Source organism: Agelaius tricolor, unplaced genomic scaffold, assembly GCF_023055355.1.
Source record: "Agelaius tricolor isolate 1412-34295 unplaced genomic scaffold, bAgeTri1.0.p SCAF_69, whole genome shotgun sequence".
Classification (NCBI taxonomy): Eukaryota; Metazoa; Chordata; class Aves; order Passeriformes; family Icteridae; genus Agelaius; species Agelaius tricolor.
This window is the reverse complement of record NW_027269329.1, coordinates 825413-1049280: the sequence shown is the minus strand read 5'-3', so window position 1 is coordinate 1049280 and position 223868 is coordinate 825413. Positions and strand designations below refer to the sequence as shown.

Here is a 223868-nt window from a genome sequence, read left to right as displayed (position 1 = left end):
CTTCCCACGCGTTACCAAACCGTGTTTTGCTGGGCTGGATTGTTTCATTAATTGTCCTAATTGTTCTCCTAAGTGACGTGATAAATTCATTATTAATCCCAAGTCACGTTCCAAGCGCTGCACCCCTCGGGTTTGATCCCATTTGCTCCACATTCCGACCCCCAGGAGGTCACCTCGGAGCTGGTGCTGTCCCTGGGCCTCGCTGGAATTGAAGCTGGAATGAGTTTACATCCACTTGAGGGATTTATTGATGAATAATTCGGGTTTGTGCACAATATTTTGCTTTCCACCCCCAAAATCCGGATTTTGGGGAGTTGATGGAAGTGCTGCCTCTTCCCAGAGGCCGCTGGAATGGGAGAACCAGCAGCAGAACCCAGGATTTTCTGTGTAAAAATTGATATTTCCCAATTGGAGGAACCCAGAAAGTTTCACCTTAATTGAGGAGTCAAGGAGGAATTGCTGACTGGCAGAGCTGTCAAACCCGGGGATGTCACCAGGGCCTGACAGGGCTTGTTCGGGTTCTGTTGCAAGATCTTAACCCCGATATCGGCTCCTCATGCTCTGTTTTCCAATCGGGTCTGGAAACACCAGAAACGTGGAGATAGGAGTTATGCAAACACCGACAATAAACTTAGTCGTGATAGAAATGTGAAATATGGGATGATCGTGGAATTTTGGGACTGTTGAGGCTGGAAAAGAGCTCCAAGGTCGTGGAGTCCAGCCTGGGACTGATCCCCGCCTGGTCACCCAGGACAATGGCCAGGTGTTCCTTGGACACCTCCAGGGAGTCCTTTCCACCCTTTCCAGGAAAGACAGGATGAAATTCCAGCTCCAAACTGGAGCCGCTCCCCTCCCTCAACTCCAACTGAGAATCAAATCTCAAATCTCAAATCTTACTTCTCAAATCTTAAATCTTAAATCTCGAATCTCAGATCTTAGCTCTTGACTCTCAAATATCACATCTCAAATCTCGAATCTCAGCTCACCGATCTCAAATATCAGATCTCGAATATCGAATCTTGAAGAGTATCAAATCGCAAATCTTAGATCTCAAACCTCGAATTTCAAATCTCAAATCTCTCCAGCTGACTTTGATTTAGAACCAAAATCCCCCCAGTTTGATGGCACCAATGTTTGTGTGAGATTCTTGTCTTGGACAACCACCCCAAAATATCCATCACGTCTAAAACCCTCCTGGGTGTTTCTGGTGTTTGATAAATTGAATTTTCCTTGGAGATCTCTCCTCCTATTTATGCATTTCTGCCTTTCACCAGTCGAGGTTCAAACCCAGGAATTCTGTTGGAATTTTCAGGCAATTCAGGAATTCCCTGAAAAAATAATCCTGGCCAGTCTTGAGGTGCTTTTATTGTGTTTTAGATGGAATCAGCTTCATGCACTCAAAAATATTTAGGTTTTTTCATCCAATGATGTCTCCTGGACACGTGTCTCCTTGGAATATTGCAGCTGTCCCAAACGGGGACAAAATTAGGATAATTAAGATGACAAAAGGAGAATTACAATAATTAAATGCTCTCACACACGGCTTCCTTGGATGATAATGAGCATCCAAGGAATTAATTTAAGTCCTTTTTAATGAGTTCCCTCGGTTAAATAGGTATAAAAAATTACCCTTCCCAACCGAGGATTTACAAACACAGAATTTGTGAGTTTTCCCAATTCTGGATTTCCAGGGAATTTTCTGCAGAACAGAAAATATTTCCCCCGACAAAGCCAAACCGATTCTTTGCCCTTGCTGAGGGAATTCCTGATCCTTCACCCCTCCAAGCCAATTCCCAAGTCAAACCAGGTCAGGAAATGGCAGCTGTAATAAAATAACCTAAAAATTATTTAAGGATTAAAGCAGGACGAAGGGTGTGTGCATGTATTGGCTGATGAGGAGTTGATTTGCGAATTATTAGCACTTATCAAGGCAATTATTACAATTAGAAGGCGCTTATACAGCAAAAAATTGTTGCTGGTGATGTCCCAAAATTGTGTTGCACGGCCCAGGAGCCGTGGGGAAGGGTATAAAAACAGGGATTTTCCTGCAGCTTCTCCAGCACCTTCTCCTCAGTCCGGTTTTCCCTGCGAGCCCGGTGAGTTCTCTGCCTCTGGTTCCATCTCCATGCCTCCATTCCATCTCCATGGGTGCTGAATCGGGAAATGATTCCATGTCAGAGCTCTGAAATGATCGGGAATGTGGACGTGGGGCTCTTTTCCAAGCCAAATTGTTCGGTTTTATCAATTCTGTCTCATGGGCAGGGAAGCTTTTTGTGGCTGGAACTGTTGGGAGATGCAGATCTCCAAATGTGAGGTTGTGCTGTTCTCAACCACAGAGGGAAAGTGTCAATTAAACCCTGATTATTTGATGGGGAAGATACAACTTAACTACTCTGAGCTTGGCTTTTATTCAGGATGGAGGGAAATGAGAAGAGATCTCGTTTTTATAGGGCAATAATTCCTTCAATCAGGAAATTACAGATTTTTATCATCCTGGTGATTGTGTAAAGGCCCAGATCTCCCTGAGCATTTTAATTTTACTGCAGTGCCGCACTTCTCCCTCTGCCACAAAAGACTTTGTCAGGAATCTTCCCAACCTCTCCTTCCCCCGCTTTTTCCCTGCTCATGGAAGGCACCAGAGCAGGATTTCTTTTCCCTCTGGAGTTTTGGGCGCTGCAGTTCTGATCGCTGTGCTGCCGCAGGTCGCCGTCCATCCCAAGAATGTCGTCGGGAGCGATGATGAGCAGCGGCTGCTCGTCCCCGTGCGAGGTGTCCTGTCCCCAGCCCTACGCGGACGCCTGGAGCCAGCCCTGCGTCACCTCCTGCGGGGACTCGCGGGCCGTGGTCTACCCTCCACCCGTGGTCATCACCTTCCCGGGGCCCATCCTCAGCTCCTTTCCCCAGGAGAGCATCGTGGGCACCTCCTTCCCAATGGGGGCCATGGGACCTTCTGGGTCCGGGGGCTCCATTGGGGGATCCTACGGAGGGGGCAGCAGCTCCATGGGAGGAATTGGGGGATCCATTGGAGGTGGTTCCATGGGTGGATCCTATGGAGGCGGCTCCATGGGTGGATCCTATGGAGGCGGTTCCATGGGTGGAATTGGGGGATCCTACGGAGGTGGTTCCATGGGTGGCTCCTACGGAGGTGGTTCCATGGGTGGAATTGGGGGCTCCATTGGAGGCGGCTCCATGGGTGGAATTGGGGGATGCATTGGAGGTGGTTCCATGGGTGGCTCCTACGGAGGGAGCAGATCCTTTGGCTCCCGGGGCTCCTACGGGGGGAGCAGATCCTTTGGGGGCAGAAGATCCTTTGGGGGCTCCTCGGGTGGTGGCTTTGGGGGCTCCTGTGGCGGGGGCAGCTCCTTTGGGGGCGGCTCCTGCGGAGGGGGATCCTACGGAGGGGGCAGCTCCAGCTCCAGGAGGTTTGGAGGAGGAAACTGCGGCTTCTATTAATTCTGAGGCAGCCCCGGCTCCCCCGGCAGCAGCCGCGGGCTGGGCTCAGCTCCTGGGGAAGCTGCAAGCCAGGAGCATCCCAGGAACTGCCTTCTCCAGCCTTTGTGGATCTGCATCGCTTCCCAAAGCCTTGGGAATCGTCCTTTGTGCTCCCTGAGTGTGACTGTGCCCCCAGCCCTTCCCTGCCATTAAAGTTCTGTTGCATTCAAATTCCCGTTGTTGGTTTCTTTTCTCCTTTGTAGCTCCTTTTCCCAACTCCTCTTTTTGCCTAATTCAGGAATTTGGGAGGGTTGCCGCCCCCCCAGCTCCCTCCGGACCTCTCCAAACCCTTCCCCATCTCAAACTTCTCAAACAATTAATATTTATTCAAATTTCCTGCTCTCAACACCTTTTGTAACTTCACCACTTAGAAGCCTGAAATCCTTTTCCAGCTGGGATTCCACAACCACTTCCTCATCTCTGACTTTATCCACGTAAATAAATAAAAAAGCACGGGAGAAAAAATTCACTCCTGTGTGTGGAAGTCAGGCTGGTCCAAAAGCTCCCTCTGGAGCTGCTCTGGGGAAAGGAATTCATGCCAGGAAAGGGCAGAGCGGCTCTTCCCTTCCAAGGGGCTTTTGGGGAATTCCTGTGGCTGGAACCTGGCAAGGGATGAGGACCTGGAGCTGGGAATGCCCCCAAGAGAGCCAAAACCAGGATAAAAGCTGCAGGAGGCTGCTGCCAGTAAGGAGAGAGGAGGAGAAGGAGGAGGATGAATCCTCCTGGCAGGGCTGGCACTGCTGAAAGGAGCTGGAAAGGAATTCCAGCGTCTCCAAACTTTTCTGAAGCTGCCAGAGGTTGCTGGGTTGGGCTGCTCCAGGGAAAGCAGCCCCTGGCAGCTCCTACTGATCCTGATCCTGGTCCATTAATTCCCCATCCCTGGAAGTGTCCAAGGCCAGGCAGGATGGGAATTGGAGCAACCTGGGATGGTGGGAGGTGTCCCTGCCCATGGCAGGGCACGGGATGAGGGGATTTTTAAGGTCCCTTCCCACCCAAACCATCCCATTTCAGTGATTCCTTTAAAATCCTCTCCCAGGGGCCCATGCCAGCTTCCCAGCTCCGGAATTTTGTGTCACACTCAGCTGAGGAGCCCTGGATCACGCTGGCACCAAAATCCCAGCACCTGACACCCCAAACCAGTTGTTTTTGATCACCCCAAACATTTCCTGCTCTCATTTCCCTCCTTCCTGTCTGGTTTTTTTTTTTTTTTTTTGTTTATTTTTGTCACAACCTCCATGCTCTCTGTTCCCTCCTGGAAACAGAATGATCCCAGAGGCTCCCCTGGGCAAAAGCACCGATGGGGAATGCTGTGAGGAAATGCTTGGGGACGGTTTTGCAAACACCCACTCATGTTTTACCCATGCAAAGCGCCGTGGCTCTCTGAAGTTAATGACAGGCTGCGGGTATTAAAGCAGGACTGAATCATAGCGTCCCTTCCAAACAAATGTGTCAGGGCCACCCACGTGATTCCCCTGACTCAGTCTCGGGAATTCGGATCCCTCTGCCTCTTTGGGATTGAAAGCCTGCCCCTGTGTTTGTTATCCTAATGATACCATTTCAATCCACTTGGCCAAACACTCACCTTCCCAAGTCAGGCCATATTTGGGGATTTAAATGGGACCAGGCTTCTCTCACCTCGGGGGCTGAGCTTCCAGCATGCCATGAATTTCTGCTTCACCCCAGCACCAGCTGGGGCTGCAACTCTTTGTCCTCTGGATCCAAAGTTGTCCTGAGTGACCTTAAATAAATCCTGGGGTTTTTTCCCTGGTTTTCCCTGTGTTAAACAGGGAATTATTGCCTTCGGTGGCTTCTCCCCTCGCCCCGAGTTTCCCACACTCCTCCACGCTCCAACATTTTTCTGGTGACCAAAACCACCAGGAAAGGAACTGGGGATGGAGTGATTTATGCCATACCAGCATCCCTCTGACCATCCCACTTTTCCCAAAAGGGACTTTCCCACTTCCGATTTCTTCCCGGGCACGAGTTTTGTGGCAGAGGAGAAGTTTTGTGCTAAACCAGGGCTCCACCGGCCACATCAACTCCTGGTGCTGTTTTATATCCCGGAATCCCAGGATTGTTTGGGTTGGAACTCCAGGGACTCTGGAGATGTCCCAGAGCAGGTGACACAGGGACACATCCACGTGGGTTTGGGATGACTCCAGACAGGGACAATCCCAATTCTGCCCTCCCTGGGCAGCAGCTCCATGGAAGGAAGTTCTCCCTCACGCTGAGGTGGAACTCCTGGAGGTTTGGAACTCGGGATGAGTCGGATCCTGGACTCGGACACCAAAAGAGGAGCCAGAGCCCCACGGGCTCAGCGGGGAGTGGCTCTGGGAGCCGACTCGGCCACTCCAGTCCGGCCGTTCCCATAAACACGTCCCAACAAGTTTGGAAGCAGCCAGGAACACTCACGGCTAATGCTGGGTTAGGCTCTGCTGCATTCTTGGAGGCCAGGAAAACAAATCCTGGGATTAAGGAGCTGCAAGGACGAGCCTTGCAAAGCTCAGGAGCTCCTGCAAAGCCAAGCTCAGCCCAGGTTTTCACCTTGGGAGAGCTGCGGGAATAAATTTTAGCCTCAAAACTCTGAAATGAGAAGAATCCGGGACCAAACAACGGCGGTCACGTGCTGGTGAGAAAAGGGTAATCAACACAAACAGTGAGCAAAGCAAAGCAATTACTGTAATTACCCCTCAAATTTGGTTTGGGGAGTAATGGGACCTAATGCCCAAATATGACGTTATTTTCTTGCATCAGCCTGGTGGTCCAGCCGGGGATATAAAAACCATTCCTGACTCAGGGAGCTTCCAGCGGGTCCTGTTGGCTTCTCCTCGGTGAACTGAGTAAGTTGGATTCTGATATAACTTCTTCCTAAAATAATAAAATGAGTCTAATTTTAAAAAAACGTTTACGTTTAACTCAGCGCTGAATTTTGGATTCGTGTTCTGCCGTTCTGGAAAGCAATTCCATTTATTTTCATGGAATAATCAAAATAGTTTTGATTATTCATCCAGAAGCGCTGCGGGATAAAAGTTTAAAAATGTATCTGCAATCTAGATAATATTAAAACCATTTAATTCCATTGCTTTATGGAAATTTAATGGATACAACCTTTAGGTAACCTTAAAATACCTCAGCCAGCAGCTTTCACCTGGCGGGGCGGTTCTGCCCTTGTGGCTTCCGATTTTTATCTGATTTTGGGCAGAGGTGGTGTGGAAATTTAAACACAAGTTTTAGAAATATTGAGATGGGCAGAGCTGCAGTCGCCTGTGGATGAGGACACAACATCCCTGCGGATACGGCAGTACGAAATTCCTGGTTTTCCTATGCAGAAGATATGGGAATGACCCAAAAAGTGTCAGCTTGGGAAGCTGCTTTGGGTGGTTTTGTTCTGTTTATGCAAAGCTTTGGTTTTATGCAAAGCGAGAATGTTTGAATCTGCTTGGGATGTGTGGTGCTCTGTGTTTAGGTCTGGTTTTAAGTTGTTCCTTTCCTCTGGTTTGGTCTCTGATCAGTGTCAAGTCAAGGACACGGAATTCAGAGTTGCAGCAGATTTAAAGGGTGGGGAGCTCAGGAGAGCACCTGGATTAGGGCTTAAATTTGGGTGAATTATGCTCATTTGGGCATCGTGTTTAGAACAAGGAAAGAAAACAAAAATGGCTTGAGTCAAACTCAACCCCACCCAGGCTTCTCCAATATGCAGCTTAAAAAAGAAATAATCACCTGGGCCGAGCCCAAAATATTCAATTTAATCTGCAACAACAGATTAAGCGGCTCCTTCGCTCAGGGCTTTGAGGTGGAATTTGGGTATGGTTGAAAGGACAACTTGAAATGGACTTTTGCACTGCTTTCCAAATCCCCACCCTTAAATTTATTTCAAAACCAGAAAGAAGAATTCAGCCCTGGTTTGGGAACAGTTTTAATCCCTCTGAAATTTAAATCTGCTGCTCTCAGGTTTTTGTCGTGTTTCAGGTTTTCCTCATGATCTTGCAAAAGGTTTTTATTGAATTTTTTGAGTGAGTTTTGTGCCCAATATCTGTGGCAAAGGCACCTTTTATGAACTGACAGCACTAAATCCATAATTATTGGTATCCTTTTGGATCAATGCCATCACAGCGATGACATTCCTTGGATTTTTATCTTCTCAGCCCCGACTTTGTCCAAATTGGGTCCAGTAAAACCTCTCGTGTTCTCCATTCCTACAGTGGTTTATGTGTTGCCCTCATTTTACTGAGCTCCACCTCTGGAGCCCAAATTGCACAGGAGAAAACAGATATTAATTAAACAACAGCCCCAGAGTGCTCATTTGGTGTCCACAAAGTGGTGTTTTGGTGTCATCCAAGAAGTGGCTTGGTGTTCCTAAAAGAGGTGGTTTGGGGTTCCCAAAGAGGTGGTTTGGTGTCCCCAAAAGAGGTGGCTTGGTGTCCCCAAAGAGGTGTTCTGGTGTCCCCAGAGAAGTGTTTTGGTGTCCCCAAAAGAGGTGGTTTGGTGTCCCCAAAGAGGTGTTCTGGTGTCCTCCAAGAAGTGGCTTGGTGCTCCTAAAAGAGGTGGTTTGGGGTTCCCAAAGAGGTGGTTTGGGGTTCCCAGAGAGGTGTTCTGGTGTCCACCAAAAAGTGGTTTGGTGTTCTTAAAAGAGGTGGTTTGGTGTCCCCAAAAGAGGTGGTTTGGTGTCCCCAAAAGAGGTGGTTTAGTGTCCCCAAAGAGGTGTTCTGGTGTCCCCAGAGAGGTGGTTTGGTGTCCCCAGAGAGGTGGCTTGGTATCCCCAGAGAGGTGTTCTGGTGTCCCCAGGGAGGTGTTCTGGTGTCCCCAGGGAGGTGTTTGCTTCCCAGGACTCTGGAAGGTCACCAAGAAGAGCCCAGCCAAGCAGAGCAGAGCAGAGTTATCAACCCACCCACCACCTCGTGCCTTTCCAGGGGTTGACCCCATCCCTCCAGCTCCTTGGGATTGACATTTGTCCCCTCCTTCCAGGTCCAGCCCAGCCTCAAGATGTCCTGCGAGAAAACCGTATGTGCCGAGCCCTGCCCCGACCCGCGGGCCGCCGCCTGCAACGAGCCCTGCGTGGTGGCCTGCCCCGACTCGCGGGTCATCATCTTCCCGCCACCCGTGGTCGTCACCTTCCCGGGGCCCATCCTCACCACGTACCCGCAGGAGACCGTGGTGGGCTCCACCGAGTCGGCCGAGCTGGCCGGGGCTCTGGAGGCGGGCGTGCCCATCGGGACAGGCCAGAAGGGCCTGGAGTGCCTGGAGTCCTGCGGCGTGCCGCAGTTCGTGGCCAAGTGTGACCCCCCGTGCGTCACCCCGTGTGCCCCGCCCTGTGTCACCCCGTGTGCTGCTCCGTGCGCCACCATATGTGCCCCGCCCTGTGCCCCGCCCTGTGCCCCGCCCTGTCCCCCGCCTTGTGCCCCGCCCTGTGCCCCACCTTGTGCCCCACCCTGTGCCCCGCCTTGTCCCCCACCCTGTCCTCCACCCTGTCCTGCACCTTGTGCCACCAAGTGCGCCACCAAGTGCGCCCCGCCGTGCCCCGCGCCCTGTCCCACCAAGTGTGTGACCAAGTGCGTCCCCACCTGCGCCACGCCCTGCGCCACGCCCTGCGCCACGCCCTGCGCCACCAAGTGCGTCCCCGAGCGCTCCTACACCTTCTCCACCCGCTGGAAGCACCCGTGCCAGAGGGGCCTCTGCAAGAAGATCTGAGCGGTTTTTGAGGGAAAGAACCACGGAAAGGAATGAGGGAAGAAGCGAAGGAATACGGAATGTGTGACCCGAAGGATGCCGGAGAGGGAAGCGCCACTGGAAACCAGGACCATGCGTTTTAAGTCTAGGATAGAGCTTTAGTTTAGTTCAGGGCTTTTCTTTCTTCTTGGGGCTTTGCCTCTTCTGTCTGTGCTTTGGACTTTTCTCTGCCCAGTTCGACACCGAGCGTGGATCGGAACCGAGGGATTTGGGGAATGGTAGGGATTGGAAGGTCTCAGCAAGTGTGAGGGGAGGGGGGTGTCAGGCTGGAAGAGGTCAGGCTAAAGCGGGTGATCGCGATTTTGGGTGATTTGGGGTGATTTTGGGTGATTTTGGGCTTTTCTCGGGGTCGGCTCCTCTTTGTCTGCATTATTCTCTCTTCAAATGTTCGACTCCACTTTGCATTCCCATTAAAAGGCTGCTGCATCAAACTCGTTCCGAATTCCCTTTTTCCTCTGCTCCTTGGGCTCTCTTGGGGACACTCAGCCTTGGATAGAGGGACAGGTGACCTCCAGGCTCTTCCCAGACTGCTCCAAACTTGACTAAAGGCAACATTTAGGGTTAAATTTCTGGGATAAGAGATTTTATCCCTAAAATAAACCCTGGCTCTGCATTTTCTGGGATAAAATATTTTATTCCTCGAAAAACCCGGCTCTGCATTTTCTGGGATAAAATATTTTATTCCTCAAAAAACCTGGCCCTGCATTTTCTGGGATAAAACCTTCAGATTGAAGTAAATTGGGAATTTTTAAGCTTCCTGTTCATACCCAGCTCTGTTTGGGGATTTCCTTCCCTCTAAACAAAGGGAACTGAGCCAAACCCAAGCTTTTATTTTTTTCCCACATTTCTGCATCCAAACTTTCCTGAACTGCTTTTCCAAGGACTCTTCTCCACCTCTTGGCGGTGACAGGGAGGGACCTGGAGCTCCAAATTCCAGGGGCCGGTGCCAGCAGCGGATCCCTCCGGGCAGTTTGGGATGCCAGGCGTGTCCTGCTCATCCCATTCCGAGCCATTCCGGGCGCTGTTTTTATCCTAAAGACCATGTTCGGTTCATTCTTCCCTAATGGCCACGTTGGAGCTGGAATTCCGGGTCATTCCCCGCAATTACCCCCGCCCCAAAATATCCCAGGGCTTCCGCACAACAAAGGGAGCCAGAACGCTTCCCAAACACTCCCAGACTGGATTACGCCTGGACCTGGAATGTTAATTTTATGTTAATCAGCTCTTATTTGGGTTACGTGCCCTAAGACTGGAAAAATCTATTTGGGGGGGAAAAAAAAAATTAAAAAAAAAAAGAGGAAATTGTGGCCCCTGGTGAAAACTTCCCGAGGGTTCGGTTCCAAGGATGAGGGGCTGAATTGTGAGAAAAGTGGGAATTCTGGTGGGAATTCGGGATATTAAAGGTGTCCCTGCTAATTTTGTGCTGTTGTGAGTGCCGGTTCTGCTTCTTGTGCCCATTAAAAACCATTTTCTGCACCGCCCTGCCCTGGGGTTATTCCACCTCTCTCTTCCTCCTGGGATTCCTCATTTCTCTCCCAGATGCTCCGTTTGATTTCCAGGAATCGCCCACGGTGGTTTCCTCCCAGCCACAAGTTCTGGGTAATTTTGAAAAATGGGACTTTGGGCCCTTCAGTGTCAGAAAAAAAAAAAAAATTTCCAGGGGATAATGAAATTTTAATGACATTAATCTCGCTGACAAGTCCCGGCCGTGCCCGAGGTCTCCTCCCAGAGGTTCCCCGCATTGCCTCGGGATGTTTTTATAAATCCTCTGGGTTTGTCTTCATCATCTCCACCAGAAAAAAAAAAAAAATTCAAAATAAAAACCATCAACGGAGCCTCCCGTGATTCCCCGTCTGGCGTGGGAGGTGCGGGCCTGGAAAGAGCAAGGGAAAAGGTGATTATTGCTAATTAATGCTTAATCAAGCGGGGTTTTCTGCGGGCTCAGCAGCTCCTGGGGGAAGTCCGGGGCGGGCGCGGGGTCCTGAGTCAGGAGTGACCATGGGAGAGGCAAAGATCCCTGTCAGAAACGTCTCCAGATTCCTGAATCATTGTTTGCCCTTCTTCATCCTCACCCCAAAACCTTCCTCCTCCTCCTCCTCCTCCTCCTCGGGGGCTGGGAATGATCCCTGGATTTCTGCGTGCCTCCTTCCCTGGAAATCGCGTTTCCCCTGCGATGGCACCGGCTGGAGCGGCTGCCAAAACAATTTAATTTTAATTTTAATTTTAATCTCTCTGCTCTCTGATCTCGGGACGATGCCAAACCCTTGTTTTTCACACCCAACCCCTGGTTTTCCCGGCACCCCGAGGGAATTGGGCAATTTTTGGGGCCGATTTCCTCACGGGGATTATTAAAAAGTCTGAGGTGAAATCCCAGCCCCGGCTGTTGATTCAGAGGGGAGGGAGATCCAGGGAGGAGCCCGGGGCCTCGCTCCTTTCATCTCCTGCGCCGGCTCCGAGCCAGGAATTCTTTGTTTGGAGAAAACAAAAACAGGAGATGGAGAGGCCGGCCCGCGCGGGGATATTGAACTGGGGGATCGGGGGACAATTTTGGGGGAAAAAAAAGCGATATGGAAGCTCACAGCAAAAGAAATCTTCATCTCGGGAGTTGCGCCAAGGGTGGGAATCACCCTCCCTGTCTGACATCCCAAAATCTCCGGGATTTAAGGGAGCGCCAGGTGGAGTTTTGGGAGAAACAATGGCCACAAATACCTGGATTGAGAGACAAAAGCAAAAACAGCAAAAGGCATTTGAGGGACGATGGGGACAAAGAGGACAGGAGTGGTTCCCTCCCCCGGGGCGAAGTGAGGCTCTATAAAAGCTCCTGCAGAGAGATTTTAAATAATTTTTCTGCGATTCTCATCCCATCTCCTGCTGTGCCACAGCGTAAGTCAGGTCTGGGGGTCGGGCAGGGTTTGAGTTTGGAAATTGTAAAAATTGAGAATTTTTATCTCTAAATAATTCACATGGAGTGGTGGGAGATGGTTCAAGATTTGGGAACAGAACAGTCAGAAATAAATGGGTAAAATTTGCGTTAATAAAATAAAATGGCGTTAATTCAGAGATTGATTTAATAAATGCATATAAGAAATATAAATATAAGAAGTATTAGCATTATAAATATGAAAGTTGAAAATATTAATAATATGAATATTGAAAAGATGAATATTTGAATTGATGGATGAACAAATGAATGAAAATTGGAAATACAAACATTGGAAATATGAATATTGAAAAGATGAATTTTTAAATAAATGGATATTTGAAATATGAAAATAAGAAATATGAGTATTAGAAATACGAACATTGGAACTATGAACACTGAAAATATCAAAACTGGAAATGTGAATATTGGAGTATACGAACATTGGGACTATGAATATTCGAATAAATAAATAAATAAATAGGGGTTCTAATAAACCATGAATAAATATAACAAATAATAAATGAAAATGAATAGAAAGTATAATTTATAGCAAATAAAAATAGCAATAATAAATAATAAATAATGAACATAATTATTAAATAATAAATGATAAATGCTAAATAATGAAAAATAAATAATGAATATAAATAATGAAAATGAATAATAAATAATAAATAATAATGAATAATAAATATAAATTATAAATATAATAATAAATTATAAATATAAATTATAAATAATAAATAATGAATATAAATAATAAATAATAAACAATAAATAATAAATAATAAATAATAAATAAATGAGGGTTCCCCTTTGCTCTGTCCCCTCACCTTGTCCCCCCTCTGTCTTCTCCAGCCCGCGATGTCCTCCCAGTCGCTCTGTGCCGTGTCCTGTCCCCAGCCCGTGGCCAGCGCCTGGAGCGATCCCTGCGTCACCACCTGCGGGGACTCCCAGGCCGTCATCCACCCCCCGCCCGTGCTCATCACCTTCCCGGGGCCCATCCTCAGCTCCTGCCCCCAGGAGAGCATCGTGGGCTCCCCGTTCCCACTGGGAATGGGAAATTCCTTCGAGTCGGGAGGTGTCTCCTCCTCCTCCTGCTATCCTGGAATTCCCTTCCCTTCTTACCCCCCAAAACCTTTCCCTTCCTACCCCCAAAAACCTTTCCCCTCCCACCCCCAAAAACCTTTCCCTTCCCACCCCCAAAAACCCTTCCCTTCCCACCCCCAAAAACCTTTCCCCTCCCACCCCCAAAAACCCTTCCCTTCCCACCCCCAAAAACCTTTCCCTTCCCACCCCCAAAAACCTTTCCCTTCCCACCCCCAAAAACCCTTCCCCTCCCACCCTCACCCTCCCAAGCCCAGCAAAGGATCCCCGCACGACCAAAAGCAGCAGAAAGAGAAGTAAATCCGCAAATTGTGAGCGAGGGGAGAGCTCCGAGAGGGGCCGGGGCTGCTCCTTCATCCCAGGAACGATCCCAGGAATGATCCCAGGAGTGATCCAGGAATGACCCCAGGAACGATTCCAGGAACCATCCCAGGAACGATCCAGGAATGATCCCAGGAACAATCCCAGGATTGAACCCAGGAACGATCCCAGGAATGACCCCAGGAGTGATCCCAGGATTGAACCCAGGAACGACCCCAGGAGCAATCTCAGGAGCGATCCCAGCCCCGTGATTCCCTCTGGATCAGATCCCCGCTCGCAATTCCCATCGATTCTGCTTTGCTGTGAATTTGCCCCAATTCCTCTGGAATTCCCTCTGAATTCCCCTGGAATTCCGGGTGGCGCTGCTGTGGCGGGATGAATCCCATTGCTTGGCCCCAATAAAATCCTTTCTGCATCACGATTTGGAGTTTTCTGTTCGGGTGGGATGAGCTCTTGGAGCAGTTCTGGAGTGGACACGTAAATTTTTCGTGGAATTTTTTGTCCCATGTGGTTCCCTGGGAAGGTGAAATGGGAATTTTCTGATGGGTGAATCCATAAAGACATTCCCTGGAGGAGCCAAACCCTCCTCCCAAATTCTCTGGGATAATGAGATAGTTTGGTCCCGTGGGTTTGCAGAGATTTTATAAAAAAAGAGAAGAAATCCAAGAGATTTGAATGCAAACACAGAAATTTATTGGGATAAAAGTGGGCAAACAATTCAGGGTTTGAGGAAGGGAGAGGCAAATTTGGAGAAAAGTGACATTAAAAACAGGAAGGGGGAGAGGAAGAGCGGCTCCCAGGGGTGCTGAGGGGTTTGCATGGATGTCGAGCATTTCCCATGGAGTCTGAGCAGTTCCCACAGGTTCTGAACATTTCCCATGGATTCTGAATATTTCCCTTGGATTCTGAGCAGTTTCCATGGATTCTGAGCAGTTCCTATGGGTCCAGAACAATTCCCATGGATCCTGAACAATTCCCATGGATTCTGAGCAGCTCCCATGGATCCTGAACAGTTCCCATGGATCCTGAACATTTTCCATGGATTCTGAACATCTTTCCATGGATTCTGAACAGTTCCCATGGATCCTGAACAGTTCCCATGGATCCTGAACATCTTTCCATGGATTCTGAGCAGTTCCCACTGGTTCTGAACGATGCCCATGGATTCTGAGCAGCTTTGGTGAATCCTGAGCAGTTCCCACGGATCCTGAACAGCTCCCATGGGATCCTGAACCTTTCCCATGAATCCTGACCCACTCCCAGCCCCACCGAGCCGCTCAGCCCCTGCCCCAGCTCCTGCTGCCTCTCCCCGCGGTGTCCCCATCCCTCTCCCGGCTCAGCAGGGCCCGCAGCCCCCGGAGCGCTGGCCCCAGGCGCCCCTGGAGGAGGAGAAGAAGCTTCCATAGAGCAGGGAGCCCTGCAGGCCCCCGGGGCGCTCCATTCCCGCCGGGAGCGCCGAGCCCACGATGCTCTCCTGGGGGCAGGAGCTGAGGATGGGCCCCGGGAAGGTGATGAGCACGGGCGGCGGGTGGATGACGGCCCGCGAGTCCCCGCAGGAGGTGACGCAGGGCTGGTTCCAGGTGTCGGCGCAGGGCTGGGGGCAGGAGACGGCGCAGGGCGCGGAGCAGCGGGAGCTGAGCTGGCTGGAGAAGGACATCCCGGCGGGAGAGAGCTGGAACTGCTGCGGGAAGGGGAGGCAGGCAGGGGAGGAGGCAGGGTTGGAGATCAGCACCGCAGAGCCCCTGCCCGTGTTGTTCTCTTTCCCTTCTCCCTGTGCCTCTCCTCCTCCCTCCTTCTCTCCTTCCTTCCCTCCCTCAAAAAGCTCTCCAAAATCTCAGATTTTTCTCTTTCTCTCTTCTCCCTATCCCTCTCCCATTCTCCCTCCATCCTTCCCTCCCTAAGTACCTGCTCTGTTAAAACTCAGATTTTTCTCTCTTTTTCCCCTTCTCCCTGTCCCTCTCCCTCTTTCTCTCCCTCCCTGCCTCCTTCCCTCTCTTCCAGGCACTTTTTTTCCAAAAGCTCAGATTTTTCCTCTTTTCCCCTTATTCCTGTACTTTCCTTTTCCCTTATCCCTGTCCTTCTCTCCTCCCTCCCTCACAAGCACCTGCTCTGGAAAAACTCAGATTTTTCTCCCTATTTCCTTTCTCCCCATCCCTCTCCTCCTTTCCTCCCTCCTTCTCAAACAGCTTTTCTCCAAAAACTCACATTTTTCTCCCTCTTTCCCTTCTCCCTATCCATCTCTTTCTCCTTCTCCTTTCCTCCCTCCTTCCCAAACAGTTACTCTCCAAAACCTCCAGATTTTCCTCTCTTTTTCCCTTCTCCCTCTCCCTTTCCCTCCTTTGCTCCTCAGGGCTCTCCCAGTCTCCCCAAGGAGCAGCTCCCGCCCTGACCATGCCCAAAGCATCCCCCAGACTCACTCAGAACCCGAAGAGGAGAAGCCCGAGGAGCTGAAATCTCAGGAATTCAGAGCTGGGATGGGAGGAATTGGGAGCCGAGAGCTTTTTATCCCATCCCAGGATCGCCTGGGGGCGTTGAGCCATCCCTGGAGTTTCCCAACCCTCGGGAGGCGATCCCTGCCCGGGCTCGGGTTGTTTTATCCGCCTCAAAGCAATTATCAGTTTCTCCCAACACCCTCCAGTTTCTTCCTTCAGTTTTTTTGGAAGCGGTTTCACTTCCTGCAGCGTTTTTGCTGATTTTGCAAAGTTGGGAAAAATGTTCAGGAATGAATTTTATTTTTTTTTTCTTTTGGTGGAATTGCTCCACAGGCAGGGGCAGCTTCCATAGACCAGCCTGGCCTTGGACACTTCCCGGGCTGGGAAATCCATGGAATTCCCTGGGACAGCCCCTCACAGGGAACAATTCCTCCCCAAAATCCCACCCAAATTCCCCCTGACCCCACTCCCTGTGTCCTGTCCCTGCAGTTCCTGAGGAAAAATCCCTCTCCAGCTTTCCTGGAGCCCCTGCAGATCCTGGAGGGGCTCTGGGGGCTCAACATTCCCAACATTCCCAGCCTGGATCCATCAGGGAGAGGCTCCGGTCCCCTGAGCAGCTTCACAGCTTGGGGACACCAGAACCGGGCACAGAATTCCTGGTGGGATCTCAGCACAGCAGAGCAGAGAGGGAGAATCAAACACCAGGAGCCAAAAGGAAGAATTTTAGGGTTTATTTGGGTTGATCCCACTGGGTTTCTCTTTTTGCCCTTTCAGGAGGATGGGGATGTTGGGACAGGGATTTCCAGCAACTCCCGGGGGTTGTGGCCCCACAGTTTCTCCTTCCCAGGTTTCTCCTAGTCCTGGTTCTGGTTTGGGTGAATCCTCTTAACTGTAAATTCCAAGGGTTGGGAAAATGCAGGGAAACCCCAGGAAAGGCTCCCTCAGGCTTCCAACCCTAACGGTTACCAATGGGAAAAAATGGAATAAAATGGACATTTTGGGACAGAATTCTCAGGGCCACTAAAACCCCCACTGTCCAGTTTATAACTCCATAAACGGGAGGGATTCTGGGGGGGGGGGGGGGGGGAAGCTGATTTCTTGAGGAAATATGGGAATAATGTTGGGTATGGAAAATGGAGACACAGCAGGAAATGTAATCCGTGAATGACTGGGGAGGGGGAAATCTGAGGAACGAATCTGCTGAAGTGGCAGCCAGACCTCTGCCTCAGCTGCACCTGGCCATTCCCAGGTTTTCCAGGGGTGATGCAGGATCCCCTCCCTGACCTGGCTCACCCCAGTCCACGAATCCTCCTCCCTCAGCAGTGCTGATCCCACAGATTCCCTAAAAAGTGGACGCGGATTTCTCCCGGAAAACTCCCCAGTTACTCCCCATGGACATTTCATGAAGCTGGGGGCGTTCCGTGACCAGGAGGGTGGGAAGGAGCTCTTCCCATTCCCAAATTCCACAGGAAGGTGTCCGTGGACGAACGTGCCCCGAGTTGGAGTCACCGGAGTCACTGTGGGTCAATAATGGCAGAAATTGCACAATTTTTCCTCGGAAAAAGCGGGGTGGGAGCCGAGCTATGTCAGCACCTCGTGCTGATGGATCAAGCTCTGAGCAATCGTGAGGCAATCCCAGAAGTAAGAAAAAGCAACAAGGAAAATTAAGAAAAATAAATCATTACTGTGCCTGAGTAATGCTGTGGATGTAACAACAACAGTAATAATTGCTGAGCGAAATAATCGCTTTATCTGGGCCATGAGAGGTGGAGGGAATTTTTCTTGGATCATTCATCAGCCGTGGATGTTTCAGCTCCAGCTGATTGCCCAAGAAAAGGTATAAAAACCCTCTCAGCCCTGGGCTGCTCCAGCAAACCCTCCCGACTCGCTCCGAGCTCCACAGGGGTAAGTCCGAGCCTGGAATTGTCCCTGGAACTGTCGGGATCTGAACTGAGCTTTGCTTGGATCCAGGATTGTGGGGCCAGCAGGGCCAGGGCAGGGTTTGGGGTTTAGTGGTAATTTTGGGGGTTACTGTTCATTTTGGGATTTACTGTTCATTTTAGAGGTTACTGTTAATTTGGAGGTTACTGTTCACTTTGGGTTTTACTGTTCATTTTGGGAGTTACTGTTAATTTTGGGGGTTATTGTTCATTTAGGGGTTTGCTGTTCATTTTGAGGGTTACTGTTCATTTTGGGGTTTGCTGTTCATTTTGGGGGGTATTTTTGTGTCAAATTGACTCCATAATTAAGAGTCAGGAGGCACAGGAGACAAAGACATGAGAAGATGGAAAACCCCAAATTTTGAGCCTCTTTGTGACCTCTTTGCCGTCCGTTCTTTCTCCTCCCAGCCCAGCCTCCATTCGATCGGTCTCTGACCTTCCTGCTGCCTCAGCTTCGTGGTTCCAGACCCATCCCCAATCCCAGAAGATGTTTTCCTACAGACAGAGCTCCAGCTCCCGCTGCCTGACCCCCTGTGGGATCTCCTGTCCCCAGCCCTGTGCCGACACCTGGAACCAGCCCTGCGTCACCTCCTGTGGGGACTCCCGGGCTGTCATCCACCCCCCGCCCGTGGTCATCACCTTCCCTGGCCCCATCCTCAGCTCCTGCCCCCAGGAGAGCATCGTGGGCTCCTCAGCACCCTCAAACTTCCTGGGATCCGGAAACTTCCTGGGATCCGGGGGTTCCTATGGCTCCTACAGTTACGGGAGGTCCTACTCATCCTACGGATCCTCTGGGAGCTGCAGACCCTGTTGAACATCTCAGGAACGAGCAGGAAGGAGCCAAGAGCCACCACGGAGCCTCCATGAATCCTGGAAGATCCCGGAGCACCCTCAGCCCCAAATCCCCGCACTTCCCGGGGCATCCTCAGCCCCAAATCCCCGCAATTCCTGAGGCACCCTCATCCCCAAATTCCGGCACTTCCCGGAGCATCCTCAGCCCCAAATCCCGGCACTTCCCGGGGCATCCTCTGGCCCGCGCTTTTATGCAAATTCCCTTTTCTTTTTCTTTTTTTTCCCCCCCGCCGCTCCTGCAAAAAAAACCCGACCTCAGAACGGTCCCATCCATGATCCCTGGCTGGCTGAAAGTGGGATGAGGTCGTGTCACCTTCCCCCGCCCAAAAACCCAGGAGTCATCCCTGTGGAATGCCCAGCCCTGGAGCGATTCTTTCCTTCATTTCTCCCAGGATTTTCCATCCCCGCCGTGATATTTCGCTTCCTCCTTTCTCATTAAACCGTTGCGCATCGAAATCCAGAGTTTTCCTGTGGTTTTTATCCATAATTTTGGGGGGTTTCTGCCAGTCTGGGTGAGTGTGGCAGCTCCTGGTGCCTTTCCCACACCCGGAAGGTGCCCGGGTCCTTTCGGCGGCGACACAAAGTCATTCCAAGAGGGATAAAGAGGTTTTGGAACTCTCCCAATCCCATTCGGATCTTCCCTCGGGGCAGGCGTGGCTGTTCCCTGTTCCCAATGAGAGTCAAGCACGGGTGACTCGGATTATTTTGTGTCTCAATACCTGCCCCGGGCTGCGATGTAATTACATCCCCACGCGGTAATTTTACAGTTTTTTAAAATTGTTTAAAAACAGCCTGGGGGGGAAAAACTTTCCTTGGAAAACTTCCCTTAGAAATTCCCACAGGAATATTTACCTGAAAGGCAAATTTTTGGTGGAATTCTGCGAGTTCCTTGAACTTTCCCATAAATAAATTAAAATAAATGAAAGAGTTGTTGGAGCAGCCCACTCTCCCCTGGGAGGGTGGGGAAATTCTCTTTTCCAGGGAATTTCTGGCTGCCCCCATCCCTGGAATTGTCCAAGAACAAGTTGGAGCAACCTGGGATGGGGGAAGGAGTCCCTGCCCATAAATCAAAGATCTTCAAGGTCCCTTCCAACCCAAACCATTTTCTGGTTCTATGAAGCCCCAAAGGACAATTCTTTACCCTTTAATTCCTTAATTCTCCTTGGGCTTGGAAGGAAAAGAAAGAAACACGTGGAAAAGATCAAAAAATGGCTCAAATTTTAGGGCGTTTTCTCCTCCTTTTTCTGTCTCCGTTTTGGAGCAGCCTCTGGTCCTGTGACCCGTGATTATGGAGCCAATTCGATAGAAAAATCATTTTCTGGCCCCTGCGACACTGGGATGTGCCCGTGGCAATTCCTGAAGTTCTCGGGCACAATTTGAAGAGGAACAAGACAGAAAAATTCTGATGGCAGCAACTGAGGCCCCTGATCCACCTGCCACCCAACCAGGGAGTTCCCGGGAGCGGGGAGAAAACTCCGAGGATGAGTAAAACTCTGCTCTGAACCCCAGAGGTCACTGCACCCTTGTCTTACCCCGCGCTCAGTCCCAGGACAAGGGAAGAGCTGTTAATTGAGATGCAATCAGCAGCTGACTCATTAAAGGCGTTTCAAACGCCGAATCCCAGCTCGGGGCAGATCCCGATGGCAATTAAACCTCTCGTGTTTGATTTCCTAAATTTATTTAATGGGTAAAATGTTTATTTAGTGGTTGTTAGGTGCTCCGAGCTGGCAAAATCGTTATTTAATGGGGCTTTAGGTGCTGTGGGCTGGCAAAATATTTATTGGGGTTTTAGGTGCTGCAGGCTGGCAAAAATCGTTATTTAATGGGATTTTAGGTGCTGTGGGCTGGCAAAATATTTACTGGGGTTTTAGGTGCTGCAGGCTGGCAAAAATCTTTATTTAATGGGATTTTAGGTGCTCCAGGCTGGCAATTTCCCTGCAGGTACAAAGGCCCAGGGATGTGCCCTGCAGGATTCCAGCGTCCTTCCAGGGTCAGATTCCCGTGGGATTGGCAAAGGGAGGATTTGCCGTTTTTCTCATTTTGCAATTGGACGAGATGCACTTCCATTTTTTCAGGTGTTTTAAATGAAATTCTCCATCAGGCACGTTGAAGAAAATCTTCTTTTTTAGCTCGTTCCCTCCCCCTTTTTCTTTTTTTTTTTTTTTAATTAATTAAATAGGAATGTCTGGAATCTTTGATCTTTTTGCAATGTTCAAGGGGCTTTGAGCAACCTAATCTGCTGAGAGAAAACCAGTGGGGTTGGACTGGATGATGTTTGGAGGTCCTTCCCAATCCAAATCATTCCCTGATTCCATAATTCCTTGTTAAATTAAAAAAAAAAAAACAACTGAATAATTCTACCTGATAAATTCCCCATGTTCCTGTCAGTCTTGCCCATGGCCTTTTCCAACTTTAATGACACTGGAATTCTGTTATTTTAATATTTTTTTTTAACCTTCAAAGGATGGAAAGCATTTGGAAAACCAAGTAAACTCAGGCTGTGCTCCTCCTCGGGGAGCAGCCCGGACCTGCCTGTGGGCAGATCAGTGGATGATGGGAAAAAATGGGAGAAAAAGGGGGAAAAGGGGGGAAAAAGGAAGCCAGGAGGCTGCTGTGTGATGCAACAAAGTTTTAATGAGCAAGAAATGCCCCTTTGCAAAGCCAGAGATCACAGAAGGTGGAAAATCCATTCTCAGACAATTTTGGGGAAAATCCATTCTCAGACAATTTTGGGGAAAATCCATTCTCAGACAATTTTGGGGAAAATCCATTCCCAGATAATTTTGGGGAAAGTCCAACCAAAGTCCTGCTCCGAGATGTCCTCAGCCGGCTTCTCCTGGCTGTTGTCCGAGGATATTGGTCATTGTGGTTGAAATCCATAGGGAATGGGCTGTCCTACACCGGTCCAATAAATCGGGAATGCTGGAACAGGGAATGGGCTCTTCCATGCTGGTCCAATAAATTGGGAATGGGCTGTCCCACGCTGGTCCAATAAATTGGGAATGCTGGAACAGGGAACGGGGTCTTCCATGCTGGTCCAATAAATCAGGAATGGGCTGTCCCATGCTGGTCCAATAAATCAGGAATGGGCTGTCCCACATTGGTCCAATAAATCGGGAATGTCGGGACAGGCAGCAAGAGCAAACAACGAGGAGGTGCCGAACAAGAAGTGGGAGAAAGATCGGGAATGCGAAGAGGGCCGCGGAAACGCCGACCCCTCATGTGCGTGGATTTGGGCACTCCTGGGATACCCTGGAGGCTCCGGTGCCCTCAGCAGGGCCCGCAGGAGCCGCGGAGGAGGCGGCTGAAGCGGCGCGACACGGAGGGGCCGCAGGAGCCACCGGCCAGCGCCGAGATCCCGTACCCAGAGCGAGCACCGTATCCTGGGAAAGCCGCGGAGCCGTAGAGACTCCCAAAACCCTGGGAGCCGCCAAAAACTGGGGCTCCGGCAGATCCCACCACGGCCTGCTGTGGGAAAGAGCTGAGGATGGGGCCGGGGAAGGTGACCACCACTGGGGGCGGCTGGATCAGGGCGGTGGAGTCCGGACACTGCCGGACGCAGGGCTCGTTGCAGCTGTTGGCCACGGGCTGCGGGCAGGAGATGCCGCCGGTGGTGGGGCAGAGGTCGTAGCAGGACATTTCCTGGCAGGGGTGGAGGGGTCCTGGAAGGCAGAGAAGGAGCTGCTGAAAACTGAGGAGCCGTGGAAAGGGGCAGGTGGGGGTTTGGGGGAGCTGGGAAATGGGGGAAGGCATCCCCAGGGGAAAAATTGGGGTGGGATAGGAGCAGGTTTGGGGTTGGGAGAGGTGGGGTGGGATGGGATGGGATGGGATGGGATGGGATGGGATGGGATGGGATGGGATGGAGATGGGATGAGATGTGATGGGATGGAGATGGGATGTGATGGGATGGGAGATGGAAATGGGATGGGACGGAAATGGAAATGGAGTGGGATGGAGATGGGACGGGATGGAAATGGGGCAGGATGGAAATGGGATGGAGCAGAATGGAACAAGATGGAGATGGGATAGGAAAGAGTGGGGTGGGATGGAGACGGGATAGGATGGAGATGGGATGGGATGGGATGGGATGGAAGGAGCACAATTCCTTCATCAGATAAAAATATGGATTTAAAACGTTTTTCCACCTGGATATCTGGCCATAAAAGCCTTTGGTTTAATGTTTTTTTCCAGTAAAAAAAGTAGAAATATTATTTTATTCACTGGGTCAGAGCACAAGTCTACTTTCCTTCATTTTGGCTGGGCTGAAAATAACTAAACAATTAAATATTTTTGTATATATAAATGAGGAATTAAAATAAACTCTTTCTTCAGCTGGATAGCTCAGGACACGGACAAATTTCCCTGATCCAGTTGTGGAGTGAAATCCAGGAAAATTCACCATTTTAAAGCTTGTGCGATCCTGAATTTTCATTCTACTGTCAGTCCAAGAATGGCTAAAAAAAATTTTCCTAAATAAAAAATGCCTCACATGGATTTGGCTCCTAAAGCCTTGCAGTAAAATACTTGTCAGGATACTGCAAAAAATGAAGATTTAAAGAATAAAAAGAAGAACATGGGAGAAATAAAGCCCTGAAAATTAATGCAATAGTTGCAAACAGCAAGTGGAATAAAAAATAAAAAAAGCAAAGGCATTCTGGAGCTGGGAGAGGAATGAAAAGGTATCGGACTTACCTGATGGAGAGGAGAAAAGCAGGAGAAGGATGGAAAAGCTCCGCAGAGCTGCTGCTTTTATACAAACCCCGGGATGCCCCGGGGCTGAACACGCCGAGCTCGGGAGTCGCCACCTCGGACGAGCCCAAATCACTCCCCAAAGTGACGAAACTCTGCCGGCTTTGCAAAACCACCCTGAACCTCTGCCCAGCACATTCCAGCTGCCGGCTCCCTTTCATCTCGGATCCTGACGGAGCAGCTCCATCCCTCCCAGCGGGAATTAAATCCCATTTGCTGAGCCCTTCCTTCATTATCTTCGGTAATGATTTTAATCAGAGTCAGAACCTGCTGCCGTGCACAGGTTTGGGATTTGCGGCTCCGGATCTTGGCTCTCGTCACTTCTGCTCCCGGATTTTGCAATGGAATGCTTGGAGAGGTGCAAGGTTTTGCACCCGCAGCCACGAACCTCAGGTCGTTGTGGGAATCATGGCTTTGCTCGCTGGGATTGGGAATTCCCGATTTTCCTCAATGCAAAAACCACAGTATTTTAGTACCTAAAACAGGGCTTAAATCAAAGTTTGTTGGGTTTTTTTTGGGGTTTTTTTTGGTTTTTTTTCTGGAGGGATTTCAGTGTTTTTTTCACAGATGAACATTGCCAGGTCCCACCTCAAAACCTCTCATTTGCTGTGGATGAGTTATTAAATAAACACATTCCCACCAAAGTTACACTGAAATTGGGAGGTTCTTTCCACCAAACTTCCGGATGTCCCCAGGGGATTACAGGAATAATTTCCCCAAAAAGTGTCCAAATGTTTTTTTTTGGGTGTGTTTTTAAGCAATTCCCAAACCCTCCTTAACAGTTTATGCTTGAAATATGGTGTGATTATTGCAATGTAAATATGGGGTTGTGTTCTAACAGCCCAGCATTTTGAAACGTAATTAAAATTAGTCTTAAAATTATTATTAAAAATAAAACTTTAAAAAAAAAATTGTCAAAGTGAACTCTTCCTGTTCCCTTCACCAGCTCATGGCTTCTCACCTAAGTGGATTTTCTTATCTAATTTAAGTTTTCATTTATTTGGGTGAGTTTCTTCTTCAGTGCTGATGTTTTAACTCACGTTTTCTCTGTTTGTAGCCTGAACATCTGTGAGACAAAATACAGATCTGGATGGTTTAAAAAATATCTGTAATTTCCTCTGAAAAGTTCTGAATGGTTTTGTCCAAATCCAAATTCCAACAACACATAAAAGCTGCTGATTTCACAAGGAAGGCACCGAGGCTCTCATCAATTTTTTATCTACCACGGGTGAAGAAGAAAGGAAAAAATCTTGCACCTTCAAGCAGATGAAAATGATGATTAACACCTAAGCCAGCATCATTATGCCAGCTAATGAGAGGAGAATAAATGAAGCAGCAGAATCCGCGCGCTGTCATTCTGAATGCATTTCATGGAACGTTACCAGGCGTGAAACTCGGCCAATTAAAGTGCTGAGATGAAAGAAATCTTTGGGTTGTAATTTGCGTTTCGTGCGGCGTCAGAATTTGAATCAACTCATAAACAGAAACATTGAGCAAAACCCTTTCGTCACCTCGCGAGGTGACCCAGGTGTGATAAACGCGTTAATGGGAGCCTCGCGGTCTCCAGTGGCTCAGAGGACGTGTCAAAAGCCCCTCCTCGAAACCGCCTGGAGTTTCACAGAATCACGGAGTTATTTTAGTTGGAAAAGAGTTCTGAGGTCACCGAGTCCAGCTGGGACCACCCCGTACCTGTTCATCCACACCAATGTCCAGGAATTCCTTGGACACTGCCAGGGATGGCAACCCCAACCCTCCCCGGGCAGCCCCTTCCAAGGCCTTTCCAGGAGAAATTTTCCCAAATTTCCAACCCTGGCACAGCTCGAGGCCGTTCCCTCTTGTCCTGTGCCTGCTCCCTGGGATCAGATCCCAAATCCCCCCTGGCAGATCCCAAATTCCCCCTGGATCCCCCTTTACTCCAGACTGAGCCTCTCCAGCTCCCTCAGGATTCTCCATTCACTTCTCCAGCTGCTCCAGCCCCGTTCCCATCCCGGGACATTCTCCATCCCCTCAATGTCCCCATGAGGGGCCCAGAACTGGACACCCGATTTTCCCATTTCCATCAGATTTCCAGGATTTTCCCCTTGTTCTTCAGAAGGTTCTGCCGGGTGATGGCCACGCTCGCGTCACCTGCTGACCATCGCATTTCCTGATGACCAACTCCAGGATTGCCCTGACCCGAGGGTGGTGGCTCAGCCACCATCCACTGTCACCACACGGATCCTTTGTCCCTTCCCTCCAGAAGCACCGCGGGATCTCCGTTAGAGCCTGCCCTAAACCCTGCTTAAGGGCTCCTTTTGTAACCTGAGCTTTTCTTACCCTGCTCTTCACCACCACAGGTTTTCTGGCAGATTTTTCAGGTCCTGGCAGGAGGTAGGCAGATTTTCAGACTGATTTTTCAGGTCCTGGCAGGAGGTAGGCAGATTTTCAGACTGATTTTTCAGGTCCTGGCAGGAGGTAGAGATTTTCTGACTGATTTATCAGGTCCTGCCAGGATGTAGACAGATTTTCTGACTGATTTATCAGGTCCTGGCAGGATGTAGAACATCCCCTCCGCCTGTCATTTGGATACCACTGGGGAAGCCCTGGGTTCTGCCGGGAGTCATTCAATTTTGCAGCAGGTTTTGCCTTTTTTTAATTTGTGTTTTCCCTTCAGTTTTCTGGTCAGAAGTTCTCTACACGTGGTGATGTTCAACAAATCTTTTTGCTGCGGGAAAATGTGTACCCTGAGATCTTTTGGCAGCTGAACCAGATGAGGAAAACTCCCTGTGAGATAAGGATCTGCCTGAATCAGGAGGTGGCTTTGTGCTTTGCTGATGACATAAGAAGATAATGACATTTATGGTGCAGTGCTTTTGTTGGGTTTTAGGCTACTTATAAAATACGGACACAAGTTCTATTTCTATTTAATATATAAATAAATTAAACCAATGTTCTTGACGATCTTCAAGGCTCTTCCAACCCAACTCAGTGATTCTGTGACCACTCATGAGGTTCTTGTTGTGAATTTAAAGAAGTTCCCTCTGCACACGGGGCTTAACATGTAGAGGAAACTTCTGGTCACCTTTGGCCACCATGCTGTGAGCACACTGTAATTCCGTAAATGTAAATTTACTGAAATTGTAAATTCATGGGTACAAACTGGCCTCATGGAAGGCTCTTCATAGAGACTTTCCCCTCTGGGCAGGGTTTGCTCAATGTTTTTGCAGCCTCATGCGGAGCAGGGAGCTTTACCCAGCAGAGGTTGGCAAACTCAGGGTGGGTGAGGACGCAAAAGCTCAACACGAGGATTTTCAGTGATGCAACAGTTTTAATGAGAATGAAAAGAACACAAACAACATGGTAACATCAGGGTTGTAAATGCAGGCAGAGCTTGAAAGACACTTCAGTCTGTCACTGCACTCAGCCACAGGGGTGATAAAGAAGATAACAAGGAGTTGAACTCACGAAGGTATCAGGACAGAAACTGAAGGGAAGAAAATTCTGCATTTTGCTTTGCCCTTCTACATCATCCAGAGGGTTTTCCCTAGGGTTTAGCAGGAGCCCCAGTAGCCGCGGCCGTAGCGGCCGTACCAGGAGGAGTAGGGGCTGCAATAGCCGGAGCCAAAGCCTCTGCCAGAGCCATACAGGCCCCGGTAGCCCCCACAGGACCCCAGACCCCCATAGCCCCACAGGCCCCCATAGCCCAGGGATCCATAACCCCCATATCCGTAGAGACCCCCGTAGCCCAGGGATCCGTAACCCCCATATCCATAGAGACCCCCGTAGCCCAGGGAGCCGTAGCCCCCATAGCCCAGGGAGGCCCCGGAGGCTGCAAGGACGGGAGCTCCAGCAGATCCCACCACGGAATCCTGCGGGAAGGAGCTGAGGATGGGCCCGGGGAAGGTGACCACCACGGCGGGAGGCTGGATCACGGTGGTGGAGTCGGGGCACTGGCGGACGCACGGCTCGTTCCCGCTGTCAGCCAGGGGCTGGGGCCGGAGGGCGCCGCAGGCAGCCGAGGGGTACAGGTCGTAGCAGGCCATCTTGTAAGGGGTTGGAGGTCAGCGGATGCTGGGGAGTGAGCAAAAGGCAGAAATTCAGTGGTTAAAATATTTCACAGTAGGACATGTGGATGAAAAGAATTGTTATGCCTCAAGTCTTGGTGGTCCTTCCTTCTCATCAGTGTTTTTGTGAATCACTCACCCTCTGAGCTCACTCTCATCTCTCCTGGGGTCTCATTCCTAATTTCTTCATTCCCACCATAGAAAACCCACAGAAAATTCTTATTGGCTGAACAAACCTTCTGCAAGGTTTGGAAGCTGGTTTGGTTTCTAATTCTAAATTTTTCTAACCTCTACTAAGAAGAAAGAATGATTTTGCCATTTCGAACTTATGAATGTCCAGCACCGACTAAAAATAAAACCATCACAAAATAACCCAATTATTAAGAATCTTAGAATCCTTATGGATGCTCCCAACCTTGATTAAGACCAGCAGAAAAGAGAGACTGGAATTCCAAGGGAAGAGATCCCTGAGAATGGTGCTTACCTTTCTCACGGAGCTGAATGAAGCGAGGAAGGCGAAGTGAAGAGCCCCGGGTTGGGAGAGCTTTTATACCATTCCCAAGATCCTGGGGAACATCTAAGGTGCAATTTGGGGATGTGCATAATTGGGACAAACCCGAAATGAATGTGACACGTAGGTCCTCAAAGTTCTGCTGACTCTTTGTTTATTTGCTGGTCCGAAGTCTCGTGAAATGTGATAGGCGTGTTTCATCACAGAGCACTCTTTCATCTGGAATGGTGACAAGTCATCCTCATTCCTGTTATCATTCCATTCACAGCCCTGGCGTTACAGCAGGAATTATCCCAACGCTCCTCCAGAGCTTCTCCATTGTTAATGGCAAAACCTGTCTGCTCGCTTGGGGTCACCTCGCGTGCAGAGTTTTTTCCATTAAAAAAACAAAATGCCTGCAGAAAAAAATTATTTAGGGCAACTTTGGGGTGGTAATTTTTATTATTATTACTCTCTGCTTAATGGGAGGACAACACGGAACCCAAAGGAAGGCATGGAAATCATCCTGTGGTCCTTAAAAGGTTTTTGCTACAGAATCTTGGAATTATTTTGGTTGGAAAAGCCCTCCAACACCATCAAGTCCAAGCTGTGGCCGACCTTCACCCAAGGTCATTCCCTGTTCTCCTGTCGCTTGTTCCCTGGGACCAGAGCCTGTGGTTGCCCCATCCTTGGAATTGTTTCTGAATAAAATACGGTTCATGGATTTCCGGGATTTATTCAGAATCTTTTATTTCAAATTCTTTTTCATTGGGAAAAAACCTGACGGGGCATAAACCTCCAGTATTTGCCCTTGAACTGATGATACCAAGGACGCAAGTATCTTGACTGAGGTGTTTGAATGTGATGTCATTCTCCATAATTGTGAGGCACCTAAATCCAGCTCTGCGCCTTTAATCTACTGGATCATCAATAGGATCTGCATGGACTTGCTCCCTGGAAGCTTGAAAATATTATTGTCCAAAAGCCCCTGCCCCCCAAAGGCTGAGAACGCCACCTCAACATTTAGGGATCACCTGTGGCGTGGAGTCTGCGATATTAAAATGGCCCACCCATAAACGAGGCAAGAAGGAGCCTTTGTGTCGCACGTTCCAAATTCCTGATTGTTCCCTCACCCCAGAAATTTCCAGCTCAGCCCTTTTTGGGGTTTATGACTTGTGTATCACAGGAGCTCATGAATTCCTAAGAACACGAGGCAATAATTCAAAGCATTGCGTCACTTTTTGACTTTTGCACCACAGGATCCATTTTTTCCTAGAAAATCCCACATTTCCTCAGGCCCGTTCAATGCTCTCAGGTGCCACCTTTGTCCAGAAAACATCGGACCCTCAACACCAGAGACAAGTCTCTTCAGGACCTCCAATCCCTTTGTGGTTTTTGTTAATTTTGTGAATTCATTCCTTGTATCATCTCCCAAACCCAAACAAGCCTCAGGAGGACAAAGGTTCCTCCTGGTCTCCTCCATGGAACTCTGTGGAAGTGGCCAAAATTAAGGATTTCACTGTTTTTCCTGCTTAGAATTAAATTCTGGTGGAATTTGTGATTCCGATGAACCCATGAGCCATTCTCCAGGTATTCAGTTCATACCAAGAGGAGCTGGCTTGGTGATTCCTGATGTAATTCCAAGGAAGTGACAGGAATAATGCCGCGTGTTAATCTCCCCCCAATTCGTCACAAGATGAAAGAATTCTCTATAATCTCAGGTGATGCTTAGATCATTATTACAAACAAATTTGAAAGGCCTCATAAAAGCCAATAATGAAACCAACAATTTCATCATCCTGATGGTTGCATGAATTTGAAATTGGGGCGGGCAAGAGATGCTGATCTGGTACCTCCAGCTGATATAAAAGCTCCGGTCTCTCCTCGCTCCTCCAAACGCTTCCCTTGACTTCTCGGAGACTTGGGTAAGTCTGAATCTTCTCCATTGCTCTTGGTGTATTTTTTATTGTTGGTTTCAACTTGAGTTGATGTCCAACATCCTTTCTGTTGGGTGCATCTGCATGGGCTTGGGGAAGATCAAGGACCTTTCTGTCTTTTTGGTGTGTGGAGTTCTTGGTGTCAGGAACTGCGGACCTTGGAGCAACTGGACAGTGCTCGGGGTCAACTGAGTTGACTGGATCCCCTCCCATATGGAGCCAGGCTGGGAGAGCTGGGAATGTTCAGCCAGGAGGAATGGAGGTTGTGTGGAGACCTCAGGGTGTGCAGGGGCTCCAGGGAAGCTGGAGAGGGACTTTCCAGGAGCTGCAGGGGAATGGGGTCAGACTGAGAGGGGAAATTCAGGTTGGATATTGGGAAGAAATATTTCCCTGTGACGGTGGGGAGGCCCTCACACTGGATCCTCCATGGATTCTCCATCCCCGGGAGTGTCCAAAGTCAGTTGGGACGGGGCTTGGAGCAACCTGGGATAGTGGGAGGTGTCCCTGCCCATGGAGGGCGTGGGACTGGATGATCCTAAGGGTCTCTTCCAAACCAGGCAATTCCAAGCTTCTCTGTTTAGCTCTAAATAACCTGCAAAGAGCAGGGAGTTGGACTTGAGCCTTTTGAGTCGCTTCCAGCTTGAGGAAGCCTGTGATTCTCTGATCCTCATTTTGATACGTTTAACCCATCTCAACATTTGCATAAAAGGTTCAGGGTTTGACAAGGGTGCCACCCCTGCAGCCGTTCACACGTGATAAAGCCATTTGTGTCTTGCTACCACAAGTCCTCAGGCTCTCCTTCACCTTCTTGCTTTCAAGTTTCTCCTCAGAACTCTGTTGAGGATTTACAGAACATCCTTGGAGATTTGTTCTTTATTGTCTTGTCAAATGCCTTTCTGGGAAAGCCAGGTGCTCACAATCCTATAATCTTTTGTTCCCTTGACTCTCAGCAAAACTGGGATGAGTGGGAAGATGAAGCTACTGTAATTAAGTTCTCTATAAGCTCCATCTCATGCAAACCTGCTGAACCCAAATCTCAGTTTTCCTAATGACTCATCCAATGACCTTGGACAAAGTCACTTTGCTCTCGCTGCCTTTGCTTCCCAGGTTTCAGTTTAATGTGGAAGAATCATTCATAGATGTCTGCAGGAAGTTACATGGGACAAGGCTTTTAGGACATTCCCCACTTGCTCTTGTGTGTGGACACCCTTTAGAGAATTTTTGAAAAAAAAACCCTTTTTGAGAAAAAGACAGCACTGAGATTGAGAAGTTCTCAGAACACTCCACTCATTATTTTAATTTAAATTGCTGAATTTTGAACTCCTTGCCTTCTTTTTTAGCCCGTGTTGACCTCCAACCCCTTACAAGATGGCCTGCTACGACCTGTACCCCTCGGCTGCCTGCGGCGCCCTCCGGCCCCAGCCCCTGGCTGACAGCGGGAACGAGCCGTGCGTCCGCCAGTGCCCCGACTCCACCACCGTGATCCAGCCTCCCGCCGTGGTGGTCACCTTCCCCGGGCCCATCCTCAGCTCCTTCCCGCAGGATTCCGTGGTGGGATCTGCTGGAGCTCCCGTCCTTGCAGCCTCCGGGGCCTCCCTGGGCTATGGGGGTTACGGATCCCTGGGCTATGGGGGTCTCTATGGATATGGGGGTTACGGATCCCTGGGCTACGGGGGTCTCTACGGATATGGGGGTTATGGATCCCTGGGCTATGGGGGCCTGTGGGGCTATGGGGGTCTGGGGTCCTGTGGGGGCTACCGGGGCCTGTATGGCTCTGGCAGAGGCTTTGGCTCCGGCTATTGCAGCCCCTACTCCTCCTGGTACGGCCGCTACGGCCGCGGCTACTGGGGCTCCTGCTAAACCCTACGGAAGCATCCCGGAGAAGGAATCGCCGGCAATGGAGAGATGCAATCCTGGCCCCAGAGGAGGTGTTGTGACCATGGCCACCCCACTCTAGTGGAGCTGGAAGCACAGAACTCCTCCTTGATTTGTTCACCTTCTACTTGTTGTCTTCTGGGCTTTTTTCTTGACTCTGTGTGTGCAATATGTGGGATGAAACAATAGTTTATCTTCTTCTAAAATGCAACTTCACTGTCCAACTGGAAAAGAGCAACCCCGGAAGGAGTTGCCTGTGACCTGATATTCTTCATACTCTGCAATGCTTTCCTTTGAATGCTTTTTTTCTCATTAAAGTGATTCTGTTCTGCAAAAATACAAATGAAGTTTTAGTTTCAATTTCTCTGGCTGTGGGTTTGCAACACTTCTCTCTGTAGAGGGGGGGCAGGGGGTGAATACAAATCCTCACAATAGGCCAGGACCTATCCACCATCACAGGGAAAGATTTCTTCCCAATATCCACCCTAAATTTGCCCTCTGTCAGTTTGAATCCATTCTCCCTTGTCCTGTCACTCCAGTTCCCAATGAAAAATCCCTCTCCAGCTTCCCTGTAGATCCTGGAAGGTGGAATGTCACCAGAGCAAGAAGAAGGCTGGATTTGCTCACAGGTTAAGGCATTTTCTGCCTTTTAATTTTTCCAGGAATCATTTTCCAAGCTCTCTCTGCTCCAGCTTTTCTTGCTGGAGTGAATGAATCCTTGAAGGAGCTGTTTTTCTGTCAAAAGCCGTCCAACACCTTAGATTTCATGATTATTCAGAAAGATTTCAGATTTCAAAGCTCCACTCTGTGGCCCAGAAAACTTTATTTAAAGATTTGACAGGAAATTGATTTAACTTTTTGCCAAGGCTGTTGCTGAGGACAGAGTTTAAATATTTGACCGAGGAAATCTTTGAGTCAGAACACAAAGCTCAAAGAGATTAAAGCTTTACCTGGAAGAAATTCATACGGAAATTTAATTTTCCCTGTTTTTTTTGGGCAGGACATTTATCTCCATGGTGTGGGGACAGACTGGATGAAGCTCTGAGCCACCTGGGCCAGTGGGAGGTGTCCCTGCCCGTGGCAGGGTGTGGAATGATATGAGCTTTAAGATCCCTCCCAGCCCAAACTGTTGGGAAGGATGAAAGTTTGACAAGAAAGTCTCACAGATACGTGTGCTTGGCAGAAAGATTTTTGAATCTAGAATCTGAAGAAGGAATGGAGATGGAAGCAAGTTTTGATATAGAAAAAAAGAATTGCTGAGCCAGTCTCGCTGGATAACCAAGGAGGCAGAGGGTGTGTTAGTTAGAAGGGGTTTTATGACTTGGAACAAAGGATAAACCCACTCCAAACAAGAAGATGTTTTTACCAAGCAGGAAGAGAGCACAGGCAAACAGGGCAGCAGATGTTGTAAGTAGAAAAAAGGTCTCAGAACTTTCCACTGCAAGAAAACCGAAAAACAACTTCTAGCTTAAACTGTAATGTACTGACTTTGAGTGATTGGAGGACAGCAACATGAATATGGTAATTACAGCAGTTATGATAGGCTGCAGATAATAGTTAAGGTATAGGTTGGTTCTGCTGTATTAAGACGCTCAGCAAAGAAGAGTATATAATGCAATGTAACCAAAACTAATGCATTATAAAATATATAATGCAATGCAACCAAAACCAAAGGGTCTCCAGACCCGCCTGCAGCTGGAGCTGACAGCTGTGGGCACAGCTCTGTCACCCATGGGCTACCCTAATGTCTTAGATGTAATAAACTGCATTTTGGAGAGCTGCCTGGAGTCCTGCATCCCTATTTTCGACTCTTACACCAAACATTCCATGATTCCAGGATATTTTAGGCTGTTACTGACACCTGCACAGGTGAGGCTTCTCCAAAGGCAAATAACAATGATGAAAACGGGAGAAAAGACCACCAGAACATGGCAACTTTGATTCAATAAACTTTTATTGAAAGCAAGCAAAGCAATGCATTTGCAGAGTCTCCAAGAAGCAAGAAGCTCTTCTCCAGCCAGAGGCAAATTCACATGTGATTGTTTGGGATTCTCTTCCAAATCCCAGCTGTTGATGTGAGCAAACAGGACCCATTTTGAGCCCTTTTGTTCCATATTTACCCCAGGCAACACAGAAATGGGGCAGGAGAAGCATTATGGCAGAAGCTGAAAGAGGAGAAATCCAAAAGGGGCTGAACAGCTACAAATTCGTGGTGTTGAGATGGAGCAGCAGTAGTTCCAAGCTCTTTGGCTGTGAAACCATCACATTTCATCTGTTGGCGAGACCTCTCTTGGGATTTTCCCCTCGGGTTTAGCAGGAGCCGCAGCTGCCGCGGCGGTAGCGGCCGAAGCGGGAGGACCAAGGGCCGCAGGAGCCAAAGGATCTCCCAAAACCATACAGACCCCGGTAACCCAGGGAGGAGCCCCCACAGGAGCCCAGACCCCCATAGCCCAGGGAGGAGCCCCCATAGCCCCACAGGCCCCCGTAGCCCAGGGATCCGTAACCCCCATAGCCCAGGGAGCCAAAGCCCCCACTGCCCAGGGAGGCCCCAGAGGCTGCAAGGACGGGAGCTCCAGCAGATCCCACCACGGAATCCTGCGGGAAGGAGCTGAGGATGGGCCCGGGGAAGGTGACCACCACGGCGGGAGGCTGGATCACGGTGGTGGAGTCGGGGCACTGGCGGACGCACGGCTCGTTCCCGCTGTCAGCCAGGGGCTGGGGCCGGAGGACGCCGGAGCCACCGATGAGGCCGGAGCCACCAAAGAGGCCGGAGCCACCAATGAGGCCGGAGCCACCCATGGAGCACAGGTCGTAGCAGGACATCTTGCAGGGATGGAGGTTAAGCTGTGGGAAGTGTTAATTTGTATTAATTTGAAAAGGAATAGCAAACTTTAGGCTGTGCTGAAGCAGTCCAAGGGTATCAGTTATAAATCTGGGAAGTAAATTTATTTCCTTGTCTTCTTTTTTCCTGTGGCTGTGATCGCCAGGCTACTTTTGACTTCAGTGCAACACAGTCTGTACTCTTCAGTTGTATCTTTGAATTTCCAGACCAGATAATTTCATCAGTATTACATTACTTTGAATCTCCAGACCAGATAATTTCATCAGTATTACATTACTCTCAGTTGATAATTTCTACTCAGATTTTATCTTTCCTGTTACAAACTCAGCAAAACTCTGAGTTTTGTGGCTACCAAATGTAGCCACATATACAGGTTATTCTTTATCTCCTAAAATACAGCCAAGGAACCCTTTGGAGTGCTAAAACAGTACAAGTTCCGGGTTCAGTACCACTCAGTGACTCTCTCTCTTAAAAGACATAGAGATAAATGAGAAATTAAACACCAAATATCCTACAGAGCAGCAGCAGCCTGACCCCAACCAGATTTCTTGACAGAAAGTTCAGTTTAGAGAAGTTTGAGACAGAAGTGTCTTACCTGGTTCACGAAGGCTGAACAGGTGAGAGAAGTGGATGGAAGGACCTGGTGCAGGCACCTTTTATACAGCTCCCTGCTTGCCCACAGGGCACTGGGCACCTGATGCACCAGCTCATAATTAGGTCCCAGCCCCAAATTGCAGGCCACATAATTCCCCAAAGTGCTGAAATTGTCTTTGCTCATTGCTGGTGCACTCCAAACCCACACATAGCGTGAGCTGCACATTCCACCCCAGACCTCTATTGTCTCCGGGCTTTATGCGGGGAATTATTTTTTGTGATGCCATTGCTTTCCTTAGCGTTGGGGGAGGAAATAAAGCTGACTTGATTTATTTATGAATCCCTCATAATTAGGATGACTGAAGGACACTCATGGTTTTCTCCAGGCAAAGGTCCCTGAGTGAGATCAACAGGAGACACGGAGACAATGGAGTTTCTTTTAGGGACTCAGATGAGGACTGGGGACAAATAACAAAGGGAAAAACACTGGTTCTGCAGGCTCAGCATTTCTCCCTCCACCCACTCAAGGCAAGGCAAACACGACAGTCAGGAGCATCTTTGAATGGACTTTATACCATAAAACGCTATCATGGAATGGGTTGGGTTGAAAAAGACCTTCAAGATCATCCAGGGACACCGTCCATAGACCAGGGTGCTCCATCCTGGCCTTGGACACTTCCAGGGATGGGGAATCCATGGAATATCCTGCGCCAGGGTCTCCCCACCCTCACAGGGAACAATTCCTGCTCAACATCCCATCTAAACCTCCTCTCTGTCAGTTTTAATCCAATCCCTCTTTTCCTGCCAATTCAACCCTTAGAAGAAATCTCTCCCCGTGTTCTTTTTTAAACTCTCCTCTGGTTCTCTTTCAGTCCCTGGAAACAGAGAAATATTTCACCTGGCAGCCACAATTCCATGGAAATTGAGTTTTCTGAGTTGTTTCATCGAGCTTTCCTTTCCTTCCTCATGTTTTCCCCTCCTATTTTTACATGTTAGAGACACAACATTCTGTGTATTAAATAAAAAAGAAAAATAATTTTATTCTTAAGGTCAAAGACAGGAAGGTCAATGTTATAAACCAAGAGCTGATTATGGGAAAAACTCAAGTGGCCTCAATTTATGCATTTTAATGAGATAATCTTATAATTGTGGGGTGTTTACACCCAGGCGCAGATTTTATATAACTCTGACACAGTAGGAATAAGTCAGTAATGGGTGTTCAAGAGGTGCTTGAAAATCCCTTGGAATGTTCTTGTAAAACTTCAATGTGATTTTTTTTTTTTCCAGGATGATGGCTCAGGAACTCCCCATGTCTATCTTCAGATTTGAAAAAGCTCATAATTTATAAATAATACACGGTGTGAAGATAACCATGTGGGTGATTATGATAACGATGATAATGATAGAGTAGGATGATCGTGGTGTAAACAGAGAGAGAAACCTCAGCAAATCTAACATTTGCTTTTCCCAGCAGATTTCCAGCTCGTAATTACTCTGTGCTGAAAGACACAACAAGGATGGCATTAGGTGCAAGATCCTCTCTAAAAACAAAGGGGTTTTATTTCCACTACAGCTAAATTTGGGATTTCTCCTATATAGAATCATGGAATGGTTTAAAATTGGCAGGGACCTCAAAGACCCTCTTGTTCCAACCCCTGCCATGGGCAGGACAGCTTCGACAGTCCCAGGCTGATCCAAACCAGCCTTGAACACTTCCAGAGATGGAACCATCTCAATAAAACATAAATTTGATTATTAATTCAATGTACACTCTGATTATTTTGAGCTTTCCGCTCTAATCCTTAAAATCGTAAATATCTCTCCCTTCAGAACTAAATTCAGGTTTAAACTGTGGCTTAAGGGTTGGAAAAAACATAAGACTGTTCTGGATATTTGTGTCCCCAAACCATTCTAAGAGTTCCATAATTTCTGTAAATGTCTGGGCATAATTGTCTTATAAGACAGGACAAAAATATTTGCGTGTAAATGGCTCAGCACACGATGTCACCCCAAAAAACTGACACGAATTCATGAATCATGTTTTAGGATGAAAGATGCACCAATTTCATCCATCAGCGGTCCAGATCAAAGGACCTTGCGTGACGTAAGGCAACATTTGAGATCAAGAATAAACACAAAGAGCGGCAATTTCGTCACTTTGAGGAGCAATCAATACAAAGAAATGTTCTGTGTCAACTAATGAGCTCCTCTGAGCCCTGAGGCAAGTCTGAACTGTATAAAAGCCGTCTCCGCTTGGGGTTGTCCCAAACGTCTTCTCTTCACTCGTTCTTCTCAACGACTTGGTAAGTCTGGAGCTGCTCTTTGCTGCTTCTGGAATTGCTCTATGCTGCTTTTGGAATCTCTCTTTGATGTACAATTCATCCGGGGTGCTCTCTTCCACTGGGAACTCGTAGGCAAAATTTTAGGTGATGAGATTAACCTTGCAAAAACTTTACGGAAGGCTGCTCTCTGCTCTCGGGGCTAGAGCTCTGTTCCAAACCAAACCGAAAATTCCTTATCAGAAAATTCTGTTGGATATTGGGTTGCCTTCACCAGTTGTATCTATAATGTGAAAGGTTCAGTGTTTATTCCTATCCTCTGTTTGGCTAAATGGGTGACTGGGAATTATCTGGAAAGTTTAAATCTTCCTGGTTCACAGGGAAATGTTGAGTTTGGAGGCAAACCTGCCATTAGATGCAGTTTGTTCTATTCCAAATCAACTGAAATGCTTTTAATTCAAGATAAATGGGCATGAACACCCTGGCTTGGAGTAGGACACAGAGAATAATTGAGAACTGTTTAAAATGCTCTGTATTAGATTTATTTAAGATTAAAAGGGATCCTGGAGGGAATTTAAGGAGCTGAAACGTGGAGCACTGTGTTTTTCCAGGTTAATGAGGGCAAGTGGTTTGGTGTGAGAATTTTTCAATAGTTTGTGGCTCAAAATCAAAATTCTGGGATATTAAGCTCATTGTAGGGCTCTCAAAGCCCTGATTCAATGTTTGGAAATTTGGGACAATCACCTTTGCAATTCCCCTGTAATGGTCTCATCCAAGAAGTTACCGAGCAAATCTGAACAGACAATGAGTTATAATCCCTGTTTAGACAAGGATCAGCACAAAGGAGATCAGTGGGAATGAGGAGCCAGAGTCATGAAATCCTGAATAACAACACACTCTACTCCTAGAGTGGAGTCCCACTCCTTGTTGATCCCCTGACTCACCAAAGTGCCCCAGCAAATAATTTTTGTTCTTACAATTTAAGAACAAATAATTGTTCTTATCCAATTTTCATCTTTAAGAGACATGGGGAAATTCCGGCGCTTCAAAGCTCTCCTGCCTGGGGAAAAGCAGTCAGCTCCAGAGGCTTTTTCTCTTTGTAAATAACATCTTGTAGTTGCTACAATCAACTCTTGCAGATTAACCTCCATCCCTGCAAGATGTCCTGTAGCCACAAAACTCAGAGTTTTGCTGAGTTTGTAACAGGAAAGATAAAATCTGAGTAGAAATCATCAACTGAGAGAAATGTAATACTGATGAAATTATCTGGTCTGGAAATTCTAAGATACAACTGAAGAGTACAGACTGTGTTGCACTGAAGTCAAAAGTAGCCTGGCAATCACAGCCACAGGAAAAAAGAAGACAAGGAAATAAATTTACTTCCCAGATTTATAACTGATACCCTTGGACTGCTTCAGCACAGCCTAAAGTTTGCTATTCCTTTTCAAATTAATACAAATTAACACTTCCCACAGATTAACCTCCATCCCTGCAAGATGTCCTGCTACGACCTGTGCTCCATGGGTGGCTCCGGCCTCATCGGCGGCTCCGGCCTCTTTGGTGGCTCCGGCCTCATCGGTGGCTCCGGCGTCCTCCGGCCCCAGCCCCTGGCTGACAGCGGGAACGAGCCGTGCGTCCGCCAGTGCCCCGACTCCACCACCGTGATCCAGCCTCCCGCCGTGGTGGTCACCTTCCCCGGGCCCATCCTCAGCTCCTTCCCGCAGGATTCCGTGGTGGGATCTGCTGGAGCTCCCGTCCTTGCAGCCTCCGGGGCCTCCCTGGGCAGTGGGGGCTTTGGCTCCCTGGGCTATGGGGGTTACGGATCCCTGGGCTATGGGGGCCTGTGGGGCTATGGGGGCTCCTCCCTGGGCTATGGGGGTCTGGGGTCCTGTGGGGGCTCCTCCCTGGGTTACCGGGGTCTGTATGGTTTTGGGAGATCCTTTGGCTCCTGCGGCCCTTGGTCCTCCCGCTTCGGCCGCTACCGCCGCGGCAGCTGTGGCTCCTGCTAAACCCAAGGGGAAAATCCCTCGACTCGGCAAACAACACCAGTGGATCCTCACCTGATCTCCTGAGGAAGGGGCAGAGATTCAGAACTTCACTTCAGATCATGGAGACAGAACCCCTCTAGAAATTCTCCTTTTTGTTTCCTCCTTCCCTTGTTCGGTCTCCTCTTCCCCGCCCCTTCCAGTGGCCAAATGTGCGGCTCCACCATTCACTGGCCTCTCCCTGAAACTGCTGCCTCCTGCCACAAGGCTGAGGGAGCAGCTCTAGTGAGGGACAACCTGCTTGTCTTTGCCTCCCATGCCCTTGTCCAGTGGCATCTTCACTGCCCTTGCAATAAAAAAATCCTGCATCCAACACGTGCCTTTGTTTTTTTCTGAAAATTCAAATTTTCCAGAGTGGGATTCCTCCCTGTTAGAACCAGGCTTGAGATACTTTTGGTCAGACCTGCAGCTGAGAGTCCTCTCTGCCTTACACTGATTATTCCAGTTCTCAGACTTCCAGTAGTTATTCCAATTATTTCCATCCAGTTTGGGGCTGGGACACGGAGCTGTCAAATCCCCAAGGCTGCCAGAGCTCAAGGACAACGCTCCCAGGCACAGGGTGGGATTCCTGGGGTGCCTGTGCAGGGCCAGGAGTTGGACTCAATCCCTGTGTGGCCCTTCCAGCCCAGGATATTCCATGGTTCTTTTTTTTAAGTCGTTAATTTAGTGCTGGAACTCCTTTTAATTTTACATCTTCCGGGCGATGTGTTAGAAATCATCCAACTGCCTTCAAAGACAGAGCTAAAAAACACCGCCTGAAGTTCTGCCAAAGCACGTTCTCTAAAGGAATGATAGGAGGAAGGTGAACAAAGGGAAACAATTTTTGAGATAGGTATCTGATGAGCAAAGATGAGGCACTACCTTCTCTTTTTTCGTTAATCACTGCTGTGATAAAGTTGCCTCGGGGAAGGTTTGGCTGAACCTGTCAGCAGGTGAGGCAAAAAGAACATGAACTGATGCATTAGAGAGGATTTACCTCTTCCTTCACCGGGACTATTTCAAAGAAATTATCTTGATCAGTGTCAAGGAACAGCAAATCTTATTTTTCACAGGTAATTTCAGAATTCTTCCTTGTATTGGACTGGATCTGTCAGATGGCCCTAAGCAGTAAATTGAAATGGAAATTAGTCCACGGTACCTGCGAATGCTGCTTTTATTTTCACAAAACAAGACTTAATTTTTATGGGTAAACAAACATTTATTTGTGAATATTTTGACCAAAAAAACCCACAGAATTGTTTAGGTTGGAAAAGACCTCTGACATCATCCAAGCTGTGCTGGATCCCCACCAGGTCACCAAGTCCAACATCCAGGAATTCCTTGGATATCTCAAGGGATGAGAATTCCAAACCTTCCTGAGCCCCTTCCAAGGCCTGACTGCTCTTTCCAGGAGGAAATTCCCATGTCCAACCTGAACATCCCAAATCTCTCCCCTGGCTGGATCTCCTCTCTCTCCCTGCTTCATCCCCCCTGTCCCCTTTCCTCTCATCCAGCTCCTGGAACAACTTTCCAAAACGCCGATGCTTTTCCCTCCATTTCTCTTCTGATCTTTGCTTCCACCTGCAGCCTCCAAGAGGTGCTTGGGTGTAAATCATGAGCCCAGCCGAACACCTGAGCTGCGACTGGCAAATTTCACCTGATCCTCTCAGCCCGGCAGTGCCAGGCAGGTAGCAGCTTAATCAGCTGTTGTGTCAGACAAGTGCTCAGCCCAAGATAACGCCCCTGAAGAAAGCCATTAGCACTTAGGGAACAACGATTACACAGCTTTAATTTGGGCTGGATGCCTGCTCAGAGTGAGCTCATGTCTGATTGCAAAATCCAGCAAAGGGCTGACCTTTCTCTCAGTGTCTACTCGGGAGTTACGGGGTGGAGGGAGTTCACCCCATTCGTTACTCAAGGATCCCGAAAAACCTCTAATTATTCATCTGCGTTCCTGGCATTGGCACATCTTTTGGGAGCCCTGATAACAGGAAGCTGAGTGGCACTGAGCCCAAGGGAATCAGAGTTTCAGACTGGAAAAACGGGGTGGCTGAACTGCTGGGAGCAGCAGTAACGGAGTGACCATCATGGGATGGGGCAGAGCCGGGTACCTGCTGACTGTGGGGAAAGGAGGTGCTGCAATGACAAAGAAACCTTCCTGTGCCACCTTCCAGGAGCCACCTCAGCATCCCAGGAACCAGGAAAACACCTCCAACATCATCAAGTCCAAGCCAGGACCAATCCCCACATTGTTAACCAGCCCAGGGCACGGAAGGTCACATGCAGTTGAACCATCTGATCCACCACTGGTTCCAGAGACCATCGGTTCCAGTGACCTCTACTTGAGTCCCCACACTTCTCACAGTCACGGTCACACAAGGATTTCTCACTTCCTCGACCGCAGGTTTTCCAAGCAGAGACTCAGACCCCGACATGGTTAAAATAATTTAATCATGGCGCAAAACCAGCAAAACAGCTCAAGATGGCGCCTCCAAGGAGGGACAAACAAAGGGCACGTTGGGATTTTGTACCCTCAAAGCCTGGAGACATCAGTTCCTGCTGTGACCATGAGTGTGCCAGAGGTCCCTGTGACCTTTACATGCTCTGTAGTGAATACACTGAAAGCATAAAATACCAAGAGACATCATAACATAAGCAGAAGCTGTAAAACCAAGGGAAAGAGCACACCCAATTTCCCTTTCACTGCAAACATGCCCCAGCCTGTCTGACAGACAGAGTGAATCCAGGAAAAATATTGGAATTAATTCTGAGTAAACCAAAGGGTAGAACATGAAGGGATATGAACAAAGCGGAAATCACCTGAATTCTCAAAGAGGTAAAAACTGTATGATAGGCCCTGGTGAAAAACAGAGGGAGCAAAACTTATACTCAAGCTGATGACGGAAAAAAATTCCAGAAAAATACACAGAGAGACAGGGATTGGATGCAGGAAAACTTTATTGCAGCAAGAAGGGCAGGAGAGGCAGGGAGAGGGAGGGTGGGCAGGCCGGAGGCAGGCCGGGTGTCACGGGCTGCAGGAGGCCAGGGCAGCTTGTGCAGAGCTCAAGGTGTCCATGCTGGGCTGAGGCGGCAGCAGGGCCTTGGGGGCTGTTGCTGGTGGCTCTAGCAGGGCCCGCAGGTGTCCCAGAGCTTCTTGCTGTAGCGGGGCAGGGCGCAAGGGCTGCAGGCGGGAGCAGCGTAGGCTCTGCCAAAGGTGCAGAGGCCCCCCGAGGCCTGGGTGGCGCCGGTGCCGTAGAGGCCGCCCAGCCCCAGGGAGCCGCCAAAGGCCGGTGCTCCGGAGGAGCCCACCACGGCCTGCTGGGGGAAGGAGCTGAGGATGGGGCCGGGGAAGGTGACCACCACGGGCGGGGGCTGGATGAAGGCAGAGGAGTCGGGGCACTGGCGGGCGCACAGCTCGTTGCAGCTCTCAGCGATGGGCTGGGGCACAGCCACGCTGGTCCTGGGCGGGCACAGCTCCGTGCTGCTCCTTGGTGGGCACAGATCGTAGCAGGACATCTTGCAGTGGGATGCGAGGGTGCTCTGCAAGAGAGAGCAGCCATGGCAGGAGAGCAGCCCCGGGCAGCGCCCAAGGGGCCGGGGCTGGAGCAGGGAGCCGCCAGCAGAAGCGCTGGCACACTTACCCTTGTTCCTGGAGAGGAGAAGGTGGCCAGGGCACTGCTTGCTCCAGTCTGGCCCAGGCAGGGCTTTTATAGCAGCCCCGGCATTGCTCAGCTCCAGCCTCGCCAATCTGCACAGGGGACACTCCCTGATGTTGCTGCTGCTGCTGCTGCTGCTGCTGACACCAGGGCTGTGCGGCCCCTGCCCCTCCCTGAGTCAGCATCCCCCAGGTGCCAGCCCAGCACATCCCGCTGCCCCAGCCATCTTGTCCTTCCTGACACGTCAGATTCTTGATAGCTGGGATGGCACCCAGCAATGGGCTGCAGGAAGACCTGTAATGGTCCAAATGGGTGGGGCAGGGCTGGAATCAGCCTGGGCCAGATGGACATCTCTGATCCTCACACTATGAAGATCAGGTAATGTTTTTTTTCCCAGCCTTGTGGAAGCCCTTGGACACTGCAGGTCGGCAGATGTGGTCTGGTTCACTTGGACTGCCTTGTCATGCACAAAGGCCTTCCACAGTGAAGGCTCCTGCCACCCCTACCCTAGATGCTCCAGGCCCTTTACAGATGTTCCTGCAGCCAATTCCTCGGTGCCATCCGGGCTCTGAAGTGTCTGAGGTGTCAGGAAGGACAAGATGGCTGGGGCAGCGGGATGTGCTGGGCTGGCACCTGGGGGATGCTGACTCAGGGAGGGGCAGGGGCCGCACAGCCCTGGTGTCAGCAGCAGCAGCAGCAGCAGCAGCAGCATCAGGGAGTGTCCCCTGTGCAGATTGGCCAGGCTGGAGCTGAGCAACGCCGGGGCTGCTATAAAAGCCCTGCCTGGGCCAGACTGCACCAAGCAGTGCCCTGGCCACCTTCTCCTCTCCAGGAACAAGGGTAAGTGCCAGCGCTTCTGCTGGCGGCTCCCTGCTCCAGCCCCTGTGGCCCCTGTGGCCCCTTGGGCACTGCCCTGGGCTGCTCTCCTGCCATGGCTGCCCTCTCTTGCAGAGCACCCTCGCATCCCACTGCAAGATGTCCTGCTACGATCTGTGCCCACCAAGGAGCAGCACGGAGCTGTGCCCACCCAGGACCAGCGTGGCTGTGCCCCAGCCCATCGCTGAGAGCTGCAACGAGCTGTGCGCCCGCCAGTGCCCCGACTCCTCTGCCTTCATCCAGCCCCCGCCCGTGGTGGTCACCTTCCCCGGCCCCATCCTCAGCTCCTTCCCCCAGCAGGCCGTGGTGGGCTCCTCCGGAGCACCGGCCTTTGGCGGCTCCCTGGGGCTGGGCGGCCTCTACGGCGCCGGCGCCACCCAGGCCTCGGGGGGCCTCTGCACCTTTGGCAGAGCCTACGCTGCTCCCGCCTGCAGCCCTTGCGCCCTGCCCCGCTACAGCAAGAAGCTCTGGGACACCTGCGGGCCCTGCTAGAGCCACCAGCAACAGCCCCCAAGGCCCTGACGCCGCCTCGGCCCAGCATGGACACCTTGAGCTCTGCACAAGCTGCCCTGGCCTCCTGCAGCCCGTGACACCCGGCCTGCCTCTGGCCTGCCCAGCCTCTCTCTCCCTGCCTCTCCTGCCCTTCTTGCTACAATAAAGTTTTCCTGCATCCAATCCCTGTCTCTTTGCCTCCTTTGCTGGAATCATAAAGACCCCGGGGACTGGGGAAATTTGGGAGTGGGAGGGAATCGGTCTTCCTGGGTAAACTGCAATTGGAAGTGAACAGCAACAGTACAATAGAATTGTGAATGTAACACTGGAGGTGAAAGTGGATAAGAAAATGAAATCAAAGGGGAAGTGGATGGATATGAACGAGAGGTGTGAGAATGTGTCCGAGATGAGGGAGAAGGAGAACGGGAAGGACAAGGACAACGAGAAGGACAAGGGTATGGACAAGGACAAGAATAGGAATAAGGAGCTTCAAGGAGCCTGCCTAAAGATGGACAAAGGCCATGACATCAGAAGCCTTTACAGTTCTGCTGCCATGCTGGCAATGAGTAGGACTGTCCCCAGAGCAAAGGCTGTAAGAGCTCCAGCACCTCTCTATCAACCTTGCCTTCAGCTAAATACCAAGAACTGAAATCAGAGAGAAACTTTGCTATTACTAAGACAAATACGTTCGATTTCCCTGCCATCAGCTCCTTCTTCCTCTTTCTCATTCTCTTACTCTTTTTCTTTCTCTTTTTTGAAATTTATTTGTCACCTTGTGTCTCACGCCCTTCTCCTTCTCCTTCTCCTTCTCCTTCTCCTTCTCCTTCTCCTTCTCCTTCTCCTTCTCCTTCTCCTTCTCCTTCTCCTTCTCCTTCTCCTTCTCCTTCTCCTTCTCCTTCTCCTTCTCCTTCTCCTTCTCCTTCTCCTTCTCCTTCTCCTTCTCCTTCTCCTTCTCCTTCTCCTTCTCCTTCTCCTCCTCCTCCTTCTCCTTCTCCTTCTCCTTCTCCTTCTCCTTCTCCTTCTCCTTCTCCTTCTCCTCCTCCTCCTCCTCCTTCTCCTTCTCCTTCTCCTCCTCCTTCTCCTTCTCCTTGCCCTTCCCGTTCTCCTTCTCCTTCTCCTCCTTCTCCTTCTCCTCCTCCTCCTTGGTGTCCTAAGTCCACCAGTGCCCACAGCTATCCTTTGTATCCGTCCACTTGCACAGTGAGTTCATTTTCCTTTCCACTTTAACTACCAGTGTAACAACCCCGCCTCTGTATAACCTTGGTCTTCCTCTTCCACATTCCATTTCCCTTGGCTATCCCAGCATCACCAATTCCCCTCACACTCTTGGAACTCCCTCATCCCAAGGGGTATTCATGACTCCAGAAAAGGAGGAAATCAGACAGGAGTTGGATGCAGGAAAACTTTATTGTAGCAAGAAGGGCAGGAGAGGCAGGGAGAGAGAGGCTGGGCAGGCCGGAGGCAGGCCGGGTGTCATGGGCTGCAGGAGGCCAGGGCAGCTTGTGCAGAGCTCAAGCCGTCCATGCAGGGCCGAGGCAGCAGCAGGGCCTTGGGGGCTGTTGCTGGTGGCTCTAGCAGGGCCCGCAGGTGTCCCAGAGCTTTTTGCTGTAGCGGGGCAGGGCGCAAGGGCTGCAGGCAGGAGCAGCGTAGGCTCTGCCAAAGGTGCAGAGGCCCCCCGAGGCCTGGGTGGCGCCGGCGCCGTAGAGGCCGCCCAGCCCCAGGGAGCCGCCAAAGGCCGGTGCTCCGGAGGAGCCCACCACGGCCTGCTGGGGGAAGGAGCTGAGGATGGGGCCGGGGAAGGTGACCACCACAGGCGGGGGCTGGATGAAGGCAGAGGAGTCGGGGCACTGGCGGGCGCACAGCTCATTGCAGCTCTCAGCGATGGGCTGGGGCACAGCCACGCTGGTCCTGGGCGGGCACAGCTCCGTGCTGCTCCTTGGTGGGCACAGATCGTAGCAGGACATCTTGGAGTGGGATGCGAGGGTGCTCTGCAAGAGAGGGCAGCCATGGCAGGAGAGCAGCCCCGGGCAGCGCCACAGGGGCCGGGGATGGAGCAGGGAGCCGCCAGCAGAAGCGCTGGCACACTTACCCTTGTTCCTGGAGAGGAGAAGGTGGCCAGGGCACTGCTTGGTGCAGTCTGGCCCAGGCAGGGCTTTTATAGCAGCCCCGGCATTGCTCAGCTCCAGCCTGGCCAATCTGCACAGGGGACACTCCCTGATGCTGCTGCTGCTGCTGCTGCTGCTGCTGACACCAGGGCTGTGCGGCCCCTGCCCCTCCCTGAGTCAGCATCCCCCAGGTGCCAGCCCAGCACATCCCGCTGCCCCAGCCATCTTGTCCTTCCTGCCACGTCAGATCCTTGATAGCTGGGATGGCACCCAGCAATGGGCTGCAGAAAGACCTGTAATGGTCCAAATGGGTGGGGCAGGGCTGGAATCAGCCTGGGCCAGATGGACATCTCTGATCCTCACACTATGAAGATCAGGTAATGTTTTTGTTCCCAGCCTCGTGGAAGCCCTTGGACACTGCAGGTCGGCAGATGTGGTCTGGTTCACTTGGACTGCCTTGTCATGCACAAATGCCTTCCACAGTGAAGGCTCCTGCTACCCCTACCCTAGATGCTCTAGCCCTTTACAGATGTTCCTGGAGCCGATTCCTCGGTTCCATCCTGGCTCTGAAGTGTCAGAGGTGTCAGGAAGGACAAGATGGCTGGGGCAGCGGGATGTGCTGGGCTGGCACCTGGGGGATGCTGACTCAGGGAGGGGCAGGGGCCGCACAGCCCTGGTGTCAGCAGCAGCAGCAGCAGCAGCAGCAGCATCAGGGAGTGTCCCCTGTGCAGATTGGCCAGGCTGGAGCTGAGCAATGCCGGGGCTGCTATAAAAGCCCTGCCTGGGCCAGACTGGAGCAAGCAGTGCCCTGGCCACCTTCTCCTCTCCAGGAACAAGGGTAAGTGTGCCAGCGCTTCTGCTGGCGGCTCCCTGCTCCATCCCCGGCCCCTGTGGCGCTGCCCTGGGCTGCTCTCCTGCCATGGCTGCCCTCTCTTGCAGAGCACCCTCGCATCCCACTGCAAGATGTCCTGCTACGATCTGTGCCCACCAAGGAGCAGCACGGAGCTGTGCCCACCCAGGACCAGCGTGGCTGTGCCCCAGCCCATCGCTGAGAGCTGCAACGAGCTGTGCGCCCGCCAGTGCCCCGACTCCTCTGCCTTCATCCAGCCCCCGCCCGTGGTGGTCACCTTCCCCGGCCCCATCCTCAGCTCCTTCCCCCAGCAGGCCGTGGTGGGCTCCTCCGGAGCACCGGCCTTTGGCGGCTCCCTGGGGCTGGGCGGCCTCTACGGCGCCGGCGCCACCCAGGCCTCGGGGGGCCTCTGCACCTTTGGCAGAGCCTACGCTGCTCCCGCCTGCAGCCCTTGCGCCCTGCCCCGCTACAGCAAGAAGCTCTGGGACACCTGCGGGCCCTGCTAGAGCCACCAGCAACAGCCCCCAAGGCCCTGACGCCGCCTCGGCCCAGCATGGACACCTTGAGCTCTGCACAAGCTGCCCTGGCCTCCTGCAGCCCGTGACACCCGGCCTGCCTCTGGCCTGCCCAGCCTCTCTCTCCCTGCCTCTCCTGCCCTTCTTGCTACAATAAAGTTTTCCTGCATCCAATCCCTGTCTCTTTGCCTCCTTTGCTGGAATCATAAAGACCCCGGGGACTGGGGAAATTTGGGAGTGGGAGGGAATCGGTCTTCCTGGGTAAACTGCAATTGGAAGTGAACAGCAACAGTACAATAGAATTGTGAATGTAACACTGGAGGTGAAAGTGGATAAGAAAATGAAATCAAAGGGGAAGTGGATGGATATGAACGAGAGGTGTGAGAATGTGTCCGAGATGAGGGAGAAGGAGAACGGGAAGGACAAGGACAACGAGAAGGACAAGGGTATGGACAAGGACAAGAATAGGAATAAGGAGCTTCAAGGAGCCTGCCTAAAGATGGACAAAGGCCATGACATCAGAAGCCTTTACAGTTCTGCTGCCATGCTGGCAATGAGTAGGACTGTCCCCAGAGCAAAGGCTGTAAGAGCTCCAGCACCTCTCTATCAACCTTGCCTTCAGCTAAATACCAAGAACTGAAATCAGAGAGAAACTTTGCTATTACTAAGACAAATACGTTCGATTTCCCTGCCATCAGCTCCTTCTTCCTCTTTCTCATTCTCTTACTCTTTTTCTTTCTCTTTTTTGAAATTTATTTGTCACCTTGTGTCTCACGCCCTTCTCCTTCTCCTTCTCCTTCTCCTTCTCCTTCTCCTTCTCCTTCTCCTTCTCCTTCTCCTTCTCCTTCTCCTTCTCCTTCTCCTTCTCCTTCTCCTTCTCCTTCTCCTTCTCCTTCTCCTTCTCCTTCTCCTTCTCCTTCTCCTCCTCCTCCTCCTCCTTCTCCTTCTCCTTCTCCTTCTCCTTCTCCTTCTCCTTCTCCTTCTCCTTCTCCTTCTCCTCCTCCTCCTCCTCCTTCTCCTTCTCCTTCTCCTCCTCCTTCTCCTTCTCCTTGCCCTTCCCGTTCTCCTTCTCCTTCTCCTCCTTCTCCTTCTCCTCCTCCTCCTTGGTGTCCTAAGTCCACCAGTGCCCACAGCTATCCTTTGTATCCGTCCACTTGCACAGTGAGTTCATTTTCCTTTCCACTTTAACTACCAGTGTAACAACCCCGCCTCTGTATAACCTTGGTCTTCCTCTTCCACATTCCATTTCCCTTGGCTATCCCAGCATCACCAATTCCCCTCACACTCTTGGAACTCCCTCGTCCCAAGGGGTATTCATGACTCCAGAAAAGGAGGAAATCAGACAGGAGTTGGATGCAGGAAAACTTTATTGTAGCAAGAAGGGCAGGAGAGGCAGGGAGAGAGAGGCTGGGCAGGCCGGAGGCAGGCCGGGTGTCATGGGCTGCAGGAGGCCAGGGCAGCTTGTGCAGAGCTCAAGCCGTCCATGCAGGGCCGAGGCGGCAGCAGGGCCTTGGGGGCTGTTGCTGGTGGCTCTAGCAGGGCCCGCAGGTGTCCCAGAGCTTCTTGCTGTAGCGGGGCAGGGCGCAAGGGCTGCAGGCAGGAGCAGTGTAGGCTCTGCCAAAGGTGCAGAGGCCCCCCGAGGCCTGGGTGGCGCCGGCGCCGTAGAGGCCGCCCAGCCCCAGGGAGCCGCCAAAGGCCGGTGCTCCGGAGGAGCCCACCACGGCCTGCTGGGGGAAGGAGCTGAGGATGGGGCCGGGGAAGGTGACCACCACAGGCGGGGGCTGGATGAAGGCAGAGGAGTCGGGGCACTGGCGGGCGCACAGCTCATTGCAGCTCTCAGCGATGGGCTGGGGCACAGCCACGCTGGTCCTGGGCGGGCACAGCTCCGTGCTGCTCCTTGGTGGGCACAGATCGTAGCAGGACATCTTGGAGTGGGATGCGAGGGTGCTCTGCAAGAGAGGGCAGCCATGGCAGGAGAGCAGCCCCGGGCAGCGCCACAGGGGCCGGGGATGGAGCAGGGAGCCGCCAGCAGAAGCGCTGGCACACTTACCCTTGTTCCTGGAGAGGAGAAGGTGGCCAGGGCACTGCTTGCTCCAGTCTGGCCCAGGCAGGGCTTTTATAGCAGCCCCGGCATTGCTCAGCTCCAGCCTGGCCAATCTGCACAGGGGACACTCCCTGATGCTGCTGCTGCTGCTGCTGCTGCTGCTGACACCAGGGCTGTGCGGCCCCTGCCCCTCCCTGAGTCAGCATCCCCCAGGTGCCAGCCCAGCACATCCCGCTGCCCCAGCCATCTTGTCCTTCCTGCCACGTCAGATCCTTGATAGCTGGGATGGCACCCAGCAATGGGCTGCAGAAAGACCTGTAATGGTCCAAATGGGTGGGGCAGGGCTGGAATCAGCCTGGGCCAGATGGACATCTCTGATCCTCACACTATGAAGATCAGGTAATGTTTTTGTTCCCAGCCTCGTGGAAGCCCTTGGACACTGCAGGTTGGCAGATGTGGTCTGGTTCACTTGGACTGCCTTGTCATGCACAAATGCCTTCCACAGTGAAGGCTCCTGCTACCCCTACCCTAGATGCTCTAGCCCTTTACAGATGTTCCTGGAGCCGATTCCTCGGTTCCATCCTGGCTCTGAAGTGTCAGAGGTGTCAGGAAGGACAAGATGGCTGGGGCAGCGGGATGTGCTGGGCTGGCACCTGGGGGATGCTGACTCAGGGAGGGGCAGGGGCCGCACAGCCCTGGTGTCAGCAGCAGCAGCAGCAGCAGCAGCAGCATCAGGGAGTGTCCCCTGTGCAGATTGGCCAGGCTGGAGCTGAGCAATGCCGGGGCTGCTATAAAAGCCCTGCCTGGGCCAGACTGGAGCAAGCAGTGCCCTGGCCACCTTCTCCTCTCCAGGAACAAGGGTAAGTGTGCCAGCGCTTCTGCTGGCGGCTCCCTGCTCCATCCCCGGCCCCTGTGGCGCTGCCCTGGGCTGCTCTCCTGCCATGGCTGCCCTCTCTTGCAGAGCACCCTCGCATCCCACTCCAAGATGTCCTGCTACGACCTGTGCCCACCCAGGAGCAGCACGGAGCTGTGCCCACCCAGGACCAGCGTGGCTGTGCCCCAGCCCATCGCTGAGAGCTGCAACGAGCTGTGCGCCCGCCAGTGCCCCGACTCCTCTGCCTTCATCCAGCCCCCGCCCGTGGTGGTCACCTTCCCCGGCCCCATCCTCAGCTCCTTCCCCCAGCAGGCCGTGGTGGGCTCCTCCGGAGCACCGGCCTTTGGCGGCTCCCTGGGGCTGGGCGGCCTCTACGGCGCCGGCGCCACCCAGGCCTCGGGGGGCCTCTGCACCTTTGGCAGAGCCTACGCTGCTCCCGCCTGCAGCCCTTGCGCCCTGCCCCGCTACAGCAAGAAGCTCTGGGACACCTGCGGGCCCTGCTAGAGCCACCAGCAACAGCCCCCAAGGCCCTGACGCCGCCTCGGCCCAGCATGGACACCTTGAGCTCTGCACAAGCTGCCCTGGCCTCCTGCAGCCCGTGACACCCGGCCTGCCTCTGGCCTGCCCACCCTCCCTCTCCCTGCCTCTCCTGCCCTCCTTGCGACAATAAAGTTTTCCTGCATCCAATCCCTGTTTCTTTGCCTTTTTTTCTGGAGTCATGATGACTCTTGGGAATGGGGAATTCTGGGAGTGGGAGGGGAAATGGTGATCCTGGGCAAACTGAAAATGGAAGGGGAGAGCAACTGTAAAAGAGAAGAGGGAATTTTTTATTGGCAGTTAAAGTTGTAAAGGAAATGGCATCAAAGTAGAAGTGGATGGATATGAAGGAGACTAGTGGGAATGTGTCACATAAGTTTAAGGAGCAGGAGAAGGAGAAGGACAAGGACAAGGACAAGGACATGGACAAGGACAAGGACAAGAACACAGACAAGGACAAGGAGCTCTGAGCACTCTGCCTCAAAACATACAAATACACTCCTGCAGGCCATGACACCAGGGGCCTTTCCAGACCTGCTGCCATGCTGGCAAAGAGTAGGACTGTTCCCAGAGCTGGGAGTCATCCAGGGGAAGAGGCTGTCAGAGCTTCAGCGCATCTGCATCAATTTTGGCTTTGCTAAACGAGCATGGCCTGAAATCAGAAAGAAACTTGCCCATCCCTACGCTCTATACATGAAATTTCCCCATCATCAGTTTCTTCTTTCTTTCTCATTCTTTCTCTTTTTATTTCTTTCTCTTTCTTACTCTCTCTGTTTCTCTGTTTCTCTAGTTCTTGCTCTTGTTCCTTTTTTATATTTCTTTGTCACCTTCTGTCTCATTTTCTCCTTCTCCTTCTCCTTTGCGTCCTCCCTCTAGCCCAAACCCTTCCAACGGTACTTTATCTTCTGATTCACTTTCCCATTTGATTTCATTTTTTTCTCTAGGTCACAATCCTCTGTCCTCTTAAAATTTGTCTTCTCCATCCCAATTCCCTTCCATTTTCCACAGCCCCAATTATTCCCCAACACCATTTCCCCTCCCATTCTCAGAATTCCCTCTTCCCCAGGGATATCCATGACTCCAGCAAAGGAGGCAGAGAGACAGAGATTGGATGCAGGAAAACTTTATTGTACCAAGGAGGGCAGGAGAGGCAGGGAGAGGGAGGGTGGGCAGGCCGGAGGCAGGCCGGGTGTCACAGGCTGCAGGAGGCCAGGGCAGCTTGTGCAGAGCTCAGTTGTCCATGCTGGGCCGAGGTGGCATAAGGGCCTTGGGGGCTGTTGCTGGTGGCTCTAGCAGGGCCCGCAGGTGTCCCAGAGCTTCTTGCTGTAGCGGGGCAGGGCGCAAGGGCTGCAGGCGGGAGCAGCGTAGGCTCTGCCAAAGGTGCAGAGGCCCCCCGAGGCCTGGGTGGCGCCGGCGCCGTAGAGGCCGCCCAGCCCCAGGGAGCCGCCAAAGGCCGGTGCTCCGGAGGAGCCCACCACGGCCTGCTGGGGGAAGGAGCTGAGGATGGGGCCGGGGAAGGTGACCACCACGGGCGGGGGCTGGATGAAGGCAGAGGAGTCGGGGCACTGGCGGGCGCACAGCTCGTTGCAGCTCTCAGCGATGGGCTGGGGCACAGCCACGCTGGTCCTGGGTGGGCACAGCTCCGTGCTGCTCCTTGGTGGGCACAGGTCGTAGCAGGACATCTTGGAGTGGGATGCGAGGGTGCTCTGCAAGAGAGGGCAGCCATGGCAGGAGAGCAGCCCAGGGCAGCGCCCAAGGGGCCGGGGATGGAGCAAGGAGCCGCCAGCAGAAGCGCTGGCACACTTACCCTTGTTCCTGGAGAGGAGAAGGTGGCCAGGGCACTGCTTGGTGCAGTCTGGCCCAGGCAGGGCTTTTATAGCAGCCCCGGCATTGCTCAGCTCCAGCCTGGCCAATCTGCACAGGGGACACTCCCTGCTGCTGCTGCTGCTGACACCAGGGCTGTGCGGCCCCTGCCCCTCCCTGAGTCAGCATCCCCCAGGTGCCAGCCCAGCACATCCCGCTGCCCCAGCCATCTTGTCCTTCCTGCCACGTCAGATCCTTGATGGGTGGGATGGCACAAAGCAATGGGCTCCAGGAACACCTCAAAGGGCCTGGAGAATCTTGGGCAGGAGTTTCAGGAGTCTTCCCCATGGAGGGCATCGGTGCATCACAGCAAAGCCCAGCCGAACCAGACCCCATCTGCGTGGAGTCAGTGCCCAGGGACTTCCAGGACACTGGGAACAAAGACTGCTCCTGTCAGGCTTGATCTTCATAGGCCAAAGAGCAGAGATGTCCATCTGGCCCAGGCTGATTCCAGCCCTGCCGCACCCCTTTGGACCATTACAGGTCTTCCTGGAGCCCATTGCTGGGTGCCATCCCAGCTATCAAGGATCTGATGTGGCAGGAAGGACAGGATGGCCGGGGCAGCGGGATGTGCTGGGCTACGACCTGGGGGATGCTGACTCAGGGAGCGGCAGGGGCCGCACAGCCCTGGTGTCAGCAGCAGCAGCAGCAGCAGCAGCAGCATCAGGGAGTGTCCCCTGTGCAGATTGGCCAGGCTGGAGCTGAGCAACGCCGGGGCTGCTATAAAAGCCCTGCCTGGGCCAGACTGGAGCAAGCAGTGCCCTGGCCACCTTCTCCTGCTCGGGAACAAGGGTAAGTGTGCCAGCGCTTCTGCTGGCGGCTCCCTGCTCCAGCCCCTGTGGCCCCTTGGGTGCTGCCCTGGGCTGCTCTCCTGCCATGGCTGCCCTCTCTTGCAGAGCACCCTCGCATCCCACTGCAAGATGTCCTGCTACGACCTGTGCCCACCCAGGAGCAGCCCAGAGCTGTGCCCACCCAGGACCAGCGTGGCTGTGCCCCAGCCCATCGCTGAGAGCTGCAACGAGCTGTGCGCCCGCCAGTGCCCCGACTCCTCTGCCTTCATCCAGCCCCCGCCCGTGGTGGTCACCTTCCCCGGCCCCATCCTCAGCTCCTTCCCCCAGCAGGCCGTGGTGGGCTCCTCCGGAGCACCGGCCTTTGGCGGCTCCCTGGGGCTGGGCGGCCTCTACGGCGCCGGCGCCACCCAGGCCTCGGGGGGCCTCTGCACCTTTGGCAGAGCCTACGCTGCTCCCGCCTGCAGCCCTTGCGCCCTGCCCCGCTACAGCAAGAAGCTCTGGGACACCTGCGGGCCCTGCTAGAGCCACCAGCAACAGCCCCCAAGGCCCTTATGCCACCTCGGCCCAGCATGGACAACTGAGCTCTGCACAAGCTGCCCTGGCCTCCTGCAGCCTGTGACACCCGGCCTGCCTCCGGCCTGCCCAGCCTCCCTCTCCCTCTCCTGCCCTTCTTGCTACAATAAAGTTTTCCTGCATCCAACTCCTTTCTCTTTGCCTCCTTTGCTGGAGTCATGGATATCCCTGGTGAAGGGGGAATTCTGAGAGTGGGAGGGGAAATGGTGTTGAGGAATAATCGGGGCTGTGGAAAATGGAAGGGGAGGGGGATGGAAAAGACAAATTGGAAGAGGACAGAGGATTGTGACCTAGAGAAAAAAATGAAATCAAATGGGAAAGCGAATCAGAAGACAAAGTACCGTTGGAAGGGTTTGGCCTAGAGGGAGGTCAAAAAAGAGGAGAAAATGAGACCGAAGGTGACAAAGAAATATAAAAAAAGAACAAGAGCAAGAAGTAGAGAAAGAGAGAAAGAAAGAGAAAGAAAGAGAAAGAAATAAAAAGAAAGAGAAAGAAAGACGAAACTGATGATGGGGAAATTTCATGTATAGAGTGTAGGGACGGGAAAGTTTCTTTCTGATTTCAGGCATTGGTCATTTAGCAAAGCCAAGATTGATCCAGAGGCGCTGGAGCTCTGACAGCCTCTTCCCCTGGATGACTCCCAGCTCTGGGAACAGTCCTACTCTTTGCCAGCATGGCAGCAGGTCTGTAAAGGCCCCTGGTATCATGGCCTGCAAGAGCGTATTTGTATGTTTTGAGGCAGAGTATTCAGAGCTCCTTGTCCTTGTCCTTGTCCTTGTCTTTGTCCTTCTCCTTCTTCTTCTCCTTCTTCTTAAGCTTATGTGACACATTCCCACTAGTCTCCTTCATATCCATCCACTTCTACTTTGAAGCCATTTCCTTTTCAACTTTAACTGCCTATAAAACATTCCCTCTTCTACTTTACGGTTGCTGTCCCCTTCCGTTTTCAGTTGGCCCATGAACACCATTTCCCCTCCCACTCCCAGAATTCCCCATTCCCATGAGTCATCATGAGTCCCAAAAAAGAGGGAAAGAAACAGAGATTGGATGCAGGAAAACTTTATTGTACCAAGGAGGGCAGGAGAGGCAGGGAGAGGGAGGGTGGGCAGGCCGGAGGCAGGCCGGGTGTCACGGGCTGCAGGAGGCCAGGGCAGCTTGTGCAGAGCTCAAGGTTTCCATGCTGGCCCGAGGCGGCGTCAGGGCCTTGGGGGCTGTTGCTGGTGGCTCTAGCAGGGCCCGCAGGTGTCCCAGAGCTTCTTGCTGTAGCGGGGCAGGGCGCAAGGGCTGCAGGCGGGAGCAGCGTAAGCTCTGCCAAAGGTGCAGAGGCCCCCCGAGGCCTGGGTGGCGCCGGCGCCGTAGAGGCCGCCCAGCCCCAGGGAGCCGCCAAAGGCCGGTGCTCCGGAGGAGCCCACCACGGCCTGCTGGGGGAAGGAGCTGAGGATGGGGCCGGGGAAGGTGACCACCACGGGCGGGGGCTGGATGAAGGCAGAGGAGTCGGGGCACTGGCGGGCGCACAGCTCGTTGCAGCTCTCAGCGATGGGCTGGGGCACAGCCACGCTGGTCCTGGGTGGGCACAGGTCATAGCAGGACATCTTGCAGTGGGATGCGAGGGTGCTCTGCAAGAGAGGGCAGCCATGGCAGGAGAGCAGCCCAGGGCAGCACCCAAGGGGCCACAGGGGCTGGAGCAGGGAGCCGCCAGCAGAAGCGCTGGCACACTTACCCTTGTTCCCGAGCAGGAGAAGGTGGCCAGGGCACTGCTTGTTCCAATCTGGCCCTGGCAGGGCTTTTATAGCAGCCCCGGCATTGCTCAGCTCCAGCCTGGCCAATCTGCACAGGGGACACTCCCTGATGCTGCTGCTGCTGCTGCTGACACCAGGGCTGTGCGGCCCCTGCCCCTCCCTGAGTCAGCATCCCCCAGGTGCCAGCCCAGCACATCCCGCTGCCCCAACCATCTTGTCCTTCCTGCCACATCAGATCCTTGATAGCAGGGATGGCACCCAGCAATGCGTTAGAGGAACACCTGTCAGAGGCTGGAGCATGAGGCACAGGAGTGGCAGGAACCTTCAGCATGGAGGGCATCTGTGCATCACAGCACAGCCCAGCCGAACCAGACCCCATCTGCGTGGAGTCAGTGCCCAGGGGCTTCCAGGAGACTGGGAACAAAGACTGCTCCTGTCTTGATCTTCATAGGCCAAAGAGCAGAGATGTCCATCTGGCCCAGGCTGATTCAAGCCCTGCCCCACCCCTTTGGACCATTAAAGTTCTTCCCGGAGCCCATTGCTGGGTGCCATCCCAGCTATCAAGGATCTGACGTGGCAGGAAGGACAAGATGGCTGGGGCAGCGGGATGTGCTGGGCTGGCACCTGGGGGATGCTGACTCAGGGAGGGGCAGGGGCCGCACAGCCCTGGTGTCAGCAGCAGCAGCAGCAGCAGCAGCAGCATCAGGGAGTGTCCCCTGTGCAGATTGGCCAGGCTGGAGCTGAGCAATGCCGGGGCTGCTATAAAAGCCCTGCCTGGGCCAGACTGGAGCAAGCAGTGCCCTGGCCACCTTCTCCTCTCCAGGAACAAGGGTAAGTGTGCCAGCGCTTCTGCTGGCGGCTCCCTGCTCCAGCCCCAGCCCCTTGGGTGCTGCCCTGGGCTGCTCTCCTGCCATGGCTGCCCTCTCTTGCAGAGCACCCTCGCATCCCACTGCAAGATGTCCTGCTACGACCTGTGCCCACCAAGGAGCAGCACGGAGCTGTGCCCACCCAGGACCAGCGTGGCTGTGCCCCAGCCCATCGCTGAGAGCTGCAACGAGCTGTGCGCCCGCCAGTGCCCCGACTCCTCTGCCTTCATCCAGCCCCCGCCCGTGGTGGTCACCTTCCCCGGCCCCATCCTCAGCTCCTTCCCCCAGCAGGCCGTGGTGGGCTCCTCCGGAGCACCGGCCTTTGGCGGCTCCCTGGGGCTGGGCGGCCTCTACGGCGCCGGCGCCACCCAGGCCTCGGGGGGCCTCTGCACCTTTGGCAGAGCCTACGCTGCTCCCGCCTGCAGCCCTTGCGCCCTGCCCCGCTACAGCAAGAAGCTCTGGGACACCTGCGGGCCCTGCTAGAGCCACCAGCAACAGCCCCCAAGGCCCTGACGCCGCCTCGGCCCAGCATGGACACCTTGAGCTCTGCACAAGCTGCCCTGGCCTCCTGCAGCCCGTGACACCCGGCCTGCCTCCGGCCTGCCCACCCTCCCTCTCCCTGCCTCTCCTGCCCTTCTTGCTACAATAAAGTTTTCCTGCATCCAATCTCTGTCTCTTTGCCTCCTTTTGCCAATTCATGAAGACTCCTTGGAATGGAACTTTTTTCAAGTGCGGGAGGGGAATTGGTGATGCTGGGATGGCCACAGGGAATGGAAAATCTAAGAGGAATGGTTAAGTTATACAGAAAATGTGAATGGTCATCAGAGGTTGAAGTGGAGATGAAATTGAAATCAGAGTGGAAGTGGAAGCATATGAAGGAGAACTTTGGGAAACAGAGATGTTAGAAGAGAGAGAACTAGGAGAAGGAGAATGAGACACAGGATGAGAAATAGAGGGAGAAGGAGAAGAAGGAGAAGGAGGAGGAGAAGGTGAAGGAGAAGGTGAAGGACAAGGACAAGGAAAAGCACAAGCACAAGCACAAGCACAAGGAACTCTGAGCATTCTGCCTGAAGAGAGACAGATCCCCCAACTTGCTGGCCATGAGACCAGGAGCTCTTACCCATGTGCAGTTGTGTTGGCCAAGAGTGGGGTTGCAAATGGAGCTTGGAGTCATTCCCGGGTAAAGGCTACCAGAGCTCCAGCCCGTCTGAGCCACCATGGCTCTGCTAAAGGATCTGGGCCTGAAGTCAAAGAGAGACTTCCCCATTACTCTTCCCTGTACATTAAATTTTCTTGTCTTCTAATCCTTCTCCTCCCCCTGCTACGTCTTAGTCTGTCATCTTAATATTTGTCCAAATCCTTCTTTCCCATCTTCTCTTTCTTCTTCTCCTTCTACTTCATCTTGTCTTTCTTTGAATTCTCTTTCCTCTTTTTATCCTCCTTCTCCTCTTTCTTCTTCTTCTTCTCTTCATCCTACTTCTCATTCCCTTTCTCCTTCTCAGCCTTTTTGTTCTTCTTGTCCTTCTTTCTTTGTTCTTTGTTCTTTCGCTTTCTTCTTCTTCTTCTTCTCCTCTTCATCCTACTTCTCCTTCCCCTTCCCCTTCTCCTTCTCCTCCTTCTCCTCCTTCACCTAAACAAACTAGATTAGCTATCTTTTGATTCGGACTCCATTTTGATTCCATTTCTTGCCCAAATTACTCTCCTCGGTCCCTGTCCTCCATCTCTTTCCCCTTCCCCTTCAAACTTCCATTGCCCCAACCATCCCCAACACCATTTCCCCTCCCACTCTTGGAATTCCCCCTTCCCCAGGGATATCCATGACTCCAGCAAAGGAGGCAAAGAGACAGAGATTGGATGCAGGAAAACTTTATTGTAGCAAGGAGGGCAGGAGAGGCAGGGAGAGGGAGGCTGGGCAGGCCGGAGGCAGGCCGGGTGTCACGGGCTGCAGGAGGCCAGGGCAGCTTGTGCAGAGCTCAAGGTGTCCATGCTGGGCCGAGGCGGCGTCAGGGCCTTGGGGGCTGTTGCTGGTGGCTCTAGCAGGGCCCGCAGGTGTCCCAGAGCTTCTTGCTGTAGCGGGGCAGGGCGCAAGGGCTGCAGGCGGGAGCAGCGTAGGCTCTGCCAAAGGTGCAGAGGCCCCCCGAGGCCTGGGTGGCGCCGGCGCCGTAGAGGCCGCCCAGCCCCAGGGAGCCGCCAAAGGCCGGTGCTCCGGAGGAGCCCACCACGGCCTGCTGGGGGAAGGAGCTGAGGATGGGGCCGGGGAAGGTGACCACCACGGGCGGGGGCTGGATGAAGGCAGAGGAGTCGGGGCACTGGCGGGCGCACAGCTCGTTGCAGCTCTCAGCGATGGGCTGGGGCACAGCCACGCTGGTCCTGGGCGGGCACAGGTCGTAGCAGGACATCTTGCAGTGGGATGCGAGGGTGCTCTGCAAGAGAGGGCAGCCATGGCAGGAGAGCAGCCCAGGGCAGCGTCCAAGGGGCCACAGGGGCCGGGGCTGGAGCAGGGAGCCGCCAGCAGAAGCGCTGGCACACTTACCCTTGTTCCTGGAGAGGAGAAGGTGGCCAGGGCACTGCTTGCTCCAGTCTGGCCCAGGCAGGGCTTTTATAGCAGCCCCAGCATTGCTCAGCTCCAGCCTGGCCAATCTGCACAGGGGACACTCCCTGATGCTGCTGCTGCTGCTGCTGACACCAGGGCTGTGCGGCCCCTGCCCCTCCCTGAGTCAGCATCCCCCAGGTGCCAGCCCAGCACATCCCGCTGCCCCAGCCATCTTGTCCTTCCTGCCACATCAGATCCTTGATAGCTGGGATGGCACCCAGCAATGGGCTCCAGGAAGACCTGTAATGGTCCAAAGGGGTGGGGCAGGGCTTGAATCAGCCTGGGCCAGATGGACATCTCTGCTCTTTGGCCTATGAAGATCAAGACAGGAGCAGTCTTTGTTCCCAGTCTCCTGGAAGCCCCTGGGCACTGACTCCACGCAGATGGGGTCTGGTTCGGCTGGGCTTTGCTGTGATGCACCGATGCCCTCCATGGTGAAGGTTCCTGCCACTCCTGTGCCTCATGCTCCAGCCTCTGACAGGTGTTCCTCTAACGCATTGCTGGGTGCCATCCCTGCTATCAAGGAACTGATGTGGCAGGAAGGACAAGATGGCCGGGGCAGCGGGATGTGCTGGTCTGGCACCTGGGGGATGCTGACTCAGGGAGGGGCAGGGGCCGCACAGCCCTGGTGTCAGCAGCAGCAGCAGCAGCAGCAGCAGCATCAGGGAGTGTCCCCTGTGCAGATTGGCCAGGCTGGAGCTGAGCAATGCCGGGGCTGCTATAAAAGCCCTGCCTGGGCCAGACTGGAGCAAGCAGTGCCCTGGCCACCTTCTCCTCTCCAGGAACAAGGGTAAGTGTGCCAGCGCTTCTGCTGGCGGCTCCCTGCTCCAGCCCCGGCCCCTGTGGTGCTGCCCTGGGCTGCTCTCCTGCCATGGCTGCCCTCTCTTGCAGAGCACCCTCGCATCCCACTGCAAGATGTCCTGCTACGACCTGTGCCCACCAAGGAGCAGCACGGAGCTGTGCCCACCCAGGACCAGCGTGGCTGTGCCCCAGCCCATCGCTGAGAGCTGCAACGAGCTGTGCGCCCGCCAGTGCCCCGACTCCTCTGCCTTCATCCAGCCCCCGCCTGTGGTGGTCACCTTCCCCGGCCCCATCCTCAGCTCCTTCCCCCAGCAGGCCGTGGTGGGCTCCTCCGGAGCACCGGCCTTTGGCGGCTCCCTGGGGCTGGGCGGCCTCTACGGCGCCGGCGCCACCCAGGCCTCGGGGGGCCTCTGCACCTTTGGCAGAGCCTACGCTGCTCCCGCCTGCAGCCCTTGCGCCCTGCCCCGCTACAGCAAGAAGCTCTGGGACACCTGCGGGCCCTGCTAGAGCCACCAGCAACAGCCCCCAAGGCCCTGCTGCCGCCTCGGCCCAGCATGGACACCTTGAGCTCTGCACAAGCTGCCCTGGCCTCCTGCAGCCCGTGACACCCGGCCTGCCTCCGGCCTGCCCACCCTCCCTCTCCCTGCCTCTCCTGCCCTTCTTGCTACAATAAAGTTTTCCTGCATCCAATCCCTGTTTCTTTGCCTGTTTTTCTGGACTCATGATGACTCTTGGGAATGGGGAATTCTGGGAGTGGGAGCGGAAATGGTGTTCATGGGCAAACGGAAAATGGAAGGGGACAGTAGTTGTAAAATAGAAGAGGGAATTTTTTATTGGCAGTTAAAGTTGAAAAGAAAATGGCATCAAAGTAGAAGTGGATGGATATGAAGGAGACTAGTGGGAATGTGTCACATAAGCTTAGGTAGAAGGAGAAGAAGAAAGAGAAGGACAAGGACAAGGACAAGGACAAGGACAAGGACAAGGACAAGGAGCTCTGAGCACTCTGCCTCAAAACATAAAAATACGCTCTTGCAGGCCATGACACCAGGGGCCTTTACAGACCTGCTGCCATGCTGGCAAAGAGTAGGACTGTTCCCAGAGCTGGGAGTCATCCAGGGGAAGAGGCTGTCGGAGCTCCAGCGCCTCTGTATCAATATTGGCTTTGCTAAATGACCAATGCCTGAAATCAGAAAGAAACTTTCCCGTCCCTACACTCTGTACATGAAATTTCCCCATCATCAGTTTCTTCTTTCTTTCTCTTTCTTTCTCTTTTTATTTCTTTCTCTTTCTTTCTCGTTCTCTCTCTGTTTCTCTGTTTCTCTAGTTCTTGCTCTTGTTCCTTTTTTATATTTCTTTGTCACTTTCTGTCTCATTTTCTCCTTCTCCTTCTCCTTCTCCTTCTTCTTCGCCTTTACGTCCTCCATCTAGGCCAAAGCCTTCCAACGGTACTTTATCTTCTGATTCGCATTCCCGTTTGATTTCATTTTCTTCTCTAGGTCACAATCCTCTGTCCTCTTCCAATTTGTCTTTTCCATCCCCTTCCCCTTCCATTTTCCTCAGCCCTGATTATTCCTCAACACCATTTCCCCTCCTACTCTCAGAATTCCCCCTTCGCCAGGGATATCCATGACTCCAGCAAAGGAGGCAGAGAGACAGAGATTGGATGCAGGAAAACTTTATTGTAGCAAGAAGGGCAGGAGAGGCAGGGAGAGGGAGGCTGGGCAGGCCGGAGGCAGGCCGGGTGTCAGGGGCTGCAGGAGGCCAGGGCAGCTTGTGCAGAGCTCAAGGTGTCCATGCTGGGCCGAGGCGGCAGCAGGGCCTTGGGGGCTGTTGCTGGTGGCTCTAGCAGGGCCCGCAGGTGTCCCAGAGCTTCTTGCTGTAGCGGGGCAGGGCGCAAGGGCTGCAGGCGGGAGCAGCGTAGGCTCTGCCAAAGGTGCAGAGGCCCCCCGAGGCCTGGGTGGCGCCGGCGCCGTAGAGGCCGCCCAGCCCCAGGGAGCCGCCAAAGGCCGGTGCTCCGGAGGAGCCCACCACGGCCTGCTGGGGGAAGGAGCTGAGGATGGGGCCGGGGAAGGTGACCACCACGGGCGGGGGCTGGATGAAGGCAGAGGAGTCGGGGCACTGGCGGGCGCACAGCTCGTTGCAGCTCTCAGCGATGGGCTGGGGCACAGCCACGCTGGTCCTGGGCGGGCACAGGTCGTAGCAGGACATCTTGCAGTGGGATGCGAGGGTGCTCTGCAAGAGAGGGCAGCCATGGCAGGAGAGCAGCCCAGGGCAGCACCACAGAGGCCACAGGGGCTGGAGCAGGGAGCCGCCAGCAGAAGCGCTGGCACACTTACCCTTGTTCCTGGAGAGGAGAAGGTGGCCAGGGCACTGCTTGCTCCAGTCTGGCCCAGGCAGGGCTTTTATAGCAGCCCTGGCATTGCTCAGCTCCAGCCTGGCCAATCTGCACAGGGGACACTCCCTGATGCTGCTGCTGCTGCTGACACCAGGGCTGTGCGGCCCCTGCCCCTCCCTGAGTCAGCATCCCCCAGGTGCCAGCCCAGCACATCCCGCTGCCCCGGCCATCTTGTCCTTCCTGCCACGTCAGATCCTTGATAGCTGGGATGGCACCCAGCAATGGGCTCCAGGAAGAACTTTGATGGTCCAAATGGGTGGGGCAGCGTTGGAATCAGCCTGGGCCAGATGGACATCTCTGCTCTTTGGCCTATGAAGATCAAGCCTGACAGGAGCAGTCTTTGTTCCTGGAAGTCCCTGGGCACTGACTCGACGCAGATGGGGACTGGTTCTACTGGGCTGTGCTGTGATGCACCGATGCCCTCCATGGTGAAGATTCCTGCCACTCCTGTGCCTCATGCTCCAACCCCTGTCAGGTATTCCTCTAATGTACTCCTGGGTGCCATCCCTGCTATCAAGGATCTGACGTGGCAGGAAGGACAAGATGGCTGGGGCAGCGGGATGTGCTGGGCTGGCACCTGGGGGATGCTGACTCAGGGAGGGGCAGGGGCCGCACAGCCCTGGTGTCAGCAGCAGCAGCAGCAGCAGCAGCAGCATCAGGGAGTGTCCCCTGTGCAGATTGGCCAGGCTGGAGCTGAGCAATGCCGGGGCTGCTATAAAAGCCCTGCCTGGGCCAGACTGGAGCAAGCAGTGCCCTGGCCACCTTCTCCTCTCCAGGAACAAGGGTAAGTGTGCCAGCGCTTCTGCTGGCGGCTCCCTGCTCCAGCCCCTGTGGCCCCTTGGGCGCTGCCCTGGGCTGCTCTCCTGCCATGGCTGCCCTCTCTTGCAGAGCACCCTCGCATCCCACTGCAAGATGTCCTGCTACGACCTGTGCCCACCAAGGAGCAGCACAGAGCTGTGCCCACCCAGGACCAGCGTGGCTGTGCCCCAGCCCATCGCTGAGAGCTGCAACGAGCTGTGCGCCCGCCAGTGCCCCGACTCCTCTGCCTTCATCCAGCCCCCGCCCGTGGTGGTCACCTTCCCCGGCCCCATCCTCAGCTCCTTCCCCCAGCAGGCCGTGGTGGGCTCCTCCGGAGCACCGGCCTTTGGCGGCTCCCTGGGGCTGGGCGGCCTCTACGGCGCCGGCGCCACCCAGGCCTCGGGGGGCCTCTGCACCTTTGGCAGAGCCTACGCTGCTCCCGCCTGCAGCCCTTGCGCCCTGCCCCGCTACAGCAAGAAGCTCTGGGACACCTGCGGGCCCTGCTAGAGCCACCAGCAACAGCCCCCAAGGCCCTGCTGCCGCCTCGGCCCAGCATGGACACCTTGAGCTCTGCACAAGCTGCCCTGGCCTCCTGCAGCCCGTGACACCCGGCCTGCCTCCGGCCTGCCCACCCTCCCTCTCCCTGCCTCTCCTGCCCTTCTTGCTACAATAAAGTTTTCCTGCATCCAATCTCTATCTCTTTGCCTCCTTTGCTGGAGTCATGGATATCCCTGGCGAAGGGGGAATTCTGAGAGTAGGAGGGGAAATGGTGTTGAGGAATAATCGGGGCTGTGGAAAATGGAAGGGGAAGGGGATGGAAAGTCAAATTGGAAGAGGACAGAGGATTGTGACCTAGAGAAGAAAATGAAATCAAATGGGAAAGTGAATCAGAAGACAAAGTACCGTTGGAAGGTTTGGCCTAGAGGGAGGTCAAAAAAGAGGAGAAAATGAGACCGAAGGTGACAAAGTAATATAAAAAAAGAACAAGAGCAAGAAGTAGAGAAAGAGAGAAAGAAAGAGAAAGAAAGAGAAAGAAATAAAAAGAAAGAGAAAGAAAGACGAAACTGATGATGGGGAAATTTCATGTATAGAGTGTAGGGACAGGCAAGTTTCTTTCTGATTTCAGGCCATGGTCATTTAGCAAAGCCAAGATTGATCCAGAGGCACTGGAGCTCCGACAGCCTCTTCCCCTGGATGACTCCCAGCTCTGGGAACAGTCCTACTCTTTGCCAGCATGGCAGCAGGTCTGTAAAGGCCCCTGGTGTCATGGCCTGCAAGAGCGTATTTGTATGTTTTGAGGCAGAGTGCTCAGAGCTCCTTGTCCTTGTCCTTGTCCTTGTCCTTGTCCTTGTCCTTCTCCTTCTTCTTCTCCTTCTTCTTAAGCTTATGTGACACATTCCCACTAGTCTCCTTCATATCCATCCACTTCTACTTTGAAGCCATTTCCTTTTCAACTTTAACTGCCTATAAAACATTCCCTCTTCTACTTTACGGTTGCTGTCAGATTCCATTTTCAGTTTGCCCAGGAACATCATTTCCCCACCCACTCCCGGAATTCCCCATTCCCATGAGTCATCATAAGTCCCAAAAAAGAGGGAAAGAAACAGGGATTGGATGCAGGAAAACTTTATTGTAGCAAGAAGGGCAGGAGAGGCAGGGAGAGGGAGGGTGGGCAGGCCGGAGGCAGGCCGGGTGTCACGGGCTGCAGGAGGCCAGGGCAGCTTGTGCAGAGCTCAAGGTGTCCATGCTGGGCCGAGGCGGCAGCAGGGCCTTGGGGGCTGTTGCTGGTGGCTCTAGCAGGGCCCGCAGGTGTCCCAGAGCTTCTTGCTGTAGCGGGGCAGGGCGCAAGGGCTGCAGGCGGGAGCAGCGTAGGCTCTGCCAAAGGTGCAGAGGCCCCCCGAGGCCTGGGTGGCGCCGGCGCCGTAGAGGCCGCCCAGCCCCAGGGAGCCGCCAAAGGCCGGTGCTCCGGAGGAGCCCACCACGGCCTGCTGGGGGAAGGAGCTGAGGATGGGGCCGGGGAAGGTGACCACCACGGGCGGGGGCTGGATGAAGGCAGAGGAGTCGGGGCACTGGCGGGCGCACAGCTCGTTGCAGCTCTCAGCGATGGGCTGGGGCACAGCCACGCTGGTCCTGGGCGGGCACAGCTCCGTGCTGCTCCTTGGTGGGCACAGGTCGTAGCAGGACATCTTGCAGTGGGATGCGAGGGTGCTCTGCAAGAGAGGGCAGCCATGGCAGGAGAGCAGCCCAGGGCAGCGCCACAGGGGCCGGGGATGGAGCAGGGAGCCGCCAGCAGAAGCGCTGGCACACTTACCCTTGTTCCCGAGCAGGAGAAGGTGGCCAGGGCACTGCTTGGTGCAGTCTGGCCCAGGCAGGGCTTTTATAGCAGCCCCGGCATTGCTCAGCTCCAGCCTGGCCAATCTGCACAGGGGACACTCCCTGATGCTGCTGCTGCTGCTGCTGCTGCTGCTGCTGCTGCTGACACCAGGGCTGTGCAGCCCCTGCCCCTCCCTGAGTCAGCATCCCCCAGGTGCCAGCCCAGCACATCCTGCTGCCCCAGCCATCTTGTCCTTCCTGACACCTCAGACACTTCAGAGCCCGGATGGCACCGAGGAATCGGCTCCAGGAACCTCTGTAAAGGGTTAGAGCATCTTGGGTAGGGGTAGCAGGAGCCTTCACTGTGGAAGGCATTTGTGCATCACAAGGCAGTCCAAGTGAACCAGACCACATCTGCCTACCTGCAGTGTCCAAGGGCTTCCACGAGGCTGGGAAAAAAAACATTACATGATCTTCACAGTGTGAGGATCAGACATGTCCATCTGGCCCAGCCTGCCACATGTCCATCCAGCCCTGCCCCACCCCTTTGGACCATTACAGGTGTTCCTGCAGCCCATTGCTGGGTGCCATCCTAGCTATCAAGGATCTGATGTGGCAGGAAGGACAAGATGGCTGGGGCAGCGGGCTGTGCTGGGCTGGCACCTGGGGGATGCTGACTCAGGGAGGGGCAGGGGCCGCACAGCCCTGGTGTCAGCAGCAGCAGCAGCAGCAGCAGCATCAGGGAGTGTCCCCTGTGCAGATTGGCCAGGCTGGAGCTGAGCAATGCCGGGGCTGCTATAAAAGCCCTGCCTGGGCCAGACTGGAGCAAGCAGTGCCCTGGCCACCTTCTCCTCTCCAGGAACAAGGGTAAGTGTGCCAGCGCTTCTGCTGGCGGCTCCCTGCTCCAGCCCCTGTGGCCCCTTGGGCGCTGCCCTGGGCTGCTCTCCTGCCATGGCTGCCCTCTCTTGCAGAGCACCCTCGCATCCCACTGCAAGATGTCCTGCTACGACCTGTGCCCACCAAGGAGCAGCACGGAGCTGTGCCCACCCAGGACCAGCGTGGCTGTGCCCCAGCCCATCGCTGAGAGCTGCAACGAGCTGTGCGCCCGCCAGTGCCCCGACTCCTCTGCCTTCATCCAGCCCCCGCCCGTGGTGGTCACCTTCCCCGGCCCCATCCTCAGCTCCTTCCCCCAGCAGGCCGTGGTGGGCTCCTCCGGAGCACCGGCCTTTGGCGGCTCCCTGGGGCTGGGCGGCCTCTACGGCGCCGGCGCCACCCAGGCCTCGGGGGGCCTCTGCACCTTTGGCAGAGCCTACGCTGCTCCCGCCTGCAGCCCTTGCGCCCTGCCCCGCTACAGCAAGAAGCTCTGGGACACCTGCGGGCCCTGCTAGACTCATCCCGGCCTCTTTTTTATCTGTCAGCAATGGAAGAATCTAGAAGTTGTTAATCTCCATTTTTCCGCCATTACTGTTTCCTTTAAAAGTTGTCTTTTCCTATGTTTAGTATTTTACTTTGTCTCCCGTGTGAAGGTCTAATCTCTAATGATGTCTTCTGTGAATTTATTATGTATAACAATTTCATTGTTCTTTACCTATCTTTGACCTTTATTGTCTCTGTCAACCTCATGTCATATTTGCATTTATTCAGCTCTGCTTCTTGACAACTGAATTCGTTAAAAGATTTATCTTTTTTTTCCAATTGTCTTTGTACCTCTCCTTTTCCGATGGTTTCCTTTTTACTCTCTGTGATTTATTCAAGTTGTTCCTGCAATAAATCTTTTATGCATCAAATTTTTGCGTTTTCATCTTTAGTCATTTTAAAATATGCTGAGTACTCACTTGAGGCCTTACCTGCTCGTAACAGAGCTATTCAGCTTGACCATTTCTGGTTGTTTAAGTGTCTGGAGGGCCACTGGAGAGGGCCTGGGAGTGCTGGAGCCATTCTGAGAGGAGCAGCCTGCCCTGGATGACACAAAAGGGAAAGTAATGGCAGGGCAGGGCCCGGCCTGGCCAAACCCAGCGGCTACGAACGATCTGATCAGGGCTGAGGTGCCTGGCAGCTCCTCCCTGCTTTGGGTGCTGTTAATCAGCCCTGGGACATGCAAGGGCTACAAAACAGGGAGCAGAGATCATTGCTCAGTGCTTCCCAAGTGCTCTCGCAACCCTTGTTCCTCAGAAAGTCTGCACTTAGAGGGTTTTTTTTCCTCACAAGAATCTTCCAAATAAATTTTGCAGTCCAGAGAACGCTGAAATCGTGGTGTTTTTAATACAAAGTGGAGAGAGGTAATCACAGAATCATGGAATGGTTGGGGTCGGAAGGGATCTTAAAATCATCTCGTTCCACGCCCTAACATGGGCAGGCACAGCTTCCACCAGCCCAGGTTGCTGCAAGCCCTGTCCAGCCTGACCTTGGACACTGCCAGGGATGGGACAGCCATGGAATATCCTGTGCCAGGGCCTCCCCACACTCACAGGGAAGAATTTATCCCCCAGATCCCATCTACACCTCCTCCCTGTCCCTCTGAATACATTCCCCCTTGTCCTGTCACCCCATCCCTTGGGAACTGTCCCTCCCCATGTTTCTTGTAGCTCCTTCAGGTCCTGCAAGGCCACAGTGAGGTCGCCTCAGAGCTTCCCCTTCTCCCAACAGAATAATCCCAGTTCTCTCAGCCTTTCCTCCCAGCAGAGCTGCTCCATCCCTCAGATCATCCCGGAGCCTCCTCTGGTCTCTCTCCAGCAGCTCCAGCTCCTCCCTGGGCTGGGATCCAGGGCTGGGGCAGCTCTGCAGGTGAGGTCTCACCTGAGCAGGGCAGAATCTCCCCTCCCCTGCTGCCCACAGGGGTTTTGATGCAGCCCATCAAAAGGGCTTGGATTTGAAGGGAGTTTGTGCCAGGGATGAGGCACAACTTGCTCTGACTGTCAGATTTTCATAAAATATAAATCAAGGCAAGGAAATCCCCCCCAGGCTGGGAGATGTGGGAACCAACTCAATCCCTTTCTGTGCTTGGAGAATAATTTTTTTCCTTCCCCTGCAGAAAATACAGGGGAACTTGTTGGGGCAACAAACAAAACACAAACCTAAACCCAAATCCTTTTTCACCTGCAGAGGAAATGAAAATATTTGCGTGAAACCAATATTTGGACCACAATGACCAATTTTCAGCATAGGAATTCAGAGCAGATTTCTGGGAGATTTCTCAGGAATTACAAGAAGGGTCCGTAAAATGCACTGGATGCAGGTGAAGACCTAAAAGTTGTGCTCTGAAAAATCACCCAAAAAAGGTATAAAACCACAAATATTTATTTTTTAATGGAAAATATAGCTTGAAATTAGGGAAATACAGCAAAGGTGGAATCTTAAACTCACAGAGGATTCAACCACAGATATGGACAGGATTCTTTTTTAAAGAAGGAAAAGAAGAGCTGCATTAATCATTAACCCTTGACTTCCAATGGCACAAATAATGATTTAATTAAAGTAATGGCAGGCACCACCTTGTTTCCTGCACATTAAAGCAGCTGGGGTTGTGTAAGAGTGAAATGTCTAAATCACTCATGTCATACAACACCGAACATTAGCTGGGTTGAACAGCAGATAATGAATGTTTGTGAAATCATTACAAAGTGTTTTTCTCAAGAAGGGCCAGAACACTCTTGATAAGAGATTGCACCCAGGACATTAAAGAACAACCTTGAACTGTCTCTTTGGTTTTTCCTCAAAATTGGAATCACAGGACTTGATATGGGAACATTCAGCACCATTGACCCTTTTAAAACTGAATTTAATTTTCCACTAACACCTTCTTAGTTAAACAAAGGGATTTTTATGTGGGATTGATTCCAAGCCTTCCTCTCAATGGAAAATTATTGGGGAATTGCTGAGTGCCCTGGATGATCTCAGCAGATATTCATGACCCCTCAAATCCATCTCTGACCAACAACGTCTCTTTAATTAGGGCTGGAAAACACATTTATTCCTGGGTAGTTCTGGAATAAGCTGGTTTCTGCTTCTAATTAATTTATCAGATAATTTTAAAGGGCTGTTAAGGAAAAATGTCCATGTCAGCCAAAGATGAGTCTTACAAAATCTTGGAGCAGACAAGCTCATGACAAGATTGTAAAGGAAGAAGCAACATGTGGAGTCAGCTTAATGAACATGGTAATTCACTATTAGAGGTGAGGTCACTGTAATGATGCCAGGAGTTGCCAGCACCAATTAAGACCCAAGATTAAAGTAATCAGGGTGGTGAAACTCCGACATCACACGATAGGAGAATGTGAATGAAATCAGAACTGCCACAAACTCCAAACTTTTGTGACTCAAAGCTGGTAAACAATTTATTTCAGGCAGAACCCCCAGTCCAAGCAAGATTGCAAGCCCTCTGGAATGTTGGGATCCTCTATATAAGCTCCAGTGCCTGGGCCCATCCAGACACTTCTCACAGCTCATTCGCCTTGAGGAGCTAAGTGAGTATGAATTTTTAATTTCTTTATATTTATTTAATCAGACCCTGTACCAGAGCAGTTGTGGAAGATTCCTTTAGGAATGCTGAGATTTAGAACAGCTTTACATCATTTCTGTCTGGAATCACTCTTAATGAAAACAGTGGGAAATGTGGGATTTGGGAGTTCCCAGATCTTCCCAACTTCCCAACTTTAGGGAAGTTAATGGGAGATGGGATTGGGGTTTTTATATTGTTCTTCAGGGTAGACATTTCCAAAAGCTGAATGACACAACCATGTGAGGCCAAACAAAGATCAGCCTATGACGTCTGGTCATTCTGAGGATGGTTTTACACAGGAATTTTTTTATTGAGGTGCTCAGTGGGTGTTGACCATGACGATCAAGGCTGAACATAAATCACAATACAGTCATTTCACTCATGTTGAAAATTTCTCTCATCAGCTTCTCAGTTTTTATAGTTTTTACGTCTCTATCTGTTGCAAACCAACCCTGAGCCCGGGAGGATGTCCTGCTATGGCCCCTTGGCCAGGACAGACAGAGCCAGGCTGGGCACAGGGACTGGGTCAGGGATTGTGAGGACTGGGGATGTGGGGGTCAGGGCTCTGAGGGGGCTGCAGGGCACAGGGCCAGCGCTGGGCAGGGTGGGCAAGACTGTGTGACTTTGGTCACTCAGGGTTTGTGGCAAGTCTGCGAGCAGGCCACTGCTGAATTGGGATATCGCCCTGTCTGTTCTAACCCATGTTTTTCTGAATTCCCTTTCAGCCTCATCTCTCTCACTCCAAGATGTCCTGCTACGACCTGTGCCCGCCCAGGACCAGCGTGGCTGTGCCCCAGCCCATCGCTGAGAGCTGCAACGAGCTGTGCGCCCGCCAGTGCCCCGACTCCTCTGCCTTCATCCAGCCCCCGCCCGTGGTGGTCACCTTCCCCGGCCCCATCCTCAGCTCCTTCCCCCAGCAGGCCGTGGTGGGCTCCTCCGGAGCACCGGCCTTTGGCGGCTCCCTGGGGCTGGGCGGCCTCTACGGCGCCGGCGCCACCCAGGCCTCGGGCGGCCTCTGCACCTTTGGCAGAGCCTACGCTGCTCCCGCCTGCAGCCCTTGCGCCCTGCCCCGCTACAGCAAGAAGCTCTGGGACACCTGCGGGCCCTGCTAGAGCCACCAGCAACAGCCCCCAAGGCCCTGACGCCGCCTCGGCCCAGCATGGACCCCTTGAGCTCTGCACAAGCTGCCCTGGCCTCCTGCAGCCCGTGACACCCGGCCTGCCTCCGGCCTGCCCACCCTCTCTCTCCCTGCCTCTCCTGCCCTTCTTGCTACAATAAAGTTTTCCTGCATCCAATCTCTGTCTCTTTGCCTCCTGTTCCCAAATGACAAAGACCCAAGGGCCTTGGCCAAGTGAGGAACTCCAGGTCTCTCCTCCCTGCACAAGAGGGAATATCCCCCCAGAGGAAAACAAGGACAAATGAAAACCAGAGAGACTTTTGTGCTACACCAACAGGGCTTTAATGTCAGAGAGAAGAGCAACAACCAAGGGCAGGGAATCCAAGCGATCCCAGGGGCAGCAGGGGATGCAGAATTCGTGCTCTGGGAGCAGGGACCAGCTCAGGACCAGGATAAGCCAGGGATGGAGGGGTCTGGGCACAGAGAGAGGATGGAGGGCTCAGGGAATCCCGAGGGGATGGAGGGCTCAGGGAATCCAGAGGGGATGGAGGGCTCAGGGAATCCAGAGGGGATGGAGGGCTCAGGGAATCCAGAGGGGATGGAGGGCTCAGGGCACACCCAGGGCTGCTGGGCACACTCAGCTGCCACTGCCAGCGCCTCCTGCCCCGTGTCCCCATGGCCCGGGCCAGGCTCCCGGGCTGGCGCTGCCTCTGGGGCCTGGCACTGCCTGGGGGGCTTTAGAAAACCCCACAGCTCCCGCGGCGGGACCTGCCCCATCTCTGGGAGCCAGGCAGGGAATAGCCCAGGCCCCGTGAGGAGAAGCCGGAGCTGTAGGACCTCCCGCAATTGCCAAAGGAGCCCCCATAGCCCCCAAGGGAGCCCCCATAGCCTCCAAAGGAGCCCCCATAGCCTCCAAAGGAGCCCCCATAGCCAGTGTCACCTCCATAGCCCAGGGAACGGCCGTAGCCAAGGGAGCCCCCATATCCCAGGGAGTCCCCATAGCCCTGGGAGCCCCCATATCCCAGGGAGTCCCCATAGCCCAGGGAGCCCCCATAGCCCCCACAGCTTCCCAGGCCAAAGGAGCCCCCATAGCCCCGGGAGCCCCCATATCCAAGGGAGCCCCCATAGCCTGAGAAACCCCCATAGCCCCGGGAGCTCCCATAGCCCCCATAGCCCAGGGAGCCCCCATAACCTCCAGACCCAAAGGAGCCCCCAGAGCCAGAGGAGCCCCCCAAGGCCAGGGGGCCCCCGTAACCCCCAGATCCTCCCAGCCCAAAGGAGCCCCCGTAGCCCTGGGAGCTGCGGGAACTGAAGGAACGCCCCGGCAAGGCTGGGCCCGACGATCCCACAACGCTCTCCTGGGGGAAGGTGCTGAGCACGGGGCCTGGGATGGTCACCACCACCGGCGGGGGCAGGATCAGGGCTCTGGACTCGGGGCACTGCTGCACACACGGCTCGTTGGAGCTCTCGGCGATGGGCCGGGGGCAGCTGACGCCGCAGGACTCGCTGGAGTAGGACATCCTTCTCTGCTGGGAGGCTGCAACGCACAGCAGGAGAAAGGTTTCAGATCCAGAAATTTCTACCTGACTCTGCCTGTGCTTTGCCTTGGAAAATGTGAGAGAGCCCGGAGTTTGTTGCTTTCTAAATCTGACCCTCATCTGAGCACAAAAATCACATTCTAGACTCTGGCTGCTGTCAAGGTCCCCAAGATGTCACGCACAGATGAAAACATCTGGTGTCATCTCTGGGTGACACTTCTTACACTGTGGGAAAAATGTTTTTTCTCTTTATAAATTTATTAAGTCCGACTGAAATCTAGCAATGTATCTATAGGAAGTTAAGAATTGTCAGATACAAAGCAGCAATTTCTGTAATTTCATATCCTTTCCCAAGTAGCCCTCAGCTTCCAAACCAGAACATTTTCCCTTATATTCCCACAAAGTGGGAATGATCACTCGGATATTTTTAAATTTTGCAGCCACGCATTGCACCTAAAATGCCTGGAAATGGATATTCCAAGCGGCATGGTGAAAATTCACATTTTATTCTACAGCAGCCTTGTCAGACCCACAATTTTTAAATCTGCCAATCCATAACATCAAAGAATTGGATGGGGAAATAGAAGGATAGAGAAGGATAGAGGAGCTCAAATCGGACTTACCCTGTTCACCAAGGTGAATAACTCAGGAGATGCGGATGGAGAGGCTCGGAGTGGTGGCAGCTTTTATACATTTCCCAAAGTGCTTACAAGGACAAAACGCCCTCTGTGCCTCCAGTCCCACACAGAACAACCCTCACATGGAGGGATTTAATTCTGCTGGCTTTGCACTGCCACTCCCCACGCGCAAAAAACGGGCGTGAGGCCATGTCAGGACAGACTTGAGGGCATCGAGCTGGTGAAAGATGAGGTAATAATCCCCATCACGAGAGCTGTCTTTGGGTTCGATGAGTTCAGATTAATTAACTTTGTCTTTTAAAATTCAAGTGAATCCCGTGAAAAATCCACGGGAGCTGCACAAAAAGAGGGAGACGGATAAGAAAAATGAAGAAAATATCAATTATCTCCAAATGCTTTAGAAATGTGAGGGGTTTTTATTTGTGTTTGCAGCTCAAATGCCATTAATCACTCAACAATTCCAAGTTGGGCTCCATTGCTCCGTCGCCTGCTGGCTTTGGAATGTCACGGAGGCAGCGACACTTGGGGGATGTTCCAGATCCTTCCAGGACCATCAGGGGCTTTGTCAGCGCCCACAGGAAATTCATATTTGGTGTGTTAGGCACGAACACGGAAATGTCAGCGCCCAAAAGTGGGGCAGGAGCGTCAGTTCAGAGACGCGTGAGCTGAGCGCTCTGTGTCATGAGGCACAATTTCATGGACAAAATATTTACAGGTGAAACTCCAAGAACTGAGACTTTAGAACATCAGTTTGAGACCCCTTTTTTGCAGAACATTGATAGCTAAGCCCGAAAACTCAGATAATTTGCAGTCAGGCTTTAATTTCTCCCTTAAAATTTAAGATATTTCAGCGAAATGCTGCCTCATAAATTAAGAAGAAGCTGCACTTGATATGGCAGATGATGTACTTGTCACAGTCATCCCAAACATGTTAACAGGTAATAAAATAAAGAATTTGACCTCAGGAATGAAAATTAAATCATTGCCAGCACTGAAATTATTAATCAAATGCTGATTAAGGAATCAAGAGGAGTGACATTGATTGATATTTTTAAATGATGCTGTTTCATAACAAGGGAGCTCCTAACTCAGAACAAATCCTCATAACTCCCAGCCTCCATTTAATGGGATAATAACAGAAATTGCAAGCACTGACTATTAATGAGTATTTGTGAGGCAGCTTAAAGTCATTATCCTCCAGTACCTCTCATTATTATCAGCAAATCCTGATGACACTTCACAAACAGAGCTATTTTACAATTTAGAGGTAATTTATTGCCTCACTTTTGCAATGTCATAAAATTAGAAAACAATTGCAAGAGGAAAGAAAATAAATAACTGCAGGATGTCCCAGACTCACCCTAATGAAATATATTTTTATTTTATTACTACAATATATTTTTATTTTATTACTACTTTATTAAATTCTTTTTTTCTGTAGTGGTCAGACCTTCAGGGTTGGGAGGAAAGAAAATTAAGATTTTTAATGTAGGTCAAACTGAACTTCTGGAAGTTGAGATTTCAAATGAAATAATGAAATATTTGGAATTAGCTTAAGGCCGAGGCCTCTTCTGGCTGTACCAATTTCTGCCTCTTTGGGAACAGCTTTTACAGATCTCTACTCAGCTACCAGGAGAATTCATGTCCTCTCAGAGCCACGATTTTAGGTCCAGTTGGGTGAACTCCACCTGGTGAAGGTGGCACCACAAAGGGCTCCACACCATGGTTACTGTGGCCATTAAAATGTCCCAATTTAACGGGACATTAAAATTGGACTCAAGCAGGACCGGCTTTAACCAATGACCCCATGACCACCCTGCAGCCCCAAGTTCCCCAAATCCCCTCGGATCGCCCTCAGAGGGAGCTGATTGCCATCAGCGGTTGTGTCACAGCCACGCGAGTTTGGGAGGGACATTGCTGAGGTGACAGAATGGAAGCACCCACTGTGGCGTTGGTTTTGTAATAAACGAGGATGGGAGGCTCAGAGAGTGGCTTTGAGGAGGATATAAAAGCTCACATCACCCACAGCCCTTCATCCACTGCTCCTGTTCCCATCCCTGCAGCGAACAAGGTAAGCGGCGGCACTGATCCCCATAAAATCTGAATTACTGCATAAAGTCAATGTTGCTTCTTTCCTCTTCCTCTTGGCTTCTTTCTCACTGGCCGTACACCTTTGACTGAGTTGCTACAAGTTTGTTTAATTTATCCAGCACAGAATTTCTCTTGCAAGGATGATCATGGTGAGACGAGGGCTAATACAATAATGAGATTTCTTTGATTGTATCTGTTTCCCTCTGATATTTCACACGCAGAGTTTAATTTCGATTCTTCTCAGCCAGTTTAGCTTTAAAGTCCTTTCTGCTGTGCGTTGCAGCCTCCCAGCAGAGAAGGATGTCCTACTCCAGCGAGTCCTGCGGCGTCAGCTGCCCCCAGCCCATCGCCGAGAGCTCCAACGAGCCGTGTGTGCAGCAGTGCCCCGAGTCCAGAGCCCTGATCCTGCCCCCGCCGGTGGTGGTGACCATCCCAGGCCCCGTGCTCAGCACCTTCCCCCAGGAGAGCGTTGTGGGATCGTCGGGCCCAGCCTTGCCGGGGCGTTCCTTCAGTTCCCGCAGCTCCCAGGGCTACGGGGGCTCCTTTGGGCTGGGAGGATCTGGGGGTTACGGGGGCCCCCTGGCCTTGGGGGGCTCCTCTGGCTCTGGGGGCTCCTTTGGGTCTGGAGGTTATGGGGGCTCCCTGGGCTATGGGGGCTATGGGAGCTCCCGGGGCTATGGGGGTTTCTCAGGCTATGGGGGCTCCCGGGGCTATGGGGGTTTCTCAGGCTATGGGGGCTCCCTTGGATATGGGGGCTCCCGGGGCTATGGGGGCTCCTTTGGCCTGGGAAGCTGTGGGAGCTATGGGGGCTCCCAGGGCTATGGGGACTCCCTGGGATATGGGGGCTCCCTTGGCTACGGCCGTTCCCTGGGCTATGGAGGTGACACTGGCTATGGGGGCTCCTTTGGGGGCTATGGGGGCTCCTTTGGGGGCTATGGGGGCTCCCTTGGGGGCTATGGGGGCTCCTTTGGCAATTGCGGGAGGTCCTACAGCTCCGGCTTCTCCTCACGGGGCCTGGGCTATTCCCTGCCTGGCTCCCAGAGATGGGGCAGGTCCCGCCGCGGGAGCTGTGGGGTTTTCTAAAGCCCCCCAGGCAGTGCCAGGCCCCAGAGGCAGCGCCAGCCCGGGAGCCTGGCCCGGGCCATGGGGACACAGGGCAGGAGGCGCTGGCAGTGGCAGCTGAGTGTGCCCAGCAGCCCTGAGTGTGCCCTGAGCCCTCCATCCCCTCTGGATTCCCTGAGCCCTCCATCCCCTCGGGATTCCCTGAGCCCTCCATCCTCTCTCTGTGCCCAGACCCCTCCATCCCTGGCTTATCCTGGTCCTGAGCTGGTCCCTGCTCCCAGAGCACGAATTCTGCATCCCCTGCTGCCCCTGGGATCTTTTGGATTCTCTGCCCTTGGTTGTTGCTCTTCTCTCTGACATTAAAGCCCTGTTGGTGTTGCACAAAAGCCTCTCTGGTTTTTATTTGCCCTTTATTTTTTCCTCCGGGAGCAGAACTCCCCGGCGTGCTGAGAGTTCCTTATCACAGGATCTACCCTGCTCCCCGTGTTTGAAATGTGGAATGGGAGTTTAATTGGGGTATTTAACACGATGTTGAGGAATGTTTGTTTAGCAATTTGCCCGTCATTAACTTCCCCGAGGTTCTGAGTAATTGTTCTTGCTCTGAGGATTCCTGGTGACACCCCAGGCCCCTCAATCACCACAACGCTTAGCAAACAATTAAGACATAATTGCAGCGTTCCTAAGCTAGCAGGAAGACAAGGGAAGGACGAGACCTAAGTTTTCCTTTTGTGTACGTTGGGTTTTGAAAGTTCTGCCGGGGTTTGTTCAGCCTGAGGAAGAGAAAATCCGGGGTGACTTCATTTCACCTTCCAGTGTCTCAAGGAGCCGACAAGAAATATGGGGAGAAATTATTTCCAAAGGCCTGGAGGGACAGGACAAGGGGAAGCGGGTTCAAATTTATGGAGAGGAGGTTTAGATGGGATACTGGGAATAAATTAAATAAAGTTTTGTTCCTAAAGATGCTTTAGATTTCCCACCATTTTCCCCCTATTTGTTGCTAACCAGGAGTGATTATTTCATATTGATCTTCCAGAAACGGGAAGAGGGAAAATATTCCCCCTCAAAAAAGGATATTACTCATGGTTTATATTTCTCTAACTCCTCAGTGATCAGCGCGGTGTAACTTAAATGCAGATCTGCTTGGTACTCACAATTTATGCGCAGGCAAATCTCTGCCAGAGAAGGCTCCAAAGAGAAAGAGAGATAAGGAACATTGCAAACCACAAATTGTGATGCGCCATCTATTTAATGAGCGAGAAGTGGAATTTTAAAAAAAATACAGCAAAAGAAAGCAGAAGGGTTGAATACAGAAGGGTTGGATAAGGGATTAAAATTCATCACCCATTTCCAGGCAGTGCTTTACAGCTGGACACCCAGCGACAATCGAGTGACATTTTTCGCCTCCCTGATTGCACAGAAAGGCATCAAATGGGGAAAGCCAAGCTCCTGCAGCGCCGGGAGCTCGGGGCAAAGCCGAGGGGGTCAGCAAGCGGGAGGGCACGGGCTCAGTCCTGCATCCGATCACGCTTTCCTGCATCCGATCGCGCTTTCCTGCATCCAGTCGCGTTTCCATCTCCTGCTCGTCCCTTCCCGCGGCTCCCTCAGGGCCCGCAGCGGTTGGAGCGCCTGTAGGACCTCCCGTAGAGCCCCCCCAAACCCGAGTACCCCAAGCTGCCGAGCCCCGAGGAGCTACCCGAGTTGATGGGGACTCCCCCGGCGCTCAGAGCATCCCCGACGGCCGCGGACGCCGAGGATCCCACGGCGGTGTTCTGGGGGAAGGAGCTGAGGATGGGCCCGGGCAGGGTGACCACCACGGGCGAGGGCTGGATCACGTAGGTGGAGTCCTGGCACTGCCGGACACAGGGCTCGTTGCAGCTGTTGGCCAGCGGCGTGGGGCCGCAGGAGGTGGGGGCGCAGAGGTCGTAGCAGGACATGGCTGTGGGGTGAGAGTCTGGAAGGCAGGGAGCTCTGGAATGCAAGGAACCAGGTGTAATTAGCCGCGTAATGAAGCTGCTGTGGTGATGGAGAGCGCGAGGAGTGAGTGGGGAAGGGAAGGAGGGGTTGGGTCTGGGGTTGAAAGGGGATTTCAGTGAAGCTCAGAGCTCTCCACACACTCTGCAAAGGGCAGCTCCAGCTCCTCCTGAGCGGCTCCTTCCTCACCACGCTCCTCCTGCAGCCCCGAAATAAGTGGGGAGGTGAGGGAGGGAGCAGGCGGTCAGGAAAGCAAGGAGAAACTGTGCCCCAAAACAGAGGGAAAAATAAAAAATAAAAATATAAAATTTTAAAATTAAAAAAAAAAAACCAACACACACACAAAAAACAAAAAAAAAAAAAAAAAAAACCGACAAACTCCTCAGCAGAAATTTCACTGTGAGGCCTTGGCACAAGTGGGTCTGATCAAGGGAGTTCAGGGAATCTCGCTCTGGAGACGTTCAGACCCTCGTGCCCGGGAGTCTCCCTCTCTCCAGAGTCATTCCAAACCCGCTTGGAGGCTTTCCTGTGTCACCTGCCCCAGGAGATCTCCAGAGGTCCCTTCCAACCCCGAATATTTTGTGACTCCATCCCGAGAGACAAAAGCTCTGCGCGGATACCCCAAATCCGCTCCCAGCTGCTGGGCAATGCTCAGGCAGAGCTCGGGACTTCTTGGAACAGAAAGATTCGGGCGACACAAATGAAAAAAATCCGGGATCAGCACAGGAACGATCTCCACCCTTCACAGAATGTCCCTCCCTGGAGAAAAAGCCTCTTGGAGGTTTCCCCAGCAATTCTAAAGAGCGCAGACCTCGGGCTGCTAAAGACGAACAGCAGAAAAATAAAGCACAAAGACAGCAACCATCCAGAGAAAATGGGAAACAGATCGAGACTTACCCTTTTCTCCAAGGAGAAGAAAGCCAGGAGTGGTTGTAGGTCCTCCGACCGGGCTGGTTTTATACCCTGGCCCAGAGAGCCCGAGGACCTGGGACAAAAATTGTGCGTGTAGCTCATTAGCAGCCAATTGCTAACGATTCCTCATATGCAAAGCACCCCTGGCTGGGGATTTACTTTTCCTCTCTGTTTGTGTTTCTTGCCTGGATTTCGTTTCCTCCCTGTAATGTATGCATTCCTCCGGAGAGGTTTCTTTTATCCTCAAATCTTACGAGCCCGGTTAATTCCTGATCAGAGGCTGATTCATCTGGGTTACTCAGGAAATTGTTTTGCATCCCAAGGAACCATGACACGGATGAATGAAACCATCGGGAAAGGTGCAGTGACCTTCCCTGTGAAATCCCTTTCCCCCTGCACGGAGGGCACAAGTTTTTGGCGCACCTCGCTCTGAGAAGGGCATTAATTCCTGTTTCTGCCTCAGTGTTTCGCCAAATTCCTCTCAAACAGAGGGAGATGCACAAAAATAAAGGAAATAAAATCGTTAGAAGGCATTTAGAACTGATTAAGCTCCCCCACTCTCGAAGGTACTGGGAAATGGATTATTTGAGGGAACAGATTTTATTTTCTTGACTCAGCAGAGAGCATGAAGGAGGATCAGCATCTGATCTATTCCTTTATTATTATTAAACCACCACGCTCCCATGATGGAATCTGACACACAATTTAGGAACTGGGTGTCCAAGTCCTTCATCTCAGGAGTCTCCAGGTTGGGTTTTCTCCCTACATTAAACCAGGACAGCGACTGAGGTCAGCTGGAGGATGCCTGGGAATTTGGGGCTGCTCAAAGCCTTGCCCAAGCTCATCTTTGGGGTCATCAAAGACGCCAAACCCTTTTACATCTGCCACTAAATTATTACTTTCCCCTGCTGGGCTTCGCACCATTATGCAAAATCGTTCCCCAAATTAATAGCAGTTATTTAGAGATGTTTGTAATGTTCCTGTTCCTTTTTTCCTTCTTTGAAAGCCAATCTGCACGTCTCACAGATCACCTCAGCGTGCAGCAATTCCAGTTCCTTTTCAAAGGCAATTTCCAGATTAAAAAGTAATCGCAGACAATGCCGGAGCAGTCTGGAGGGCAGGGCCGAGCATTTCCAGCCTCTCGTGGTGTTTAATCTCCGAGGCAGAGACAGGCAAATCAGCCCCGAACTGGGAGTATCTGCCCCAACATCTCCTGGGAAATAAACGCTGGTTGGAGACTTCTGAAGAGCAGAAGCCTTCAAAGTTCCCCAAACATTTCCCTGGACCACTCAGACATGCAAACGGGGGACGATCAGCAAATGGGCAGGGAAGGGCTCTTTGAACATGACCAGGGGTTCAAAGGGGTGGCCAAGATTCCTGATGGATTCCACAAAACTTCCCCACCAGCTCCAATCCTTCCACCTTGTCCTTGAAACACAAATAAGAATTTGCATCAACTCAGTCACTGGATGTCCCCAGTTTGGGATGACCCAAAATGATGACATGACGGATGGAAACTCTTCTGTCCCTCGAGATTGACCAGACCTTCCCAAAGTTCTCCCTGCATGCACAGAAATGTTAAAAAATTGTTTGTCCAGAGAAGCTGTGGCTGCCCTATCCCTGGAAGTGCCCAAGGCCAGGTTGGACAGGGCTTGGAGCAGCCTGGGATAGTGGAAGGTGTCCCTGCCCATGGTTTAGATGATTTTTAAGGCCCCCTTCCCACCCAAACCATCCCATGATTCCCTGACTTTCCTTAATAACAATAATTATCTATCGACTCTAAGAGCAGCTTGTGGTTTGCAAGGCCAACTCATCCAAAGCCACAGAGAAGATAGAAAAGCGCCCAAATTCCACTTCTGAAGGTGATCCTCAGTCCAGCTTGTCTGGGTGGCTCCATCTTCTCCTCCCAGCAGCCGAGAGCTTCTGGGATGTTGCTCATGGGAAGATTACAAGGAGCAGCGATCCGAAATCTCCTGGGCACTTATCACAGCTGGAATTGCACACTCAGGACTCCAACTAAAACCCGCTGCCACACCAGGGGCTGCTCCCAAGTGTGTGCCCAAAATGCCAGAAGTCCTAAACAAATGGGATTTTGACTCATCCCCACTTTGGGAGGTGGAGTTGGCGCGATGGAGCCGGGAATATTTAATGGATGCAAAGCAGGGAGATGAAAGCGGCCTCGCGGGTCGTGGGTTTCATCCGCGGCCAGGATAAACCGTCATGAACATAAACAGTAAACAAACCAATTTCCCTGCTGGGAACCCGGCCAAATGCAAAGCAAACCCACAGCTCCTGCGGGGACTGGGTAATAAAAGGTGCAGGAATGTCTGGGATCCTCCAGGCAGCCCCAGAAAGCCGTAAAAGCTCTGGAGAGCCTTCCTGCCTCTTCCCTTCTCCCCATAAACCCAGGAGACGCTGCAGCTCTGGCCTCAGCTCTGCAGGATTTGGTGCTGAAAGGGATTTTCGCTGACAACAAGTATTTCTGCCAAAAATATTGGTATTTTTTATTTCTGTGGGACCAAGGTCTTCAGGAGAAATCCTTCCCTGTGGAAAACATTCCAACACGATATTCCCACTCATTTTCTGCAGCAGTGAATAAATCACTTTCTAACTGGCTGCAAACCCACCCAGATTTCCCTTTTATCCTCAGAATTGTGCTTTACTGGTTGCCACACCAAGTTTTAACCCAAAAAGGCCGTTTGGGACAGGAATGAAGGGGGGAAGTGGTACTTGAGGGTCATATTTTATTCTGATGTGATTTCTGAATGCTTGGAGGAAACATCCCAACTTTGAGGGGAGTTTTTTTTGCGATCTGGGAAAGGATTTGGTTCAATTAATGAGAAGGGGACTACAAGGGTAAGGAAATTAATTTTGTTATGAGAAATATCCACCTGAACCTGTCCAAGGCACCTTCTCAGCAGTGCCTCAGTCACAGCCCTTTCGAGCCGTTGGACTTTTTGGAATTCATCACCTTTGATCAGGGAATAGCTTTAGTTGAGATGGCAAAAAAATATTAAATTGAACATTTAATCCAGACCAAGCTCGTCCTGTAATAGAACATCAAACTGCCAGCTTTCCACTGTCTTCTAGTGTTTATTAAAAAAACCCTCCTCTTTAAAATTATTAATTCTTTCATTTACCTCCTTTAATTTCATTCCACTAATGACTGCAGTCGGCAGAACCTCATCAGCATCTTTAATTACAGCTCAGCCTCATTCTGGACAGGCAGACAAAGACTCCAAGCGAGACTTTTCAGAGATGTCAGGAGTTTTAAGGGGTGACAGGAGGTTGAGTCATCTGGAGCCCTCAGGGGAAGTTTTCCAAACCTTCTTCCTTCAGGGTGTCTAAACCACACCTTCGTCCCAATCCAGGAGGAGCAAAGTCGTGCCTGATAAAGCTCAGCTTTGTCTTAAAACACCCTAAAGAGAGGGTTGGAACTAAAAATTCTTTAAATTTTAGTCCTTTAATCTCTCTGTCCCAGACTTGCTTCCCAACCCAGCAAATTCCAAAGGGAGAAACACTCCCCATCCTTCTGTGCTTCCCCTCCCTGACTCACCAGGGGCTGAGCTCAGCTGCCAGGAGATGCTGCATCCCAAAAAAGGATGCCCCAATTGCTGCTTGTCTCCCTCCACATTTCCCTGAGAAACCTCAGATGAGCTCCCTTCTTTTAAAACACTTTTCCCAAGTATCACATCTTTAAAATTTCCCTGTTTATGTCCCAGCAGGAGGCACCCATTGCAGGGTCCCTTTCTGCCTTTAATGAGGGGTCTCAGGCTCGGGTTTAAACATTTTCCACCACTGGAATCTGACTCCTTCTCCTTTGAAATTATTTGCGTGGTGTTTTCTGGAAGTGGGGACTTCCAAAGGCACTGGAAAAGGGGCTGGGAGAGCAAAGAAGGCCAGGCAGACTCGGAGGGTGATGCAGCACGAATTTAATGGGTTGAGGAAGGGAAGGAAGCAACGAAAAAGTCAGGAATACATTTCCATGGTTCACTAAGGACAGAACCCACTCAGACACACTCAGCGAGTCGAAACCTTCCTTCTTCATCGATGAACAACCTGTGCTAATCCAGCCATGCACAACAATTGCCAGCAATTAATATTTTGCCTATTGTCAAATACAAAAAAAAAAAAAAAAAAACCAAACCAAACCAAAAAAAAGCAGGACAAGACATTTGATCAGAAACACAAAGTAAAGCACAACAAAAGACAAGAAAAGGCCTGGTTTGGGGAGATGCCAAACTCCCACAGCTCCTTTAACTCCAGGCTGGGGGCATCTCACATGGCATCCAAAAACCGTGGCCTTGAGCTCAGTCCTGCTCCAGGGACGGGTCGGGGCTCAGCATTCCTGGTCTTCTCCTCCCTCCTTAGCAGGGCCCGTAGAAGCCGCTGCGGGAGGCGTTGTAGCGCCGGTAGGGCCGGCTGTAGCCACTGCCCAGCCCGGGGTAGCCAAAGCCCCCAAAGCCCCCAAAACCCAAGGAGCTGCCCCCCGAGTTGATGGGGACGCCCCCGGCGCTCAGAGCGCTCCCGACGGCCGCGGACGCCGAGGATCCCACGGTGGTGTTCTGGGGGAAGGAGCTGAGGATGGGCCCGGGCAGGGTGACCACCACGGGCGAGGGCTGGATGACCACGGTGGAGTCCTGGCACTGCCGGACGCAGGGCTCGTTGCAGCTGTTGGCCAGCGGGGTGGGGCCGCAGGAGGTGGGGGCACAGAGGTCGTAGCAGGACATGGCTGTGGTCGGAGGGAGGTCTGGAATACAGGAGCTGAGTTACACCCACATTTATCAGCAGCTTTCCAGGGGTTCTTTCAGGGTTGGGAATCGGGAAGGAAATTGGATTTTTAGAGTGGTTCGTGTTCTGGCCTCAGGTGAATTCCCTGCTTGGGCTGCGGTGGGACGCGGTCACGCGACTCAACAGGCCCGAGAATTCACTGCTGATATTAAAGTGCAGCTGTACAACCTTAAAACTGCCTTGGATCCCAAAACTGAATAAATAACCCCTTTAATAAATAACCCATTTAATAAATAACCCATAGCCATTTCGCTAATGTGGCTAATGAATGATTTTTATAAGTCGCCACCAACACAAAACTCCCTCTCTGGTATAAAACCCCTTCTTCCCTCTGAGAAGAAACTGCGGCAAGAGGAGTGAGGGAAAAGCTACAAAATCAAGGCTTTAGAAAGAGAATAAATAGGTTCAAACTCACCTTACTCACGAAGGCAAAGGAGGGAAGAGAAGTGGCTGGGAGAGCCGGGAGTTGCTCAGGTTTTTATACCGAGTTTTGAGTTGCCCAACGACTTGGGCCACTCTTTGTGCAAGACGTGATTTATGGGCCACGACTGATTACAGGTTTTTTTGCCTCAGTATTTGTGTTTTTTACTTGCTTCACTTCCTTATCTTGTGGTTTGTCTATCTGACCACAGGGTGCTTTCATCTTAAAATATTCCAGGCCGGGTTCATTTCTGGGAACACTGCAGGGATTAATTCAGCGGGATTTATTCAGCCTTCAAACCCCTTTGGGATCTGCTTGGTGTCATTAAAGGAGATTAGGCCTCATTTGCATAATGCAGCGCCCTCCTCTGCAAGGTAAATCCTGGGGGAATTCACGGAGAATTGCAGGTTTTGGAAGGCAGGCCATGAGTATTTCCAGCTGCTTTCCACAGGATCCATGAGGTTGGAGAAGACCTCCAGGACCATCGAATCCGAGGTGTTCCCAACCCCAACCTGGTCATCAGCCCAAGGTCCGCTCATTCCTTGGGCACCTCTGGGCGTGGAGAGGCTCTCTGGGAATGGAAGAAGGAATTTTTCCATGGAAGAGGCTGCCCAGGGAGGTTTGGAGTCCCCATCCCTGGAGGTGTCCCAGGAATGAGGGGACATCAAGGGATCCATCACAGGTTGGGATTGGTGATCCTGGGGATCTTTTCCAACCCCAAATCTGTGAGCAGTCCTGAATGCAGGGATTAACCCCAAGGTTCTCACTCTGCTGGCGCATCCACTCCCGAGACATGCAAATCACATTTAAATTAGGGCCGTCTCTGTGGGGATCCCCTGGGAGCAGAAACTCGTTTGGCTTGGGCAGAGCTTCCTCGGGACTTCAAAGTTTATCAGCAGCTTTATTGGAGTGCCACCATGCAAATGTCCCATCCTGGGCACATTTCAGATCCCTGACCTAGATCTGAATTCTTGTATTTTATTTAATAAGATGTTACGAAGATTTGGGGGTGCAGGGCAGTAATTGGGCTGTGAAATTGATGCCATTGTTTCTCTCTGCAGGAATTACAGCTGCTTTATTTTAGATCAAAAAGGAAAAGTTCAAGGTTCGGCTCGCGCCATCTCATATTTCAGGAGGATTCTCAAAAAAAATTCCTTGGCTGTTTTTAGCAGTGCGTTCCCCACTATTTGTCCATATTTTAAGGAATTAGCGGCTGTATTTAAAAATATTTCCTATTATTCCCAGTATTTCCAGGAGTTAGTTGAGGAATTAACTTGCGTAACACCATCCACAGTTTCTTTCATCTTTTAAAAAATTTTCTTCATTCTTTTTATTCCTCCTTCATCCAAGCTTTGCTCAGAAAACACAAAGCATGTTTCAAATCCAGCTGTGAATTTAAAAACAGATCTGGCAGCACTTCAGATCTGTTTGGAGACTTCCTTGTAAGCAATTACAATAAATATTGTTCCAACTAAAGCCTTTATTTTATTGTACTCTCAGAACGACTTAATGGCCTGATTTTGAGATGAATTAAAGTGAGCAAATTAAGAGTTCACAGATTTTTGTCATCAAGGCCAGACCTAAATATTCAGATTATAATTAAGACTTTTTGCATAATGTGAGAACATCCTCCCGAGACACCTGTGAGTGACTGAACCTCTGAAAAAAGAGATCTTTAATCAAAATGGAACTGGGAGGTTACTCACAGTCATCCCTGGGTAAAGTCTCTGGGCACAGAGGTGACCCCAAAATCCATGGAGAAACAGAGGGAATTTCCCTGGCAAGAGCAGCATCTGCAATTCGTTTTGAATTGTAATTAATTAGCTCATTATGAAGAATTAGTTCCTCAAAGGTTTGGAGCCTGTGTAAAATCCTTGCAGCTCCTGAGTTCCCTCCTGTGCTGGGTTTTGCTTTTCTCTCAGTAATTCTGGACAGAGCTCGTGAGGACTCTGTGGAGCCATTTGAGGTTCCCACCACAATTCAGGTCAGTTCTAGAACTGGACATGATTCCAGAATTGGACACAGTTTTAGAGCTGGATATGATTCCAGAATTGGACACGATTCCAGAGCTGGACATGGTTCTAAAATTGTGGACACAATTCCAGAGCTGGACACAACTCCAGAACTGGACACAATTCCAGAGCTGAACATGATTCCAAAGCTGGGCAGAATTCCAGGTGGAATCTCCCCAGAGCAGAGCAGAGGGGCAGAATCCCCTCCCTGGATTCTCGGGGTTGCCCCGACCTGGGTTTGGGACTTCACCCTTGGGTTTGGCCAAGTCCTGCCCCTCCAGCCTGTCCAGCTCCCCCTGGATTGGGAATTGTTTGAACCTCAAGGTGTTCCTGTGGTTTAAGGTGCTTCATTCAGCCCCTCTGGCCACGTCTGCCTGGAATTTTGGGGTTTTTGCAGCCACCCCCTGTTCCTGGCTGGAATTTACTGCCCTGCCCAGGCAGATGAAGCTGTGGATGTGTGATCTGAGATGGTTTTTGGGGTAGGCAGAACCTGGGACCTCACCCCTCCTCGAAGAACCCCCCTGAAGGCACAGGGAGATGTGAAATCCTCCATTTTCACACCCGACTGGAGCTCATTTCCTTGTTAATTTTATTCAGATTCTGTCACGAACAACTTTAAAATCACTCAGGTTTGGGGTTTGCTTTGGCGTCTTACTCTGGGCTAATAAACTTCAACAATTTCTGTTTTTATTTCTGGTTTTGTCCAAAAATTAATGTCACTCACTCCTGGATGGATCTGCGGAGAATTCCTGCAGGGAGCTGGGGTAGCGTGGAATTCCCAGCTGGAATTCTGCTGGGAACAGCACAAAACAGCTCCAAAAATTAATTCACACTCGAGGGTAGAAATTATTTGCTCACCAGAACCTCTGCAAAACAACACACCCAGAACGGGAGGGTTTTGTTTGTTTTTCAGACCTGTTTTTTGCGTAAGCTTTCAAATGCAGATTTTAATTACGTTTCAAATTGGATGAGTGCAATTAGCGCTGCCCTGGGTTCCAGCTCCACCTTCCTCACAGAACAAGGTTTGGTGCCACCCAGGCTGGTGAATTGGGTGTTCTGATCCATCCCCTGGGAGCCAGGATTTGCCAGGAATAGTCACAATAAACCCCATGCACAAAGTGGGGTTTTTTTCCATCTAAACGCCCTTTCTGTCATTCTGGACCCACCTCCTCTTGTCCTGTCACCCCCTGCCCTTGCCCAAAGTCCCTCTCCAAGCCACAGCCAATCCAAACGCCCACAATCCTGCATTTTCTTTACCCAAACATAAATTTTAGTATCATTTCCATGCCTGAGTCACCCCTGTTTCTGCCCGAAATCCCAGGAAGTCGCCAGGATGTGCAGCAATTTTCACGACAAATTAAACACGAAGCTGGATGTTGGAGATTAATTCAAATTTTGGGGGTTAGAGGCTGTGCAGAGTCAGGAGAAGCTGCACCCGAGTCTTCACCCCATTTATCACAGCTCGATTTGTCCCTGCTGGAAATTCCTGCGCGAAAAGGATGCAAAAAACAGGAATGGGGAGAAGTCAGCAAAAGATAGGAATTAACTCCAAATGAGGAGGCTTTGTACAAAGACTGGGCTTGGACTTCAGAGGAATAAAGGACTTCAAAGTTGCCATTTCTTGCTAATGGCTCAAATATGCAAAGTTTTGGCTCCCCGAGGTTGTGGGGGATCTGGGCGCCTGCAACCCCTGGGTAAAAACTTCAATCGAAATCGGTGAGTCAGGAGAACTCAAAGGACTTCTCCTAATTCAAGTTAAACACCTTCAAAAACTTTAATTATTTTATTAAACTTTTTTATCATTTATATTAAAAAAAATAAAATTAAGACAAATCTTCATCTCCTTAAAATTCTTTAACTCCTCCTATTTTCGCCAGAAGAAGATTCTCTTCCTTTTAGAGTCTGTTCTACAGAAAGGTTTTTCTACAAAAGGAGAAAAGGAGAAAAGGAGAGTCTTTCTCCTCCTTCTCCTCAAACTCTCCACAATCCAACAGCCCAGAATCTTTTTCAATATGTTACAAAATCCATTCCTTCTAGTAGAGATCCCTCCCAAGGAAAATTCACTTCCTTTTCATCGGTAAAACTGAGATAACCCAGGAACGCTTCTTCCTCCTCATCCTCCCCTCCAGGCACAGAAACTTCTGCTCTTGGAGGGGAGATCCCATTTTGGGAACAGCCTCATTAACAGCCTGGCAGGGATTCCAGCTCCCTAATTAACCCCCGGAGTTCATCCAAGAGGTTGGGAGCCCTTGGATGGAGAACCAGGACACACCAACCCCGGCTCGCGGAGTTTGGCACTCCCCACACTCAATTAACGCCTTTGGAGCTCCCGGGACAGGTGAGGCACCAAAGGGTTGACAAATTACTGCGTGAATTGAAATTTGTAGTGTTGTGCTGGCTCTGGAGCCCTGGGTGTGATGGAACAAAGGGTTGAAATGAACGCCGGGTCCCAGAGATGAAAGAAGCTCTTTGAGGGAGGTTTTTCATCTCATGCCAGGCTGGGACATAAACCATGAGCAGTTTAACTCCTGGGGACAGCTCAACCTGCTGCAGACATTATTTGTATAACTGGTTTATTGGAATGCCCCAAACCTTCCCAACAAGAGAATTTCTTCCCTTTTTTTCCCCCAAAATGGACTGGTTTAGTGCCTTCTGTGGCTGTTGTAAATCTAAATCAGATCCTGGAGGTGCTCTGAGGTCTCCACTCTCCAGGCTGAACATTCCCCACATTCCCAACTCTCCCAAATTATTGATGAGCTAATCAGTGATAAATTTCACCTAAAAAAATGAAACTGAAAAAGTTTCAAATAAGAACAGGAGGGGAGGGAAAAAACCAACAGGAGACTCAGGAGATTATGATAAAAGCATCATTTTATTAATCCCAACAAGAGGATTAAAGCCCTGCAAAGCACCGGGGGTTGGTGTGGGAGGAAAGGCTCAGCTCAGGGGGACGTGTTCCCAAGGCAGAGCTCTTCTTCCAGAGCACCCTGAGAACCACGTCCTGCCTACAACCTAAATTTAAAACTTTACACCGGGTAGTACCAAATACACCGAGCAGCAGAGCTACAAACAGGACCAGAAACACCCAGGAGTAAAACAGGAGCAGTGGCCTCATTCCAGGGCCTGATGGACTCCATTCAGGCAGAGCCATGGGGATCTGACCCCGCTTTGGACACCGTGAGCTCAGTCCTGCTCCAGGGACGGGTCGGGGCTCAGCATTCCTGGTCTTCTCTTCCCTCCTTAGCAGGGCCCGTAGAAGCCGCTGCGGGAGGCGTTGTAGCGCCGGTAGGGCCGGCTGTAGCCACTGCCCAGCCCAGGAACTGAGCCAAAGCCCCCAAAACCCAAGGAGCTGCCCCCCGAGTTGATGGGGACGCCCTCGGCGCTCAGAGCGCTCCCGACGGCCGCGGACGCCGAGGATCCCACGGTGGTGTTCTGGGGGAAGGAGCTGAGGATGGGCCCGGGCAGGGTGACCACCACGGGTGAGGGCTGGATGACCACAGTGGAGTCCTGGCACTGCCGGACGCAGGGCTCGTTGCAGCTGTTGGCCAGTGGGGTGGGGCCGCAGGAGGTGGGGGGACATCGCTCGTAGCAGGACATGGCTGGGGATGAGGTCTGGAATACAGGAGCACACCTGAGGGCAAGGCAGGAGCTGCGTCACACCTGCGTTTACTCAGCTTAGTTCATTTACTCATTTTAGTTCGGTTATTGGGACAGAGACTTTCCAAGGGGCCGTTTAGGAACAGAGCCAGGAGCTGAGGAGGAAACCAAACTCTTAAACAAAGAGAGACAGAGGCTGAAATGTCCTCTGGGCTGTCGGTGATCTGGGCAAGAACTGGCAGCAGAACAAAAGAAACAAACCTGTGTCATTAATTTAATTGTAGGATTTTGATTGCACGTCTGGAGAGACCCAGCTCCACGCACCCAGAGCGTTGGGGGAGCAGCAATTAGGAGTGAAACCCAACCACAAATGTACCTGTGGAGAGAGGTCCACAGGCAGCTGGAAAAATGAAAAGGGAGGATTCATTTCAAGGCTCCAGCTTTGCCTACAAAGAGGTACAAATTTCAATGACAAATTTCAGCGTCATTAAGCAGCCTTGAAGAAGAGGTCTTTGGAATTTTTTCCCAGGCAACTCGTCCATGGATGTGAGAAGAAGCAGGAATTCCAGGGGTTCTATCTACACCACAGCAATAAAACCAAAATTCTCTGATTTCTACAGGGCGCTCAGCTCTGCTCCAGTTTTTCCCCTTCTTTCCCTTCCGCCCCACAATCCCTGATCCCACTCCCCAACATTCCAGGAGATGCCTTTGCACTCTGGAACAAAATTTCCACACTTGGTGACTCAGCTGACATTCCAGGATGGAAAAGACGCTCCAAGATATAAAATGCTGCTGAAATACAACAACTGAGCTCCTGAATTTTCTGTTTTAATAAATAGTTGGAGTTTAAAGATCCGAGAATTCCAACCCCTTGCAGAGTTACTCCACCCATGTAATTCATTAATCTTTATTAGTTCTAATATTTTCTATGTCACTTAACACGTCTGAAACCCCACGATTGAATAAATTTCTATCACCAATTCAAGGATCTCTATAGCCAAGTTGGGACTCCAGAAATTCCACGATTCCAACATCAAACCCCAACTTTTTAAACAGAAAAAGTCTCCCTCCCCCCCCAAAAAAAAGAATCCAGCAAGCAGCAGAACACTGTGGGGAAAAAAAACCCCAGATTATTAAAAGGCAAGGACTCAACAAACAGAGAAAGAGAAGTGGATTTGAACTAACCTTGCTCACAAAAGAGGAAAGAGAAGTGGTAGGAAGGAGTTGGGCTGAGTTGGTTTTTATACCTCAGCCCTGATGGCCTGGGGACCACAGACAGCCTTTGTACCTGGAATTAATTCCCAACGAGTATGTCCTGAATGTCAAATGTTCCACCTGATTAAATGTTCCTTTCCTCACTGCTTATTTACTTTGTTTTTGTTTCCTCCTTATCTTCTGACAGACAGATTCCGTCCCGCAGGTTTCTCTCATCTCGGGAATTAGGGATCAAATTTATTCCAGGGCCACCTTTCAGTCACAACAAAATCCAGACTCCGGCGTACGTTTGACTTTAGTCATAAAGAAAAATACTAAGAATGTCTATAATACATAATTCATCATTCCAAGGCGTTCTTTTATTAAGGGTATGAGTGTAAATCCTTAATAAATTCCTGTCTCCAGCGATGCTCACCAAGCTCTGCCTCCAGCAGGGCGCCGGAAAAATCTCAATTCCGGGTTTGGGCAAGGCCCTGCCTCAAGAGTACATCCAGCCCTGAAATCCCACAGAAGGAAGGAAGTGCCAGAATTGTGGAATTCAGAGACAAATTGCCACTTTATCACATTGATTTCAGGTGGTTTTATGGCGTTAAATCTGGGTAACACAGTTTGAGGCACAGCTGGAAGAACAAGGGGACATTTAATCCTGATTTGTCAGTTCTTCTGCCAAGGAGACCTCTAAACCCCTCCTGTTCCACCTCAGCTCACAAGCACCAGTCAGAACCATGGAATCATGGAATGGTTTGGGTGGGAAGGGACCTCAAAGCTCACCCTGTGCCAATCCATGTGCAGGGACACCTCCCATGATCCCAGGCTGCTCCAAGCCTCGTCCAACCTGTCCTGGGACACTTCCAGAGGTGGGAAATCCTTGGAACCACCTGTGCCAGGGGCTCACCACCCCCACAGGGAAGAATTCCTTCCCAAATCCAACCTAAATTTCCCCTCTTTCCGTTTTACCACTTTCCCCCCTTGTCCTGTCACTCCAGGCCCTTTGGAAATCCGCTCCCCGTGTTTCTTGTTGGCTCCTTCAGGTCCTGGAAGGCCACAATGAGGTCACCCCAAAGCTTCACCAAGCTTGGAAAGGTCCTCAGAGGTTTTTTTAGGAGATGTGAACGTTTTAATTGACAATTGTTTGCAACTGGGTCAGACTGGGAATTTTGGCACACAAAGAGTTTTGGCTCCTCTTGGATTTGATCTTGGATCCCAAGGTGGCCACAAGTGAACAAATTGCTGAGGAGCTGGAAAAAAAATTGTCTTTATTAGACTGTGCTTGAAGTAATTTCAGGTTGACATTATTAGAGTCGGTCTAAAAGTAACAGAAATTAAAAGTACCCATAATTTGGGAAGATGAAAGAATTTTTTAATGGGTGGATGATGCTTCTCACGCAATGCCAGCCTAAACTTAGACTGGGAAACAAAAGCAGGACAATTCCTTTATCAGGGAAAGGTTCCACTTGCAAAAATATGTGTGGGAACTAATTAATGCAAAAAAAAAACCAAACAAAAAAAAAGATGCTTCAATATCCCCATAAAGTCAAAAATATCTATGGAGTTATCACACCCATTTTTCCACCCGAACATCCAAAGGGGACATGGCTTCCAAACCACGTTCACATTCTTCAGAAATTGTTTCTCCAGTGATTTCAGTCATTGCAGGTGATGGATCAGACCCTCAAAGGTACAAAATTCTGCTTGAAATTGAGCTGAGCGCCTCCATTTAATAAAAACTTCAACATCCTGCACAACCGCCCTGCTGTGCTGGGCTGGGAAGGTTCTGGAATGTGGCTTTTTTCCCTTTTTTTTTTCCCTTTAGGTTAGCAAGGGGAAATTTTGGGGTTTATTTCCCCTTTCCCAGACTCTTCACTCTCCCAAATTCCCTTCCTCCACCCCTCCTGCTCCGTGTCCATTTGCATTGCGGGATTAAAAGATAAAATAGATAGAATAGATAAAATAGATTGAATAGATTGAATAGATAAAATAGATAGAATAGATAAAATAGATATTATAGATAAAATAGATTGAATAGATTAAATAGATTAAATAGATTGAATAGATTGAATACTTTAAATAGATTAAATGGATTAAATAGATTGAATAGATTACATAGTCTGTTGATGGTAGATACAGAATACAAATGCCTTACATATGTTTCAATAAAAACAGTTTTTAACTGGCTTTTAAACCCCATATTTTTAATTGATATTGCATCAATTTCACACCATAATAAAATTGTGATAGCACAGAAACATTATGTGTAACATTTTTATCAGCAAGTGCCATATCTGGAGTGTCACTTTAACTGACCACAAGGTCATTTTTATATTAAAAAAACTAGAAAAATCATTCTGATCATAAGTACAACTGCAGCTGTTCTGCGGCGCGGAACGCCGCCGCCCTTGGGTTCCTCACGGATCCCAGGGAACAGCTTATCCCACCAGTCCCTCTGGTTAATTGTTTGGAAAATTTACCCATGGAAACCTCTTTTCCAGCCCAGGCTCCTCTCGGTCTGGGACATTTTCATTCCCCAGTTTTCATTTTTTTTGGCGTTTCTGCCTCGAGCCGCAGGCGGGAAGGGGCCCCAGCAAAGCTCCTCTGCCCCTCATGACCAGGGAATGGCTGGAGCCGTGCCAGGGAGGTTTGGGCTGGATTCTTCTGGAAAATTCCTCCCCCAGAGGGTGCTGGACACTGCCCAGGCTCTCCAGGGAATGGGCACGGCACCGGGGCTGCTCCAGGAGCATTTGGGTGGCGCTCCCAGGGATGTTTTGGGGTTTTGAGGTGACTGTGCAGGACCAGGAGCTGGATTGGATCCCCTTCCAATGAGGATATTTTAGGATTCCATTCCATCTTTTTGCTGAACTCTTCTCCTCCCAAATTTGTAAATTTGCAAGTAAATAGTTTTTAATAAACTTTAAACAAAGCATAAAACATTTTAATATAAAACCCCACCTCTTTTGCCTGTTGTGTGGACATTTGGACTGGCTCCACACCTGAATGTCAAGAACATTCCCTTGAGCTCCTCAAATATTTATATCTCAGCTCCAGGATTATTTAATTTTCAAATAGATTTTATTTGGTGGTTTTATTTTTCTTGGATCCTTTTTGGTTGCCACAGTGGCAAGTGTTGCTTCTGCCATATTAATATTCATTCAGATTCTCAAGAGTTTCAGAGATGCCAAATAGGGGACAAGATCTAAAATCTCTCAAGCTTAAACACCACAATTGTACTTTTAAATACAGAGGTGGGATAAACAAACTGGGGAAAAACATCCTAGAAGGAGAAATAGATTTGAGACCTGTTCAGTGCTTCTCAAGAGTATAAAAACCAATGAAATTATTTTTATCAGATGAGTTGTGGTGACTTTTGAACGCACATTTTCCTCTGTGAAATCCTTGCATAGATTTTCACATAATTCTGCCCCAAGGGGAGGTAAAAAGGAGAGAAAAACCACAACGAAACTCAAAATCAGATGCAACATCAGTTTACTGACAAACAGTCAAGTAGCATTCAGCAAAAACAAAGGGAAAATATATATTTATGAAGGGAAAAGAAACCATTCCAACTGAGAGACAGAAAGCAAGACTCCACCTTTCCTTAATTCCTGAATAAAACCCCTCCACTGACTGTTGGCAATCACAGCATCAAACCACCGTGAAATGCAAAATCAGAGACAAGGAAACTCTTCCAAAGCAGGATTTTCAAGGCTGAAACAGGCTGGCCACGAGACCAGACAGCACCTCCCTCCTTCCCTCCCTGTCAGGAGGGCAGGAGGGGCCCCGAGGCCTCTGGAAAGGCTGGCCAGCAGCTCCAGGGGACACTTGGCCTGGGGAGGCACTCGCTGGACGCGCGGCCCGGCTCTAGCAGGGCAGGCACCTGCGGCCGCAGTAGCGGCCACCGAGGCCGGAGAGCCCCGAGAGGCCAAAGCCCCCCGAGTTGATGGGCACTCCCTCCTCGCTGAGGATGCTGCCCACGGCGGCGGAGGTGGAGGATCCCACGGCGGTGTTCTGCGGGAAGGAGCTGAGGATGGGCCCGGGCAGGGTGACCACCACGGGCGAGGGCTGGATGACCACACGGGAGTCCTGGCACTGGCGCACGCAGGGCTCGTTGCAGCTGTTGGCCAGCGGGGTGGGGCCGCAGGGCCGGCACAGGTCGTAGCAGGACATGGCTGGGGCTGGAGGAGAACCTGCAGAAGGCAGGGAAAGCACCCACGGGCTGTGAGGCGCACAGGGAGATGCTGCTCACAGGAGGAAACACAGCCTGGGCAGAAAGGACAGCCTGGAGAGGGAGCAAGGGAGGAACCCAACGGCCCTGAGCCCAAAGAGTTCCCTGCAAAGAAATCCCAGCATCTCCCACCTCTCCCCAGCAAAAAACAGCCACAAAAACCTGCGGAGAGCAGGATCAAGGAGAAAGACTCTCAGAGAGCACTGCAGAGAGGCAAAGATTCCATTGAGGGTCAAGGCAGAAGAGAGAAGAGGAGAGAAAAGAGAAAAGAGAAGAGAAGAGAAGAGAAGAGAAGAGAAGAGAAGAGAAGAGAAGAGAAGAGAAGAGAAGAGAAGAGAAGAGAAGAGAAGAGAAGAGAAGAGAAGAGAAGAGAAGAGAAGAGAAGAGAAGGAGAAGGAGTGAGGCAAAGGCCCTTGCAGCTCACCTGTGTCACCAAGGAGGAGAAGGCAGCAGAAGTCGATGAGGGATCCTCACTTGCTCTGCCTTTTATACTGTCCCACACTGCCCCGGGCCCACGGGCACCCTCGGCACATGGAACGTGTTTACCAAGCTCATATTTTATGCAAAACATCCCCATTAGAGAAATGGGGACACTGCAATGCTGCTTTTTCATTTCCCTGTGCAGGACATGCCCAGTCAGCCTCCCAGGCTCCTTTCAAGTGCCAGCATTAGAGGCCAAAACATGTCTGGGGGCAGTGCCACGTCAGCAGGGCCGGGTGATGCAGCCGGTGCTGAGCAGTGTCCGACATCCCAAATAATTCCAGTCCTGGCCCTCCAGGGCAGGACTTTAAAGTGTTTCCTGATGATGGGGCTGGGCTCCTCAGGGCCCCAGGCTCCAGCCTGGCCATTGCCCTGCAAGGGTCAGCTCTGTCCCTCATGTCTGTCCCTGTCCAGGCTGGGCACTGCTGTTCTGGCCTTGGGGTGGCCCAGGGGGGTTTGGGGTCGCCATCCCTGGAGGTGTCCAAGGGGAAACTGGACATGGCACTGTGTGCTCTGGGCTCTGTGACAAAGTGGAGATGGATCCCAAGTGGGACTTGATGTTCTGGGAGAGCTTTTCCAATCCCAGGAATCCCCTCAGGTGAGGGACCAGCCCCAGTCCAGCCCCGTGGTGCCAATATCCAGCAGGGGACATGGGGCTGCCTCTGCACTTCAAAGTCCTGCCCTGGAGGGCCAGGGGCTGCCAGCAGATGGTCAGTGGGACACTTCTCAGCCCTGGCTGCTTCACCTGGCCCTGCTGACAAATCGTATTCCCTGGAAATATTTTGGCCTCTAATCTTGGCACTTGAAAGGAGCCTGGGAGGCTGACTGGGCACGTCCAGCACAGGGAAATGAAAAGGCAGCGTTGCAGGGCAAAAATAAAAACACTAATTTTTGTAATTGGGATGTTTTGCATGCGAGATGAGCTTGGTAAACACATTCCCTGTGCAAAGACTGTCCCTGGGCCCGGGGCTGTGTGGGACAGTATAAAAGGCAGAGCAAGTGCAGGATCCCTCATCCACTTCTCCTGCCTTCTCCTCCTCAGTGACACAGGTGAGTGCTTTCCTCTGCTTCCATTTCTTTTCCTCTGTCTCTTCTGGTTCCCACTGGGGCTTCGCCTCAGTTTTGTTGGGACAGTTGGTGGTCATCTCCACTCTCTGTGCCACACTGGAGGGAGGTGGGAGAAGGTCTTGTCTGTGTTTTTAGGCCCCTCTTGGGGACTGCAATTCCTTGTCCTTTCTATCTCCCTCTCCAGGCTGTCCTTTCTGCCCACTCTCTGCTCTCTCTCCTGCCCAGCAGCATCTCCCTGTGCGCCTCACAGCCCGTGGGTGCTTTCCCTGCCTTCCGCAGGTTCTCCTCCAGCCACAGCCATGTCCTGCTACGACCTGTGCCGGCCCTGCGGCCCCACCCCGCTGGCCAACAGCTGCAACGAGCCCTGCGTGCGCCAGTGCCAGGACTCCCGTGTGGTCATCCAGCCCTCGCCCGTGGTGGTCACCCTGCCCGGGCCCATCCTCAGCTCCTTCCCCCAGAACACCGCCGTGGGATCCTCCACCTCCGCCGCCGTGGGCAGCATCCTCAGCGAGTCCGGGGTCCCCATCAACTCGGGGGGCTTTGGGCTCTCGGGGCTCTCCGGCCTCGGTGGCCGCTACTGCGGCCGCAGGTGCCTGCCCTGCTAGAGCTGGGCCGCGCGTCCAGCGAGTGCCTCCCCAGGCCAAGTGTCCCCTGGAGCTGCTGGCCAGCCTTTCCAGAGGCCTCGGGGCCCCTCCTGCCAAGGCAGGAGGCAAACGTGCCCACCTGAGGCTTCTGCTTGTCCTGCTTTCTCCTGCGCCTCCCCGGGCCCTGCCGTGCCCTGCTCTGCTGGCCCAGGGGCTCAGCCCCGGCCCAGCCCGGCCCCGGGGTCCTGCTGCTCCCGCTGGCCCCGTGCCCGGGCCAGGCAGACCTGTGTGCCACTGCTGGCCAGGCCTGCCTGCCCACCCCTGCTTTGGTTCTGTCTTCACACTCAATAAAGTTCACTCTGCATTCCAACTGGAGTCTCCTGGACTTCCTTCCCTTTTGGGATCCCCAGCTCAAGCTGCTCCATGGGTGGGGGTCACAAAGTCACAGTTTTTGGGGTTGGAATACACTTCCAGAGGTTAAGTGGCCCAACCCTTGCTCAGGTGGGATAGCCTTGAGGGAGTTGCTCTAGATGCCAATGGCTTCTCAATCTCTCCAAGGATGGACACCCCATAATAACCTCCCTGGTCCATGTGTTCCATCAGTCAGTAGAAAACATTTCCTGGGACACCTTCCATGGCTTGTGTCCCGTGGGAGAGGTTTTACAGTGACTTCTGTGAGCCAGAGAGAAGTTGGAGAAGAGGAGCCATGTTCACCCCTGAAAGAATTTCCTACCAAGGTCCTTGACACGGAAACCAAGAAAGAAACAAGGAGAAATAAGAGAAACCTGCAACTGCCTATTGCAATAAACACTTTGTCTTTCCTGACCAATGAGTAAATTTATGAGCTTTGTAAGAATGTCTAAAAACGCATTCATGCTATAATAAAACCAGGTTTGAAGCCTTCTGAAAATGGAGTGTTGCTTCGTGTTGTGACCATCTCATCTACAGTGTCCTTCATGCAAGGGAATCCCAAGGAGTTGTCACCCTTCGCTTCTGCCACCACAGCATCCCCTGCGCCCTCCTGTCCCTCCTGGAGGGCTCAGGGCTGCAGGCACAGCTCAGGAGGCCACAGGGACACGTTGGACATGGGGAGAACATTGCTGGCGTGTTGAATTGTGTGGGTGGTGATGCAGAAGAGGACAAGGTGCTCCTGCTTCCTCCCATGTCCTCTACTCCCTGTCATTCAGGGAATCACAGAATCGTGGAATATCCAGATTGGAAGGGACCCAAAAATCATCAAATCCAACTCCTGGCCCTGCACTGACACCCCAAAATCCCATCCTGTGCCTGAGAGCGTTGTCCAAACACAAGAAGTGACTTCACTCCACCTGGAGCAGAAGAATGGAGGGGTCAGAGACCATTCCAGGGATGGAGGGCAGGGAATGGAGGTCTCAAAGACCATTAAGGGCAAGCCCTCAGTGCTGACCACGGGACGAGGCCAGGCCAGTGTGCTGAGTGTGCTGATAGGATGGAAGAGCAGCCCGTGATCTTGCTGTCTGCTTGCCTCCAGTGTTTTCCTGCTGACATTCCCAGACCATGAGTCCTTCTGATGTGTTTTGATGTCTCCTTGGAGAGCTCTGCAGGCTCTTTCCACCATTCGGGTGTAGGCTCCCGGAAGGGTTTTGGAGATTTGGGGATGGAGAAGGAGCAGTGGGAAAGGCCCAACGTGGACGCTTGTTGCTGGGTGGAACTGGTGGGAGCAGAGTTAGGGTGTGTTGGAGAGGATTTTCTGCTTTTCAAACATCCTCCTGTTGACTCGAGGATGCTGGGGGCTCTCCACAAAGGCATGGAAGGGCAAAGAGCACATGGATTTGTCAGGATGTGAAATCCCTGGTTCTTCAGAGTGTCCAAGGCGCAGGGAAGTTTACACCCAGCCCTGCTGGACTCGAGTATTTGGTTACCCAGCAGATGAGGTGACTCCTGACACAGAAAACACATTTTAAAGCATGGCTTGTTATTTTAGGGATGCCAGAAAAAGTGCCCTGACCATTCTGGGAGTCCTAAAGTGAGGCCCTGGAGGGCAAAGGGCCTGGAGTGCCCTGGTGAAATAGGACAGTCCCCAACCGTGGCTGCATCACCCGGCCCTGCTGACGTGGCACTGCCCCCAGACACGTTTTGGCCTCTAATGCTGGCACTTGAAAGGAGCCTGGGAGGCTGACTGGGCATGTCCTGCACAGGGAAATGAAAAAGCAGCATTGCAGTGTCCCCATTTCTCTAATGGGGATGTTTTGCATAAAATATGAGCTTGGTAAACACGTTCCATGTGCCGAGGGTGCCTGTGGGCCCGGGGCTGTGTGGGACAGTATAAAAGGCAGAGCAAGTGAGGATCCCTCATCGACTTCTGCTGCCTTCTCCTCCTTGGTGACACAGGTGAGCTGCAAGGGCCTTTGCCTCACTCCTTCTCCTTCTCCTTCTCCTTCTCCTTCTCCTTCTCCTTCTCCTTCTCCTTCTCCTTCTCCTTCTCCTTCTCCTTCTCCTTCCCCTTCCCCTTCTCCTTCTCCTTCTCCTCTTTGTCTCTGCCTCCATCCCTGGCCTTGCTGCTGTGCTGCTCAGAACTTTGCTCCCAGATCCTGCTCCCAGCCTCTGCTCACTGCGAGGAGCTGGGAGAAGCTCTTGGGCTCTTTGCAGAAGGCCCTGGGGATGGAGCTCCTGATCCTTTCTTCCTCCCTGTTCCCCGTCCCTTCCCTCGGCCTCTGCTCCTCCTGCTGCTGAGGCCATGCCTGACGTTCTGCCCGTGCCTTCTGCAGGTTCTCCTCCAGCCCCAGCCATGTCCTGCTACGACCTGTGCCGGCCCTGCGGCCCCACCCCGCTGGCCAACAGCTGCAACGAGCCCTGCGTGCGCCAGTGCCAGGACTCCCGGGTCATCATCGAGCCGTCCCCCGTGGTGGTCACCCTGCCCGGGCCCATCCTCAGCTCCTTCCCGCAGAACACCGCCGTGGGATCCTCCACCTCCGCCGCCGTGGGCAGCATCCTCAGCGAGTCCGGGGTCCCCATCAACTCGGGGGGCTTTGGGCTCTCGGGGCTCTCCGGCCTCGGTGGCCGCTACTGCGGCCGCAGGTGCCTGCCCTGCTAGAGCCGGGCCGCGCGTCCAGCGAGTGCCTCCCCAGGCCAAGTGTCCCCTGGAGCTGCTGGCCAGCCTTTCCAGAGGCCTCGGGGCCCCTCCTGCCAAGGCGGGAGGCAAACGTGCCCACCTGAGGCTTCTGCTTGTCCTGCTTTCTCCTGCGCCTCCCCGGGCCCTGCCGTGCCCTGCTCTGCTGGCCCAGGGGCTCAGCCCCGGCTCAGCCCGGCCCCGGGGTCCTGCTGCTCCCGCTGGCCCCGTGCCCAGGCCAGGCAGACCTGTGTGCCACTGCTGGCCAGGCCTGCCTGCCCACCCCTGCTTTGGTTCTGTCTTCACACTCAATAAAGTTCACTCTGCATTCCAACTGGAGTCTCCTGGACTTCCTTCCCTTTTGGGATCCCCAGCTCAAGCTGCTCCATGGGTGGGGGTGATGCCCTGCAGGTGTTTGGGTGGTTAAAGGCCATGGATGGACCTTTCTCACACCTGGGCAAGGTGAGAACCTCCAAGGCCGCAGTCACTGGAAGGGCCATGGGGCAGTGGAGGGTGTGTGGCCTGGTGTGAGTGTGCACAGGGTGACCAGGAGGTGCCCCAGGGGACATCTGAGCCAGGTTGAGGGTGGACAACTTCCAGCTGATGCGTCAAGCCACCGTCCTGATTTTTCTGTGCCAGTTTCACCCACCTGCCCAAGGCCATGGTTGTGTTTTGCCACCTACCCCTGGGCCTTTGCCTTCCCTCCTCCAGCCCTTCTCCCCAGCCCTATATGCAGAGGGAGTCCCAAACGAGTTGAAGGGACATGTGCCCAACTGCCAAAGCCAACGTGATGCCCAGTTTTGTTTTCCTGCATTCTGTGGATCCATCTTCTCCCCAGGGAATTGGGTGTTCCTGGCCCTGCAGCCATCTGGTGACAGTCAAAGGCTGCTCCTCTGCCCTATTTGGGGCTTCAGTGTCTGAAACAAATCCATCCTGCCAAATTCCTCTGTCTCTTTATCTGCTGTGGACATGCCCTCCTGTCCTTGCCTGAGCCAGGAGGGGACATTGGAGTGACAAAATGGGAACCGGGGAAGGGAGACAACACCCCCAGGACACCCCTGAGAGACTGGGGTGGGTGGGGACACCCAGGGCTTCATGGAGCCCCTCAGTGAGGAGGGCTGGGTGAGGGAGAAGGAGAGAGGGCTGGAAATGCCTTTGTTGCACCCAGTGTTTTGCCTCTAGAAGGGATTTAAGTGGAAATGCCCAGATGGAAACATGGTGTGTGTGAGTTTTGAAGGAAATCTCTCTGTTAGATCTGCCCTGTCATGCCTGGGGTTCTCTCCTGAATGTGTTTGTTTGGAGAAACTTCTCCTGTCAACCTGAGAGCTCCCTTCATCCTCCTGGATGAGGAACCTCTGGGATTTAAGATTTTTCTGTCTCTGATGGAGCTCCAGCCTCGCTGGGACAGGAGTTTTGTCCCATTTGCCCCGAGGGGTGTCACGGTGGTGCCCAGGCAGGGCTGTCACCACTCCTGGGGACACCAGCTCTGCCCTTGCCCCAGGAAATGCAGCTCAGAGTGAGGAATCCTTCCCTTGCCCATCTCTGGGGACATCCTGGCCCCTGCTGCTGCCCAGGCTGGGTTTGTGGGCACTGCCAGCCCTCAGCTGCTCCCTGTGTCCTGCTTGGAAACATTCCCGAGTGCTTGGGACAGGGTGTAGGGTCTGGTCAGAGGCAGGGAGAAAAAAGGAGTGGAGGGATGGCCGTGAGGAATGGGAGAAGGAAGAGTTTTGAAGTCAGATGTTCTCATTAGGGAGTGTTTTCTGCAAGACAATGACCCTGACTAATATTTGTTAGGAAATAATATTTGTTGGGAAAGCAGCGTCCTTCCTTCTGGAACTGTCCTGTTCTGCTGATCGGAGACCTCCAGGCGATGCTGAAAGAGGTGAAAGGCAGGAGAAACGAGATAATTTTTTCCAAAGGCAATGTGAGATCTCAATAAAAGTTCAAAACCAACCCATGTAGTCTCTCTGATGAATAAATGATGTCTAAGAAGGCTTGAAAGGCCTTGGAGTCACAGGGAGCAATGTCTACGGCCAGTCCCCGCCAAAGCCAGCCCTTTAATCCTGAGTTCATAATAAAAAAAACTGCATTTATCACTCCAAAGGCTCAGAGCTGCCTCAGGAGGGGAAGATGCTGACATCACCTGGAAATACAGCACCACTCCACCCAGCTGGCTGAAACATCAGCCTGGTTCTGGCTGAAAAATACCCTAAAAACATTTTGTCCTCTAATGCTGGCACTTGAAAGGAGCCAGTTTGGCTGAATGGGCATGTCCTGCACAGGGAAATGAAAAGGCAGCCTCGAAGGGAGCGTAAACAACCTCCAGTTTACTTAATTGGGGATGCTTTGCATAAAATATGAGCTTGTTGGTAAACACATTCCCTGTGCAGGGGCGCGTCAGGCCCGGGGCTGTGTGGGACAGTATAAAAGGCAGAGCAAGTGAGGATCCCTCATCCACCTCTCCTGCCTTGTCCTCCTCTGTGACACAGGTGAGCTGCAAGGGCCTTTGCCTCACTCTTCTCTTCTCTTCTCTTCTCTTCTCTTCTCTTCTCTTCTCTTCTCTTCTCTTCTCTTTTCTCTCCTCTTCTCTCTTCTGCCTTGACCCTCAATGGAATCTTTGCCTCTCCGCAGTGCTCTCTGAGAGTCTTTCTCCTTGATCCTGCTCTCCGCAGGTTTTTGTGGCTGTTTTTTGCTGGGGAGAGGTGGGAGATGCTGCGATTTCTTTGCAGGGAACTCTTTGGGCTCAGGGCTGTTGGGTTCCTCCCTTGCTCCCTCTCCAGGCTGTCCCTTCTGCCCAGGCTGTGTTTCCTCCTGTGAGCAGCATCTCCCTGTGCGCCTCACAGCCCGCGGGTGCTTTCCCTGCCTTCTGCAGGTTCTCCTCCAGCCCCAGCCATGTCCTGCTACGACCTGTGCCGGCCCTGCGGCCCCACCCCGCTGGCCAACAGCTGCAACGAGCCCTGCGTGCGCCAGTGCCAGGACTCCCGCGTGGTCATCCAGCCCTCGCCCGTGGTGGTCACCCTGCCTGGGCCCATCCTCAGCTCCTTCCCGCAGAACACCGCCGTGGGATCCTCCACCTCCGCCGCCGTGGGCAGCATCCTCAGCGAGGAGGGAGTGCCCATCAACTCGGGGGGCTTTGGGCTCTCGGGGCTCTCCGGCCTCGGTGGCCGCTACTGCGGCCGCAGGTGCCTGCCCTGCTAGAGCTGGGCCGCGCGTCCAGCGAATGCCTCCGCAGGCCAAGTGTCCCCTGGAGCTGCTGGCCAGCCTTTCCAGAGGCCTCGGGGCCCCTCCTGCCCTCCTGACAAGGAGGGTGCCCACCTGAGGCTTCTGCTTGTCCTGCTTTCCTCTGTGCCCGGGCCGGGCAGGCGTTTGTCCCACTGCTGGCCAGGGCCCCGTGCCCGGCCCTGCTGCTGGGCCAGCCTGGCCCAGGGCCTGCCTGCCCACTCCTGCTTTGGTTCTGTCTTCACACTCAATAAAGTTCACTCTGCATTGGAACTGGAGTCTCCTGGAGTTCTTTTGGTTTGGGATCCCCAGCTAAAGCTGCTCCATGAGTGGGGGTGATGCCCTGGAGGGTTTGGGTGGGATTGGAGGGAGTGTGGCCTTGTCATTGGTCACAGGAGGTGCTCCAGAGGACATTTGACTCAGGAGGGAGGTTGGACATTGGGTTCCAGCAAAACATTGACCTTCCAGAAGAGATTTCTGTGCGGATTTACAGGCACCTTCACAAAGCCTTTATTGTGCATTTCCAGCTATGAGTGGTTGTTTTCCTTGCCTGCATCCAAGCACAGCATCCAAACCCTGGGCCACAGGGAGAACCCAAGGTGCTGAGGTGACATGTGGCACCCAGGGTAGGTGTGCAAAGAGAAATGTGAGTCCTGTGCCCGGTGTTGGCACAGTGGAAATGGACTGAGGATGGGTCACTCTTGTGGAGGAATCCCAGAGTCCTCAAGGCTGGAAAAAAGTTCCAAGATCAAGTGGCCAGTGCAGACAGCAGAGTTCTGCAGGTCTGCTCCAGACTCCTGCTCCTTCAGGACACGGTGACACACGGAATGAGCCCACAGCAATTACAGCTCCCGACCACAGGACAACTTGGGTGGGGGATAAGATGGATCCACAGGTCCCTTCTAGGCCTGGGTACAGGCCCAGGCCTTGTCACCATCACTGCTGCCCTCACTCAGAGGAGGGATCATGGTCCCTGTGTGTCCATCCCTGTCCCATGTCCATGTTACACACCCACCTCAGCATGTCCCCAGCCTCAGATGTCCCCTGGGGCATCTCCTGGTCACCCTGTGCACACTCACACCAGGCCACACACCCTCAGAGGAGGGATCATGGTCCCTGTGTGCCCATCCCTGTCCCATGTCCACGTCACACACGCACCCTCAGCACGTCCCCAACCTCAACCTGGCTCAGATGTCCCCTGGGGCACCTCCTGGTCACCCTGTGCACACTCACACCAGGCCACACACCCTCCACTGCCCCATGGCCCTTCCAGTGACTGCGGCCTTGGAGGTTCTCACCTTGCCCAGGTGTGAGAAAGGTCCATCCATGGCCTTTAACCACCCAAACACCTGCAGGGCATCACCCCCACCCATGGAGCAGCTTGAGCTGGGGATCCCAAAGCGGAAGGAACTCCAGGAGACTCCAGTTCGAATGCAGAGTGAAGTTTATTGAGTGTGAAGACAGAACCAAAGCAGGGGTGGGCAGGCAGGCCTGGCCAGCAGTGGCACACAGGTCTGCCTGGCCCGGGCACGGGGCCAGCGGGAGCAGCAGGACCCCGGGGCCGGGCTGGGCCGGGGCTGAGCCCCTGGGCCAGCAGAGCAGGGCACGGCAGGGCCCGGGGAGGCACAGGAGAAAGCAGGACAAGCAGAAGCCTCAGGTGGGCACGTTTGCCTCCCGCCTTGGCAGGAGGGGCCCCGAGGCCTCTGGAAAGGCTGGCCAGCAGCTCCAGGGGACACTTGGCCTGGGGAGGCACTCGCTGGACGCACGGCCCGGCTCTAGCAGGGCAGGCACCTGCGGCCGCAGTAGCGGCCACCGAGGCCGGAGAGCCCTGAGAGCCCAAAGCCCCCCGAGTTGATGGGGACCCCAGACTCGCTGAGGATGCTGCCCACGGCGGCGGAGGTGGAGGATCCCACGGCGGTGTTCTGCGGGAAGGAGCTGAGGATGGGCCCGGGCAGGGTGACCACCACGGGGGACGGCTCGATGATGACCCGCGAGTCCTGGCACTGGCGCACACAGGGCTCGTTGCAGCTGTTGGCCAGCGGGGTGGGGCCGCAGGGCCGGCACAGGTCGTAGCAGGACATGGCTGGGGCTGGAGGAGAACCTGCAGAAGGCACAGGCAGAACGTGAGGCACGGCCTCAGCAGCAGGAGGAGCAGAGGCCGAGGGAAGGGACGGGGAACAGGGAGGAAGAAAGGATCAGGAGCTCCATCCCCAGGGCCTTCTGCAAAGAGCCCAAGAGCTTCTCCCAGCTCCTTACAGTGAGCAGAGGCTGGGAGCAGGATCTGGGAGCAAAGTTCTGAGCAGCACAGCAGCAAGGCCAGGGATGGAGGCAGAGACAAAGAGGAGAAGGAGAAGGAGAAGGGGAAGGGGAAGGGGAAGGAGAAGGAGAAGGAGAAGGAGAAGGAGAAGGAGAAGGAGAAGGAGAAGGAGAAGGAGAAGGAGAAGGAGAAGGAGAAGGAGAAGGAGAAGGAGAAGGAGAAGGAGAAGGAGAAGGAGAAGGAGAAGAGGACGGCAAAGACCTTTTCAGCTCACCTGTGTCACTGAGGAGAAGGCAGGAGAGGTGGATGAGGGATCCTGTGCTCAGAGTGGGTTTTATACCGTCCTGGACAGCCCCAGGGCCAGCCTTTGCTCATGGGATGTGTTTCCCAAGCTCATCCTGCATGGAAAACACTCCCTTCCTCCAGCACCAACCTTTGATTTGGGGCTGCAACGCTCCTTCCCCGTTTCCTTGCTGCTGGCATCCCCATTCCACGCTGGATCCTCGTTTTATGTGACTTAATTAGAGATCAAAGGCCTCTCCTGGCCAGCATTGTTGATTCAGATAATTCAGGCCTTTGTGGCCATCTCCTTGGAAAGCAACGTGTTTTTCCTCCTCTGTCTGGCAGTTTAGTCACTGCCTCGTCTGTCTCGTGGCCATTTCCAAATTAAAACCATGCCAGACTCATCCCAGATAGCTCCAGATTCACACAGCATTTGCATGTTTTGCATAAATGTAATTGCAGCTATTTTTCCCTGTGTTTTCCGATTGTGCCACATGTCTGGTTTGAATCTCTCATCGAGAATGAAGCCCTGCTTTAGGTGAGAGCCTAATTAGGTCACAAACCTGGCTTGGCACTAATTTTTTTTTTAGTTTTTCAGTCAACATTCAGCATTTTATTCCAGAATTCACTTCATGGTTTGTAGTTTATTGTGTCACTACCTTCATTTTGTGTAGAAACTCCAAGTGTATTTAAGAACCAAAATCTGAATTTTTTAAAATGTGGTTTTTTTCCAAGTAAACGTCACACTTTAAGGGGGAATAATTCCCCCTTGACCCTCAGAGCAACTTCTGCAAAGTCTCCAGGAGTGGTTTTTCTGTCCCTTTTTCCAACAAGGAGCTGAATTCTGTTTTTCAGTGGAAATAAAACATTCAGGAGCTGGTGTTGGCTATGGGCTACTGGGCAAGTTGCCTCCCTGGCCTAATTAGGGCTGGAATGAGCTCAGGTTTGATGTCCTGGCACCAGAGTTTGGAGGCCAGGGTGGCCACTGGTGACATCCTGACAGCCCTGCTGCAGGACAGGAATGGGAGCAATTGGGAACACAGGGCCGGTGGCATCCCTGCAATTGCTGGGACACCCAATTTTGGTTTATTTATGGCCATCCCCAAAGCCAGAACCCCAAATGCTTCATTCAGGTGGTGCAGCCAACAATCATTTCAGCTCAACTCGGATAATTAGAGCGGGTAATTTTGGCTAACCAAGGGGAGGAAGTCTCCAGCTTCAATTTTTCCTCCCCAAAATATTTGTGAGGAGAGTAAAGTTTCATTTTATTCATTAAAAAAACGCTTTCCACATCATGATTGCAGCAAAACAAGAATTAAACTGACCGTGAAGGGATAAAATGATTCAATCCCCAGACTGGGGGTTTTATTTTTAGAATTATTTGAAGATTTCAGTTCAGAGAAGGACCAAATTAATTGGGAATGCTTCCTGTGGTGATTGAGGCTGAAGAAATGATCAATTCCAGGATGTGATCCATTCCAGGCCAGGCTGGATGGGATATTGAGCAACCTGACCCAGTGGGAGGTGGCCCTGCCCATGGAAGGGGTTGGGACAAGGTGATCTTTAAGGTCCCTTCCACCCCAAACCATTCTGTGACTCCACAACTGATGGGAATTTCTTTAAGAGTTTGTTTTTGGGGTTTTTTTTAAATTTAAAAACATGAATTATTTTAGGGAGTATTTTTTTAATCAAAAAAAAAGGACATTTCACTCGAAGTGTAATTATTAGGAAGTATTTTTTTAATTTAAAAAAGGACATTTCAATACTTCAAAAGGAAGTATTTTTTTAATTAAAAAAAAAAAAAGGAATTTTTTTTAGGAAGCATTTTTTTAATTAAACAAAAAAAAAAGGACATTTCACTGGAAGCTCCCTCCCAGCAGTATCAGAACCTCCATCTCTCATTTACCTTCGTCCCACATCCCAAAGCCTCGGAGGTGTCTGTCTGCAGAACAACTGAAGCTCTTCAGCTTCTTGAAAGGGAAGAACTTCAAAGCCAATCCCAAATATTCATTAAATGGTTGAGACACACAGAGTGCATCAGCCATGGAAATATTGCAGCTACCATGCAAAATTGGGATGGTTTTGTCACTTGGGCAACAACGTCACCCGAAATTTGGTTACTCCCCGGGCAGACAGCATTTGACAGCGTCAGAACCCAGGGTTATTAATTTTTTCATTAAAAAGTCATTTTGCGTGTCATAATAACCTCCCACGGAGCCTCTGGAGCGGATCCAAGGCTGCTTGGGATTCTTGTGACAATTTCAGGCAGCAGCACTGGGAACAAAACGAGGTGGGGATGGGGAAAGGGGGTCCAGCAGGGCCCTGCTCAGGTGAGACCTCACCTGCAGAGCTGCCCTGGAGCTGCTGGAGAGAGCCCAGAGGAGGCTCCAGGATGGGAGCAGAGGGATGGAGCAGCTCTGCTGGGAGAACTGGGGATGCTCAGCCTGGAGAAGCTTTGGGGTGACCCAGTTATGGACTTGCAGGACCTGAAGGGGCAACAAGGAACGGGGGGAGAGAAAATTCCCAAGGGATGGCGTGCCAGGACAAGGGGGAAAGGGTTCAGACTGACAGGGTGGAAATTTAGATGGGATTTTGGGAAGGTTCACACAAACAGAAAGGAAATTTAGGTGGGATTTTGGGAAGGTTCAGACCCACAGAAAGGAAATTTAGATGGGATTTTGGGAAGGTTCAGACTGCCAGAAAGGAAATTTAGGTGGGATTTTGGGAAGGTTCAAACTGACAGACAGGAAAATTAAATGGAATTTTGGGAAGGTTCAGACCCACAGAAAGGAAATTTAGGTGGGATTTTGGGGAGGAATTCCTCCCTGGGAGGGTGGGGAGGTCCCAGCAGGGGTTATCCCATGGATTCTCCATCCTTGGAAGTGTCCAAGGCCAGTCTGGAGCAGGCAGGGATGGTGGGAATGTCCCTGTCCACGGCAGGGAATGAATGCTTTCCATCCCAAAGCATTCCATGATTTCCTGGGAAACCGACAGGGAATCACAACACAAACCCAGGGAATGGATTTGTCAAACCCAGGGAAAGGAGTTTAATCGCTTCTCCCTGGATCCAGGTTATTCCATTAATTATAATGGAATTTATTCCATTGAATTTACTCCCTTCATGGGGTTTAATTTATTCCATTCTTGGGATTTAATTATTCCACTTTTGGGATTTAATCTATTCCACTACTGGGATTTAATTTATACCATTGTTGGGATTTACTTTATTCCATTCTTGGGATTTCATTTATTCCACTATTGGGATTTCCTTTATTCCACTATTGGGATTTCCTTTATTCCACTACTGGTATTTAATTTATTCCACTGTTGGGATTTCATTTATTCCACTATTAGGCTTTAAAATGCACGCAGCATAGGAAATAATAAAATTTTAAAAAGCCTTACGAGGCCAAGAATCCTGACCTGATTAGGAGCCGATGACTGGAATGACAGCTGAGCTCTGATCTGTTTATCTTTGAGGGCTCTTCTTGCTCAACCCATGGGTGGCTGAAGCCAATTCCGTGCTGGGGATAATGACACGGGGATGTGCAAACCATTAATGAGCACCTGGGACGGCACTTTTGGGATCAGAGTCGCTGCCTCGGGGCTCTCCCCATCCCACCTCGTCATTTAAGAGGGATTTAAAGAGGGGAAAAAAAAATTTAAAAATTGCTGCTGTATTAAAGGAGCAAACAAGGAGCAGGTAAAACACAAATCTGGCTGTAGGGAAGGGCAGAGCTCAGGGGACATCGGGCACTTTCCCTGCCTCGTTCCCTGGGCTGAAAGCTGCAGTTTTTGGTAAAATGACCCCAAAATGAGGTCGGGAATGAGGTTTTTTGTCAGCCCCCGGGCCCTTGGCCCTTGAATAGGGGTGATGCTCAAAGAAGAGTCACAGAACACAACGAGGGTGCCCAGAAATGTCCTTTATTAAAGAAAAAGGAATAAAATCTCAATTTCTGTGTGGGCAGAACAATTCCCTCAGCCTTTCCTCCATCCTCTTGGGGAATATATTTATATATAAAAATATATACATATTTCTATTTATATTTATAGTTGTTGTTATCGTTATATATTTATATACATATATACACATATATGTATGTGTATATTTACATATATGAGTATATATTTTATATATAATAAATATATCTATAAATTATATATAAAATTATATATGCAACTATATAGATGTGAAAAAATATATATAATTTATTATATATAAAATATATATATCCGAAATAATTGGAATATTGGGACCCAAGATTTCAATAGGGAAAGGGCTCATGCTCCCTCCCTCTTTCCCTGAAAATCATTAAATTTTCAATTTTTATTCCTATTTCCCCTCTTTTTAATAATTCATCCCGTTCCTGTCTGGAATTATTCCTGCAAAAATGGGTGACTCTGCAAAGTTCCCAAGGCAACGCCAGCCCCCGGGAACAGCCCCGGGAAGTTTCAGATTAAAGGATTTCAAAGCCCTTTGCAAACTCTCATGAATGATTTATTCATGTAAAACACTCATTAGCAGCTTTTAGGGATGCAGCAGGATTGCAGGATCACAAAGAGAGTCGCAAAGTCACCCGGAAGGACGGAAGGACGTGGCAATGTTGGAAATGCGCATTCTCTGGTCATAAATAGACATTTTTTAAAATACATAATGAAATAAATAACTAATATAAAATAATATCATATATAAAATATATTGTCTAAATATATAATAGCAAAATAAATCTATATTAAAATATAAAATAAAGATAAAAGCATTAAATATATTTTTATATTGTCTATGAATATATTTAAATATTTTTATATAAAATTATACACATATAAATAAACATTAAATCTATTGTATATTTATAATTAATGTTATAATGTTATACATATAATAAAGTATAAATATTCATTATATTTATCATAAATATTACTATATTATAAATTCATAAATTAATAAATAATCGTATTTCTTGTTATAATTATCATCTTAATAATTATAAATATTTTCTCTGGTTTGATTTTGTTTTGAAAACTTTGGTTTTTTACTTCTGCCAGATTTCTCAGAATAGGCAAATGCTGGAATTTGTTGCAGAGAAAACCTTGACATTGGACAACACTGATTCCTCAGGAATTACACAAACAGGGAATAATTGTTAAATCAAAATGTGGAGATCATTCCTGGTTAATTTTGGATTTAGGGGAAGGGGCTCAGAGCTGAATTTTTCGTATTGATAAAGGAATAACAAGTAAAGAACTTTGATTAAGATTTAATAAAAATGTGGGGCTTGTCAGGGGAAGGAATTGAGAAAAACAATTTATTTTTCAGTTTAATTCTGAGCCTCGAAGTCTCAGGAAAAAAAAAAAACAAAAAAAAACCCCCAAAAACAACAACAACAATAAAAAAAACCTCAAAAAACTAAAAAAGACCAAAAAAACCAAAACCCCCCAAATCTTCTGGAATTCTGGGATAAAAAACAGCCTTAAGGAAGGAACAGGAAGGTCATAAATGCAAACAGGGCCAGTGTGACCCACAAGGACAGAATGCAGAACTCAGCCCTGAAAAATTAACCTGGAATTAATTAACACCTCACTCATACACACAAAAGGCTTTGTTAATATTTCAATCAATTGAAGAAAATTCCAACAGCTTCACCCTCGTGTTTGTTATTATTGTTATTATTATTATTATTATTATTATTATTATTTATTTGCATGGTTTCGCCCCTCTTTAACTGTTAAAAGCCGATAAACCCGTGCTGATACGATAATTCCTTGGCAGCGCGGCGTTTCCTAAGGGGTGATTTTTGAGGCGGGATTTTCATTAAAAAGGAATTATTTTCTGCCTGGGGATCATTACCCCATCCAAGGCAGCAATTTGCAGGCCCCACTAATTGCAGATTTCTTAAGTGGCAGCTTCAGGTTTCGAAAGACATAAACAAAGGCCGGGGTTTTAATTAGGGATCGGGCCTTGAAGGCCTTATGCAGCTTCGGGAAACTCAGCACCTTTTATGAGGGGAAAATGGAAAAAAAATCAAAATTCACTACTCATTCTGAGGGAGAAATTCAGGATAAAATTTTCTGTGGGGAGGTTTTGTAGGGAATTATGGATTCCCCATCCCTGGAAGCACCCAAGACCTGGCTGGATGCGGCCTGTGCTCCTGGGAGGGCTTGGAATTAAATAACTTTTAAAGCTCCTCCTTTAAACCATTTCATGACTCCACAAAACAACGTACCAGGAGAACGTGACTATGCAGAGCACCTTGAAAAGGGAATAATTTATTAAAATAAAACCCAGGGCTGTGTTTACTGGCGCAGGTTTCCAGGCCCCAACTGGAAAAGCCGTTTCAGGACACGTCCAAAAGCGCTCCCAGCCCTTCCCTAAATCCCTTCCAGGGTTTGGAGCTCCCAGTCCTTCATTCCCAGCTGATCCCGGAATTTGGGGGTTCTCCTTCCCCCCACGGATCCCTGGAACCGCAGCCGAGGCCTGGAGGAGCCACGGGAATTCAAATCTGGAATTGAAATAAATTGAAATAAATGGCAGCCCGGTTCACTGCGGGTTCCTCCGGCTGCTCCCGGGGTGACCTCGGAGGATTCATTTGCCTCCTGTGCTTCCCTACACCCAGATAATAACTGGAATTAAAATCTGCCAAAGGCAACGGAAAATCCGCCTGAGAGGGAAGGGCCCAGGAGATTTTTTTATAGAGGGACCAGAAATGCAGAGGGAGCAGAAATCCCCGCGAGTTCCAGAATGTTCTGCAGCACAAGAGGCTGGGAAAAGGGGAGTGTTCATAGAATCCCAGCTCCAATTTCATCAAATCCAACCTCTGATGGATAAACCTTCAGGTTTAAGGCTTATCTGCACTTGGCAGCACATTGTGTGAATTTTATATAAATACAATTAAATAATGTCTTTAAAAAGAGTGTCAAGTGGTTAAATGGCAAGAAGCAAATCTTAGTATGTGGATTCTGAAAGAAAATCAAATATAAAAATATAAAAAAGCAAAAATAAAGGAATACAGAAATAAACATATAGAAATAAAAATATATAGATATATAAATATAGTAATAAAGGTAAATATATAAATACACACATATATACATAAAATATAACTATAAAATATAATAAATTAATATATTAATATAAAAATATAAATATAGATATTTTAAAATATAGACATAAATATGAAAACAAAAATATGCATTAGTGTCTTTTTATATCTTCATAAATGAAATTTCAGCTGAATTAATCCTATGGAACAGCTTTCATATAACCTTAGGCTGGTTAATTAGAAGTTAATCTTGGGACGTTCCCACCTGCCTCGGACACTTCCAGGGATGGGATATCCACAATTCTCATTCCTCTTTCCCAGGATTCACATCCCAAGCGAGGTGCCAGGAAGTTGAGCTGCCTCCCTTTGTTCCTAATTATTATTTACTCTCAATTTTCCCTCCCAGCATAAATTACCTGCAGCCTGAGAGGGGTCCTAAGGCAAAAGCATTTGTGGGCACTCGGGAACAAAAGGGTTTGGGTTGATCCCAAGGGATTTATGCAGATTTGGGCATCAGGGATGAAACACGGAGGTGGAATTCTGCTTTTAAGGGTGTTCCCGAATATTAAAATGAGCCCCATCCCAGTATTCCAATAGGATTTCAATTAAGGACAGTTTTTATGTAGTAAATAAATGAAATTGTCTGGGGACTGTTATCCCAAAACATTCCAGTCTACCCAACTGGTGGCTCCCTCACAAATCTCTTTTTGAGGGAATCCTGATTTGTGTCTTTATTATGATTATTCTGGTGTTGATTTCCTCTTTAAAATCTCAATAAAAACATTTTCAATCCATGTCTGGCTCACTCAAAAATGTTGATAAATTTCTACAACTACCCACCATCATTTTCTACCACCAATATTTTAATGGTTCTCTATAATTTGTGCTAAATTACGTTTTCATCAGGACAGAACAATTTCTTGCCTACTTTACCCCCGCTTAATTCTGTCCCAGAAAACCTGGATGGTTCCAACCTTCCCTTTCCCACAGTTTTATCCCTTCCAACCCAAAAACTGGGGGAAAAGGGAGGAAAAAAAAAAAAAACAACAAACAAAACCAAGGCCATGTAAGGCTCAGTGACTTCACCTTGAGTCAGGAGCCAGAACCGTGGGTGGGATTTGGGTGCCTTTAATTGCACTGGGGTCAAACCCCGCAAAGCCCAGGAGCAAATCCACCTGCTCCACTTAAACCCCATCCCAGGATTTGCAAGGAAAGGATGGGAGATAAGGCCGAGCTTTCTCCACGGGGTCACTGACACCGTGAAATTAAAGATTTATTGAGAATTCATGAGATTTCTTGAGAATTCGTGAGATTTCTTGAGAATTCGTGAGATTTCTTGAGAATTCTGGAATGGCGAATTTATTTTTTTCTCCTTATCCGTGGATGTAGGGGTACAATTGATGCCCTCGGGAGTGGTTTTGGGAATAAAAAGAATCCCACCCGCACCGGGAAATTATAAAAATAATTCAGTTCCCTGCTGGGCAATGATGCCACTGCAGCTCCCTTTCACAGAACCCGAGAGGGAAAACCCAATGCCAACAAAAGAACCCTTGATCAGGCCCCGAAATAACTGAAATGTGGTTAATTAGAAGCAGATCGAGCCCTATTTTTGGCCCTTGAAAGGGCAAAGTGAATCCTGCCCGGAGGGCGTAGCACGCTCTGGGAAGCTCCGGGAGGGAACAAACACAAACAGGGAGCAAAACAGTTTCATTACTCGCAGAAGTTATGCAGGCAGCAAAGTTTGTTTTGCAACTAATTAAGACTTCATGCAAAGAGGGTGTCACATCCTCCAGGCGCTTCGGGGACGTGTATAAAAGCATTTGCTACGTAGAAGCCTCCCTAATCACTTTTCTTTTCCTCTCCTCCTTGGGTGATCCTGGTAAGTCAATTTTGAATCAATTATTGAATTTTAAATCAATTATTATTTTTATTATTGCTATTGTTATTATCGCTATCTGAATCTCAAATGACAGGGCGAGCTCGTGAAAGGACAAGGGGGTGTTTTAGCAGAAAGAGCCTTTTTATTATCCTTTAGTTTGGAGTTAATTGAAGTTTTACATTTCAGAGGGGAGAGCTCAGGAAAGCAGGGAGGGCACAGAAAACTCCCTCTGAATCCTGAAGAGCCTCAATAATTCCATGGTGCTCTTTTCATATTCCAAAGAGTCGGTGTCATTAAAGAAATTATCACTTAAAATTTAATTTCTACGATGTTCTCACCCTCAGCTGTCTTCCAGGAGGCTCCGGTGTCTTTTAAGTTGGAGAACTTGCCCTAAATATTTTCCCAATCCTGCAGAGAGCAGAACACAGATTTTCCTTGCTCAAAATCCACTTTACTGCCGGCTTCGGTTAAAATGTATTTCTAGTTTTGAATTCCAAACGTAGCAGGAACATCCCAGTTTTTTCAACCTCCTTTCAGGAGTTCTGGGATGAGCTTTCACAAATCGTGTGGAACCACTGAAGATCCCCAGACCAATCTTCTTTTCCTAAAGCCGAAATCAGCCATTCCAGATCCAGCTTTTCAGCTGGAAAAATACCCTGTGGTTGCCTTCTCCTCACCTTCAAGTCTAAGGAGAGTGGATTTGAATTAATTGGGAAAAAACTCAGAATTTTGAACTCGGGAAGGTTAAAATGGGATGTTCAGGTGGAGACGTGAGAAATCCCCCCTGGATTTTGTCTCCCCCACAGATTCCTGGGGTGAAGTGGGGATTTATTTAGGAAATCACTTCAAGCCCCCCTTTGCCAGCCCTTAATTTCTCCCCCAGCAGCTCCACAGAGCTAAAATGAGGAAAATGAGGAAAATTATCCCTTCTCCCTCCGTGTTTTCCTTGCCCAATCTGTGTGGGCACAATCCAGGGCAAGCATGGCCTTCAATCCATAATTAAACCATGCCCAGGGAAAATCTGGCCTCGATATCAGGCTGGGTTTAAAGTGCTCTGGGATTTCAAATATTCAGCTGATCCCTAATGAGACCCATAAAAAATGGGTGGATCTCCAGCCTGGATCTCACTGTTCCACTTGGAACAAGGTGGGAGGAGGACACAAGCTCCAACCTCCACACTGGGGATTTAAATGAGGATTAAAACCCGAGTTTGAAACCTGGGATTGAATTGTGAGTCGTGGCTTTCTGCTGGAAAAAGGAGTGGGACAGACACAGCGAAAATCCCAGGAAGAGAAGCAGTGGGATAAAAGATTTTTGGGGTTAAAATGGTGATGGTCTGAAAAATATCATTATATTGAAAAGCAGGAAGTTCAGCCAGGAAGGAAAAGAGCTCCTGGTTGGAAAACTAAACGGGACAAATTCAGCTCCAACCTGAGCTCTTTGGAATTCCCAATTTCCCGTAAATCCCCATAACCACGTTGCCAAAACGCCGCTATTTATCCCGGATATTTCCCACCACACCGAGGATGCTTTTTCTCATTTTTCCCTCTTTTCCTGCTCTTTTCCAGGTCTGCCCTGCCAAACTCAGCTCCCACCTGAGCTCCCAATTTCCCATAAATCCCCATAACCACGTCACCCAAACCCGCTATTTATCCCAGATATTTCCCGTCACACCAAGGATTATTTTTTCTCATTTTTCCCTCTTTTTCTGCTCATTTCCAGGTCTGCCCTGCCAAATTCAACTCCCACCTGAGTTCTTTGTAATTCCCAATTTCCTGTAAATCCCCATAACCACATTACCAGAAACCCGCTATTTATCCCGGATATTTCCCGCCACACCAAGGATGGGGGGTTTTTTTTCTCATTTTTCCCTCTTTCCCTGCTCCTTTCCAGCTCTGCCCTGCCCCATGTCTCCTTTCCACGAGTGCTGCCTGCCCCCGGGCCTGGCGTGCCCCGAGCCCTTCGCCGTGACCCGCAGCGACACCTGCGTCATCAAGTACCCCGACACCGTGGTGGACATCGTGGAGCCCGACTTTCCCCCCTACTCCGTCATCTACCCCGGGCCCACGCTGACCACCTTCCCCCAGCAGACCCTGGTGGGCTCCACGGCCCTGCTGGACATCAGGAACTTCCTGGGCTCCCAGGGATTCCTTGGGTTTGGGGGTAGGTGCGCTTTGGGCTCAGGTGTGGGCGCCTCTCTTCGGGGCGCTTTGGGGATTTTTAATCCTTTTCCTTCTCACTCATCCCAGTTTTGTTGTGGAACTTGCAGGCCAACCTAAACCCTGCCTGGATATCTGTGGATAGACTGAAAAAGCACAACTGAGCAGTCAGACAGAGCCCGACTAAAGTTTATGGATAATGGATTGTAGAAGTGCCGAGCTCCCGAGGTTCCCATGGAGTCCATAAATCCAGGGATTCCTGGCACTAGACCTGCCTGAGGACTAGAATTTCCAAACTACGAAAAAACTGAAATTTCTCTATTTACCTCATTCCAAATTAGGATAAACCAAAGCCCAGAATTTTCCAAGAAACCAGATTTAAAAAAAATACAGATCTCCTTTTTTTTCTTTTTTTTCTTTTTTTTTTTTTTTTTTTTGGTTTGCTAAAAGCTGTGTGTCAATAAATTCGTTTTTATGCCAACACGGACGTTTTATTATCAATTTCTCTCAAAATAAAAAATTACAAAATCCACCCAAACGATATGACTGAAAATCTTGGGTTCCAAAATGAAAATTTTCCCAAATTCCTCTTCATTTGCAAATTTTGCTGAACCAGCATTAAAAAAAAAAAAAAAAAGAAAGAAAGAAATCAGTAAATCAGTTCTACTTGGCATTTCTGGAAATTAGGAATTTGTAGTTCCTTGCTGTGCTTTATTTCTGCTTAGCCTCACCATGTAACGCTCTCCCAGCTTCTTTTCCTGCCTTCGTCTCATTTAATGCAAGGAAAAAAAAGCCAAAATCAAAATATTTACAGCAATTGTAAGAGCAAATCTCTTTGCAAAATCCTTCTGCTAAAATCTATGAAAATCATGGGAGTGGGGATTTGTTGTGGACCCTCCTGGAATTCTTTGATTTTATCCTTTCCAGTGAGTTTTGCACTTGTGAATTGAGCTTCTCGTTCCCATTAAATGCTGTCATGCAGATGCACTTTTGGGTTTTGCTTTTTTAGGATGGTTTGGGGTGGAAGGGACCCCAAGAAATCATCCAGCGCCAACGCCTGCCATGGGCAGGGACATTCCCCTACCCCAGGTGGGTCCAGCCTGGCCTTGGGCACTCCCAGGGACGGAGAATCCATGGAATCACCTGGGCCAGGGCAGGATTTATCCCTAAAATCCCATCCAAGGGAATTCTGGAATGGTTTGGGATGGAAAGGAACCTGAAATCCCAAAAAATCCCACCCCAATTCCATGGGCAGGGACCTTCCCCTATCCCAGGTGGGTCCAACCTGGCTTTGGGCACTTCCAAGGATGGGAAATCCATGGAATAACCTGGGACCCTCACAAGGAACAATTCCAACCCAAATCCCAAGCAAATTTCCTGTTTTTCAGTCTGAACCCCCCCCTCCCTCTGTCCAGTCACTCCCATTCTGATGGAAAACTCTCCTCTACATTTAATTTTGACCCTTTTTGGTCCCAGAAGTGACTTTGGGACTTTTCCTGAGGCTCAACACCCCCCACATCAGCATTAACTGAACCACCACACAAAACTGAGGGGATTTTGCCTTTTCCCAGAGTTCATCCAGCCTGGATTTTGGGGTGAAATTCTGCATCCTGTGGGTGCTGGCTGGGCCCAGCACAAAAATGCAGATTTTTTTTGTTTGTTTAATTAATTGAAGCCCTGGAATGAATTTTCCAGCTGACTCATGAGGCTGCTCCCCAAAAATAGGACAAAAATCCTGGGCCAAGCGTGTTCAGGCAGGAGCTGGGCACTGTCACCCTCCCTGGGGCACCAGGCTAGGACAAGTTGGGCAAGGATGATCTGCAACGTGTGAAGGAAATAAATATAAATATTATATATTGTGGGCAAGGACGATCTGCAACGTGTGAAGGAAATAAATATATAAATATTATATATTGTGGGCAAGGACGATCTGCAACGTGTGAAGGAAATAAATATAAATATTATATATTGTGGGCAAGGCCCAATCTGAACATGGGGATGTGCAGTTTAAAATGTGAAAGAAATAAATATAAATATTATATATTATAGGCAAGGACGATACGCAACGTGTGAAAGAAATAAATATAAATATTATATAAATACTATATATTATGAGCAAGGACGATCTGCAGCAGGGGGACGTGCAGCTTAAAATGTGAAAGAAATAAATATAAATATATATTGTGGGCCAGGACCATTTGCAACATGCGAAATAAATAAACATAAATATTATATATTCTGGGCAAGGACAATCTGCAATGTGTGAAATAAATATAAATATAAATATAAATATAAATATAAATATAAATATAAATATAAATATAAATATAAATATAAATATAAATATAAATATAAATATAATAGGCAAGGACTCTCTGCAACGTGGGGACGTGCAGCCTAAAATGTGAAAGAAATAAATGTAAATATTATGTATATTTTAGCCAATATTTGGTAATAGCTTGAAGTAATGAGTGATCAAGCTGGGAATTAACGAGCTGGAATTTCCGGGGAATCGCATTTCCAAAATCCTCCCCCACCCCCTCGCCGGGGGTTTTCTGTCCACACCAATCCACTTTAATTTCGTCTAATCCGCAAAGGAAATCTGCAAATCTGCTTTTTCCACAAATCGGCTCCCGGGTGATCCTTCCCCTAATGACAGGCGTTGGGAGCGCTCCACAAACATTAATTATCTTTGTACACAAGCCTTGCGACACGAAGATTCGGATTTGGACATCCAGATGTTGGGCAACAGCTGCACTTTAGCAACCCGAGGATGGGAGTTGGGAGCGGCATTTTTCGGGATCGTTATTTCAGTATTTTTTGGGGCAGGAGCTGGTTTGGATTTTCGGTGAATCAGCTCCAGCGCGCCCCGGGGCAGGGCGAAGGAATTGGCAGAAATTAATTCCGCGGTGAATATTTGGGATATTTGGGAATTTTGAGTGCCTTGGACAGACTCAAGGAACTTCCTGGCAGGGACACTTACAGGTATTTAGAATACACGAATCCCAAATCCTCATCTTTAAGCTATTTTTGCTTTTCCTACGCTAAACATCGGAACTAAAAAGGATGAATCAAACCACATCTTATCAGCCTCAAATGTTCGGATATCCGGTGATAACATCACTCAATTAAGCACAAAACTTCATTAATGACGCTTCGTTAATACTCCAGCCCCCGAGGGATCGGATTCCCATTAAATTCAGCCCCCGGGGCAGGTTGGTGGCAGCTGAGGCCGGTGCTGGCCGGAATTTGTCACCCTGGAGCCACCCCGGGAGGACCAAGGTGACTCCGAGCATCTGCCGCGCCCAGGGGTTGCTAAAAATACCCGGCTCCTCCTTCTCCCGCATGTTTACATTCCTGTGGTTTGCTCCCATTAAACAATTCCCTGCCCTAAACCCTCCTGAAAATGTGGGATTTTCCTCCGGGGGGGATGGAGGGATCCATCCTGCTGGGAGGCGGGTGGGAACAATCCCAAAAACGAGTGGGAAAAATCATAAAATGGAGTGGGGAAAATCCCAAAATGGAGTGGGAAAAATCCCAAAATGGAGCAGGAAATATTCCAAAATCGAGTGAGAATAATCCCAAAATGGAGTGGGTAAAATTCCAAAATCGAGTGGGAATAATTCCAAAATCGAGTGGGAATAATTCCAAAATCAAGTGGGAATAATTCCAAAATCAAGTGGGAATAATCCCAAAATCGAGTGGGAATAATTCCAAAATCAAGTGGGAATAACCCCAAAATCAAGTGGGAGTAATTCCAAAATCAAGGGACAATAACTCCAAAAACCGAGTGGGAAAAATTCCAGAATGGAGTGGGAATAATTCTAAAATCGAGCGGAAAAATCCCGGGCTTTATGGGGAAACTGAGGCAGGTTGTGCAATGCCACCCGGGACAAGCAGAGGGAGACACGGAGTCACTGAGGGAACTCGGATCTGGGGCTCCACCCAAGCACCAAAAACCCGGATTAATCAAAAAAATAAAAACAAAAATACCAAAAGCCAGGATAAATTTAAAAAAATAAAAACAAAACACCAAAGCACAGCACGCTCCGGGTTCCACCAACCCCAGAACCCTTCCCTGGGCAGGACCTGGGTTCCTCCAACACCAGAAACCCTTCCCTAAGAGTTCTCTGGGTTCCACCAACCCCAGAACCTTTCCCTGGGCAGGACCTGGGTTCCACCAACGCCAGAACCCCTTCCCTGAGGGTTCTCCAGATTCCACCAACCCCAGAACCCTTTCCCTGAGTGTTCTCCAGGTTCCTCTAACCCCAGAACCCTTCCCTGAGCGTTCTGTGGGTTCCTCCAACCCCAAAACTCTTCCCAGGACGTGCTCTGGGTTCCACCAACCCCAAAACCCCTTCCCCGGGTGTTCTCCGAGTTCCACCAACCCCCAAACCCCTTCCCCAGCGTGCTCTGGATTCCTCTAACCCCAGAACCCTTCCCTGGGTGTTCTCCGGGTCCCACCAACCCCAGAACCCCTTCCCTGGGTGTTCTCCGGGTCCCACCAACCCCAGAACCCCTTCCCTGGGTGTTCTCCAGGTTCCTCTAACCCCAGAACCCTTCCCTGAGCGTTCTGTGTGTTCCTCCAACCCCAAAACTCTTCCCAGGACGTTCTCTGGGTTCCACCAACCCCAAAACCCCTTCCCCGGGTGTGCTCCGGGTTCCACCAACCCCAGGAACCCCATCCCCGGGTGTTCTCCGAGTTCCACCAACCCCCAAACCCCTTCCCCAGCGTGCTCTGGATTCCTCTAACCCCAGAACCCTTCCCTGAGTGTTCTCCGGGTCCCACCAACCCCAGAACCCTTCCCTGGGTGTTCTCCGGGTCCCACCAACCCCAGAATCCCTTCCCTGGGTGTTCTCCGGGTCCCACCAACCCCAGAACCCTTCCCTGGGTGTTCTCCGGGTCCCACCAATCCCAGAATCCTTCCCTGGGCGGATTTGGGAATTTTTCCCCACCCAGGAGCCGCCGCCTCTTGGGCAACCACCCAAGAGCAACCGAGGTCACTCCCTGCCCTGAGCGGACCGGGGGTCACCGCCTGGATTCTGGGATTCTCCGGCTTTCCCTGCGAAATCAGAACTCCTGATAGAGCAGAACGCGCGGGGAGCGAGGCGTTAATTGCCGTTAATTACCCGATGGGCGGAATTGTTGCTGATGCGAGCTTGGTGCCGCTGATGTCAGCGGGCGGAGACGCTTTGAAGCGGGGGCAGCGAGGGCTGCGAAGCTCCGGCAGCGCCGCTCCCACCCCAAATCCTCTCTTTGATGATTCCTCGGTCAGGCAGAGCCTCCCGACTCAGCCTCAGCAGCGAACCCCGCGGCTCTGCAGCCCCGCCGAACCGGTTGGGGCACAAAAACCGAATTAACCGGTACTAGAGCTGCCCCTGCCCTGCGCAAGGATGTAATTTTCTACAACGATTCAGGATTAATGGTTATTAAGGTTCTGTGTTGTGGGGTTTGCAGTCTGCGCTCGCTCTTTGTTGCCTTTGTTACTCACGGGGCGGTTTGGGCTGGATGGGGACTTAAAACTCGCCCAGTTCCACCCCTGCCGCGGTCCCGGCTCCTTCCAGCCTGGCCTCGGACACTTTTCTTCGTTTTGGTGGATTTCTCCTTAAAATCGGGGCTGAACCCCGCTTAAATATTCCGGTTCTGAGGGATTTAGGAGCGCTTTCCTGCTCTGCTTTCTGTGCCGGGTAAAGGGTGCAAAAAATCAAAGCGGGGGCTTTCCCAAGGCTTTTGAATTTATGGGAGAATGAGGGATTTCGGTTTCTTAATTCTGAAAAAAAAAATACTGGGGAAAGTTTTGAGAATGGATTTTCCCAGAAATTCCCTGGAGAAGCTGTGCCAGAGCCTCCCCACCCTCACAGGGAACAATTCCTTCCCAAAATCCCCCCCTAAACCTCCTCTCCTTCAGTCTGGATCCATCCCCACATTTCCCGACGAACCAACTGCAGGCACAGGAGCAAAACACAAAACGCGGGTGGAAAAGAGAAAATTCCACCTGAGATTTCTGCACTTCGGGGGATTTGGGGAGGAGTTGGTCTCGTTGTGCTCCAGGGACTGATTTTTCCAGCCAGGATTCCGTTCCTGGGTTGGGAATTCCCAAATGTATCAGCTGAGGAGGGCTGGAAACCTTTCCGAGGGGTGAATTTCACGTTTTCTCCACGTGCTTTAATCCTCCTGGTCTGGGACAGGAATTTTGGGAAGGGGGAGGTGTTGGAGCAAGAAATTCCCAAGGGTGATACCAGAGACACGGGAAATTTCGGGAGGAGAAGAAAATGGATTATTTTGGTGCCATGGACGTGATCCCAAAAGGAGCCACACGGCCCCAACTCTTCCCGGCTCTCAAAGAAGCCGCTGGGAGGATCTTCCCAAAATCCCGGTACCCCGCACCCCTTTTTTCCATTTTTTTCCCTTTTTTTCCCTTTTTTTCCCTTTTCACTCCCTGTTCCCTCTTTGCGCCTGGAAATGCCCACCTTGAGACGAGGTAAAACCATCCCGGGCTTTGTGGCATGGCAAAAATTATTCTGATTTTATGAGGCACCTCCAGAGATGCCGCAGGGATCTGGAGCTTATCAGGAATATTCCGGAGACATCAGAAAATGAGATTTCAAAGAGGATCTCAAAACCTCTGCGAGTTTGTCATCCAGGGAAATCATTTCGTGGTAATCACGGTAATGACATCCTAGAGGATCCGGGCTGCTGTGACCTCACCAAGAATAAATTATGGAAAGTGCTTCATCAAACTCCTCATTTTAAACTTCACAACTGGCATAATTCATGAACGGCTTCGTTTTTATTCCAAAGATAACCCCGAGCTTTGCTCTTCAGCTTTGCACCAGATCCTTCCCCTGATTTAGGAGCGCATCCGTAAATCCCACCAATGTTATGGGAAAGAAAGCGAGGCACGGCCGCAATTCCCTGTGTCAGGTTTTGCCTCCACAAGGAAAATCACCCTGGCGCTCCAAGATTCCCTGCGCACTCCAGCTTTTAGCCACGATAAGCTAAAAAACCCCTCATTAATTCTCGCTGCATTTTCACCTCTTAATGAAACCGGGAGCAGAAAAGCAGGAAATTCCGAGATGAAAAGACCTGGCGAGCTGCCGCCTGCGTTTTTGGGGTTATTGCCCAACGCGGCTTTAGATAATCATAAACAGCGAGCAAAACAATTCCTGCGGCTCCAGCGGCGGTCGCTGCACCGGGCTCGGCTCCCGAGTCATTAAAGCGCTTTAGCAAAGGGTGGCTCAGCCGCCCCCGGCCATCGGGGCAGGGTATAAATCCCCTCTCCACCCTGGCATCTCCTCACTGCCTCTCCCGACTCCTCCTCTCCGCCTCTCTGAGTAAGTTCGGACTCCCCGGCTCTAAAAACCTCAATTTCCCTCCTGCTTTTGGCGTGGATTTCTCCTCAGAATCGGGGCTGAGCTTTGCCTGAATGTTCTGGTTCTGAGGGGTTTAGGAGCGCTTTTCGTGCTGGGCAAAGGGGGCGAAAGTCAAAGCGGGGCTTTTGCAGGGATTTGGGATTTATGGGAGAATGAGGATTTCAGTCTCTGAATTCTGGAAAAATATTTAGGAAAGTCTCGGGGATGGATTTAACTTCGCGTTTGGTTGCGTGGCACGATCAGGGAGAGGGTTCAGGGTGGAATTCGTGGAAAACTGGGGAAAATCCTCCTTGGAACTGAGCTCGGTGCAGCTCTGCTGCTGCTTGGATCAGCTCGTCCTTAATTTAATTGGAACCTAGCGAGCTACGCCAAGCTACTATTATGGATTATTAACATAACTGTGCCAATAACTTTCATTTCTAACTCTTAAAAGCCATTTGGTTTCTAAAGCGCTTTTACAGAGATAAAATTCAGAATTTCTGTAGGTTAGCGCTGCGTTCTAACTTGAAGGAATTTCGAGGAAAATGCCCTGCACGGGTATTTTTGATTTTTTTATTTTTTATTATCAAAAAAGGATAAATTTAATTTACAAGTTTAAAAAAATATTCTGATGCTACACCAGGCTTTTATGTGAGGATTTTACCTGAAGAAATAAACATTATCGAATGAATTTCCCCTAGGTGAAAATGCAGTTTTCGTATTTGGCTTGATTATATCACTCTATAAATATTTTAACATATATATTATATTATATAAATATTTTAATTATATGTTTCACTTATTAAACGAGCACTCAACACTCCCACCTATTCTCAGCCTTTTGCTTTTTTCCCTGTGTTTTAGCAGAATGTTTTCCTGCCTGAAAACATCAGGAATCTGCAAGGAAAATAATACAAAAATTAAGCAGGGTGCTAAGCTGATTATGCCACGCTGAAATAGGTGGAAAATCCGGATTTTTTTTTTTTTTTCTTTTCCCAAGTGTGGGAGGAACAGAGGCGCTGTGGGAACGAGTTCCAGCGCGTCCTCGGGAATTCCTGCAAAGGGCGAGGGCTGGGAGGTGGCAGGGGAGGAAAAGAGGAGGAGTTCTGCTCCCGGGGAGGAGGAGAAAAAGGGGAAATTTAACAGGAATTCAGAACAAACCGGGGCGGGAAAGTTAAAGGTGGGCGATAAAACTGCATCCAAATTACCTCCGAGGATCCCTTAAGGCCAAATGTCGATAATCAAGAGAGCAATTATTGGTTTTACCTCAATTATCCCTAACAAGGTCTTAAAAGGAAATTACAGCCAAGAGAGCAATTCTTGTTTTTGCCTCAGTTATCCCTAACAAGATCTCAAAACGAAACGTCAATAATCAAGAGGTCAATTCTTGTTTTTGCCTCAGTTATCCCTAACAAGATCTCAAAACGAAACGTCAATAGCCAAGAGAGCAATTCTTGTCTTTATCCGAATTACCTCTAAAAAAACCACTTAGAGCCAAATGTCAACAAACAAGCGATCAGCTCTTGTTCTTACCCGAATTATCTCTTAGAATGTCAATAGCCGAGTGCTCAACTCTCGTCTTTTCCCGAGTTTAGGAGCACAATGTCCCCTTAGAGATATCTCGATTATCTCTAAAAACCACTTAGAGCCAAATAAACCAGCGCTCGGGTCGTGTTTTTATCTCGATTATCTCTAAAAGCCCTTGGAGCCAAGTGTCAATAAACAAGGGCTCTATCTCGATTATCTCTGACGATCTTTTAGAGACAAATGCCAATAAACCAGCGCTTAAATTTTGTCTCTATCCCAAGTTTCTCTGACGATCTTTTAGAGACAAGTGTCAATAAACCAACCCTTGGCTCGTGTCTTCATCTCGATTACCTCTAAAAACCCTCAGAGCCCAATGTCAATAAACCAGCTCTCAAGTTTTGTCTCTCAAATTTTGATCCCAGTTTCCTCCGACGATCTTTTAGAGGCAAATGTCAATAAACCAGCGCTCAAATGTTGTCTCTATCCCAATTTCCTCTGACGATCTTTTAGAGCCAAATGTCAATAAGTCAGCCCTCAAATTTTAACTCTCCCAATTTCCTCTGACAGTCTTTTAGAGCCAAATGCCAATAAATCAACGCTCAAGTTCTGTCTCTATCTCGATTATCTCCGACGATCTTTTAGAGCCAAATGTCAATAAACCATCGCTCAAATTCTGTCTCTATCCCAATTTCCTCTGTCGATCTCTCGCACCCAAATGCCAACATCCAAGAGCCTCCGGGAGTTCTTCCCTTCGCTTTTGGACCTCTTCTTTGTGTCTTTTCGAACCCCGCAGGCTCTCCCCCGGCACCACCAGGCGATGGCTTCCATCCAGCTGGCCTGTGCCACCCCCTGCGAGCCCAAGTGTCCCCAGCCTCTGGCCAGCAGCACCAACGAGCCCTGCGTGGTGACCTGCGGCGACTCCCGGGTCATCATCTACCCCCCGCCCGTGGTCGTCACCTTCCCGGGGCCCATCCTCACCACGTACCCGCAGCAAACCGTCGTGGGAGCCTCGGAACCCTCGGAGGTGGCCCTGGTCGAGCCCCAGGCCGCGGTGGCCGCCGAGGTGACGGCGGGGGACAAAGTGGCGGCGCCGGTGGTGGCCCGAGCGGAGCCGCGCTGCGCCCCCAAATATTCCTACAGCTACTCGTCGCAATGGACTCATCCCTGCAACTCCTACCGCTCCGGGAAGCGCTGGACGTGCTGAGCCCCCGGGGAAAGGGAAATTCCGGGTGAAATCCCAGCGGGTTTTTTTTTCCCTTAGTTTAGAGCTGTTCTCCCACAGCTTCGCGGCGCGCTCGTCTGCTCCCGCCGCGCTTCGGCTTATCGCGGATTTTTTTTTACTGGCACTGAGCTTGGAGAGGTGACTTGAAATGCTCGGAATTGCACACGGCAACGCTGCCAAAAAAGGGAAATTACCCCGTTTTTTTTACAGGCGGCATCGCTTGGATGCCGGTGATTTGCCAGAGCCTCGCTGAACCCCCGGAACGATGCTCTTTGTATCCTGTACAGTTTTGTTCCACAATTGTAGGAAAGCTTCTCTTTCCAAATAAATTTTCTCGACCTAAATACATTTTCTGTTTTCCTTTATCATATATATATTTTTTTTTTAAAAAATGGGAGGTTGGGTGGGATATCAGGGAAATTCTTCCCCCAAAGGGTGCTGAGCACTGCCCAGGCTGCCCAGGGAACGGGATGAAGCTGTGCCAGGGCAGGTTTAGGATGGATTTTAGGGGAAGGTTCTTCCCCCAGAGGCTGCTGGGCACTGCCCGGGATCCCCAGGGAATGGGCACATTCCTGAGGCTGCCAGAGCTCCAGGGGCGCTTGGAAAACGACCTCAGGGAGAGGAGAGAGCCCAGAGGAGGCTCCAGGATGGGATCAGAGGGATGGAGCAGCTCTGCTGGGAGAACTGGGATGGTTCAGCCTGGAGAAGCTTTGGGGTGACCCAGTTGTGGCCTCGGAGGACCTGAAGGGGCAACAAAAATACGGAGAGAGAAAATTCCCAAGGGATGGGATGCCAGGACAAAGGGGAATGGGTTCAGACTGATGGAGAGCAGGTTTAGGTAGAACATTGGCCAGGAATTGTTCCCTGTGAGGGTGAAGAGGCCCTGGGATGGATTTCCCAGAGAAGCTGGGGCTGCCCCATCCCTGGCAGGCTCCAAGGCCAGGTTGGACAGGGTTTGGAGCAGCCTGGGACAGTGGAAGGTGTCCCCTGCCCACGGCACGGGGTGGAACAGGGTGAGTTTCAAGGTCCCTTCCAACCCAAACCGTCCTGCGACTCCACCATAGGACATTCCACACCATCCCTCAGTCAGGGCCTCATTTACAGCCAGGATGAAGAAATCCATGACAAAAAGAAATATTTCGTGCAATGCAGATTCTTTATTTTGAGTCAAAAAGCCACAGGCGCTGTCAGCGGGAGACAAACCAGCACCAACGCCATGGAAACACGAAAATCCCAAGGCAGCAGCAGCAGCAGCAGCAGCAGCAGCAGCAGCAGCAGCAGCAGCAGCGAGGCAGAGCCCAGGGCTGCGCCGCAGAGATCGCCCCTGGCCAGGGCGGCTCCGGGGCTCGGGGCTGGGCAGAGCAGGGCAGAGCCTGAGCCCAGCTGGGCACAGCTGGCTGGGGGCGCAGAGAGGGGGCAGCGTTTGGAGGCAGCGCTGGGAAGGCCAAAGGCGCCGGCCGAGGCTCTGCGGGGTCACAGGGCACGGACAGGGACCCTGCAGCTGCCGGGGCTGCCGCGCCGGCCCTGAGCAGGGGCTGCAGCTTCAGCCCGGCTCAGGCGGCACAAGGCAGCAGCGGCTGCCGGAGGAGCCCGCGGGCAGGGCCAGCGCTGAGCTCCGCCGGGCTGGGGGCTTTAGCAGGGCCCGCAGGAGCCCCCGAAGGAGCGGGAACCGCGGCCACAGCTCCCGTAACCCCCAAAACCTCCGTAACTCCCGAAACCTCCATAACCCCCATAGCTGCCATAGCCCCCATAGCCCCCAAGGGCCCCGTAGCCCCCGTAGCCCCCACGGCTTCCGAAGGCGCCCCCGGAGCCGGCGCCCACGTAGGGAGCTCCGGCCGAGCCCACGGCGCTCTGCTGCGGGAAGGAGCTGAGGATGGGCCCGGGGAAGGTGACCACCGAGGCCGGGGGCTGGATGACCACCGTGGAGTCGGGGCACTGCCGCACGCAGGGCTCGTTGCAGGTGTCAGCCAGAGGGGCCGGGGTGGCCACGCCGCAGCTGGGCACGCACAGGCTGGAGCAGGACATCGTTCGGTTCGGCTGGGAGAGCTGCAAGACAAGGCACGGCCACGGCTCACAACAAGGACTCGGCCCGAAGCCCAGCTGCTGCTCTGGCCCACCTGGAGCCCCTGTGCCAGGACTCGCTCCGCCTCATCCCGGGCGCTGCCAGCGCAGCCCTGGCACGGCTGGAGCGGCTCCTGGCATCCCCTGCTGCCCTCACCAGCCCCGGCTCCTGCTGCCCGTGGCAATGGAGAAAAACTCCCAAATCCCAAGCACCGGGCTCCCCGAGACCTTCAGGCCGCTGGTGGAACCCCAACCATCCCAGCCCTGCCCTGGGACAGCTGCTGGAGCTCGGGGACAGAGATCCCTTGGGAATTCCACAGGCAGAGATTCCTTGGGAAATCCACAGCCAGAGATCCCTTGGGAAATCCACAGGCAGAGATTCCTTGGGAATTCCACAAGCAGAGATCCCTTGGGAATCCCACAGGCAGAGATTCCTTGGGAAATCCAAGGGCAGAGATTGCCCAGGAAAGGCGCAGAAGAGGAAGAGAGGACGGAGGGAAGACTCGGACTCACCACAGCGATCAAGGAGCTGATTCAAGTGGAGAGAGCTGGATGGAGCCCTGTGCAGCCCTCGGACCTTTTATACACCCCAGAGTGCCTGCGGCACCGTCCAGGGGGTGGGGGCAAACCTGCAGTAATTAGGAATTCAAGCGGACCAACCCCATGACACAAACTGAAATGTGCGGTAATTACATCTGTATGAACCGGGGCTAGACCAAGTAAAGGTGCCCTGCAGAGCCACCAGGCCCCGGAGGGACAGACCATGACCAATCTCTGTGTGTACGATCATTTGCTGCTGAAGCCGAGATCAGAGCCCCAATAAACCCCGACATGTCCCTAATCCCCTTCTTTGCTTATGCACGGGAGTTTTGGGCATCGCTCAGGAGCTCTTTGAAATGGCACAGCCGGCACTTATTCTGTCATTAATCCTTTTTACGGGCTGCTAAATAGGGACGCCGGGAGGGAGAAGCCATCCCACCCACTCGGGCCGCATCCCAAACGCCAAACGTGGCAGGGGAGGGCGCAGGACCAGAGTCCCGGAGTGGGGCAGGCTGGGCGAGCACGGACAGACAGACAAACAGACAGACAGACAGGCATGTGCTGCCCGGGGAGGGTCACCCCACGCGGCACAGGGCTGGGCACAGGGCTGGGCATGGGGGGCTCTGGGAGGGAGATTCCCGAAGGGATTTTTGTGCCGCTGGAGGATTTGTTAAGCCCCCGATCCAAGTGACGATGGTGCGAAAAGCAGAGGGGAAGATCCTATGTCAGAGGAAGCTTCACCTAAATCCATCCTGGCCCGGCTGTGGGAGTGACACGGGTGGGATCAGGAGGGGCATAAAGGAGCAAGGGGAGATGTACAGAGAGGAGCGGGAGAGCAGAGAGAGGATCCAGAACCACTCAGAGCCTGCAGCCTGGGTCCTGGCTGAGCTCTGCTCTGGCCTGACCCGCTGGCCCCGAGGTCTGGCCCAGGGGCTGTTGGCCGAGCCCCCCAGAGCCAGGCTGGCCCAGGACAGGCCCAGCTGGGCACGGCTGCCTCAGGGCCACGGCCGGGCTGGGGCTCAGGGTGGTGAAGGCCGGGCACAGTCACGTCCCAAAAGATTCTTTGTAAGCAAAGTGAGGGATTAGAGACAAAACCTGGCATTATTGGGGCTGTGAGCTGCGTGAACTCCAGTAGCACCGTGTCTGTCACCTAATGATGGGCCACGGCTGTCCCTGCAAGCGCCTCTCTCCTGTCCACTCCTTTCCACACCAATGTCCACAATGGGGGGATGACAGAATTTTTCTGCGTCCCTTCACTTTATGAAGTTTGTCAGCGTCAATTCCTAATTACTGGCGGGGGGGTCTGCCCGCAGCCCCGGCCGATGCCCCGGGCTCTCTGGGGTGTATAAAAGGGCTGAGCTCCTTGCACAGCTCCATCCACACTTCTCCACTTGACTCTCCTCATCACCCGGGTAAGTGCAGCTCTCCGAAGCCTCTCGTGGATCTCTCTCTGTCTCCTTCCATGAAATTCCTGCCTCACACCTTTGCCTCTTTTTTCCAGAAGCCTTTCCCAGTCTCAAGGATGTCCTGCTGTGTCCCCAGCTGCGGCGTGGCCACCCCGGCCCCTCTGGCTGACACCTGCAACGCGCCCTGCGTGCGGCAGTGCCCCGACTCCACGGTGGTCATCCAGCCCCCGGCCTCGGTGGTCACCTTCCCCGGGCCCATCCTCAGCTCCTTCCCGCAGCAGAGCGCCGTGGGCTCGGCCGGAGCTCCCTACGTCGGAGGCGGCTTCGGCGGCTCCTCCGGACGCCGTGGGGGCTCCGGGGGCTTCGGGGGCTCCGGTGGCTCCGGTGGCTTTGGGGGATTCGGAGGTTACGGAGGATTCGGAGGTTTTGGGGGCAGCTGCGGTGGCTCCAGAGGCTGCGGGCCCTGCTAAGCCCCAGCACCATCCCTGATCCAGAAGAGCTCCACGAACGCCCCCGGCCCATCCCCGCACGCCAAGGCCCGAAGCAAGGACACACCGGCAGACAGACACACGGACAGACAGACAGACATCCCCCGGCCCGGCTCCGCCGCCTTCCCGCCGCGCTCGGAGCCCCGCAGCGATCGCTGCCCGCTCCCGGCACGGCCCCAGCTCGGCTCCTGCTCTGCCCGTGTCCCCCCCGGGACACGCGGCGAGCGCTCGGCCGGGGCCCCGCTCCGCTGCCGCCCCCCTGCCCCGCACGGCAATAAAAGCTGCCTCGCATTGCAATCTTCACCGCCTCTCTCGGCTGCTCTTTGCTCCGCCCCCGCTGCCCACCCCGGCCCGGGCGGTCCCGGGAGGGTTCCGGGAGGGTCCCGGGAGGGTTCTGGGCCGCCTCGCTCGGACACGGTGGATGAGAAGCCCCCGGCAGCTGCCCGGGCTCCTCCTGCCCGTCCTTGGCCACCCCCGCCCCGCAGCAGAGCCCCCCTGAGCCGGACCCTCCCCAGCCCCGGGCTCGGCGCCTCTGCCCATCCCTGCCCGGCTCCTGCCCGCTCCGGGCTCCTCTCTGCAGCCCCAAAGGAGCCCCGGGCCCCAGCGCCAGCCCCCTGCCCTTGGGACACCCCCGAGCGATGCCTGCAGCCCCAGGGCTGGTGGGGATTGGGGCGCGAGTGGAGCCCCCCGAGGGTCCCGGTGATTTGCGGAAACAAACAAACAAACTCTACAACTCTTTGAAAGTTGTAAAGCGGGTGTGTTTATTACAGCGCTGGACGCCTGTGGGAATCGTTTCTCTCAATAGGACACGCGTGCCTTTGGCAACTCCAGATCCTTTCTTATTCCCCTTTCAAACACATATCCATGCAATTTTCCAAGAGGTTCATACAGATTCATTTTACTGATTTTGTGTGGCATTTGCCGCTAATTCTGTCCTTTATCAGGAAGAATTCCTGGGTCATTTTAACCCTGCTCTCCGTAGCAGCCTCTCTGTTTGTTTCAGAGTTCAAGGGGACAGAGTATGAAATAATATTGTCTAAAATTGATCTATAGGAACTTTAAACAAATATGAGATCACAAACCCAGGGAGTTTTTGGTGTTAATTGGGGAAGCATTTTTCAGACAGATCAATAGGCAATAGCAGGGCCCTCAGAGGGATGGGAACTCCGAGCTTCTGCTCCAAGAGTTCCACGGGACTGAACCCTGTGGTCATTCCACGGCGTGGAGAGGAGACTGGGCAAGATGTGCTCGGCTCTGTCTCCTCCCTTCCCAGCTGCCACCACCTCCAGCCAAAGAGGCCAGGACACCTGGGACATGCCGAGCTCATCCTGCATTTCCCTGCCCCTTCCCATGAGACCGAGCAATCCCGCTCCTGTGTGGGAGAGGATTCACAGTGGCTTCTGTGAGCCAGAGAGAAGTTGGAGAAGAGGATCCATGTTCACCCCTGAGAGAATTTCCTACCAAGGTCCTTGACACAGAAACCAAGAAAGAAACAAGGAGAAATAAGGGAAACCTGCTACTGCCTGTTGCAATGAGCAACTTTGTTTGTCTCTTGTGACCAATAAGTGTAAATTGATGAGTTTTGTAAGAATGTATAAAAGCATGCGTGGTATAATAAAAATGGTTTGAAGCCTTGTGAAAATGGAGAACTGATTTGTGTTGTGACCATCTCAAGTACAAGAGCCCAGTCCCAGAGGCGATGTCGGCTTTGCTGCCCCGGCTGAGGATTTGGAAGAGTTTCTGCAAGGCCCTCGTGGCCCTTTCCCATCCTCAGCGAGGGCTTTGGGGGTGTCCTGAGTTTCCTGCTGCTGGGAGAGCACAGGGAGCTGGGGGGGATGAGCCCCCCAGAGCCAGAGGGGTGGGACATCCTCAGCTGGGACACAGGGAGCCAGCTGTGCCCGGGCTCCAGGGCACTGCCCAGGGCCATTGCAGCAGCCCAGCAGACAGCCGGGAGCCTGGGGAATGGGAAAAAGACAGGATGAAGGAAAACCAGGAGTCAACATTGCAATGCAAGACAGCTTTTATTGCAGGGGGAGGGCAGGAGGGGCAGGGCAGAAGAGCAGGGTCATGGCCAAGGGCTTGCCATGGCCTGGCCCTGGGCACAGCCGGGTGAGCAGGAGCAGCCCCGGGAGAGTCTCTGGGAGCACCGTGGCACCAGGAGCCCCTCGGGGATGCTCAGGCAGGGCAGGGACAAGGCAGAGCTGCTTCCCAAGCTGGCACCAGGCTCCCGAGGTGCAGAGCCCGGCCACGCCCAAGGGGTTTTGGTCCACAGAGCGTCAGGTCGGGATGTGCCGGGGTTTCTCCTGGAGCTCTTCTTGGTCTGAGGCCGCGCTCGGGCTGGGGCTTAGCAGGGCCCGCAGTTGCCATTGAGGTAGCGGTGGCCGCTGCTCCAGCCGCCGTAGCCGCAGTTGCCAAGGCCTCCATAGCCCCAGCCTCCGTAGCCTCCACAGCCCCAACCGCCGTAGCCTCCACGGCCTCCATAGCCCCAACCCCCATAAAGACCACGGCTTCCATAGCCCCAGCCTCCAAAACCTCCATAGCCCCCAAAGGCCCCGTAGCCCCCGTAGCCCCCGTAGGCCCCACGGCTTCCGAAGGCGCCCCCGGAGCCGGCGCCCACGTAGGGAGCTCCGGCCGAGCCCACGGCGCTCTGCTGCGGGAAGGAGCTGAGGATGGGCCCGGGGAAGGTGACCACCGAGGCCGGGGGCTGGATGACCACCGTGGAGTCGGGGCACTGCCGCACGCAGGGCTCGTTGCAGGTGTCAGCCAGAGGGGCCGGGGTGGCCACGCCACAGGTGGGGATGCACAGGCTGGAGCAGGACATCTTTGAGACTGGGAAAGTCTTCTGGAAAACACCCAGAGAAGAAAGAGGTAAAGGTGAGAGGAAGGAATTTCCCAGAGAGAGATCTCCAAGAGGCTTTGGAGAGCTGCACTTACCCAAGTGATGAGAGGAGTCAAGTGGAGATGTGTGGATGGAGCTGTGAAGGGAGCTGAGCCCTTTTATACACCCCAGAGAGCCTGGGGCTTCAGGAAAGGGGGCGGTGACAGAAAACACGAGTAATTAGGAATTCCCGCTGACAAGCTTCATCAGAGCGATAATGTTGCAAGATAATTCCATGGCATCCTCTCCTTGGGGACACAGGTGTGAAAACGTGTCCTGGACGTGAAGGAAGTGATGGGAGGGACAGCCGTGGCCCATCATTACATGACAGACACGGTGCTGCTGGAGCTCGCTCAGCTCACAGCCCCAATAAACCCAGGTTTGTCCCTAATCCCTCACTTTGCTTACAGAGAACAATTCCTGGCATCTTGCAGCAGCTTTGAAGGGCTGCCCCAGCCATCACCCCTGTCATTATCAGCCTTTTACAGGCTGGTAAACAGAGGCAGCGGCAGCTTGGGCAAAGCAGAGGCCACTCTCGGGGTGTCTCCCAAATCCCACCCACTGCCAGTGCCAGCAAAAATGTTCATGGCCAGGTTTTGTGGTCCCCTGACACATCTGTGAATTGTTAGGGTTTAGGTTAAGGTTAGAGTTAGGGTTACGGTTAAGGTTGGGGTTAGGGTTAGGGTTAGAATTAGGGGGTTCTGGAGGACATTGGGATCTCCACGTCCCAGTTTCCCTTGGTGGTCCCACACCGGGGGCAAATCCCACTGGTGGAACCCCAAACACGCAGGGAAGGTGGAGATCAGTGGGACAGAGCCTGGGACGACCATGACAGAGGGGACACCATGGGAGGAGCTGAAGTGTCCTTGTGGCTCCTCCAGCCCCGTTTCGGCAAGCTGGGTCCTGGTTGAGCCTTCCTGGAGGGCCTGCACTGCCCAGCCGGCCCCAAGGGCTGGCCCAGGGGGTGTTGGCTGAGCCCCCCAGATCCAGGCTGGTCCCAGCCATGGTCCAGGTCAAGCCCAGCCGGGCACGGCTGGCTCAGGGGTACGGCCTGGCTGGGGTTCAACGTGGCGGTGCTGGGCACAGCCATGTCCCAAAGGATGCTTGGGATTCTTTGTAAGCAAAGTGAGGGATTAGGAACAGAGCAGGGTCTGTCACCTAATAATGGGCCATAGGTGTTCCTCCCATCACCTCCCATGGTCCAGGGCACGTTTCCACACCAATCTCCCTGATGTTGAGGTGTATAATTGTATTGCATCATTATCTCTCTGATGAAGCTTGTCAGCGTGAATTCCTAATTACCTGTTTTTTTGCCACCGCTCCCTTTCCTGATGCCCCAGGGCCTTTGGGAGATGTATAAAAGGTCCAAAGGTTCCACAGAGCTCTATCCACCTTCCACCACTTGACTTGCCTTATCACCTTGGTAAGTCCAAGCCTTCCCTCCTCTTTCCTTCTTCATCCCTGAATTTCTCAGGGAATCTTTGGGGATTTCTGGAGGAACCTTTGGCTGTGGGCTCCTCTTGCTCTCCTAGAGCAGAGTTGGGGTGGTTGGGGTTCTACCAGGCAACCAAGGGCTTGGGAAGCGTGAGGACTTTGCTTCTTTGGATGTCAAAGTCTTCTTAATTCCCATGGGCAAGCAAGACTGAGGGCTGGTGAGGGTAGCAAGGGATGTGAGCAGGGATTTGGATGGAATGGGGCTCGGATCAGAACGCCTGGGATCCCTGGAACAGTTGGGCTTTGGGCTGAGTCCTTGGCCTGAGCCGTGGCCGTGCATTGTCTCGCAGCTCTCCCAGCCAAACCGAACGATGTCCTGCTCCAGCCTGTGCGTGCCCAGCTGCGGCGTGGCCACCCCGGCCCCTCTGGCTGACACCTGCAACGAGCCCTGCGTGCGGCAGTGCCCCGACTCCACGGTGGTCATCCAGCCGCCGGCCTCGGTGGTCACCTTCCCCGGGCCCATCCTCAGCTCCTTCCCGCAGCAGAGCGCCGTGGGCTCGGCCGGAGCTCCCTACGTGGGCGCCGGCTCCGGGGGCGCCTTCGGAAGCCGTGGGGCCTACGGGGGCTACGGGGCCTTTGGGGGCTATGGAGGTTTTGGAGGCTGGGGCTATGGAAGCCGTGGTCTTTATGGGGGTTGGGGCTATGGAGGCCGTGGAGGCTACGGCGGTTGGGGCTGTGGAGGCTACGGAGGCTGGGGCTATGGAGGCCTTGGCAACTGCGGCTACGGCGGCTGGAGCAGCGGCCACCGCTACCTCAATGGCAACTGCGGGCCCTGCTAAGCCCCAGCCCGAGCGCGGCCTCAGACCAAGAAGAGCTCCAGGAGAAACCCCGGCACATCCCGACCCGACGCTCTGTGGACCAAAACCCCTTGGGCGTGGCCGGGCTCTGCACCTCGGGAGCCTGGTGCCAGCTTGGGAAGCAGCTCTGCCTTGTCCCTGCCCTGCCTGAGCATCCCCGAGGGGCTCCTGGTGCCACGGTGCTCCCAGAGACTCTCCCGGGGCTGCTCCTGCTCACCCGGCTGTGCCCAGGGCCAGGCCATGGCAAGCCCTTGGCCATGACCCTGCTCTTCTGCCCTGCCCCTCCTGCCCTCCCCCTGCAATAAAAGCTGTCTTGCATTGCAATGTTGACTCCTGGTTTTCCTTCATCCTGCCTTTTTCCCACTCCCCAGTCTCCTGGGTGTCTGCTGGGCTGCTGCAACGGCCCTGGGCAGTGCCCTGGAGCCCGGGCACAGCTGGCTCCCTGTGTCCCAGCTGGGGATGTCCCACCCCTCTGGCTCTGGGGGGCTCATCTCCCCCAGCTCCCCGTGCTCTCCCAGCAGCAGGAAACTCAGGACACCCCCAAAGCCCTCGTTGAGGATGGGAAAGGGCCATGAGGACCTTGCAGAAACTCTTCCAAATCCTCAGCCGGGGCAGCAAAGCTGACATCGCCTCTGGGACTGGGCTCTTGTACTGGAGATGGTCACAACACAAATCAATTCTCCATTTTCACATGGCTTCAAACCATTTTTATTATACCACGCATGCTTTTATACATTCTTACAAAACTCATCAATTTACACTTATTGGTCACAAGAGACAAACAAAGTTGCTCATTACAATAGGCAGTAGCAGGTTTCTCTTATTTCTCCTTGTTTCTTTCTTGGTTTCTGTGTCAAGGACCTTGGTAGGAAATTCTCTCAGGGGTGAACATGGATCCTCTTCTCCAACTTCTCTCTGGCTCACAGAAGCCGCTGTGAATCCTCTCCCACACAGGAGCGGGATTGCTCGGTCTCATGGGAAGGGGCAGGGAAATGCAGGATGAGCTCGGCATGTCCCAGGTGTCCTGGCCTGTTTGGCTGGAGGTGGTGGCAGCTGGGAAGGGAGGAGACAGAGCCGAGCACATCTTGCCCAGTCTCCTCTCCACGCCGTGGAATGACCACAGGGTTCAGTCCCGTGGAACTCTTGGAGCAGAAGCTTGGAGTTCCCATCCCTCTGAGGGCCCTGCTATTGCCTATTGATCTGTCTGAAAATTTCTTCCCCAATTAACACCAAAAACTCCCTGGGTTTGTGATTTCATATTTAAGTTCCTATAGATCAATTTTAGACAATATTATTTCATACTCTGTCCCCTTGAACTCTGAAACAAACAGAGAGGCTGCTACGGAGAGCAGGGTTAAAATGACCCAGGAATTCTTCCTGATAAAGGACAGAATTAGCGGCAAATGCCACACAAAATCAGTAAAATGAATCTGTATGAACCTCTTGGAAAATTGCATGGATATGTGTTTGAAAGGGGAATAAGAAAGGATCTGGAGTTGCCAAGGGCACGCGTGTCCTATTGAGAGAAACGATTCCCACAGGCGTCCAGCGCTGTAATAAACACACCCGCTTTACAACTTTCAAAGAGTTGTAGAGTTTGTTTGTTTGTTTCCGCAAATCACCGGGACCCTCGGGGGGCTCCACTCGCGCCCCAATCCCCACCAGCCCTGGGGCTGCAGGCATCGCTCGGGGGTGTCCCAAGGGCAGGGGGCTGGCGCTGGGGCCCGGGGCTCCTTTGGCGCTGCAGAGAGGAGCCCGGAGTGGGCAGGAGCCGGGCAGGGATGGGCAGAGGCGCCGAGCCCGGGGCTGGGCAGGGTCCGGCTCAGGGGGGCTCTGCTGCGGGGCTGGGGTGGCCAAGGACGGGCAGGAGGAGCCCGGGCAGCTGCCGGGGGCTTCTCATCCACCGTGTCCGAGCGATGCGGCCCAGAACCCTCCCAGGACCCTCCCGGGACCCTCCCGGGACCGCCCGGGCCGGGGTGGGCAGCGGGTGCGGAGCAAAGAGCAGCCGAGAGAGGCGGTGAAGATTGCAATGCGAGGCAGCTTTTATTGCCGTGCGGGGCAGGGGGGCGGCAGCGGAGCGGGGCCCCGGCCGAGCGCTCGCCGCGTGTCCCGGGGGGGACACGGGCAGAGCAGGAGCCGAGCTGGGGCCGTGCCGGGAGCGGGCAGCGATCGCTGCGGGGCTCCGAGCGCGGCGGGAAGGCGGCGGAGCCGGGCCGGGGGATGTCTGTCTGTCTGTCCGTGTGTCTGTCTGCCGGTGTGTCCTTGCTTCGGGCCTTGGCGTGCGGGGATGGGCCGGGGGCGTTCGTGGAGCTCTTCTGGATCAGGGATGGAGCTGGGGCTTAGCAGGGCCCGCAGCCTCTGGAGCCACCGCAGCTGCCCCCAAAACCTCCGAATCCTCCGTAACCTCCGAATCCCCCAAAGCCACCGGAGCCACCGGAGCCCCCGAAGCCCCCGGAGCCCCCACGGCGTCCGGAGGAGCCGCCGAAGCCGCCTCCGACGTAGGGAGCTCCGGCCGAGCCCACGGCGCTCTGCTGCGGGAAGGAGCTGAGGATGGGCCCGGGGAAGGTGACCACCGAGGCCGGCGGCTGGATGACCACCGTGGAGTCGGGGCACTGCCGCACGCAGGGCGCGTTGCAGGTGTCAGCCAGAGGGGCCGGGGTGGCCACGCCGCAGCTGGGGACACAGCAGGACATCCTGGAGACTGGGAAAGGCTTCTGGAAAAAAGAGGCAAAGGTGTGAGGCAGGAATTTCATGGAAGGAGACAGAGAGAGATCCACGAGAGGCTTCGGAGAGCTGCACTTACCCGGGTGATGAGGAGAGTCAAGTGGAGAAGTGTGGATGGAGCTGTGCAAGGAGCTCAGCCCTTTTATACACCCCAGAGAGCCCGGGGCATCGGCCGGGGCTGCGGGCAGACCCCCCCGCCAGTAATTAGGAATTGACGCTGACAAACTTCATAAAGTGAAGGGACGCAGAAAAATTCTGTCATCCCCCCATTGTGGATATTGGTGTGGAAAGGAGTGGACAGGAGAGAGGCGCTTGCAGGGACAGCCGTGGCCCATCATTAGGTGACAGACACGGTGCTACTGGAGTTCACGCAGCTCACAGCCCCAATAATGCCAGGTTTTGTCTCTAATCCCTCACTTTGCTTACAAAGAATCTTTTGGGACGTGACTGTGCCCGGCCTTCACCACCCTGAGCCCCAGCCCGGCCGTGGCCCTGAGGCAGCCGTGCCCAGCTGGGCCTGTCCTGGGCCAGCCTGGCTCTGGGGGGCTCGGCCAACAGCCCCTGGGCCAGACCTCGGGGCCAGCGGGTCAGTCCAGAGCAGAGCTCAGCCAGGACCCAGGCTGCAGGCTCTGAGTGGTTCTGGATCCTCTCTCTGCTCTCCCGCTCCTCTCTGTACATCTCCCCTTGCTCCTTTATGCCCCTCCTGATCCCACCCGTGTCACTCCCACAGCCGGGCCAGGATGGATTTAGGTGAAGCTTCCTCTGACATAGGATCTTCCCCTCTGCTTTTCGCACCATCGTCACTTGGATCGGGGGCTTAACAAATCCTCCAGCGGCACAAAAATCCCTTCGGGAATCTCCCTCCCAGAGCCCCCCATGCCCAGCCCTGTGCCCATCCCTGTGCCGCGTGGGGTGACCCTCCTCGGGCAGCACATGGCTGTCTGTCTGTCTGTCTGTCTGTCTGTCTGTCTGTCTGTCCGTGCTCGCCCAGCCTGCCCCACTCCGGGACTCTGGTCCTGCGCCCTCCCCTGCCACGTTTGGCGTTTGGGATGCGGCCCGAGTGGGTGGGATGGCTTCTCCCTCCCGGCGTCCCTATTTAGCAGCCCGTAAAAAGGATTAATGACAGAATAAGTGCCGGCTGTGCCATTTCAAAGAGCTCCTGAGCGATGCCCAAAACTCCCGTGCATAAGCAAAGAAGGGGATTAGGGACATGTCGGGGTTTATTGGGGCTCTGATCTCGGCTTCAGCAGCAAATGATCGTACACACAGAGATTGGTCATGGTCTGTCCCTCCGGGGCCTGGTGGCTCTGCAGGGCACCTTTACTTGGTCTAGCCCCGGTTCATACAGATGTAATTACCGCACATTTCAGTTTGTGTCATGGGGTTGGTCCGCTTGAATTCCTAATTACTGCAGGTTTGCCCCCACCCCCTGGACGGTGCCGCAGGCACTCTGGGGTGTATAAAAGGTCCGAGGGCTGCACAGGGCTCCATCCAGCTCTCTCCACTTGAATCAGCTCCTTGATCGCTGTGGTGAGTCCGAGTCTTCCCTCCGTCCTCTCTTCCTCCTCTGTGCCTTTCCTGGGCAATCTCTGCCTGCGGAATTCCCAAGGAATCTCTGGCTGTGGGATTCCCAAGGGATCTCTGCTTGTGGAATTCCCAAGGAATCTCTGCCTGTGGAATTCCCAAGGGATCTCTGTCCCCGAGCTCCAGCAGCTGTCCCAGGGCAGGGCTGGGATGGTTGGGGTTCCACCAGCGGCCTGATGTTCTCGGGGAGCCCGGTGCTTGGGATGAGGGAGTTTTTCTCCATTGCCACGGGCAGCAGGAGCCGGGGCTGGTGAGGGCAGCAGGGGATGCCAGGAGCCGCTCCAGCCGTGCCAGGGCTGCACTGGCAGTGCCTGGGATGAGGCAGAGCGAGTCCTGGCACAGGGGCTCCAGGTGGGCCAGAGCAGCAGCTGGGCTTCGGGCCGAGTCCTTGTTGTGAGCCGTGGCCGTGCCTTGTCTTGCAGCTCTCCCAGCCCAACCGAACGATGTCCTGCTCCAGCCTGTGCGTGCCCAGCTGCGGCGTGGCCACCCCGGCCCCTCTGGCTGACACCTGCAACGAGCCCTGCGTGCGGCAGTGCCCCGACTCCACGGTGGTCATCCAGCCGCCGGCCTCGGTGGTCACCTTCCCCGGGCCCATCCTCAGCTCCTTCCCGCAGCAGAGCGCCGTGGGCTCGGCCGGAGCTCCCTACGTGGGCGCCGGCTCCGGGGGCGCCTTCGGAAGCCGTGGGGGCTACGGGGGCTACGGGGCCCTTGGGGGCTATGGGGGCTATGGCAGCTATGGGGGTTATGGAGGTTTCGGGAGTTACGGAGGTTTTGGGGGTTACGGGAGCTGTGGCCGCGGTTCCCGCTCCTTCGGGGGCTCCTGCGGGCCCTGCTAAAGCCCCCAGCCCGGCGGAGCTCAGCGCTGGCCCTGCCCGCGGGCTCCTCCGGCAGCCGCTGCTGCCTTGTGCCGCCTGAGCCGGGCTGAAGCTGCAGCCCCTGCTCAGGGCCGGCGCGGCAGCCCCGGCAGCTGCAGGGTCCCTGTCCGTGCCGTGTGACCCCGCAGAGCCTCGGCCGGCGCCTTTGGCCTTCCCAGCGCTGCCTCCAAACGCTGCCCCCTCTCTGCGCCCCCAGCCAGCTGTGCCCAGCTGGGCTCAGGCTCTGCCCTGCTCTGCCCAGCCCCGAGCCCCGGAGCCGCCCTGGCCAGGGGCGATCTCTGCGGCGCTGCCCTGGGCTCTGCCTCGCTGCTGCTGCTGCTGCTGCTGCTGCTGCTGCCTTGGGATTTTCGTGTTTCCATGGCGTTGGTGCTGGTTTGTCTCCCGCTGACAGCGCCTGTGGCTTTTTGACTCAAAATAAAGAATCTGCATTGCACGAAATACTTCTTTTTGTCATGGATTTCTTCATCCTGGCTGTAAATGAGGCTCTGACTGAGGGATGGTGTGGAATGTCCTATGGTGGAGTCACAGGACGGTTTGGGTTGGAAGGGACCTTGAAACTCACCCTGTTCCACCCCGTGCCGTGGGCAGGGGACACCTTCCACTGTCCCAGGCTGCTCCAAACCCTGTCCAACCTGGCCTTGGAGCCTGCCAGGGATGGGGCAGCCCCAGCTTCTCTGGGAAATCCATCCCAGGGCCTCTCCACCCTCACAGGGAACAATTCCTGGCCAATCTCCCACCTCAACCTGCTCTCCATCAGTCTGACAGCGCCTGTGGGCTTTTCCTTCACGATAAAGAATCTGCATGGCTGCAGTCGCTTGGATTTTGGTTGAGCAGCGACTTGAGCTGGGCTTCTGAATGGATAAATTCATCAAAATTCATCAAAAGCCTTAGGAATTTTTTTTTAATTATTAGTTTTTTATTTCCAGCCTGAAATTTGCTGGAAACATAACCCCCAGTTTTACTGGCAAAGGTTTTCCATGGGTTTTGCTCTCATATTTTGGGCTGAGCCCAATCCAGCTCTGTTCCCTTCGTGGGGAGTTCTCCAGAGGTCCCTTCCCACGCAAATTCTGGGATTCTGGGATGCCGGGATTGCCTCTGCCTCTTCAAAGGGCGGCAATTACGCTCACAATGAAGGTTCGAGGGTTTAATTGAGTTTTCCAAGCTCCTTTGTGCCCAGACTCTGAGACATCTCGGTGATGAATAATTCGAGTGGCTCCTCCTCCCCAGGACGCGGTGGAACAGCCTGGGAAATTCACAATTCCAGTGTCATTCCAACAGAGGCTGGAGTGAAGGGATAGTGACATTTTCTGCTCTGGAAAGTGAAATTTTCTGCCCTAAGAATTGAATTTTTCTGCTGTGTAACAGATCGGGTCTCTCTATCCGGAAAGATGGGAAAATCTCAGGCAGGGCCAGCACAAAAGCACGGCAGAAAAAGTGATTTTCTCTCAATTTCTGGTGATATCCCCCAGCATTTAATTAATTAGCAGCCAGTCCGCGCCTGAGTGATTTACAGCTGCTGTTGTGTCCAAGCAAATTTAAAGGAATATTTCCAAATATTTCCCAGGAAATTCGTGATTTGGAATTCGTTTTCCGAGTGATTTTGCATCCCTTTTGGTTTGCAAAATGCGTGGTTCCAGCTGAGCTTAGAAGGAGTTTTTCAGAAAGGCCCCAGGGTGTGGTGTGACCCCCGAAAACACCGAGCTGGGAACAAAAAATCCGTGCCCAGGAAAAGCTGAACGCCAGAAAAAGCAAACCAGGGCCATTTCAGGATGCTGCAACGTTTTTATTGGGAGTAAAGCTCAAAATCACAACCAAAAGTAGCAGAGAGAGCAGAAAGAAATCAGGAATTTATATGGGCAGGAAATCTCCCAGTTTCATTGGTTCAACTTTAGCTGTCGATTTTTTTGCTATCCGAATTTTCCAGTCTGATAAAACAGAGCTGATTGGATGATTTTGAGGTTTTTTTTGGCACCGTTTTAAAGGCAGCGAAGCCAGAAATTCATGCCTGGGACAAGCATGCTCCAGGTTTCACTAAAGGCAGCTGGGAAAGAGCCATAAATGAGCGATTTGCAAACAAATCTTAAACCCAGTTTCCTTTACACCACCCAAACCCAGGGAGGGCTGAGAGGCACAGCAGAGAAAAAAAGGGGGAAAAAAGCATTTGGGAGGAACAACGGGGAACGATATATATGTACATATAAAGTTATTATATAGATATATTGCGAGTTTTATTAGTGTATATATATTAATAAAAAGAACATTGAAACACAACAGAAGGCAGCGGTGTGATGCAAGATCTTTTAATGAGAGGAAGAAGTTACAGCTCGTAGTAGCACAGGAGGTTCACACCATCATACACTGAGGAGCAGCTACACCCCAGAGCAGAGGCTTGGGGAGTAAAGCTGGTGTAGGAGAGGAGCGGAGCTGTCAGCACAGCCAGACGAGGCTCCCGCTCCTCGGGACACACAAAAAAAAACCTCATCCCGAAAAAGAAGGAACAGGAAAAAAAAAAAGCGCGAATTAATCAAAATAACATCACGGAACAGACCCCAAACCCTCAGGGAACCGGAGCTGAGCCGGAGCAAAATCCACCCAGGAGCAAAATCCACCCAGGAGCAAAATCCACCCAGGAGCCAAATCCATGCAGCCAGGAGCCAAATCCATGCAGCCAGGAGCCTCCAGGGCGGGCGCTGGCGTTTCCCGGGCTGCGCTGCGCTCAGCACTGGTAGCAGGGGTAGCAGCTGCCGTAGGAGTATCTCTGGAAGTAGCGGGAGGAGTAGGGCGAGCAGTAGCGCGGGCTGAAGCTCGGGCAGTACTCGCGGTAGCCGCAGAGCCGCCCGTAGTAGCCCTGGTAGCCGCAGGGGCTGCCGCAGTCGTAGCTGCGGGAGCTGCAGACGGTGCCGTAGCTGCAGGGGGAGTAGCAGGGATCCTCGCACTGCCGCTGGTAGCAGAAAGTCATCTTGGCGCTGGAGAGGAGGGAGGCGAGGCTGCAAGGGAGGGAAAAAACCCGTGAGGTGAGACCCGACAGCAAGCAAACCCCGAGTAAGAGATGAAGGGAAGGGAGAGGCAGCGAATCACAGCACAGCGCCCTGGTCCATGGCTCCATGCCGAATTTAGGGCCAAATCTTGCCCCGAATCCTCCATCCTGAGGAGGGAGGAGAGGCTGGAAGGGAGGGAAAGAGGAATGGGAAAGTTGGGGAATGGTTTGGGTTGGAAGGGAATTAAAGCTCATCCTGTTCTACCCCTGAACAGTGGCAGTGACAGGGGTCCATAACCCTAACCCTAACCTTAACCCTAACTCTAAACCTAAACCTAAATTTAACCTTAACCCTAACCTTAAACCTAACCGTAACCCTAACCCTAACCTTAACCTTAACCCTTACCCTAACCCTAACCTTAACCTTTAACCCTAACCCTGACCCTAAAGCTAATCCAAACCTTCTTTCAGTCCATGGGGCTCCAAGCTGGCCTTGCACTCTTCAAGGGATGCAGAATCCTTGCGATATCCCGAATTTAGGGCCAGTTCTTCCTCCTAATCCTCCATCCTGAGCTTTCCCACAGAGCCCGGCTGAAAAATGGGGCTGTGACCCAAAGCAGGGCTGGAAAATCCTCAGCGCTGCGCTGGGACAAAGGCGTGAAGGGAAGAGGGGATCCGTGGGGGGCTGAGGCTGTTTCGAACAGTCTGAAATTAAAAATCCAGGGAGCAAAGATTGTTTTGCACTCCCAAGTCACAGCCTCAACCCTTGGCTGCAGCATTTGTAGATAAGCAGGGGAAAAAAAAGGAGGGGGAACAGCCCCAAATCCGTCCCTTCACCATCCTCTGAATTCCCCAGATCCGTTCCCACTTACCCTGGGCTGCAAGGAGGAGAAGGCAGGAGCAGGGAATGGTTCCTCGGCAGGGATGCGGGGTTTTTATGGAGCTCCGGGTCCCGCCCCGCACACCCCACACTCGTCGGGCTCAGCCCTAATTAATTCCCAGCCCCTTTTGCTCCCCTCATCGATATCCCTGTGCACCCCAAGGTCCGGCACCGTCACCGGGAGGCTCCGCCCGCCACGTCCCTTTCATCCCAAAGCCACTCAGCGCAATTAAGGCTCGCCATCATCATCGTCATCATCCTCATCATCAGGCTGAATTTGCACTTTTTGGGACGGCGGGCGACTCCTCGGGATCAGCAAAGTCCCATGGAATTCCCAGCGTGGCATCTTTGGGACACCGAATGTGCTTTGTTGTGCTTTTTTTTTTTTTCTCCCCTGGAATGACCGTGGAAGGCAGGAGGTGCGTTTTTGATGAATTTCATCACTCCCGATGGCACTGGAACACCCCTGCGGATCCCTCCCAGCATTTCCTGCGATTTGGATCCGCCGCGCCTGGGGATGTTATTGATTCAGCCAGGAAATACTGATTCAGCCAGGAAATATTGATTCAGCCAGAAAATTGGCCTGCGAGCATCGAATTGGCATGTCCAGGATGTATTTTTAAAGGGGGGAAAAAAAATCTCCCGGAGACCCAATTCCAAAGGTATCAATTAGAATTTTAATAAAAGCAGGAAACAGGACACCCCAATGCACGTTTTTGGAGCGGCTGTTACATAAGAGCGGGGCGTAGCAAGGTGCTGTTAATATTGAAATAATAAATCTCTTTGTGCCTGAAAATATTTAATAAGTCTTAATGAAGGCTTTGATATTCCAAATTTAGAGAAAGGCCCAGAACTCCTGACGTGCTGCCTGTCATTATCCTCCCTTGGGATGGGAGTAAACAGCAAAACAGGGTTTGGAGGTGAAGGTCACCCCAGCATTATTCACCTTCATTAGGGTGAATTAAACACCTCAACAATATGAAGAAGAATTTACATTAAACCATATTTGGAATTTGGGGGGGGGGGGGGTTTCCCGGGAAAACTGTGGTCGTTACAGAGATAAATCCCTGGGATTTTTTATCTTTTCTCTGGGCTTTTTTTTATGTTTCTCCTTGTCAGGAACCCCCGAAAGAATCGTTTTGTGATCGAAGGGGAAACAAACTCTGAGCAGATCTTTATGGAGCCAGCGAAATTCGCCTTGCTTGGGCTGGCTCTGCAGGAAATTCTGTTCAAGTCATAAAACACGCCTGGAGATTTCAAATATCGTAAAATAAACCTGGAGATTACAAATATGTTTTTTTTCCTGCTTGAAATAATTTAGATTCGTTGGGGAATTCTTCCTGCTCTGAGGTTCATTTAAGTCATTGATGTCTGGTTTTATTCAAATGTATTTCCAGTCTTGCACAGAAAACGATCACTATTTCTTTCTGCAGCTTTGGGGTTTGTCAACGCTGGGTCGAATTACTTAATAATAATTTTAAAAATAAAAATAAAAACTTAAAATAAATAAAACGTATAACTATAACTATAAATATAGAAGTAGATGAATGTATAATATAACTATAACTATAACTATAACTATAACTATAACTATAACTATAACTATAACTATAACTAATTTTCTGGCCTAAAAACGCGATTTTGAAATAGACCCAAACAATAAATCATTTCCGGGGATTTTCATTTTGAAAAACAACTGAAATTCTTCCTCCCTAAATGAATCCAGGGTCATTGCAGGTTTCACATATTACCATTTGTCCATTCATCCCAAACTGGGATTGCGAGCATCCATTAATTCTGCTCTCAATATCCTTCCTTCCTCTTCTTGCTGTAACTCAGATTTCACCACCCTCGTTCCCCGTTTGTAATTGAGCCTGGACATGAAAGGAAAGAGAAGCACGAAGTCATCCCTGTGGCAGCCCTGGGAGCTGAGTAAGGATCCCAAAACGAGGAAAACAACCCCATCAGCTGCGGGGTGACGTGTGGGGTGAGTTCGGGCTGTGATGAGAAGGAGTTTAAAGCACCACAGGCTGGGGTAGATAAATGTATAAAAGGGAGCCGAGTCCACGGCTCTGCACCCGCGCCTTCTGCCTTCAGCCTCAGCGCTCTTGCTCAGCGTGGTAAGTCGGGCTTAAGGGGCTCTGCTGCTGGGTTTGGCCGTAGAGGGGTAGGGGAGGGAGTTAAACTTTAAAATTGTGGCTTAGAAGTGATTTTCGTTGCCGTGCAGTTTGAGGTATTTGTTACAAATGGGGTATTAACCCATATTTTGTATATATACATATAAAATAAAAATAAATCCATATTTTCATGTATATATATATATATATATATGTATATAAAATGTGGGTTAATACCCCATTTTTAACAAATATCCCAGATGCATGGCCATCATATATATATATGGACATCATATATATATATATATATAAATAAAAATAGGGGTTAATACCCCATTTTATACTATGGGTTTTTACGTAGATATATATATGTTTAAAAACGAATTCTTAATTTCTACATTTAGTTAACGTAGAAATACAGCATATCTAGACATGCCCTATGAGAAATACACTATCTGAGGATATTATGGGTTATTTCAGGATTTATTGCTAGTTGGCTGTGCCAGGGAGGTTCAGGTGGGACATCAGGGCAAGGTTCTTCCCGCCGAGGGTGGCCTTGCACAGGGAGGTCCCGCTGGGTTCATCCTTCCCTCCTCTCACTGTTTCCCATCCTCCCACGGGGCTCCCAAAAGCAGCAAATTCCTGCTGGATCCATCTCTGAGCTCTCCTTTCACACTGCTCCAGATGGGAGCCCTGGGACGGTGGGGAGGCCCGAAATCCGGGATATTCCAAGGATTCTGCATCCCTGGAAGAGTCCAAGGCCAGCTTGGGGCCCCCCGGGCTGGAGGAAGGTTTGGGTTAGGGTTAAGGTCAAGGTTAGGATTAAGGTTAAGGTTAAAGTTAGGGTAAGGGTTAAGGATGGAGTTAGGGTTAGAGTGTAAGATTAAGGTTAGGTTTAGGTTTAAGGTTAGGGTTAAGGTTAAATTTAGGTTTAGGTTTAGAGTTAGGGTTGGGCGTAGGGTTATGGACCCCTGTCACTGCCACTGTTCAGGGGTAGAACAGGATGAGCTTTAATTCCCTTCCAACCCAAACCATTCCCCAGCTCCCCCATTCCTCTTTCCCTCCCTTCCAGCCTCTCCTCCCTCCTCAGGATGGAGGATTCGGGGCAAGATCTGGCCCTAAATTCGGCATGGAGCCATGGGTCAGGGCGCTGTGCTGTGATTCGCTGCCTCTCCCTTCCCTTCATCTCTTACTCGGGGTTTGCTTGCTGTCGGGTCTCACCTCACGGGTTTTTTCCCTCCCTTGCAGCCTCGCCTCCCTCCTCTCCAGCGCCAAGATGACTTTCTGCTACCAGCGGCAGTGCGAGGATCCCTGCTACTCCCCCTGCAGCTACGGCACCGTCTGCAGCTCCCGCAGCTACGACTGCGGCAGCCCCTGCGGCTACCAGGGCTACTACGGGCGGCTCTGCGGCTACCGCGAGTACTGCCCGAGCTTCAGCCCGCGCTACTGCTCGCCCTACTCCTCCCGCTACTTCCAGAGATACTCCTACGGCAGCTGCTACCCCTGCTACCAGTGCTGAGCGCAGCGCAGCCCGGGAAACGCCAGCGCCCGCCCTGGAGGCTCCTGGCTGCATGGATTTGGCTCCTGGCTGCATTGATTTTACTCCTGGGTGGATTTTGCTCCTGGGTGGATTTTGCTCCGGCTCAGCTCCGCTTCCCTGAGGGTTTGGGGTCTCTTCCATGATGTTATTCTGATTAATTCGCTCTTTTTTTTTTTTTTTTTTTTGCTGTTCCTTCTCTTTCGGGATGAGGTTTTTTGTGTGTCCCGAGGAGCGGGAGCCTCGTCTGGCTGTGCTGGCAGCTCCGCTCCTCTCCTACACCAGCTTTACTCCCCAAGCCTCTGCTCTGGGGTGTAGCTGCTCCTCAGTGTATGATGGTGTGAACCTCCTGTGCTACTACGAGCTGTAACTTCTTCCTCTCATTAAAAGATCTTGCATCACACCGCTGCCTTCTGTTGTGTTTCAATGTTCTTTTCAATATTATATTTGTCTTTATAAAATATTTATGTGGCACGTATAGGAAAAAAAAAATCAAAAAGTGGCACCAGTTTTCAGATCTGAGGTTTTTAGCGGAATTTGAGGGGACTGAGGGCGCAGTGAGCACCTCAGTTTCTGCTCCAAAATTCACATTTGCCACGTCCCGACTCTGCCCCTCTTCCACCAAAACCATTCCTGTTTCCAAAGCTCCCGCTGAAAAATGTGAAGATTGGGAAAAATGGATCAGGACATTCCCAGCCCAACTTCTGCCCCGCAGGACGATCCAGTTTTGGAAGGGATTTCCAGCAGGAATTGTCTCCCCACAGCCCCAGAGTGCAGGTGGGAGGTGGAATTCCCTCCCCAAACCCCCAAATCCTCTCGAGCTGCTCCAGGGTGGGAAATTTGGGAAAATTCCTCCTGGAAAGGCTTTGGAAGGGGCTCAGGGAGGGCTGGATCTCCATCCCTGGAGGTGTCCGAGGAATTCCTGGAATTCTGGGTGAGCTTGGATTTGATCCTGGAGGCTTCTCCAACCTCCGGGATCCCCGAATTCCGGCTTTTCCTTTTTCTGCGGGAGTTCAGATCCGATGAAACAGGCTAAAAACGCAAACCAACGTTTCCCTCCACTGGTTAGGAGGTGCAAATTCAGCAGCTGAAGGGATTAATTTCTTATTTAAACTTGCTCTGGTTTAGGCACGAATTTGGTTTAAAAGTTTAAAAAAAGAGTGGAGTAGAAAATAATCTTTCCTGTTGCAGAGTCTGAAAGCAATTGGAATCGATTTGTACTTTCAGGATGCATTTTTTTCAAAATGTTCGGGCTTAAATTTTGTATAGAATATTAAAAAAAAAAAAGAAGAAAAGCACTGAATGGGGATGAGCAGGTTTTAACCCGTCCCATGAATCAGAGCCCTTCATTAGATGCCTCCATTTATTATTCCCCAGGAATTTCACTCCATCTTTCTCTAATTAACTAAAGGTTCTATAAATTATATTTCCACCTAATGACTGAACCCTTTCTTGAGTTCTTCCCCGTGTTTTTTAGGCACAGAAGTGAATTCCTGCTTCTGCAGGAATTTCGCATTTTCAGGGTTTGGGGCACCCAAATTTTGCATTCATTTGGATCCTTGAAGGGACTTTGGAAAATGTTCTGCATTTGCTGAACTTTTCCAGGACATTTCCTGGCCCTTCAGTGTCCCTCGGCCCTTTGGGAGGTGCTTTGGTCACTCAGAAATTATCTGACCAATGTAAACATCAACAAAATTAAATTTATTTGCCCATGTCACACCTTCAATTAAAATAATTGGTTTCCTCTCCATCAGCGGTTATTAATCTATTCTCAGCTCAACCTGGCAATACAAAAAAAAAAAAACACCCACAATATTTTTGTCTTAAAAACCTTTTTGGCTCCTCCTCAGCTTTAGTGATGAAATCCAGATTTCAGAACGGACAAGGGAATTTATGGGAGTTATAATTATAAAATTATTTTGCAGCAAATCTTACTAACGCTGATTTTCAGCCGTCCCAGCACAAATCAAGAGGCTTTTTTTTTAAAATTCAGCAAATACCTCCCTGTATGACCTTCCCCCGCAGTGAGCCAAGCCTCATTTGCATATTAAATGAGGATAATGACAGGCATTGGGGAAGTGCTGAGCCTCATCAGAATTTCTGGTATCAGCGCCCTCCCAAAACAATCATTAGAGCTCCTTTGGCAATGTTCGGATTCTTTCAACCCTTCCCGGTTTAAATTCCTCGAGTATCACAAGCAGAGCAGGGAAGGGAGCCCCCGGGGGACAAGGGAGGTTTTTCTTCATTTAAATTATTTATATTTATTTATAATTCCTGCTGTCCCCTGGAGCAGAGTGACAGAGATCCTGCTGGAAAATGCCACCACAGCAGGTTGGGGAGCAATTCCTGCCTCAGGGAAAATCCCTCCAGAGGGGAACCTCCAGCCCTTTGTGCTCTCCGGCCCACCCGAGGCAGGAAAATAATTTGATTATTTTAACTCCTGTGAGTTTTGGAGACCTGGATTTCATCCCTACAGCTGAGGAGGACCCCAAAAATTTTTTTTTTTGAAGAGAAGATCTTTGGCTCATTATTATGGAATGGGTTGGGTTGGAATAACCACATATCCCAGTACCCCAGGTTACTCCAAGTCCTGGTTTTGGACACTTCCAGGATGGGAAATCCATGGAATTACCTGGGACTCTCACAGGGAACAATTCCTCCCCAAAATCCCACCCAAATTCCCCCTCTGTCCCCCTGACCCCATTCCCTGTGTCCTGTCCCTGCAGATCCTGAGGAAAAATCCCTCTCCAGCTTCCCTGGAGCCCCTGCAGATCCTGGAGGGGCTCTGGGGTCCCAACATTCCCAACATTCCCAGCCTGGCTCCATCAGGGGGGGCTCCAGTCCCTCTATCAAATTCGTGGTCTCCTCCGGGCTGGCTCCAACAATTCCAGGTCCCTTTTATTTTGGAGACAGCAGAACAGGGCACAGAATTCCCAGTGGGATCCCACCAGAGAGAGAAGAAGGGGAGAAGCCCCTTCCTGACCCCCCTGCCCATGGATGCAGCCCAGGACAGGAAGGGATTCTGGCCAGCTCATGCCCATGGATCCCATATATAAACCCTACAAACATCAGACACGTGAATGATATCACAAGACACTGACGCAAGCAAATTTTTCCAATAATTTCATCTGGGGGGGGAAGAAAAAAAAAAAAAGGAAAAACAAAAACCACCCAAAACCCTCACATCATAAAAATTAACCACATTTCTCAGATGCTGCTTTAATTGATCCCATGCCTCGGCCTGCACCTCTCTTAGGACAAATTATAGGCAGGAGAAGGGCCTAGAAGAATCAATGGAACGCCTGTCATTAATTGTGACGGAAATCCCGGAGCGCTCGGGGTAATTCTCCTCCGCTCCCCGGCTGGTTTACATCACCCCAAAATGTGCAGTGCCCACCTCCCTGGTGGGGCCACGAGGTAAAGAACCAATCCATGGCTTCCCAGCTGACCAGGAATTGGGGCTGGAGCTGTTCTGTGTAGCCTCCAGCCCCATTCCCAGCTGTCCTCCAGGTGCTTTCCCAAAAATCCCTCTGTCCTGGAAAGCCTGGAGATGAAAGAACCTCCTGGGCTGTAATCACAGTGCTCAACCCCAGGAATTCCAAAATTGTCCTAAATGCAGAGGAAAACAATTATAGCAATTGGGCTGCTGATGTACTTCCCAAATTTGCCCCGTGACTAAGGGGAGCTCTCGGGGAACTGCTCCGACCTCCACAATGGGAATATAAAAATGCTCCCAACCCCGGTGCTCCTCACACGGCTCCTCTTGGTTTGCTCTTCCCACTGAACTCGGTAAGTCCGGATCCCGTTCTCCTGGAGAATCCTTGAATTTGGGGGAAAATCCTTTGCTCATGGGTGCTTTCTCCTGGATGCTTTTAATCTGGGGGGGCATGGACATTCCCATGTCTTTGGAAAGATGGGAGGCTGAGTTAGAAGTTCTGGGTTTCTTTTTTTCCAGTGGTGACGCCTGGAATTTTCAGGCCTGGTTGTGCAAGGAGGAAATGGCTCTTTGTGGTGAGGTGTTGCAATGGGGGATATGGAAAAGTCCCAGGAATTGTTTTTGTCCCTCTGGAGTCCCTGGGGCAGCTCTGAGCTGCAGGGTTTAAACCTTCTCTGTCCAGCAGAGTGTCCTTGCTAGAACTGGCACTAACAAAGCCAGGAGAAGGAATTGTTTATGTGCCAAGATTAAAAGCAGACAGGGAGGCTGGAGACTTAATGAACTCCTTGAGTTGCGCATTTCCAAGAACTCCGGAAAATGCCGGGAGGGATTCGAGTCAGACACTGGGACTCCCTCACTGCGATGGGATTTACCCCAGCCTGTCCCAGGAGCCTGGACACCAAACAAATCCCTTCTTCAGGAAGATTTTCCTTTCTTGGAAAGGGTTTTCAGGATTTGGAAGGGAGGTTTGGAGTCCCCGTCCCAAGGAAGGACTGGATGTGGCACTCAGTGCTCTGGGTTGGGGTTGGACTCTGTCTTGGAGGTCTTTTCCAACTTCAGTGATCTTGGGATCCTGGGGTTCTGGAATCCAGAGATCCTGGGGTTCTGGGGTTCTGGGGTTCTGGAATCCTGGGGTTCTGGGATCCTGTGGTTCTGGAATCCAGGGATTCTGGGGTTCTGGAATCCAGGGTATCTGGGGTTCTGGAATCCTGGGGTTCTTGAATCCTGGGGTTCTTGAATCCAGGGATTCTGCGGTTCTGGAATCCTGGGGTTCTGGGATCCTGTGGTTCTTGAATCCAGGGATCCTGGGGTTCTGGGATGCAGGGATTCCGGGGTTCTGGGATGCAGGGATTCTGGGGTTCTGGGGTCCTGGGGTTCTGGAATTCAGGGGACCTGGGGTTCTGGGGTTCTGGGATTCTAGGATCTTGGGTTTCTGGGAATCTACGATATGAAAATCCAGGGCAAACCCGAGGGGTTCACTCAACACTTCCACCCAACCTCACCTCGCCCACACCACAGCCCTGCCCTCACAAACCCTTTTTCTCCCACCCTGTGCCAGGCTCACCTCCGCCCCTGCACCCCACCATGTCCTGCTGCTACTCCCCGTGCTGCTACTCCCCGTGCTGCTACAGCCTGTGCTGCTCCCCCTGCTACCGCACCTGCACCCGCACCTACAGCTGCAACCCCTGCATCACCCGCACGCTGAGCTGCTGCCGCCGCTCCTACGGCAGCTGCTGCAGCTCCCGGCGCTGCACCACGCGCTGCTACTACCCCTCGTGCTGCTCCTACTCCTGCTGCTACCCCTGCTGCTGATCCCACGGGAAAACCCCGGTGAACGGACCCACGGAAAAACCCCTGTGAACGGACCCACGGAAGACGAACGGATGAGCCCGCCGTTGATGTTTGCACAAGCACGGAGCCCCCACGGTGAAGCCACCACCAGCGGGGCCTTTGCTGTGCTCTGAAATCTCTTGGGATTTCTGGGTTTTTGTTGTTGTCTCTGTCTCCTTCTTCCTGCCTTTCTCAACTCTCCTGGTATTCTGCTTTTAAAGCCTCCCACGGCCCCTTCAGCAACAGGAGGGGCGATCTGCAATTCATGTGAAACTTCTCGGAGTTGCTGCAATGGGGCTGGAGGCCCTCTGTGAAATTAGATTTGGTGTCATCTGCATTTTCAATGAGCACTTCCAGCACTGCTCTGCAGCCCTGGGTGAGGGAGCGTTACGGCTGTCTCGCCTTTGATCTGCTTTTACGAGGACCTGAAGGATGAACAACACAACTTCAGCAAAAAGGAATGTTCTGGAGAGCAGTGACTCATCTCCTGGAGCTGCCTCCAGCATCCCAAAACTATAATCTTTCTGTATCTGTGCCAGCTCTTTTTCTTGCTCTATTAAATACTTTCTGCATTTGAAAAAAAAACCAAACCTCTTGAGGTCCGGTTGTTTTCTTGCCTGTGTCCTTGGTTTGGGTGGGCATTCTGGGAGTTGTGGAACTCTGAAGGGACTTTCTGGACTCAAATCCGTGTCCAGCTCTGGGTCCCTGATGGGAAGGGGGCATTGAGGGGCTGGAGAATGTCCAGGGATGGGAAAGGGGCTGGAGCAGCTGCAAAAGGGTCTGGAGAATCCTAAGGGAGGCTCAGCCTGGAGAAAAGGGGGATCCAGGGGGAATTTCAGGCTCTTCCAGGGGGGATTTGGGATCTGATCCAAGGGAACAGGGACAGAACAAGGGGAAATGGCCTTGAGATGTGCCAGGGAAGGCTCAGGTTGGACATGAGGAGAAATTTCCTCCTGGTCAGGTCTTGGAAGGGGCTGCCCAGGAGGAATGAGGACATTTCAATCTTTTTTTTGTCTTTAGGAGTATTTGCCTTTTGCCCCCAACTTTTCTCCCCCACTTTCTGGCTTTTAGTCCTTGGATTTAGTATGTTATTTTAACTGCACCCATAAAAATGGATTTTATTCAGCTCAAATGGATTTTCTTCTGTTCCGTGTGGAAGATCAAGGGGGTGGTTTGAATTTTCCAGACCAACATCCACACAAGCAAAGCCACCACCCTTCCCTCTTGTCCTGGCCCTGTTCCCTGGGATCAGATCCCAAAATTCTCCCTGGAAGAGCCCAAAATTCCCCCTGGATCTCCCTTTTCTCCAGGCTGAGCCCACCCCAGCTCCCTCAGGATCCTCCACTCCCTTTTCGAGCTGCTCCAACTCCATTCCCTTATCCCGAACCCACTCCTGCCCCTCAGCGTCCATCTTGGCATGAGAGGCCCAGAACTGGACACAGGATTGAGTTCATAATTTTGTCTTCCAATCCTTTTGCTGTGAAGGATTTCATATTTGTGTGTCCTCCACCCAATTTCTGGCATTAATTCGAATTTAAAATAAGTGTTAAAAAAGAGCAAATAGGATGCTGAGGCTTCCTCGGGATTTTGGATGCCAAAGACTTCAAGCTGTTTGAGAAACTTAAATGACAAATAAACCAAGAAATGCTGAATTGATGCAGAAAAAAATCTTTAATAGGAACGAAACACAGAGATAACTTTAAAGGGATACAAAAGGGAAAGACCACACTCCCAAAGTCACATAACACCCACATCATCCAGTCAGAAGGAACTTTTTGTACAGCACTGCCAAAAACACGGAATTCGGTTTGCTTGGAGGATTGAGGAGAAGTTCTGGGTTGAGAGGAGAGCTGGGGCAGTGGGATGAAGGCAAATCATCCCCAGCCCTTCAGCAGCAGCGCAGCGCTCTCAGAGCACCCTGGCCATGCCTCTTGTCCCCAAAACTCTGCCCAGCCACGGTCTCCACTGCTGGACTCTCCACCAATCCCACCAAACCCGGGCTGGGTTTTGAGGTGGCTCCCTCCAGCTTTAGTAGCAGCCCCCAAAGCTGAACCTTCGGCCGTAGCGGGAGCCAAAGGGGTACCCGTAGCGGCCGGAGTAGAACCCGGGGTATCCATAGCAGTCCCCATAGCCGTAGAGGCCCCGGTAGCCCCCATAGAGCCCCCCGTAGCCGCAGCAGTCCCCGGAGCCGAAGATGCCGCGGTAGCCGTAGAGGCTCCCGTAGCCGTAGCGGTCCCCGAGGCCGTAGAGGCCGCGGGAGCCGTAGAGGCTCCCGTAGCCCCGGTAGCCGCAGGGGCTCCCGCAGTCGTAGCCCCGGTAGCCGTAGAGGCCCCCGTAGTTGCAGGAGGAGTAGCAGTCGTCGTCGCACTGGCCTTGGAGGAAAGTCATCTTGGGGAGATGGAGGAGAAACCTGCGGCGGGGAGCAAAGGAAGAGCGGTGAATGCTCCGAGAGCACAACCTCAGAGGGCGAAATCTTCCTCCTCACCAGTCCCGTGAGAACAAGGGCAGAGGAAAAATTATGACTTCAGCTGCTCCTTAATGCCCTGCTTGTATAATCTGCTCATTCACCCACTGCCTTCAAATTATTTTATGTTCTACATTCATGCAGATTCAATATATTCGCATTAAACTGTTTCTGTATTCCTGGCATTGGTGGAACTCCTGATGGAATCAGTGGCCACAGATCAAAACCTTGCTGCTGCTTCAGGGTTTTTTTTCTGAGGCGATTAGCAATCCTAATTTTCTTTTAGGATATCAGCTTTTCATGGAGCTCTGCATTCCTGACGCTATCAGGAAAGTCTTCCCAGAATTTTCCTGTGATAACACCCCTCAGGTTTTGGCTCCATCACCCTAAAGCCCATTTCAGTGCTTTCCACCCATTTTAATTTGCACCTGGAAATGCTGAGAGCCCACAGAAGAAACCACACAGCGTGGACACACATGAGAACATCTGTGTGGCCAGACAGACCCAAAATCCCACTTAAAATAGGAGATTTAAGAAAAACCCACCAAGTGTCATGGTGGGGAAACCCTTCCCTACCTCTGCTGTCCTGAAAATCCCTTATCAGGGAACCCAGGTACCAACAGGACCAGGAAAGTTCCACCTTGCAGCTTTAAAAGCTGAACCCAGCCAGCCCACGTAAAAGGAGCAGCAAAACCTGACAGTTCAGAGGAGCCACAACCCCAACAGAAATTCTGAAAGGAAAATTCCCAGCGCAGGGGGAGAAAGGAGGCACAGCTTACCGAGTTCACAGGGAGGAGAAGGCGGGAATGCTGATGAGGAGCCCTGAGCTCCAAGCCCTTTTTATACTCCAGCTTTGCCCTCCTGGCTTATCTCAGACGCCCTGTGGATTCAAAAGGTTTGGAACCCTACTGGTTGGCAAACAAATTTGCCTGTACGCGTCATATCTTCAATTAATGTAATTTTCCTCATTGTTTGGGATTATTAGTGTGTTCCCGTATGTCCCACGTATTACAGGTTTCTTTCATCTTAACATTTTCTGGGCCAGCAACATTCCTGATACCATTTTACTGCTTCCCTTGTCGAATCTGAAATTTTTTTTAATTATAGGAATGCTGTTTCTGATTTTTCAAGGTCATTGGATAAAAAGAAATTTTCAGTAAAAAAAGGAAAACTTTCCAACTTGTTTGAAAGTATTTGTGTTCAGTGGGAAGATGCACCATGGGGTTTTATCTAAAGGAAATGTAAATGTACAGATTTTACATTAAATCTCATCAACTTCAGGAAAAAGGAGCAGAACTATTAATAAATCTCAATTCCAAAGTGCTCCTGAATCAAAGCCGTGCTGCTGCAGGAACAGGAAGAATGTTTTTAACAAAAATCCAACTGCATTTTTTGCAGCATCATTCACTGGAGGCTTGACCCCAGTTCAGCAGAGCAAAGTGGAGAATTCAAGCCTCAATTTGATCCGGAAATAAAGAAATTACCAGGATTAGCACTAAAAGAGCATTAAATGAACACTAAAAGAACCCTGCTGGTATTTTTTCCACAAAGAATCACCACATGCAGAAGTTGTGATAGGGAGGAACTGTGGAGTTTAGGGCAGAGCTCCTTGGGTGACCTTCACCTAATTTCTGGCATTAATTTGAATATAAAATAAGCGTAATAATGAGCAAGCAGGATGCTGAGGCTTCCTCCAAATTTTGAATACCAAAGCACTTCATAAACACTCATTAATGTTTTCAATTTGCAAAGTGTTGCTGGATTTAAATATTAATAGTTTGCCACTGAAAGACACCACCAAATTTAATAATACGGTCACTCCTCAAGTTCTCTGATTCCTGAACCATATTAAGGTGATGTTCTTCCATGAAAGACAAAAATTATCCCAAAAGAAAATCACTTAAAATTGGAAGGAATATTTGGGGATTGCCCACAAGGTGGTTGGAAAATGTCTTTGGGTTTTTGTTGGAGAAGCTGGGATACGAACCCCCCCGTGAGACTCCACCAGGAAGGTCGTGGAGGCGCTGAGTGGAGGCTTCTCAATCCTTGGGACACCAAAGCACAACCTCTCTCTCTTTGTCCTCCGCCAGCGGCACCGAGAGGCGCCAACACCAAGCCGACGGCCCACCTATGGCGCCACCGCCTTAACAACCTGAATATTTCCCCAAATAGATATCCCTCCAAATTAATAAATATCTCCTCAAGTATCTCCCTTGTTTGGCCACAAGGAATTCAGGGGCAATTTCCCTAGAAATGCTCTAAGATTAAAGAAATTCTAAAGCGTTTATGCTGGCGCCGCGACGCCAAGCACGGAAAATATGAAAATGGTTGTGACGTAGGTTGGAGGAATAAGGGGTGGGATGACCCACTTTGGATGGTATAAAAACCGGACCCCTGACTCCGAAAAGTCATCCGCTCCTCTCGACTTCTCCTCTCAACTTCTCCTCTCAGCGAAGCAGAGGTAAGCATTGGCTCTACTCTCCTGTGAGTATGTTTCTCTTAATATTTCTTCATAAGCAAAATTATATATCAAATATGAATATGGATATGGACTTGGATATGATTATGAATATATATTAAATTTATGGTGGTTATTTATATATTTATTTAACAGGTACTGCTGTGTCGGCATATATTTCATAGAATATAAATAAAAACCTGTGCCTATGTGCAGGTACAGACATTCTGTAATAAATTTCTTGTTTTAGAGCCAACGCCAAGCGCAAAATTTCCTGCAATCTCAAGGAATTTTGCTCTTCCACTCAAGGCGTTTTGCTCGTCTTTCCTGTGCTTTTTTAAAATATTAGGCTTTGAAGCCCTGAAAACTGGAAATTTGCTACCACAATCTTGTAGTAAAAAGTAATTTTCAGTTCTGGGTTATATTTATCGCATTTTTCTTTCATTTTTTATATTTCTCTGATTTCTGGGGCAAGAAAGCTCAGCTCTCAGCTGGCAAAACCGTCATTCGCTATGTTTAATCAGCAGTTTACAAAAGTTGACGGGGGAAAAAAAAGCAAAGTTGTTTGGGATTGAGGATATTACAAAAATAAACGAGTTAATTAAGAGGGTTAAACCGATGCACAGGAGGGACCGAGTCGGAGCCTTTGCTCTGCCCTCAGCAGCTCATAAATTTTTGTTTCTGGGTGTGTGTTCCAGGCTCTCCAAATCAACAAGGATGAATTCCTTCAAGGAGTGCTGTGACAACGCTTGCTGCGCCCAGGGAGGCAACGACAACTTCGGTGGCTTTGGAAGCCCCAACTTCCGTCCTAGGCGCTCCTTCAGCTTCTACCGGGACCAGTGCCAAGATGTGCCCCCGTCTGGCTTCAGGAACGTCGGGAACTTCTTCCCCTCCTCCGGGAACATGCGCGGGACCGTCTACCTCAGCCTGAACGGGGATATTGCTGGGAAGTTCTCGGGGAAGATGGAGGGGCTCCCGGGGCTCCTGGGTAACTTTGGTAGCCTGGGAAACATGGGATTAAGCGTCCCCTTCTCTGTTCAGTTTGGGGACAGAACCGTCTGAGCTGTTCCCAGCAGGAGTAGCTCCCATAGGACGGAATGCAGGGCACAGATTCATGGCTTTGGTTAAGGTACTGAGGAACGCCGAGCGCTCACGCTTCCAACTCTGGGGGATGTGTGGGCGCCAGGCTGTGTAGCACACCCCATGTAACCCTCTGTAGTATCTCCCGTCTCTCTAGCTGTCATTTTCAAAGGGCTGAGGCACCTTTAGAGCACTTTGGTGGAGTGGGAAGAGACTTTTGGGTGTGAGGAAAGCGCTTTCCAAGTTCATCCACAGCGACTTTGTGTGGGAGTTTCTGCAAAAAATCCACTTTGTTCGACTCTGAACAAAGGTGATTTTTAGCAGAGGAGCTCCTGCTCTCAGTCCCTGCTGCACCTCACCTGACAGTGAACACGAAGAAAGAAACACATTTGGACTGGCAAACTCCACCATTTCCACCAGGAAAATCATCGCTCACCATCAGGATCGCTCTGCTCGCCAAAGCCCCTTCTGTATCTCTGCCAACTTCTTCTTTCTGTTCCTCACTGCTTCTCATTTCCATTAAAATTACTCCTGTTAGAAGCATCAAATGTCTGCTTTGTTTTTGTCTGGGCACTTTAAAGGGACCCCCAGCCACCCTCAGGAGCCCTGCAATGAGAGGGCAGGCCGGACTCCAGATGTTAGGGACTGTCACCACATCTCCATCTCAATGGCCCCTGCCCTGACTCATTTCCCCCAGCAGAAGGCCAAACCTTAACCAGACTTTGGGTTTACCCAAATATTCCCCCAGACAGGGGCATCGCTCGGGTGATTTTGCCCCCGGAGAGGAGAGGCTCCTGGAGCAAAGCGGCGGTTTGTGCTTGCGCGACAAATCGCAAAAAACGGGAGATTGAGGGGTATCTCGTGGTTGTCCAAGGGAGGAGATCGGTGATGCTCGAGGTTAAAGCCACCCAAGACGAAAGACCAAAGGCGGCCAAGCCATGGCCAGCTGCTGGAGGGTTCACTCCTCTGCAGATGGAGCAGCCGGTTCTTCAGGGAGCTCCTGCCAGCCTCTGCTATGCCTCTGCAGGAGCACTGGCATGGGTTTGGCATGCTAAAGATGATTTAGGTCCAAAACATTAACGATTATTTAGATTTAGAAAGCTAAAGATTACTTCGGTCTAAAATATTAAAGATTATTTAGATTTGGAATCATTAAGATTATTTAGGCTTCAAATATGAAGCATTATTTAGATTTAGAATCTTAAAAATTATGTCGGCTTCAAACATGAAGGATAATTTAGATGTAGAACATTAAAAATTATTTCAGTTTTGAATACCAAAGACGATTTAAGTTTAGAATACTAAAGATGATAGGTGTTTCAACAAGCAGAGACCAGGCAGAGCTGCCTGGATCCCCCGTGAGCCCAGTTCCACACCAAAGAGCTCAGCAGGAATCAAAAATGTCATTGCAGGAGTGACTTTGAGGGGTCACCTCTGGGCTGATTTCCCAGAGACAGCCATGACCGCCCCTCCTCTCGCCATGGTGGCCTCCTGCAGAAGCATTTTTGCATTTCCCAGCTCTCAGAGCAAAGTGGAGGAAAGGCTTGACAAAATAATTAAGGGATGAGGTTGGAGAAGCCATTCCACGGGCAGAAAACCAGGAGCCGTCAGCAGAAACGCTGATCCTCCAGCCCGACATCCATTTCTTTCCATCGTGTCATTGATTTTCCCCAAAACTCTGACCTGGAGCCCGTTCCACGGAGCAGAGCTGAGCTCCAGAGCTCCATTTCCTTGTCTGGGCAGGAGCAGCCCCAGCCAAGAGCGAGGGCTGGTCAGATTCCTCCGCGCCCCGATTTGAGCAGGACGGCCCCAGATGGATGGAGGTGCCCCAGGAACGGGGGAAGGTCAGGGAGGAGCCTCCCCCCAAGCAGAGCACAGCCCCAGTAAATCAGAGCAGCCCTTTGAAAGTGGCAAAGCCTTTAAGAGAGGTTTTGCAACCCTCCTGCTGTCAGCAGGGAAATGGGCTGGGCTCCCCAAGGAAAGCATTAGGAAATGGTGGAGTCTCCCAGCATGGTAAGCTCAGCTTATCTCCCTGGGATGCCTCGGGCACACAAAGCCTTCTCCTGCCTGCACAGAGAGCGTGTAAGGGCTTGGACACCCTTGCACAGGAGGGGAGATGGAACAAACCTCAGGAAGACAAAGATTTGGGTGAAATTCTGAGTGCTTTGGTGCCACCTGACCTCCGTCCCTGCCCAAGTTTGCCAGCACAGCACCATTTGTGACGTCCTTCCCTCCTGATGTCCCCCTCAGATCTTTCCCTGGGGACAGGACCCACAGGTGGTGATTTCCTGCCAGCCCCAGCCCTGTCACCCGCTGTCACCTCCCGCCGCAACGCTGACCTGGAGCCACCTGGCTCCCACCTCACTTCCCCTCCCTGCTTTGAATGCAGTGGCTCCGAGGGCGTCCCTCAGCTCCAGGGATCCAGGGCACCTCCAGGATCTCCTCCTCTGCTGCAGGTCACCCTTCTGGAGACACCGGAGTGCCAAATTCCTCACCCCAGATGCTCCCGTGGCAGGAGTCACCAAGCAGGGACGGGACGTTTCCTCACCTGTTCGTTCCAGCTCGTCAGGAGAGGTCAGGAAGTTCCAGATCATCCTGGAACTGCAGCCCAGAGCCCTCCCAACACCAAAACTCGTTTTCCACGGATCTGTCCTGATGTCTCAGGAACATTTTTCTCCTACGTCTGTTCTGGGTGGGTGAAGAGACCTTAAAGTTCACCCCAGGTGGCTCCAAGCTGGCCTGGGTCGCTTCCAGGGAATCCATGGAATATCTTGTGCCAGGCCTCATGTGGAAAAATTCCTTCCCAAAATCCAACCTAAATTTCCCTTCTTTTGGCCTAAACCGATTGCCCCTTTCCTGTCACTCCAGTTCCCGACCATCAGCTCCTCCACAGCTTCCCTGATCTCTCCCAGATCCTAAAACCTGAATTCTTTTGTGTCCTGAGGGATCAGGACACACAGGAGGACACAGGAGAACGAGGACACAGGAATATCCTGTGCCAGGGCCTCACATGGAAGAACGTCCCAAAATCCAACTTAAATTTCCCCTTTTTCAGTCTGAACCAATTCCCCATTTCCTGTCATTCGAGTTCCCAACCATCACCTCCTCCACAGCTTCCTTGATCTCTCCCAGATCCTAAAACTTGAATTCTTTTGTGTCCTGAGGAATGGGGAACCCATGGAATATCCTGTGCCAGGATATTCCATGGATTCCCCGTCAAGTTCTTCCGTGGAAGAACTTCCCAAAACCCAACGTAATTTCCCCTCTTTCGGTCTGAACCAATTTCCTGTCCCTCCAGTTTTCAACTATCACTCCTCCACAGCTTCTTTGATCCCTCCCAGATCCTAAAACCTGAATTCTTTCGTGTCCTGAGGCTCAGGAAAAGTGGGATGGGGAGAGGAACTTGCGGCCTGGCTGCGATGTTATCATAACAGACGACAGCCGGGTGATTTAAATAACTGCAAACCAACTCCTGTAATTCCATCCCGACTCCGGGAATGTATTCACTGGGGAATTATCCATTTAAATGTTCCCTTGGGAGCATTTAATGCCACAGGAGATGCCTCCAGCAGCAAGATTCCCTGCGAGGCTCAGGATCTTCCCAAACGAGAAGTTGGGCACCTCGTTATTCACCCAAACTGGAGAAAATTTTCAAATTATTTGTTAAGAATTCCAGCCTTTTAGGAGAAGGGAAATGTGGGGCACGGAACAGGAAAAAAAAATGGCAACAAGAGAAAAAAGAATTTCAAAATTTGCTTTATTTAAATGGATATTAACCCATAATTAACAGTGAGACACCCGATATCTTTAGTCCTGTGAAAAGACATTTCACACAAAGTTTTTAAATCAAATGGAATAAAAATGTATAAAAAATAGTTCTGTAAAACCCACTGGCAGAATTCCATCATTTCACTGATTTTTCTGGTTTGTGGTAAACACAGATCTCAATTTAGGCCATGAAAGAGCACCTTGAGAGGTGTCAGTAAACTGCAGCTCCTTCCCAAATACTCCCAACAACAAAGGCCTTTGAGGTTTTGGGGGATTTCTCCCTGGCTTTTGAGGTTTCAGGGATTTCTCTTTTGTAAGGATTATGTGGTTGGGGAGAATCTGGTTTAATCACCTGCTCCAGAGCTCGCCAGCATTAATTACACATTATTACAGTGCCTGGGCAGCTTTGTTTTCCTTCCACATGAGGATAATAATTCCCCAAAGAGTGACTACCCTGGAATAATCCCGCATTCCCACGTCATCCTGCAATCCTTAAAGACACTGAGGCTGTTCCTCACACTCTGCATAACATTTCAGAGCTGGGGAAAGGTTTATTGCCAATTTATTCCCAAAGAAATCCCCAATTCCATGGGGGAGCATCAAAATCATGTTCTGGTTATCCTGGTTATTGAAGGGGGAACGTGTCCAGGGGTGGGAATGCGGTTGGAGCAGCTGGAAAAGGGAATGGAGGATCCTGAGGGAGCTCTGGGGGCTCAACCTGGGGAAAAGGGGGATCCAGGGGGAATTTGGGATCTGCCAGGAGGGATTTTGGGATCTGACCCCAGGGAACAGGGACAGGACAAGAGGGAACGGCCTCGAGCAGTGCCAGGGGAGGCTCAGGGTGGGAAATTTGGGAAAATCCCTCCTGGAAAAGGGAAAAGGCCTTGGAGTGGGCATCTCTGGAAGTGTCCAAGGAAGGACTGGACGTTGGTCTGGGTGACCAGGTGGGGATCAGCATCACAGCTTGGACTCTGTGATTCTGGAGGGTTTTCCAACCCTGTGCTCTGGATCCTCAGAACACCAGGAAAAGGAGCCAAGAAAGCCAAAACTGAGCAAAAATCTCAGTTGGAAACTGGAAATGTGGGGAAGGAAGGGACAGCTGAGGCCGTGCAAAGGAGATCACCCACAGACCTTGACCAGATCCCTCAGGAATTTCCCTCTCCTGGTGGCAGGATGGGGTTGGGGCAGCAGGACAAGGACAGGGGACACACAGAGACACCAGAAAGCTGCTGTGACATCTGGTTTAATGAGGAAGAGCAGGTGAGACACAGCACAGGTTACAAACTGCCCACAAGCCGTGGTTTGATGCCGGGTGACTCAGGGAGTGTCTGGGGCTGCTCCTCCTGTGGTGACAGCCAGCCCTGGTCACACAGCACGGCAGCAGAGACGGGGCTGGGGCGCTGCAGAACCATTTTTATCCATCAGTAGCCATGGAAAGAGCTTAGAAATGGATCTGAAAGGGGTCTCGGACCAGATGCTTGACATTGCCACAGTCACAGAAGCACAGAATGGTTTGGGTGGGATTTTAAAGATGATTCAGTCCCACCCCTGCCATGGGCAGGGAACCTTCCACTATCCCAGGTTGCTCCAAGCCCCATCCAGCCAGGCCTTGGAAACTTCCAGAAGGATGAGCCAGCCACAGCTTCACTGGGCAACCTGTGCCAGGTCCTCATAAAAAAAGAATTCCCTCCTAATCTCTCCCTAAAATCTAAATTTCAAAAACCTAAAATGCTAATTTCTCCCTAATCTAAACCTACAAAGATCCCCCAAGGAACCAGGAGCAACCCTTAGCTTTGAGAACACCCCAAGGAACCAGGAACAACCCTTAGCTTTGAGAACAGAGTGCTCGGAAAGAGAGGAAAGCTTTAGAGAAGGAAAACCAGGAAGGGTAGAAGGAAGGAAACGGATTTTTGAGGCCTTCAAACATCCACAGATGGTTTTAAGGCCGCCCCAAGTGCTCAGCTCTCCCTGGAGCCGCGTCCTGCCGGTCACCCTCGTCCAGCCATGGCCTTAGCAGCAGGGTCTGCAGCTGCCCACCGGGTACCCCCGGCCCCACCTGGCCCCACCATAAACTTGGGAAGCTCCAGGGGTTCGGGCAGCACCAAAAGCGCCTCCAACAACAGCTCCGACACCGGCTCCGGTGCTGCCCCCGACGCCGGCTCCGACTTCGGGCACTCCCACGGAGCCCACGGTGCTCTGCTGGGGGAAGGTGCTGAGGATGGGCCCAGGGAAGGTGACCACCACGGGAGGAGGGTAAATGACCACTGTGGAGTCCGGGCACTGCCGGACACAGGGCTCGTTGCAGGAGTCGGCCACGGGCTGGGGCACGGCCACGCCGCAGGGGGAGGCGCTGCCGTCGGTGCAGGGGCTCAGGGAGTGAACCATGGCTTGGGTGGGGATCTGTGGGGCAAGGGAAGAGCAGGAAAATAAAATTCACATTGGTTTCATAATGAAACATGAGGGTAAAAGGCTACGAAGAGGCTCTAGGGACAGGGAGGATTGGCATAGCTCAGAACCCAAAATACATCCCGGAATTGTGTACTGAATGCAAATGGAATATGCATGGAATATTACTCAGATCCCACCCAGATCTGCATTTCTCAGTGGCTGAACAGTCACAAATGGATTCATTTACCAATCCCAGAATGCCCGAGGTTGGAAAATCCCCCCAGGATCACCAATCTGTGATCAAATCCCCACTTTCCCAACCAGACCAGAGCCCCAAGTGCCACATCCAGTGGTGCCCATCAGCAGAATGCCAGCCTGATCCCCAAACCACACTCAAAGGCTTGGTTAGAGGAGGAATTCAGGAGTTCAGGAATTTAGGAATTGACTTACCTACAGCACCAGAGAGTGAGACAAGAGAAGTGATGGTGCGAGATGTGAGGACAGGCACTTTTATACCCGGCCTCGAAGTGCCCAGCATGTGAATCACCCACGGGCAGAACTTCCTAATCAATTACTAACCAAACGATTCTTTCCAGATCCAGCTTTGTTAACGGATGCTAATTGTTTTAGATAAATCACTCTTGCTAATTGCTGGCTTGCCCTTGTGTCCTGCATGACCTGTCCTTTACTGCCTTCCCCACTCTGCAATTTCAGCTTTATGGGGAGGGGATTATTTGTCTCTGCATCTCAAAGGGAAAATATTTATGGGGTTTCGGCTTGATCTTCTCCATGACTGGACTCATTCCTTGGCAGGGGGGAACCAGGCATTTTTCTGGATAAAAATATCCTCAACTGAGCCCAGGAAGAGCTGAAAAAGTGAGGGATAAACTGAAGTTCTGGGTTCTTCTTGGGAATGAAATATTGGGAATGAAATATTTGATGAAATAGGAATAACCTGTGTTCTGGGTTCTTTAGACTAATAAAAAGTCTGATCAAAGCTCTGGCAAACTGCCAGAGCTGAATGTTATAGCTATAGACCCAAATAAGTCAGGATTCCTCTTTCAACCTGACACCGAGCACCCAATTTACACGTTTGAACAATAAAACAGAAAGAAAGGCAAGACCACATTTAATATCACATTAAAAGCCCCACATTTTCAAAACCATAAATCATGACTGGATTTGGGGAATGTCAAAAAGGGCCATAAACGGGGTGTAACCGAGGCAAAGACCTCGTCAGGCATTTTTTCCACGGAGTCACCGAAGGGCACCTGAAGCTGCTGGAACAGCTGACGTTGGGAACAACAAGTGGGGCTCTGGAATGCCAGCTGCTGATGAATCCCTGCTGGCTGGGGTTATCATCCTGCTCAACGTGAGGAGGAGGCTCTGGGGCAGATGCCGAGGGTGGCACGGGTGTGAGCTGGATGGACGCTCCCACCCCCAGCGACTGCCCCGCTCTGGTTCCCATTTGGTTAAAAAAAAAACCAACAAAAGTATTTTCTTACTTCTGTCGTCTTTTATTAAACCTCGCCTCAAAGCCTTCTCTCTTGGGTTGGAAGGGACTTCCAAGACCATCCCATTCCACCTTCCAGTGTCCCAGGTTTCTCCAAGCCTTGTCCATCTTGGCCTTGGACACTTCCAAGGGTGGGACAGCCACAATAATCAAAGATAACCACGACGATTGCAACATCCACCTTCGCCTTGGATTAAACTGGCCAGCAATTCATCCCCAAGGTCAAAAACATTGGAATTAATACCTAATTAATGGTTTCAGCCAGCTGAAGATTAAGCTAGATGTTAAATCTTATCTTAGGGATTTGTTAATGATGAAAAGTCCAGATCTTTACTCCAGCGTGGGAGGAGCTGGAATTTGTCCCCTCTGCTCAGGACTCCTGTCACTGCAGGGTGGATTTCCGTGAACACAAACATTAACCCTGACAAGAACCATGTCAAGGCTTTCTGCAGGTGTTTCCAAACACATCATAAAAGCTCATTAGTGCCCTGATGTTGTCACCATATCGTTGTTAACAGAGTTGTAACAGCTCAGGCACAGCCAGGAAATAAAAGTGATGAATCAACAGGTGACACGTGGCCCAAACTCAGCACCTGAGTGAGGAGCACAACAAGAGCAGTGTCAGCTCAATTTTCCAGCCCAGACAGGCTGAAGGATCCAATGTCAGCTCTTCTAAAGATAAAGATGCAAAACACAAAAAAATCACCAGCTTCATAAAGATAAACCTGAAAGGATCGAGGGAGATCTGAGCCCAGGAGGAGGGAGAGCCCTGAGGACACCAGTGTGGGTGAAGTGTTCAAAAAAGCAGGCACCAGGGATCCAACCCACCCCTGAGACCAATGGAACACCAAAACAGAATCCCAGGATCGCTGGGATTGGAAAAGAGCTCCAAGGTCACTGAGTCCAAGCTGTGCCCAACCCCACCCGGACACCCAGACCAACGTCCAGGGATTCCTCAGACACCTCCAGGGATGGGGGCTCCAAATCCCATCTCAGGAGTTTGGAGAGACAGTTCCACCTCCCACATGCCCATGGAGGGGGTGGAATGAGATGTTCTTGAGGGTCCTTCCCACCCAGTCCACCCCACGATTCCCTGATGACTTTGCTCCCCTTTCCAACACACAAACACGTGCTGCATTTACTAATTAAACAAAACCACGGCTAAACCAGCACGTCCAGCTGGGCTGTTTTTCCAAGGGCTGCTCTGAGCTGGAAAAAGGGAAAAACACTTTTATCAGAGCCTGTCCTCACCCCAAAACTCAGCTTTGCCCTGCTGATACATGAAGACATTTTAGTGATAAATGAAGACACTCTGGTGATAAATTAAGACGCTCCTGATTAATGAAGACACTTTGGAGGTGCTGAGCTGGCTCATCCTGGTGTTTACCTGCACATAGAACAGGACATTAAACAACACCTTCATAACAGGACCTCATAAACCCCTCACAAACGCTCATTAATGTCTGACACGAGCCAAGCCGGCCTGGCTCAGCAACGCCAGCACAGAGCCAATTTCAGGGCCGCGTCCCGGCACATCAAAGGCTGCTAATTACCCGAATGACATCACAGGATCGTTTCTGAGGGCCCAGCACAAGGCACGGGGACAGAGCCAAGCTCTGGTGCAAAGCTGAGCTGTTGGGATGGTCCCAGAGCCATTGGGATGACCCCAGAGCTTTTGGGATGGTCCCAGAGTTGTCGGGATGGTGCCAGAGCTGTTGGGATGGTACCAGAGCTGCTGGGATGGTCCCAGAGCCATTGGGATGGTCCCAGAGTTGTTGGGATGGTGCCAGAGCCATTGGAATGACCCCAGAGCTGTTGGAATGACCCCAGAGCCATTAGGATGGTCCCAGAGCTGTTGGGATGGTCCCAGAGCCATTGGGATGAGCCCAGAGCTGTTGGGATGGTCCCAGACCTATTGGGACGGTCCCAGACCTATTGGGATGGTCCCAGAGCCGTTGGGATGGTCCCAGAGCCGTTGGGATGGTCCCAATCAATTCCCGCTCCCCCAGCGCTGCTTCCCGGTGGTCACACCCACGAAATGAGCTTTAGGAGGAGAGGTTTAGATTTCTTCAGGTACCTAATGAGGTCAGCCAGATAAAAGGCATCTTTTCCTTCTCCCAGTAAAGCTTTCAAATGGAAAGATCCCGCAGGGTGTGAGGTGTTTTTCACGGGATTTGGGGATAACAATGCGTTAACAAGCCCAAGTGAGTAAAAATAATTACAGCCAGTGAAAAAGTTGCATGTGAACAAATTCCCTGCTGTGGTTTATTAGGATTTGGCACTCCGTGGCTCAGGTTTTCCATGAAGCCTGAAGGACTATAAAAACTCCATATAAAAACCCCCATTTCCAAGCTTTCCACCCAGTCCTTACTCTCCACTGTGAGCTCGGTAAGTTGTTTCCCTACTTCTACGCCTAAGAAAATGCAATTCTGCAGGGACTTGGAGCTGGAATCTGGAATACCCTGGCACTGGGAATGAAGAGGGTTGTTGCAGTTAAAGGTTCTTTCTTGGGTTTGGTGCTGGCTTTTTTTAAGGCAGAGACAGGAAAATGGTTTTAAAGTTGAGCCTGAGATTTAGAGAACCTCGCCTGGTTTGGGATGTGAGCTTTCTTTGCCTTCTTCCATTTATTTATTCATTCATTCATTCATTCATTCATTTATTTAATCCAATTTTTTTTATTTGCTTTGTTAAAATTGAGTTCTAGACTTCTCCTTTATTAAAGGCCACTTGTTTCAGTAGCTCGGGTGATAATGATCCAGGTTTGGATCAGTCTTTGCCAGGCTGGGAATGTTGGGAATATGGAGACCCCAGAGCCCCTCCAGGATCTGCAGGGGCTCCAGGGGAGCTGGAGAGGGATTTCTCCTCAGGAACTGCAGGGACAGGACACAGGGAATGGGGTCAGGGGGGACGGAGGGGGAATTTGGGTGGGATTTTAGGAAGGAATTGTTCCCTGTGAGGGTCCCAGGTAATTCCATGGATTTCCCATCCTAGGAGGTCCAAGGCCAATTCCTTCCTTTACTTTTCCTTCTCCTGGCAGAAAGAAATTCCAGTGTCAGGTGAGGCACCTGGAAAGGAAATAAATGAAGGTCCTTATCCTAAAGAACTGAGAACCTCAGCACCAATCCCAGGTCCCGAAATTCCCCCTTTCCAAGGGATTACAGCCCAACAGTTGGAGCTGCGGGGGAATTTTTCAGGGAAAAGCGAGTTTGGGTGCAGAGCTGAGGGCTGAGATCTCCCCTCCAGAGCCCAGCAGGGAATCCCTTCATCTCCCTCCCGTGTTTTCCAGGATCCCCGGAGCCATGTCCTACTACAACTACCAGTACAAGCAGCAGTGCTTCATCCCCGGCGGGGCGCAGAGCCGCACGCTCGCCTTCCCGCAGCAGTGCCCCAGCTCCGAGCTGGTGGTGCCCTGCTCGCCCTGCTCGCCCTGCTCGCCCTGCACCCCCGTGGCGCCCAAGCTCTGCACCGTGAGGAAAACCCTGCCCAGCCCCTGCCGGCCGAGCTGCGTGGAGATGCGCGTGGTGGAAGGGCACTCCTCCTCCTCCTCCTCGTCGTGCAGCAGCTCCCGGTGCCTGGATTCCTGCCCCGCGCCCTTCCCGCAGCTCCTGGGTGTGCCCCGTTGCGGGCAGGGCGTGCTCAGGTGTCCCCAGGTGTGCGCCCCGGGCCCCGTGTGCCAGGAGCGCTCCGGCCCCTACTCCTACCAGTGGTCCAACAGTTACCAGTACAACTGTGGGCAGTAAAACCTCGCTGGGCACCCAGGGCACGGCCAGGGCGTGAAGAGCAGGAGGAGACCCAGCACCGAGGGGCAACTCCCAGGAACACCAGGCTTCTCCTGCTGAAACCACTCCTGAGCACCTTTGGGAACCTTCTGGAACCTTTGGGAACATTCCGGCTCTTTCAGGAACCTTCTGGAACCTTTGGGACCCTTCTGGCTCTTTTAGGAACCTTCTGGCATCATTAGGAACCTTCTGGAGCCTTTGGGAACCTTCTGGAGCCTTCAAGAACCTTCTGGAACCTTCGAGAACCTTCTGGAACCTTTAGAAACCTTCTGAGACTTTTAGGAACCTTCTGGTTCTTTAAGGAACCTTCTGGAACCATTGGGAACCTCCTGACACTCTTAGGAACCTTCTGGCACCTTTAGGAACCTTCTGGAACCTTTAGGAACCTTCTGGCACCTATGGGACCCAGCTGTTGTTTCGTCCTCTCCGTGAATTCCCTGTGTTAGATTTTGGGGTCTCGCAGCTCCTTTTCTTCTCCTCTTTTCTCCTGCTCTCTCTGGCACGAGGAGATTCCAGCGGCCGTGTGAAGGAGATGTGGGCTCGGCCACCCACATGGATGACGCTGCCTCCAGGTGGCCCCAGTGCCACCAAACAGCTCCCCCTGCCAATGCCGCTAAAAATAAACTTTTATTTTTCTGCTTACGACTTTGTTCCGGAGGGAAATTTGTAAAGAAATCCGGGGAGGTGGTGGGGTCACATCCCTGGAGGTGACCAAGGTGGGATGGGGCTCAGGTCAGAGTTGGTGGCCTGGGAGGGCTTTTCCAGCCTCAGGGATTCAGGGATTTTTAATTCTATATGAAACAAACAGGAAAAAGACCCAAACAAACAAAAAACAAAAAACAAAACAAAACAAAACAAAACAAAGAACCAAACCAAACCAATCAACCAAACAAAAAAAAAAAAAACAGAAAAAAAATTAAAATTGTGAAAACCAGAACTTGACTTTCAAGTCAAGGGAGTCTCTTGTGTCAAGCAATTCCCCCTCAAAGCATTTACACCTTAAATATAATAATAAAAACTCCTCAGATACAATAAATACATGAAATATCCACCTGAGATGTATCACCTGCAAGCCAGAGAATTTGCTCCGTGGTTTGCATTATTTCACTCTCTCTGGCACATCCCAAACATCCCCAAAACAACCTCCGCTGCATGGAATTATTTGTTTATAAACTGGGGTTTTCGTCCATCCCTTTTCACGTGACTCGGAGCTGAAAATCCCCATTTTACATCCGGGATGGGGTCTCGGCCCGCCCGGGGGTGGGATGGGATCGTCTCGGCGCTGGCCTCCGTGGATGGTCTCGGAGCGCCCTCCTGTGGCAGTGCGGGCGCAGAGCCTCTGGAATGTTCCCTCCTGACTCACCCCGCTCGTTCCCGGGGCGGCCGGAGGCGCTCGGAACGAATTATTAATTACAATATATTATATTGCCTGTGTTTCTTATTATTATATTCTGTTATATTCTGACATATTATATTAGATTATATATTAATATAATATATTTCTATATATTAATATATTATATTATATTATATTATATTATATTATATTAGAATTATACATTATATATTAGAATTGTATCTAATTATACAAATTAGATATACTGTATACTGTATACTGTATACTGTATACTATATACTATATTGTATATCGTATATTATATATTATATATTATATATCGTATATTATATATTATATATTGTATATTATATATTATATATTATATATTATATATTATATATTATATATTATATATTATATATTATATATTATATATTATATATTATATATTATATATTATATATTATATATTATATATTATATATTATATATTATAATTAGTGGGGATTAATTGCTGCATAACGAGCTCTGCTGATTCCAGCCCAAATCCCGCATTGGGAGGAGCCAGACAGGCAGAGGGACAGACAGAGGGACAGAGTTACTTCATCAAAAAAAACACTAACCACTCCACAGAACAAAAAAACCAAAAAACCCCACAAACAACATAAATTACTGGGGACACTCCGAGGGATTTGGGGAGCTCAGGCCGGCTCTGGGTGGGGAAGGTGGAGCAGGGCCGGTGTGGAAATCCCAAATTGCTGCCCTGGAGATGCTGCTGTGATAAAGGGATGGAGCAAGGCCCATCCTGTGTGCAGGGCTGGAAAAGCAGGTCCGGGCTCCCCGGGACTCCTCTGGGGTGGTTCTTGCCCTGGAAGGAAGCACAGATGTTGGATTAAAGCATTTTCTGACCCAGACATGGGGCAACTGAGAGGCTTTTAAAAAATTTTTATTCCCTTTTCAGTCTCATGTGAAGGGTGAGACAATACAGATGTTATAATTCATGCCATCACAATTAGAAGCTGACTATTTCTTAATTAAACATAATATATATAATATATATTACATTTATATATATATATAAAAAATATGTATATTACTATATATTATAATATATAATATAATATAATATAATATTATATTATATTATATTATATTATATTATATATATTTTATATAATACATATCTTATATTAAATATATAAAATAAAATCTATAATATATAGTATACAATTTATAATTTACAATATATAATGTATACTATATAATGGATATAATATATTTTAATATAGTGTGATGTAATCTAATTAATATAATACAATAACATATAATAAATATAATAATATAAAATGATATGATATATGATGTGATGTGATATATAATATAATATAATATAATATAATATAATATAATATAATATAATGAGGTTTGCTCTTTTTCTGAGATGTTCCTCCCTCTCCATCCCAACTTCCCCGAGCTCTCTCTGGGTGGTGCTGATGGGATGAGCAGCAGACAGGCCTGGCCTCACCCGGCTGTGCTGCACCTGCAGTTCCACCAGGAGGAACTGGGGGGACTCTGGCTCTCAAATCTGAGTCCCAAGGATGGTGGAATCATGGAATGGTTTGGCTTGGAAGGGGCTGGAAGCTCATCTCATCCCACCCCTGCCATGGGCACCGACAGTTCCCACCATCCCAGGCTGCTCCAGGCACTTCCAAGGACCCAGGGATACCCAAAATTCCTCTGCTCCACCTGTGCCAGGGCCTCCCCGCCCTCACAATAAGGATTCCTTCCTTCCCAAAATCCCATCTGAACCTTCTCTCTGTCCATCTGAAGCCATTCCCCCTTGTCCTGTCACTCCAGGCCCTTGGAAAGAGGATAAGGAGACTTCCAGATACTTCTACCCCACACAAAACATCGTATTTCACCTGTCCCACAAAACAGGTCCTGGTTTTCCTGTCCCCTACTGAAATCAGCATGGAAGTAACCAAAAACCAGCTGCTGGTGAGGGAAAAAGGCTCCAGCATCCCCAAAAACCGCAGAGAGGTTTCTCCCCGCTCTGAGAACATTGGCAGCTGAAAATTGGGGTTGGTTTTGGTGGCCCAGGAGCTGGTGGCACTGAGAGGTTCCCCTGTGTTGGTGACATTCCTTCCTCCAACTGTCCCCAGAGCAGCTAATCCTGATTTAGGCCAAAAACCTCGTGAAGCCTTTGGGGAGTTCCCAGGCAAAATAAATTAACAGTCGGATATGACTCCCGAGGATAATGAATGGAGCAATTAAGACTTTCCATTTGATGACTGTAATTTTCTGAATAACAAGGGGAGGAAGCTGCCTCAGTGTCACAGGGAAAAAACTGGGCAGATGACCCAGTAAGGAGCTGGGTGGATCCTCAAAAATAGGAAGCAATGCAGCTGAACTGGCCAGGGCACGAGCAGCTCCCTCTTCCCCAGGAGTTTGTCCTGCCCTGTCCCCACGGATCCCCGGTGGACGCTGGAATGGGGCTGGCAGTGACGTTGGTGTCTGGGTGACAATGACAGGCTTGGCCAACGAGCCCTGCTGGCATCCCAGAAATGCTTCAGCTCCTGTGGTGGGGAGGAGAGAGAGAATGGAAAAATGCCCAGGAGGGGTTCTGGAAGACTCCTGCGGGTGAGGATAAAAGGTTTGGAGCAAATAAAGATCAAATAAAAACTCGCTCTGATGTTTAGAGCTGCGGGGAGAGACCCAAAACAAAACCACGAGGATTTATTTCCCTCTCTTCATGATGGATGCTCTTCCCTCTGGGGATGTCTTGAAATGTCAAAATTACAGAGCCTCAGAATGGTTTGGGTTGGAAAGAACCCCAAAAATCACCTCAATCCGCCCAAGGGCAGCTTTTCCTAGCCCAGGGTCCTGGGAGACAGCAGAATTCCCACTGGGAGGGGATCCTGCCGTGCAAATAGAATTCCAGGCAGCTCTGGCTCTCCTCACCCTGCCCCAGCCCAGGAATAATTAAAACTAAAAACTGAAAAACTGCAAAAAAAAAAAAACAAAAAACAAAACATTAAAACCAAAAATATTCCTTCCCCTCTGTGCCAGGGGGTGGGGCAGTGGCAGCTGATTCCCAGGACATCCTGTCAGGTGTCCTGTGCCCAGAGCCACGCAGGTGTCCCTGAGCTGACGGATTTGTCACCTCCAGCTGATGCCCTGGCCAGCCAGGTGTGCCCTTATCAGCACAGGAAGCTCGGTCTGAGCTGGTGCCTCACTCCAGGGTGGGTGTGGGACCCTCCCGTGGCTCATTCCCCCTCTGGAAACAGAGGGAAATGTTCTTTTCCTGTGGGAGAGGTTTTACAGCTGCTTCTGTGAGCCAGAGAGAAGTTGGAGAAGAGGATCCATGTTCACCCCTGAAAGGATTTCCTACCTTGACACAGAAACCAAGAAAAAAAGGAGAAATACAAGAAACCTGCAACTGTCTATTCCAATAAACAACTGTCTATTCCAATAAACAACTGTCTATTCCATTAAACAATTGTCTATTCCAATTTGTCTCTTGTGACCAATAAGTGTAAATTTATGAGTTTTGTAAGAATGTATAAAAAGCATAAACAGAATAAAAACAGTTTGAAGCCTTCTGAAAATGGAGAGTGTTGCCTTGTGTTGTCTCCATCTCAACGATGACAGGGATATTTGGGGATTTGTGGGAGAGGTTTTACAGCAACTTCTGTGAGCCAGAGAGAAGTTTGAGAAGAGGATCCATGTTCACCCCTGAGAGAATTTCCTACCAAGGTCCTTGACACAGAAACCAAGGAAGAGAGGAGAAATAAGAGAAACCTGCTACTGCCCATTCCAACAAACACTTTGTTTGTCTCTTGTGACCAATAAGTGTAAATTTATGAGCTTTGTAAAAATGTATCAAAAAGCATTCACGCTTTTTAAAAACAGAATAAATAGAAATAATAGAATAAATAGGGTAACTAGAATAACAACAGTTTGAAGCCTTCTGAAAATGGAGAGTGCTGCTTTGTGTTGTCTCCGCCTCAGCTACGACATTTTGGGTCGGGGGCCACTCCTGGGGCTGTCTCTGGTCACCACCACGGTGGGAAGCCCAGCTCCAGGCATGATTTGATGGCAGCTGGGACGACACAACCCAAATGGGCCCGAGGTTGGTGCGTGCAGGAAGGAAGTGGCCCCGATTTTGCTGCCATTACCAAACCCTCCCGTGATGAGGCCGCGGGTATGATGAGGGATCTGCACCTCTGAGGGGGCGGAGCTCTTGCTCAATTTTGATTTCTCCTCCTTTTTGTTTCATCTGCCGCCAGTGTCTGCCTGGGTCAGGCTCAGCTCCAGGTCCTGGCTTGCCAGAAAGTCACAGGTTTAATTTATTTTTGAAATGTTCTTCCACTTCTTGGGCAATTTCAGCCATTTAAAAATGATCGTTTCTGTTTGACCACATTGGGACACTGCCCACTGGCCCAAGCCCCCTCCAGCCTGGCCTGGAACACTTCCAGGGATGGGAAATCCATGGAATAACCTGGACCTTCACAGGGAACAATTTCTGCCCAATACCCACCTTAAATTTCCCCTCTTTCAGTGTGAACTTATTCCCTGAAGTTCCTGAGGAAATTATATATATATCTATATTATAGATATATAATTTATATCTATAAAGTCCCTCTCCAGCTTCCCTGGAGCCTCTACAGACCCTGGAAAGGGCTCTGAGATCTCCACAGGCTCAACATTCCCAACATCCATTGGGAACAGGCTCCAATCCCCTTTCTTCAACCTCCTGATCCTCCAAGTTTTGGAGGAATTTGCCAGAAATTCACCAGAGCACTCTGAAATTTTGGCCCCCAGGCCATTCCTGTGCCAGATTTAAAACCAGGCAGGGTTTTGTTAAGCTGAGCTTTGCTTTGGGCCATGCCAAGGGCAGGCCCAGCTCATCCCATTTCCCAGCTCCCAAATTCCCAGTGAAGCACCGAGGATTTCCCAATCTTGAAGAATGAGGAACCGGCGTGGGGGAAAGAAGAAAATGGAAGCCAGGGTGTGGCCGAGGCTTAAATGGTGGTGGCAAAGTGCAGGGACCAAATAAAAGTGAAATTAGGGAAGCAAGGCACAGCTGGACAATCGACTGTTCCACTGCCAAAACCACTGGCAGTTAATTATTGGGGAAAGTTGTCCTGGTTGGGGTACACAAACCTCGTCAGCCGTGTCGAAATTCCTTGGCAGGGAGATGCAAATCACAGCAGGTGTTGAAATCAGGGGAATCGCACCCAGAAATCAGGAGAAATGCACCCAGAAATCACGAAAATTTATTTCAGAAATAAGGAAAATTTCTTCCAGAAATAAGGAGGAATGCACCCAGAAATCAGGAGAAATACACCCAGAAATCAGGAAAATGGGTCCCAGAAATCAGGAGAATTGCACCCAGAAATCAGGAGAAATGCACCCAGAAATCAGGAGAAATGCACCCAGAAATCACGAAAATTTATTTCAGAAATAAGGAAAATTTCTTCCAGAAATCAGGAGAAATGCACCCAGAAATCAGGAGAAATACACCCAGAAATCAGGAAAATGGCTCCCAGAAATCAGGAAAATGGCTCCCAGAAATCAGGAAAATGGCTCCCAGAAATCAGGAGAAATGCACCCAGAAATCACGAAAATTTATTTCAGAAATAAGGAAAATTTCTTCCAGAAATCAGGAGAAATGCACCCAGAAATCAGGAGAAATACAGAAATACACCCAGAAATCAGGAAAATTGCTTTCAAAAATCAGGAAAATTGTTCTCAGAAATCAGGAAAATTGCACCCAGAAATCAGGATAATTGCTCCCATAAATCAGAAGAAATACACCCAGAAATCAGGAAAACAGCTCCCAGAAATCAGGAGAAATGCTTCCAGAAATCTGGAGAAATACACCCAGAAATCAGGAAGTGTGCACCCAGAAATCCAGATTCATTTTTGATGTGCTGGGCCCTGGCAGGTGCATCCTGAGTGCCCTGGATCCCGGCAGCGGAGATAAACAAGCTGCTCCAGATATGCCAAGGATGTGCTGCAACCACAGCCCTTCCTCTGATTCCAGACCTGATCGGGTCCCTTCACCTCTCCCTTCCCTGCCCCACTTTTAATTCAATCAAAATTAAATTTTCCCTCAGTTTTGTGGGAAATACAACACCAAATTTCGGGACAGCAGGGCAGACTTTTATTTTATTTAATATTTTTGCTCTGTTTATTTATTTAACAGAGCAATTAATTATTATTTATTTTTTAAAAGATTTTTAAATTGAACTTTTTTTGTGGGTTTTTTTAATCTATCCAGTCTCCTGCTCATCCTCCAACAGCCAGGTGTGTGTGAGCATCCCTTGGCAGTGATGTGGAGAAGAGACTTCAAAAAGTTTTCAGAATAAAAAATGTTAATTCTTATAGATATAAAATATTTTTTATATTTATATTTATTTTTATTTTTATTTTTATTTTTATTTTTATTTTTACTTTTATATATATTTATATATTATATATGTATATATAAATAATGCATAATTTATATATATTTTTATATATATATGAATGTTAATTTATATATATAAATATATAAATAAATAAATATATATATATATATAAATGCAATTCTCTCTATCTAAATATTAATATGTTAAATAAAAAAAATACATATATTTTTGGGGGGCTTCTTATAACAAAAATCCCATGAAATCCCATTCAGATGAAAGCCTCCAACACAGCCCTGAGGAGGAGCCCCTTGTCTTGTGCCACCTGTGGTGGTGTCACCTCCATCCAGGTCCTGTGGTGGCATTTGGTGAGGACGAGATAAAACTGAGACAAGGCTGAGCAGCCTCCAGGGCAGGATTTGGGCAGGATTTGGGCAGGAAGGTGGCACCTGGGTGACACAGCCTGAGGCTCTGGAGCCAAGAACTGAAATAATAAATCAACTTCCCGTTGCCTCAATCGGCTCCATCTGAGCGAAAGATCCTCCCAACTCCGGCACTTTGGAGCTCGCCTGGAGCTGGAGAGTTTTGCTGTCTGGAACAATTCCAGGTTGGCAGAAGAAAGGCAGGAAAAATGGGACCAAACTCTACCCAGAGTGGATTCCCCAGCAGTTCAGGGGTGAGGGCCTCACCACCCTCACGGGGAACAATTTCTTCCCCATATCCATCCAAAATTTCCCCTGTTTCATTTTCAACCCATTCCCTCTTCTCTAGTTGCTCCAAACCCTTGTAAAAATTTCTCCCCATGTTCCTTGTAGGCCCTTCAGGTTCTGGGAGGCCACAATGAGGTCGCCCCAAAATTTCCCTTCCTTAGGCTGAACAGCCCCAATTCCCTCAGCTTTTCTCCAAAGCTCCCCAAGGACCACTGCACTCCTTCTTTTTTGGCTTCTTTGGGCTTTTTTGGGCTTCTTCCCTCTATTTCTCAGTAGGTCAAACCCTCCAAGGGCTGCAAATCACTCCCGGATTTGCATCACTCCAACCTCTGGCTCCGGAGGCATTTGTTGTGTTTATGGGGAGCTGCAGCTCCTCGGACTCACCGGAGCCCAACGTGTCCCTGGCAATAACGTGGGTGTCATCAGGAACATATAATCCACAGCCTGGCTTGCATCACACCCTAATGACATGCCAGGGCCACCTCTGGCAGCTCAGAAATATTTTCTAGAATGAGAAATAAATTCCCCGCCTCCATAAAGACAAAAAAAAAAAAAAAAAAAAAACCTCCAGGTTTCCTCTCTGGAATGCTGCACTTTTCTAGAGAGGGGCGTGAAATCAAAAATCACTTGCTTACGCTGAAAATGTTACTGGTTTTCGGTGTTTCCTCACTTTGCTCAGAGTAGGTGGAGCCGTCCAATAATTTTGGCAAAAGAGGTGGTGGAAGGAAGGGCGATAGCAATCTCTGCAGTGACTGAGCCCGAGATTATGCAGAGTAAGTGGGCAGTCGGGGCTGGGCTTGGCCGTAAATAAATCAATCATTTCTTCTTTCCAAGAGGAGGACCAGATCCTATATAAAAGTTCTCCCACACCACGTTCCCTCAGTCCCCTTGACTCCTTTCCACTGGTTCGTGCCGTGGGACACGGTAAGAGATGGAAATTAATTTGGCTGATTAGGCTTGGAACGCTGAAGTGGAAGTGTGGGGTTAAATGTGGCTTTTGGGTCTCACGGTTCAAAAATTCCTCTTTATTTGCAGGTTTTGGAGGTTTTTTGGGTTTTTTTTTTTTCCCCACCAGTTCAGGGATCGAGAAAGGAGAGAGCTGGGACGTGGAAAATCTGGGGTTTGGAGCCCCTTGGGTTGGTTTCTCTGGGCCCAGCACCACACACACACACAACTCCTGAATATTCTTGGAAAACAAACCTTGAAGGAAAGGGTAGGAAAAAGAGGGTTTGCAGGTACTCTGCAAAGAGTGGGAAACAAAGGAACAGAAACACAAAGTGGGGCTCTGTCCTCATTTTCCAGCCTTTTGTCTGGGTGGGGAAGGGGTTTCTTTTCAGCACTTCATTTGAGGAGCGTTTCTTGAGGAGCATTTCTTGAGGGGCTCTTCATTTCTTGGAGGTTTGATCACCAGATCCTGCTGATCTTTTCCCTTCAGAGTGGTCCCTTCCCTTCTCAGGAACATCAATTCCTGCTGCCAGCAGACGAGGACATGGCTGGGGTGGGGATTAAGTGCTAAAGAAGAGCTCAAACTTCAGAGCATCCCTCGGGCACAGACACACATCAAACCCTGCAAGTGCTGCCCTGGAGCTGCTGAAGTTTCGGGCTTTTTTTCTCCCCCTCCTTTCTTTTGCATCTCTGACAACTTTTTCACAGGCTGCTCCTCTTCCTTCTCCTTCTGAAGGAGAAATGAAACACTGAGCTCCTTTGAAAGCGGGATTGAAGAGTTTCAAAGTACAACGGAGTTATTGTTATGCAAATGACGAGCCGGGTTCTTTCCTGCGGCCAGGGAATATTAATTCCTGTCCCTGAGCACTGCAGCCCTTTCACAATTCCCAAACCACATTTGGATGAGGGTAATTCTGGGGTACCACGGCCTCGTGTGCCTCTTGCAGTGACACACCTGATGCAAGAGGGAATTATTAAGGCGTGATTGTTGTCCGAGATAAAAAAAGGAACAGTTATATCTGGATAAGGAGGTTCTGTAGATGGAATAAACTAAAAGCTTCATGGGTTTTCTGTTTAATTCATTAATTCCTCAAGCTGACAATTTTTGCATCAGTCAGAGGCAGCGGAAGGAGCAAAAAGGGAAGAGAAGACAACTCCCTGTTGGAAGGGAATGGGGTGGCCCAGTAACACAACCTTCCCTCCCTCTGGAAGTGCTCAGGCCTGGATTTTTTGTCTCTCCTGCAGGACTCCCATCACACAGACCATGGGATCCCACCAGCAGAAGGGCGACGGCCAAGGGATGTCCGAGCAGTCCGGAGGGTGCCACGGCGGCGGCTGCGGCTGCTGCTGCCACCATGGAGGAGGTGGAGGAGGAGGAGGAGGATGCTGCCACGGTGGAGGAGGATACCAGAGCCAGGGATCGTCCTGCCACGGTGGAGGAGGAGGAGGAGGAGGCTGCTGCGGCGGTGGCGGTGGCAGCGGTGGCGGTGGTGGGATCATTTATCAGACTCACATGGCATCGACCTCCTGTGGAGGTGGAGGAGGAGGAGGAGGTGGAGGAGGAGGAGGCGGCCAACAAAGCCAAGGATCCATCTGCATTATTGGAGGAGGAGGAGGAGGAGGAGGAGGTGGTGGTGGTGGGCAACAAAGCCAAGGTCCCATCATTATTGGAGGGGGTGGAGGTGGCGGAGGAGGAGGTTCTGACCACCAGAGCCATGTACCCATCTGCATCGGAGGGGGAGGAGGAGGTGGTGGAGGTGGTGGCCAGCAAAGCCAAGGTCCCATCTGCATAGATGGAGGTGGTAGTGGTGGTGGAGGGGGTGGCCAGCAAAGCCAAGGTCCCATCTGCATAGATGGAGGAGGTGGCGGTGGTGGTGGTGGTGGTGGAGGTGGTGGCCAGCAGGGCAAAGGAATCATCATTATTGGTGGAGGCAGCGGTGGAGGTGGAGGTGGCGGTGGCGGTGGTCACCAGGGCCAAGGTCCCATCTGCATTGGAGGTGGCAGTGGAGGAGGAGGAGGTGGTGGTGGGCAACAAAGCCAAGGTCCCATCATCATTAGTGGAGGAGGTGGTGGTGGTGGAGGAGGCTCAGGGCAGCAAAGCCAAGGTCCCATCTGCATCGGTGGGGGTGGCAAGGGAGGAGGAGGAGGAGGAGGAGGTGGTGGTGGCCAAGGTCCCATCATCATCAGTGGAGGAGGTGGTGGTGGTGGCAAGGGAGGAGGAGGAGGTGGAGGAGGAGGTGGATGTGGTGGTGGTGGCCAAGGTCCCATCATCATCAGTGGAGGAGGTGGTGGTGGTGGCAAGGGAGGAGGAGGAGGTGGAGGAGGAGGTGGATGTGGTGGTGGTGGCCAAGGTCCCATCATCATCAGTGGAGGAGGTGGTGGTGGTGGCAAGGGAGGAGGAGGAGGTGGAGGAGGAGGTGGATGTGGTGGTGGTGGCCAAGGTCCCATCATCATCAGTGGAGGAGGTGGTGGTGGCAAGGGAGGAGGTGGAGGAGGAGGTGGAGGAGGTTCAGGACAGCAGGGCCAAGGTCCCATCTGCATTGGAGGTGGCATGGGAGGAGGAGGAGGTGGTGGTGGTGGTCAGCAAAGCCAAGGTCCTATCGTTATTAGTGGTGGTGGTGGAGGTGGTGGCTCAAGCCACCAAGGCCAAGGTCCCATCTGCATCGGAGGTGGCATGGGAGGAGGAGGAGGAGGTGGAGGAGGCTCAGGCCACCAGGGCCAAGGTCCCATCATCATTAGTGGTGGTGGTGGAGGAGGAGGAGGAGGAGGTTCAGGGCACCAGGGTCAAGGTCCCATCTGCATCGGAGGTGGCATGGGAGGAGGAGGAGGAGGAGGAGGAGGAGGTGGCTCAGGCCACCAGGGCCAAGGTCCCATCATCATTAGTGGAGGAGGAGGAGGAGGTGGCTCAGGGCAGCAAAGCCAAGGCCCCGTGTGCATTGGGGGAGGCAGTGGAGGAGGAGGAGGAGGAGGCTCAGGCCACCAGGGCCAAGGTCCCGTGGTCATCATCAGCGGTGGTGGTGGAGGTGGAGGTGGAGGTGGCTCCTCCAGCTCTGGAGGAATGTCCATGCAGCAGCAGACCCAGCCCATCTGCTGGCCACCGCAGACCAAGCGCAAGTAGTGGCTGCCAGAAGGACTCTGCCACCCAGGAAACCCAGGAGATGAAGATGCCTGACATTTCCTCATCTATTCAGTTGAAGATTATTTGCATTGTTCTCTTCTCCCTTCCCCTGGGAATGTTCTGACCGGAACCTCTGCTGTTGTGCATCCATAATTCCAGCCAGGGCTGTTCCGTGTCCCTGTTCCTGCCCCCAGTTTTCAAGTGCATGCACCAGAAAATAAAACTTGCAGTTCTAGAGAGTTCTGTGTGTGAGTGGTTGGATTTTCTGGCCCCAGTTGCTTTATTTCCATCCCTGGTTGGAAATAAACTTTATTTATCATCCCTTTATTTCCATCCCTGGTTTGATTCCAGTGCTGTTGCACTGAAACCCCACTGGTAGAAGAGATTTTGGATTCACTAAACATTCTCAGGTCATTTTTTAATGTCTCTTGATGATGATGATGATGATGATGATGATCCTGACTTTTGTCTGTCAGAGAAGGTACCACAGAATTTATCACTGGGGTCTCTCTACCTCACCAAAATCCTGGTGATGCCCAAGAAAGTTCTGAGTGGGTTCAGAGAGAGAAGATGACAAAATTCAGCTATGAAGCATTTTGAGATGTAATTGAGGGGTGAGAGGAGCTCAGGCCCATCCTGAGGTGGTGCAGAAGCTCCTGGTGCTTTCACAAATGGGAGAGAAATTAAGTTCTCCAACACTTTTCCAGCTTTGAACCCCCAGTGGAATCAGGGATTCCAGCAAGGCCCTTCCAAGGGCTGGGATGCTCAGGCTGGAAGACTTTGGGATTTCCTCATTCCCACAGGGCCAGAACATCTCCGGGCGTGAGTCTCCAGAGGGAGTTTCCCTGTGGGGAGCAATCTCTTTGATGTGGTCTACTCCAGCAATTCCAGCAATTAGCAGGGAAAGGGAATTAAACCTCGGAATTGTTCCACGGGAGGCAGGTGACGGACACCTGGAATTGTCCCAGGAGAAACAGGAGTGACCCGCGGCCATAACAGCTTCTCCTGTCCCTCCACCCTCTGCCCTAGCCCCCCGTGGGGACCTCAGTGAGGCAAACACCTCAAAACACATCCAGATGAGCCCCTCCAGCCGGTGCTGCCACTGGAATAGCTGGGTTTCCTGGGATTTCATAATGGGAAGTCATCGAGGGTGCTAAAATTCCAGTGGCTGGGAATTGCACAAACACTGACGTTGCAGGCACAGAGCAAAGCCACAGTTTGGGGTCCCATTTCAGGGGGGTGGGAATGGTGCTGTCAGAAACTCCTGCACCCAGAAATGGCCCAGGACCAAGAAAACCAGGATCCAAATTTCAGAAATTCCCAGGGTGGCAGCAGGAGCCACAGCACAGCCTCAAATCTTGTTGCTTCTTCAGAAATGCCAGAGTCATCCCCAAAACGGGCAGGAATTCATCCTTTTGGTCCATATCCATGGAGATGCTGCTGCACAGGGGGGTTGGTGGATCTGGTACACCTCCATCTCCATCACTTGAAGTGGTGGGGCCTGCCTGACCTCGGCTCTCTCCTGAGTGGGGGGAACCAAATAAAAATCCCCATAAACCCTTCGCTGCCGTGGTGGGAAATCTCCCACAGCCACGTGGGATTCCTGTGGTGCCCCAGAAACTCCAGTCCCACCCCTGTTCCCCCTGGGAATCTCCACTGTGGAGTCACAGAATATCCTGAGGTGGAAGAGACCCCCAAGGATCATCAAAATTCAATTTCCAGCCTTGCACAGACACCCCACCAATCCCCCCTGTTCCTCCAGTGTGTAACACTCAATAAAAAGAGGCTCCCCAGCCCCTTCTGGTGTCGGTCACCAGCGGCATCTCCTGGCTGGAGTGGAGGGTGGCAACCTCCAGAATCCTTCTGGAGCCCCAGGAGGAATTCAGCCACGGGAATTCAACCGCAGGAGCCGAGCCCACGTGTGGGACCTGCCATGGATGCAGGGCAGCCGAGGAAGTGATGCACGGGAGAGGCATCGTCCGCATCCAGTGAGTCAGGACAAGTGGGATGGAGGAGGAGAGTCTGTTTGGTAAATAAACCTATCACCATTCCTTCGGATGCCTCACTTCCCACTCAGGAAAAACGGTATAAAAGTTGGTGGATCTCGGGGTGCTTCATTCGCTCAGCTTTGCCCTGAGGTGTCCGTGGTCAGAGCCGAGAAGGGTAAGTCCAGGTCTGCCCCAGGGAGGGATTCTTCTCTTTCTTTCCTGCTCCCAAAATGCAAAAGTTTTGGTGAAAAACATCTGGTGGAAGGGCAGGGAAGTTGCTGGGGTGAATTTAAATCTCTTGTGGATGCCTTGGTCCTACCAGACCAAACAAGCAGGAAGCTGTTTCAAGCAGGATCAGCCTGTGCTGCTGCAGGTTGTCTCTCATCAGTATTGAGATGGAGATGGAATGGCTTTGGGATAAGGAGATGGGATAACTTTGGGCTAAAAGTCTTTAAAACATGATCCTGGCCACTACAAAGTGGCGTTGGGCTGGACTGGGGTCACAAGCCTCGGGAGAACTGATGGTTGCTGCCCTGGAGTAAAAAGCTTTTCCTTGCAGGGTCACTGCTCCACGATGTGCTCCAGACAGAGCGGGTGCCACAGCTGTGGCTGCTGCTGCTGCTGCCGGGGCAGCCAACAGTCCCAGGGCTCCTCCAGCGGGGGAGGAGGAGGATCCTGCTGCGGTGGAGGATCCTCCGGAGGATCAGCCCAGAAGATCATTATCAGCTCTGGCGGCGGAGGAGGAGGAGGAGGAGGCTCCTCCGGATGCTGCGGAGGGGGATCCGGTGGCGGTGGCGGTTCTTCAAAGAGCATGATGGGAGGAGGAGGAGGAGGAGGAGGATGCTGTGGTGGAGGCTCCAGTGGTGGCTCCTCAAAGAGCATGATGGGCGGCGGAGGTGGTGGAGGATCCTCTGGATGCTGCGGTGGTGGATCTAGTGGTGGATCTTCTGGGATGAAGATCATAATGGGAGGTGGAGGAGGTGGAGGTTCTTCCGGATGCTGCGGTGGCGGAGGATCTGGTGGTGGCTCCTCAAAGAGCATGATGGGCGGTGGAGGTGGTGGGTGCTGTGGTGGAGGCTCCAGTGGTGGCTCCTCAAAGAGCATGATGGGCGGTGGAGGTGGTGGGTGCTGTGGTGGAGGATCTGGTGGTGGCTCCTCAAAGAGCATGATGGGCGGTGGAGGTGGTGGGTGCTGTGGTGGAGGCTCCGGTGGTGGCTCCTCAAAGAGCATGATGGGTGGTGGAGGTGGTGGGTGCTGTGGTGGAGGCTCCGGTGGTGGCTCCTCAAAGAGCATGATGGGCGGTGGAGGTGGTGGGTGCTGTGGTGGAGGATCTGGTGGCGGCTCTTCTGGGATGAAGGTCATCATGGGAGGTGGAGGTGGTGGAGGATCCTCCGGATGCTGTGGTGGAGGATCCGGTGGTGGCTCCTCAAAGAGCATGATGGGCGGTGGAGGCGGTGGGTGCTGTGGTGGGGGATCCAGTGGTGGATCCTCAAAGAGCATGATGGGCGGTGGAGGCGGTGGGTGCTGTGGTGGTGGATCCAGTGGTGGATCCTCAAAGAGCATGATGGGCGGTGGAGGCGGTGGAGGATCCGGTGGATGCTGTGGTGGAGGATCCGGCGGTGGCAGTGGGGGATCAGCCCAGAAGATCATCATCAGCTCTGGCGGCGGAGGAGGAGGAGGAGGAGGCTCCTCCGGCTGCTGTGGAGGAGGATCCGGTGGTGGCTCTTCAGGAGGGAAGATCATTATGGGAGGTGGAGGCGGTGGTGGATCCTCCGGATGCTGTGGTGGCGGATCGGGCGGCGGCTCCTCGGGCCAGACCATCATCATCAGCTCTGGAGGTGGCGGCGGAGGCTCCTCGCAGCAGAAATGTCCTGTTGTCATCCCCAGCATGGTGCCCCACCAGACCAAGCAGAGCTCCAACTGGCCCTGCCAGCAGAAGTAACACTCTGGCTCCCATCAGGAATGGCCGAGTCTTTGCCCTCCAAGTTTTTCCCCAGCACGTTCCCATCCCTTGTGTTCCCTTGGTGCTGCATCCCTGTGCTGTGAACTCCCAGGTGGCTCCTCTGTGCCACAAATGTGACGGGAAATAAAGATTTCTGTGCACGGACAGAACTGGTTTGTGAGGTTCTATTCTCCTTTGTCAGTTTGCTTCCCAAAAAAAAAAATGAGTAAAACATCCAAAACATTCTGCAGGGAAATGTTCTCCAGCCTCCGGTGCTGGAGCAGATCTTTCCTGCACCCAACATAATTTTCCCCTCTTTCATCCTGATCCCATTCCCTGTGTCCTGTCCCTGCAGTTCCTGAGGAAAAGTCCCTTTCCAGATTCCCTGGAGCCCCCGCAGATCTCGGAGGGGCTCTGAGGTCTCCACGCAACCTCCTCTCCCCCAGGCTGAACATTCCCAACCCTCCCAGCCTGGCTCCACAGGGGAGGGGCTCCTCTTATCAATTTCATGGCCTCCTCTGGACTTGCTCCAACAATTCCATGTCCTTCTTATGCTGGGGACACCAGAATCGGACACAGCATTCCCAGTGGGATCTTACCAGAGCAGAAATACCTCTCCCTCACCATCCTGCCCACCATCCTTTGCATGCAGCCCACAGACAGCTGGCTTTCCTCTCAAATCAGGAAAATCCTCTCAAAAAGGACTCTCAAATTCCTCTTTGGAACTGGTGGGATTAGTCTTGAGTCCGGTAAACTTTAAGCCCAGAGGTTTGTTTTTTTTTTCACCTCACAAACACACCTGGTTGGGAGGAAACAAAATTAGGAGTTACAGGGATCATCGGCCATGAAACTCCTGATGGAACACCGCTGACAGATTCCTGCCTTTTGGAGAAAACTGGACAGTTCTTCTCCAGGATCACGGCCCACATTGTCAGCATCACTGTGCCTGAGGGAATCTGGTGGGAAATGGGATCCAGGGTAGGATCTGGCCAGGGATTTGTCCTCTCTCGTATCAACCACCACCAAGGTGTTTGCAGTGAGGAGATGAAGAGGCACCATGACCCACCAGCCCTTCCCAAAGGCTCCAGGACTCCAGGAAAAAGGGCCCAGCTGAGCATCACAAAAGAGAATGTGTCCCTGAAGCATTTTACATCCTCATTTCCCTTTGCCCAACACACGCATCCAAACTTCTCCCAAACCTGGAGAGGTTGTGGCAGTGTCCACCCTGTACCCCAACCACATTTTTCCTACATCTCTGGCAAACAAATCCATGGGTTGCAGGGCCAGTACTTCCTTCCAGGGGTCCCACCCTGGGCTCTCCACACTCTGTGATCTGCAGGAGCTCCTCTCACCACCCCTCCAAAAACCTCCACAGCCTTTCCACATCCCTGGGTCAGGACGAGCTGCTCACGCTGGGTGTCCCTCTGTGCCAATGAGCTGCTAATCCTGAGTCTGGCTAATCCCGAGTCCTAATCTGGGCAAGTCCCTACAGGTTGAAGGCACGGAAGGGATCAATGTGTTGAGATCCTCAGGAGTACAACACCCACACGCCAGAGCTGGGAGCCAGAACAGCGGCGACACCTCAGATCTGGAGATGAGAACAGAGATAAGGCCATGGGAGGGACTCCAAGGCCAAACAAAGGAAGCCCCTGCACGTGTGTCCCCACTGCTGGTGGCCCTGTCCCCATCCCAAGGGTGTCGTGTGAGTGCTCAAAGTCACGTTCGTGGTGACAGCCGGGACCTGCTGCTGCTGTCACCCATCCACACGGCCAAAACCCCTATTAGTCCTTCCTCTACTCAGTGTGCCGGGAGGGCGGATGCTGCTGTCAGGCTCCAAACACGCGTGACACAGAGCTGGTGCTGGGACAGCTGTGCTGACAAACTGTCATCCTCCAGCAGGGAACACAGCCAGGTGACTGCCCTGCTCAGGCGTGGGCGGGGTGGCCACTGAAGACCCTCAGAAATGGGTCCTGCTGAGGTAGAGGGGGTGTTTAATGTCCTAGAGTTCAAGGGTCAGGTCTTGATGGCCTTCAAGTGCAAACTTTGGATTCCAAGGATGGAGGAGGTTGGAACCTTGGAAGGATTCCAGGGTTTTCCCCACTCCAGCCTGGAGACTGAGACCCCTAGAAGCTGGAGCTGAGCACAGATCTCCGTGGAAATCCAACAGCTGCTTCCACTTTGGGGGTCACAAAAGACTGGAGGGAAAAGTCCCCTTTGTCACTGTCACCCTCACAGCGTCCTCTGGCACAGATGTGGGCAGCTCCAAAGCAGGGAACTCCATTGGGGTGGCACCTCTGGCCTTTCCCAGCAGGATGGATGTGCTCCTGCTCCCCATCTTGCCAGTCCTTGAGGGAATTCTTAAAATTCTGTGTGACTTTTCTCAAGCACATCCTTTATCCTTGTACTTCCATCACTCTGTCTCCAACTCACTCCACTCGGCATCTGCTCAGTCCCCACTCTGTCCTGAGCACCCAGGGAGCTCCATCCCAGCAGAAACACACTGGGGCCCCCTCCAAAATAGACCCCAAGATGTCGTTCGCCCCAAAAATTCGGAGCAAGGCTCCCGGAAGGGAATCATTAGGCGGAATTAGCGGCCGCGATACAGAACGGGGCCGATGCGCCTCCTTCGCATCTCCTCTGCTGCAGGTGAGTCAAGGAAGGAGGCAGCTGAGGCCAAGCTCTGTCAATAAATCTCTCAGCATTCCTTAGGGTGTCTCACTTCCCTCGGGAGCGTGGTGCAGCCAGTATAAAAGCTCAGCCATCCCCGGGCTCCTCATTCAACCCACACCGAGCATCGCGACGTCCCCACCAGCACCGAAGGTAAGCCCGTGCATACGGAAACTTCTGGAACATCTACGCAGGGAGATCCCTCCATCAGTTTGTCCTTGGGTGTTCTTGGAAATGTGATGGCTCCAAAACCAACTGGAGGTGCCAACAGAGCTCCCTCCCTTAGACAGGGGCGTTGCAGGTGGAGCTCTGAAAGCTGAACTTTGAGCTGCTGAGTCAGTGTGAGACATCCAGAAGGATCCACACCATTTCTGAGGCGTGTCAGAGCGTGCGTGCAAACCTCAGGAAGTGTTCCCAACCTCCCTGCATGCAGAGGGTTCCTGGAACTGTTGTGACCTGCAGAGATCTCCCTGGGATGTCGGGGCAGGTCTCAGGGTGGGAGTTTAAAGTAGGGCTGCAGAAGATGGGACAAGTCCTGGGAACTCTTCCTTCCTGAGCTGGGAAGGCTCAGCTGCTTCTCCAAGGTTCTCCTTTCTGACAGCTCCGTTCCTTGCAGGGTCACTGCTCCAAGATGTGCTCCAGACAAAGCTCCGGAGGCTGCCATGGGATGTCCTCCCAGTCCAGCGGGTGCCACAGCTCCTCCAGTTACCAATCCGAAGGCTCCTCCTGCTGCGGGGGCGGAGGGGGCAAAGTCATCATCAGCTCTGGCGGTGGAGGAGGTGGATCCTGCTGCAGCGGGGGCTCCTCTGGATATGGGATGGGAGGGGGATACTGTGGTGGATCTTCAGGATCAAAGAGCATCATTGGAGGGGGAAGCAGCGGAGGATACTCAGGTTGTGGCATGGGAGGAGGGTACGGTGGTGGCTCTTCAGGGTCAAAGAGCATCATTGTAGGTGGAGGTAGTGGAGGTTCCTCTGGATGCTGCAGTGGGGGCTCCTCCAGCTATGGAATGGGTGGAGGATATGGTGGTGGCTCTTCAGGATCAAAGAGCATCATTGTAAGTGGAGGTAGTGGAGGTTCCTCTGGGTGCTGCAGTGGAGGATCCAGCTATGGAATGGGTGGAGGATATGGTGGTGGATCTTCAGGATCAAAGACCATCATTGGAGGGGGAAGCAGTGGAGGGTCCTCTGGATGGTGCAGTGGAGGATCCAGCTATGGGATGGGTGGAGGGTACAGTGGTGGATCCTCGGGATCAAAGACCATCATTGTAGGGGGAGGTAGTGGTGGATCCTCTGGATACTGTGGTGGAGGATCTTCAGGTTATGGCATGGGTGGAGAATGTGGCGGTGTGTCTTCAGGAACCAAGATCATAATGGGAGAGGGAAGCAGTGGAGGTTCCTCTGGGTGCTGCATTGGAGGATCCAGCTATGGAATGGGTGGAGGATACGGTGGTGGATCTTCAGGATCAAAGAGCATCATTGTAGGTGGAGGTAGTGGAGGCTCCTCTGGATACTGTGGTGGAGGATACAGCTATGACATGGGAGGAGGATACAGCGGTGGCTCCTCAGGCCAGACCATCATCATCAGCTCTGGAGGTGGCGGTGGAGGCTCCTCGCAGCAGAAATGTCCCATTGTCATCCCCAGCGTGGTGTCCCACCAGAGCAAGCAGAGCTCCTATTGGCCCTATGGCCAGCAGAAGTGAAAGCCCTGGCCAGCTCCAGTTCTGAGTCTCTGCCATGGCTCCTCCTTGCCTCCAGCCTGGCTCTGCTGCCTGGTCCTTCCCAGCGTGTCCTCTCCTGTCCCTGTTCCCTGGATCCTCGTGTGAGATCTCCAGGATTGCCCTGCTGTACCCTGCTCCTGGTGTTGGGGTGCCTTTGATAGTGTTCTGCCACTTCTTACACCCAATAAATGTTACAACTGCTCAAACCTGCCCTTTTTTTGGGAATTCATTTCTCTCTTGCACTACCAACCCGCACTTCATGGTCTTGGGATGTGGAAAAGTCTCTGACGAGATGTTTCACCCCAAAGCCACCTGGTTTATTGTCCCAGAGGTTTTTCACTTTCATTTTCCACCTGGGCTCTGTGAGGGAGGAACAGAAGACCCCAAAATTAGAAGGAACAACAGCACCAACACCCTTTGGTGCAGGGCCTCTGTGTCCTCTGAGGTGCCAGCACTCAATGCCACCTCCGTGGACCTGAGGGGAGATGTGACCAGGCCCATCAGGCTCAGTCAGGAAGAGCAGGGATTGGGGATGACCCAGCTGCAGCAGGTGGGCAATAAAACATCCATGACAGCATCCACAGCTTTGCCATCCTCCCCTTTCCTGCAGCAAGCTGAGGGAACACCCTCAGGCTGTGCCAGGGGAGGCTCAGGGTGGAACCAGGAGGAATTTCCTCATGGAAGGATGGTCAGGCCTTGGATGGGGCTGCCCAGGGAGGTTTGGAGTCCTCATCCCTGGAGGTGTCCAAGAAAGGACGGGAAGAGGCACTCAGTGCCCTGGGCTGGCTGACAAAGCAGGGACAGGCAGGACTCGATGGTCTGGGAGGGCTTTTCCAACCACAGGGATTCTGGAATTCCATGATCTGTACCCAGAGGGAAGCCTCACCTTCAAACCAGCCAACCCAGCCCGAGGTCAGGCCGGAGGGAATAAAACCAGCATCAAATCCCTCAGGCTGCTCCAAATCTCCCTCCCAGTCTCAAAAATCCCCCTCTCCCCAGGCTTTGCAACCTGTCCTGGCAGCCCCACAGCCCCACACACGGATTTCTGCCCGGGGATGGGGTTTTGGCCAAAACTGGGACTTTTTGTCACCACGGCAGAACTTTCCGGAGCTGGTCCAGCCTCCAGGAGCTGCTCTGCGGCCCCGCTGCTTGTTCCAAACCAGGGGAAGGAGGTGAAAAAGAAGGAAGGGAGGGATGTGGAGGCATAATCCTTCATTAAAGCGTAATCCAGCCAGGCTGGGTTTAAGCATGGGGACATTCCCACCTCCGCAAATTCTGCCTTTTCTAAGCTCTCTTTGAGCACCCTTGCAAAATTCCCACTTCAGGCATCAATCACTTTGAACGAACTTTTGGCTCATCTGCAAATATTTTCCTCGGAAAAAAAAAAGTTCCCCCTGGAGCCACCGGGGAGGGATCAGGTTGTCACCAGAGCTTTGGGAGCTGTTCCTCCCCACGGTCCCTGCTACACCCACATCCCCACCCACCTCTCCCGGGGTTGGGGGCCGGAGGATTCCTGCGTAGCCCAGGGCAGGGGCGCAGGAACGGGCTCATTACTCAGAAGTGACAATTACGGCAGCGAAATGAGCGGTCTGAAGGGAGATACGGATCGGGAGTCAAAGCAAACACTGAAGTCGCAGTTTGGTAAATAAATCCTTCTCATTCCCGAGGGTGTCTCACTTCCCTTACATGTTAAACGCCATATAAATGTTCCCGAGGCTGTTTAAGCTCCTCATTCAGTCGACTTTTACCTTCTAAATGTGTTTCCGATGGCTGAAGAGGGTAAGTCTCTTTTTTTTCTGGGATTTTATCCTTTCCTAGTCATGGGATGAGGCTGATCTGATACCTTGGCTCGTGGTGGCAGCAGGACCCCTCTGCCTGAGCCAAATCCTCGGGATTTGGGAGGGCTCCAGCTCCGTTCTGGGTCCAATCCCTGCTGAGAAAGATGAAATCAAGGCACCAGAGTGGGATGCAGAGGGACGAGCAGGGTAAAAACCCAGATGGGTCGGCAGGTGGGGACTGCACAGCCTCTGTGGGTTTGAATGTGCAGGGCACATTTTTATATTATTTAATAACAGCTGGACCTCAGACTGGCCACGAACCTCTGCGGTTGAGCCAATCAGCTTCTATAAAAGAATTTTGGGGCTGCAGTAACAGAGCCAGGGTGGAAACTTTTATCCATTGCTCTTGCAACAACTGAGGAAGAGAAATGAAGATGATCCTCGGTAATTTTGCAGCTCTGTGGACACGAAAATGAGTGAGGCAAACCAAGGCAGTTCTTAGAGGGGAAAATAGTACATTTCAGGTTTTATATTATAGCTTTTGGATTCAGAACATATTTTAGCTTTTGGATTCTGTGGAATTAGAGGTAGAAAGAGGAAAGCTATCCCAGGAAGACCCCAGATTTCCTTGGATTTGAAGAGCTGGGGCTTGGAGCAACCTGGTCTAGCAGAAGGCGTCCCTGTCCATGGTAGGGGGTGGCATTGGATCAGCTTTAAGGTCTTTTCCAACCCAAACCACCCCACAATTCCGTGATCCTCTAACAGCTCAGTTTCAAAGCCTGGAACTGTCACATTGCCTGGCACCAGCACAAAGTGAAACAGTGCAAGTTTGGGGATGTTTCCCTTTCCTCTTCCAGCTCTACCACTGGGAGTGTTTTCCTTTCCTCTTCCAATTTTACACCAGGGGATGTTTTCCTTTCCTCTTCCAATTTTACCACCAGGGGTGTTTTCCTTTCCTCTTCCAATTTTACAACCAGGGATGTTTTCCTTTCCTCTTCCAGCTCTACCACTGGGAGAGTTTTCCTTTCCTCTTCCAATTTTACCACCAGGGATGTTTTCCTTTCCTCTTCCAGCTCTACCACTGTCTGCGGCGCAAATGGTCGCGGCAGAACCGGGGCTACAGCCGCGAGATCTCCCTGAGCCACCGCGGCTTCTGCTCGGGCGCCTTCACCAACCGCCACGGCCGCGCCTCCTTCTCGTGTGGCGGGGACAGTTCCGTCACCTACAGCCGGAGACCCTCGTCCTGCCCGCCCCTGCCAGCGCCAGCCCCCTACAGCATCTCAGGGAGGTTCTCGTGTGACACCGACGGGTCCCTCGTGGTCAGCAGTGGGGACTGTGGGGTCACGTCTGCTTGGGACCCCGTGGTGAGGACGGTCCCTGTTTATGGCTCCGGAATGGGGATGGAGTACGGTGGTGAGGATGTGGGGTCGGCCATCAGCAGCGCGGGAGGAGGCGGAGGATCTGTTTACCACGGAGGGAATTCAGGAGTGGTGGAGGGAGCAGGGGCTGGGTATGGATATTCTGCACCCCTGAGTGACACCCTAAGCACGGGGAGGGTCTCTGAGGGATCGGGGTACTACGGAGGAGGGTATGGATATGGGACGTATGGAACGTACGGAACTGGGGTGTTGCCCGGGCCAGAGCTCGGCCCTGTGGGCGGGGGGTGCGCCCAGGTGGTGCAGCAGAAATGCCCCGTGGTCGTCCCCACCATCAAGAGCCAGCAGTGCAAGCAGAGCACCCACTGGCCACCCGTCCAGAAGAAGTGAGTGGCCCAGCAGCCTCTCCCACGTGCCAAAAGTGCCCCTGGATGTGCAGCAGCAGAATTTTCCCTCTCGACATCATTGCATCACAGAGCTCTGCATTCCTCATGCGGGGCTGTGCTGACAGCAGTGCCCCAGGAGCTGCTGGAAAAAGGGGTTTGTGCTGTGGTGATGGGAAAAGGTTCTTTTCTCCATCTCCTCTGGATCATGGGTCAAAAAATAAAATTTCACAGTCTGTGGGTAATTTCAATATTGGGATGATTTCTTTCATTACCATTTCACTCCTTCACTCAAAATGCAAATAGATCCTTGAGGAATCTCCACAACACAAAGGACCTTTTCCATGTGTATTTTACACCAAATTTAAATGTAAATTTTATGCTAGTACAATTAAAATACATCACTTTCAACCGCCAGAGAAGTTCAGGTTGTGCCAGACTCTTCCCAGTGGTGCCCAATGACAGGACAAGGATAAACCAAACCCCAGTTCCACCTCAGTATGGGGGAGAATTTATTTCCACGGAGAAGGCAGAGGAAGGAGTGGGGTGTCCCCTTCCAGAGACATTCCAACCCCACCTGGAAGATCTCAGGAGAGATCTCCTGCTTCCTCAGGACAATCTCCCTCCCAACCCCAACTACTCCAGAATTTTGGTGTTCTGTTCTTAATTCTGGGATTCCGGCTCTTTCTGGAGCTGCTCTTCCCACCCCATGGAGCCCCCTGGAGCCTCATTGGGGAGATCTGCCAATCTCCAGGGGAATTTCCGACTGATTATTATTTACAGCGTGACCTGGCAGTGAAAGGTTGTTTACCCGGCTCCTGCCCCGATGGCGAAACCCTGAGCACGTAGAACCTCGTGCATGAGGCAACTCCGAGGAGCTCCTTGGCTTCCTCCCCATAACCTGCTCATGGCATTTTTTTTTTTTTTTTTGATAGGATCAGGCCCTAAATTAGGCACGGGGAGAGGACGGTTTCAGTGCTGGTTGGGACATGGGGTTTGCCCAACTTTTAATCTTCTCTTGTTTGACTCATCCAAATACTTATTAGGAAGGGGAAAAAAAAAACCACCCGTAGATTTGGGTGCATTTAAAAGTTAGACATGAAATCACATTGTTTGTTTTTTACCTTTCTGCTTTCACCAACCTGGGGGGATTTTGACTTTTTCAACTCAATAAAAATCCGGAAAACTTTGCCCTGAAACACCAAAGACCCAAATCCTCTGAGCTCTAAACCCGTGTTTGATGCCACAGGATCCTTCACGTGTAAAGTGTCATAAGATCATCATGTGGGGACATTATGCAAGATTTTGCCACCAGCCCTATTAAATTCCATTCTAAAATTAGGCAGCGTTATCATTTATTCGCTTTTATTTCTATTTCTGAAATCTACCACTTCATTATTATTTCTGTGGGTTTCCTTCTTTCATTAAGGGAAGCAAAAAAACCCTATTAAATTCCATTCTAAAATTAGGCAGCATTATCATTTATTCGCTTTTATTTCTATTTCTGAAATCTACCACTCCATTATTGATATTTCTGTGGGTTTCCTTCCTTCATTAAGGGAAGCCAAAAAACTCTGAAAGCTCAAACAAATTCCCAGAGAATTCCACAAAAGCAAGCCCAGAGCCTTCAAATATTTAAGTTAACCCAAGTGACCGAAAACCACCTCAAAATTTCAGTCCATCCCAAAAGAGAGAAAACACTTGAAAATCCCATTTTTTTTACTCCCTGGTTCTGGAGTCTCCTATCCAAGGGCACTCCCCAAGATTGGATGGTTCAATATTTAATAAACCCAGGGCAGACAGGTTTGCACCCAAGGCTGGACGTGAGGAGCCGGAGCTGATCCTCCCTCCCCAGCGCTCAGCTCCAGCCTGAGGCTGGGAGGAGTCCCAGGCTGGGTTTTATCCTCTTGCACAGTGAGGTTTCCTCCCCTCTCCTTGCACAACAGGGCAGGGACAGTCATCCTGTGAGGAACTCTGATAACACAGGAGTCATCCCAAAGCCTGATAACACCTCATCCCAAACTCTGATAAGCCAGGACTCATCCTGAGCTTGTCTGTGCTTGTCAAACCAAGGCCCCTCTCCTGCAGCTGTTGGTAAACAGGCTGAGCAGTAAACACAACTCTGGCTTCTGGATGAAAGTCTCCAACTGGCGCCTCTGGAGAGAAACTCCAGGAATTGTTTCAGTGATAGCAAACAGAGCCACCTCTCATCTTCAGGGCATCTCTGCCCAACAAAACCTGCCACCCCTCGGCCTCGGGGCCTCTCTGCCCAGCCAAACCTCGTGGCTCCATGAGGGATTTCAGGTGGGAAGTGAGTGAGAACACATCAGGAGTCCATGCTGGAATTCCATGGTCGGGAGGGGAAATGAGAATTCGGGGATGTTGCGAAGCCGTGGTTGCATCCAGGATTGCACCACCCCAGTGCTCTGTGCCCAGATGCTCCCGTCCTGCCCCAGGGAAGAGCTGGTGGAGCTCAGGATGCGTGGGGAGCTCGGATGTGTGGTCTCTGACCCAGCATTTTACTCACAGCTTACTCACGGGTGCAAGGTTTGCACAAGCGGCTTCCGTCGGCGCCGGTTTCCCATCGTTGCTCCAGAGCCCAGCAAATAAAACTGAGTAAAATATGAGAAAAAAATGGAAATTTTCAGATAAATTCTGTGTGGGGCGTCTTGGGACTGGCCAGGAAAAACGTCAGCAAAGAAAATTGGTGATGACCGTGTCAGTGATGGTGGAATGGCCGTAAAATCAGGTGGGCTAGAAACTCCAGGAGCAGATGTCCAGGCAGATGGACACAGGTGGGGAATCACAGAACCATGGAACCACGGAAGCTCAGAATCCTGACCTCACAATCACAGAACCCCAGAACAGCAGGGGAGCGGGGTCACCTGGAGAAGGTGACACAAGGACACGTCCAGGAGGGTCTGGAACGACCCCAGACACTCCAGCTGTCCCGGGGCTCCTCCACGGAGAGAAGTTCTCCCTCGTGTTGAGGAAACCTCGTTACATTTTTGGGGAGTTCACAGGTAGAAGCCAACGATTCCAATGGCCTGTGCCACCAGATGGGTTTGCCAGGTCACCTCCCAGCCAGAGCCTCCCACAGTGGCCACAGACTTCACCATCCTGGGTCTGTTCCTTTGGGAAATGACCCTGCCAGAGAGGGGACCCTCGGCTCACTTCTGGTACCTGCAGGTGCCTCACAGGGTGAAAATTACTTTAAAGATATTTTCCAAGCGCCTCCAACCAAGACTTTCTAAGAATTCACCATTTCTTGTGGGGGCAACCTGAGAATGGTGGGGTTTTCTCCACAAGAGCCCCAAGGCTTTTCTCCTGCTGAGACCAGTCCGGGAGGACGGGGCACCGGGACCTCTCCTTCCTGCCAGACTCCAGGTGAGAGGTTTTGGGAGGACAGGAACCCCAAAACTCGCCGCCTTTGCCGCCCGTTTTGCAACCTAAAATTCATCGTGCCGTGAGGGTGAGCCAGCCCGGCCGCCCACACGGTTTTCACTCCGAGCCCGCCAGGGGCAGGGCGCAATTAAAGCTGTGTAAGACGAGGAAGACAATCCAGAGCCTGACAAGTCAATCAAAGAAATCGGGTGGAAGGAGCTTTTGAAGGTGATGGGTAATTAGGGGTGGGGCTGTTTTGTAAATACCTTGGTCATTTTTCCCCTCAGGGGGTTATTGCATTTTCAGGAAGGGACTTGGGAACTGTATAAAAGTCCTTGGAGGGGAGAGCAACTCATTCACTCAGCTCCACTCCTCTTCCAGAGCCTTCACAGCCCAGGTGAGTGCCTGCTAACCTTTAATTCCAAGGAGGATTCCCTGCACTGAGCTGAGCTTGGCTCTGGGGGCATTTCCTGGGGTTACTGAGAGCCAAATCCTCGGCCCTGTGGCTGGGGCTGTTTTGTGCTCCCAAAAATTAGGACTGCCTGTGCTGAGAAGCAAAACTTATTACCTGTAGTTACGTTTGGATTACTCTGGTGCTTTCCAGCATCCAAAGGACAAACTGGAAATTAATAAAAGCAAAGAATGGGATTCGGTGATGAATGGGAGGCAGCAGGCTGATCTTTCATAAGAAAATTCGGGGTTAAGCTGGGAATTTTAATTGCTTTTATGAGCCTGACTCCTTTAATAAGCTCCTTTGGAAAACATTCAGGAGATGAAAGTATTAAAACTTCTTCCTTGAAGTACTGAAATTTCTTCCTTGAAGAAATTAAGGAAAGGACAGAGAAGGAAGATTTAAGCTGTGAGAGGAAGGAGCAGCAGGATCCTCTTCCAGCTCAGCATCCTGGATGCTTTTTGCCTCCCTGAAATCCCAGCAATCCTCAGCAGGATTTGGGATGTGCACAGAGGATTTTCCTCATGCTCAGGAAATTGGGCCTGGAGAGACCAGAGGACATGAGGAGGGGGAGGAAAGCAGAGGAAATTGTCTTTATTTTGGGCACCTGCCTTTGGAAGTGGATTTTTCCAGGGCTTTGCCACCAGTCCTGGCTGTGCCAGGGCCCCTCAAGGCTACAAAATTTTTGGGATTCTTGCCAAGATGCCTCTTGCTGGTGTGGGACATCCCAGCATCACACAGAGCAAATGCTCCTCCAGGAGCATCCCGGGATGCAGCCAAGGAAGAGCAGGGAAATGGCTCAAAAAATAGCAGGGGAATGGTTGAAAAATAGCAGGGAAATGGCTCAAGGGAGAGCAGGGAAATGGCTGAAAAAAAGCAGGGAAATGGTTTAAAAATAGCAGGGAAATGGCTCAAAGAATAACAGGGGAATGGCTCAAGGGAAAACAGGGAAATGGCCCAAAAATAGCAAGGAAATGGTTGGAAAAATAGCAGGGAAATGGCTCAAGAAGAACAGGGAAATGGCTTTAAAAATAGCATGGAAATGGCTCAAAGAATAACAGGGAAACAGCTTAAGGGAGGAAAGGGAAATGGCTCAAGGAAGAAGAGGGAAATGGCTCAAAAAATAGCAGGGAAATGGCTCAAAAATAGGAGGGAAATGGCTCAAGGAGAGCAAGGAAATGGCTCAAGGTAGAGCAGGGAAATGGCTCGAGAAAGAACAGGAAAATGGTTCAAGAAATAGCAGGGAAATGGTACAAAAATAGGAGGGAAATGGCTCAAGGAAGAAGAGTGAAATGGCTCATGAAGCCCAGCAGAGCCATGAGGGCTGCTGTGGGGTCTCGTGGGGCTGTTCAGGTGGTCCAGTCTGATCCAGCACTGTGGGAATGAACCCCCAAACCGGGGGAACTGGGTGGGCAGAAAGTCAAATCCTGCTGGGGCATCTGAGATCGATGCGAACCGTGCCCTCCCTGCCCCTAACACCAACCTCCTCTCCTTCCCAGCTCCCAGACCTCCTCTCCGCCACCCCAAAGATGTGCTCCCGTGAGAACAGAGGCTGCCACAGCTCCGAGAGCTCCTCCTGCCACGGCGGCAGCTCCTCCTGCCACGACAGCGACCGCTCCTGCCACGGCTCCGAGGGGCTGGTGTGCCACGAGGTGACCCCGGTGCCCGACGTCACCCCCGTGGTGGTGCTGACCCCGCAGTGCCCGGCGGGCACCGGGCAGGTGCCCCTGGCCCAGGTCCCGTGCCAGCAGCAGCAGCAGCAGATCAAGCAGCCGGTGCAGTGGCCGCCGCAGCAGCAGCAGAAGTGAAAAAGCTCAGAGCTGCTCCCTGCCCCTGAGCTTGGGCAGGCCCTGCCTCATCCCTGCAGCCCTTTCCCCTCCTCCTGAGAACCCCCGAGTGGCATTAGCGCGGTGGAATTGGGATTTGTTCTTCGTTCCCTGCTCCTGTCTCCAGTAGCAAAGGTGTGATGTTGAATTAAAGCCTAAAAGCTCATCCAACCTGCTGGCGTCCTGGTGTTTTTCCACTGCTTTTCCTTTATCTTTGGCATCGTTGCCCAGCCTGTCTGGGCTGAGGGGAGCTGCTTTCCACAGCTCCCTCCCTTTTCCCGTGGCGTTACAGAGGCTCAGCCCTGCAGTCCCCACACTTTGGGCGCCTGCCAGGCTGATTTCAAAAGCTGTCTGGGGCTGAAGGTGCAGATCAGCGTCTCTGCAACCCCGGCCCTTGGCTCGGAGCCTCAGACCCTCACGGGCACGTTGTGAAGGGTTTGCAGTTTGTTCATGGCTGGTGAGCACAGAGCTCTGTCCAGGAAATCTGGAAATCCCTGATCTCCCTAAAGAGGAGGACACGAGCAGAGGAAGGACCATGTCATGCTCAGTGTCCCTTCTGACCCCTATAAAACGGAGAATTTCGGGTTAGATTGGTCATTTCTGCGAGGGAACTCTCCCTGCTTTGAAAATCTGTGTTGCCTGGAGGAAATCCCAGAATCCCAGAGGAACTGAGGGTGGAAAAGCTCTCCGAGACCTTTGAGTCCAACCTCTGCCTGATGCCCACCTTCTCACCCAGCCCAGGGCACTGAGTGCCACCTCCAGGCTTTCCCTGGACACCTCCAGGGATGGTGGCTCCAAACCTCCCTGGGCAGCCCTTTCCAAGGCCTGACCGCCCTTTCCATGGGGAAATTCCTCCTGATGTCCCCCCTGAGCCTCCTTTTCTCCCAGCTGAGCCCCCCTGGGAGTTCTCCAGCCCCTTCTCCTGCTGCCCCAGCCTCTTCCCCAGTTCTGTTCCCTTCTCTGCCACACTCCAACCCGTCAATGCCCCTCATGAGTGAGAAGAAAAACATTCCCATTTCCTCCAGAGGCTTAAACTGACTTAAACCATGAAAGATCTGAGCCCCCCTTGTAGGTGTGAAAGGGGAAAAGAGGAATTTTAGATCTGCAGTTGGATTTCTCACTGCATCAGGCTGATTTCTGTGGGGTTTGGGGCTCTGTGGGATGAGAGCAGCACTGTGTGTAATGCACAAGACATTTAATTAGCCAAGGGTTCATGATGAACCTTTGAAAGGAACTAGAAAGGTGCTATTAGCGCTTGTTTTATTACTGCTCTTAATTAAAATAACAAGGAGCCTCAATGCCAGGTGTGAGGTCGGTGATTGCAGGGGCAGGGAATGAACGTCAGGGTCGGGAACAGGCTCCAGCCTGGCTTGGGGACATCCAGGGGTGCCAATCCCTGTCCCCCCTCACCCAGACTGTGCCAACCCAGCCAGACCAGCGGCTCCAGGCTGGGTTTGGGTTTGCCTTTGTGGGAAGGGGAGATAAAAATCTCCTGCGTGAATCCTTTCCAAGCAATCCAAGGTTTCACCTACGCTCCCGGCTGAGCCGGAGCCATCCAGGCTGTGCCACTCCATGGAAGGAAAGATTTGGGAAGGGCTGAGGAGCAGAGACAGGGAATCTCTCCCTGGAGAGCTGGAGTGGTGTTATCTCCACACACATCTGTGGAGGGAAGCAGGAAAAGCTGCAGGAATCCAGCAGGAAATTGTCCCCACCTTCTCCTCCTGCAGCAGCGAAGGTGCTGAACCAACCCCTGTGGAGAAATTCCCCAGGGATAAAAAAAAGGCCTCTCCACCTTGCAGTGTTTGCAGCAAGCACAGGTGGGTGCAGGCAGAGCCAAGTCAGGTGCGCAAACACGGAAAATTCCCTGTAAATGGTCCAGGCCGTTGGTGAAACCTCCTCAGTCAACCACAGGGAGTGGCAGTGCTCATCCCACACCTCATGGAGCTCATCCCAAACCTCATGGAGCTCATCCCAGAGCTCATGGAGTTCATCCCAGACCTCATGGAGCTCATCCCACACCTCTTGGAGCTCATCCCACACCTCTTGGAGCTCATCCTGCACCTCTTGGAGCTCATCCCACACCTCATGGAGCTCATCCCAGAGCTCATGGAGTTCATCCCACACCTCCTGGAGCTCATCCCACACCTCATGGAGCTCATCCCATACCTCATAGAGCTCATCCCACGCTTCCTGGAGCTCCAGCTGCTCATCCCACACCTCATGGAGCTCATCCCACACCTCATAGACCTGGAAGCTTCCACAGTGAGACACCCCTGGAGAATGGGGCCTTTGCCATCTCATGACCTCAGTCATTTCTGTTTCCTGCCCCACTTCCTGATACTTACATCTGTCACCCTTTTTTTTCCCCGTTTTTCCCTCCTCACCTCTCCCAGGTGACAGCAAATCTCCTCCCACACGTGCCCAAATATCCCAGAAGTTCTTCCTGACCACAGCCTGACCCAAACCTCTCAGGGAGGAGTCCTGGGTCGGTTCCGTGCACCAGGGAAACACAGCTCAGCCGTGAGCGCTCCAGTCTGAGGGATCCCGGTGAGTCAGCACAGCATCACCCCAAATCCCTCGTGCCTCGCTCCTAATCCCCAGTGCCATCCCAGTGTTGACACATTCCTGCCTTTTATGGGACAAGAAGACGTAATTGATGGGTCGGATGGGCATGACTTGTACCCAGGCATGGGAGACCAAAGTTCACCCGTGATTCACGGGAAAATCCAGGTTCTGAAGTGTCTCCTGCATCACATTGTTGTGTTCGTGTCTCCATCCCTGTCTCATCATCCCTGAGATCATTCCAGAAGTGTTGGAAGCAGGGCAGCAACAGCAGCACTCTGTCCTGGATAAAACAAAAAAATTCTGGGTAAAAATCAGAAGAGAAAATAACCATATATAAAATAATATAAAATAAAATAACCACATATAAAATAAAATAACCAAAATAACCAAAAGTAACCAAAACCACTCTGGGAGGGTTTGGGCCATCCTGGAGGTGCCCAAGGAACTCCTGGACATGGCACTGAGTGCTCTCAGTGCTTGACCAGGTGGGGGTTGGTCAAATGTTGGGCTCAGTGGTCTTGGAGATCTTTTCCAACATCAGTGATTCCGGAAAACCGGGATTCTGTTCACCCCAAACCATCCTGTCCTGGCATTTGATACCACTGCCCCCAACACCACGTTGGGGTGCAAAACCAGACTGAAACAGCACCTGAAGCCTCAGGCTGGGTTTGCTCGGCCAGGTTTTGGTGGATGGGGATCCACAGAGGTGGCAGAACCTGTGGACCATGGGCAGGAACCCACCCTGGGGTAGGTTTGGTGGCAGAACCTGTGGGGCCATGGACAGGAACCCACTCTGGGGCAGAACCTGTGGGGCCATGGACAGGAACCCACTCTGGGGCAGGTTTGGTGGCAGAACCCGTGGGCCCCATGGACAGGAACCCACCCTGGTGGACACCTGGAGGAGAAATCCTTGCTGGGCCACAGGCAGGTTGGAATGATCACTGAAGGACAGATTTGGGCTAACACAAACCTCTCATCGAGATATCCGGCCCCATTGTGCAACTCCCCTGCAGAATTCCTGCCCTAAACCTAATCCCCAGGGATTAACATCAATAATTATTTTTTCACATGGAGGTCGAGCACGTGGAGAGCTCCTGGTCCAGGTGACCCTGAGGAATTTGGGATTACAAACACCTCTTCTGCCTGATCCACGTTGTCCATGAGCAGATCCATTGGTCACTTCCCGTGAAAATTCCTTCCAATCTCGTTCATAGGGAGGTGAAGGAATTAATGAGCTATTAATAATTACAGTACTAAAAGCACAGAGCATCAAAGGGAAAATACGGGAAGCTGAACACAGCGGATAGAAATGGGATCTGTAATTAGGGATGCCTCATGTCCCAGATAAACCCGTAGAAAAGTATAAAAGGTTTCCCATCCCAGTTTCCTTCACTCACTGCTCCGCTCCAAAACAGCTCCATCCCCACTACTGGAAGGGTGAGTCCAATTTTTTCTCTTCCCCCGGAGTTTCTTTAAGGAAACTGGAAGTTTTTCCATGAGTTTGGGTAGAATTGGAGAGTGGGACACTCCCTCCTCACCTCTGGATCTGGATCATGCTGGAGACCAAGTTCTTGTTACCCACAAGAGCAAACAATTAAAACAAATTAAAATAAAGGCTTTGAGCAGAGGCTCAAGGCAAACCAAAATAACAGAAAGGGCAGAAAATAAAGACAGAGGGGTTTGTGGAAAAGGGGCTTGGAGGTTTCCAAGCAGGAGGAACCAGAATGTCTGGAGCTTCTCTTGGGAAATTGATGTTTGGACCAATTTTGCTCATGGGAAATTGATGTTTGGACCAATTTCTCTCTGGAAATCAAGTCCCACCCATAAAAGTTTCCGAGGGTTTAGCGAGGCATTAAAGCATCTCCCAACAACACTGACCCCCCGCTTTCTCACCCCCGAAGAACTGGAAATTAGGAAGAAAAATGGGGAATCCCAGAACAAATATCTATAAGCTCCTGCTGCCTGTGACCGTTCCTCTCTCCCCTCCAGCTCCGCCACCTCTCCGGCGCGATGTGCTCCCGCGGCTCCTGCCACAGCCACGAGACCTCCTGCCATGAGTCCCGCTCCTCGTCCTGCCACGACTCGGGGGCCTCGTGCCACTACACCATCCAGAGGCAGCCCGTGCAGAAGTTCAGCTACGTGATGCCCTGCTGCCCCCCGGTGCAGCCCTGCTGCCCCCCAATGCAGCGTTACTGCCCCCCCGTGCAGCGTTACTGCCCCCCGGTGCAGCCCTGCTGCCCCCCAGTGCAGCGTTACTGCCCCCCAGTCTGCCCCCAGGTCACCAAGAACATCTGCAAGCTGCCCCCGTCCTACCCCAAGTACTGAGGGCACCCTGGATGGCTCCTGCTTTGGGGGCTCTCCATGCCTGAAGCTTCAATCAATGGTCCCTTATTCCCATTTTTAATTTGATCCTTGAATTCCTCGTCTGTGATTAGAATTGGGTTCCTGGTTTTGCTCTAATTTGGTTTAAGTACTGAGGGCACCCTGGATGGCTCCTGCTTTGGGTGCTCTCCATGCCTGAAGCTTCAATCAATGGTCCCTTATTCCCATTTTTAATTAGATCCTTGAATTCCTCGTCTGTGATTAGAATTGGGTTCCTGGTTTTGCTCTAATTTGGTTTAATTTGCTCAGCACGCAAGACCCAGCTCAGGTTGCTTCCCATGAAGCTGGGAATGATTCCTGCTGCTTTCCACCCATCTGACAGCCTCCAAAACAATAAAATTTGATTTCCAAAAGTAAGAGAAGTTCATGGTCTGTTTATTCTTTGACCTTTTTTATTCCAAATGATTGTTACCTTTGACTTCTTAGTCACCACTTTTCTCCTCAAGCTGATCACAAAATGCCCCTGAAATTTCAAAATAATAAAAGCCGGCGATTCCAGAGGCATTCCTGGAGCAGCTGAAGGCTCAGGGAGCTCACCTGCACCCTTTTTTATTCACATATTGATACACAGAATAGGTATTTATACATTTATATGCAGAAGGAATTGCTCACAGGAGGGTGGCACAGGTGATTCCATGGATACCTGGAAGTTTCCAAGGCCAGGCTGGATGGATTTTGGAGCACCCTGGGACAGTGGGAGGGGTCCCTGCCCATGGCAGGGGTGGCACTGGAGATCTTTACGGTCCCTCCCCATCCAGACCATGGGAACTGAGTCCCCTCCTCAGCAGCTCCTCACACCTCGTTCGTCCCTTTGACTCAGAGTCACAAACATTTTGAGGTGTCTGATAAACGCAAATAAGCACCTGGTGGCTTTTCCTAGCCCTCCTTCTTTCACTGAACTCCAAACTACTGTTTTCAGCGACCATTGCAGGCACTTAAAATACGTGTGAAATCTCTCTGGGCTTTTGACAACCTCAGACTTTCCTTATCTCCCAGTCCAGCTGAGCCACCAGTTCCAGAACAGGCTCTGTGGCTGCATCAGCTTCCCCAAGATCTCAGCAGCCAGACTCAGCTGGAGTTAATAACCCTGGGAGTTGGGTGAGACGATCTTTAATGTCCCTTCCAACCCAAGTCACTCCACGATTCCCTGATTCCGTGGATTCCTCCCGCCTGACGGAGGATTGACTCAAGGGCCTACCCCAAAAATGAGTTTTATCCACCCACATGAAGCGTTTCTACGTCACAGCAGCTTCCAGAAGGCTTCAGATTTTCCTAAACTCTAAAAGATTTTCCTAAAAGCTGTTTGATTTCTGAACCACGGCCTGACAAATGAATAAAAAGATTCATAGAATCGTAAAATAGTTTGGGTGGGGAGTGACCCTGAAGATCACCTCATTCCCTGACACCTGAGATGTTCCTGTGGCTCTCACCTATATAAAAGTCACAGGAAAGGGACAATTGCCCAATTTATTCTCCTGAAACCTTGGGCTGCTCTGAGAGAAACTTGGGACCAAAGAGCGAAACGTGGGAAAGAATAAAAAATTTAAAAACTGCTTAAATTAAATGAGACCCCGCAGAAACAAGGGGTTGGCAAGAGGCAAAACCCTCACACAAACCCTTCCTGCTGAGGATTTGAAGCTCCCTCCATCCAGGAGGAAAATACCGTGGCACAAAACAAAAAAACAGCTGATGGTTGGCAAACGGAACGGAAAAAATTGGGATTGGGGACGTCGTTCTGGCGTCACCTCCGGAGTCGAGGCGTCGGGTCCCAAGTAGTCACCAGGACCTCCCTCTAATGAAGTCCCTGGGAGCTGTGGCTCCTCTTAATTACAGCCCCTTGTGTCAGGGGAAAAAAACCTATCAATCAAAAAAGTGACTCTGCCACGGAGAACCAGGGGCAGCACGCGGGGAAGGAGTCAACCCTCCGGAGTTGATGCAATCCCGGTTGCCCAACGACAAATCACTTAATAACTCCGGGGATAGGTTCATTTTTGCCACGGGAATATGCAACTGCCTCCAAAATTCCCTTCTAAGCAGATTGGGAAATTCCTTACTTATTAAAGTGCTGAGGAAAAAGCCATCGTTGGGTTTTTTTCCCTGACTGCGTCAAGTCGGAAATGCTAAAAACGAGACACAGGAGATAAATATGAATATGAGGGTTTGTGTCAGCATTGCCAAGAGGTGTCTAATTCCCACAACAACCATTTGGGAGATATAAAAGTCCGGCATCCCCTGTCCATCCTTCACTCAGCACCAGCTCCACGAGCTCTTCCTCTTGCTCCAGCCAAGGGTGAGTTGGATTATGTTGATTTATCTACTCTTGAGCAGCAGTTGTTCGCAGAGTTCTGTGTTTGGACTTTGCCTTTGTCTTAGAAATTCCTTATTTTTGATGGCTGGGTGTTTGAACAGGCACAAGGTTTGCTTGCAGGTGGGATGGCAGAAAAGCAGGAGCAATTGAAGGAGCAGATGTGGGAGCCTTTGGGGGCCAGCAAGGAATTCACTCCCAGGTGATGGAGGCAGAGAGAGCTTGGACAATTCAGAGCAGTTTTAGAGGGAAATTCTACCCTGAAAAGCCAACAGGAGCATCTTGGGAGGGAAATTCCCATCAGAGCCGCACCATCATGGAGCGTCATCCAAAAGGCAGGGCCACCATGTCCTGTACATCCCAAAACAGAGGGAAACAACATTTCCCATCCCAGTCCTGAAGAAGAGCCAAGGAGGGGGCAGCTGTCCCAGCCTGACCATCTCTCTCTTCCCTCCAGCTCTGCCACAACTCCAGCACGATGTGCTCCCGCAGCTCCTGCCACGACTACGAGTCCTCCTGCCACGGGTCCCGCTCCTCCTGCCTCAGGTCCTGGTTCTCCTGCCACAGATCCCGCTCCTCCTGCCACGAGCCCGAGCCCTCCTGCCGCTACGTCCAGAGGCAGCCGGTGCAGAAATGCACCTACGTGACGCCCTGCTGTCCCCCCGTGCAGCGCTACTGTCCCCCTGCTGTCCCCTGCTGTCCCCCCGTGCAGCGCTACTGTCCCCCCGCTGTCCCCTGCTGTCCCCCGGTGCCCTACTGCCACCAGTACACCAAGAACATCTGGAGCCTTCCACCGGCGTGCCCCAAGTACTGAACAGGATCCAGCCCCGGCAGCCGGACCCACCGGCTCCTCCCTTGGGCACCCCGACCTCGGCTCGGCTCGTCCACGCTGAAACCCCCGGATCTCCACGGTGTGGGGGGGAAATGCTCCCCCCTAATTAACATAGATGGTGTCATTCTTGCTAATTATTCTGGAAATGTCCTTTTCTAATTCTTCAGGGTGTAATTATTTGTTGGGAATCTTTCTCTGTCTTGCGCTTCTGGTTCAGACTCATCTGGGTGTGGGAAATAATAAATCTGATTCATGAGACCCTCGTTGCCTTTGAATTCTTTTATTCTTGTTTTCCTTGATAATTTTGGTAATTTTTTCAGAGGTTTCCAATTCAAATTTCTTTGTATTTCCAAAGTATCCCAAAATTTGGTGGCAAATAATTCCCACGTTCATTTGGGAATGGATGGAAGTCAGTGAAGGAAAGGGGGAGATGGTAAAAGATTGGGCTCGATGATCTCAGAGGGGTTTTCCCACCTCAGTGATTCCAGGAAATTAAATGGAAGGGGAATAAGAAGGTCACATTGCAACTTCTCAATATGTAATAACTTACTCCGAGCTCTATTTCAGACCTTGGATATAAATTTTCAAATATTTGAAAGCCTTTGAGCCTCTGAAAACAGAAGGCCCAAATTCCTGCGAAAGAACTGTGAGCAAAGGAGGATGGGAACTCTTCTGAGATCCCGTTTTCTTGAGCAGGCCCTGAATTTGAAAGGTTCGGAGATGTTTTTTTGGGTGTTTTTGGAAGGCTCTTGAGGAGGTGGAAAGATGTTGGGGAGCACGAATGTGGACAAAAGGAGAACAAAGCTCCCATTTTGTCACCTGGGTGGCTGCTGAGGGACCCACAAAACTCCCCACGAGGAACCGGCTGCCTTTGCCCTGGGGAACAGCTGCGGGACACCCCTAGTTTGGGAGATCTTCCCTTCCCAGTCAGTGAATTGTTCTAATGGGCAGCATTTTCCCGGGTTGAGGAGTTTCATTTTCTTACGCTTCAAACTCTGAGTCAAACAGGTCCATAAATCCAGCTTTAGTGCCCAAACCAGGAGTGACAAAACCCAACACTTGCCCAAAACTTCAGCTCCTCTTCTCTGAATCTTTAGGTGAGGTCAGGTGAAAAAAATGTGAGGGATCACGGAAGGAGACAGAAACCAAGGAACGGGAAAATGTAATATCCTCAAACCTCATACAGAGCTCAGGGTCAGGTGTTTTTAATAACCTGTGATTCACGTGGAACAACCTGATGGGATCATCCCAGTCATCTGCCAAGTTGAGGGACACGTGAAGAACCAGGAACATTTCATTTCTTGCCATCCCAGGGAGCCGAGGAGATCCCGCCGGATTTTCCGGCGTTGTGCCATCCCCGGGAATTGCAGGCGCTAATCCCATTTCCTCTTGGCACTCAACAACAGGGGAATTAAAACCCTGAGCTGTCACCTGCACCCAACGAGGCATCAACCCCAGGAGTCAGCGTTTCTGAGGCCTTTCTGTGCCTGATGCAATCCCGGGTGTCCCTCATCCCTAATTAACACCCGTCAGCCTCCAGGAAATGGGAGAGGGCTGCCCTTCCAAAATCCCTGCTGTAGGAATCACTGGCGGGACGGGGCGTCAAGGAGGGAACACCTAAAATCAGGGGATGTGCAAACATCTGCGGGATTGAGCACGGAATTAATTAAGGTGTCATCGTGACGAGGTGCCTCACACCCCAAATAACCTCAGGAGAGGATAAAAGGTCCCTCAGCCCCGTCCTCCACAGTCGCTCGCCTTCGCTTCCAGAATCTTCTCGCTACAGCTGAACAGGGTAAGACCAACTTGGCCATTTCTGTTCTTAAAACCTCCACGAGGGGTTTTTACGGGTTTTGTGGGAGTTGGGATTTAGGGAAGTGCCTCCTGTTTGTGCTGAGGGAGGGAAGGGTGGGGAATGGCGGATGGAGGACAAGGATTCACGGGAATCGTGGAAAAGGTGCAGCCCCCAGAGGGATCCTCGGGTGGCACAAACTCTGCTGGAGCTGGGGCTTGGCAGGTGGGCTCCTGGGGCTCCAATTGACTCACAGGGACCTCATTTCACACCCCAATTCCCAGAGCATATCCAGCAGACCCGGCAGGATCGAGGGGGTTTTGGGTCCGGATTTGGCAGGTGAAAAAAGGAGAGAAACAGTTCAGAGGAGACATAAGAAAAAACATTATTAAAAAGAAAAGGGGGGGGGGGGAATATAAGAAAATAATCAGAGCCTCCTCTCACCACATTGATCCCTTGCTCCAAACAGCTCTGCCACAACTCCAGCACGATGTGCTCCCGCGGCTCCTGCCACGACTATGAGTCCTCCTGCCACGGATCCCGCTCCTCCTGCCACGGATCCCGCTCCTCCTGCCACGACTCGAGGCCCTCGTGCCACTACACCATCCAGAGGCAGCCCGTGCAGAAGTTCAGCTACGTGACGCCCTGCTGCCCCCCGGTGCAGCCCTGCTACCCCCCTGTGCAGCGTTACTGCCCCCCTGTGCAACGTTACTGCCCCCCGGTGCAGCGTTACTGCCCCCCAGTCTGCCCCCAGGTCACCAAGAACATCTGCAAGCTGCCACCCTCCTACCCCAAGTACTGAGGGCAGGATCCAGCCCCTGGATGCATCGGTTTGCCCCTCGTCCACAGCTTCCGGCTCATCCCAGTGCTCGTGGCTCCGCAGCTTTGCCACTTCTCTCCAAGAAAAAGCTTCTAAAACTGCCGGAGGTGATGCAGTTTTAGGATGAAACCTCTCGGTTTGAGGAGCTCTGAGATGTTTATCTTTCCTGTGCCAACGCTGGGAATGGTTCCCTTCTTGCTTTGCTGCTTCGTCCTCCAGCAAGACAATAAAAGTGGTGTTTCAAGCCAAATGAGCAGTCCTGGATGTTTTCAGTCACTGCTGCATTAAATGGGCTGGGTCGGTGGGCAAGAGGGGCATTGAGGGGCTGGAGTGTGGCAGAGAAAGGAACAGAGCTGGGGAAGGGGCTGGGGCAGCAGGAAAATGGTCTGGGGGAGCTGGGGGGGCTCAGCTGGGAGAAAAGGAAGCTCAGGAGGGACATCAGGGGGAATTTCCCCATGGAAAGGGCGGTCAGGCCTTGGAAAGGGCTGCCCAGGGCGGTTTGGAGCCACCATCCCTGGAGGTGTCCGAGGAAGGCCTGGAGGTGGCACTCAGTGCCCTGGGCTGGGTGAGAAGCTGGGCATCGGGCATAGGTTGGATTTGGTGGTCTTGGGACCTCTTTTCTCTGGGATTCCACGCTGGTCTGGGTGGCATCTCTGTTTTCCTGTGGGTTTGGAATCACGATTTAATCCCTGGAGCCGGAGGAATGCCAAGGAAATGTGAAATCCATGGAAAACGCCTGCAAGAGGTGGGAGGAGCACGTGGGGTGAAACAAATCCTTGCCCTGGGCTCAGCAGATGTTGGGGGTTCAGGTTTCCGCCTGACCTGCGTGTTCATGCTTCTGCTTTCAGTTCTGCTATTTTTGGAACTGAAATAAAATCAAACCCTGCAGGGTTTTGAGCATGGAACAGCCTCAATTAACCAGTTTCTGCAGTGTAAAATGAGTGAAGGTTTCCCCAGCGTGACTCATCCCTCATCACCCATCCCTGGCCGTGGGAAACAGCCTGGAATGAGCTGGGTGCTGCAATAGCCACCAAATGACCACTTGGTCAATAAGCAATTGGAATTAGTTATTTATAGGTTCTGGAGAAAATGCTCATTAGAGAGGAATGGGTTAAAAAGGAAAAGTTGAGGTCGGGGCAGAGAGCAAAAAATGATTCACCTGCCTGGGGGTTCCTGCCCTTGCCAAGAGGTGGCTCAGCCTCATAGGAGCCTGAAAAAAACCAATTTTCTTACTCATTCCTGCCCTCCCTGCAGGTGGGAATTGAGTTTGTGAGGTTTCACCACAGCGGTGGTTTGGTCTTCAAGCAGAGACTTTCACTTCCCTGTGCTGCCCCAGCTTCCAATTCCCTCCTCCCTCACTGACCACGGCACGTTTTATTTCATTTTCCAAATCCAGAGAAAGCCATAAAGTTGATAAGGAGCCTTTTCCCCATGGATCCAGGCTGGGAATGTTGGGAATGTTGAGCCTGTGGAGACCTCAGAGCCTCTCCCAGGATCTGCAGGGGCTCCAGGGAAGCTGGAGAGGGACTTTTCCTCAGGAACTGCAGGAACAGGACACGGGGAATTATTTCAGAGTGATGGAGAGGAGTTTTAGGTGGGATAAAATGAAGGAATTGTTCCCTGTGAGGGTGGGAAGGCCTCGAAGAACCACAAACGTTTGGCAAGAGAAATCCTCTTTTCCAGGTGGCCTGAAGGGACATTTCTGCTCTGCTAAGGACACATCAAATAACTTCAGGCTTATTAATTTCTGTTGTTTACACTTCAGTATAAACAAATTTAAAAAGTAAAACAAATTAAAAATTAAATTCAAATGACGACACCGTGGATTCCACAACCCGGACAAACTGTGAGGAAACCCCCAGGAATTAATGGGGAGGAATTTGCCTCAGGATTGCTTTCCTGTATCTTCAATCCAAACAAATGGAGCTCTGCTCCTCTGGGCACCTTTCAGAGCCTGCACAGTGCTTTCACTCAAAGCAAAAGATGATTGAGACATTTTTATGGCCCTAATTTGAATATTTTCCTCTGCAAAATCGCTGTTGGGATCTACGAATCCACCTTGCAGAGCTCTAAACTCCTCTGGTGTTCACATCCAACTGGGACAATGGGAATTTTTTGGCTCACTGGATGAAACCATGCACCAAACTTATACAAAGTCAACATAAAACGGCCTAATTTTGGCCAAACCCTCTTCCATCACCTCCCTGCTCAGGATATCCCACATTTCTGATGCTGGAATTTCTCTGAAGTCTCCGGAATCACCTGGAGCCGCGGGGGCTCCGCCGCTGCAAATGTCAATCACTAATTAGGAGATAATGGGCGGCACCCGGCTCAAGGTCATTAACGCAGCTGAAGCCAATAGGAAATTAAGCTCCGAGGGAACTGGAACGTTGACCTTGGGATGGCCTTGCCCGGAGAAGTGGTGACTTCACGGTCCTGTGAATTCCTAGAAGGAGGAGCAGCTCCTCCAATTGTGACGTGGCCCAACATCAAGAGCGGAACTGAGGGGAAACAGAGGATTTGTGTCACCAGGAGCCAGACTGAAGGTTCTGGTGGCCCAAAGTGTCCTCAACATCCAGAACTGGATGAGAAAACACAGCCTAAATCTCCCCTCCCTCACCCCAGGAGAAGTGAGGGGTCTCCAGGGATGCAGGGGGTCCTTCGGTGCTCAGCGCCCATTTCCACCCCAGGGGTGACCTCAGACACCAAACATTTCCCGTGACGGGAGAGAGATCATTTTTCAATAAAGTCGTGGTTTAATTTGAGATCCTCGAGATGCTCAGGACACATCACACGGAGGCTTTTATGCAAAACAGATATTAACATCCATCATTAATGGCTGATCACAACGTGATCATTAGCATCGGCGCTAATCGCTGCCAGCGGGTGACTGGGAGCTGAGCACGGAGTTTTTCCAGAATTAGCATCCGTGGGTGGCTCTTCCATTACTCCAGGGCATCTTGGAATCTGAAAAGAATTGAATAGGAATTTCGCAGATCAAGTCATGCCAAGCACAAACAAGATGCAAAACTTCCAGAGCCATTTTGCATTTTGTTTTTATTTAAATGCGCCAAAGAGGAATTGGAAAAACGCAATCTCCGATTTGACCCAAAACCAATCCCAAATTTCCATGACGAATTTGCAAGTGAAAATGTTTGATATTGGCAAGGCCTTGAGCCTGAGAGAGCTCAAGGAGAGTTTGGACAACGACCTCAGGCACAGGGTGGGTCTTTGGGTCTGTGCAGGGCCAGGGGTTGGTCTGGATGGTCCCTGTGAGTCCCTTCCAGCCTGGGGTATTCCATGATTCTATTCCCAGGTGTTTTCCCATGCACGGATGGGATGCAAGGGAAGGGACATCAAGAACTTTCTGGGTTTGCCCTTCTGGTGACCCCAGAGAAGGACTTGGGGCTCCACCATTTCTGCATTCAGACGCAAAGCACGGGACCATGGAACTGCACTTCCTGGAATTCAATTTTAAAAATCATATCAAGGAGCAACTGACGTCCAGAAGCTTCTGCACGCCTCTGGAATCCACTGCACCTCGATCTTAATTAGGATTTTTATGTCAATTAATCATCTCCACGCAGCAGCCTTACCATATGCAAAGCGGGCAGAAACAACGCCTCCGAGCGTCCCACAAGAATTAACTCGACATTAAAAAATTGTAAAAAATTCACACAACAAATTGATAATAACCCAAAATTGAGGGGTTGGTCAAAAGCCACGAGGCAAAGACTAAACACATGAAGGCCCATTGGGTGAATAAGTACAGGCTTAGTGCGTAAATCACGGATTGCTGGGGGGTACCTCATGTCCGGCAGGACAACTCCGACCTCAATAAAAAGGTCTCCAGGTGCCTCTGCTCCTCACACAGCTTCAGCTCTCAGCAAGAACAAGAACGGTGAGTGCTTCCTACCAGAGATCCTTGGTTCTCTTGGTTCTTTGGCTTTGGGCAAGAGGTGGACTGAGGCTGGGTCGCTGTGTGTGATCTCTGCAGGGTGGTGGGATGGATGAACCTTCAAAGGTGTCTTCGGACCCAAAATGTTCTTTGGCTTTGTGGTTCCATGGGTTTTTGATTCCATGGCTTTGTGATTCCGCGGATTTATGGTTCCAAGGGTTTTTGATTCCAAGGGTTTATGGATCCATGGGTTTAAGGTTCCATGGCTTTGCGGTTCCGTGGGTTTTGCGATTCCATGGTTTTAGTGTTTACAGGGTTCCGTGATCTACAGCTCTCCCTGAAATCCAGATTTTTCTGAGACTGTTGATCTGCTGCCTCTTGGAAAAGACGGACAGAGCACAGTGGAAAATGAGCTGCTTGGGGTGGAAATTCAGGGAGGAGCACAGAACAGGCAGCTCCCAGGAGAGTTCAAATATCTCTGGGACACTGCAGGAGTCGCTTCGATTCCTGCGAGGATCTTGGGTTTCCAACTCAAGACAAAAAAAAATAGGAAAAGGGGTGGGATGAGGGCCTGGGTAGGGTGGAAAGATGGGTTGAATCTCAAAGTCCTTTGTGTTCCAGGTCCTCGCTCCAGCCACCCTTCACTCCTCTCCCAACACCATGTGCTCCACTGGATGCTGTTCCACGGGATGCTGCTCTGTCGTGAAGAGCAAGACCGTGTGCTGCACCCCCTGCAAGACTGTGTGCTGCAGCCCATGCAAGACCGTGTGCTGCAGCCCCTGCAAGACTGTGTGCTGCAGCCCATGCAAGACTGTGTGCTGCAGCCCATGCAAGACCGTGTGCTGCAGTCCCTGCAAGACCGTGTGCTGCTCCCCGTGCCAGCAGTCCTGCTGCTGTGACCCGTGCCAGTCTTGCTGTGACCCATGCCAGAAGCCTTGCTGTGACCCGTGCCAGTCCTGCTGTGACCCGTGCCAGTCCTGCTGTGATCCATGCCAGAAGCCCTGCTGTGACCCGTGCCAGAGCTGCTGTGACCCGTGCCAGAAGCCCTGCTGTGAGCCATGCAAGACTGTCTGCTGTGACCCATGCCAGACCTGCTGTGACCCATGCCAGAAGCCTTGCTGTGACCCATGCCAGAGCTGCTGTGACCCGTGCCAGAAGCCCTGCTGTGATCCATGCCAGAGCTGCTGTGACCCGTGCCAGAAGCCTTGCTGTGACCCGTGCCAGTCCTGCTGTGACCCGTGCCAGAGCTGCTGTGACCCGTGCCAGAAGCCCTGCTGTGAGCCATGCAAGACTGTCTGCTGTGACCCGTGCCAGACCTGCTGTGATCCATGCCAGAAGCCTTGCTGTGACCCGTGCCAGACCTGCTGTGATCCATGCCAGAAGCCTTGCTGTGACCCGTGCCAGAGCTGCTGTGATCCATGCCAGAAGCCTTGCTGTGACCCGTGCCAGAGCTGCTGTGACCCGTGCCAGAAGCCCTGCTGTGATCCATGCCAGACCTGCTGTGATCCATGCCAGAAGCCTTGCTGTGACCCATGCCAGACCTGTTGTGACCCGTGCCAGAAGCCTTGCTGTGACCCGTGCCAGTCCTGCTGTGACCCGTGCCAGAGCTGCTGTGACCCTTGCCAGAAGCCCTGCTGTGACCCGTGCCAGACCTGTTGTGATCCATGCCAGAAGCCCTGCTGTGACCCGTGCCAGTCCTGCTGTGACCCGTGCCAGTCCTGCTGTGACCCGTGCCAGTCCGTGTGCTGCACCAAGGTGTGCCACAAGTCCGTGTGCTGTGTCCCACGGCCCTGCTGCTCTCCCTGCTGCGTGGTGAAGAAGCCCGTGGTGGTTTGCTGCACCCCCGTGAGGAAGTACTGCACCCCCTGCATCCCCATCCAGCAGTGCTGTGCCAGCCTCAGGAAGACCTGCTAAACTGCCCCAGGTGGCTCTGAGAATGGGCACAAGGAGGTGAAAAGCTCCTCATTTGCCTCTGGTTCTCATGGTGATGGAGACAATTCGTTGCGGTTTTCTTCTTCTTTCCAAGCTTAAGCTTCTGCTCCTTTCTGTCCCTTATTTATCAGTTGTCTTTAGTTATTGACTCTCTTTAATTAATTATTGACTGTCTTGAGTAGGCCTGAATTTATCTCCCATTGTATAAGGCATTAGATATTAGTGGGGTGTTAATTCTCCTCTTGGTGTTTGGGGAACCTTTGGTGTCACTGTGACCGCTCCTCATTTCCTCTCTTGACTTGTAGACAATAAAACTTGGCATTAAGCAAAACACAACATTTGGTCTTTTGGTCGTTCTTACTTGGCTTTGCCCTTAATTTGTCACTTTGCCCAGGATTTGTCACTTTGCCCAGAATTTTCCACCTTGCCCAGAATTTTCCATCTTGCCCAGGATTTATCACCTTGTCCAGGATTTGTCATCTTGCCCAGAATTTTCCACCTTGCCCAGAATTTTCCACCTTGCCCAGAATTTTCCATCTTGCCCAGGACTTGTCACCTTGCCCAGGATTTGTCACCTTGCCCAGAGTTTGTCCTCATTCTGGCACCATCTGTGCCTTTGGCCAAAGTCCACACATTTGGAAGACAGAGAACTCTCCAGGCTCTTGGCACACATGAAGTCGTGTCTGAAGCAAGCAGAGCATTCCTGATCCTCTGGAATGGGTGCCCAGAGGAGCTGTGGGTGCCCCTGGATCCCTGGAATTGTCCAAGGCCAGGCTGGAGGGTTTGGAACAGCCTGGGACAGTGGGAGGTGTCTCATGGCAAGGGAAGGAACGGGATGAGCTTTAAAGTCCTTTCCAGCCCAAACCATTCCTTGATTCCTCCTTGCCCTTCCTGAGCACTCACCTCACTCAGATTTTACTACAGAATGGAAAGCTGAAGTAATTAAAACTCAAAGGGGGAGGACTGAGCGAGGAGGTGTAACTGCACCACCTGAAAACACAACACTCCATAAAACAGAGACTCCTCAGATATCCTGACTTGGAAGGGATCCACCAGGATCATGGAGCCCAATTCCTGCCCCTCCAGAGACACCCCAAAATCCCACCCTGTCCCTGAGAGCGTTATCCAAATGCTCCTGGAGCTCCGGCAGCCTTGGAGCAGAGCCCATTCCTTGGGGAGCCTTCTGAGGGCCCCACCGCCCTCTGGGGGAAGAACTTTCCAGAAATATCCAACGTAGAGCTTCCCTGGCACAGCTCCAGCCATTCCCTCAGTCCTGCCCCTGGTCCCGGAGCAGAGATGGGAGCTGCCCCTCGGGAGGAAGTTGTGGACAGCTCTGAGATGCACAGGAGCTCACCCCTGGCCTCAGAAGGGACATTCCAACAGGAATACCAGGAGGAATTCACTACTCACTGGACAGCAGGCAGCATCTTCTTCCCGCCACCATCTTCCAAAAATAAAAGCTTAGAAACCCCCAGAAATCGTTGAATTTTTACGGGAGCAGAGCGTTTCCCCAGCGCGTTCCAAGCCGGGAATGAAACCCGGGGTTGGCATCCAACCTAAAAGCCTCATTCCTAAAATAGCAAACCCATGAGTCAACGATACCTTCCCTCCCTGGCTGAGACTTTCTTTGCTATGAAAATGCAGGACTCAGCTCGGAATTGCAGGTCTGGAGAAAATGCCCGGAGCTCTGGCTTGATTTGCTTCCTCCAACCTTCACACGCGACATCTGCATTAAAATCACCTTCTCTACGTGTTTGACTTCTCTAAAGACATTCTTGGGTCTTCAGGAGGTTTTTTATGTATTGTAAATCAGGCAGGAGGATATCCCAGATCGAAACATTCAATAAAGAGCTTTCTCTTTAAGGAATCTTGTGAATATTCATTCCATCTTTGAATCACAGAATCACGGGATGGGTTGGGTCGGAAGGGATGTCAAAAACCACCTCGTTCCAACACCGCTGCCATGGAGAGGGACACCTGCAGCCAGGCCAGAGCTCCATCCAACGTGGCCTTACCCCACACTGGAAAAGCTGCAGGAGCAGATTCCCAAAAATCTCAAACTCCCAGAACCACCGTGGAAGTTTCCAAAAACATCACAGGATGGGGCGTGGGCTATAAAAGGAACTTTGAGTGGAGGTTATTTCTGACCCAAGAGCAGGTTAAATGGCGTTGAACAGCAGGGAAAATGCTCTAAATGCTGACAGTGGTGGGGTGGCTCAGCCTGGAGAAGAGGCAGGTTTGGATGGGACATTGGGAAGAAATCCTTCCCAGCGAGGGTGGTAATCCCTGGCACAGGATATTCCATGGGTGTCCCGTCCCTGGATGTGTCCAAGACCAGGATGGATGGGGCTTGAAGCAACCTGGGATAGTGGAAGTTGTCCCTGCCCATCCAGGAGGGTTGGACTGGATGATTTTGGGGTTTCTTCCAACCCCAAATAATTCCATATTTCTATGACTACAATACCAGGATCATCTTGGCCAACAGGACAGCAATAAAGCCCGATAAAAATGCGATGAATGATTGATTCAAGGGAGATGTTTGAGGGTTTACACAAGGAGGACGTCGCTTTCCTGCAGGCAACTCCTGGTTGTCATTGAGTGACCAAAACAATGTCCTCCCCTGGGGACAATTCCAGAGGGGACACCCCACGTCACAAGAGGTCGTGGTCACATCCTGGAAAGGCAGATCCTGTCCCAGTCACCAGGGATCACCTGCCACCACGTCAACCTCACAGTCAGAGTCTCCTGGATGTGATGGCAGCCTCTTTTCGCCATGAATTGGTGCTGCCTCAGCATCCTGGAATTCCCATCTTTTACCGGAGGCCCCTCTCATCGCATGGAAGCCCCACCAGCATCTTCTGGCGTGGAGCTGTCCCTGCTTGGCGTGTGGCCACAGTTCCTCACATGAACGCTCAAACGTGATCACCACAAGTCTCCTCAGTCCCAGAAACCTTTGGGATAATCTCAGAAAATGGGAATGTGTGGAACCAACACAGGGAAAAACCCTCACACACGCACTGCTGTTCTGAAAGCTGCTTCGTTTAGACTCAGCCCATCCATTCCATGGATGAAAATGAGAAAAAATCTTAATACAACAAAAAATTACAAAACAGGGAGTGTGAGGACCCAGCACCCTGAAGGGAGGCCCAAGAGCAAGACTGAGAAAGGGCAAATTTCAGCCTAAATTTTGACCACAGAGGCAGGAAAAAAAAAAAAATTATTCCCGTTGACCGAAAATTTCCACCGGCCCCCAGAGATCCCAGCCAAGGGCAGAGGGGACACATGAGCAATGACAACTCCAAGTTCCAGGCATGGTTGCCCCACTGCTTCAGCAGCTGGCTCCCCCCAGGCACATTGTTAAGCGTCCCTGTGTCCCAAGGTCATTCCTTGGGAAGGGGTGGGAATACCTCAGAGCTCCCTCCCTCCGGTGCCATTAACGCAAATCCATTAGAAAATTTGCATCTGTTGTTTCCTCTGGAGGAGTAATTATGGGGCACAATTGAGGTGGTGAGCAAACAGAAAGAGGCAGAGATTAAACACCGGGGGAGGAAGGCACGTGAGGGGGTACCCCGGTTGATCCACGGGGTCGGAATTGCCAAGGGATGCCTCATTTCCAGGGGAGGAAGCTTTGGAGAGTATAAAAGGCTCCCCCCAGCCCAGGGGTCTTCATTCGATCATCT

The 223868-nt window shown here is 51.5% G+C and overlaps 37 protein-coding genes and 11 pseudogenes across 37 annotated transcripts; 25 read left to right on the top strand and 23 right to left on the bottom strand.

The window, feature by feature from the left end:
* Nucleotides 1–14906: 14906 nt before the first annotated feature.
* Nucleotides 14907–15227, bottom strand: LOC139584987 (claw keratin-like). The gene has a single exon (XM_071417363.1). It carries the CDS (start codon nt 15225–15227, stop codon nt 14907–14909), a length of 321 nt encoding a protein of 106 aa, XP_071273464.1.
* Nucleotides 15228–20940: 5713 nt separating this feature from the next.
* LOC139585046 (scale keratin-like) lies at nt 20941–22450 on the bottom strand. Its single transcript, XM_071417445.1, has one exon. The coding sequence runs from the start codon at nt 22431–22433 to the stop codon at nt 22065–22067; it is 369 nt and encodes a 122-aa protein (XP_071273546.1). The 5' UTR covers nt 22434–22450; the 3' UTR covers nt 20941–22064.
* Nucleotides 22451–27073: 4623 nt separating this feature from the next.
* On the bottom strand, nt 27074–27565 carry LOC139585041 (scale keratin-like). The gene has a single exon (XM_071417439.1). It carries the CDS (start codon nt 27563–27565, stop codon nt 27074–27076), a length of 492 nt encoding a protein of 163 aa, XP_071273540.1.
* Nucleotides 27566–31381: 3816 nt separating this feature from the next.
* Nucleotides 31382–31873, top strand: LOC139585042 (scale keratin-like). The gene has a single exon (XM_071417440.1). The coding sequence runs from the start codon at nt 31382–31384 to the stop codon at nt 31871–31873; it is 492 nt and encodes a 163-aa protein (XP_071273541.1).
* A 2325-nt stretch (nt 31874–34198) lies between these two features.
* On the bottom strand, nt 34199–34711 carry LOC139585045 (scale keratin-like). The gene is made up of 2 exons (XM_071417444.1): nt 34678–34711; nt 34199–34620 (listed from the first exon to the last, which is right to left on the bottom strand). Exons 1-2 carry the CDS (start codon nt 34709–34711, stop codon nt 34199–34201), a joined length of 456 nt encoding a protein of 151 aa, XP_071273545.1.
* Nucleotides 34712–39099: 4388 nt separating this feature from the next.
* LOC139585044 (scale keratin-like) lies at nt 39100–39612 on the top strand. Its single transcript, XM_071417443.1, has 2 exons — nt 39100–39133; nt 39191–39612. Exons 1-2 carry the CDS (start codon nt 39100–39102, stop codon nt 39610–39612), a joined length of 456 nt encoding a protein of 151 aa, XP_071273544.1.
* Nucleotides 39613–42750: 3138 nt separating this feature from the next.
* LOC139584986 (scale keratin-like) lies at nt 42751–43187 on the bottom strand (annotated as a pseudogene).
* A 1027-nt stretch (nt 43188–44214) lies between these two features.
* LOC139584985 (scale keratin-like) lies at nt 44215–44744 on the top strand (annotated as a pseudogene).
* Nucleotides 44745–46222: 1478 nt separating this feature from the next.
* On the bottom strand, nt 46223–46615 carry LOC139584984 (scale keratin-like). Its single transcript, XM_071417361.1, has one exon. It carries the CDS (start codon nt 46613–46615, stop codon nt 46223–46225), a length of 393 nt encoding a protein of 130 aa, XP_071273462.1.
* A 1060-nt stretch (nt 46616–47675) lies between these two features.
* On the top strand, nt 47676–48205 carry LOC139584983 (scale keratin-like; annotated as a pseudogene).
* Nucleotides 48206–49653: 1448 nt separating this feature from the next.
* On the bottom strand, nt 49654–50046 carry LOC139584982 (scale keratin-like). The gene has a single exon (XM_071417360.1). The coding sequence runs from the start codon at nt 50044–50046 to the stop codon at nt 49654–49656; it is 393 nt and encodes a 130-aa protein (XP_071273461.1).
* A 1060-nt stretch (nt 50047–51106) lies between these two features.
* On the top strand, nt 51107–51636 carry LOC139584981 (scale keratin-like; annotated as a pseudogene).
* A 1229-nt stretch (nt 51637–52865) lies between these two features.
* On the bottom strand, nt 52866–53302 carry LOC139584980 (scale keratin-like; annotated as a pseudogene).
* Nucleotides 53303–54315: 1013 nt separating this feature from the next.
* LOC139584979 (scale keratin-like) lies at nt 54316–54752 on the top strand (annotated as a pseudogene).
* A 1277-nt stretch (nt 54753–56029) lies between these two features.
* LOC139585050 (scale keratin-like) lies at nt 56030–56395 on the bottom strand. Its single transcript, XM_071417450.1, has one exon. It carries the CDS (start codon nt 56393–56395, stop codon nt 56030–56032), a length of 366 nt encoding a protein of 121 aa, XP_071273551.1.
* A 1059-nt stretch (nt 56396–57454) lies between these two features.
* LOC139584978 (scale keratin-like) lies at nt 57455–57984 on the top strand (annotated as a pseudogene).
* Nucleotides 57985–59348: 1364 nt separating this feature from the next.
* On the bottom strand, nt 59349–59807 carry LOC139585048 (scale keratin-like). Its single transcript, XM_071417447.1, has one exon. It carries the CDS (start codon nt 59805–59807, stop codon nt 59442–59444), a length of 366 nt encoding a protein of 121 aa, XP_071273548.1. The 3' UTR covers nt 59349–59441.
* Nucleotides 59808–60872: 1065 nt separating this feature from the next.
* Nucleotides 60873–61309, top strand: LOC139584977 (scale keratin-like; annotated as a pseudogene).
* A 1335-nt stretch (nt 61310–62644) lies between these two features.
* LOC139585049 (scale keratin-like) lies at nt 62645–63010 on the bottom strand. Its single transcript, XM_071417448.1, has one exon. The coding sequence runs from the start codon at nt 63008–63010 to the stop codon at nt 62645–62647; it is 366 nt and encodes a 121-aa protein (XP_071273549.1).
* A 1055-nt stretch (nt 63011–64065) lies between these two features.
* Nucleotides 64066–64502, top strand: LOC139584976 (scale keratin-like; annotated as a pseudogene).
* A 1286-nt stretch (nt 64503–65788) lies between these two features.
* Nucleotides 65789–66811, bottom strand: LOC139584975 (feather keratin 3-like; annotated as a pseudogene).
* A 448-nt stretch (nt 66812–67259) lies between these two features.
* On the top strand, nt 67260–67696 carry LOC139584974 (scale keratin-like; annotated as a pseudogene).
* A 3856-nt stretch (nt 67697–71552) lies between these two features.
* LOC139585047 (scale keratin-like) lies at nt 71553–71918 on the top strand. The gene has a single exon (XM_071417446.1). It carries the CDS (start codon nt 71553–71555, stop codon nt 71916–71918), a length of 366 nt encoding a protein of 121 aa, XP_071273547.1.
* A 742-nt stretch (nt 71919–72660) lies between these two features.
* LOC139584973 (scale keratin-like) lies at nt 72661–73443 on the bottom strand. The gene is made up of 2 exons (XM_071417358.1): nt 73179–73443; nt 72661–73115 (listed from the first exon to the last, which is right to left on the bottom strand). Exons 1-2 carry the CDS (start codon nt 73441–73443, stop codon nt 72661–72663), a joined length of 720 nt encoding a protein of 239 aa, XP_071273459.1.
* A 3047-nt stretch (nt 73444–76490) lies between these two features.
* On the top strand, nt 76491–77273 carry LOC139584972 (uncharacterized). The gene has a single exon (XM_071417356.1). It carries the CDS (start codon nt 76491–76493, stop codon nt 77271–77273), a length of 783 nt encoding a protein of 260 aa, XP_071273457.1.
* Nucleotides 77274–78813: 1540 nt separating this feature from the next.
* LOC139585053 (feather beta keratin-like) lies at nt 78814–79199 on the bottom strand. Its single transcript, XM_071417453.1, has one exon. The coding sequence runs from the start codon at nt 79184–79186 to the stop codon at nt 78854–78856; it is 333 nt and encodes a 110-aa protein (XP_071273554.1). The 5' UTR covers nt 79187–79199; the 3' UTR covers nt 78814–78853.
* A 5303-nt stretch (nt 79200–84502) lies between these two features.
* On the bottom strand, nt 84503–84865 carry KRTAP13-1 (keratin associated protein 13-1). The gene has a single exon (XM_071417451.1). The coding sequence runs from the start codon at nt 84863–84865 to the stop codon at nt 84503–84505; it is 363 nt and encodes a 120-aa protein (XP_071273552.1).
* A 5734-nt stretch (nt 84866–90599) lies between these two features.
* LOC139585052 (feather beta keratin-like) lies at nt 90600–90956 on the bottom strand. The gene has a single exon (XM_071417452.1). The coding sequence runs from the start codon at nt 90954–90956 to the stop codon at nt 90600–90602; it is 357 nt and encodes a 118-aa protein (XP_071273553.1).
* A 5070-nt stretch (nt 90957–96026) lies between these two features.
* LOC139585055 (feather keratin 1) lies at nt 96027–96332 on the bottom strand. Its single transcript, XM_071417455.1, has one exon. The coding sequence runs from the start codon at nt 96330–96332 to the stop codon at nt 96027–96029; it is 306 nt and encodes a 101-aa protein (XP_071273556.1).
* Nucleotides 96333–97772: 1440 nt separating this feature from the next.
* Nucleotides 97773–98543, top strand: LOC139585043 (feather keratin 1-like). Its single transcript, XM_071417442.1, has 2 exons — nt 97773–97920; nt 98218–98543. The coding sequence occupies exons 1-2, from the start codon at nt 97773–97775 to the stop codon at nt 98541–98543; spliced, it is 474 nt and encodes a 157-aa protein (XP_071273543.1).
* A 2746-nt stretch (nt 98544–101289) lies between these two features.
* On the top strand, nt 101290–101595 carry LOC139585056 (feather beta keratin-like). The gene has a single exon (XM_071417456.1). It carries the CDS (start codon nt 101290–101292, stop codon nt 101593–101595), a length of 306 nt encoding a protein of 101 aa, XP_071273557.1.
* Nucleotides 101596–104013: 2418 nt separating this feature from the next.
* LOC139585054 (feather keratin 1) lies at nt 104014–104808 on the top strand. Its single transcript, XM_071417454.1, has 2 exons — nt 104014–104099; nt 104483–104808. Exon 2 carries the CDS (start codon nt 104503–104505, stop codon nt 104806–104808), a length of 306 nt encoding a protein of 101 aa, XP_071273555.1. The 5' UTR covers nt 104014–104099; nt 104483–104502.
* Nucleotides 104809–106604: 1796 nt separating this feature from the next.
* LOC139585058 (feather beta keratin-like) lies at nt 106605–106910 on the bottom strand. The gene has a single exon (XM_071417457.1). The coding sequence runs from the start codon at nt 106908–106910 to the stop codon at nt 106605–106607; it is 306 nt and encodes a 101-aa protein (XP_071273558.1).
* An 18700-nt stretch (nt 106911–125610) lies between these two features.
* LOC139585025 (feather keratin 4-like) lies at nt 125611–128874 on the top strand. The gene is made up of 2 exons (XM_071417421.1): nt 125611–125781; nt 128120–128874. Exon 2 carries the CDS (start codon nt 128144–128146, stop codon nt 128528–128530), a length of 387 nt encoding a protein of 128 aa, XP_071273522.1. The 5' UTR covers nt 125611–125781; nt 128120–128143; the 3' UTR covers nt 128531–128874.
* A 1306-nt stretch (nt 128875–130180) lies between these two features.
* Nucleotides 130181–130573, bottom strand: LOC139584941 (claw keratin-like). Its single transcript, XM_071417300.1, has one exon. The coding sequence runs from the start codon at nt 130571–130573 to the stop codon at nt 130181–130183; it is 393 nt and encodes a 130-aa protein (XP_071273401.1).
* Nucleotides 130574–132671: 2098 nt separating this feature from the next.
* Nucleotides 132672–133025, top strand: LOC139584952 (claw keratin-like). Its single transcript, XM_071417315.1, has one exon. It carries the CDS (start codon nt 132672–132674, stop codon nt 133023–133025), a length of 354 nt encoding a protein of 117 aa, XP_071273416.1.
* A 2362-nt stretch (nt 133026–135387) lies between these two features.
* Nucleotides 135388–135864, bottom strand: LOC139584942 (claw keratin-like). Its single transcript, XM_071417301.1, has one exon. The coding sequence runs from the start codon at nt 135862–135864 to the stop codon at nt 135388–135390; it is 477 nt and encodes a 158-aa protein (XP_071273402.1).
* A 1862-nt stretch (nt 135865–137726) lies between these two features.
* On the top strand, nt 137727–138194 carry LOC139584940 (claw keratin-like). Its single transcript, XM_071417299.1, has one exon. It carries the CDS (start codon nt 137727–137729, stop codon nt 138192–138194), a length of 468 nt encoding a protein of 155 aa, XP_071273400.1.
* A 2357-nt stretch (nt 138195–140551) lies between these two features.
* Nucleotides 140552–140905, bottom strand: LOC139584951 (claw keratin-like). The gene has a single exon (XM_071417314.1). The coding sequence runs from the start codon at nt 140903–140905 to the stop codon at nt 140552–140554; it is 354 nt and encodes a 117-aa protein (XP_071273415.1).
* A 2058-nt stretch (nt 140906–142963) lies between these two features.
* Nucleotides 142964–143356, top strand: LOC139584938 (claw keratin-like). The gene has a single exon (XM_071417297.1). It carries the CDS (start codon nt 142964–142966, stop codon nt 143354–143356), a length of 393 nt encoding a protein of 130 aa, XP_071273398.1.
* Nucleotides 143357–158200: 14844 nt separating this feature from the next.
* On the bottom strand, nt 158201–158560 carry LOC139585001 (keratin-associated protein 21-1-like). The gene has a single exon (XM_071417380.1). The coding sequence runs from the start codon at nt 158558–158560 to the stop codon at nt 158201–158203; it is 360 nt and encodes a 119-aa protein (XP_071273481.1).
* A 9392-nt stretch (nt 158561–167952) lies between these two features.
* On the bottom strand, nt 167953–168327 carry LOC139584971 (claw keratin-like). Its single transcript, XM_071417355.1, has one exon. The coding sequence runs from the start codon at nt 168325–168327 to the stop codon at nt 167953–167955; it is 375 nt and encodes a 124-aa protein (XP_071273456.1).
* A 15609-nt stretch (nt 168328–183936) lies between these two features.
* LOC139585075 (uncharacterized) lies at nt 183937–186347 on the top strand. The gene is made up of 2 exons (XM_071417510.1): nt 183937–185599; nt 185654–186347. Exons 1-2 carry the CDS (start codon nt 184201–184203, stop codon nt 186145–186147), a joined length of 1893 nt encoding a protein of 630 aa, XP_071273611.1. The 5' UTR covers nt 183937–184200; the 3' UTR covers nt 186148–186347.
* A 2362-nt stretch (nt 186348–188709) lies between these two features.
* On the top strand, nt 188710–190077 carry LOC139585080 (loricrin-like). Its single transcript, XM_071417519.1, has 2 exons — nt 188710–189577; nt 189713–190077. Exons 1-2 carry the CDS (start codon nt 188710–188712, stop codon nt 190075–190077), a joined length of 1233 nt encoding a protein of 410 aa, XP_071273620.1.
* Nucleotides 190078–193375: 3298 nt separating this feature from the next.
* Nucleotides 193376–194446, top strand: LOC139585084 (loricrin-like). Its single transcript, XM_071417527.1, has one exon. The coding sequence runs from the start codon at nt 193376–193378 to the stop codon at nt 194444–194446; it is 1071 nt and encodes a 356-aa protein (XP_071273628.1).
* Nucleotides 194447–208237: 13791 nt separating this feature from the next.
* On the top strand, nt 208238–208552 carry LOC139585102 (putative small proline-rich protein 5). Its single transcript, XM_071417554.1, has one exon. The coding sequence runs from the start codon at nt 208238–208240 to the stop codon at nt 208550–208552; it is 315 nt and encodes a 104-aa protein (XP_071273655.1).
* Nucleotides 208553–213777: 5225 nt separating this feature from the next.
* Nucleotides 213778–214503, top strand: LOC139585103 (putative small proline-rich protein 5). The gene has a single exon (XM_071417555.1). It carries the CDS (start codon nt 214029–214031, stop codon nt 214338–214340), a length of 312 nt encoding a protein of 103 aa, XP_071273656.1. The 5' UTR covers nt 213778–214028; the 3' UTR covers nt 214341–214503.
* Nucleotides 214504–218168: 3665 nt separating this feature from the next.
* Nucleotides 218169–220170, top strand: LOC139585078 (keratin-associated protein 10-1-like). Its single transcript, XM_071417517.1, is given in 3 exon segments — nt 218169–218198; nt 218200–218259; nt 218878–220170. Coding segments are annotated over 3 exon segments (1383 nt in total).
* Nucleotides 220171–223868: the final 3698 nt, after the last annotated feature.

Coding starts and splice junctions, on each gene's coding strand:
- LOC139584951 (XM_071417314.1), bottom strand. CDS start 140,905: ATGTCCTGCTGTGTCCCCAGCTGCGGCGTGGCCACCCCGGCCCCTCTG.
- LOC139585058 (XM_071417457.1), bottom strand. CDS start 106,910: ATGTCCTGCTACGACCTGTGCCGGCCCTGCGGCCCCACCCCGCTGGCC.
- LOC139584940 (XM_071417299.1), top strand. CDS start 137,727: ATGTCCTGCTCCAGCCTGTGCGTGCCCAGCTGCGGCGTGGCCACCCCG.
- LOC139585047 (XM_071417446.1), top strand. CDS start 71,553: ATGTCCTGCTACGACCTGTGCCCGCCCAGGACCAGCGTGGCTGTGCCC.
- LOC139585084 (XM_071417527.1), top strand. CDS start 193,376: ATGTGCTCCAGACAAAGCTCCGGAGGCTGCCATGGGATGTCCTCCCAG.
- LOC139584972 (XM_071417356.1), top strand. CDS start 76,491: ATGTCCTACTCCAGCGAGTCCTGCGGCGTCAGCTGCCCCCAGCCCATC.
- LOC139585052 (XM_071417452.1), bottom strand. CDS start 90,956: ATGTCCTGCTACGAGCGATGTCCCCCCACCTCCTGCGGCCCCACCCCA.
- LOC139585053 (XM_071417453.1), bottom strand. CDS start 79,186: ATGTCCTGCTACGACCTCTGCGCCCCCACCTCCTGCGGCCCCACGCCG.
- LOC139585042 (XM_071417440.1), top strand. CDS start 31,382: ATGGCCTGCTACGACCTGTACCCCTCGGCTGCCTGCGGCGCCCTCCGG.
- LOC139584938 (XM_071417297.1), top strand. CDS start 142,964: ATGTCCTGCTCCAGCCTGTGCGTGCCCAGCTGCGGCGTGGCCACCCCG.
- LOC139585048 (XM_071417447.1), bottom strand. CDS start 59,807: ATGTCCTGCTACGACCTGTGCCCGCCCAGGACCAGCGTGGCTGTGCCC.
- LOC139585050 (XM_071417450.1), bottom strand. CDS start 56,395: ATGTCCTGCTATGACCTGTGCCCACCCAGGACCAGCGTGGCTGTGCCC.
- LOC139585001 (XM_071417380.1), bottom strand. CDS start 158,560: ATGACTTTCCTCCAAGGCCAGTGCGACGACGACTGCTACTCCTCCTGC.
- LOC139585025 (XM_071417421.1), top strand. CDS start 128,144: ATGGCTTCCATCCAGCTGGCCTGTGCCACCCCCTGCGAGCCCAAGTGT.
- KRTAP13-1 (XM_071417451.1), bottom strand. CDS start 84,865: ATGTCCTGCTACGACCTCTGTGCCCCCACCTCCTGCGGCCCCACCCCG.
- LOC139584952 (XM_071417315.1), top strand. CDS start 132,672: ATGTCCTGCTGTGTCCCCAGCTGCGGCGTGGCCACCCCGGCCCCTCTG.
- LOC139584982 (XM_071417360.1), bottom strand. CDS start 50,046: ATGTCCTGCTACGATCTGTGCCCACCAAGGAGCAGCACGGAGCTGTGC.
- LOC139584984 (XM_071417361.1), bottom strand. CDS start 46,615: ATGTCCTGCTACGATCTGTGCCCACCAAGGAGCAGCACGGAGCTGTGC.
- LOC139585044 (XM_071417443.1), top strand. CDS start 39,100: ATGTCCTGCTACGACCTGTGCTCCATGGGTGGCT. Junction 39,134..39,190: donor CCTGTGCTCCATGGGTGGCT/CCGGCCTCATCG, acceptor TCGGTGGCTCCG/GCGTCCTCCGGCCCCAGCCC.
- LOC139584987 (XM_071417363.1), bottom strand. CDS start 15,227: ATGTCCTTCTCCAGCCAGCTCAGCTCCCGCTGCTCCGCGCCCTGCGCC.
- LOC139584941 (XM_071417300.1), bottom strand. CDS start 130,573: ATGTCCTGCTCCAGCCTGTGCGTGCCCAGCTGCGGCGTGGCCACCCCG.
- LOC139585045 (XM_071417444.1), bottom strand. CDS start 34,711: ATGTCCTGCTACGACCTGTGCTCCATGGGTGGCT. Junction 34,621..34,677: donor CCTGTGCTCCATGGGTGGCT/CCGGCCTCATTG, acceptor TCGGTGGCTCCG/GCGTCCTCCGGCCCCAGCCC.
- LOC139585075 (XM_071417510.1), top strand. CDS start 184,201: ATGGGGTGGCCCAGTAACACAACCTTCCCTCCCTCTGGAAGTGCTCAG. Junction 185,600..185,653: donor CATGGGAGGAGGAGGAGGTG/GTGGTGGTGGTC, acceptor GTGGTGGTGGAG/GTGGTGGCTCAAGCCACCAA.
- LOC139585046 (XM_071417445.1), bottom strand. CDS start 22,433: ATGTCCTGCTACGACCTCTGCCCCACCACCGGCGGCATCTCCTGCCCG.
- LOC139585080 (XM_071417519.1), top strand. CDS start 188,710: ATGTGCTCCAGACAGAGCGGGTGCCACAGCTGTGGCTGCTGCTGCTGC. Junction 189,578..189,712: donor CTCCTCAAAGAGCATGATGG/GCGGTGGAGGCG, acceptor TGGGCGGTGGAG/GCGGTGGAGGATCCGGTGGA.
- LOC139584971 (XM_071417355.1), bottom strand. CDS start 168,327: ATGGTTCACTCCCTGAGCCCCTGCACCGACGGCAGCGCCTCCCCCTGC.
- LOC139585054 (XM_071417454.1), top strand. CDS start 104,503: ATGTCCTGCTACGACCTGTGCCGGCCCTGCGGCCCCACCCCGCTGGCC.
- LOC139585049 (XM_071417448.1), bottom strand. CDS start 63,010: ATGTCCTGCTACGACCTGTGCCCGCCCAGGACCAGCGTGGCTGTGCCC.
- LOC139585102 (XM_071417554.1), top strand. CDS start 208,238: ATGTGCTCCCGCGGCTCCTGCCACAGCCACGAGACCTCCTGCCATGAG.
- LOC139584942 (XM_071417301.1), bottom strand. CDS start 135,864: ATGTCCTGCTCCAGCCTGTGCATCCCCACCTGTGGCGTGGCCACCCCG.
- LOC139585043 (XM_071417442.1), top strand. CDS start 97,773: ATGTTTTGCATGCGAGATGAGCTTGGTAAACACATTCCCTGTGCAAAG. Junction 97,921..98,217: donor TCTCCTCCTCAGTGACACAG/GTGAGTGCTTTC, acceptor TGCCTTCCGCAG/GTTCTCCTCCAGCCACAGCC.
- LOC139584973 (XM_071417358.1), bottom strand. CDS start 73,443: ATGTCCTACTCCAGCGAGTCCTGCGGCGTCAGCTGCCCCCGGCCCATC. Junction 73,116..73,178: donor TGGGCTGGGAGGATCTGGGG/GTTACGGGGGCC, acceptor TTGGGTCTGGAG/GTTATGGGGGCTCCCTGGGC.
- LOC139585041 (XM_071417439.1), bottom strand. CDS start 27,565: ATGGCCTGCTACGACCTGTACCCCTCGGCTGCCTGCGGCGCCCTCCGG.
- LOC139585056 (XM_071417456.1), top strand. CDS start 101,290: ATGTCCTGCTACGACCTGTGCCGGCCCTGCGGCCCCACCCCGCTGGCC.
- LOC139585103 (XM_071417555.1), top strand. CDS start 214,029: ATGTGCTCCCGCGGCTCCTGCCACGACTATGAGTCCTCCTGCCACGGA.
- LOC139585055 (XM_071417455.1), bottom strand. CDS start 96,332: ATGTCCTGCTACGACCTGTGCCGGCCCTGCGGCCCCACCCCGCTGGCC.